The sequence below is a fragment of the Oncorhynchus kisutch genome, linkage group LG29 (assembly GCF_002021735.2).
Source record: "Oncorhynchus kisutch isolate 150728-3 linkage group LG29, Okis_V2, whole genome shotgun sequence".
NCBI classification, from domain to species: Eukaryota; Metazoa; Chordata; class Actinopteri; order Salmoniformes; family Salmonidae; genus Oncorhynchus; species Oncorhynchus kisutch.
In genome coordinates, this window is record NC_034202.2 from 21,657,895 (window position 1) to 21,946,252 (window position 288,358).

Genomic DNA, 288,358 nt, shown 5'->3' on the forward strand with positions numbered 1-288,358 from the left:
AGGCAATGAGGCAGTGATCGCTGAGATCTTGGTTGAAGACAGCAGAGGTGTATTTAGAGGGCAAGTTGTTTAGGATGATATCTATGAGGGTGCCCGTGTTTGAGGCTTTGGCGTGGTACCTGGTAGGTTCATTGATAATTTGTGTGAGATTGAGGGATTCAAGCTTAGATTGTAGGATGGCTGGGGTGTTAAGCATGTTCCAGTTTAGGTCGCCTAGCAGCACGAGCTCTGAAGATAGATGGGGGGCAATCAGTTCACATATGGTGTCCAGAGCACAGCTGGGGGCAGAGGGTGGTCTATAGCAGGCGGCAACAGTGAGAGACTTGTTTTTAGAGAGGTGGATTTTTTAAAGTAGAAGTTCAAATTGTTTGGGTACAGACCTGGATAGTAGGACAGAACTCTGCAGGCTATCTTTGCAGTAGATTGCAACACCGCCCCCATTTGGCAGTTCTATCTTGTCTGAAAATGTTGTAGTTTGGGATGAAAATTTCAGAATTTCAGTCTTCCTATGCTGATGATCCATACACCTAAAAGGTGTGGCATATCAAGGAGTTGATTAAACAGCATGGTCATTACACAGGTGCACCTTGTGCTGGGGACACTAAATGGACACTCTAAAATGTGCAGTTTTGTCACACAACACAATGCCACAGATGTCTCAAGTTTTGAGGTAGTGTGCAATTGGCATGCTGACTGCAGAAATGTCCACAAGAGCTGTTGCAGGATAATTTTATGTTAATTTCTCTACCATGAGTCGCCTCCAACATCGTTTTAGAGAATTTGGCAGTGTATCCAACTGGCCTCACAGCCGCAGACCTCGTTTAACCACGCCAGCCCAGGACCTCCACATCCGGCTTCTTCACCTGCGGGATCGTCTGAGACCAGCCACCTGGACAGCTGATGAAACAGAAGAGTACTTCTGTCTGTAATAAAACCTGTGTTGGGAAAAACTCATTGTGATTGACTGGGCCTTGCTCCCCAGTAGGTGGGCCAGTCTACCAAGTGGGTGGGCCTATGCCCTCCCAGGCCGACCCATGGCTGCGCCCCCTGCCCTGTCATGTTAAATCCATAGATTAGGGCCTAGTGAATTTATTTAAATTGACTGATTTCCTTATATGAACTGTAACTCAGTAAAATCTTTGAAATTGTTGCATGTTGCATTTATATTTTTGTTCTGTATAAATATTTGCCACAATGCATTAAGCAATGGGAACTTCATTATCATCTCTGGCACTTCTGCCGCATTTGCCCCATGCTGCATATGACTGAACTCTTCTTCACGGGTAGCAGGAGAATGCTTAGAGCAGTGTCTCATTAAACTGGGATATTTACACTCCAAGAAAAAAGGGTTCCAAAAGGGTTCTGCAGCTGTCCCCATAAGAGACCCCTTTTTGGTTCCAGGTAGAACACTATTAGGTTCCATGTAGATTCCACCCTCTCTGGAAAGGGTTCTACATGGAACCCAAAAGGGGTTCTTCAAAGGGTTATCCTATGAGGACACACAAACAACCCTTTTTGGTTCTAGATAGCACCTTTTTTTCTAAGGGTATCCCATGAGCTTTGTTCAAACAGATGGTCTAGTTGGACTGCACTGGCCAGTAAGGTTACTTACCACGGGTGTTGAACAAATGTATACCCCACAGTGCACAGATCAGCTATTTCGCTCACCGTAGAGGCTGGGCTTGATATACTGTATGTACCTCGCTGTGCATTGGGCAGCAGTCTGATAGGGTATGTGATTCAAATGTAGATGGTTGTTACTTTCAGTTAAAAGTTATCTGGTGCAGAGTAAGATAATATTTGATCCATTTATTATTTATCAAAACCTTTCATAGTTCTCCAGCTACAGTGGTCATTTTAAGACATGCATTTCCAATTATTTCTCGCGTTCGCTGCGACGGCATTAACGTTCAATGCTGCATATGTCGGACTCAATAGGATATTACATTTAAAAGACACATTTGCTACTAGGTGCAATTCACAGTAAATGCTGCATATGTCAGCTTAATCGGAGAATACCTTAAATTAAAATACCAATCCCGCTATAAGGTGGATCTAATGGAGATCGGAAAGAATCCCGACCTGTCTTTAATTTTCTTGAAAAACAAAACAAATGTTTTAATAGAAAAGTACCACTGGAGAGCTATTTCTTTCATTTTCAGTTGCCGATGTCCGTCTTTCCAATCTAAAACCAAAACGGTAAATAAACGTAATTCCTAATGTGGTCAGGACGGTGAACTGTGCTTCTGATCCATTTTGTGAAGTCAGACAGAATATGTTCTTCTCAACAATTTATATTGTGCAGCACAGGTTGTATTCTATGTGCAGATAGCGTGGCAGTGGAGGAATATTTGGCAGCAGATATGATCACTTTGGAAAACCAGGTTTAGTTTTTTAGCAGAGGAACTGTTTAATCACATTTTTCATATGATGTGGCGACTATTGGAAAGCAGGGGGAAAAGTGCCTCAAAGGACAAAGGCATGATGCATGCTTGGCTGTGTGATGCTTGCAGATAGGAACTATCTTCCAGATATCTTTTATTGCTATTATTTTCCTAGTGTCCTTGGGTTCCTCATGATTTGGAATTTGTTTTCTTTAAGAATGTTTATCCCTGTCGCTCTGGACACAAGAATAAGCAAATTATAGCAACAGCCAATAAGCTTACCTTGCAAGGCTTTCTAGAATGAATACTAATGTGATGTTGCTAACACTTTACTTGAACCCTCTGTTATAATGCTACATAACACTGTTGCAATGTTATCACTGATGACATGACAGCTAGTGTCAGCTTATGGCAACTGACTTAACACTGTTAATGATATGAACTGTCAGCTGTACATAACACTAGGCAAACTAAGCATGATTGTGTAATGTAAGTTGCTAGGTTAAAACATTGAAGACCACTACAACTGTGAAGTGCTTTTATAACCAAAATAAGTTGGTTCTTCAGACTATATTTGGAAATAATAAAGTAAATGGTGTTTTACTACTTGACATGACTGACATGACACCACTGCAGCAATACAGCATAGTCTTCTATAATATATGCTAATGTCAGGACTACCCAGTTATTTCCCTCCAAAGCCCCATTCATAGCTGCTGTCCGAGCACTCTCCATGACAGTAATGGTCCTTTAAAAGGCAGGCAGAGGAGAATTCCCTTCGCTGTCTGACAATGTAGAACAGCAAAGGAAGGCAGCACAGGCACCCCCACCCCCCTCCTGAAGCCTCACTATCCCTCCCTCTTTCTGGATCCACCAACACCACACCAGCACTGTGTGGCTTGGGAGTGTATTCAGACCCCTGCAGTTGATTTGCTCCCCAAATTCAGAGGACTTGGACTGCCTGGTTGCAGTAAGATTCCCCCTCAGGATACATAGTGGGAGGTTAGGCTGGTTTTGTTTTCTTCTTTGCTCTTTTGAGACCTCTCTGCTTGCCAATTCTTTTGAAGGAGAGAACTTGCCAAGGATCATAAAAAACGACAGGCCACAAAACCCCCATTCACCACCAGGTGGCTGGTTTAAATGAGTGGAATTATTTCACCCCATCGTTTGGCTCTTTAAAGGACTGTAGTAAGGCTTGTTATATATGCTTTATTGTTTTGCCCCAGGTGCAGACTAAAAAGGTTGTTTGAAAGACACATTTTTTGCGTACTTCATTTGAACCATTTTTTGTACAGTATAACAGTCATACATTGCATACAAATTATTCAAAATTGCTTAGATGAACAGTAAACAAGCCTCTATGAACAATGCACCAAGTTCTGACTCGATTTCTCACAGTGCATAAATCATGAAGTCAAATGTTACATATTAGAGATTCCAATGCTTTGTAGAGGGCACTCTACTGTACACATCTTTCAACACATTCACGGCTTCTGTTTTATGAACATACTGAACTTGCCTTAATATTTAAACACCATAGTACTGAGCACAGGGCTTTTTGGAGGCACAACAAGGCAACAAATTTGCCACCTTGCAGATTGTCATGCTGATATAGTGGCCTTAATTGGTGCTGGGCCTTCTGGGTCCAGGCTTAGTCAAACGTGGAGAGCTCGACCCTGAATGGCTTCCCGCAAGGTCGGGCTGCCCTCCCCGTCATGTTCACCCAAAAGACCCATACATCACCAGCGACAGACTGGAAATTAATGCGACCGAGATCCAGAGCACACCAATGTCGTGATCACGTCTCGCTCCCTGGCCAGACTCTTCACAATTGTGCAGTTAAGAGTAAGGCCTCAACTGTGGCAGGGTCTGTCATGTGAAACAGTAAATCAACTCAAAATATATTTATTTTTTTGAGTTTCCCCATGTCTTCTGCAGGAAATCGTTTTTTTTTTATTTACATATTTTTTAAGGCAAGATTTTCTATAGAAGATGGTGATGAATTTCTTATCTCTAATAGCAATTATGACAGTTAATATATCCCTCAAATCTGACTCCGGTCTCCTTCAATTACTAATAAGTTAATTGAACTTTTCCAAAAGGGCAGTGAGTAGAGTGAGGGGTGCTTTGACACTGCTTTGAAGAAACAATTTAGCTGTTACATTATTATCCATCATATAGTAGCTAATTATGATGTTTGCCCTTGACTGTGACCTCCTACCACGAGTGAGGACCCACCAGCTTCTAATTCCTTGCTTGAATGAGAGGGATCATTGGATTTAAGCATGCCATCAAATTCACATCTTTAGTTTTTGAAATATGGCAATACCTACTGTATACAGATTCTCATACAATATATTACACCAAACATTCTGATTTAATTGAGTGCTAAAGCAGTTTGACCTCACATTTTTTGGGACACTCCTCTGCTTCCCATAGGCCTATTGGGAAGCACCATTCTGTATGCAAAGGTTACATAAGGGGCTCACTGAAGAATAGTGAATAAGTTCACAGGTAAGACTGTGTTTACCAAACAGAGCTGCACCATACAACAGGCATTATGTGTAATCCTATATTGTGTGCTGAATCAATAATAAGTACTCCAGGATCCCTAAATTAATTTAGGATGTTGTACACATCCTTCATGAAAATAACCCTTGGAAATGTACTGTCTTATCTCCAACCTTGAGAGTAGAGCAACTCCACTGATCAGGGAGATACATAACAACAAGTGCATCATCAGATGAATGAATGTAATTTAGGGTAGGGAGGAGTGCAAATGAGGAAATACAGTGGCGGAACGCAGTAGACCAGAAGCAATGGATACGTTCACAATGCACAACTGAACCCTACTTCGCCACTGCCCATGATTCTCCATTTGTACATGTCTGGCGTTCAGCTCCGACACAGAGCGGGAATAGAGCAGGCTGCACTCCAACATGCAGTAACCTTGATGACATCCTTCATTACTTTGTACAGTCTGATGTCCTGACAGAGGCACTCTGCACCAGATGGAGGGGAGGGACACGGCACACCTCCCATCACACTCCCACCTTTGTCCTTTAGAGCGGCCAGTAAAATTGGGCTGGGGGGCTGTATGGGGGAGAAATAGGAAGAGAAAGGGGGAGGAGTGGGGCAGTTTGGACCTGGAGTATATCTCAGCGGCTCTGCAGAGCTGTCCTTGTTGAAGGTGCTTTGACAGCAGGTGTCCTCGGCCCTGCACAGACCATGCAATGCCACCAACCTGCGCTTTACGGCATGAGGTAATGGGCCTTCAGCCCGGCCCCTGCCATGCCTCTGTAACCCCCCCAGGATAAGAACACCAGCAGCCATCATCATCGAGTGAGAATGCCAGAGCAGAGTGGAAAGGTTCCCTGACCTGGAAGAGATAGGCCAGGTGATGTGCGGGGACTCAGTACTCAACCCTACCTGATTTCAGGTGTTATCTGGAGTTCAACAGAAACGGGATTCTGACTTCCGTTTATATTCACTGAGTGTACAAGACATTAAGAACACCTGCTCTTGCAATGACATAGACTGACCAGGTGAATTCAAGTGAAAGCTATGATCCCTTATTGAAGTCACTTGTTAAATCCACTTCAATCAGTGTAGATGAAGGAGAGACAGGTTAAAGAAGGAACTTTAAGCCTTGACACAATTGAGACAAAATATGTTGTACTTTTGAATGGGCTATGTCTAGAACTGCAGTGCTGCTGGGTTGTTTATGCTCAACAGTTTCCCGTGTGTATCAAGAATGGTCCACCACCCAAAGGACATCCAGCCAACTTGACACAAATGTGGGAAGCATTGGAGTCAACATGGGCCAGCATCCCTGTGGAACGCTTTCGACACCTTGTGGGGGGAGGGGTGCGCAACTCAATATTAGGAAGGTGTTCTTAATGTTTTGTACACTGTGTATTTTTCCTTCAAGCTGAGCAATCTCAGTTCTCATACCTTGAATAGATATATTACTCACAGAACACATGGTAATTTATTATTATTATTATTATTACATTTTATTCATTTAGCAGATGCTGTTATCCAGATTAACTTACAGTTAGTGCATTCATCTTAAGATAGCTAGGTGGGACAACCACAAAGCTGTCATCAAAGCAATGGTGGCTACCTTGAAGAATCTCAAATATAAAATATGTTCTACTATGTTGGAACATTGCTGTAGGGACATTCAGCCACGAGCATTAGTGAGGTCGGGCACTGATGTTGGGCGATTAGGCTTGGCTCGCAGTCGGCGTTACAGTTCATCCCAAAGGTGTTCGATGGGGTTGAGGTGAGGGCTCTGTTCAGGCCAGTTAAGTTCTTCCACACCAATCTCGACAAACCTTTTCTGTATGGACCTCGCTTTGCGCACGGGAAACAGAAAAAGTCCTTCCCCAAACTGTTGCCACAGTTGGAAGCACAGAATCGTCTAGATTGTCATTGTATGCTGTAGTATTAAGATTTCCCTTCACTTTTCTAAGTGGCCTAGCTCGAACCATGAAAAACAGCCCCAGATCATTATTCCTCCCCTACCAAACATTACAGTTGGCAGGAAGCGTTCTCCTGGCAGCCGCCACAACCATATTTGTCCATTGGACTGCCATACGGTGAAGCGTTATCATCACTACAGAGAATGCGTTTCCACTGCTACAGAGTCCAATGGCGGCGAGCTAATATAAAAAAAAAAAAGATATATTATTGAACCTTTATTTACTAGGAAAGTCAGTTAAGAACAAACTCTTATTTACAATGACGGCCTACCAAAAAGCCTCCTGCGGGGTTGGGGGCTGGGATTAAAAATACAAATAAATTAAATGAAAATATAGAACAAAAAATCGAAATCACGACAAGAGAGACAACGTAACACTACATAAAGAAAGACCTAAGACGACAACATAGCATGGTAGGAACACATGACAACAACATGGTAGCAACACAACATGGTAGCAGCACAAACAGGGTACAAACAATGATGCTTTTACACCACTCCAGCCGACGCTTGGCATTGTACATTGTGATGCTAGGCTTGTGTGCGGCTGCCATGGAAACCCATTTCATGAATCTCCCGACGAACAGTTACTGTGCTGATGTTGCTTCGAGGACAGGCGGTTTCACTGTGCTACGTGGTCCCGTTCTTTGAGCTTGTGTGGCCTATCACTTCACGGCTGAGCTGTTGTTGCTCCTAGACTTTTCTACTTCACAATAACAGCACTTACGGCACATTTGGAAAGTATTCAGACCCCTTGACTTTTCCCTCATTTTGTTAGGTTACAGCCTTATTCTAAAATGTATTAAATTGTTTTTCCCCTCATCAACCTGCACACAATACCAGATAATGACAAAGCAAAAACAGTTTTTTTGAGTCAGACCCTTTACTCAATACTTTATAGATGCACCTTTGCAGAAAAGATGGTGCCAAAGAACATGGCTGACGTTTTACATTCTCCCAACCAATTGTGCTATTTTGTTAGTTTTTTTGCGTTTTGTGTAACTTATTTGTAAGGGAAGTCGGCAAGTCAGATCCGTAACTTCGGGATAAGGATTGGCTCTAAGGGCTGGGTCGGTCGGGCTGGGGTGCGAAGCGGGGCTGGGCCCTTATTTTTTGTTGTTATTGTGTACATAATGTTTCTGCAACCGTCTCTCAATAACTTCTGGACATGAGAACAGCGATTACTCAACGCGGCCTGGAAGAAACTTTTGCCTTTAACGAGTCCGACGAGAAGGATATCCTGCTTTCACTGGAACAGGCCCAGATCCACGCCTTTTGCGTGAAGAAAAGATGCAGGAAAAGGGCCGCAGATCAGGCAGCCTTCTGAGAATCCGTAGGCGAGCGAGTAAACTCCCATTTCCATCCGTTGTTCTTGCTAACTTGCAATCATTGGAAAATAAAATGGACCACGATTAAGATTATCCTACCAACGGGACATCAAAAACAGTAACATTTCATGTTTCACCGAGACGTGGTTGAACGACGATATGGACAATATAGAGCTGGTGGGATTTTCAATGCCCCCGGCAGAACAGAGACGCTACCTCTGGTAAGACGAGGGGTGGGGGTGTGTGTCTATTTGTCAATAACAGCTGGAGCGCGATGTCTAATATTAAATAAGTCTTGAGGTATTGCTCGTCTGAGGTAGAGTACCTTATGATAAGATGTCAACCATACTATCTACCAAGAGAGTGCTCATCTATATTATTCTTAGCCGTCTATTTACCACCACAGAACGAAGCTGGCACTATGACCGCTCTCAACCAGCTCTATAAGGCCATAAGCAAAGAAGAAAATGCTCACCCAGAAGCGGCGCTCCTAGTGGCCGGGGACTTTAATGCAGGCAAATTTAAATCAGTATTACCAAAGTTTTACCAGCATGTCACATGTGCAAGCAGAGAAAAAGAAAATCCAAGACCCCTTTTACTCCACACACAGACATGCATACAAAGCTCTCTCCCGCTCTCCATTTGGCAAATCTGACCATAATTCTATCCTCCTGATTCCTGCTTACACGCAAAAACTAAAGCAGGAAGTACCAGTGACTCACTCAATAGTGAAGTGGTCAAATAACGCTACACTACAGGACTGTTTTGCTAGCACAGACTTTAATATTTTCCAGGATTCATTCAATGGCATTGAGGAGTACACCACCTCAGTCATCGGCTTCATCAGTAAGTGCATCAACAACGTAGTCCCCACAGTGACTGTACGTACATATCCCAACCAGAAGCCATGGATTACAGGCAACATGAACCATCAAACAAGCAAATAATCAATACAGGATTAAGATTGAATCCTACAACACCGGCTCTGATGCTCGTCGGATGTGGCAGTGCCGGAAAACTATTATGGATTACAAACCCAGGGAAACCCAGACGCGAGCTGCCCAGTGATGCGAGCCCACCAGACAAGCTAAATTACTTTTATGCTCTCTTTGAGGCAAGCAACACTGGAACACGCACAAGAGCACCAGCTGTTGTGGATGACTGTGTGATAATGCTCTTGGTAGGTCAACATTCACAAAGCCGCTGGGCCAGACGGATAACCAAGACGTGTACTCAAAGCATGCGCTGACCAACTGTCAAGTCTCTTCACTGACATTTTCAACCTCTCCCTGACCGAGTCTGTAATACCTACATGTTTCAAGCAGACCACTATAGTCCCTGTGCCCAAGGATGCGAAGGTAACCTGCCTAAATGATTATCGCCCGTGGGACTCACGTCGGTAGCTATGAACTGCTTTGAAAGGCTGGTCATGACTCACATCAACAGCATCCTCCTGGACACCCTAGACCCACTCCAATTCACATACCACCCCAACAGATCCACATATGACGCAAGCTCAATCGCACTCCACACTGCCCTTTCTCACCTGGACAAAAGGAACACCTATGTGAGAATGCTGTTCATTGACTTCAGCTCAACATTCAACACCATAGTGCCCACGAAGCTCATTACTAAGCTAAGGACCCTGGTACTAAACCCTGCCCCCCCCCCATGGTAAGAGTAGGCAACAACAGGTCTGCCACGCTGATCCTTAAAACTGGGGTCCCTCAGGGGTGTGTACTTAGTCCCCTCCTTTATTCCCTGTTCACCCACGACTGCGTGGCTAAACACCATCATTAAGTTTGCTGATAACACAACAGTGGTAGGCCTGATCACCGACAACGATGAGACGGCCTAGACGGAGGAGGTCAGAGAACTGGCAGTGGTGCCAGGACAACAACCTCTCCCTCAATGTGAGCAAAACAAAGGAGCTGATCATGGACTATAGGAAAAGGCAGGCCGAACAGGCCCCCATTAACATCGATGGTGCTGTAGTGGAGCGGGTCGAGAGTTTCAAGTTCCTTGGTGTCCACATCACCAAAGAACTGTCATGGTCCAAATATACCAAGACAGTCATGAAGAGGGCACGACAAAACCTTTTCCCCCTCAGGAGACTGAAAAGATTTGGCATGGGTCCTCAGATCCTCAAAAGGTTCTACAGCTCCACCATCGAGAGCATCCTGACTGGTTGCATCACCGCCTGGTGCGGCAACAGCTCGGCATCTGACTGTAAGGCGCTACAGAGGGTAGTGCGAACAGCCCAGTACATAACTGGGGCCAAGCTTCCTACCATCCAGGACCTATACAATAGGCGGTGTCAGTGGGTAGCCCATAAAGTTGTCAGAGACTCCAGTCACCCAAAGTTATAGACTGTTTCCTCTGCTACCGCATGACAAGCGGTACCGGAGCGCCAACTCTAGGACCAAAAGGCTACTCAACAGCTTCTACCCCCAAGCCATAAGACTGCTGGACAATTTCCATTGGCACCCCCCCTTTTGTACACTGCTGCTACTCACTGTTTTTTATCTATGCATAGTCACATCACCCCACCTACATGTACAAATGACCTCAACTAACCTGCACCCCCACACACTGACTCGGTACCTGTGCCCCCTGTATATAGCCTCGTTAATGTTATTCTTATTGTGTTCATTTTTATTTTAGTCTACTTGGTAAATATTTTCTTAACTCTTCTTGAACTGCACTGTTGGTTAAGGGCTTGTAAGTAAGCATTTCACGGTAGGGTCTACACTTGTTGTATTCGGAGCATTTGACAAATAAAGTTTGATTTGAATTGCAGCCTCGAGTCTTGTTGGGTATAACGCTACAAGCTTGGCACACCTGTATTTGGGGAGTTTCTCCCATTCTTCTCTGCAGATCCTCTCAAGCTCTGTCAGGTTGGATGGGGAGCATTGCTGCACAGCTATTTTCAGGTTTCTCCACAGATTTGATCGGGTTCAAGTCTGGGCTCTGGCTGGGCCACTAAAGGACAATCTAAGACTTGTCCCGATGCCACTCCTGTGTTGTCTTGGCTGTGTGCTTATGGTTGTTTACCTGTTAGACGGTGAACATTCGCCCCAGTCTGAGGTCCTGAGCCCTCTGGAGCAGGTTTTTATCAAGGATCTCTCTGTACTTTGCCCCGTTCATCTTTGCCTCGATCCTGACTAGTCTGCCAGTCCCTGCCTTTGTAACCCCCCCCCCCCCCCCCCCGGCAGCATGATGATGCTACCACCATGCTACACAGTAGGGATGGTGCCAAGTTTCCTCCAGACGAGACGCTTGGCATTCAGGCCAAAGAGTTCAATCTTGGTTTCATCAGACCAGAGAATCGTGTTTCTCATAGTCTGAGAGTCTGTGACGCAACACAATCCTCTCTAGTGGCTTGGATTTTGCTATGACATAAACTGTCAACTTTGGGACCTTATATAGACAGGTATGTGCCTTTCCAAATCATGTCCAATCAATTGAATCTACCACAGGTGGACTCCAATCAAGTTGTGCAAAGATCTCAAGGATAATCAATGGAAACAAGAAGCACCTGAGCACAATTTCGAGTCTCATGATAAAGGATCTGAATACTTATGTAATTGTGATATTTTTTATATATATACTTTTGCAAAAAAATATAAAAAACGTTTTGCTTTGTCATTATGGGGTATTGTGTGCAGATTGTTGAGGATTTGTATTATTTTAAATCCATTTTAGAATAAGCCTGTTACCTAGAAAAATGTGGGGAAAGTCAAGGGGTCTGAATACTTTCCAAAGGCACTGTAGAGTTGACCGGGGAAGTTCTAGCAGGGTAGAAATAGGACGAACTGACTTGTTGGAAAGGTGACATCCTATGATGGTGCCACATTGAAAATCCCTGAGCTTTTCAGTAAGGCCATTCTGCTGCCAATGTTTGTCTATGAGATTGCATGACTGTGTGCTTGATTTTATACACCTGTCAGCTACGAAGGTGGCTGAAGTAGTCACACCAAATAACTCCCCAATCAATACTTGAAATTGCCCAAACAGCACCAGAACATAAAGATGAAATGTATTTAGAACTTTGTTCTGGCAGTACGATGCATTACAACTAAAAGCAGATTTACCCATCTCAGTGGACACCGTTGGAACCTCGAGTTAACCAACCATTTGCACGTGTTAGGCAACTCAGGTGTCTATACTTCAACAGCAAGTTTAGATAAGATGGAAGTTTATGAGATAGGTCCTTGTAAACAAAAGGGGAGTAATGTAAGACATCTACAGGTCTTAGGCGAAGTCCAGCCAACTTTGTGATACAGGATGCAGTGTTAAGTATCACAACGGTCACCTGTAACAAAACGAAGGGCATTAAGGTAGACAGCATCCAAAGGTTTAAGAGCAGAACAGATAACAGACAGAATAATCTGCTTCTTACTGTTATGAGAAGGGCACAATCTGTTTCTGTTAAAAAAACGTCAAATGTTACCTTCTTAACTAACTCATCTATGTTTTTTAAATGCAAAATCCATATCAATCCAAATGCCTAAGTATTTATATGCGGGAACAAGTTTGATTGGAGAACCATCTATTGAGTGAACATTTAGTTCATATAAACATTCTTATGAGCGTTTAAAGACAACATGTATTTAATTTTAAATCAGCAAGGGATTCCTGCATAGCTATCAAATTCGACTGTAGTTTTGACCAGTGGCGACCCGAAAATTCAAGCCCCTTGGGTGCTGCCATGGAGTTACATTAGCTGTGCCCATCCAAGAAGGCTCAAGGTCATTGGCCACAGATAAAAGTCAAATCACGTTATATCTACAGTATCTTTGAATGGACTGATCATGTCAACATCTTACTTTCAAAATCTTAGCTAGCGAGCTAGCTGTCATCATGAATCAAATCGACAATCTACTGGCAAATCCTTGTCATATGAAGATAAATTATGAAGAGAAGTTCTAGACTAAACCTTTCGGTGCTCATTGGCCATTGGACATAAACATTACAGAACAAGTTGGAAATTGCAAATTCAACAATGAGTTGTTTGGAAGGAATAAGTGGCTAACTGCAATCATTGCAAAGCAATCACTAGTCTGCTATTCAGTCGAAGGGATTTGTGGTCCAAGTCTGGGTTTAAGGGTCTCTTTTCCAAGCTTAAAAGGATAAACATTCAATATTGGCCATGCTGTCAAACCAGGATGACTTCTGATGCTTTCAAAACAACTGGAATCTCAGGAACTGGGAAATCTCAGATTTCAGTGAGTTCAATACAACTGGTAACTCGGAATAAATCGAGCTCCGACTGGGAAAATATGTTTTGAACAGTCATCCAACTCCTCTTTCTAGAGCGCCGACCTGAAGATCACTAAGGTCATGATTGAACCTTGTTTTTTAACAGAGTTCCCAGTTCTCATGAAAGCACCATAAATGCAGAGAATGCCAGACTTTGATGACAAAGTTTGACGACATAATCTGCCCACAAAGGACCGCCGTGCTACCTTCCTGTTAAAGTGAGCACGGCATAACAAGGTGAGTTAAAAAATGTATTGTATTGTATGCTGCTGCATAAATTATGTAATATGCCAGGGAGATATGTATACTGTAGCTAAGAAGGTAATAAGTGTATGTTGTGTTGGAAGCTGTTAGTAGCCTGTGTGCATGTAACCAATGGCCTGTTTTAGAAAAAGGTCATCATCAAATTTTGTAAGAGCTTTCATTGTCTGCTTATATGCCCCTTATGTTTATTCTACATTTCTGACTTGGTGTACAGGGAGAATACTGTAAGAACAGCCCATGTTCTGAATTCTGTCGCTGAAAATTATTTTCACTACGTCCGTCCTAGCTCACTCATTAATCTCTTAAATCAAAATTACGGATTGCTTCTTATCTGCTCGACGTCCCCTTATGCTATAGTTTGTACATCACAATTGTCAGTAGAAACCACACTTGTTTAAGCAAATCAGCCATGTTTTTTTTAAAGGCCGTAAATGTGGCTGAATGAATGGTTTTGCTGCCACACAAGGCTTTGCCAGGTGCAACAGTAGTAAGGTGTTGGGACTTTGCTGTTGGGACAGCTTTATGTAGACCCTAACAGTTTGTGGGCACCATTAAAGTCCAATTAATATATTGTTTAGTGGTGTGGCTTTGCTGACATGCATCTAAAACATTTTGAGAATATGCCCCACCAATATTTACATGCAGACTAGGATCCAATTGGTCTGCTCTGTGGATTTCTTGTTGTTTATTGCTAGCAAAGCATCCAGGACGTACTTTTCTGTAAATAGCCTAAAATAAAAACGTTGACTATTATTTCTCTGATCATTCAGCAAGTTTCCCCTATCAGCATCCAGCCCAATATCATTGTGAAAAGGCTTAGAAGGTATTTCATAGAGATAGCCCGCTGAAATAAAATGGTGATTAAATGCATCAATGATGGAATTTTTTTTCGTATTTAGTGGCGGTGTGTGGGTAACTTGGGAAAGCCAAGCTAGGAAAGAACCCATACAACCGATGGTGTGATAATTGTGATGTTTGCTCTACAAACCATTAGTTCAAACACCATTGGTTCAAACGCACTACGTAGAAAATTCTTCTTCCGGTTATCACTGAATTATCACAGTGAATTATTGTAATGTTTGTTTATGTGTCAATTAATCCCATAAGGGATGGGTTGCCAAGGGGCAATTTGACACAAACATTTAATTTCATTAATTGATTCATGTAGACTACAGGATAGCCAATGCCATCATACTCTCAAACATGTTGGCAACACAGTATATGCCTCTCTCACACACTAGTACACACTTTTTGTTTTAGTTGTCCTAGACTAGGCTACCTGGCTAAAATTCTTGCTAGACTAACTCCCTTGCATGGGCAACAATAAACCAGCTAAATTAGCTCATTAACATGAGCCCACACTACATCTAGGCTACATATTGAACTTAAATCAACTCGGGCCAGTGTCACAATGTATGAATTTGGTTAGATAAGAATCAGAATTATAGTCATTGGCCTGCACGGAGAATTAAGTAAAAACCACAAGTCCAAGTCCATTCTTGGCTTATGGAAGGGCCGATTTTAGCTAGCTAGCTAGCCATATCTGAACTGGCCTCCTCTGAGGGGTGGGTTTGCTACGCTAGGACCACCCACAGTTGAGCTTACCTCAATGCTGATCGGCTAATTCTTGTATAATTATTTTATAAAGGGAGGCCAAGCGCTCGCTGGCATCAATCAATGAAATGCTAAGGCAGCAACATGTCCATCTCTTTTTGGACAGACAGCATTAGATTCATGGCTACACATACTGAGACACAGGGACGCTGTTTCCCTCACTCTGATGATTTCTCTGGTGAGATAGATTCAGCCACTTGCAGTTTGAACAGGAATTATGAAAACACATAGAGACGAAAGAGAAATTGATTGTGAATGAGTCAATTTAGCATATTCACAGTTAATGATTGTGAGTGGATCAGCGTGTGTTCTAATTATTCATATTTTTCATTAGCATATCATATTTGAATCTGATTTAACTCAAAACAAGATGTCTTAGAGATGTGAGGATATGAGGCCTACACACTGCGAGGTGATCAAACGTGCCGTTACTATCAGGGCCCTTTAAACACATTGGCAGTTAGTGCAGCTAGGGCTGCCGGCCTCTTTGTCTTCCTGGCAGGCTTTGATGAAAGCCTCTTGGGTGATTGACTCTTACTTATGGAAGTGAACACAGCTGTTAAGATTGATAGAGAGAGAGAGATAATTGAAGGGGGTATAGGGAATTATGATTTTCTCACCTTCAGGAGAAGTAGGAAAATCACCCATTGCTATTTAGAATCCCCACATTCCTTACTAGCTAGGAATTGAGCTCTTGTGATACAAGTCATTGTGAGAAATGCTACACATTGATTGCCTGATCCACAGTTAGAGGTGTGACTAAAATTAAATGGTCTGGGATTTCAAAAGATCTGTGGCTAGCAACCATTTCTTAGCAGGATTCATGGTTATGCTCCAGGCGCATGGACAGACAATTAATTGTACAATTTCTTTCTTGTTTATGCTAAATATTGATCTAATCTGAAGTCAAACGCATCTGTTTTTTATCATAGAAGTCTCAACAAAGGCCAGCGATGGTCATCTTATACCGTTTCTGAATAAAGACCCAAGTCCATTATGATTCAGGAAGACAGCATGACGCTAGTCTTCTGCACTCATAAACTACAGTCGCCATGACAACTTAGTCTAAACATGTATTACTCTTCAATGGCAAATTGCAACTCGCCAGTGACGCACAATAATTCATGTTGGTTGCGCTTTACTTTGCTAGGTCAGTACATTGCAAGGTCATATAACATTGTTCATGAAAAACTGTCATGACAGAGACTATATAATGAAAATGATTAATCATATAATTTGTATTGATTTCATTGGGACCAAAAAGTCTAAATGCAGTGTTTATTCAACTGGCAGCCGGTTTCCGACAAGAAAATTATATATTTTTCTCGCTGCAGTGCTGACTGGTCCAATATCTAAACCTCCCAGCAGAAAGAAAGAATGGCAGCTGCCAGAAATGGAAATGAAAACACTGGTCCATCCAATGTGAAAAATATAACAGAAAACCAGCTGTTTTGGTATCATGGTCTAATTAGCTGCCCTACAATTAAAGAATTAGTTTTGCCGGCATATCGCCTTCAGTCACATATTAAACAAGGCCAAAGGTAAACCCATTGATTAGTGTCACGTGAACTCTGCACTGCAACAATAAGGTGGGCCTGGTGTCCCATCATTTAATTAATTGCATGAGCCTTTTGGGAACCGTTTAATAATTTCTGAAAATGTTCCTGAGCCATGGGGGTTAATTGGACGTTTGACTCTCGAGAAATACCCATGAACACCCAGGAGAAGCACGTCCCTAAAAACAGTCCTGGGTCTGTCTCAGTGAAAATATCACAGTGACCCTCCCTTGGAGAGCACCTGGTATCCTGCTGTCCCTGTTCTCCTGACAGACCTTACCCACGCTGCGTTGTGCAGACAGATGGAGAGGGTCTTGTTGGGTTGGGGGCAGCTCCCCCTGTGTCCACTCAGAGCCCTAACCCACAGATGACCCTTGACTGGCTGGCTCCCCTGGAGAATGTGTGTGTGTGGGGGGGGGGGGGGGGGGTGTATGAATAATGCTCTTAGATGGAGAAGGTGTGGAACACTCACTGTATTTTGGTAGCTGTGCTGGTAGTGGTAGGTTCTATGTAGTGTGTGTGTGTGTGTGTGTGTGTGTGTGTGTGTGTGTGTGTGTGTGTGTGTGTGTGTGTGTGTGTGTGTGTGTGTGTGTGTGTGTGTGTGTGTGTGTGTGTGTGTGTGTGTGTGTGTGTGTGTGTGTTTCTGCGTCTCCCTGACAGAGACAGATGGAGTGGGAGCCACCATATTTACCAGAGGAAGCAGTTTATAGAATTCTGTCAAAGGGGAATAGGCAGAGTTACTGAAATACAGGCCTCAAGTCACAGCCATCAATCTCTGCAGTGCCAGCCTGGATCAGACAACAGGGAGAGATAGTTTGTTAGTGTTCACAGAACATCAGATATGAATGTTAGGCCTCAATGGCAGACTATTTTTGGGGTCTCTTAGAATGGCAAGCTGTTTGCTCACTTTAATCCATGTATCTCTGCAAGCACGAAAGGTTAGTTTGTGGTCATCAATATGTAGACACTTTGTTCCGTTCGGTCAATCCTAGCACAGGAATTGTGTCAGCAAGTCTTTATTAATGGGCAGTCGCTAGAAACTGTTGGCTTATGGTGGGGAATAGCAGTCTGTGGTTCATAATACATGGTCGTTCACTTTAATCTTGTTTTCTAGCTGTACTGACAATAAAAATACTTTGTCAGTGTTAACTGTGCATACATACTGTACTTTTTGGAGAACATTTTAAATGGTCAATTTGTCATTTATAAAGGGATTCTTCGGGATTTTTGCAATGATGTCCTTTATCTAATTCCCCAGAGTCAGATGAACTTGTGGATACCATTTTTATGTTTCAGTGTCCAGCATGAAGGATGTTAGAGGTAGTTGTGTGAGCCAATGCTACCTATCTTTAGCGCAAGGACTGGACGTCTATAGGTATCTACTACAATGCCAGTTAGCAATTTCCTTCAAACTGCATGCAGAGACATGAAAATGGTATCCACGAGTTCATCCGACTCTGGGGAAGTAGATGGCCTCTTTGCCAAAATCCCGGAGTATCCCTTTCAAATTGAACTCCGTGAAAATCATGACATTAGCTGTGAAGAAAGTTATGCACACAACTCTGAAAAGGCATAACCATCATCAACTAAGAATAGGGAGGTTATTTTAATTAATAGAGCTAACATTTAATGATCTAATTTGACATCTTTATTGATATGCAAGTGATTCACATACTTATTCTATGCTAAGTAATGAAGTTGGGACTTGTTCAGTCAAGCCCTGTATATTTATAAGTCAATAAACAAACTAAACAAAATCATAAGCATTTCGCTGCACACGCTATAACATCTGCTAAACTGTGTAAACTTTTATTCAATTTTTTATTTGAAAACATTAACAGAATAGTTTTTTAAAATGTTTGTGTCCATTCTTATTTTCATGAGAAAAATATATGATCTTTTTATAGCATGTGTTTCATTCCATCAGAATAACAATGTCAACTGAGGATTCCCCTGTCTTGGAATGGGTTTTACAGAGAGTGTGTAGCCCTCTGGAAAACAGGATTTGTTCCATGTAATCCCCTTTATATTCTCAAGATTTGTTTGTCTTGTCGCAAACCATCATCCTCAATGGAATGATTCCTTCAATCTACAGCTTAGAACAATACACAGATCTGGTAAGAACTGACAGTTTTGTTCCTCTTTACCAATAAGGCTTTCTATCCAGCCATGTCTTTGACACAAGGTTTGGTTTAGAGCTCTCAATGTTGAGAGTTGTGTATATTTGGCGCATCACTTCCATTCATCAGAATATTTTTCTTCAGCTAGGCTTTTTGAACGGTTATAAAACTGACAAGGAAGGCTAGGTTCTCTAACCTGCCTCTCCTCCTCTCTCTATCTTACTCTCCCTCCCTCTCTCGCTCTTTCTCTGTACTCCAGTATTACTTGATCACATTGGCCTCATCTCTCCAGCAGAAGAATTGCATTTCACAGTGGACATTTGGTAACCCTCCTCCTCCAAATAAATATATAAATACATGAATGAAGACAGCTGCACATAGTGAAGTCGAACGAGCAGCAGCATAATTATTCCTGGCTGCTGTGATTTATGTAGCTTCCTTGCCGAGGTGAAGAGACATTTTTAAAGGGGACTTACTGATGGGGAATTCACAGGTGTTGATGAATACATTTGGCCGATGGAAAGCCTGTTAATTCACCCCATGGGATGTGTTAAAGCTACATTTGGGAAATGGGGAGTCGGTTATAGTTGGAGAGCGAGGATAAAGTTCCCCTCGCGTTCTTTGAATGAGGTGTTCTGTACATCTAGTTCACATGGTGACTTCTTGCATGGCTTTCAACAACTTGGGTGTCTCAGGCTCCTGTTAGAAAACTATTTGGTCAAAGTAGAGGAATTGGTGTCACGCCACTTGTTCTCGTGTTCTATAAAGCCTCTGGACAATGTAATGTCACCTGTAAATAGCCCTTATGTAAATGAATGTTACTTAATAATGAAACACTCATCCTCATCTGTTGCATCAATGCTGCCTAGTCAGTTGCTCAGTCAGCTGATGAGAGCAGACTGGACGGTAGACAGCTGTATGGGTCAATACATAATCAGTAACCATGAACCTCTGACACAGAAGAAAATTGAGAATTCCTTGCAGCTGCTCCTTCCCTCTATTTGTGATTACATTTAGCTGTGTTCTGACTCCTGTGAAAATATCTCATCTAAACCTGTGACAGTGTTACCTGGTGACTGCAAGCACCTTCAATTTCTCAGTCAGACTCACACATAAACATGCATTGATTGTCAATGCAGTCGCAGTCACAGTCACAGTTATGATTTTGTTCATTAAGTAATTTCTCAAATGTGTTCTTTCTGTTTAGTCCCTATCATACAAGTGTGTCTTCTCCCACCAAAACACCTCTATTGCCACTTGATTATCACACTTAATTTCCCTCATACTATGTCTTAAAAGAGCTATTGTGGATACCACAATGTAGGTTAGATTCAACTGAGCCAAAAGAGAGAAATAGTAATGGTGTCTTTTTGTAGGCACTAACTCCACCATGGTTCGTTGGACAAAGCCTATGATGAAAATGGACAAACCCTTTTTGGATAAACGCTGAAAATAAGGCCTGTGGTAAACACAGGCTTAGGAGATTTTATACGTCTTGTTCTATGAGAGTCTTCATCAGCTATCGTCACCTTTTACATTTTGACGAATTTATATAATAAAAAACACAAATCACATAAAGGCTTTATAATTCACAAAGGTCATGTTAACTGACTGCTATTATCTCATAGAACAAAACGTATAACATCTCCTAAGCCTTTGTTAACCTCAGACCTTGTGTTCAGTGTTTATTTCCGGGTTTTAGGACTACAAGCTGGCAAGCTCTATAGTCTCTCAGGAATAGGCCCATGATGCAGTGGGAAGAGCCACCATGAGAAAGAGTGATTTGGGAGGGTGGTAGGTACCTTTCCAGAGTGATCTCTTTAGTGGTTTCAGAATAATCCTATTAGACTAGCTCAGTGCGATGCGCTCCAATTACCTGCTGTCAAAGCAGCGCCTTCCAGCTTTTTAGATGTCATTGGTGATTTGGGATAGGACAAAGAGAGTACATGAAGTACACAAAGAAGGATATCGCAAGGATGTTTCTCGCTCATCCAAGTTTAGCTATGGCACCTTGAGTTAAAAGGGGACAGTTCAAAACTATCCCCAGATGACGCCCTTTGTTATAATATTATAATGAAATGTGCACAAACCTCTTCAATTCATGTCACTGTATACTTAACATTTCTAAAGCATATCACAAATGCATAGATTAGAACTACAGTAATTACGGTCAGATAAACAATCTCTGAGCCAACATTCAACTCATGGAACAGACCCTTTGCCAAATTGGCTCTGCATGTATTCAGGACACAGAATTTACATGACAACGCTTGCACTTGTAACTTCTGATGCTATGGAACAGAATTGGTGGCATTAAGCTAATTGAAGATATTTCCCCAAAGCAGTCAGGAGTTAAAATGGCATTTAATCAGCCGTTCCTTGATCCTGTGAAATTTGCATCAAAACATTATCGCTACAGTGACCAATGAACCACAAATGCCTCCCATTGAGTGTTCCATGCTAGTAAGTATGATGTCTGGTTTATATATAGGCTAAACAAGAACAAAACAATGTGTAGGGCAGGAATTATTGTCCTTTTTCAGGTAAAAAACATAATTCTGTCTATACATTTGAGCAGTAGTGTAAAGTACTTAAGTAAAAAATACTTTAAAGTACTACTTAAGTAGTTTTTTGGGGAATCTATACATTACTTTACTATTTATATTTCTGACAACTTTTACTTTTACTTCACTACATTCCTAAAGAAAATGTGACATTTTCCTGACATGCAAAAGTACATTTTGAAAGGAAAATGGTCCAATTTACACACCCCTGATCATCCCTACTGCCTCTGATCTGGCGGACTCACTAAACACAAATGCATCGTTTGTAAATTATGTCTGAGTGTTGGAGTGTGCCGCTGGCAATCCGTCAACAAAAAAATATTTTAAAATGGTGTCGTCTGGTTTGCTTAATATAAGGTGTATGAAATGGTTTATTAAGTACATTTTAGCAATCCCATTTACTTTTGATACTTAAGTACTGTCTATTTAATACTTTTAGACTTTTACTCAAGTAGTATTTTACTGGCGACTTTCACTTTTACTTGAATCATTTTCTATTAAGGTGTCTTTACTTTTACTTAAGTATGACAATTGAGTGCTTTTTCCACCGCTGCATTTGAGACAAGATGAACATGACATTTTTATGGTGTCACAGTGACCCTATTATTTGACCAAACCTCATTTCCCAAACATCTCTATATGGATCACTTGTTTGAGTTGGCAAGGCGACTGGTAATATGGTAGAATATAAACAGTGTAGTTATTCACACTGCAAGGCAATCAAATAAGCTAATCGTCAATAAAGAGAAAGTGTAGTCGCAATTCAACGGCTCAGACATGAGACGTATGTGGTAGGGACTACAGACAATCACGGACTACAAAAGGAAAACCAGCCACCTTGCCGAGACCGACAACTTGCTTCCGGACAGGCTAAACACATTCTTTGCACGTTTTGAGGATAACACAGTGCCACCGACGCGGCCCACTACCAAGGACTGCGGGCTCTCCTTCTCCATGGCCGAGAGTAAAACATTTAAATATGTTAACCCTCACAAGGCTGCCGGTCCAGACGGCATCCCTATCTGCGCCCTCATAGCATGCGCAAACCAGCTGTCTAGTTTAGGTAGGTAACTGAACCTAATGACTATCACCCTGTAGCACTCACCTCTGTCATCATGAAGTGCTTTGAGAGACTAGTCAAGGATCATATCACCTCTACCTTACCAGCCACCCTAGACCCACTTCAATTTGCTTACAGCCCCAATAGATCCACAGACGATTCAATAGCCATCACTCTGCACACTGCCCTATCCCATCTGGACAAGAGGAATACCAACAGTAGCTTGCGAAAGTATTCACCCCCCTTGGCATTTTTCCTATTTTGATGCCTTTACAACCTGGAATTAAAATAGATTTTTTGGGGGGGTTGTATCATTTCATTTACACAACATGCCTAGCACTTTGAAGATGCAACATATTTTTTACTGTGAAACAAAAAAACGGAAAACTTGAGCACGCATAACTATTCACCCTCCCAAAGTCGATACTTTGTAGAGCCACCTTTTGCAGCACCTTTTGCAGCTTTGACTAAGCCATTCCAATACATTTAAATGTTCCCCTAAAACCATATGAATGTTGCTTTAGCAGTATGCTCAGGGTCATTGACCTGCTGGAAGGTGAACCTCCGTCTAAGTCTCAAATCTCTGAAGACTGAAACAGGTTTCCCTCAAGAATTTTCCTGTATTTAGCACCTTCTATCATTCCTTCAATTCTGACCAGTTTCCCAGTCCCTGCCAATGAAAAACATGATGGTGTTTTCGGGGTGATGAGAGGTGTTGGGTTTGCGCCAGACATAGTGCTTTCCTTGATGGCCGAAAAGCTCAATTTCAGTCTCATCTGACCGGAGTACGTTCTTCCATATGTCTGGGGAGTCTCACACATGCCTTTTGGTGAACACCATACGTGTTTGCTTCTTTTCTTTAAGCAATGGATTCTTTCTGGCTACTCTTCCATAAAGCTCACATCTGTGGAGTGTACGGCTTAAAGTGGTCCTATGGACCATACTCCAATCTCCACTGTGGAGCTTTGAAGCTCCTTCAGGGTTATCTTTGGTCTCTTTGTTGCCTCTGATTAATGCTCTCCTTGCCTGGTCCGTGAGTTTTGGTGGGCGGCCCTCTCTTGGCAGGTTTGTTGTGGTGCCATATTCTTTCCATTTTTTAATAATGGACGTAATGGTGCTACTTGGGATGTTCAAAGTTTCTGATATTTCTTTATAACCCAACCCTGATCTGTACTTCTCCACAACTTTGTCCCTGACCTGTTTGGAGAGCTCCTTGGTTTTCATGGTGTCGCTTTCTTGGTGGTACGCCTTGCTTAGTGGTGTTGCCAACTCTGGGGCCTTTCAGAACAGGTGAAAATATACTGAGATCATGTGACAGATCATGTGAAACTTAAATAAAGTCCACCTGGAGGCAATCTAACTAATTATGTGACTTCTGAAGGTAATTGGTTTCACCAGATCTTAATTATGGGCTTCATAGCAAAGGGGGTGAATACATATGTGTGCACAAATTATCTGATTTGTTTTTTTGAAACAAGTTAATTCTTTCATTTCACTTCACCAATTTTGACTATTTTGTGTATGTCCATTACATGAAATCCAAATAAAAATGTATTTAAATTACAGGTTGTAATGCAACAAAATAGGAAAAAATCCAAGGGGGGTGAATACTTTTGCAAGGCACTGTGTGTAAGAATGCTTTTCAGCATTCAACACCATAGTACCCTCCAAGCTCATCAGTAAGCTCGAGGCCCTGGGTCTGAACCCTGCGCTGTGCAACTGGGTCCTGGACTTCCTGACGGGCCGTTCTCAGGTTGTGAAAGTAGGAAACATCACCTCCACTCTTCTGATCCTCAACACTGGGGCCCCACAAGGGTGCGTGCTCAGCCCCCTCCTGTACTCCTTGGCCAAGCATGCCTCCAACTCAATCATCAGGTTTGCAGATGACACAACAGTAGTAGGCTTGATTACCAATGGTGACGAGACAGCCTACAGAGAGGAGGTGAGGGCTCTGGGAGTGTGGTGCCTGGAAAACAACCTCTCACTCAATGGCAACAAAACAAAGGAGATGATTGTGGACTTAAGGAAACAACAGAGGGTCCATCCCATCTACATCAATGGGACTGCAGTGGACAAGGTGGAAATCTTCAAGTTCCTTGGCGTACAAATCACTGACAAACTGAAATGGACCCACCACACAGACAGTGTGGTGAAGAAGGCGCAATAGAGCCTCTTCAACCTCAGGAGGCTAAAGATATTTGGCTTGTCACATAAATGTCGTTCCACTTCATGATTGTGTCCCACTTGTTATTGATTCTTCACAAAAAATACAGTTTTATATCTTTATGTTTGAAGCCTGAAATGTGGCAAAAGGTCGCAAAGTTCAAGGGGGCCGAAAACTTTCGCAAGGCACTGTGTATACTGTGTCTTAGCCCGTTCCACTCTGACATCGCTCGTCCATATGTATATAGTCTTAATTCATTCCGACTTATATTTGTGTTTATTGGGTATATGTTGTGTAATTTGTTAGATATTACTTGTTATATATTACTACACTGTCGGAGCTAGAAGCACAAGCATTTCGCTACACCCGCAATAACATCTGCTAATCATGTGTATGTGACCAATAACATTTGATTTGATTTGAGTAATTCTTCCACAGGGTGCATTATATTAACATGGTTTACTTGCAAAGAACGGTTCGTAGTTTCTTCTTGCTTTACTAAGACAACCAGAAAGTTATGTTTCCCTCTTCTTTCCGAATGAACAAAAACTAACTAGTGCATGAACCTTGCTTAATGGAAGCAGTTTAGGTGAGCGAATATAGTGCTTTATAGGAATCTGGTCCATTTTGCTCATCATGGCATTAGATTTTGGGAAAAATGACCCAACCACATCTGACATTAACAAAAAAATATAAAAAAATATATAGAATTGTCTCAACAGAGCGCACTTACTCCACTTTACTTTTTTAGTAATTTCCATTTTCCTCCTCAATCATTTTGAGAACCACATTTCAGCAACAACAAAAAACTTGGCAGATTTGAGTCAGAGTAAGAGTATAAGTGCAAGACATTTTTGTGGTGTGATTGAGTTTGTTAGCTAGAGAAGGCGAAACAATGAGATGGAGAAAAAGCATGTTTATCTCAGATGGAGTCTAACACATAAAGCTCATTATGTGTCATGTACCCTACACAAAAATAACCTAAAAGGTTTATCCGGCTGTCCCCATAGCAGAACCCTTTTAAGAACCCTTTGTGGGTTCTTAAAAGGTATAAACATTTCCACTGAGGGTTCTATGTGGAACCAAAAAGGGTTCTCCCATGTGGACAGCCGATGAACCCTTTTGGAAACCTTTTTCTGTTAGTATACTGTATATTACATCAGTGCAATCGCATGACTTTGACAGCAGAGCAATGTTTGAAATGCATTGGGGGAACATGGTAGGAATAAAACAATACTGTTGTTTCTGAAATACTGTCAGTGCAAAGTCAAATTAGTACACCGCTTGATGATCCTCTGCCAAGGAACACCTGTTTTATGTTGTAAATGTGTCTGAAACTTTTGGCCAGGTTTCTCTTGTAAAATAGATTTTTAATCTCAATGAATCTAGCCTGCTAAAATAAATAACAATGAAATAAAGATACATGCCTTTAATTTCCTACATAATGTCATCACTGCATATCAAGCACCGAAACTTCACTTAATACCCCTGTATTGGCATAATAAAAAATTATATCATTTGCAATATATATTCTACATGAAATGCATGTTGCAAAAGAGAATTGGATAATAGGGTTTATTAATGAAGACACATAATGGGAGGTAGTCTCCACAGACCTATCAGTGGCCAGCAGTGTTGGTGCTGTGATCCTGAGCATGTTCTAGTCGGGCTGGTTGATCACTCAAAAGCAACACCACAATACTGTTTTTAAGAAATTGGTCTAACTGGAGAACATTTTATGTTGACATAGACGTACAATATGTCTTTGTTTTCCTTATGTTAATTGCTGTAGAGAAAACCTAATCGTTCTCTCCGGTTACAGTGACAACTCTATTTGTCATGATTGAGGATGCCTAATGGTGGCATAAATTCCAGTCTCTATTGTTTTCCGTAGCCTCTTGGATATTCAAAGACACGGTTATTTATGGTTATTTATGAAGAGGTATGTCCCTTAATGATTGCTGTGTCTTGTGTCTTATTTTTATTAACTTGCCTCAGCTCATGATAAGTTGTTTTAATCAAGAACAGACAACCCAGAGGCACGTTGCATATGATTCGGTTTTTCTTCAGGAGCTATGAAGGGGAGAGGATAGGGTGATTAATATCCTAAACATATGATTAAAAGGTTCACTACTTGCCCAAGTGTTTGAGTATGTATGTGGTTGAATGAGAGAAAATGAACACATTCTAAATAGCAAACAGGAGTGTTTGGTATCCATATTAGGACAGCCTCAGAGTCAGATAGCTAGCAATCAGAAGTTCATCTTTGATGAACTTTCCCAGCTAACAAGTCTGCTGAACTAGCTAGGCATTTAAACGCTTGAGATGCAATAAAGGGACAATGGAAGGAAATTACAGCTACAACACATTTCATAAACAGTTTTTGTTGGTTGGTTTCTTTGTTGTATGTATAGACGATATAAGCGTAAATATCGACAAAGACCAGATGTGTGCAATTGCTTTAGTTACTTCCAGTCTGCCTTTTTTTGAAATAAAACAATGTTTGTTGTGGAAAATTGAGTACAGTTCTCATATTTGATATGTTGATAAATATGAATTTATAACAGGTTCATCTGAGCATGGAAAGAAGACATGTTTGTCAGGAGAGCCCTTGATGATGTGATTCAAAGAAGAGTATCTATCTGCACTCAGCGAGGGGCAACATTCAACAGAACACAATGGATGTGTTGTGACAATTAAAGGATATGAAAAGTTTTTTTTGAAATCCAAAGGCATGCTTTCCTCTAGATGTTTATACATCCATGGAAACAGTTAGCCCACATGTTTCTATTATTCTGTATTTTTTTGCTGAAAGAAAAACATGCTGCAAAGAAAATGCACTTAGTTTATTGTCACTTTATTGTATCTGCATATACTTGCAAGCAGCTTTCTGCTGAAAGCTCAGAGCATATATAAGCTCAAACCTCTGTGTTTTTTGTACTTCGCAGATGTCTGCGAGATTCTGGAATAGCAACAGCCTCAAGGCGTTCACGGCTGCGTCTTAACTGTCTGGAGAGCTACCTGCCAGCTTGGTTTTAAATCCTTGCAAGGTGAGAGTGTACACTAACAAGTGTGTTTATTCCTCTCAGCTGTTTGTCTGCCTGGATGAAACACAAAGCTAACAGTAGCTTCACCTGTTCGCCACAAATGGTAATTTCCATTCATACGCCATGGAACGTATTGTATTCCACCTGATCCGTTTAACTATGGCTTTTTACCGTCTTTGTCTCGTTCCTCTTGTTTCTTTGTTTCTGCCTGTGTTTGCATTAGCTTTGTCTCATCAGCTCTGGGATTTGAGAAGTTATAGAGTTTGCTTCATTCTCTGCCTCTAAAAAGGAAAACATTTGTAGCGCTGGGTTGGAGAAAGCAATTGTGAGCCGGGTGCAAAACAGAGGGACTGGTGTGAAATGGAGGGTGTAAGCCATGGGAATGGGAATGTGTTTTCACATTAACTCAGTTCTGGGAATGAGGTCCGTTACAGGTAGGGGGGTATGAATTCATGCTGAGGTAAGAATAAGGGTGATAGAATGGTTATATTATAAAGCCCTAAAATACTTCCACATCATGTTATGATGAACTTATGCACTTATCGCCCTATGTTGAAATTGACAAAATATCTACATCTATATTCAGATTCTGTTAACAGGTATTTAGAATATATATTTGTAAGGATAATAATATCCTAGAGTATTTGGTAAGGGTTTCATTTCTATAATAAGCCAGACAGAATAAGAGTGAAGCCAGCACTTCATTATTTTAACCGAGCATGACTTATTACTGAGGATGGAATCCTCCCTATCCATCGCTTCCGCCATCTTAGCCATTCACTCACGATACATTAAACCCAAACCAGTGTGATTTATTAGAATGCTGTAATTTTGATAATTACTGCACCCCCTCCCCTGTACCTTGGCAGGGTGGGTTTGGCGTGGGCTGTGTGGTGAGAGCGCTGATACACAAAGACCCGCTTGCCTCATTAACGAATATGAGCTACTGCATTAATCAGCAGTTGGTGTGTAGCACAGTCCTGCGATTACGTCCGTTATGAGGCTGCGCACAGCTTATTAACCACGCAGAGAAGATACAGCAATTGTGTAGGAGGGGTACGGTGAAGTGGAGATGTGACCATGAAGTTGGCCATTTGTGTAGTAATGAGAATGCAATGCAAAAGCTGTTCTGTCAGCTATTTCTCATTTAAGCAGACTGTACCTGCCAATGTCCATAGCTGTACAACTCATACCTGTATGCCTCTCTCGTCTTGTCCTGGCCTTGCAAGCTTGTCAAATTGGTTGAGAGAGAATTAATGATGAAGAAATGTTTTCTTTGAACAGTAACAATAAACACAATGTGTTCGTAAAATGGTTGATGAAACCGGCAGGGTTTCTCGCCTTACGTAAACGGTGGCGCAGAGGTAAGCAGGATTGGTATGAAAAGTGCCCACTGACAAACAATAAAAGGTTTTTTATCTAGAATCACTCACATCTACAGACACATGAAACTGATTGACTAGAGACAGTTTGGATCGACTGCAATCAGGGGATGTCACTTCAGGTACAATTCCACCATTGTGAATTTATATTTGAATCTTTTGTTCACCAAGCTTTTATTGCAATTGAGTTTAATTGTGTAAATGCTTCACCGTTCTTCCAAAATGATTTCCCTCGATTATTATCTTAAACTGTGAAGATGCATTAGAGCTGGTCTCAGTGAAACTCTAACGCGGAAGCCTCACAGGCAAAACAATCTCCGTTTTGTAAGGAAATGGGCCCTTAAGAACTTCACAAAATGACTTATGGCCATTCAAATACAACATTAAGCATTGAAAAGATGATGTTCTTTTTCTCATTTGAGCTCTTATGCAATTCTTAAGTCTTACTCTTATATGCCAGGGCCATTTTTAGTGCAGATTGGGAGGAAATGATGATAATCTTGGCATGACAGAAATAAAGCTTGTGACAGACACATTGTTCACAGTGAGTGCCCATGCAGCGTCAACTCCTCTGGTACTTTGCGAAAGTGGGACAAGTTGTCACCAGGGCATCACATTCATCCAATGAACCAGTGTTCTGCTACAGCTGTCAGCCTGTGGCGTGAGCGTGCCATGTTAGTCATCAGGGAAAGCATATTGACAGACATATAAAAGACGGAGGATGTGACCATTCTGTTCTGCTCTGGAGCTGGTGTAAGCACCCATTTTGGCCATGGGGGGGCTGCAAAGATATATGAACTGCAAGGCCAGTTTTTTAGTTGCCCACAGTCCCCTGCAATTGATACAAGAGTGAGGTATGTGTGGTCTGTACTCATAAGCTGATTTTAATAAATGATCTACTGTACTGTATGTGTAACCCAAGTTACACATACTGACTGCTACCTACAGTGAGGTGAGTGACTGAAGAGCTGAAGTTAAACCAACCATTAGGTGAGGCACTCCACAGCACGGTGGTAAGCATTATTTCACTGTACAGTAAGATTGGGCACTGAGTGCGAAATATACCATGACATTTGGGGTCTCTACTTTTTTCACAGACCTAATAGCTGTCAACCAGTCTGTATCACATCTGTATCACACCTTTTTTTGTAGAAAGGTTGGGACACATGAAAAGGGGCTGAGACACAGGACTGTCTGGGGATGACAAGTGCAGCCACATGGTGGTGTTTGTTTAATTTGGAATATGTTTTTATTTTAATATTTACCACTGTAGCAGCATTTTAAACAAATAGGAGAATAGTTCAATTAGAATTATTTAGAGACCCCCCCCCCCCCCAAAGTTTGACTTGTTGCATTTAGGGGGACTCATGCCTCATTCAGGGGATCTGAGACGTGCCGGGCCCCCGTACTTCGCACTCTGGTTGGGCAGTATCTATATTTCCATACGTTCATACCCTACCTGTGCCATTCCAGGATTGACATTACCTGCAGTGCACACAAGGGGACCAAATGTTTTTTTGTTTTTTTTAATTTAAAGGGGCAAAACTTCAGTTACTAGAATGCTAACAAAATGCTCACAAGTACTATGGAATTCCCATAGTGGATGCTAGGTAAATGCTAATGAGCACGTGTGAACATGTGGACAGACAACCCAGCTCATAAAGTTAAGTATTTAAAAACACAGTTTGCAGCACGTACAAAACAGATATTAGACAACGGGGATCTTAATCCAGGAGTGGATTGTCTCTGGCGTTACCAAGAAGCATTGTAAATAAGAATTTGTTCTTAACTGACTTGCCCAGTTAAATAAAGGTTCAACAGAAAAAAAACCTTGTAAGCTAACTTTGTTAACGTTAACAAGTTTTTAAAAACCCAGCTGGAGAGAATTTCATAGGTAAACATAATAGTTATATGGAATATAGCTGGCAAACATGAGTAGTTTCATACAATTGTAACTTGATCACCAAACTTAAGTTGCACTGCAGGAGTAATTCTCCTCGCGAAGCTCCCGCTTTGCTCATTGTGCTTCTTTGTAAACAAACACACGTGACTGGCTCAAACGGCTGTTTTGGGAAACTAGTTCCGGTAAATTTCAGAACGATAAATAATCTAACAGGTGAAATGATGAACGCAATCTGCTTTATCTTTTGCCTAGAGCACAAGTTGACTGTAGGTGGTTATTAAAAAAACAATAGTGTTGACGGTATTGGGAAATCATACCGAGGGTATATTGAAACACCCGGGGATACATATACGGTATACCACTCAACCGTACTGTACAGCATATCTCACTAGAACATATTTGAGCAATTATTCACCAATCCCACCAAAAATAAAAACCTTCAATCAAATGCTAATTTACAGTTACATCACAACAACTAGTCCTTGTTATCAGCACTGCCCACAAGGGTTGAATGAGGTTCTGTGTAGGTGTTGTCTGTGAGAATCTTAATAGAGAGTTTTTATATATATATATATATATATATATATATATACATAAATAAATAAATGCTATTCCACATAAATATAGCCTTTTAATGAGAAATTGATTATTATATGAAACATTCATTTGAAATAAGCTGATATAATGATTTCAACATAACAGCAAAAATTACATAGGCAAGGTATTAGGAGTTGTATATTCAATCAAATGTATCCATGGGTATTTGCGACATTGCAGGGATGTTATGCTGATAAAGCAAATGTGTGCTTGTTTCATTAATGCCGTGGTCAAAACGAACTCATATTTCATATGGTACACACTACTGTTCAAAAGTTTGGGGTCACTTAAAAAAGCCCTTTAAGAAAAAAAAGAAAAACACATTTGTGTCCATTAAAATAACGTAAAATTGATAAGAAATACAGTATATACATGGTTAATGTTGTAAATGACTATTGTAGCTGGAAAGAGCTGATTTTTAATGGAATATCTACATAGGCGTACAGAGGCCTATTATCAGCAACCATCACTCCTGTGTTCCAATGGCACGTTGTGTTAGCTAATCCAAGTTTATAATTTTAAAAGACTAATTGATCATTAGAAAACCCTTTTGCAATTATGTTAGCACAGCTGAAAACTGTTGTTCTGATTAAAGAAGCAATAAAACTGGCCTTCTTCAGATTGGTTGAGTATCTGGAGCATCAGGATTTGCCGGTTTGATTACTGGCTCAAAATGGCCAGAAACAAAGAAGTTTCTTCTGAAACTCATCAGTCTATTCTTGTTCTGAGAAATTAAGGCTATTCCATGCGAGAAACTGCCAAGAAACGGAAGTTCTCGTACAACGCTGTGTACTACTCCCTTTACAGAACAGCGCAAACTGGCTGTAACCAGTGTAGAAAGAGGACAAGTACTTTAGAGTGTCTAGTTTGAGAAACAGATGCCTCATAAGTCCTCAACTGGCAGCTTCATTAACTAGTACCTGCAAAACACCAGTCTCAACATCAACAGTGGAGAGGCGACTCCGAGATGCTGGCCTTCTAGGCGGAGTTCCTCCATCTTAATATTTTCTTTTCATTGGCCAGTCTGAGATATGGCTTTTTCTTTGCAACTCTGCCTAGAAGATATTCCATTGAAAATCTGTCGTTTCCAACAACAATTGTCATTTACAACATTAACAATGTCTACACTATATTTCTGATCCATTTGATGTTATTTTAATGGACAAAAAAAAGGTTTTCTTTCAAAAACAAGGACATTTCTAAGTGACCCCAAACTTTTGAACGGTAGTGTGCTTTGATTAAAAGCGTCAGAAATTGCCACCCCTCTCGGATATTCATAATGAAGTAATTCACTTAAGAATGGAGTGTATTTTAAATTTGTGCAATAGCACACCAACGGTATTGTGGGTATTCTCGTTAATAATGGCCTCTTTTGTTCTCTTGGAATTACTATGATTTAAGTAGTCTTTGATGTTATAACTATACCAACACTAAGTTGCTATTTACAGGTATAATGTACATAGGAGAGATAGTGTCAGGAAATTGAGACTTCAATCTCTTGATGATGGGTCATTTAACCACATGCACAAACCAGCAGGGCTTTAGCTAGAAAACATGTATCTCAGGCTGAGAAATGAGGGACATATCTGCATTGACGTGGTCTGATTTGCTGAATTCTTTTGAATGTCTTTATCTTGTGTGGTAATGTGTTTTTACTGTATACAGTAACTAAACTAAGAGCAATTTCCCTCCTCTAAATATGTTAAAGGGATAGGTAACAGGCACTTAATAATACTACTACTAATAATAATAATAACAATAATAACGTAGGTAGTGTTCCTTGACACTTCTGAGATAGTATGATGTTTGATACTATGTTTTATTTATGTAGCTATATATAGCTATAAACGAACATCATGTCAGTGCTTTCAATAAAGTATGACTAGAAAGATTAAACAACCTTGTGTCAGAGGGTTCAATCTGATTTGCATGGTCATTCAAAGTTAAGATCCAACGTGGCATAAAAAAAAGTACATAAAATAGAAAGTAGATTTACAGATTAAAATGAACAGAAGTATTTGAAGCTTTTATATAACTGTTTCCCATGTGGGTTCACTCTAGTTAGTAGAAATAGAAAGCCAATGGCTTTACAATGTCATCCCATAATCCCAGAGAATACACTCTCTCTGTCCACTGTGTTATCCTCCAATTGAAATGAATTTGGGGGAAACAACAACGACAACATAAAATACATGAATGGGACATTTTTCATGTTTTAGAAAAATGGATCACGGGGCTTTCCATGTCTTATGTGTACCTCGGGGAAATGTATGGCTTTCATGGTGTCTGTTGCAGATGTACGTGAATGATCGATGCTCAAATTTGCTCTTGGTGCCGAAAAGCTTGACACATCAGCAGTCACAAGGTGTACGTTTTGCAAAGCTGTACGAAATAGCATTGATTGTTCATCTTCAGACCACGATATTGCACTCAGGCACCAGAAGAAACCTCCTCATGAGAAATGCCTGTAGAATTTCAAGCACGGGAGGTAGCGCCCAAAGATAAGTTTCAGCTTAGACTGGATTCACTCACTCTCAAATGACACATTCAATTAACGAACAGCAATAAGCATCAAGCTAAATAAAGGTATACACATATATAAACAGCTGGTTTCTGTTATTTGACATGAAATGACTATCCGCTGCCCCGGTCGTGTGCCTATGCTTTAAGTACAGCAACAAAGTGCCTTAAACCTTACTTCACAAAGAGAGGGATGCAGACTTGTCATGAGTATTTAATGTTATAAAGAGACTATATAGCTAATGCTTAGAGTATTTGCTTGCTGGGCTATTTACCCATAAAATGTATGAATGCCTTCATACTGTATTAAACTGTCATTTTACATGTTTGTAATATTTTGCTTGTTGATAAAGCATATTAACTGAAATAAAAGGATGATATCTGGTCTGCCCTTATGCAACTTCATTATATCTTTAAAAATGTTTTACTCAGTAAATAATGGCAGTTTCAGATATAACCTTTGTTCCCTCAGACTAAAATAAAGGCCTCTTTGTCACCAGGAGATGGATTTAATTGTTTTTCTTATTTTTTCTCTTTATGCTCTTTCAGGAAATGACAGACATGCTGGGACAAAATATGGTACAGTCTTTTAAAGTGGTTTTCATGAATCTTCTTCTTTATCCAACTAAAAGGCTTCATCACTGCCTTTTTGAGTTTCATTTTAACAATTACAATTACAAAGTTTTAATAATACACCAAAAGGCAGAACAAAAAGGTCCAAAAAGGAAAAAGATTAAAAGGAATATCCCCAAACAGTTATATTTGTAGTGTCTGTTTGCTCTTTTTTAGTTTGATTGTTTACTGTATCTCAGCAGAGTTTGGTAGTTAGGTGATCTGATTGTTTCAGTATCTCTGTGTTGTACATGTCCAAGGCGTGGTTGACCCGGATCATCTCGCTGTTGTTCAGCTTGAGCCTGTGTTTCAGCATACAGGAAAACAGGTCCAGCTGGGGTTTCCCGGGTGCCACTGGAGGGGCCAGGCGATTAATCCGCTCCCTAATGTCCAGCAACAAGAGCATGACGGAGGAGGAGGAGTAAAACTGGGTCCCCTGGGTGTACGACTGGTTCACCTGCTGCACGGCGCTGCGGAGCAGGTCAGCGTTGAAGCGCAGGCTGTAACCAAACACTTGGATGTCGGAGATCTTGATGTAGATCTGGCGCTTGTTGGGGTCGGACAGGTCCACGGGACCCTGGCCCGTGTCATTTCGTAACCCAGTGGGCACCTTGGCGCGGCTTCGTAGGTAGATGTGCACCGTCTCAAAGAAGGTCTTCCACCGGTTGCCCAGCAGCAGGGTCCAATTGAAGCACTGGGAGTTCCCCAGCCTCGTCTTCTCCCAGCGCGGGTAGCCGTGCTCGCCGAAGGGCATGCTCCAGCCCTCTGAGTGGCTGCCACTGAACGGGTTCACGTAAACAAAGAACATGGGGTCGATGCTGCTGTTGCGCATCTGGCAGATCTTCATGGAGAGCCCAATGATCATGTGGAGGTAGTCCATCCGGTTCTTGTTGCTCTTCAGTGTCAGGGACATGCGCTTGCGCCACCGTGGGTCAAAGAAGGTCTCCAGGCGGATCTCGTTGCTTATGAAGGTGGTGTGGATGTAGAGGCGCGAGTCCATCTTCTGGAGCAAGTACTTGAGCTCCAGGTCTTGGAAATCCAGGTCGGTCTCGAAGCTGATGAACTGCTCGCTGCGTTCTGAGTCCACGTTCTGGGGCTCACAGCGGCCTCGGTACAGCTTGTACCCCTTGTTGCAGGAGCCGCACTGGGAGATGTTGGCCAGGCTGCACATGGCACAGCTGTTGTTGCCCCCAATGATACATGGGATGGGTCGCTGGCATAGGGTGATACCCGTGTGGCACACGCACATCCTCTGGCTCTCCAGGAAGGTCCCCCAGAAACTGTTCTCATTGCAGTAGAGGAAGGACTGGACCCTGTTCAGCCACTGCATCACAGACCTGGAGAATGGAAAGAAAGAAAGAAAGTGTCAGAGCCAGAGTGATCGAGGGGGGAATAGAACAAATTGGGGAGCGGAGACACAGGGATAAAATGCACCATTAATAAGGACCGTTTAGCAAGCACAAATTCAGTGTTAAACTGAGGATTAACCTCCACTGCCACTGCCACAGCCTGCTACTGTTTGTTACAGTCTAGTCTGTGGAGGGGATAATGTATTCCTCAAAGGCATAATTCCTTTATTTCCCTCGTGGGATGGCAGCATCATTTCCTATGCAAATTGTGTCTCTTATTCCCCCTCAGGCATCCCTTTCTGTCATCTTGGTAGTACTGAAACTTTCTACTGTGAGATGGGGGTGTTTTTCTAGGAGAGACTGGAGAGGATGAGCTCAAGGTTAGCCTGACATGCTAATGAACTAGCATGGTAACGGTGATGGGTGACCTAGTGCTTGACAGGCCAGAGAGCCCCAAGCCATCCCAAAATGAGCCATGGGTAGGGCCAGGGAAGGGGACAGAGGAGACACTCTACAAACCCAAATCACTTTTGCTCCTATGGGATATGAAATAAACAGCAAAAAAACATCCTCTCACTGTCAAACTTAACATGTGTAAATATTTGTATGAACATAACAAGATTCAACAACTGAGACATAAACCGAACAAGTTCCACAGACGTGATTAACAGAAATTGAATAATGTGTCCCTGAACAAAGGGGCAGTCAAAATCAAAAGTAACAGTCAGTATCTGGTGTGGCCACCAGCTGCATTAAGTACTGCAGTGCATCTCCTCCTCATGGACTGGACCAGATTTGCCAGTTATTGCTGTGAGATGTTACCCCACCCCTTCCTCCAAGGCACCTGCAAGTTCCTGGACATTTCTGGGGGGGAATGGACCTAGCCCTCACCCTCCAATCCAAGAGGTCCCAGGCGTGCTCAATGGGATTGAGATCCGGGCTCTTTGCTGGCCATGGCAGAACACTAACATTCCTGTCTTGCAGGAAATCATGCACAGAACGAGCAGTATGGCTGGTGGCATTGTCATGCTGGAGGGCCATGTCAGGATGAGCCTGCAGGAAGGGTACCACGTGAGGGAGAAGGATGTCTTCCCTGTAACGCACAGCGTTGAGATTGCCTGCAATGACAACAAGCTCAATCCGATGATGCTGTGACACGCCGCCCCAGACCATGACGGACCCTCCACCTCCAAATCGATCCAGAGTACAGGCCTCGGTGTAACACTCATTCCTTCGACGATAAACGCGAATCCGACCATCACCCTGGTGAGACAAAACCGCGACTCGTCGGTGAAGAGCACTTTTTGCCAGTCCTGTCTGGTCCAGCGACGGTTGTCGGTGATGTCTGGTGAGTACCTGCCTTACGACAGGCCTACAAGCCCTCAGTCCAGCCTCTCTAAGCCTATTGCGGACAGTCTGCTTACTGATGGAGGAATTGTGCGTTCCGGGTGTGATGTTTGGATGTACCGATCCTGTGCAGATGTTGTTACACGTGAGAGAGAGGACGAGGATGAGAGGACGATCAGCTGTCCATCCTGTCTCCCTGTAGCGCTGTCTTAGGCGTCTCACAGTACGGACATTGCAATTTATTGCCCTGGCCAAATCTGCAGTCTCATGCCTCCTTGCAGCATGCCTAAGGCACGTTCACGCAGATGAGCAGGGACCCTGGGCATCTTTCTTTAGGTGTTTTTCAGAGTCAGTAGAAAAGTCCCTTTAGTGTCCTAAGTTTTAACTGTGACCTTAATTGCCTACAGTCTGTAAGCTGTTAGTGTCTTAAGGACCGTTCCACAGGTGCATGTTCACTGATTGTTTATGGTTCATTGAACAATCATGGGAAACAATGTTTAAACCCTTTACAATGAAGATTTGTGAAGTTATTTGGATTTTTACTAATTATCTTTGAAAGACAGGGTCCTGAAAAAGGGACGTTTCCTTTTTTTGCTGAGTTTAGGTTGAAGGATATTGTAACTGGTACTTTGAGGATTATAAAAAAATATATATAATTAGACAGCTTCCCAAAAGTGATTTGATCAAGTTTTACTTTTGAGTTAATACTGATTTTGAACAAATTGAGTTGTGAGAAATATATTTGAATCCATTTAACATTTCGTCTTTACTAAGCAATTCTTACATAAACTTGACTCCATCATTTTTTCAAGACGGGTTAAACTGACACAAAGCGATGTACTTTCAAGGCAATCTTGGATATGTCCTTGGATCAGTCCTACCCTGATAAATGTTCCTTTTTCTCCTGAACTGAAGAGAGGAGTATCAAAAGATAAGAGTAACATTGTGAAATAACAAAGACATGGCTGAATGCATGTCCCAGAACACTGACTCTAAGATGCACTTTGAGAAAGTTAAGCTTTTGTTCACGGCCACATATTCACCCCACTATTATCTCTGCAGGACATAAAGACAAAGCCTATGACAATTCTGTTGGAATGAAAAATAGGTTCCAGTGCTCATGTGAGAAGAACCTTGAATATAATATTTCACAGGACAAGAAAAACTGAGGAGATTGATGAAAGGGTAACAATTTACTTGACACCCAGCGTCATAACAGCTGACATAACTTGTCGTAACCTGTTATAATATGGTCATAACACTGTCATGACACATATATTTAGACCTGTTCTGACATATATTGTGTTATTTTATGGCTGGTTATGACACCTACATAAGAGTGTCAAAACCCATAAAACCTACCACAAAAGGCATAACATTCCATTACACCATAGCCTATGTGTCAACAGTATGTTTATGTTATATAATGTTTTTGGAAATTGACCATGTTAAATGATTATTGTAATTGCGCACACATTGATGTCACCTACCCTAATGTTCTGTTGCTGAGGACTGGGATGAATGCAGGAGCAGATTTCAGGAGCAGGACAAGAAACCCTCTTTTTGACTGGTGACATGTACGTGACAGGCCTATCTGGCTTGTATGATGATGATGGTCATAATGCTTCATGACAGTGTCGTCATGAAGCAGTGTATTTTCTACAAGTTATTTAAAATATGATGAAAAAAAACATGAATGTAAAATAATTCATTATAACATCAACAAAGGATTTAGAAAACAAACTTTCAAACGAAAGGAAACTTCTTGGCAGGGCAAAATATTATTTCAATAAATGTGGGTTTTGACACTTATGTAGGTGTAATAACCAGCAATAAAATAATGCAATATATGTCACAACAGGTGTAAAGCACCATGACTAAACAACGAAAGTTGAATGACAAAATGTATAAACAGGTTTTTAATGCAGTCGGTTTGTCTCCAAAAGTTCAAAGAACACAAAAGAGCCCTCTGTCATTGACACAACACACAAGGTATGAGATCTTTAAAATAGTCCTCCGTTTTTTGTGCACTCAGGTACTTATTGGACTTGTGAGAAATATTTGCTGCAAATGACAACACAAAAAACATTTGAAAAGTTTTGCAGAGGTTTACGCCACAAAGATTAAACCATTCCTATTAGTTTTATTATCTTTTCATTTACGTACGAGAGGCAGGCATAATCATATTATTCCATATATATTCCCCCTTTAATTTATCTGCAATAACTACAGTTTTATGTGATCTGAAACACCGGAATAAAATATGTTCCATCATATAACTGCTTCCCTCAATATGCAGTTTGAGAGCATCATGCTGGTAGTTTTATTTTTCCTTTTTTTTTTTTCCTCCAAAACAAGTGTCTGGGTTGAGTTTGCCACAGGGAATGAGATCGAAACGAGTGGGAATGAATGCTGTTTGTTTTCACGAATCACAGCACAATCTCTGTGTTTGTAATAGGGCATCAGACAGTTCTGGTGCTCAGCGCAGATGACATACATTATCACAAGACCCCTTCTGTTTGGGGGAACGAGGGGAAAAGAAACAGGGAGAGATAGAATGAGAGAAATACAGAGAGAGATATTTGTTGATACCGATGATTGAATGTGATAATGCACTAATAGAAACACTATGTTGGATGACAAAAATAGCCTGTGATTTCATTATTGACAGACGTTCTTATGAAAGGGAGTTATGTACCAGACATATCTTGACAACCATAACCCTGTCAACGTCTATAGCAATTACTGCTAAATAATATATAGAGTACAGTCAAATCTGTTAACATGCTAAAGTCTGCCCATGAATAATGACTTTGATACATAAACATGGATGCCGATTACTTGGCTGGGATTTATGCTATTTTATATCCGTCAACATTAATCACTCTCTGTTTGAGAAGAGCTTCTAGCTATAATCCCCTGGCACGTCTGCTATAGCTCTGCACAGGCACATTCCATATGTTTCCCTGCATAGAGAGCTCACATCTGTGATAGGTGAGTGGGTGTAAGACAAGGTGAGGCAGGTGGAGCTAAGCCTACCTTGCAATTTTGATGATGATTTTCTAATGCAAGTTTGTTCAACTCCCAGTTTATCAGCTACAGGCTGATGACAGAATACCACATGTTTCTTAGAGGTATGCCGCACGCATGCATTCATGAAATGGCAACCAGGCTTGACTAATTATAATAATACGCACCATACTTTCCTTTCCTTTATTTACCTCAAGCTAAATCCAATGAAAATATGACTTATGCACACAGCTCATGGTTGTATACAGTGGTGAGAAAAGTACTCAATTGTCATACTTGAGTAAAAGTAGAGATAGATTCATAGAAAATGACTCAAGTAAAAGTGAAATTCACCTGGTAAAATACCACTTGAGCAAAAGTCTAAAAGTATTTTAAAGATATGTAAGTATCAAAAGTAAAAGTTTAAATTGACGGATAGCCAGGGGCACACTCCAACACTTAGACATAATTTACAAACAAAGCATTTGTGTTTAGTGAGTCCTCCAGATCTGAGGCAGTAGGGGTGACCAGGGATATTCTCTTGATAAGTATATGAATTGGACCATTTTCCTGTCCTGCTAAGCATTCAAAATGTAATGAGTACCTTTGGGTGTCAGGATAAATATACGGAGTAAAAAGTGCATTATTTTATTTTATTTCCGTGCTTCTACACCTGCATTGCTTGCTGTTTGGGGTTTTAGGCTGGGTTTCTGTACAGCACTTTGAGATATCAGCTGATGTACGAAGGGCTTTATAAATACATTTGATTTGATTTGACTTTAGGAATGTAGTGAAGTAAAAGATGTAAAAAAATGTAAATAGTAAGGTAAAGTACAGATACTCCAAAAAACAACTTAAGTAGTACTTTAAAGTGTTTTTACTTAAGTACTTTACCCCACTGGTTGTATAGTAATCTGGTTATGCATTAAGGCATGACTCTTTCTTGTCCACATGACCAGGAAAAACATAGAACCCAGAGTTTTTCCCAGTAAAAACACACAGCCATAAAAATCTGCTGGTCCTAGTTATGCAGTACATCCAGTAGCACAGCATGCTTAAAAGAAACCAACGCTGATGCTCTACTCTACTCTAACTACTTGGAATATTCCACTCATTACACCTGTGAAAACACCATAAATGTTTAAAAGGGTACGGTCCAGCCATGCCTGTAGATTGCCTGTGGATTGTGTAACAGGGATTATCACTATAAAAGCAAATGTGTAATTAGACCACGGGGAGCAGCCTGAGATCAAGCCAACACCATCAAAGTCCACCCTGGGTTTCCGCCTGCAGGTCTTAAGCTAAGTAGCCTTCCACAGTAGGGTCAAAATGTGGAGGAACCCCCTCCAGCCCTGGAGAGACTTGGTTCGTATTGTTCCTGCAGTTGTCAAGGCTCTCCACTGCCAGAATCCAATTGGGACCGAAGGAGGCTTGCTTTCTATAATTATAGGCGTGTGTCCCGTCGGTGGGAAGTAGATCAGTAGTAAGGATTTCTGGGCTGTCACAGGCAGTCTTCTCTCTCTCCATTCGGCCCTTCAGGGCAAAGGCCATGCCACCAGAGAGGCTAGGGCCTCAGCTCAACTCTGAGCAGCAGGACAACAAGGTCTACTGCTACTAGTACTACTGTACTATATGTAATGGTGGTCGTGTGGATATGTGTGCTTTTTAAATAGAGTAACATTTCCCTATATTGCACGTAGATATACATGAAATTCGGAAGGAGATATCACTTTAACCCATCCTAACAGCTGTGGGAGTACATAGCAAACCCACCTGATAATGTATGCTTACATATAAACACTAATTGTTAAACCTGTGCCTTGAACTGAGCCCCACAGCAAGGGACTCCACATTCGTCATATCAGCCCTGTTTACTGTATGTCTCCAGAGGAAACATTACAAACACTAGTATGTCAGTATGTTTAGTTTACGCTGCCTTGGTGGTATCAAAGAGTAACACTGATGTGGGTACTGGTCTGAAAGGAGGATGCCTATTGGCACAGTGCATATCTCACTGACATGGATGCATGAGCACACACACACACGCACACGCACACAATCAATCACTCACACATAAACACACACACATATATAGAAACAAATAAACAAACACAGTTTCTCTTCACAGTGCCGTCAGGCGTCCTTGATGTGTGCTCTGCCGAGCACGGATTGTGCACTGCAGCGCTTTGATAACACTTCTGAACAAACCCTTTGCCAAAGCTTGCATCCTAGCGTGGGTGTGTTCCTTCTACCTTAGTGACAGTTGACAGCTGTGCGTTCCTTAACCACATAACTGAATATTTTGAGGGTTTTCCCTGTTTATATTTGTATATTGACATTCCACGCAGATGTAACATAATTTTTTTCATCTGGTATTTAGTGTGTTATTTTTCTCCATGTTGTCTGGTATATTATGGGGTGGAATGACTCCATTTTAGAATGCATTTCAGACTGGATTAGCATTAACACCGTGCCATTTGTGCAGCAAAGCGTGCTATCTGCAGTCACAGTAGGTGATGGCACATTGTGCACTGACCCGGCCAGAGAGCTCCAGCGGTTAGATTCTTTTTCATCCTGCATTGTGAAATACTAGGTAAGACTAGGGTTCATTGGGCGTTTCCATGATTTCATGGACAGAACTATAAGAGCCCGAAAATTCAAAGTAAAAATGCATTATGTACTGTATCATAATGTTTTCGAAATACAGTACTTCAACAGGCATTACTGAGACGAAATACAGAAAATCCCCTACCTAACAGAGTTCTCTCACAGATTAATTTTGTCACCTTGGTTGCAGTTTATCCACCTTTCTAAGTTACCTTCCGTGATACCATGGTCCACAGCGTTGGCACCAACATTCTGCATCATCAAAACAACACATTACAACACAATGCAGCAGGGTTACATAATGCATTTTACTGCTTCTTAGACCCACCTCTCCCTAGGCATCTGGTGGTTGGGGTTGTGGTGGCAGCGGATGCTGAGGCCAAAGAGCTTGCGGGCGGTGCGCTGGATCTTGAGCCTCTGGGTCTCCAGGGAGCTCTGGAGCAGGCGGTAGCGGGCCTGCAGGTCCCAGTCACTGCCCCACAGAAGGTGGACACTGCTGACCGGCAGGAAGTGGGTGGAGGGCAGCCTCTTCAGGAATGACTTAAACTCATCTGGAGGAGGGAGAGGAAAGGAGGGTGATTAAGAGATCTTGCGGGACACAGACAAGGACTGTCTGTTGTCAGAGCAACCTTGGATCAGCCTCCTTCCTGTGCTTTCTGTTCTCCGGTGTTGTTTTCCTGAACAACAAAGCTTGAGTGCATCATGATTCATTACATGCCTTGAATCAAGTAAACAAAACACCATTGGCATTTATGATAATAGCACATCTGATCATACAAAATACTCCCGTTAAAGGTAGACTGGTTGAATCAACATTGTTTCACATCATTCCAAGCCAACAAGTATATGTGATGACGTTGAATTTTGTCTCTTTTTCACCCAACTTTTATCCTAAATCCAATGACATGGTGACATTTTTTTTGATTTCACATTGAATTCACGTTAATTGACAACTCCACCAAGTCAAAACTAAACACTGAACTGATGTCTGTGCCCAGTGGGTCGCGCTTCAACACTCTTAGTTGTTGCATAAATGTACTTTCTGCATTTGAGTCAAATTGCTGAGTCTACCTTTAAATAGGAATACACCGTTTTATTATTTAAAAAATGGCTATCCGATACTGTATGCACTTCATCTTCGAAATCTCTTCAGCAGCCAATGACCTTGAGCGACTCAAACTCAGTTTGTGTCCTCTATAATATATAAATATATATGTATGGCTGTCAGGGTTTATTTGTCTCCTTTTATTACTTGTTAATAATATATAAGTATGAGCCCCGTCAGGTGGATACTGAGCGACTCCCTTTGGGAGTATCCCGAACCATCCTCTGTACATTACTATTCTGACTTGATCAGTAGGCGATGAGGCAGGGGATGTGACTGAGTATGTGTGTGAATATTTGTGTGGCCAGACATAACCGCCCGCTATATGGGTCATTCGCTAGGCATGTGGAATATGGCGGCTTGTTGATGGGGTTTCACCAACTGAAACGATGCAGATTGCGTTTTAATTGTAACGGTTTTATAATGACGCCATCCATTTTGACGTATTGGTTGCTGCTCGAGACACATGTTCAACACACAAAGGCTCGCGCATGTACACACACACAAATGTACACACACGTGTACACACACTAACACACACACACACCAAATAGTCACACCCACACACCAAATAGTCACAAATCAATACCATTACCCTTAACACACAGACACACACACACACACACAAACACATCTTACAAGGTTGCATGTTCTATTTTGCAAACTGTTTAACACAGTGGGTTCATCTCACATTAATGCTGCATCGAAAATCTACAGAAGTTATTGTTTCACCCTTGGGTTCATGCATGGGCCTGCACTGATTGCATGGTGGGTGGCTTCCCTATGTGACTGAGTGACAATGGCTCCTCACACACATTTAGCCTGTGGCATGCTTAGTGAAACCTGGCTGAGGGGGGTAGAGAGAATTGACTGTTACAATTAACTGCTAGTGCATTCTTCTAAAACAGAAGGCGTTAAAATGGCTGCTGAATTATTCATACCACACTTTATTGCAGATTGGCTCCAAGACCATGCACGCTTTATGTGGTGTATTCTATGGAAGGTGACTAACGTAAAATGACGACACCTGAATAAAAAACAGCTGAATTTAGAGCTGACTGTCAGTGGATATACCATTATATCACTGTTTGCTGTGGATATTGGATGCTGTAAAGACCTGCATCTGGTGTTCTGTTTGAGGACAGATCAGTGGAAGTAGCCCTGGCTTCAGACCGGTCATTAGTGCCTAGCTGAGGTCCATATGCAAATGGTCCTGTAGTCATAATTGGCCTCTACGCAAACCAAAGAGGGAAGACAAGAGAGGAGCTAAGTCATGGGATATCCTTATAATTTCGTATCCTTTTTCTTGCTATATTCGTTATTTTAACCTGAATCTAAGGCAAATATCTTATTATTTATTCCTTACGTTAGAAATATAGTTGATGGAAGGGGCTAAAATAACAATAAATTGCTGTTAAATAACAAATTACTGAATACAATACTCAACAGTAACATCACTTACCACAACCATAGTGTTTGGGGACGAAGACACATGGCTGAACAAAACTATAGTAGACTGTACAGTAATCTAACAAGACTTACAGTAAACTAGAATTTGCAATCGTATCCATCCCTGCTTACCTGAGTTCTCAAAGTCCTTGTAAGAGGTGGCCCAGGACTCCGCCTGCCCAAGCAGGGTGTTCTCCATGATCTGGATGTCGGTGATAGGACAGTTGCATTGTGGGTACTCGTCAGCACACATGCAGATACACTGGCTGTTCCGGCAGATGTACTCCCCCTCCCCATTACACATGATGTAGCTCAGAGCCGACTGAACAAACTTCTCCTGGAGGTACTCTGGAAAGATGACCTGGAGACCTGGAACACAAAGGGAAATCATTTCTATGACATTGTTTTGAAAGGGGAGGTTGGTATCTTCAAAACACATCTTCACTGACACGTGTCTGCTGGTCAAACATTCAGTTCAAATACAATTTTATACAGTACCAGTCAAAAGTTTGGACACACCTACTCATTCAATTGTTTTTATTTTTTTATTTTTTTATTTTTACAATTTCCTACATTGTAGAATAATAGTGAAGACATCAAAACTATGAAATAACACTCTTGGCATTCTCTCAAACAGCTTCATGGGGTAGTCACCTGGAATGCATTTAAATGAACAGGTGTGCCTTAATAAAAGTTCATTTGTGGAATTTCTTTCCTTCTTAATGCATTTTTTAAAGTGTATTGAACCTTTATTTAACCAGGAAAAGCCCATTGAGACCCAGAGTCTCTTTTTCAAGGCAGACCTGGCCAAGAAGGCAGCAACAATCAATACATTACAGAATTAAAACATACAACAATACAACCACATGATCCAGCCTTAAAAAAGCATTAACACTCCTCTGTAACAGAGTCTCCCATCAATATTTTAAATTCATTCAGTGGCACTAACATATATACTGTAGATGGATTGTAGATTATTCCATGCGTCTGGTGCACAAGAAGAGAAGGCAGTCTTGCCTAATACTGTGAATGTCCTGGGGACTTTAATTAAGTAGCAACCGCCGAGCAGACCGGGTATGGTAACTGCTGGTGGTGAAGGAGAACAGACTACAGAGGTAAAGAGGGTGTGTACCCAAAAGGGCTTTGTAGAGATGAACACATACAAATTTATCTTTCTGCGCATATAAAGTGACGCCCAACATACCATTTGGTACAATGTGCAATGGTGGGTGAGTGGCTTGGCATCTGTAATAAAGCGCAAGGATGCATGATAAACAGAGTCCAGACTCTGTAAGATGGAAGAGGCTGCATGCATATACAACAAGTCACCATAATCAATTACAGGGAGAAAAGTGGCCTGAACAAGCTTCTTTCTAGCCATAGGACAATCCATTATGTTATGACAAGGTAGTGGTGGTATACAGAAGTCAGCCCTATTTGCTAAAATACCAAGTCCATATTATGGCAAGAACAGCTCACATAAGCAAAGATAAATGACAGTCCATCATTACTTTAAAACATGAAGGTCAGTTAAACTTTTCAAGTTTCTTCAAGTGCAGTCGCATAATACAACTGGCTCTCATGAGTACAGCCACGGGAAAGGAAGACCCAGAGTTATCTCTGCTTCAGAGGATAAGTTCATTAGAGTTACCAGCTTCAGAAATTGCAGCCCAAATAAATACTTCACAGAGTTCAAGTAACAGACACATCTCAACATCAACTGTTTAGAGGAGACTGCTTGAATCAGGCCTTCATGGTTGAATTGCTGCAAAGAAACCACTACTAAAGGACACCAATAATAAGAAGAGACTTGCCTGGGCCAAGAAACACCAGCAATGGACATTAGACCGGTGGAAATCTGTCTTTTGGTCTGATGAGTCCAAATTAGACATTTTTGGTTCCAACCACCGTGTCTTTGTGAGAATCAAAGTAGGTGAACGGATGATCTCCGCATGTGTGGTTCCCACCGTGAAGCATGGATGAGGAGGTGTGATGGTGCTTTGCTGGTGACACTGGTTTGCACTTAGTGGGACTATCATTTGTTTTTCAACAGGACAATGAACCAACACACCTCCAGGCTGTGTAAGGGCTATTTGACCAAGGAGAGTGATGGAGTGCTGCATCAGATTACCTGGCCTCCACAATCACCTGACCTCAACCCAATTGAGATGGTTTGGGATGAGTTGGACTGCAGAGTGAAGGAAAAGCAGCCAACAAGTGCTCAACATAATGTGAGAACTCCATCAAGACTGTTGGAAAAGCATTCCTCATGAGCTGGTTCAGAGAATGTCAAGAGTGTGCAAAGCTGACATCAAGGCAAAGCGTGGCTACTTTGAAGAATCTCAAATATAAAATATATTTAGATTCAATGTGTTGTTTTATAGTTTTGATGTATTCACTATTATTCTACAATGTAGAAAATAGTACAACATTTTGAAAAACCTTTGACTGGTACTGTACATTTGGAAAATAAGGATTGTTTCAGTGGCATGAATAATGACATCACACAAAAAAGAACCTGCCTGTAATTATAACAGTAAACAGACAAGAGCGGCACTACATCACCTCATAGGAGATGGAAGACGTAGATTATAATACTCTTTTGCATGTCTATACCTTCAAACCAATACAGTATACCTCAAATTATAACAATAAGGAAAAGCCCCTGATGGGGTTTGCATGTTGCACATTTGTCATGACAGATTCTGTCTATTGATGAGTTTTGAACAGGGTTTATAGAGTTGGTTTAAAAGTTTGCCCATGTTTGACTTTGAGTTGTCTTTCTCCGGAGGTCAACTCATGATGTGACAAAATGGAACAATGATTGATGGCTGCTGTCTTGTTGTGTCTTGTTTTATTTAACACAGCAGTAATTTATTTCCTGTGTGTGTGTGTGTGTGTGTGTGTGTGTGTGTGTGTGTGTGTGTGTGTGTGTGTGTGTGTGTGTGTGTGTGTGTGTGTGTGTGTGTGTGTGTGCGTGCGTGCGTGCGTGCGTGCGTGCGTGCGTGCGTGCGTGCGTGCGTGCGTGCGTGCGTGTGTGTGTGTGTGCATATGGTTCGGCAACATGCTGCTAATAGATAATTGCCTCTTATGTTAGCAGTGACGTAGCGTTAGTAACCTGGAAGTTGGTTGGCCTGAAAACCCTTCTTCACACTTAAAACTGACAAGGTATTTATACTTTTCAGTTTCCAGCACGTCCATATCTCACCCAAGGGATCTAATAAAAGAGAAGCTCTGACAGCTAAGTCAAAACCCTTTCTCTTCATTGCTGGAAATAAATCCTTGGCAATACAAGCCATTGGATTGGAAAAAATGAAATAGATTTTGCTTCCTCATATGAAACCGCATCTTGGCAAGGCAATTTAATCTTAATAGCTTTGATGTTAGTGCAAACAGTGCCTCTGCAAATATGCAACTGAGACCATAACGTAATGTGTTATTGTGCTGTTGAGTGATTGTACTAATTATGTTCCCATACTTGCTTTTTACCCAAACGTGAAAACCCGGCTTCAAAATCACAAAATTAAATGCAAATAGATTTTGTGCAGTGCAGCCATCTACTTTTACACATTTTTGTATCTAACGATATCTTGCCAGCAAATAAACAGCAGGAGAATCAATATGATTATGCCGTTCATTAAATCCACAAGAAAAGCTAAACTGAAAACTGGTGGGTGGCTTCAAAGTAAATGAAGGTCTTAAGATCCAAAGTGATATGAGCCTAATACATGAAGCTAAACCCCAAAGTGTACTTATCAAAGTTCATCTTTTGCAACCAAAGATTGTGAAGAATTAAACCTAGCTGTGGGTGGGTTTCCTTATAATACTAACTAATCCTTTTCCTTTCATGTTACCTGACTAATAACTGAAACCATGTGCATCTCTAAGTTAGGTTACTACAGTTCAATTACTACCTCTGTGCAACCTAGCTCTATGAGAGTAGTGCAGAGGCATGAAAGAAAGATAGATAGTGTACATGCACACTGTTGAACACTCCCATAGTTTTACTGAGCGCAATGTTTCAACCCGAAGTCTGTCAGTAGTAGTACATACTGTAGGCATACACAGATTTCTAGCCGTTAAGATCATTGGGCCAGTAACCCAAAGGTCCTTGGTTTGAATCCCCGAGCCGGCAAGGTGGAAAAATGTGCCGTTCTGCCATTGAGCAAGACAGTTAACCATCAACAACAACGTCATTTAAGGCAGCCCCCCGCACCTCTCTGATTCAGAGGGGTTGGGTTAAATATGGAAGACACATTTTAGCTGAATGCATTCAGTTGTGCAACTGACAACAGTAGGTATCCACCTTTCCCTTTCCCCTCTGCTCTATGTCTCAGTATGCTCACCACATTTACTTCCACTGTGTAACCTTGCTTTGTATTCCCTCTGTGACAGAATACTCCATTCACTATTCTGTCTGTCCACCTCATCAGTCCCAGTGCCCATCAGGGGTAGATGAGAAAGGGAGAGAGGGAGGGAGGGAGGGATGAATGGATCATATCTAACCACAAAGAGTTGGATTGCGAAGGGCTTTTTCTCCATCAGACCTGTCTGCGGCCCCCGGAGCCAATATTCATTTAGCTTGATGTATTCCTGGGCCTGAAACTTTAATGTGATTTGTGGGGGAATCCAGATGGCAAGTTCACGGATCGACGCCACTCGCTGACAGAGGCAGTGCCAGCGGCCGAGTGCACAATAACAGTGGGTGCCTCAGCCCCCTTATACATCCTGCAAGCACCAGGGCCTCTTATTCTCCTGTAGATATTACAGCCTTACTGGCCAGACTGCAGGACTCACACAGACACTGGCTGTGTCCGAATACCCATACTAGCGTACTAAATAGTTTGAGAAGAAAGACTGTTTTATAGTATGTGACATTTAGAAAATAGTACTTTGAATGTGTCATCTAACTCCCGGCATTCATTCATTTTGGTACAGTGTGTCAATGTATCTGTTTAACAGCTTTTGTCAAACACTTCTGAAGAGTCTGAAAAGTTGAGTATATTATACTAGCTCAAACTCCAAAATGAGTATGCAGTTTAAGTATGTAGTGCGCTAGTATGTGTATTTGTCAGCATACCGATACTTGCGTTCCAAATAGTAGGCTTTCTGGGTATACACTGAGTACACCAAACATTAGGAACACCACCATTTTCTCCTCCCCTTCATCTACACTGATTGAAGTGGATTTAAAATCAATAAGCGATCATAGCTTTCACCTGGATTCACCCGGTTAGTTTATGTCACGGAAAGAGCAGGTTTCCTTAATGTTTTGTATACTCAGTGTATATGAAGTGTATATACGGTATATATGGTATATACTGTATATATCAGTGGCGGTCGGTGCCGTTTAAGATTAGGGAGGACAATTTTTTATGAGCATGGCCATTTTTTTATTACAGAATATTGGATGACTGTCTGTTATCCATATTCCCATTCACCCAGGTCAGTGTAACATTGATCGGTCTAGGCTACTACATGATACTCAAATTTGCTCTATACCCATCATGAGGTTGCTACAACCTAGCCTACAAATGAAAGTTTATAATGTAGGTGCACAGGTCGAGAGACAAATTGAAGTAATCAAGGTGACAGACAGTGACACATTCAGTACCGCCTCGCACACTCTTGCCAGCATCTAGCTGATCTAGGGTGTATATATTAGTACAAAACAGTTGCAAAATGTTACATTGTGTAACTAAAGCAAGAGTTTTTATTGGAGAAATTCAGATAGGTCCATCCCGTTTAGTTCCCTTTGCTTCGATTTAAGAAATATTTTGCAACAGAACTGGCGAAATTATTACACACACCTCTGATCACCTGCACACAGAGTTCACTTTCCTAGTAGCCATGCAGACAATATCATCAAATCTTCACGCTCTCCTCCTTTCACATTTTGCCTTCGCTTGTGGACTTCATTGAACAGGCCAAAGAAACTCTCCAAGCAAAACATTCATAACATAACCACTACACACAGCCTACATTGTTATCACCCTATTAGCTAATGTCATAGTCAACATAGCTACTAGAATTAACGCATTAGTAAACCCACAAACCAATCCATGTGTACAATCAGACAGTAGTACACAGCGAGCAGTTTAGCAGTAACCTGGCAGGCCCTGGTGGCAACACACTTATAAAACCGAAAGCTTACCTTGAATTGGAAGTGTTGGATAGCCATAGCCTGCTAGCTAACATAAATATAATTCATCTCTGTTTGAGTCAGGTTGTTGAGTAGCCTAAATAAGCTGCATTAGCAAGCATAAGTGAAACTGAAAAAAATATACAATGAAATATCTCCTCTCTCGCTTTGCTGCTTCACCTTCATTTTTGAATAAATTAACCTGTTCAAAACTATTCAACTATTGTCTTTCTCTCTCTTTGAGTCAACCACTCAGCACATTTTCTACACTGTAGTGCTAGCTAGCTATAGCTTATGCTTTCAACACAGGGATGTAACCTAAGCAAAAGAGAGAGGTAAAACCTCTAATAAATACACGGGACGAGACCCGCAATACACTACTCGGGGCGAGACCCGTAATAACAAGTGCACAATACATGCAGCACGAAAGCCGAAACAACAAAGCACAAGTACTCACAAAACCAACGGACATGGGAACAATGGGGTGCCAGGTAGCCTATTGGTTAGAGCGTTGGGCCAGTAAAAAGGTAAAAATATATCATTCTTTTCCCTGGTAGGCCGTCATTGTAAATAAGAATTTGTTCTTAACTGACTTGCCTAGTTAAATAAAAATAACTGACAAGACAATTGTTAACAGCGGTCACATATATACAATTCCTAATGAGGGGAATTGGAATCAGGTGTGCGAAATGAGACAGTTCAGTGATGCCTAGAGGCCGGTGACGTAGACCTCTGGAACTGGTGCACGGAAGGGCAGCAGTACTGGGGGAATCTGTGACAGTAAGTCTATGGAAGGGGGTGAAAACCATGAGCCTCCTAGGTTTTGTATTGAAGTCAATGTACCCAGAGGAGGACGGAAACTAGCTGTCCTCTGGCTACGCCATGGTGCTACCTTACAGAGTGCTGTTGAGGCTACTGTAGACCTTCATTGCAAAACAGTATGTTTTAATTAATTATTTGGTGAAGTCAATATATTTAGTATAGTTCCATCAAAAAATGTTTACTTTTTTAATGTTCCACTACTCGTATGGGCCTCCCCTTACTCTACTGGTATTTATGAAAAAATCAAAAGTTGTATAATATGTGACGTTTTGAAAATGTAGTAAAAATTTACAAATAGTAGGGTACAAGCTTGATTGCACATTCGATGATGCCTTCTCAGTATGGATGACGCCTTCTCTGTAAGTCAAAACAAGACGTTGAACTGACATCTGTGCTCAGTGTGTACTTTTTCTCTGTCACTCAGACTCCTCTCTAGCACACTGCTCTCTCTCAGTCCCGTACCCATTTCTATCCCTCTCTCAATTCAATTACATTGTCAAAGTACACATATAGCAACAATGGTTTAACCAAAAGCAATAAGGCATCAATAATGCTAGTTATAGTAGTAGTGGAAATGGTATTACCATTAACAGCAACTACAACAATATTAACGATAATAATAATACATTAAAGCAATAGTAGTAGGCCAGTCTCAACATGACTGAAAAGCCACATGGTATGGTAAGAAAGCCCAAACAAAAAGGCAAATATTATTGACATTACATTGCAATGTACACTGCCCGTCCCTCAGGTTGTGCAAATTTAGGCTTTTCACCTAATAAATATGAGTTTTTATCTTAATATTTTATAGTTTCAAATTATTTGTACTGAATGATAATTTTGGAAAGAAAGATTCACTTAGGTCTCAGTATTTTTCACAATATAATAGGAAATGCAGCTCTGTCTCTACCTCTTCCTGGGGGCAGAGTGAGCAGAACCTGTCCTCTCTGGGCAGCCAGGTTTGCCTGTGACAACCGGTCTCTATGGCCAGGCTGTGCTCACTGAGTCTGTACCTTGTCAGTGTTTATCGGTTTTCTACCTGTCACAGTGGTCAGATAGTCTGCCACCGTGTACCCTCTGTTTAGCAAATAGCTTTGAAGTTGACATAGATTTTTTGTGGTGTCTTTCCGATAGGTGATATATTTTTTTGTTTCTTTGTCATGATTTGGCTGGGCCAGATTCTCTGAGTGCTGTCCTGAGGGGTTGGTTTGGATTAATGAACTGAGCCTCAGAACCAGCTGGTTGAAGGGACTCTACTCTTTTTAATCTCTTAACATTGTAGGGCTATGTGACAAAATGTTTCGGGGTCGCTTGTTTTTAGATGGTTGTAAAATTTGATGGCTCTTGTTTCAATTCGAATAAGGAAAGGGTATTGGCCAAATTCTGCTCATCAAGGAAATGTAGTGGTCTGCTATTTATGATACTGCAGAGAATTTTCTCTGTATTTATTTGGATCAAATTTGTCTCAGTTTAAATAGATTGGTTAGATCAATCCTTGGTTCCAAATATCAGGGGAAAATACCTTCAGTGAAGATAACGTTGAAGAGTTTGAGTATGGCCAATTTGAATTTGTGGTCTGTATTTGATCATTTAATTTAAAATACCATCAGTTCCACAGGATGTTTTGGGTTGTAGACTTTATAGTTTTTCCAACAATTATTGTTCTGTAGTTATGTAATTAATCTCTCTCTCCTCCTCGTATTCAGTCATAACCACCCCATCTGATGGTTTCTTCTACTTTCAAATGAAAATTGAGCAAAATCAGTGTAATGACTTTAGTTGAATCAATGTTGTTTCCACATCATTTCAATTAAATGACATTGAACCAATGTGGAATAGATTAAAATATCTTGCAGTGGAGACATGTTTAGCTCATACCAAACCCATATGTCTATGTCTTCGGGAAAAAAGTGTTTAGGGATCCCGAGTGGCACAGCGGTCTAAGACACTGCATCTCTGTGCTAGAGGCGTCACCACAAACTCTGGTTCGATTCCAGGCTGTATCACAACCCGGCAGTGATTGGTAGTCCCATAGGGCTGCGCACAATTAGCCCAGCGTCGTCTGGGTTTGGCCGGGGTAGGCCGTCATTGTAAATAAGAATTTGTTCTTAACTGACTTGCCAAGTTTAAAAAAGGTGAAATAAAATAGAGGAATCCTGTTGAGGTAAAATAACTTATTTTATGACTAAAAGTGTTCCACTCTGAAACATGTAGTCTGATTCCAGTATATGTTAATAGGTAAATGAGTGCCGTATATTTTTTCCACAGCACTACAAATCATCAGATGCCGGAGAGGCAGCACATCAGGGAGTTTAACAGTGGATCCCTAAAGAGTCGCCAATAAAATGGAGGCAAATATCAGAATTCCTTTGCCACCATTTGATAACCTCCAACTTCATGCTCTGTCAGTGCACATAATTCACAGCAACCCCTCTGCCTCACTCTGCCTCTAATAAATAGAACCTTGAACACCAGTTAATCTGATTGCATACATCATAGGCTTAAGTATTTCCTTCACGAATAACATGCATACACTGTGGCAGGACTCAGCTTTCATGAATGCTAAAAAGCGGCCCATGAAGGCAGAAAAGTGTCCTGTGCCTATGACTTTGCTGTCTCGTTCCAGCTCTTTCTCCCAGAGTTCTATTTTGGTATGCTGATGGATGAGCTAGTGCGGGCGACGGCCGAGCATTCACGACTCCTTGGCAACGCACACCACTCCTAGTGATGCCATACTCCGCCTCATAAGCTAAAGTTTCATCGAAGATTAATTGACCATTGTGTGGCCGCAAATTCGCAAAATAATCATTACCTAATCCATTGGTGCAATAAAGTGCAATACTTTGAATGGGGCATTAAATAACACTGTCTCTTGTTCGTACCGCATAAAACATGAAGACCTCTAACCTGAAAATCCGCCTCTTTTTCCTCATCGCAGGCTTGCCCCATGTCCTTCGTAATCAAAGGGGCCGCAAGGTGGTGCTAAGACCGTAACTGTTACTCCTCTGCTTTGTGTGCCTGCTTAGTTCAGATCAACCTAGGATTCTACAGTGTAGCTAATGTAACTAGTCATTTACATGTTTTAATACAGCTTTTCACGTTCTGTCTGTAGACATCCTCATCTTTTAGAAAGCAGTTCTTACGGTTACGGTTCTGGCTATGCCTTACTTAGCATTTAAATGGCTAAAGCATTTCTATGTCTGTTCTGGGCAGATTATCCACAGTGTTGTCTGTGCGGTACAAGCTAGGAGCTCTCTTGTGTTGTAAAACAGGACTGCTGGTGCAGCAGATTATTTCGCTGGAGAGTGACAACCTCATTTAAGAATGAATAAATAGGAATAATGTTTTGCATCTTGCCCTTGATATCTTCCAAACACTTAAATTAAATCACTGGTTTCATTTTGAGAAAATCATCCAAATGCATGATGTACAACCTACCTAATCTCTCAAGTAGACTATTGGATTTCATTTCATTTTTATGAATACCGGAATACATTAGGCAAACACCTAGACTAGTAGAACAATAGAGCACTGCCAGAGCTTATCTGGAGAAAAGCATTCATACTAATGTAGTTTACCTAGAATGCACTCCACAATAATGCTTGGGTTTCATATAGTAGGATTGTGGTGGCCCAGTCCCATATTTACAGAAGCAACAACAGGTAGATACCAATGATTTATATATACACTAGATCAGGGGTTTTTAGATGACTAATGTTACTGCCCCCGCTACAACCAAAAACATACTTCTATACAAAATTATAATTTTGTCCTTCAAAATTGTATTGAAATACTGTAGAAATCCAATCATTCTTATGGAGGACTGCTGCTACTGAAGAGTGCCAAAATGGCTGACTGGTGGCTCCAAAGCCTTTCAATGGCCAATGCATAGCAGGAGCAATCCACGGTTTCCATACATCGGTTGATACAGAGGAATCTAATAATTTATCTGTTTTCTCAAAGAATAATGAGAGAGGCTGTCGTAATTACTGTAAAAGCCTGGCATTCAGGCCGACGACCACCTGCTCAGAAAGGGCAAGGCAGAAATTGCACTTTGCAACAATTGTAGGATTCAATCAGGCGGGGGAGCACAATATTAGCTGTCCATGGTGCTGAAATTTAGCCAATGGTGCTGAACACTGGACACAGAGACACATGGTGAGTCAGGGCAATACTAAACCCATGATTACTTGGATTCTTCTTCTCTACCAACACAACACCATGACTACAGTGGGGACAATAATGTTATTGATTTATTAACAGTAGTACCTTTATGAGTTTTTGTAATAGTAGCGCCTGCAGACGGTGTCCTGTGTCAAAAACATAGTGCTTGTTGTTCTGGTGGTATCAAATGACTGTCCCTACACAATCTGCAACTATGTGATAGAAATGTCTCCAAGGACTAGTCATCAACTGTGCAAAGATATGTTTTCAAATTGGAATTGGAAATGTGTTTGTTTGTTGGTGTGCTGCAGTATGTGTGCTGCAGTGTGAGAGTGGACAAGCTGCTCAGTCACATGCACCAGTAGAATTGAACGCATGCAGCCATGTGTTCCTGTGCACAGCAGTGCAAGCAGGAGCTCGGCTGGTGGGATCTTCAGCTAATATCACACACACTTTCCGGATTAAAAGCCACAAATCACATATTCGACAAGCATCCTGGAGGCGCCAAGCCAGAGAGGTGTGACACTGGTGCGTGCAAGCTCCAACATTTCCATCTCGGCTGTAGACAGATACAACTACTCTGAACTCTGAACTACTCTGTCACTAATTCAAATCTCAACATCACATAGAAAAAGTGAGGCTGAATGAGCTAGACTTTGATCATAATATTTATTTTAACGCCCTGCTTCTTTCATTCGGGAAATTGATGCACTTATTGTAATTATGTTGCCGAAACCAACATATCTATTAAAATCCGAACATTAATACATAGCAGGGTTTCAAAGCTCAAATCAATACATAATCTATAGCTATTTTGAGGTTGTTGCTAGTTCTGCAGAGAGACATAAATATCAAACCTTTTTAGAGGCACTTAAAACTCCATTGACGACAGTGGCCGTAAAAAGTTGAAGCTAGGTAATATTGACCTGTCAAAAATGAGCACCCTTAAATCAGAAAAACAAAATCCCAATCGATGGGAGACAAGAAAGTGTGAGTCCATGGCTGGGAGGTGAAAGGAGGCAGCTAGAATGGCAGCCCAACTGATCCATGGGTGCTGCTGCATGCTGACACAGAGGGGCCTAAAGCTGCTGGAGAGGAAAGAAATAACTGATTTATGGTCCTGCCAGCCCAAGTGGAAACTCACTCTGGATTGACCACCTCCAATTGAGAGTTGACCCTGAGGTCAGTGTGGAGAGATTTCATCAGGTAGCCGGGCACGGCGGTGTAGAGAGGTGAAATAAAGAGTGCAGCTATCCATCTTCAAAATGATCCGGTATTATTGGTTATCTAGGGCCGAGCAAGTATACTTTTATAAAGATAATAATTCCTCAGTTCAAGATGCAGTTGCAATACCAAGAGGCAGCTCAATACGCCACAGTATTAGCTAACATAGACTGTACGCCATGCTCTCCAAATTGCATTAGGATTTTATCAATTGCATGATTTGTCTTATGATCTTGTGGGTGTGCGTGTGTGTGCATGTGTGCGCGCGCGCGCGCGTGTGTGTGTGTGTGTGTGTGTGTGTGTGTGTGTGAGAAAAGAGATAGATAAAAGAGATACGGGAGAAGAAAAAAAAGAGAGGGGCAGAGAGATAAAAGAGAAAGGCTACAGGAGAGAATGTGTGTATTCTTCTATCTGCATAATAAAATATGTTTCCATGGCAACGTCAATCTCCTTGCTAATGTACTTAAGCGTCCTAATCAATCTGACAAGTCTGTCATCAAACACGTTTACACTTTTGGTATGTTTGTCTTTACAACTGCTTTAAAAAAGACAGGAATCAAGCAGCACAGCGATGACCATCTATTCCATCACTACATATGAATTACCTACAGGCCTGCTTCATTTATTTTCACTTCACCACTTTGAAATCTGTTGGCTCAGGCTATCCTAACATATTCATAAATCTTCCAAGATGGGCTCCATGGCTCCTGGAAGGAGGAGAGAAGGAGAAAGCGAGAGGGAAAAAAAGATAATTACTTTGCTTTTGTTTTGCAGCTAATTTATGACGGCCATATCGGGGGTGATTGTGGCCTGGGAGATGGTTCAGGGAGTAGGTGGGAGGTAGGAACCCTCTGAAGTCCTCGACCGCCCTGCCTGCGCCATTCTTCATGGGAGATGCTGGCCGAATCCGTGATTAAGTGACAAAAGACTTGACCGTTTAACTACAACTTGTTAATTCCCACCATCACTTAATTCTCACTGTCCTTGATGGTGCGGCATTATTTATAGTTGCTTTATTCAGATACAAAGTACTGTGTCTGAGAACAAACCAATATCCCAGGGTTAGTCAGGTTGGTGTGTGAAAGAGAAGATAAAAATTAATTAATGAGGATTGAAAGGATAGTGTGTTTACTCACTAATTATAGAACATCTTTACAAGAATAGAGCAGAGTGCTATGGAAGTGGCAGACCAGAGTGGATAAAAGGTATACTGTATTTAATCAGTTAGATTTGGCAAAATCCAAAGGGAAAGCAGAGGAAGTGTTAATTCCAAAGATGAAAATAGCTTTGAGGTTTGAGGTTGGATTGAGGTAAGGATGATGATGAGGCATGATACCATTGAGTTGTCCTTAAACCATGTATTCATTTATTCAAGTAGGCATGAATATGCGCTATAAACATTATAGGCCATACTACTCAATGAACTAGGCCTTTGCATGTCACGCAAGAGGTCTAATGCAAAAATGTGTTCCTGTGTCCTCTCAAATTCTGAGGGTTGTCAGAAAGGCGGGGGAAAAAGAAGGCATCACTCAGTTTGCCCCATTACTTTGAGCAATTCCGCTTGTGGGGAGAGAAAAGAGTCTGGTTGCTTTGATAGGTAGCTCCCTTGATGTCAGATTCCGTCGCAGCATTTTAATCTAAATCTAAGTGGAAACAGAGGAAATATCCAAGCATTGGGAGCTGATTGTTATAGCACCTGTCTATGTTATCTGTGGTTGCCAGCCACCGGCTCACAAAAAGCAGGGCCAGAAAAGCATCTTCCTTTGAACATGTTATTATTTCGGCGTTCTAGTCAAATGTCAAAGGAGAAAATGTGCCCATGACTAAGCTCACTGTTCTTCTCAAATTGGTTGCAAAACTTGCTGCGTTGAGTATCATGTTTGGTTTAAACAATTTCAGGCTTATTCCTCTGAAGCTCTTTCCATAATGTATCTCTGTTGTTCTGGTCCAAAGGGGTGAGTAAAAAGACTGCTAGTTATCCAGGGTGCACTTGGTATAAGTTCCTCAATGTGATTCAATCTAATCAGAGGTAATGGAGAATGGTTAGATCTTTCTGTGTTGATTTTGTATACATTCAGGTAGATATAGTGCCGAGACTAGAGTGCGCGAAGTAGAAAAACGAAAGTGATTCAAAAGTGTAATTAAAAGGAAGGAAATGTAGTGGGTTTGCCAGTACTGCAGCTTGTCCTCACCAATGTGACTATGAATACTAATAAAGAAAGGCTGCATGCCTAGTCCTAATTTCTTCAAATGCATTGAATGTTGAGGTTTGAAAAAAGGCCAAAGACTAATGTGTAACTGAATGGTATCGAACAATGGTTGTCACGACTACGCACTCGGTAAACTGAAGATACAGCTAGACATTAGTTAGTTAGTTTGATACACTGGGATTACAGTTCACTCATTTAATTTCTTAAGGCTGTGCATCTTAGGTCAACATGACTCAAGTCTCTGGTTGTTTACCTAACAAAACATGCTATTGAAGCTTATTCAAGGTTTCTAGAAATAAACTCACTAAAAATGACGTATTGTATCATTAATTATGATTCATAATCTGCAAATGTCAAAGAAGCACTTGAAAGCTCTCAAAAGTAATGGAATCCATCCACTTATGATTCACAGTAGTGGCAAATCCCCAGTACCATCAACTATGTTCCAAGAGCTGGCATCCCCTAGCAACAGACACAACTGCCACTGAGAGCAGAGTGATAGAGAAAGAAAAATAGTGAAAGAGAATGAAAGATATAGATGGTGAAAGAGACAAAAACTGAGTAAGAGAGTGAAAGAAAGTGAGTTATAGAGAACAAAAGTGTAAGAGAAAAAAGTAAATAGAGGGAAAATAAAAATTGAAATTGAAAGAGATATAGATAGAAAAAAAAGTATGAACGAAAAACACAGGCCCACTCAGCACGGCTCATCTCCTCCCTCCTGACCTCCATCTCTGGGACACGCTGTGCCTGGACAATGATCCATTCTCTGGCCCTAACTCTCAGTTAACCCCCCACCGTGTGCAGGGACTTGGCTCTTGCAGGGCCCTCCCAAAGACACAATATTGAGATTCAGCAGCAGGCCTCTCCCCACATCTCCACTGTGGAGGTAATGATCTCTTCTACCCCAGGATGCCCTCTGGTTCTGACCTTGGAGAGGATGCTGAGCCCCAGCCGGCAGAGCCCAAGTCAGAGCAAGGGCCCTGGGATAGCAACAGTGCTTATGTCTCACCCAGCAAGGCCTGACTGACAGTTGATGGGTCTTCATCTGAAATCTCTTCATACGAACAGTGTAAACAGCCAACTAGTGTACAGTACTGAGTATGGCACTTTGGCCAGCTGTTTTGTCTGAGCATTGGGCCTGATTAGGAAAAACTCCATGCACTATAGGCTATATATCCTGGTGAATTGACCTGGGCAGGATAAACTGTTTATTACACATTCTATTCAAAATATGGAGCTATATATTCCAATATGAAGATATCATTAACTGACATGACCATAGAAAAGCAGGATATCGTACATACTGTTTGAACCTTTAAAAGCTCCTTTAGTTAGCACTATAGTGATATCATACTGATGCCAGATGTGATCTTTTCACATTTTAAATGTCACCACTTTTGTTCTTTCTATAATTGTCTAAAAGGTCAAAGGGAATTTGAGAATGAGACACATGGAAAGTGTTAATTAAACGTACCCAGAACAAAGACTGTCTGATATACAGTGCATTCGGAAAGTATTGCATTTTTCACCTTTTATTATTCACCTTTTTTCACCTTTACACCTTTATTCTGAAATGGTTTAATGGTTTGTTTAATGGTTTGTTTTTTCCCCTTATCAATCTCCACACAATGACAAAGAAGAAAAAAAAACATTTTTAGAAATGTTTGCTAAAAAAAAAAGGACCTGTCGCAGCGATTACAGCCTCAAGTCTTGTTGGGTATGACGCTGCAAGCTTGGCACACCTGTATTTGCGGAGTTTCTTCCATTCTTCTCTGCAGATCCTTTCAAGATCTGTCATGTTGGATGGGGAGCTTCACTGCACAGCTATTTTCAGGTCTTTCCAGAGAGGTTTGATCGGGTTCAAATCCAGGATCTGGATGAGCCAGTCAAAGACAATCAGAGATTTGTCCTGAAGCCACTCCTGTGTTGTTTTGGCTGTGTGCTTAGGGTTGTTGTCCTGTTGGAAGGTGAACCTTTGCCTGAGGTCCTAAGCGCTCTAAAGCAGGTTTTCACCAAGGATCTCTCTGTACTTTGCTTCGTTCATCGATCCCTCAATCCCAACTAGTCTCCCAGTCCCTGCCTCTGAAAAACATCCCCACAGCATCATGCTGCCCCTTCCATGGTTCAATGTAGGGATGGTGCCAGATTTCCTCCAGACGTGATGCTTGGCATTCAGACCACAGAGTTCAATCTTGGTTTCATCAGACCAGATAATCTTGTTTCCCATGGTCTGAGTCCTTTAGGTGCCATTTGGCAAAGTCCAAGTGGGCTATCATGTGGAGTGGTTTCCGTCTGGCCACTCTACCATAAAGGCCTGATTGGCGGAGTGCTGCAGAGATGGTTGTCCTAGAAGGTTCTCCCATCTCCACAGAGAAACTCTGGAGCTCTGTTAGAGTGGTGGTTCCAAATGTCTTCCATTTAAGAATGATGGAGTCCACTGTGGTCTTGGGGACCTTCACTGCTGCAGACATTTTTGGTACCCTTTACCACACGTAGACTCCAATCAAGTTGTCGAAGCATTGCGAAGGATGATCAAGTGAAACAGGATGCACCTAAGCTCAATTTCGAGTCTCATAGCAAAAAGTCTGAATACTTTGCTAAAATAGATTTTTTTTTTTTACATTTTGGGGTATTCTGTGAAAATTGATGAGGAAAAAAAATATTTAACACATTTTAGAATAAGACTGTAACGTAACAAATGTGGAAAAGTCAAGGGGTCTGGGCGCAGGCTGGAGAGTATCGCCGTCCGAAGGAGGAGATGGAGGCAGCTAAAGCGGAACGGCAATGTTACGAGGTGTTGGCTCAATGAAGCAAGCACGAGAGGCAGCCCTGGGGAGATTGGCGGAGTCAGGGTTCTGACCTGAGCCAACTCCCCGTGTTTACCGTGGGGAGCGAGTGACTGGTCAAGCACCGTGTTATCCGGTTCTGTGCACCATGCCTCCGGTGCGCTCTCTGCAATCTCCCAGCAGTTGCCATGCTAGAGTGGGCATCAGCCAGGAGGGCTCAGCATTCCTGGCCTCCAGTGCGTCTCTTCGGCCCAGGTTATCCTGCGCCAGCTCTATGCATGGTATCCCCAGTTCGCCAACACAACCCAGTGCGGCCTGTTCCAGCTCCCCGCACTTGCCGGGCTACGGGGGGTATCCAGTCAGGATGAGTTGTGCCAGCTCTGCGCTCCAGACCTCCGGTGTGCCTCCACGGTCCAGTGTGTCCTGCGCTGGCTCTACGCACTATTCCTCCAGTGCGCCGTCATAGCCCAGTGTGTTCGGTGCCAGCTCTCCACACTCAGCGAGCTAGAGTGGGTATCCAGCCAGGACGTGTTGTGGCAGAAATGCCTTCTGGAACATGTGTAATAACAAACTTGTATGCCATCTGTAAATATGAATAAAATTGATAAATTATGAGACTAATTGGTTTAGCCACTGAAAAAATAGGCAACCTTCCCACTAGCCATAATTGGCTGAGATAATGAGTGGGCTGGATATGCCGAAAGATGAGTTCGGATTGGTCTGCCATGTAGCATGCTTCTGTCTATAACATGAGCTGGTCAGTATGTGAAGGTAATCCTTTCTAAAGCGGATATTTTGAAAGATGTAGTAGAACTGCATAAGCGTTGCTCTCCACTTTCTGGAGGACCGAGTTCTGTAATCAGTGGAATTAGAGTATGATAGCTAAGTAGATGGAGAAAATTCTGCCATTTGATTGCAAATATGCAGACAGAGTCGAAAAGAGTACACACAGAAGGCTGTTGTATAAAACACCTGTCTTCGGATTAAATTACATCTTCAAACTGAGGGCAACCATGGCTGCCGTGGCAGAGGGAGAAGCGTCCATCCATAGTCTAGCTATCAAAATGTTCAGATGTTTCTAATTTTGTCAGAAAGTCATTTTCATTTCAAGTTAAAGTGTACTGTTAGTGAGCTAGCTTGCTCGCTAATGATAGGTGTATTATCTGTGTAGTAATATTATTTGTATATCAGAGCCATTTGCATTGCTAGTTATAGCCTAATGTTAGCTAGCTAACATTGAACCTGGTTGGTTAGCTACCTGCAGATTCATGCAGGGTAGTAACGTTATGAGTTAGAATTATGGTTAATTGTTTAGCTAGCTAGCTACATGTCTAAACAAAATATTTCACTATCCAAGTAGCCATTTAAAAATAATTTTCATGATGTCACTGCAACAACTGTCGATAGACATAAATGGTAAATTCGCTCTGGTTATCTACTCCGATTTCAGAGCACTCTCGTCTGAGTGCAGAATAACTGATGAATTTATCAACGCTCAACACCCGTTGAATATGGCCGGTGTCAGTCAACGTTGGCAGAAAACGTAATGAAATTGTTGCCAGCAGCACAGTTGCAGTCACCAATGCTCTGGATAACATAAAAACAGCCTAACCAGCTCTGCTAGGGCGAGTAAAATGGGCAATGAGCTGTTCTCTCATTTGTGTCTGAAGCAGCTAGCAAGCTAGCCAACATTAGCCAGTGTGCTTAACTTCTTAAGGTATAGGGGGCAGCATTTTCACTTTTGGATAAATAGCGTGCCCAATTTCAACTTCCTGCTACTCATGCCAAGAATATAAGATATACATATTATTAGTAGATTTGGAGATTTGGATAGAAAACACTCAGAAGTTTCTTAAACTGTTTGAATCATGTCTGTGAGTATATCAGAACTTATGTAGCAGGCAAAACCCCGAGGACTAACCGTTCAGATTTGTCTTTTTTAGGTTTCTGTCTGTTCAGTTAGTTCTCATTGGGGAAACAATATTTGTTAGGCACTTGTCTTCTAGTTCCTATCGCTTCCACTGGATGTCACCTTTCTTTGGAATTTGGTTGAGATTATTCCTTTGTGCAATGAAGAAGTACGGCCATCTAGGAAATGGGTAACACTGTTGAGAGTTGCGCAAGACTTAAAGTAGCGTTAGTTTCCTCTTGTCCTCTATTGAAAACAGATAGACCCGTCTTCAATTTGATCGATTATTAACGTTTAAAAATACCTAAAGTTGTATTACAAACGTAGTTTGAAATGTTTTGGCAAAGTTCACAGGCAACTTTTTAGATATTATGTAGTGACGTTGCGCAATTTTTTTCTGGTTCAAACGCGCCAAATAAATGGACATTTTGGATATATATGGACGGAATTAATCCAACAAAAGGACCAATTGTGATGTTTATGGGACATATTGGAGTGCCAACAAAAGAAGCTCGTCAAAGGTAAGGCATGTTTTATATTTCATTTCTGCATTTTGTGTAGCGCCTGCAGGGTTGAAATATGCTACTATCTTTGTTTACTGTTGTGCTATCATCAGATAATAGCTTCTTATGCTTTCGACGAAAAGCATTTTAAAAATCTGACATGTTGGCTGGATTCACAACGAGTGTAGCTTTAATTTAGTATCTTACATGTGTGATTTAATGGAAGTTTGATTTTTAGATCATTTTATTTGAATTTGCCGTGGCTTTTGGCCAAGTGGGACGCAAGCGTCCCCTATAACATAAGAAGTTAAGTGCTTGACTGCTGTTGTTAGGTTAGAAAGCTCGGATCAACCCTACTCCTCGGCCACAGTGTCGAGTGTGCGTTCTGAACACTCCAAGAGCGAAGAGCTCTGAATTTACAAACGAACAATCTGACCACACTCTGGCACTACAGATTGAATGTACAAACACGCTTGTAGTATGAACCAGACTTTAGTCTTGAGATATTTGGTTGCTTAGTACATGGTCTCACATGTGAATCCTTAAGAGATGGGTGAGGCTAAAGCTTAAGAGGGTGTGAACAATGCTGAATGGGTATAGACAAAGAAGAGCTCTCCACTAGGTATACAAAATCATTCAAGGGCCCTTTTGTCAAAAGTGAGGTTACAAGTGAATAGCCAGCTGACCAGGTGAATCAAAGCTGAATTACTTTCCCATTGTTCCTCTACTATGGTGTATGATACAGTATATTATTTGCTAGCTTTGAGTCTCTGCTTTTATCCAGTGTAAAAAACACAATTTCAAATTTTGCTACATGAGACCCAATCGAGCCGGTTGGTCACATAAACAACAACAAGATCAACAAATAATGCTAGCCAGAGCAAGATGAGCTAAAACGTAATGAATCTAATAAAATAAAATTGTGCCAAATACAACCTTACAGTGAAATGTTTACTTACAAGCCCTTAACCAACAATGCAGTTTCAAGAAAAATAAGTGTTAATTAAGTAAAAAATGTATAAGAAAAAATACAAATAAAAGTAACAAATAATTAAAGAGCAGCAGTAAAATAACAGAAGCGAGGCTATATACAGTCGTGGCCAAAAGTTTTGAGAATGACACAAATATTAAATTCCACGAAGTTTGCTGCTTCAGTGTCTTTAGACATTTTTGTCAGATGTTACTATGGAATACTGAAGTATAATTACAAGCATTTCATAAGTGGCAAAGGCTTTTATTGACAATTACATGAAGTTGATGCAAGGAGTCAATATTTGCAGTGTTGACCCTTCTTTTTCAAGACCTCTGCCATCTGCCCTGGCAGGTTGTCAATTAACTTCTGGACCACATCCTGACTGATGGCAGCCCATTCTTGCATTATCAATGCTTGGAGTTTGTCCGAATTTGTGGGTTTTTGTTTGTCCACCCGCCTCTTGAGGATTGACCACAAATTCTAAATGGGATTAAGGTCTGAGGAGTTTGCTTGCCATGTTTTTCCTGGAGAGAAGTGGCTTCTTTGCTGCCCTTCTTGACACCAGGCCATCCTCCAAAAGTCTTCGCCTCACTGAGCGAGCAGATGCACTCACACCTGCCTGCTGCCAGTCCTTAGCAAACCCTTTCAAACTTTTTCAGCAAGTTGGCTGTCAAAATTGTACTGATAAATGATGGGGAATAGCCTGCTCATCCTTCTGCAGCTTGCCTGCCAATGCATGCGTTGTCCCAACCAAGCACCCAAGCTAACCGGCTAAATTTGACTAGCTTGCTAGCTCGTTACTTTCAGACACAAATGAGAAATCACCTCACTGACCATTTTTCTCACCCTAGCAGAGCTCGTTAGGCTGTTTACATGTTAAATATACCGTGCCTTGCGAAAGTATTCGGCCCCCTTGAACTTTGCGACCTTTCGCAAAGTTCAAGGGGCCAAATACTTTCGCAAGGCACTGTAGTGTTTGTGACTAACTGGTACTTTCTTTGCCTACGTTTACTGACACCGGTTTACTGACAACGGTCAGCGGTGTTGCACATTCGTTCAGCATAGTTAGCTATCTAGCAAAGCGATTCACATGTCTTGCTAGCTAACCAAATGACAAGTGCATCTATAGGTGTGTAGTCACTGAAAAATTATACGAGGGGAAAAAGTCAGTCACTCACCCACTCCTATAATGACATCACATCCTCCTAGCAGCTAGCTAGCTAAAGTTAGGCTCTGTGTTTTTAGCATGCCACATAAATAGATATGCAAGCATATTAACCACATTTTGACTTACTTGTGATCATTGCCCTTGCTAGTTTTATTGACATTATTGACATTCCCAGCCTTAGTTACATTTGTCCGTTTCTGTCCAAAACATTGAATCACTGAAACTGAAACAGTGCATCCCAAATGGAGGCAGCAAACAATGTACCAGGCCAGCTGTGATTTACAACCTGATAGTAATATTTATTGGTCTGCCAAGAAATGTATTGGTGAATTATATTAATCAGCATTGAACTGCATCCATCTATTCTGCCAGCAATGCCTCAGTGTATGTCATGGGATGTTGAATCAAATATAACCTAATTTTAAAACCTCTTATGAAGTTGGTTTTGTAGCATAAACTGGGATTTTAAAAAAACTGATATTATGATTGTCTGTTTGTTTCATATCTGCAAAGTATCTAAAATGCTGTCGGTTCCCACACAAATACACACCACCATACCAACACACATAATGAAATGATTGCTGCAAAGTGCAAATGTCATCTGATCACTCCTTATATGCTGAGAGTAGTAAGCACTTCTAAGAGCAGGCTGTCAGTGTATTCTTTTGTTATCTACATGTGGGCCTTGACATACACAGAGGGCATAACACCTCACGGCTTCAGTTCAATATTTTATGATCAATCGAGGATGTGTGGAGAGGCACTACACCAGCAAAGAGAGAAGACAAATGACTCTATAGTGCAGTTTATAGGACCTGAGGTTCAATTGGCACAAATAACCAGCATTGGTTTAAAGGTTGGAGGTGATGTCAAGCCATCTACTGTAGCATAGATATCCAAAGCTTCTGCTTTTGGCATACAGTAGCTTCAATGTTCACACATAAGTGTCATACTAACAGGAATATAAGTGCAACATTTTCACATGGAAATACTGATCTGTCACAGCCGTTTATACCACTAGCTGGATTAAATGATTATGAAATCATAATACTCTCTGAAGAGACACTAAAGTGTAAAGAGGTGTCACCAGCTCAGGAATGACATTGAAGTGTCATCAATTTTGAAGAGTTTGTGATAGTTGGCATATATTAATACCACTCCGATGACAAAAGCTTTCTAATTAACTCTAAATCTGAGATTATAATTGCTTTTAGAAGATATATTTCAGTTGTAGTACACTTTAAAACCACCTACTTTAGGCTAATGTGAAAAGAAATGCTTTCAAAACACCCCTTTATGAAATAGCAGCATTTGAAAAACTCATCTCGTTCTCACCGAATCGTATCAACCTGCAAGATAAAGGCTGTTCATCTGGCTGTCACATATCAGTTGGATGACAAAACGTTAGTCTCCAAAGCAACAGAGGCCATACAGCAGTTGCATGGGAATGAAGCCCTTTTATACCCTATAGATTCAGTTTGAAAGCATTTATGACAGACAGAGTAACTCTGGTCCTATTATTGCTCATACAATTTCTTTTTGGGACAAAATTGAAAAACAGTCTAACTGCAAAACAAAATGGCATGCCTAGACTCCAATGCATTACATTTTGGAGAATGTTCTTTTTTTTAATCCCCCCCAGGGGTCCAATGTGGAATGCATACCCTTGGAAATATACCTTTAAAACATTTTTAACTAGGCAAGTCAGTTAAGAACAAATTCTTATATTCAATGACAGCCTAGGAGCAGTGGGTTAACTGCCTTGTTCAGGGGCAGAATGACAGATATTTACCTTGACAGCACAGGGATTTGATTTGCAACCTTTCGGTTACTAATCCAACACTCTAACCACTAGGCTACCTGCTGCCCCTGAACAGTGATGATTTGAAAAAGACACATACACATTACCAGGTAACACATTTTTTCTATATTTACAATTCAGGTTGGCTATGCTGGCCTATGGTGTCCCTTGGCAAACCCAACTACCGAACCTCCAATCATGGGATTTATAAATCAATTATATGGGCTCCTGAAAGGACTAATCTCTAGAATATATGAACAACTTTTGGAAAGCTCATATTCTGAGCTATCCATTAAAAAAGTATGGTCTACAGATTTAAGTGAGCTGAACAACCCTTCAACTGGAACAGAATATGGAAAAAAGTATTCTTAGAATCCCATAAATGTAGACATTTACATTTTGTTCACAGACTGTATTTAACACCAAGGAAATATTTTGCTATGAAATTGGTCCCAACTCACAACTGTTCACTGTGTCCCCTAAATCAGGTAGGCACGTTCATTCATATGATGTGGGAGTATCCCGCAGTTAAATGCTTTTAGGACATAATGTATTATTAATTTTGCTTTGCATCTACTATGTCACTTAATGACGACTAGGGGGTGGGGGGTGACTGACAAGCAACCCTTTAAGGGTTAGGGGAATGAGATAGGGGGTTGGGGTTGGAGGCCCACTTCTTTTTTGTTCTCTTTTCCTGTACATGATGAATGTATTATTACTTTAACTGTAATATGATCAAAAGGATTAATACTTTGTAGTTAGGTACCTTTTTTAAAATGTTTAATTTTCTTCTTCTGAATGTCAGCTCACAGGTACAACAATAAGATGTGTGAAATAATGAATGGAACATATGATATTAACAGAATACGAAATTATATGAACTTAAATATTGTATCTTTAAATCATCCAATGAAAAAAATGACTAAATAAATTGTCTGAATCCAAAGAGCACTTAATGATTCCTTTGGTGAGAGATTTAGTGGTGTAGTCGAAAATATCTGTCTTTTTGACAATGAAGGTAAACTGCATAAATTAAAAAGTGATAGCTTGTCTCAGAAACTTGACCACTTTTAACGGTGGCTTTCATCACTGTCCCAATGGGAGCTGTGGTACATCTAAGATACAGTTGCAGGTGATTCTTCATAGAAGAAGTGTTGGAGATGACAATGAAGGATTCCTTCAAAAGCAACTCACTAATTGCAACGTTTGTCTACTTTTCTATCTTTGCAAGCTTATAGTTGCTACTCAAAGATTATATTTGCGTGTCAATTAATGTTACAAATGTAATATTGAATACAGTATGTGATCTAAGTATAATCAGACTATAAATAAACGTCTGTAAATAAGTTAATAAAATAAACATAACAAAATCTTCCCTATTGATTGGGAGGTCTAAGATGAAGTAAATTCGAATATTCTGATTGCTCAGGCTGTTGGGTTTGATTCCTTCATGGGCCAAACACACCATGGATAAAAGTGTCAGGTAAACTGTATGACAATTTTATTAGCATAAGGACAGAAGATCCATGACAAAATGACAGAAAATCTCCCAGAGTGGAATTATGGAGCAAATCTCTGGTTCATTCCACAAAATACATTCATATTCAATCCGCAAGACATCAGGTGGAAGTCCCTATGAGGGTTTTTCTCTATGTATGAACAGAATTTCATTATGTGAATGGACTGGGGGCTAAAGTGGAATATTGACCCTTACCCCTCCAGCCATTGTAGCATTGGGTTGGATACTCATGATTCCCCACAGTGGATCCGCAAAATGAAAAATTGGCTGATGAGTGGAATGAAAATATTATTTCAACCCACAGGCAGGCTCGTGGTTCAGAACAATTATATTGGGGGTTGAAAATGTTTTAAATAAAGATACAAATATTTTCTACAAACCTAGGAGCTTTTTGTGTTGAATTGCGATGCGAATTCCATTATGTTAACGGTGAGGCAGACATAGCCTAGGCCAAGGCTATCAGCCATGCAGTGAGAGAGCGCAGGGAACTGTCCATTATTTGTCTGGTGCTGAAACATTCCTAATTTGTCCATGTGATGCAAAAATGGTAACAAGCAAAATGTAACAGGAAAAATTAAAATAAATGTTATGTGAAATCACCAGTTTGGAACTATTTTGGAGTCATTGTGGACAAGGAGGACAACAAGCTTGTAGATGGATACACAGCTTGCAAAAGTACAAGTAGGTATTTGTTACGATAATTCAGTTAATTATTACATTCAGGCTTTCGTTCAATTAGATCATACACAAGTCATATAAAGTTTAAACCTGTGCGGCTGGTAAAAGTTTGAGTCGTCAATAGCTAACTAAATAAATGTATGCTATTTTTGCAGCCTATAGCCTATTCGATTCCGGGAATTGTTTATTTAACTTTCAATTAAACAATTGTATTATCTAAACAATATTGAATGTTGCAACGATGTGCGCTGAGAGTCGGGAAGCAAGTTCAGGGAGTGAGTGTTTTAATAAATAAACACAACATAATACAGAAATAAGAAACAAAAACAACGCAGTCATGACACAGGAACAGAAACAATGACGCCTGGGGAAGGAACCAAAGGGAGTGACATATATAGGGAAGGTAATCAGGGAAGTGACGGAGTCCAGGTGAGTCTAATGACGTGGTGCACGTAACAATGGTGACAGGTGTGCGCCATAACGAGCAGCCTGGGGACCTAGAGGCCGGAGAGGGAGCACACGTGACAAATGTAAAGGTATTGTTTTGTTATGTCGTCTATAAGCTTTCATTAGGTAAGAAGAAGGCTAATTAGAAGGTTCTTCTTCAAAGCGATTTGAGTCAATGTGCTGCATAGTATTGTGAAAATAATAATAATAATAATTCTTAATTCATTGCATGGTTTCCTTTAAACCAAATGTTGAATAGACATGCAGACAAATGAATTAGTCCAGTGATAGCCTAATATCCTACTACTTTGGAGTCATAAAAACAATTAAATGAATAGATTTTATTTAGCGGGTCATGGATCGGCTCTCAGAAGAATTCTATACAGGAGGTTCAGGTTGTGGAGGAAAATCTGTCCTGATGTTGGATATCGGATGGGGCAATTAATTGATGTGGCCAGTGGGGTGCGGGTGCGGCAGAAAAAAGCTGACCCCTGCAGGACTCTACTCCCATGGTGGAAGTACGGTCAGGGACATGAGCGGGGATGTTTACCTTGAAGATGGAGCTTGCTCTCCGGGCTCTGCAGGAGGACAGAGCTCACAGAGTCCAGATTATCATAGCTGCTGCATCCCAGTGGGCCAGTACGAGTCTCTGTCACCTGCAACAGAATCAGGACAAAGATGAGAGGAACAGTAGGGGACAAAGACACCTGCAGTGTGTGTGTGTTGGAGTGAGGGGGGATAGGGGGTGATCATAGAAAGAGTTATTTTCATGAGAATTTGACTAGACTCACAAACTGAAATCCTGAGTTGAGATTTAGGACTCGATTCAATCCATAGCGCTGGAGATCTTTGCTGTAGCGCAATTGAAATGTAAAGTTAATTTCCAATGGAGCCGACATGCAGTATTTTGCGAACACGGGAACATTGTCATAACATTTATAACACACTGTATTGCAGGACTTCAGCATTACAGATTTAATCGAACCCTTACACATGCCACATACACTACATAGGTGCAGTGAAACATGTTGTTTTACAGGGTCAGCCATAGTACCATGGTGCAAATTAGGGCTAAGTGCCTTGCTCAAGGGTACATCCACAGAGTTTTCACCTGGTCATCTTTTACCTTCGAACCAGCGACCTTTCAGTTTCTGGCCAAACGCTCTAACCGGTAGGCTACCTGACGCAACATGTAACTAATCAACTAACAATATCTGCTATACATGGTTAGAAACATAGCACATACTGTATTTCTATTTAATATGGATCCCCATTAGTTTCTGCCAAGGTAGCAGATACTCTTCCTGGGTCCCAGCAAAATTAAGGCTGTGATAAATACTGATGGCTGTGATTAATTTAGCTATGGATAAGCCATTCATATTTCATAAATATCTGAACTCCATGTGCGTGCCACGCTAGCACATACATGTTCTGCGTTGCTCAGCTAAGTGAACCGTATTTGGGCCAAAGCGCAGAAGACAGCGTATGAGGTCTTTCTAAACAGCACTTCTATAGGTACCTCCTTATTTCCGTCTGCGACGTGTACCAACACCGGCTACTAAGACCTATTTTCTTTTAAGGACCTTTAAAGATGTTATTTCCTTTTAAAAGAGGCAAGACGCTAATGGACTTTTTTCTTCAATCGGTGCCTGCGCCCCACTCTCTGCTAGAGAATATCACTTCCCTTATAAAAGTCACAGACATCGCCTCTCTTCCTGCCCAAGCTTCAATCTATGGGATAATTAGGGTAGTCAAATGTGAGGGTGCTTTTAGGTCTTACTACACGTCTAACTTTAGACTTATTTAAAGACATTGCTCTTGAAAAGAAGGGTGACTTTCTTCCTTTTTATCCCCTTTTCTTCTCGTAACGAGCTGGCCGGCAGTGCTCAATAGTACTTTCACATGATTCCAAGAAGCCAGATGCGATGCTACTCAGCAATGGAGATTAAGAGAAAAAACTCTTGGCATTAACCTCAATGGAAAATCACTCAGTCTCTGGCTCAGTTAGAAAACTCTTAGCTTGAATGAGGGGGGTTGCGTTGGCAGCTTGCATGAAGTCCAATCTCGTGAATAGGGGTTATCGAAGATGCGGGGAGGGTCCATAGTCAAATACTTAATGGTGAACAAACATGATATACAGCTACATTGATAGAGAGCGCAGATACAGTGATGGGTAAATCAGATCCTCAATTCACCCAGTAAAATGTGTTTGTGTCCTTAAAGGCCCTATTTCTCCCTTCCTGCTTGGAACATGCTGGTTAAATCAACATTGTTTCCACATCATTTCAATAAAATGACATTGAATCAATGTGGAATAGATGTTGAATTGATGTCTGTTCCCAGTGGACATTTTCCCATCTTTCATTGTGATTCGGGGCCAGATGGCAGGCTGACAAGCAGGAAATTAGACAGATGTATATCTTACCCTTGACGTCACTCTGTTGTGGGGTAAAACTGAGAGTGATAGGCTCCCAATAAGCTTCGCAATAACATTGCTTAACATTAAAGTGCATGTCCCTTCCTACCAAATGGTAAATATGTTATGTTTTGAGCACAATAGACAACATAATTTGGATCTGTTTATTATTTAAGAGTATCTAAAGTTAGGTATGCTTGCAGCAGCCATACCACTGCAACTGTCCACCACTGCAAACTCCAAAATGTCAGAAAGCTACAGTAAAGTTACTGACTGAGAATCCAAAACAAGAACTTTTCGAATTTCTCTGCAGCCCTGCATAAAGTTTCAAAGTAGATTGATTACTGTGCTTGCCTGGCCTATCAAACCCTGGCATCTTGATGGGTGCTGACAGGGTACTTTTCTCCCGTTGCTTATCACATAATAAATGACTTCCTATAAAGGTCGTATTGCATGATGCATGGTAACCTAGCAGAGTGAATAACTGGTCTTTATATAACCTCTGGGCAACCCCATTGTTGGCAAAACATGCACGTGCATGCATACACACACTCACTCACAATGTCACACATACTGTACACACAACTGTGTGCACTGTGAATGCAGAAAATACATCAGACATTTTCCCTCGATCAATGTGTGCTATAGTGCAAGAATCATATTGTCAAAAGGAGGGAAAATATAAGATTACTGTCCTTGGTAAACCACCACTGATTCTCACTCACTCATTCACTCACTCACTCATTCACTCACTCACTCACTCACTCACTCACTCACTCACTCACTCACTCACTCACTCACTCTCACACTCCATTTATTGGTTTGCCAGATTATAAAAACGGCATACGACGTAATAAAAATACAAGGAGCAATCAAAGAGCTGAAACAGGCCAAGGGGGATTTAGAGGATTTGGATTATTAAGCGGAACACAACTCAGAATCCCAGTGGGGCCATACTGTTTCATAGTCCTATCTTTAAACCATGGCTCTAGAACACGCTCTCTTTGATCTCCAAAATCCAGTATACCTACACTCTGACAAAAAAGGTGCTATCTAGAACCTTAAAGGGTTCTTCGGCTTTCCCTATAGGAGAACCCTTTGAAGAACCCTTTTTGTTTCGAGGTAGAACCCTTTTGTGTTCCATGTAAAAGTAGAACCTTTCTACAGAGGGTTCTACATGAAACCCAAAGGGGTTCTACTTGGAACCAAAAAGGGTTCTCTTATGTGGACAGCCGAAGAACCCTTTTGGAACCCTTTTTTCTAATAGTGTAGAATCATAAGCATATTTGGATTATAATGAGAGGAACAATGTTATCCTGTGTTTGTCAATTTTAGGATTTGTTTGAATTGCATACTCAATCTTTGTCCAGAGCAGGATAATTGGTTTGTGTTAGAGTGAAAACATACTATAGTACATTGCATCCTATCCATCTCTTCTCATTTAGATGGATCCCACTAACGGTTATAGCATATTTCCTGTCAATTATGTGCACAATGGATTGCTAAGAGCATGTCACGCTGGAAGCCTCAGGAGCAATGGCATTTCAATATGTTATGTAACGGGGATGAGTGGCAACGTTATGTCTAATACCCATTTTGTTTAACAATATCACCATGTATTTTTAATTAACACCTATTCAATTATTCACATTATATGCCATTTTCATGGTGTCTGTGATTCATAAGGACTCAAGTGAACTTCATGCACTGTTGCAGTCATTATTCAAAATGTATAATTGTAGATTTTTCCCTCCAGCACCGACTGACAGAAAAACTATGGCTGCAATAAGACTGGCTTCAGGAGGCGTTATTGCAAGCTTGCTGAAGTTCAGGAAATTGCTTGCCCTTGCAGCTCAGATGAAGCACAATCAACCAATCAATCCTTCTTCGCCCCTTGCTCTTTGTTTCAGAGAAATATGTAATTAACTACTAACTTACATCCATGTATCCCACCAGATCACAAGGTGCTTGTAATTTCAAGACGAATTAACTTACCACATTCACCAACAATGAGCCCACATGGCAGTCATTTTGTGCTGCACATCTACACTTTATTACGGCAGTGTAGAGGTGAGGAGTATTACTACTGACAACGTTTGTGGTATAGCTACAGTTAGTGAATCAAGGCACAGTTATTAGCATTACTGCTTATCAAAGGCGTCAAGACATTGCCTAGCCCTGTCCTCTAGCCATTTCAGAAATATTTGCTGTCACACAACTCTGGTGACAGCAGGTAGGATTAAAAATCATGTTAGCCTGAGAGAAGGAGGGAGAGAGGGAACGAAGGAATAGATTGGGACTTGAGGGAGGGATACATCCAGTATGATGGAGTGTCTTCATCAAGGGAATGCTGTCACAGCAGAGCTTTCTTAATGTGCCTATCACCTGCCACTCACCTAATGACTTTCTATTTCTGGAAACAGGGAAATGAAGGGAGAAGCTCCCCAGTAACTCTTCATGGCTGGACACATCTCAGAGTAAGTTTGCTTTTGGAATGTAATGTGATTCCATGGAATGTAATAATTACACTGTATCACATGGCCTACCCGCAAAACTCATGATATGTCAGTTGGTAAAATTGGTAGTGCTAAAACTGAGTACCAACATATAAAATACAAATGCATTCATTAGGCCACAACCCTCCCCAAACAAGTAATCCTAGCTGAGTTAAATTCACACCCCCAAAAAATCTGGGTCACCCCAAAAAACAATTTCAATATTTCAGACACATTTGGCTCCACACTACTCAAGAGGACTGTGGACCACATAGGTGGCAATCAGAAAGGAGAAACAGGATTCTGGCCTGTCCCATAGATCCGGCATGGACGCCTGGAAAAACAACTGCTGCATCATCAGTAAATCTGCATATTGAATCCTAGTGTAAATCAGGCCAGCAGAGTGACTCTTCAGGGAGGTGACCTTGTGGGAACATTGGCCAGCGTCCCACAGGAGAAACCATATTCCGACCACCCCTGCATAATCATCCATGGTCTTTGTCACAGATAAACAGTCTGCTCATAACATTGAATTTTTTCCTCCATCTTTCATTAAAACACCCTACTGGGCATCTTATTTTCCTTCTTAAATGATCCCCCCTCCAAGAGTGCTATCTTGCAGCCAGCTTTTGGATCCTGCTACACAGAAGCACACGTCTTACTTTTTAATTCTAACGGGAGGGGGATTGTGCCGTGCACAGTTTGACGCATGTTGTTCATTCTGTTGTGCTGTTCTTTATTTCGCTTAGTGGGCTACTGTACATTTCTGATTTAGGCTATGCTACAGTTTTAGACAGTATGTTGTGTCCCAATTACTTGTTTGTTTGCCCTGCTGAGGCATGGGTGGATGGAAAGACAAACAAATAGGTAGCCAGACTAGTAAGCACAATGAAAGATAGTTGGCTCTGAATGAATGACGGGGTAATGGACGGGTTGTCACATGAGTTGACGCTGGAGAGACGAAGCAGGTACGGGGAGTAAAACATTTAATAAATAACGGACATGGAACGAGACAGGAACAGCGTCAACAAACTAATACTAAAGACAAAAACAATACAATGCAGCCGTGGGGAACAGAGCTGGGGAACTGACAAATATAGGGGAGGAAATAAACAGGTGATAAGTGCTGATGCGCGTGACGAGGAAGGCAGGTGTGCGTGATGGATGGCAGGAGTGTGTGATGCAGGGCAACCTGGCGCCCTGGGCGGGGAGCAGTCGTGACAGTACCCCCCCCCCCCCCCCCCCCTGTTGGGGCGCCATACGGCGTCCCACCTGGGCGAACTGACCGAGACATGGGCGCTGGGCAAGCCGGCTGCAGAGGTGGAGACCGATGATCCGGAGGAGAGTGACGTTGGATGGGAAGCCACCGAACCAACCGAGGTAAGGAAACCTCTCGAGCCAGCCAGGGCGTGGAAGCCCGACGGGCTGGCTTAGGCACCCCCGGTTCCATCGGCGGCAGAATCCACCCCGACGTCACCAACAAAACAAACGACAAACAAAAAAAACTCCTGGACCGGCTGGGCGAACAAGAACTGACAATCCGGCTGAGGCCCGACGTGGGATGTGTGCCATCCGAGCCAACTGGGGCAAAGAAACCTCTCGAGCCAGTTAGGGCGTGGAAGCCCGACGAGTTGGCTAGGCACGCCCGGTTCCATCGGTGGCGACCCAGAGCCGATGTCTCCATACCAACCGGAACGCCAGTACTCCCCGATGCTTCGTATGTTGGCTGCTGCATTCTGTCACATGAGTTGACGCTGGAGAGACGAAGCAGGTACGGGGAGTAAAACATTTAATAAAGATGGACATTGAACGAGACAGGAACAGCGTCAGCAAACTAATACTAAAGACAAAAACAATAAAATGCAGGCACGGTGAACAGAGCTGGGGAACTGACAAATATAGGGGAGGAAATAAACAGGTGATAAGTGAGTCCAGGTGAGTCCAATAACGCTGATGCGCGTGGTGAGGGAAGGCAGGTGTGCGTGAAGGATGGCAGGAGTACGTGATGCATGGCAACCTGGCACCCTCAAGTGCCCAGGGGAGGGAAGAGCGGGATCAGATGTGTCACGGGTTGATCAATAGAAATATGGATGGATGGATATTGCTGTGTATACACTGAATGTACAAAACATGCTCTTTCTATGACAGACTGACCAGGTGAATCCAGGTGAAAGCTATGATCCATTAATGATGTCACTTGTTACATCCACTTCAATCAGTGTAGATGAAGGGGAGGAGACAGGTTAAAGAGAGACAATTGAGACATGGATTGTGTATGTGTGCCATTCAGTGGTTGAATGGGCAAGATAAAATATTTAAAGTGCCTCTGAACAGAGTATGGTAGTAGATGCCAAGCGCACCGGTTTGTGTCAAGAACTGCAACGCTGCTGGGTTTTTCACACTCAACCGTTTTCCCGCGTGTATAAAGAATGGACCACCACCCAAAGGACATCCAGCCAACTTGACACAACTGTGGGAAGCATTGGATTCAACATGGGACAGCATCCCTGTGGAACGCTTTCAACACCTTATATAGTCCATCCTCCGGCAAATTGTGCTGTTCTGAGGGCAAAAGGGGGTGTACACTCAGTGTATGTAATTGCAAGAGCAGTAGAAAAAAATGTATGCTCTTGGCAACTTTAGTTGTGAAGAACAGTTCTATATTCTAGGAGACAAATTAAGTACTGTGGGAATCCTCCTATAGGATCTCAGTAACCACAGGTCAGCCCTGCCGTGTGTGTGTGTTCCCTTTAGTTGAATTCCATAAAAGCTGATGTGCCAGTTAGATCGTTAAAGATTGACATCGACATTGGAAGTCTATCCATGCACTGAGGATGTCGGGAAAGGCCTTCAAAACCAGCCACTAGGGCCATCACAAGTAAACTTGGGTTTTGCTAAGGCATTGTGGACAGGGTTGGCGAATGGGTATAATCCCATGACTCTGGATCAGAAGGTTGCGTGTGAGATCCCAGTTGTGGATACTGGTTTAAAATGTTTTGTTTTAACCCTATCCTAAACTTAACACTTAAAAACGTCATGTTTGGAGAACGTGGATGAACATCTAATTCTGCAATTTCAGCATATAATGTACACATTCACATTTCAACGCACACACATGGCACTCCAAGACTTCACAGCCCCAACAAACAATCTGCCAGTTACAGAGACACTTTGGCCCAAAAACCTTGTTTGTTTGGAGTTCTGCTATTAAGCCACCCATGGGGCTGTGAATGTTTTGCAGCCAAAAAGAATGGAGGTGATGGTTGAGGCTTCCAGGCCACAAACATTCATTGGTTTGGGCAGATAAATCCCTGGCTTGCCCTGGGTGTCACCGGGGCATTGGGGAGATGTCTTAGTTTTGATTAACGTTTGCAAGTTTCTGGAACTTAAGCAGTGCTAAGGCTTGGGGAGATGGGGGGGACGGGCCAGGGATGAGGAGTTGATAAATATAGCCCAGCTTGGCAGATCAGTGGATGCTCTCAGGCCATCCCCACTAATGCACACATACTAATGCCTGTACACTACTGTTCATTTTTCTGCTACAGCCTCAACTATTGAAGTGTCCTCCAGCAAGAGGTATCTGGGGGGAGAGAGTGTACAGACTAAAAAAGATTAGGGGTTACTCTAGACATATGACTAACAATGTGTATGTCTGGTGCATGCATGCGTGGATGTGTGTGTGTGTGCATGCATGTGTGTTTGAGAGTGTGATAACATGATAACATGAGGATATGGAAAATTGTGAAAGGGAAATGAAATACCAAAACTAGCCATCTCCAGAGCTTAAAACGCACATTTCACTAAGTAAACCCAGTACTTAACTCAAACCCTACACAGTAAATGTGCTTACTCGCCAGACAGGAAACAGTCTTAGTTTTCATCTCTATTGATGTCTTTGTGCCTGTGTTTTCTCCATAGACCGCAGCGTCTCACTGTGAAGTTTGACTCCCAGCCATATTAAATCAATATTGGAAGTGCAGGGCCTTGTTCTGTGTCTATAGATCCAGGCTGTGCGTCAGACTCAGCTTCCTCTCCACGTACAGATCGTTGTCTGTCTGCTACGTGACTGTAGGACCAGCGGCTGACTTTACTTCTGCCATCACCTTCTATATATAGTGGGAGAGATTGGCCCAGCCACAACAGATTTTGGATGATAGTACTTCTGACAAAGCATAAACCTTTCAATAGTATGTGTATCAGCTTTCATTAATGTGGGCAGTGGCCTCAAATAATATTATTTTTGCTTTAAATTTTTCCCTCTTTTCCAGTCAAAACAGAACAAAACCGATCCTATTTCATATTGGGAATCAATGAAAATGGATTTTCTGTTATACTGTTTTCCTCCTCCTAAATTCGGTCTAATTTAGTCTTTCTTGTTATATGGTATTTTGTTCCCTTCAAGTGTCTTTGTTTTGCTTATTTGAAATATATATGAAGTGTTTCTTCCTTATCTAATGCCTGAAGGATCAATTGTTCATTCCACTTAAATTGAAGATAGGATCAACATATTTTATTGAATGAATTGAATGTGATAAGTGTTTTTGTTGATTTGATAACCCTTCTGACTCACTAAATAAACTCTCTCCTCAGTTGAGACATGTGATGAGATATTGTATATGATTAATGTAATTGTAGTGTAAGACAGATTGAATTATTAGTCATGTACTCAGTGTAAAACTATTCTTGACATTGAGTAGTCACATTCTTTGATGCCGCATGATTGAGGATAAACGCACGCACACACGCACGCGCGCGCACACACACACACACACACACACACACACTTCAAAATACTCAGAGATCTCCCACATACACAGTCCAACTATTCAACACCGGTATGACTCAGAGATAGTGCAGGTTTGTCAGTCAAGAAGATAGTCAGGACAGGTCTTCTCTGGCTCCACACAGTGTGGCTGGTTCCAGTGGCTATACTGTTGAGAATGCGCTGTGTGTGCTTCTTCCCTCCTCAACTCTTCGCCCAGCCCTGACTCAGCAGCCATTGTCAATTCTGTTTAATTGTGTCATGCTTGATTTCCTGCTTCCCAGCACCCTGTCTGCCAGAACCTCTTCATCCACCTGTCACATAGGACTTCAAAAAGACGGCAACACACTCTCCAGGGTGGCTAGGATGGGGCTGGAGGTGTGTGTGATAGTCATGTGTTTGTGTACCAGAACAACATCATGTTTGTCGAAATGTGGTTTATATCACAAAAGCTTAGTTAAAGATCACTTGTGGGATCACCAAACAGTGCTCAGACATTACACTACTTCTCAAACTCATTCCTTTGATGTCCAACTACTGTGACACATTTGAACTTATTTATATACTGTATTTTTGTGTGTGTAAAGATGCATACCTTGATGGCATTGGTAGAGATCTGGATCTCATGGAGTTTCCTCATGGTGCCATCTCGGTCAATGAAGTAGGAGGAGGCCAGCTGGTGCAGGGCCTCCACGTTCTGAGTGGCGTTGACCAACTTTCTGTCCAGCTTGTTCTTGGCCATGTACATGGTCAATGCCTCCTCACCTACAGGGAAGACAGGAAGTGGAACTTATTTTATGATACAGTACAATAAAATACCATAGTTGACTTACTATTTTGCCTGGTAGCAGTATTCATTCATGTACAGTATGCACACTTTGTTGTCCATCGGTGGCTAGTAGCCATGGGGCTGCTGAACAGTGGGACAAAGGACAGATGCAGGCCCAATACACGTCGGACAGTAGGCCGCAGAGACTTTGAATAAGTGAACATGTAAACTTTTCAGTTTCCCGTACTGCTGCATGTGATATATCGTGTTGTGTTTGTGTATTTGTATGCTGAAGTCACAGAATGATTTTCCATGTAAATGGACAATAAAGTACATCATATCATTAAGCAACAAATATTACTGAAGTTTCCAAGCCATCTCTATAACGTCACTGTAATTATAATGTCTGGAGTGACTATAACTGCCATTTATACATCAAAATGTCACCAGAAACTGTTTATTATCCCCCTAATAACTCCATATTATGTGTTTATAAAGGTTGAATATGTTAAGGGCGTAAGTGAGTGGATTGCTTTCACACCGAGGGAATGACCTTTAGAAGTAAACATCCTGATACCGCAGGGGAAGAAGTGAACACTCCAGCAGAAAGGCCTGAACCTTTACACAGCAGCAAACAATGACTCTGTGATCTACTGTAAGTGTACGCATGCCAACGCCTGTTTGTTGACACTTCGTAAAGGTTGAACAGCTCATTTTCCCTCCGCCGCCCTCTCCTTGCCGTTCAAAGAGCATACAAGCCAAGTTGTCTGGAACTCATTCAAGAACATGTCACATATGTTCACGACCCCCCGCATCGTGATTGGTTATTTGGCCCTTGGCGATGCATTGGGATTGGTCACTTAGCTTGTGGTGGCTGTGACCGGGGGGGGGCGACAGTCAGCCCCAATGTCTCATGTCTGGTTGAAACAGCAGTACCATGGCATGGAAGGAGGATAGCCCCACTCTCTCTCTACTCTCCCTGCTCTTCCCTGGGGGAAGGAAGGTTACGCACACACCCTTGACCTACTGCACAAAGATAATGATACAACATTAACCCTCTATCGCTATAGCTTTGCCCCTCTCTGGCTTATGTGGAAGTAGGTCTACTGTACATAAATATGTGACTTTACTGCTTTTGCCCCAGTGAAGTCAGGCCCTAGCTATATTTTATCTTTGTGGGTGATCTTTTCATAAAAAATACATTGTCTTACATTTTACTGGGCAGCTCTTTGGCGCTGTGCCTCGATAATGACTAAATTGATTCATACCTATAGCTGAGCCTTCAGCGTCCTAAGCTCTGTCTCAGCCTATGGTCAATGATGTCATTCCCATTTTTATGGATATACATTATTGCCATACAGGGCCCCGATTTTATTGGCTACTGTAATGAAATAATACAAGATGATGGATATATAAAAGCAATATATGAGGGGAAGGTATTGATTTGCCTGTATATCATTAACACCGTCTGCTGTCTGGTGCTAGGAGTGCTACTGGTGCTTAAAAGCAATGGAATTGTTAGACATAGGTACTCTATTGTGGAGTTAATGGTACCTGTGTGGGTTACAGGATATACTACATTATACTATTATACTGCACAATGGCAACATGTGCAGTGTTCAATAGTGTCTGCAGACCTGCAAACACACATGCACATACTACACACACATACATGCATGCCCACACACGCACACACACACACACACACACACACACACACACACACTCACACACTCACACATACGCCATCACACATTCTCAATGGGGCCGGCCATCAGACGGACCTATTTTTTCCAATTAAACAGAGACTCCTTTTAGCTCATAAAGTGAGTCTGACGAAGAGAACATCATCTTTTCTGTACTCCTTTATCACCTTAGATGTAATAGCTGTGGGCCTGCAGGCCAGCTTTCAGTACACTCCTGGTTTCTGGGTTTATCGGCTCACATAATGGTGTTTCTTTAATGTGCAACCCAGAGATTAAGATGAGTGACTTCTAGGCCATAACTCTCTGAAATGCCTTCAAGGTTATACATGATATGGTGAAACTTAGTTAGTTGGGAGAGAGAGGGGGAAGAAAGACCGAGAATTGAAGAAAGAGACACAAACAAGAAAGAGTAAGAGAGAGAAGAGAGAGAGAGAGAGAGCGCGAGAGAGAGAGAGGGAAAGAGGAAGAGAGAGAGAGAGAGAGAGAGAGAGAGAGAGAGAGAGAGAAGAAAGAGGAAGAGAGAGAATGAAAACAGTGAAAAGAGAGAGAAGAGAAATAAAGACAACATGCAACATTGCAATCAGTTCTTTGTGTCAAGATTCCTTATATCATTACCTTTAATAACGTCTGCATTTGTGGTAGTAGTGAATCATCCTCCTAGGAGTGAGTTTTATATTGAACGTATTTATATTTTACCTAAGCATCATATTTCACCACAATATTACATTTCTGAATTCCATAATGAATGTGTTAGGGAAAATCACCTTGAAGGCTTGTATATATGATATTGCAACTCTAAATGTCTACCTATGAAATCCCCCACTTTCACTTTAACTGAATTATTGAAGCTGACTGTTTGACATTCAAGTGAAATCCTAGATTTAAACAGAAAAGATATGTTTCTAAAGCAGGGCCTTGCCTGTAAAATGCATGAGCTCCAAAATCGTCAGCGACAGGTTGATACAAAATGTTGAATCAGATAAAACCACCTCAAATGTTATCTTAACAGGACAGAACCATGAGAAGAACCAGTGCAGGTTTTAGAGGGGGTTACCATTCTATCATTACCAGCTATGCATAAGCTCATTTGACTGTCAAAACTACCAATTTACCAATTGATATCCCATCTATTTCCCCATCAAGAAGGTGGCATGGACAATGGACATTACCTTGTACGTATATAACAGGGCTTTGCCCAAATAAAGTAATGGGGGGAAAAATTGTCGAACCAACCACAATAAGGAGTAGCCCGGGAGGGCATTTAATGGCCCACCACTGTTGTCTTAGTAAAGTAGAAGTAGATATATGCTTTCTCACCTCCCAAGGTGGCGGATATCAGGATGTGGGTTCCATACTTCTTGATGATGGTGTCGATGAACTGTTGAGTGGAGGGTCGTCGCCCTAGCAACCGGACACTGCGCTGGAAGTCTGGCATGAGCGGCACAGGGTTCCGGATCAGGTCCCTCCTCTCAATGGCTGTGTTCCTCACCTTCCAACGCGCAAACTCCCTACAAGAAAAACAGAATAGGTAAATGCTTATGTCTTAATATATTCATTGATGTCATTATGACAATCATTTATGCAACATCAAAATGTAAGGTCATTTTACAATTGGCACCTGCTATAGCAAGCATCTTCGCAGTTGACGTGATGTCACAAATGCCATACTCGTCTAACGTCCAAAACGGCATTGGATTATTTAGTTAATGTTCACAATAGCTAGTGGCAATGTTATCACAAGAGCGTAAGTAAATTGTGATCACATCCTTATTGAAAGAAAACTGCTGTATTGCCATCACTAAGTAAGAGAAAAAACATAGAAGCACTTGGTACTCGGTAATGACATTGAATTAGCTGATTTAGCTCTGCCTCAAGCAGAAAACTGCCAGTGAACATGATCTCCCGCCATCGAGACACCATGTTATCTAATCAAGGCAAATGCCAAGCATGGCTGTGGGCTATCGCCTTTTCTCTGTAGGTCCTGATTGTGTTTGCTAAGTAATAAATGATCATCATCAAACCCAACCTAAATCTGGGTCCTGCAATCAGGCAAAAAGCCTGGATCTGTAATCGAATCCCAATCATAGACCTAGATTCTCAAAGACATATGAATTGCACTCAAATGTCTATTATAGATATCCCATACAAAACAAACCAAGGACCTCAGCCACCCAAGCCACGACCTGTTCACCCCGCTACCATCTGTGGAGACAGTACAGGTGCAGCAAAGCTGGGACCGAGAGACTGATAAACAGCTTCTATCTCCAGGACATCAGACTCTTAAACAGTCCCCACTAGTCGGCCTCCACCCAGTACCCTGCCCAGAACCTTAGTCACTGTTACTAGCTAGCTATTACCCTGTGCCTTAGAGACTGCTGGCCTATATACATAGTCATGGAGTCATGGAATAATGTTCACTTTAATAATGTTTACATACATTTTTACCCACTGCATATGTGGTTGGCGCCCCCCTCGGGCATGGGGGAGATCTTTGTGGGCTATACTCGGCCTTGTCTCGGGGTAATAAGTTGGTGGTTGAAGATATCTGTCACGCCTTGGTCTTAGTATTTTGTGTTTTCTTTAATTATTTGTTCAGGCCAGGGTGTGACATGGGTTATTGTGTTGTCGTATTGTTTTTTTTTGTAGGCATTGGGATTGTGGTTGATTAGGGGTGTGTCGAGTGTAGGCTTGGCTGCCTGAGGCGGTTCTCGATCAGAGTCAGGTGCTTCTCGTTGCCTCTGATTGGGAACCGTATTTAGGTAGCCTGAGTTTCGCTTTGTCTTTCGTGGGTGATTGTTCCTGTCTCTGTGTAGTTTCACCAGATAGGCTGTATTAGGTTTCACGTTCCGTTTGTTGCTTTGTATTTTTGTATCGTCATTAGTTTCATTAAAATCATGAGTAACCTCCACGCTGCATTTCGGTCCTCTCTTTCTACAAACGAAGAACGCCGTTACAATATCCTTCTAGTGGTGTGGGGGCTGCGCTTTGGCAAAGTGGGTGGGGTTATATCCTGCCTGGTTGGCCCTGTCCGGGGGTATAGTCGGATGGGGCCACAGTGTCTCCCGATCCCTCCTGCCTCAGGTTCCAGCAATTATGCTGCAATAGATTGTGTCAGGGGCTAGGGTCAGTCTGTTATATCTAGAGTATTTCTCCTGTCTTAATTTCAGTATATTCTCTCTCTCTCTCTCTCTCTAGTCCACCTGGTCGTGCTGCAGCTCCAGTTTCAACTGTTCTGCCTGTGACTATGGAACCCTGACCTGTTCACCGGATGTTCTACCTTGTCCTTGACCTGCTGTTTTCGACTCTCTCTCTCTCTACAGCACCTGCTGTCTCTAACTCTGAATGATCGGCTATGAACAGGTGCTGACCTGTTGCACCCTCTACAACCACTGTGATTATTATTACTTGACCCTGCTGGTCATCTATGAACATTTGAACATCTTGGCCATGTACTGTTAAAATCTCCACCCGGCACAGCCAGAAGTGGACTGACCACCCCTCAAGAGCCTGGTTCCTCTCTAGCTTTCTTCCCAGGTTCCTGACTTTCTAGGGAGTTTTTCCTAGCCACCGTGCTTCTACATCTGCATTGCTTGCTGTTTGTGGTTTTAGGCTGGGTTTCTGTACAGCACTTTGTGACATCAGCTGATGTAAGAAATAATCATTTTGATTGATTGATTGATACTGTATTCCAGTCCTGGCACATCCCATATAACTACTGATTGTACTGTACACACCTTTTCTATTATACTGTCCATAGTGTATTTACTCACCATTAAACGTTCTGATGTTTCTTAATTTCTTTAGTAAAACTTGTTGGGGATTACGTGTGTATTGCTTATTATTGCTATGTATTACTGCACTGTTGGAGCTAGGAACACAAGCATTTCGCTACACCTGCCATTACATTTGCAAATCTGTGTATGATCTTGATTTGATTTGGAATCAATTCTGACCTATTGTGTAAATGGTATGGTCTAGTATCTGTAATAGGACTTCTGGTATACTAATACTGGTATACTAATATCATTACCCTGGGTCTTTGGACACTGTGCTATCTAACCTCCAAACAAGCTTCAATGCCATACAACACTCCTTCCGTGGCCTCCAACTGCTCTTAAACGCTAGTAAAACCAAATGCATGCTTTTCAACCGGTCGCTGCCTGCACCTGCATGCCCGACTAGCATCACCACCCTGGATGGTTCCCGACCTAGAATATGTGGACGTCTATAAGTACCTAGGTGTCTGGCTAGACTGCAAACTCTCCTTCCAGACTCATATCAAACATCTCCAATCGAAAATCAAATCAAGAGTCGGCTTTCTATTCCGCAACAAAGCCTCCTTCACTCAAGCCGCCAAGCTTACCCTAGTAAAACTGACTATCCTACCGATCCTCGACTTCGGCGATGTCATCTACAAAATGGCTTCCAACACTCTACTCAGCAAACTGGATGCAGTCTATCACAGTGCCATCCGTTTTGTCACTAAAGCACCTTATACTACCCACCACTGCGACTTGTATGCTCTAGTCGGCTGGCCCTCGCTACATATTCGTCGCCAGACCCACTGGCTCCAGGTCATCTACAAGTCTATGCTAGGTAAAGCTCCGCCTTATCTCAGCTCACTGGTCACGATGGCAACACCCATCCGTAGCACGCGCTCCAGCAGGTGTATCTCACTGATCATCCCTAAAGCCAACACCTCATTTGGCCGCCTTTCGTTCCAGTACTCTGCTGCCTGTGACTGGAACGAATTGCAAAAATCGCTGAAGTTGGAGACTTTTATCTCCCTCACCAACTTCAAACATCAGCTATCTGAGCAGCTAACCGATCGCTGCAGCTGTACATAGTCTATTGGTAAATAGCCCACCCTTTTCACCTACCTCATCCCCATACTGTTTTTATTTATTTACTTTTCTGCTCTTCTGCACACCAATATCTCTACCTGTACATGACCATCTGATCTTTTATCACTCCAGTGTTAATCTGCAAAATTGTAATTATTTACCTACCTCCTCATGCCTTTTGCACACATTGTATATAGACCCCCCCTTCGTTTTCTACTGTGTTATTGACTTGTTAATTGTTTACTCCATGTGTAACTCTTTGTTGTATGCTCACACTGCTATGCTTTATCTTGGCCAGGTCGCAGTTGCAAATGAGAACTTGTTCTCAACTAGCCTACCTGGTTAAATAAAGGTGAAATAAAAAATAAAAAATAAATAAATAAAATGGCTAGGGCAACTACTAAAGTGTTAGCTATGTAATCCAACAAATAAGAAAACCCTTCTACATCTATTACATTGCACAGTTGTCCAGGCGTTACTCAGTATTATCTCCCCTCTATTCATTTTAACAATGGCGTAGCTATTACATAATCAGCCTTTTCCATATGTGTTTGACGCAGTATGATGTGCCGTGACTGGCCCTGCCTAGGTCAGGGGTGTCTGATATATAAATATCCCCCCAGCTATAAATCTTTGATTTTTTATTCTTTGTCTGAAATAATCCCGCTGGTGGAGCAGTTGTCCTTTTAATTTCCCCTGAGACAGCTTACACTTTGCATGTTTAGCAACACAGGCCCGCAAAACAATTGTTACATGTTGAATGGGGGGAGGGGGATGGTGCTGTAATAAAAATGTCACTTGGCAGCTGGAAGCGGAAGGCTAGGTATCCACGTACAATTAAGTCTACCTGCATGAGGCCGGCTCACATACTGCGTGCTGGGTACCAGAACAATTTGGATTCTGACACCTTGGAAGTCAGACAGATTTGTAAATCTCATTCAACAGGGTCCTCCTGCAACGTAAGAGGATTTTATGAGAGACCACATTTGTTTGGGAGAGACACCACTGGCCGTTAATTCAATTTTGAAGCAGGTTTTTTTCCCCCATCTACCCTATCATACTCATGCACACCCACACACACCTGCACGAAAGCACCCACACCTGCACGATAGCACACACACACACACACACACTCACAGCCATTGATGGAGGTGTTGTGGCTCCATGACAGGTGAATCTCACTCTCTCAGCCTTTTTGAAAAGCATCTAAGCGCTTTCTAATTACCGCTCTTCAAGAGGATGGGAACACATGTATACAAATTGCATTGTGTCTGGTTTTGCATCAACAAATCTGAAGGTAAAGTAGGGCAGATAATGAGGCATATTAAGTCTCCACATGAAATCACTCATGAGATAGGTAGCGTACTTGCATGGTTGTGTGTCTGTGTGTGTGAGTCCATTATGTGCGTGGGTGTGTAATTGTATACTGTGTGTGTATATGCAAGCTTCTGTATATGAAAGTGTGTGTGTGTGTGCTTCTTTGTGTGTGTGTGTGTGTGTGTGTGTGTGTGTGTGTGTGTGTGTGTGTGTGTGTGTGTGTGTGTGTGTGTGTGTGTGTGTGTGTGTGTGTGTGTGTGTGTGTGTGTGTGTGTGTGTGTGTGTGTTTGCGTGCGTGCGTGCGTGCGTGTGTGTGTGTGTGTGTGTCATTGGGCAATTGTCTAAGTACGAGTGAGGGAGAGATGGAGATAAAGAGAGAGAGAGAAAGACAAATAGGAAGGGCAAAATGAAGAAAGCTACATTCTGGTCCAATTTGTGCTTATCTCTCCACTGTGTTTGGCTCACGATCCAGCAGCAGCCCTACTCAGTTTTCTCATTTGCTGCAACCCCGTCCTTTGGATCAATGTCAATGAGGAAGTCAAAGTGTTGAAACGACCGCAGTGAAACGACCCCGTGGTTTAGCGTTGGACTTTATCCTCTATTGTCTCTCGACACTGGGGTAGAAATAAAACAGATGAAGGCTAAATGCAGGTTAACACAGGGCCTAGGGTAAATAGCACTACACATTAGTAAAACAAATCAAGTCTGACTCAATTACCTAGTCTATCATTCATTTAACTGATTTGCTGAAATCGTTGGCATGTGTGCAAAGAAACCCACAGTATAAGTACGTGCTGTAAATGTAAAGCAGGATATGAAATGACTCATTCTCTTATCCGGGCAATAGTTGTGTTTACACAGACAGCTCAATTGTTATATTTTGCCCAATTAGTCATAATAAACACATTTGTGTGAAAAGATCAGAATTGGGCTGCTTGTGTACACGCAGGAATATTGTTCTAGACATAATGTGTCAATACCATGTCATATACCATGTCGTCAATACCATGTCAATACCATGTCGTCAACAAACAGAATGCTGATTGCATACTGTATATGCAAACAGTAGTTCTGCTGTCCTATAATGACCTCTAAAGCATGCTTTCCACCACCAAGACGTATTTTACTCTCCTAGACTCCCCTACCCTCATCATGATTGAGCTTTGAATAGGTCCTTGGGCCCAAATTGAAGGAAGGAAGGCGCTGCTAGGGTACACAATAGTAGGTCTTTGTAGATAGAAGGTGCTCTTTGGTAAAAGGGCTAAATTGGTCATCAAAAAGAAAGGAGGACCAAGGCCCTCTTCATAAAGAGCTCCTTGGTCCTCCTTTCTTTTGATGACCTATTACTTACTTCCAATTCTCAGAGAGTCGATCAGCTGGGTTCAATCTCCCTGTGCATCGCTCGGGGTAACACCTTTCATTGGCCGTGTTCAGCATGCTCAGACTTTTTTTCTTTCTCTCCACTTCAGTATTTGGATTGTGTCCAAAGTCACATGCATGCATAGTACATATGCCTACTTTTACAGGCGATTGAGAGATTGGCTAGCAGTCATGATAGTGTGATGATTTGACCTGTTGATGTGCCCTTGAGCACTTAACCCTAATTGCGCCTGTAAGTCGCTCTGGATAAGAGCATCTGCTAATTGACTATAATGTAATGTATCAAAGGGGACATGTAAATGAGTGGTCTCTGTCAACGTTTCTGGTAAGATAACAGGTAATAAAATGGTCTTAAAGGGTTAATAGAATGGTATTCATATGCAGACAAAAACAGCAGGTGGTGTGAGTACAAAGAATAATGTTTTTCTTATCGTGACTCTAAACAGACTCTCAAAATAACAGATTTGCAATGCATCTGTTACTAAAAGTAGATTTGCCTCTGATTAGTCGGTTATGTTATTACATCAGTGCTCGATTATAGAGGAATGGTAGACTGCTATCTATCAGTAACAGGTCCTTCATTCACCAATTTATACCCAACATGAGTATGAAATAATATTCTTCTTTGTATTCCCATAATTCATCCGCCATTTTGTTCATATCAGATATCCAATAGATGATATGTGACTGCCTTCCACTGGCTTTTCTTCAGAAGAAAACAAAAATATCACAATTCTTCAATGTCAAAAAGATAAGCAATTTTCTAGAGCACAATGCTCGTTGGTGTGTGCCGGTGCATGCTGATTCAGTCGGGCTCCTCTTCAGAGAGCGAGCACTTACTGCGTGTGTGTGTTTGTTTTGGACACACAAGCATCCAAATGGAATGATAAATCAGACCTGCACCAAATGCGATAATAACCATGCCAAGAGAACTGAGAGAGATGATCAGATTTACCAAAATCTCATCTCTCTCTCTCCCCCTCTCCCCTTCCCCTCTCCCCTCTCTCTGCTATGTATCAATTTGTTTTAAGTACATCCCTCTCTTCGTGGCTCGGGACGATTAGCAAAGAAAAATGTGTGTTGGCCATATGTATTTGGGTCCATATGCCCAGATTAAGCAGGCCAACAGATGGAACTGGCTACATGATTCACTGCTTAATCCCTCAACTCAAAGCCCAGTTTAATGATCCCTCAAAGAAACTGATGACGAGATAAATAGCAGTGCCACTGCAATCTGAGGAATTGGGAGATGGTGTGATTATCATTTCCATCAGGCAATAGAGTGTGTGTGTGTGTGTGTGTGTGTGTGTGTGTGTGTGTGTGTGTGTGTGTGTGTGTGTGTGTGTGTGTGTGTGTGTGTGTGTGTGTGTGTGTGTGTGTGAAGATGATGTCCTCGTAATAGTCTAAATCAATTCAGATAACACTTTAATGGCTTACTAATGCATCATGACACAAGTTGCAGATATATTGATGCACCTCTGTAAATGCCTCATCTAATCTTAATATCTTGTTGTTGTTTTTATGCTTCAACTAAAATGTTTTATGGCTAGCAGGGAGAAAAATTCCAAGACCTTCCAAACATCATTTTTTTCTGCTGCCAACTGATCTTTTCAAGCATTTACCCATTTCACATCCCCCTGGCCTGTGCTCATGAGAAATGGCACTACATTTCAAAAAACATTACAGAATGCTGCTTTCTGTTATCAGATATGAAACCACAACGAAAATTAAATAACAGTATTTTATTTTCCTTTCTCCACAATGCAAATGAAAGATTATTCATATGTTTTCCGCCAGGAAAACTTTCGAAAGGCATTTCAACTTATTGTGTTTGATGCCAGGAAGAACATTGAGGAAGAGCTATCCATCTTCCACTAATTCCCCTGCAACCTCGTTTGGAGGGAACATTTCATTTCATTCCCGCCCAATTATTTATCGAGCCCTCTCTCTGCATTTTTGTTCTGTTTACTCGTCTTCCCAGAGCTGAGACAAGACATTTGAGCAATCAAAAGTGTCTGGCTCCCACTGATTTCTATGAGTGGTGAATGGGGACATATCTCACCAGGGAATGCAACAACTAATGACTGTACTGGTGGCTTTGGTCATGTCTGCTTCTATTTCAGATGTGAACATCTTGCAGGCCTGAAGAAAAAGAACATCCACAGTGCACGGTCCATAATTAAGCATAATGTGTCGCACATTGAGCTACCACTCTCAATCTGCCTCTTATTATGCAGCGAGCAGGAGATGAATATGAAAATGTGTAATTGGGAGGGAGGGAGAAGAACGCTCAGAGACAAATGTGGCCAATCAAGGCACTATCTTCTCTGTCAAAGTCGACGCCCCGAGGATTGAGAGACAATCAGGCTTTGAAAAGCTAGATTTAGCTGCCGTCTAACATTCATTTGAATGAGAACATTACATCCTACACTAACCCACATAACGCTCAATGAAATATATTAATATTATATATTTTCTAATCAAGTAAGCATATATAGCTCTTGATGACATGAAAGACATTACTTTTACTTTGATATACACCAGTCTTAAAGGCTACCACAGATTTGACAGACAGCTTTAACCTTTTTCCATGGGATCAGGGGAAACTCACCATCTAAGGAACCTTTAGTCGCTGTCCTAGATGCATCTAATCGCATTCTATAGAGCGGTAAAGTGCACACCCGATAAAGTAATCCCACACCCAGATTCAATTCCCCATTAGAAATGGGTGACATGAAAAGAGGGTGTTCAGATAATCCATTGCGGCTGAATGGGCTCTGAACCACACTGTTCTCTGACAGCTCTATGTGTCCGAGAAAGACAGCTACAAACACCATTTTCATAATGCTGTAAAAACCAATATGTGTCCTTGTTCAGCTTTCCAGTAGAGATACAGGATCCTACACTACTGTAGGCTATCTTTTTGGCTCTGGTGGTGTTACAGAAGCCTTCATGTTTCGACGAGGCTTGCTTACACGGATGTCTCTGTAGGCATTGCTGGCATGCTGCTTGGGATAGATTGTGATCCAGTAATTATAATTCCCAGAAGAATGATGTGGTAAAATGCATCTCCACATTGTATTGACATATTCCTTCCATTCCTCACAAGCTGGGCTCTCTCTTAGATCAAACATCTCTCTTAGATCAAACAGACAATGCTAAGTAACTTGAACATCTACCATATCTTATTTTTCTTGAGTGTACGTGGCAGCCTTTTCCACAAGTGTCCATTCCATATATCACTTCCCCCTCCAAGGGATAGGGTGGTTCATATTAGAACACTCTCATTATTCTATGTCTGTACAACCAACCCACATCTGTTGAAGGAAATTATATTTAAATTAGATTCATATTCATACAAAATCCTATTCCTACCATAGTGGACCAATCACGACTCAGGTATTATCGGGTCTATATGACACAGCGAGCCATACATTCTAACACAAGAGAAGTAATACCTAACTGAACCCAATTATCCCCACATGTTGAGATCTAGGTTGTTAGGGATTACCCAAGTGTTGAAGTCCCTTGGTGGGTAGTTCATCTCTAAGCTATTATCCCACTGTTCCATAGTGGGGACCCCAAGTGTTTTATATTTTTATATCTCAAACCTTAAAGCTTCTCCTGTGCGGCGGCGGTGTGCATTATACCGATGGCCTGAGGGGGAAAAAGCACTACAATCAGGGTTTTCATTGTCATCAGACAACTAAAGCAGTAGCCATAAATCAAACAGCCACAGATATACAATTGAATTCCTGGATAATGTTGAACCGCCGAGGCCTTTAAACATATTATGGAATAAATCTTAATCCAATTGCCTTTTTTACTACAGAGGGCCATGTGGAAATCGATGAGGTTTTTATTTTGGTTTTCAACGGTGCTGCTTTGCTGCTTTCTATTCAGTACCGGTGTGGGCTGGATCTGTAAACACAGCAGGTGACATCAAGGCCAGAAATGATAAAGTGAAATCCGTGCCTATTTTAATGTACTGTGTGAATCAGCCCTGCCACAGGCAATAATGGAGTTCAGACAGCACAGTGGGGGCATTTATAAACATCGGTGGGATTGTTCCGAGCCGGAGATGATAAAAATAGATGTGCGTGGTGGTGATGAATCTGATAGTTTCCCTGTTGATGTTCCCATACGTCCTTCACAGGGAATGATGAGAGAGGCTGTGCTGGAGAGATATATTCTATATATACTAATTTTGTTGTTATGACAAATAGACAAGCTCTGACTAATCAGACTGACTCAGTGCTAATTTTCCCAGGTGTCTGTAAGACATATCTTGACATGAACTAGAGAGGATTGACAGTTGTGAATATTTACCTCCAAGTAATGATGTCCTGGTCTTTTATACCTGTGCAAAGTGAAAAGTCTCACCAATCAACAATACCGTGCACAAATCGTGGACAATCTCTACAGGAAAGCAACTTCAAACCCTTACGTACTGTATTAACTGAAAACATAAAATGCAGGGTTTTCATAAAATAATGTCCCAACAACTTTGGAGAGTAATGCTGCATGGTGAAATTGATTCATTTACATACACAAGGACACTTTTTAAATGTAATTTCTGTATTTTAGACCTGAGAGGACATCACATGTTGGTTGCTATGGAGACCACCAGGCCTTTCTTAACCTGGGACACCAAGAACAAGAATGCTTTTTACCTCTATCCAGCTGAGTGGATCTCTGTGCTCAGATACTGTACGTAAATAAAGATGTAACATGTATATGCATCACACATACTGTACATATCTGACCTTTCTATCCCTATGCCCCGTTATATTACTTTGTCCATTTAAAATACAGGTAACTGCCAAAATAATGAGAGAGAGAGGGAGGTGTAGGTCCTTTCATCTGAAAATATGGGGGTTTTAGTTTTGGGGAATGTTGACTTTCTCCTTCCAGCGCAGTATGAGCTCTCTGGCACTACTCAATTTCACTTAATACTGTAGCTTTGATCCAAAAAAAAGTGTATTTCTCCTTTAACCTGTAGTACTACCGGTCAAAATATCACGATGACGAGAGAGGGAGAATTAGAGATGGGGCTAAGCATGGGCTGAACCCAGAAAGCCTCAACCAACCTCATTGTAATTCAGAACACAAAAATTGCCAAATTAATTTGAAGCTTCCCATAAAAGTATTTCAGATGGTAAAGCACTGATATTCACACTATATATTCACATTAAGTATAGTTGCAGGGTGTTTTGAGCCGTATCTACTGTGTAATTGCTATGATCGTACAACTTTTAAAAGTGTTGTCTCGGAAACGATCAGAGGTTGAAAAGCCTTTTGGTGAGTGTGATATTTTATTTATTTATTTTTTAATTCACCTTTATTTAACCAGGTAGGCTAGTTGAGAACAAGTTCTCATTTATAACTTCGACCTGGCCAAGAATAAAGCAAAGCAGTTCGACACACAACAACACAGAGTTACACATGGAATAAACAAACATACAGTCAAGAAACAGTGTGTGCAAATGAGTTAAGATAAGGGAGGTAAGGCAATAAATAGGCCATGGTGGCAAATTAATTACAATATACCAATTAAACACTGGAGTGATTGATGTGCAGAAGGTGAATATGCAAGTAGAGATACTGGGGTGCAAAGGAGCAAGATAAATAAATAAATACAGTATGGGGATGAGGTAGTTGGATGGCCTATATTACAGATGGGCTATGTACAGGTGCAGTGATCTGAGTTGGATCAGAGTATCACCAGCAGCAAAAGCGACATCATTGATGTATACAGAGAAGAGAGTCGGCCCGAGAATTGAACCCTGTGGCACCCCCATAGAGACTGCCAGAGGTCCAGACAACAGGCCCTCCGATTTGACACACTGAACTCTATCAGAGAAGTAGTTGGTGACCCAGGCGAGGCAGACATTTGAGAAACCAAGGCTGTTTATTCTGCCGATAAGAATGTGGTGATTGACAGAGTCGAAAACCTTGGCTAGGTCGATGAATACGACCAACAGTAATGTCTCCTATCGATGGCGGTTATGACATCTTTTAGGACCATGAGCGTGGCTGAGGTGCACCCATGACCAGCTCTGAAACCAGATTGCATAGCGGAGAAGGTACGGTGGAATTCGAAATGGTCGGTAATCTGTTTGTTAACTTGGCTTTCGAAGACCTTAGAAAGGCAGGGTAGGATAGATATAGGTCTGTAGCAGTTTGAGTCTAGAGTGTCTCCCCCTTTGAAGAGGGGGATGATCACGGAAGCTTTCCGATCTTTGGGAATCTCAGACAATATGAAAGAGAGGTTTAACAGGCTAGTAATAGGGGTTGCAACAATTTCGGCAGATACTTTTAGAAAGTGTGGTTCCAGATTGTCTAGCTATCTGGATTTGGGTGAAGGAGAAATGGGAGAGGCTTGGGTGAGTTGCTGTGGGGGGTGACGGGCAGTTGACCGGGGTAGGGGTAGCCAGGTGGAAAGCATGGCCAGCCGTAGAAAAATGCTTATTGAAATTCACAATTATAATAGATTTATCGGTGATGACAGTGTTTCCTAGCCTCAGCGCAGTGGGCAGCTGGGGGGAGGTGCTCTTATTCTCCATGGACTTTACAGTGTCCCAGAACTTTTTGAGTTTGTGCTACAGGATGCAAATTTCTGTTTGAAAAAGCTAGCCTTAGCTTTCCTAACTGCCTGTGTATATTGGTTCCTAACTTCCCTGAAAAGTTGCATATCACAGGGGCTATTTGATGCTAATGCAATATGCCACAGGAATGTTTTATTGCTGGTCAAGGGCAGTCAGGTCTGGAGTGAACCAAGGGCAATATCTGTTCCTGGTTCTACATTTTCTGAATGGAGCATGCTTATTTGAGATGGTGAGGAAGCCACTTTTAAATAATAACCAGGCATCCTCTACTGACGGGATGAGGTCAATATCATTCCAGGATACCCCGGCCAGGTCGATTAGGGAGCGTTTGACAGTGATGAGGGGTGGTCATTTGACCACAGACCCATTACGGATGCAGGCAGTGAGGCAGTGATCGCTGAGATCTTGGTTGAAAACAGCAGAGGTGTATTTGGCGGGCAGGTTGGTTAGGATAATATCTATGAGGGTGCCCGTTACGGATTTGGGGTTGTACCTGGTAGGTTAATTGATAATTTGTTTGAGATTGAGGGCATCAAGCTTAGATTGTAGGATGGCCGGGGTGTTATGAATGTCCCAGTTTAGGTCACCTAGCAGCATGAACATCATTCACATATGTTGTCCAGGGCACAGCTGAGGGCAGAGGTTTGTCTATAAGCGGCAACGGTGGATTTTGGACAGCACTCTGCAGGCTATCTCTGCAATAGATTTCAACTCCACCCAATTTGGCAGTTCTATCTTGCCGGAAAATGTTATATTTAGGGATGGACATTTCAGGGTTTTTGGTGGTCTTCCTAAGCCAGGATTCAGACACGGCTAAGACATCCAGGTTGGCAGAGTGTGCTAAAGCAGTGAATAAAACAAACTTAGGGAGGAGGCTTCTAATGTTAACATGCATGAAACCACGGCTTTTACGGTTACATAAGTCAACAAATGAGAGCACCTGGGTTAGACCAGGTGATGTGATCTCGTATGTGGGAAGTGGAACTAAGAGGTTGGTTAAGGCATATTGAGCAGGGCTAGAGGCTCTAGATTGAAATAAAACAATAATCACTAACCAGAACAGTGATGGACAAGGCATATCGACATTAGGGAGAGGCATGCGTAGCCGAGTGATCATAAGGGTCCAGTGAATGGTTGGGCTGGCTGGGGACACATCGATTCAGACAGCTAGCAGGCTGGGGATAGCAAGCTAGCAGAAGGGCCTTAACAGGGACATCACAACGGAGGAAAGTCTGTTTTAGCCTCCTCGTGCGGTTCCGTCGATAGACCAGTCGTGATGGATTAGCAGGGTTCCGTGTAGCAGACGGGTCCAGTCCAATTGGCAATTGGATCTATTCAGCTAACAGTCCAATGTGCTCTAGCGGGCCGCTGCTATCAGGCTAGCAGATGGGCATTCAGGGGACGTCGCGACGGAGGGGCCTGTTGGGAAAAAAACCATGGGCAGATTACGTCGGTAGTCCAGATGTGATGGCTAAGCAGGGCTTTGTAGTAAAAGGGGTCCCGGCTGATTGGCAAAATAGGAATAGTGGCACAAGATATTGGCCGATGGACCTATTAGCTAACAGTCCGGGCCGCGGCTAGCAGGTTAGCAGATTTGTATTCAGGGGACGTTGCAATGTAGGAGCCAGTTTAGTAACCCCCTCAAGCAGATTACGTCGATAGTCCAGTCGTGAAGAATCGGCGGGGTTCCGTACCCCGTACCGGCAGTAAAAGGGGTCCAGGTCAGTTGGCAAAATAGGTATTGTAGCCCAGGAGTGGATGATGGACCTCTTCAGCTAGCAGCTGGGAGATGGGCCTAGCACCAGGAAAATTGGTGCTTGCTTCGTGACAGAGACCTTAGCCAGGAGTAGTCGGTTTCGAGAAGGTTGGGATGATCCAGGTGAGAAGGTTAAGAGCTTGCGGTAGGAATCCGGGGATATGGAGAGAAAATAGGTCCGGTATGCTCTGGTTTGAATTGCGTTGCACAAACTAGAGCTCTCCGTGCTAAAGGTAGCTGATGACCGCTAGCAGTGGTTAGCTGACTACTAGCTAGTAACTAGTTAGCTGGCTAGCTTCTGTTGGGGGATTCCGATTCAGAGGTAAAGAAAAATACTTTAGAAAAAAAGCAGATCCACACCACATTGGGCGAGGCGAGTTGCAGGAGAGTATTTTGAAGTTGAGGTTTAGAAAAATAGAAAAAAGATATGAAAAGATATATACATGGGACACGACAAGACGAAGGACAAAGATGCAAGGTTGCTAAAAACAGAATCTAAAAGTATGTATCGCTACAATAACAAATAATCACTATTCCGGATGGCCTGACAAATACAGTTTTTAAAACTGTACATTTGGATTGGTTGATAGCAGGGAGTTATAGCATCACAATCCCCGCATTCCACAGGTAATGCCTGTTAACAGTTCAATTAGATTTAACAAGATTAATCCACTGTCCCACAGCCCAGCCAGTCATTCATAAACTTAATCTCCCCCAGAAAAAAAGAACATCTAGCCATTTTTTCCCGATGCTACTAGGCTAGCATTTGGTTTGGTACAGTGGGGGTTAATATGAACCTCGCTGGGTGCCTATCCGACCTGTGCAACAAGTTTCAGTAATTTTTTTGCGATCCCAACACTGCCATGCATATGAACGTGACTAGACTGTCAGCTTATCTGTACCTGGCAAATATCAGGAACATTATAATGGATATATCCAATGAAAAGGCAATAGAAACAAATGTAAAACAAACATAGTTTGCAGTCATTTCAGTTGCTTGATGTGATCATGTGTTAGCTTTAGTTGGCTAGCTAGCAAAGGAGAAGGAACGTTAACGTTATCCTTAACCTAGCGATCCTCCCTATCTTATTGACTCGACAATCAGCTGGTTGTTGCCTATTTATACATGATTTAGTATTTATTGAAGTTATTGACTTTTGTCACTATTGACCCTCTTCCTTGCCAGCTACATGCCAATTATTTGACATGGAAGTTATTTGTTATTTGTTTACACAGTAGCAATGTGGCGTTAACAGAATGAACGACTGGGTCAAAACATTTGACTACAATAAACGACCAGCCTGTTAAGTTTGCAACTTCAGAACCTCAGAACTAACAAGTAGATTTTGCGCAGACTATATTGTCTGGTGACGGGATGAAATACAAATGTTTTACTCATTAAAATAATGTTTTCAGTGAAAACATGCTGGCAACAGTTTTATAAAAGCAATAAGGCATGAGAACCCGGTAATTATTGTGTGATAGCTCCCTCCTAAGGGCTATTTCCCGGCCCTTGGTTTCGCATCGGGCCTAAGAACAGCTCTTAGTTGAGAGTTATCACAGGATAATCCCCGGGTTCTCATGCCTTATTACTTAAATACGCTGCTATGACTATATTTCAATAGATTGAATTTGATGGCTAGGCTAATTGAACACATTGAGGTTGTTCTGCTATGAACCCTGAAATGGATCTAATCACGACAATCTCTTAATTCACTTTAATCTAGCGGTTTACAGGACATGATGCTGGAATCAGACCTGCAGGTGACTGGCCTGGCCACTTGTCTGGATCTAATCAACAATGTAATAGAATAACTACTGCTGATTAACACATCTGAGAGAGAGATCTTGCATCTAAACTCATTTAGGCTCACATAATATACTGCAAATTAGAGGAGATCGAGAAAATAATGAGGATAACATTTTGAGTTGTATTACACTCAACTGTACGTGAAAGTGTTTCAAGTGACATCATTGGTCAAGAAGAGTGGAAACTGATACAAGCTGAAAAGGCATCAGCAGCAACTGATCTTGCATTTAAATGTACTCAGACAGGTATGGGATTAATGACTGAAAAATATGCTATGAATAGGATGTTGGAGCCGTCTAAAGCAACTGCATTAGGCCTGCAATTTCATCACCTGCCAACAGAAACATGTAGCTTTATAGCTCACTTTTCTGCTGATTGTTACTAGCTCTGTGTTGCAAATCTAATTCATAACAATAACACTTTCAGACTACTCATAAGAATGAGAGGTGTCAAGGTCAAGCCAAACATTCAATAAAATGAAACAAATGTTACTGCCAATGCTCCAGCTGCCGCTTATTGTATCTCATCCATATGCTGCTGTTCTGAATTCTCTAAGCAATAACTTCCACTGATGCCCTAAATAGAATAGGAATACGAATTTGCCTCTGTTTACACAGTCAGACAAATTCTGATCTTTTACCAACAATTGTTCTTTTGACCAATCAGATCAAATATTTTGTCAATAATTGGGAAAAATATCAGAATTGGGCTGCCTGTGTAAATGCATCCATTGAAATCTACATGGAATCTATCAGATCTGCAAAGCATATATTTGGACATACTGTATATTTACAAATATGCTATGTAATCTATAGTAGACATCCACTGGGACTCTAGGCATCTACCAGGCCTATATTCTTACATAATGTATGCATGTATGCTATGGAATCTATAGTATGCATTTCACATCTTTAGAAGCAGAAATATGTATATGATAGCTACAGTATGCATTAAACAGCTATGCTATCACCACAACACAATTACAATCCATAGCTTCTAATAGTACTCATTTAAAATCCATGGTCCAGTATATCTTTAGAACCATCTAAATCTGTGATTTCTGATATTACAATTAGCTAGTTATTCAATAACTAGCTCACACATTTGGAATCTATAGCATCTAATGGTACACATTCAAATTCCATGGTGCAGGATCTACGGCACTCATCCTTTCCTATCATCTTCCTCCCCCGGGGTGAGGCGATGTGGGCAAGTCTCGGGGGACTCTGGCAGCCAGGCAAGCAGCGTCCCACACAGTGAATTAGTCAGTACTTAACCCCGACACTTCCTCTAGCTCCGTTCCTCCTTATAATTACCATCTCTCCCTGCCAGTAATTAACTAATCCCACAGTGGGGCTGATTATCCAAGGTTTGAGGAGGGAAGAGACAAGAAAACTCCCTCCCCAGATCAGCCCTCTTGATTCCCTAACTTACAGCTGAGCCTCTCTGATTTGACTGACTGGCTGACTCAGTTTCGGGGTGTGATTATATTTGGGGAGGCTGTTGCTGTTCCGAGGGGAAATAGGTTTTTTTTGTTTTTTTGCGGCACAATAAATATGTCTCACAAACATTGCAGTGATGGCAATTATACAGTAGAGAGATGGTAAACCTTGCTCCCGGAGGATAAATATTTGGCGTCATGGATATAAAATCAGCCGTAGAGGGTAAGTGACCACAGATGGGTGCAGGGTTGGGAAGTTCCTGCAAGTGCTGAAAGGAGGGCTGGAGAGGAGGGGGCATTGGAGGGAGTATCGTGTCGTAAAGGAGTCCCTGATTATTTATCACCTTGACTCTGACCTCTCTGTCAGCTTGTTTCTGTCTGCCGCAGATTGACGCAGATTTACTGGTTTCCTCTGCCCCGGTCTCTGAATTGCCTAGTTAGATATAGGTTAAATAAATAAAATAAAAATGATCTCGCTCTCCTTCACATAGACACACTCATGCCATTTTCCTTGTTCTTGCTCCCTAATGCCTTCTCTATTTCCCTCTCCCTCCCTTTTAATTTCTTTCTCTCTCTCACCCCCTCTCTCTGCAGAATGTGGACAACTGCGGCTGCCCCCTGAATTAAACATTCCCCTCGCCTTGCCTCAGATCTGCCGACTGCATCTAAATGATCCACCCCTGTTCTATCTAATTACTGATGGATGATCCAGACTCATTCAACTTAGCCTGAGTGGGACAAAAGATGTGTCCTCTACCGGCACTTAAAACAAAGGGCCCAACAACACTCGCCAGACAGACTATTCACAATTAAACCTGTGAATGAGTTTGAATCCTTTCAGTGCCTCTCTTTTTGTCCTTATCAGATCAATTGGCATACTTTGTTATTTGGGCTAATAGCACATTGCATTAGGGTGGTGCACAACACTGTATGCATTACCAATGAAAGGACTAAATAAAGCATCAAAGGGATGGAGGGATGATAGAGACAGTGAAGGTGAACAACAAAAAATGGGAGTTGAAGAAAAGGTGTAGATTAAGTAAAGACTAGAGTGATATCTGCTTGATGACCAGTTTAAACCTAGGTTAACAAGGACATACTGTTTGCACATGGGAAGCCGAAGATCAGTGGTGAATGTATAACAATAATTTAAGGCTAATCAGGTGATCTCTGACAAGTCGGTCTAATTAAACTGATGAAGAAATGTTCATTTATAGAAGTGCATAATCTCCATGCATTAGACAAATCACATCACAGTATAACTGGTTGGCAAATAAATGAGCATGTCTTGTATCTCAAACCTACCCACCAAACATGGTCGATGTGCTGTGCTTGGTGTGAGTGTGAGAATATTGGTAGATGTGTGCTTCAATACTACCAATGTAAACTGTCCGTGATTATATCCGGTTCAATTCAGCCAATTAATATTGTCAACTAACTTGGACATGATCCAACACTTGTTCATGAAAGCGCACTTAACAGAAGTCCAATGGCACGTTCTGACTATCAAAGCAACTAGATCACATGCACATGCATTAGACTGACTGGTCATATAGCACACAGTGTAGAATGTCTAGCTCTTTGTGGTTGTTGCAGATTATGGCAAGGGTTTAAATCTCACATGAGTTTTTCCCCCCCTTTGAAATGTAGAATTACATTTATTGTGTTAGTGTTAAGAAGTGAAGTGCAGCCAACAGCTTGAAAATTAAGATAATTGTAGGCCTACAACGTTTTATATGCATTTTCTATAATCACCTACTGTCACGTCTACTCCCACTCCTCCCCTCCGACGTTCGACGTCGCCGGTCTACTAACTAGCGGTCCTGGCAAACCCTCTTCACGCACACCTGGCAACCACCATTTCACACACCTGCATCTCATCATCAGCCACACCTGGAATTCATTACTCCCTAATTACTTACCCATCATATAGCACTCCTTTGTTACTAGTAATCAGGTAGTTTTGTTTGTGTTTCCATGTCAGACGCTTCGCTTGGTTTGTAGAGTTCCATGTTCGTTGTTATTAAACTCACCAACTGCACCTGCTTCCTGACTCCCTGCGTCTATGTTACATTTACTTCGTCACATAAGGATTATTTGACTCGAGGACCAACAGTGGAGTGTATTTTCCTCAAATAATAATGTTGCTGGGGGAATTGGCCGATGCACATCTTGAGACGGAGGTCCAAGTTAAAATGTTTCTAATGTTTGCAAGTATGGTACCGTTGTGTTTATGTATAGCAGCATTATACAAACTAAGTGAACGGCAAGTGTGTGACGTGGATACTTGCACTGCACTGTTGACCCACGACTGCGTGGCCACGCACGCCTCCAACTCAATCATCAAGTTTGCGGACGACACAACAGTGGTAGGCTTGATTACCAACAACGACGAGACGGCCTACAGGGAGGAGGTGAGGGCCCTCGGAGTGTGGTGTCAGGAAAATAACCTCACACTCAACGTCAACAAAACTAAGGTGATGATTGTGGACTTCAGGAAACAGCAGAGGGAACACCCCCCTATCCACATCGATGGAACAGTAGTGGAGAGGGTAGTAAGTTTTATGTTCCTCGGCGTACACATCACAGACAAACTGAATTGGTCCACCCACACAGACAGCATCGTGAAGAAGGCGCAGCAGCGACTCTTCAACCTCAGAGGCTGAAGAAATTCGGCTTGTCACCAAAAGCACTCAAACTTCTACAAATGCACAATCGAGAGCATCCTGGCGGGCTGTATCACCGCCTGGTACGGCAACTGCTCCGCCCATCACCGTAAGGCTCTCCAGAGGGTAGTGAGGTCTGCACAACGCATCACCGGGGGCAAACTACCTGCCCTCCAGGACACCTACACCACCCGATGTCACAGGAAGGCCATAAAGATCATCAAGGACAACAACCACCCGAGCCACTGCCTGTTTACCCCGCTATCATCCAGAAGGCGAGGTCAGTACAGGTGCATCAAAGCTGGGACCGAGAGACTGAAAAACAGCTTCTATCTCAAGGCCATCAGACTGTTAAACAGCCACCACTAACATTGAGTGGCTGCTGCCAACACACTGACTCAACTCCAGCCACTTTAACAATGGGAATTGATGGGAAATGATGTAAAATATATCACTAGCCACTTTAAACAATGCTACCTAATATAATGTTTACATACCCTACATTATTCATCTCATATGTATACGTATATACTGTACTCTATATCATCTACTGCATCTTTATGTAATACATGTATCACTAGCCACTTTAACTATGCCACTTTGTTTACATACTCATCTCATATGTATATACTGTACTCGATACCATCTACTGTATCTTGCCTATGCCGCTCTGTACCATCACTCATTCATATATCTTTATGTTCATATTCTTTATCCCCTTACACTTGTGTCTATAAGGTAGTAGTTTTTGGAATTATTAGCTAGATTACTTGTTGGTTATTACTGCATTGTCGGAACTAGAAGCACAAGCATTTCGCTACACTCGCATTAACATGTGCTAGCCATGTGTATGTGACAAATAAAATTTGATTTGATTTGAGCTCGCAAGAAGCATTCACTACTGTTTACACCTGCTGCATCATGTGCAACTTTGAGATAGACTTGTGCCCTAAATGTGAAGTGCGCAAATAGGACATGGCCAAATTTATATGATGGATTGAGATCTAAAAGTTTACTGATGCCATCAGAACCAATCATAAAATGTGTTCATCTAAATACTGTAAGAGGATACAGATCCTAATGTGGTTGGCGACACACAAATATGACGATCCAGACAAAAATTCACCTAGTCTAAACACATTTAACGATGCCATCAAATGGAATAAAGTGGATTAAGAGCAGTTAGTTAACTCCTGATTTGGTTTCCCCCTCTATTTCACTATGTTCATTCGCAACTTACGCTGACTATTATACAGTGTGTGTGAGCGAGAGAAAGAGAGAGATTGAGGATCTCTTTCTCCAGATGAAATATCCATGTGAAGATGAAGCTTGTGCTGAAAAGTGCTGAACACCAATTGCCAAAGTTGTTGAGTTAGGTGCTCCGGAGGCCTTCTGAGAAAATGGCATTTGTTGAGAAATAGTTCCAAGTCTGTCATTTTATAAATACAGCCCCACATCTCTTGAACTTGACGGCAGTTTAGGTGACGCCGTCAGCGCTGTATAAGCAAGGAATCAATCTGTGCCAGAAAACAATCTGTGCAAGGTGCTTTTTTCTGTAATCACATTGATGACTACCACAAATCACAAGTTAGAGTTTCAGCAATGGGAAAATTGCGAAACTAAATTAGACAAAATAGGGCCACTTCTGATAGAACTGCTGGAGTGGACATCTGAGTGATGCCTCAGGGTAATTTTTCTGTAGATCGTTGTGGAGGCTAATCGATTCAAACCCTGGATAGATTTTCAGATGGTAATGAATCTTGGTCCAATGACAGTGTGAGGCAAGCCTCCCCTTCGCACACCACAAACCCCACATCCAAGATCAATAAGCACCATCATGACATTTTCATAAACATTTTCATTTTTAATAACAACCTCCATCTCCCTCCTTTGATTACAGTAATGCTGATTCCCAGCCTTTAAAATGCATTAACGGACAGAGATTTGCATTTATATTGGATTTCTCTGCCACACAAGGACTTGAGATAGAGCCTGCGAACAATGACCACAGCAACATCATCTAAAAACACAGTCAACCCCATAATAGAGTACACACGCCACAGAGAGAGGAAGTCAAGGCCAGGCAAAAGCAGACCATTCTACCACTCACTCAAGCACAGATGTATCCCCAGTCAATAACAATTCAATCTGCAAAACTGCAACATGCTGCAACTGTCACGTTCTGACCATTGTTCTGTTATTTTATTCTTTGTTTTAGTATGGTCAGGGCGAGAGTTAGGGTGGGCAGTCTATGTTGGTTTTTCTATGTTGGTTTTTGTGTTCGGCCTAGTACGGTTCTCAATCAGAGGCAGGTGTCGTTAGTTGTCTCTGATTGAGAATCATACTTAGGTAGCCTGGGTTTCACATTTGTTTTGTGGGTGTTTGTTTCCATGTGAGTGTTTGGGCCACACGGTACTGTTTCGGTTTTGTAAATTCAAGTCATTGTTTTGATTCAGTGTTTAGTGCTTTCTTTAATTAAAATCATCATGAACAGTTACCACGCTGCACCTTGGTCCTCCTCTCTATCTCCAGACGACATCCGTTACAGCGAAAGTGGCTTTATGGCATATTATGTGTTTGGTACAGGTGGAGGCGTACACACTCATGTATGTGCCAAGTCTTTGTCAAAAAGGCTTCTCAACAGTTTTTACCCCCAAGCAATAAGACTCCTGAACAGGTAGCCAAATGGTTACCTGGACTATTTGCATTGTGTGCCCCCCCCAACCCCTCTTTTATGCTGCTGCTACTCTCTGTTCATCTTATATGCATAGTTACTTTAACTATACATTCATGTACATACTACCTAAATTGACCCGACCAACCAGTGCTCCCGCACATTGGCTAACCGTGCTATCAGCATTGTGTCCCAACACCCGCCAACCCCTCTTTTCACGCTTCTGCTACTCTCTGTTCATCATATATGCATAGTCATTTTAACGATACCTACATGTACATACTACCTCAATAAGCCTGACTAACAGATGTCTTTATATAGCCTTGCTACTCTTTTTTCAAATGTCTTTTTACTGTTGTTTTATTTCTTTTCTTACACACACACACTTTACCTACACACATACCTTTTTTCCACACCATTGGTTGGAGCCTGTATGCAAGGTTTACTTACACCTGTTGTATTCGGCGCACGTGACAAATAAACTTTGGTTTGATTTGAACATACAGTGCCTTGCAAAAGTATTCATCTCCCTTTGCATGTTCCCTATTTTGTTGCATTACAAACAGTAATTTAAATGGATTTTTATTTGGATTTCATGTAATGGACATACACAAAATAGTCAAAATTGGTGAAATTAAATAAATGACTTGTTTAAAAAAAATGTAAATGGAAAAGTGGTGCGTGCTAATGCATTCACCCCTTAGCTATTAAGCCCATAAATAAGATCTGGTGCAACCAATTACCTTCAGAAGTCACATAATTAGTTAAATAAAGTCCATCTGTGTGCAACCTAAGTGTCAAATGATCTGTCACATGATCTCAGTATATACAGTTGGGCAAAAAAAGTATGTAGTCAGCCACCAATTGTGCAAGTCAGACAAAATGAGAAAAGAAATCCAGAAAATCACATTGTAGGATTATTTATGAATTTATTTGCAAATTATGGTGGAAAATAAGTATTTGGTCAATAACAAAAGTTTATCTCAATACTTTGTTATATACCCTTTGTTGGCAATGACAGAGGTCTTCACAAGAAGACAAGGTTTTCACACACTGTTGCTGGTATTTTGGCCCATTACTCCATGCATCTCATCTAGAGCAGTGATGTTTTGGGGCTGTTGCTGGGGTTGAGATCTGGCGACTGGTTAGGCTACTCCAGGACCTTGAAATGCTTCTTACGAAGCCACTCCTTCGTTGCCCGGGCGGTGTGTTTGGGATCATTGTCATGCTGAAAGACCCAGCCACGTTTCATCTTCAATGCCCTTGCTGATGGAAGGAGGTTTTCACTCAAAATCTCACGATACATAGCCCCATTCATTCTTTCCTTTACACGGATCAGTCGTCCTGGTCCCTTTGCAGAAAAACAGCCCCAAAGCATGATGTTTCCACCCCCATGCTTCACAGTAGGTATGGTGTTCTTTAGATGCAACTCAGCATTCTTTGTCCTCCAAACACGACGAGTTGGGTTTTTACCAAAAAGTTATATTTTGGTTTCCTCTGACCATATGACATTCTCCCAATCTTCTTTTGGATCATCCAAAAGCTCTCTAGCAAACTTCAGATGGGCCTGGACATGTACTGGCTTAATCAGGGGGACACGTCTGGCACTGCAGGATTTGAGTCCCTGGCGGCATAGTGTGTTACTGATGGTAGGCTTTGTTACTTTGGTCCCAGCTCTCTGCTGGTCATTCACTAGGTCCCCCCCGTGTGGTTCTGGGATTTTTGCTCACCGTTCTTGAGATCATTTTGACCCCACGGGGTGAGATCTTGCGTGGAGACCCAGATCGAGGGAGATTATCAGTGGTCTTGTATGTCTTCCATTTCCTAATAATTGCTCCCACAGTTGATTTCTTCAAACCAAGCTGCTTACCTATTGCAGATTCAGTCTTCCCAGCCTGGTGCAGGTCTACAATTTTGTTTCTGGTGTCCTTTGACAGCTCTTTGGTCTTGGCCATAGTGGAGTTTGGAGTGTGACTGTTTGAGGTTGTGGACAGGTGTCTTTTATACTGATAACAAGTTCAAACAGGTGCCATTAATACAGGTAACGAGTGGAGGACAGAGGACCCTCTTAAAGTTACAGGTCTGTGAGAGCCAGAAATCTTGCTTGTTTGTAGGTGACCAAAGACTTATTTTCCATCATAATTTGCAAATAAATTCATTAAAAATCCTACAATGTGATTTTCTGGATTTTTTTTTTTCATTGTGTCTGTCATAGTTGAAGTGTACCTATGATGAAAATGACAGGCCTCTCTCATCTTTTTAAGTGGGAGAACTTGCACAATTGGTGGGTGACTAAATACGTTTTTGCCCCACTGTATATATATATACCTGTTCTGAAAGGCCCCAGAGTCTGCAAAACCACTAAGCAAGTGGCACCACCAAGCAAGCGGCACCATGGAGACCAAGAAGCTCTTCAAACAGGTCAGGGACAAAGTTCTGGAGAAGTACAGATCAGGGTTGGGTTATAAAAAATATCTGAAACTTTGAACATCCCAAGGAGCACTATTAAATCCATTATTAAAAAATGGAAAGAATATGGGCACCACAGCAAACCTGCCAAGAGAGGGCCACCCACCATAACTCACGGACCAAGCATGGAGGGCATTAATCTGAGAGGCAACAAAGAGACCAAAGACAACCCTGAAGGAGATGCAAAGCTCCACAGTGGAGATTTTAGAATCTGTCCATAGGACCACTTTAAGCCGTACACTCCACAGAGCATTGCTTTACAGAAGAGTGGGCAGAAAAAAGCCATTGCTTAAATAAAATAATAAAAAAATAAGCAAACATGTTTGGTGTTCGCCAAAGGCATGTGGGAGACTCCCCAAACATATGGAAGAAGGTACTCTGGTCAGATAAGACACAAATGTAGATTTTTGGTATCAAGGAAAACCCTATGTCTGGGGCAAACCCAACACCTCTTATCACCCCGAGAACACCATCCCCACAGTGAAGCATGGTGGTGGCAGCATCATGCTGTGGGGATGTTTTTCATTGGCAGGGACTGGGAAACTGTTCAGAATTGAACAAATGATGGATGGCGCAAAATACAGGGAAATTCTTGGACACCTGGGACGGACGGAGGTTCACCTGCCAGCAGGACAATGACCCTAAGCATACTGCTAAAGCAACACTCGAGTGGTTTAAGGGGAAACATTTAAATGTCTTGGAATGGCCTAGTCAAAGCCCAGACCTCAATCCAATTGAGAATCTGTGGTATGACCTAAAAATTGCTGTACACCAGCAGAACCCATCCAACTTAAAGGAGCTGAAGCAGTTTTGCCTTGAAGAATGGGCAAAAACCCCAGTGGCTAGATGTGCCAAGCTTATAAAGACATACCCCAAGATACTTGCAGCTGTAATAATAGTTATGCACGCTCAAGTTTTCAGTTTTTTTGTCTTATTTCTTGTTTATTTCAAAACACAACATATTTTGCATCTTCAAAGTGGTAGGTATGTTGGGTAAATCAAATGATACTCACACCCCAAAAAATCTCAGGTTGTAAGGCAACAAAATAGGAAAAAAGCCATGGGGGTGAATACTTTCGCAAGCCACTATATAATATGCATAGAAGAAATGCAGAAAAAGAGGAAAAGAGCACTTTCGTCGCAGCCGATTCCTTAACCAATGCATTCCAATTACTCTTAGGGAAGGAAGAAACACACTTCTGGGGGTGGGGTAAGTGTAGCAACATAGTGTTTCTTTGCCCCAAGTGATGGTGACCTTTCAGGCGCGCCAAACGAGCACAAGTGCATTCTAAATATGTGTGTTTGGCGTGCAGAATGAGGCACGTTGCAGAGGTTATTAAAAACGAGAGAGATCTGTTTGTTGCTGATCAGGTTGGCATTGTCCAACGGTCCGCCTTGGGATAATCTCTCTTGATAAAGGGAGGCAGAGAGGGATGCTTTGTCTCCCTGTAAGTCTGATTCAACCACTTTCTAACCAGTAAATCGCAAAGACAGTGGAAGCCCTGGGGAAATTTACAAAGCTATTCACTTCTCATTGCCAGTTAGCATCTGCTGCCGGTTCTTTATTTATTTCTCAACTTACTTACTTCAGATGGAAGCCAAAAAGAGGTGGAAAAGGAGTCATGTGACATTGTAACTGTCTCTGTAGCCTAGGTTTTTGGGAACCTGAGGGTGAGAGCATAGGAGAACGAAGACAGCTTTATCATTTGTACCTTTTTACCAAGTGTGATTGGAATAATCTATGACCATGGGAGCGTTTATGCCAATTTCACAGCTGGATACTTTCATAGATAATTGGATAGTTTTCACAACACATTGTACATTTTTGCAAAAGCTAATTTCATATTACCTCCACTAGCTTGGGTGAGATGTGCAAACAGGGTGAATAATAATATCAGGGTTCTGTTTTTGTATTGGCAGAAGACTGGCAGTATATGTTTATGTACTATATCATCCTGTGCATGTACATAAAAGGCTCAGACAAGTAATTACCACAATAATTCACTGTAAACATATTCGTTGTATAGGAAAACACATTGAGTTTGATGGTGGATCTGGAGGGCATGGCTGCCCTTTGTTAAATACAGCCCACTCTTCATCAAAATGAAGGATATGTATAACAGACTCCTCCCAAAACAACTAAACCGAATGTAGGTTTTCCTTTGAATCCATCCAGTTGACAGATGACTCAGATCGGTTTGTCTGACAGTGGCCCAGATGTCTAACAGATGTGATTGCAGATTTCTACTTTTCATTTTTAATGAGAAGTATAATGGATTTCATTCTGTATTGATGCAATATTTAATTGTCTTGTCACAAGCAAGGCAATACCTTGCACTGACAGCTGAATTCGATGCCTCCTACTGTTTGATAGGTAACCAAGACGTGAGGAGGTAGTCGAGCTAGCCTGCTCCTGCAACCTTTGTGTTGCAGTGCCAGAGACTCTGTTCCCCAGGCAAATACATAATGCCTGAGCCTCCTCTTCTGATCCTTTCATTAATCGAACGAGCATCATAAGCCACACACACGACAGCAGCATGAGGCCATGGATGGCTGTGGGGAAACGTGTTAGTCTGAGATTCCTGCCTCTGTGTACCATCCAGGCTGTCAAGATACATATTATGTAAATGCTCTGTTTACATGTGACAATATAAAGACAGCAAACCCAGTGGGGACCAGAGGCTACTGAGGCAATCTATGAAACGAGGAGGAAAGGAGGGAAAGAACAGAGAGACCCTGTAATACCGTACCGGTAAATGAATGTAACATGTTGTTGATGAGTCTCTCTTGTCTTGGTCTCCCTATCACTCTCGCTCTCTCTCCCCTTTCTCTCTCTAGGATTTTGGACTGCAGAGCAGGAAAAACTAAGCACACACTTCTAAACGGGAAGCTCCCAGGTACAGTATGTATTTGCTGTACCTTGTCAGTCAATTGTAAGGAGATTTGCAATGCAAAGACAGCAGGAAATAGAAGGATAATATTTGAAATCAAACACCGACAGATCATGTATTTCACAACACGTAATGTAGCAGGGAGGAAAGAATACGATATGAACGCTGATGCCTGTCAAGAGAATGCCAACCATATCCCATTACAAAATGCTAGCTAGAATCCTTGACAACTATGCCATACTTCTAGAATACGAAGTAAAGTTGTGTGTGCTTGTGTGTATGACATATTTGTCAATACCATGTTACAGATTATTCTCTCAAGACAAAAACACAACCAGACATGGAAAACAATCATTAAAAATGACAATGTTGCATACTACATTGACCTCCCTTCCTCAAGCCAGGCTTAACATTTAACTTGTGTCGTTTGGGTCTTCATTGTCAAACACACACAGTAGCCCTGAATAGATCGCAACCACATGTCTACACATTTGCATAATCATAATAATAATGCCAGAACAAAACTAAAATATACAGCGCCAGTATCAATGCAGTGCTTAGATGTTTTATTTCATTCAGACTGCCAAGCCATGCAGCTTTTGTCTATCGTTTTAATATAGCCGCTTTTTATACACACAGCTATTCAGTAGAGTCTGAGAGGCTAATCAGAGAGAGGATGGCTCTGACTCCATCTCTGTCACATTGCAGCTGTCTATCCTCTTAACATCACTATTTAATTGGGGAATGATTAGCTGAGCCACAATGTGTGAGGCAAATAACTACAATGGCTGGTGGTTGCATAACGTATTTATAACACCCCCTGCCTCTAAGCAGACACACAGCCTAACACACAGCACAGCCACTCCATCACTTAACACACACAGCACAGCCACTTTCTTGTGTGTGTGGTGGGTAAGTACAATAACTCTCTAAAAAGGGTGCACTTTCACACAAAACTTGTACACAGTACACCTTTGCGCGGCCTCTTCCAAAGAGACTCAAAATAGAGACTCAAAATAGAAGAAAAAAAACATTTAGCCAGAGAGTGTCTTTAAAACCTGTGCAAGATCAGCTCCACCCAAACGCACAAATTAAAGTGAACTCACCTATAAATTTTATATCTGGTTGTAAATCCTTGGCGGAATCTTTCCACAAAGGAGAGGTAACTCCGAGAGTGGTGGAAAGGTCCGCGGTCGGAGATGAGCCAATCAAACTGCTTAGTGACATGTTGATCGGCGGCGGACAGGTCCTGGCGGGAAGACTGAACTGTTATATGGTCCCATATAAACAGGAAGCAGATGACCTCAATAAACCTCCAGTTCATGCTTTTCTTTCAGCCGCTCTCTGTTCATTCTCGCTCCATTATGTGGAGACCTGTGGAAAGACAGATAGAGAGAAAGAGGGGGAAGAGAGGGGGAAGAGAGGGAGGGGGATATATAAATATATTTACATGACGAGTCTATTTAAAAAATACTGGGGCGTCAGCGAAAGTGAAACAGACTTAATAGAATTAGGCTAATCGGCATTGACGGAAAACGAACAAGACAGTGTCACCGAAAGACTGTTTTCGATGTGATATGATTTGTGGATTTATTTATGTTGTTATTTTTTTCCCCAATCTCAAGCCCCTCGTATCCTCCTCCCAGTAAGGGCCCAGATTGCAGCTTTCCATACTAACGAGGAATGTTGCCCTTTCAGCAGATGAAAATGAATTACATCCCTGGATGTGTGGCCTTCTCTTTCTCCAGACTAATTGGTGCCATGATAAGTTCAGACAAGGTTAAGAGGCTGCTTTATGATAAGTTGTGACAAGGAGCTCGTTTACGTGGGGGAGCATTGTCTGATGTTCCCTCAGGAAATAAATTGCTAGGCAAAATGTTGCCAATCGACGGGCGATATGATGGATCGTTTGAACACTTCAGTGGTGCTGTATTCAATATGGCGTGATTGGTGTGATATCCTTAAATGAGCATTCACTTGAGATACATTGGTTATCTGAAGATATATTGGTTAAGTGAACATGGGAAATGATAGTCCAAAGTGTATTGACATGGCAAAATGCAGATTTGAAGGCGAACCTCTGTCCAATCAATAATGTAAACCCAATGTATCAGAGGAATTGGACACATTGGTAATACATGGATGAGTACAGCATGCAAGGTTCTCCAAAAGCAAACCTCAGCGAAGTTAACAATGATTTATAATGATATTGATTGGCAAGTGACCTCGAGAGTCTGTTAGACAGATCTAAGGTCAGAGTGGACAAGTCTTGTTTTCAGATCACATACTATGATGACCATACAGCACTAATTATATCTACCCAGTCTTATACACTTGACATACAAATGACGAGACAGGGCACAAATAAGTGTACATGCATCCCAAAAGGGATATCCATAATTTTGCACAATGTACAACCACCCAGAAGATAATACATGTGTGTCTAATTCTCATGTGACAATGTGTCTGTGAGCTTTCGCCAGGTTGGGACATTTCCCTCTATTTCTCCCGACACAAACAGACTGATTGTTTGGTACAAACATGTCTTACCAAACTCCTAATCCCATTAAACATCATGCTTTATATTGTAGTGAACGGAGGGAGCGGGAAGTGACAAGTGACATCTTGATCGGCAAAGTCTCCAGTGTGAAAGGCAAATAACCTACACATCGCGCCAATACGGTTAATCTACTTGGTGGGAATTGTAACTTGGCTCGGTACATTGCACCCTCTGAAAGAGGCACGTCCCCGTGCTTCTACTAGCCTCAGCCCACTCACACGTCCGGGGCAATGAGTTCAGACGGCCTCACAGCTGGTATCCCACTTCTGACACTGATACAGAGAACAGAGGAAGTGGGAAGCAAACCTGGGACTCAGGCGTGAAAGGCAATAACCCCTTCGCGCCAATCGGGTTAAACCACTTGGTGGAAATTGTAACGTGGCTCATATAGAAAGGATCGCTACAATATTATATAAGAACACAAATGCCTGAGTTTGGTTATCATATAATTGATAAATGTTTTGGATTGTATTTATTTTGGTTGGTGTAGCAATTTTGGCTACTCACCAACGCTCTATTCACAACCGCTCTACTCACCACGCCCTTGAACTGGCTTCCTCCGTATGCGTGCGCCTGGTCATGTTCTTCATTTTAGCCACAGATTGCAAATAGTTTTCTTCCGTTCCGGGGGTGTTTTGAAAGTTGATTGTGAATGCTAATGTTTATGCTCATCATGCCATTGGTTTCATTAACTTAAGTGTTGGCCAATGTAATGTTAATTGTGCAATAGTATTGCCATTTAAGTCTATAATCACTATTATTTGGAATGCATTTGTTTAAAGGTGTGAATGGTTTAAATTAGGATTCCTGTGCTCCTCATTCCTGAAGAGATGCTTGTACAGGTAACATGCTCTGCCATCTACCAAGATGTATAAATCGATGGACGTTTTACAGGTTCTTGAGTAGAGGGAATTTAGCTATTTTGGCAAAGTTTATTGTTTATTTTTGTAAACTATTTCAACTCTGAATCGTCTGCATCACTGCCTGCACTGTAAAATAAATAAAATCTACTTTTGCACCTGAACCCAGTTGCCGGGACCTTAACATCCCAGAAGTCAATGGTACCCTACTGTCACATTGCATGGACCACAGGATATTACAAGATATTACACTCATCAATTACTGCATAATGACCATACTGTGAATAATTCCAGACAGAATTGAAACTATTTCTGACAGAGTATTAAAATGATACATTTAGTCATTGTACGATGTCACCATACATTATTATCCAACTTGCCAGTGGAGTCATGTCTTTAGTTACTGATAAGAAAACCATTTCCATCTGTAATTATGTTTAAGAACTTTGGCCCCTGGCTGTAGAACATCAAGCTATCAAATTAGTGCCACTATATGCAGAAATTCTTCCCTTTTCATGCTTTATTAGACAATAACAAGTCATAAAAGAGCAGCCACAATTTAATGGGTCTAATCTTTTACTGTAAAAGGGGGGAAGAATAGTTTGATTCCAAAAGCTATTGTACAGTAATGGTAGCCATATATATGTACTGGCAGGGTTCTTTAAGGTATACCATCAAATAGATGAATATATCTGCCAATGCATTAATCTGTGATGATTCAGTAGGATTTGTGGATCAGTTCAGTCTCCGACACATCCACACCTTACTTTAGTCTATCTGCATCCATATACAGTATCCTACTGTAGTTTATATACCCTAACCCATGACTACCAGAGTATCCACGGTCATATAGTTTACTGTATAATATGTGACCCATTGTGATGTTGCATACAATAGCCTGCGGTTCATGAAAATAGAACCTTAACAACAATGACTGCAGACAATGCAGGTTTTCTGCTATGGTTGCAGAACTGAGACAGGAAAGAAACGGGTGGCATTGACTTAGGTTGCTTTGCCACTAACCAGAAATGCTGTGGCAATGACAAATCCATGGCAGGGTAATTTAATGAAGCCTGCTTTCATTTAATTAGTTTAAACTAATTTCAAGTTGGCTGTCAGAACATAACAATGCATCATCTAATTGAGAGGGGAGATGGAGAGAAGGGGATTCATAAATGATATTGCTCCGAGTTTGCGAAACTGAATGCATCATGTCTACCTTTGTGTGTTTGAGTGTGTGTGTGATGTGTTGTGTGTCTGTGCGTGTTTGTGTGCGTGTGTGTGTCAGTGGAGGCTCCTTAGAGGAGGAAGGGGAGGACATTCCTACTGAGTGAATTACATAAAAATAAATATAGTGAAACATTACAAAAGTCCAGTTCACCAGGGAACTCATTCAGCTGACCAGGGCCAGCCAATCACAGGCTCTACCTGCTGGCTGTAACAGGCCCCCTTTTTTAGAGCTTTTGCAGTATGAACTGACATGTTGTCCATCCAATCAAAGGGTCAGAGAATGAAGATAGTACTGAAAGTGTAAGCTAGCTAGCACTCCAGTGCATGAAGTTAGGTGAGTAGTTGACGTAAAGAGAGAGAAAGACAACAGTTTTTAACAAATTAATTCATAAAACAATTAAGGAGAAGCAGCAGAGAGAGAGAGTTATTTTGTTGTTTTATTATGTTTCACTTACTTAGATAGCTAATGTAGCTCATTTAACAAGCTGACTCTAACAAAGAGGCATGCTATTTATGTTAGCTAGCTGGCTAAGACTATCCTATTAATGTATTGTCACCGGGACCTGCCAGTGTAACTGCTGAACAGCTTGCTTTACACTGTGCTGTGTAGAGCTGTATTGGATTGGATTGTGGGTTTTCTAACATGTTAGTTCTAGTTTATTGGCTATAACGTCAATATGGTGAAAACGAAGTAGGCTATGTAGCGATTAGCGGTTATGGTAAGAGGGTTTGGCTTGGATAGCTTTTTACACCTGGTCACAGACAGCGTTGTGTTGTGCAATGAAGTCCACAAGGGAAGGGAAAAGGTGAGAGGGGGAGAGTGCGTAGACACAATAAGGAATTATATAAAGAGCAAAATGATGATGCTGTATGTGGCTGGTATGAAAGTGAACTGTGTGTGTGAACTGTGGGTGTATTCATTCCACAGATTCTGTTGCAAAACATTTCTTAAACTTATGTAGACATGTTTTGACGTTGGTGCAGTGGATGGGACCAATGCGGCAATACTGTGCCTGTCATCTTCACTGACCTTTATTGCCACACTGGTCCCATCCACTGCACAAACGACATTGGGGAAGTTAGCCACCTCAATAAACATTTGTTTGGTGCTTACTTGTTCAGCTTCAGTTGATGGGAACTTGATAAATCTTCGTACCTGACGACTCAGTGCATCACACACAGCACTAACCACCCAACTCACAGAGGACTGACTAACTCTGTACCTGCAAGCAAGGCTTGAAAGGATCCCAATGCTAGGAATCTCAGGGCTATCATGATTTGTAGGATGATTAGAAGATGGCATGCTCTCATGGTCTTTTTAAGTTTTAATTTAGAAGGTCAGCCAAGTACATTATAGAGTGTCGTGGTATTCGATATTGCCTGAGTAGAACATGGTCAGGGACATTTAGAGGATCCATCCAATTTCTGAGGGCCTCTGTTAGTTCTCCCTCTCTCTCTTCCTCTCAGCAGCTAACCAAAGAAATTCCATCATTCAAAGTATCATAGTAATCTTTGAATCACTAAATGTGATTTGTTTCAGGAAACTAGGCTTACAGTATCAAATATACTTAGATTTTCCATGTGTAGAACAACATGATCTGCATCAAAGTCAAATTAGGATATAACGTTAGGCCAACGAGGCAGTGTCTAAATTCAAACATTTTCTGGTAGAATACCCTGCTTTTAGTTCACAACACTCATAACTGTAAGCTATGTTCTGTAATTAGCTCACCATTAACTTGTGAGTTTATTTTCCTCTAATAATGAATACAATTTAGCTTAGTTAAGATGTTGTCAGCTATATGATATGGTCATTATTTGAACTAGCTAAAGAGCTAGAAACAGCCAAAACATTGTTTAAAAAGTTGCTTTTAGTTGCTTGGTTTGCTAGATTGACATATACTAAATTCATTTTTAAACGGATGGGTTTATTGATGTTAATATACACCAGTTATGCTATTTTGGACCACCAGGTTGTCGTTTCTGTGTTTATACTTTTTTGAAAACGACAACATCAAGCTTGATGCCGGACGACAATAGAATGTGTATGATGTCACTGCGACAACTGTCTACAGACATGTTGATTGACGTAGTATAAACCAGCCTTTAGGCTTGAAATCTTTGGTTGTTTAGTTCACTTTGTTTAGCACATGTGAGTCCTTAAAGAAATGGGTGGGGCTAAGGCTTAAGAGCGTGTGAACAATGCTGAATGGGTGTAGATAATGAAGAGCTCTCCAGTAGGTGTAGCAAAACATTCAAGGGACATTTTCTCAAAAGTGGGGTTACAAGTTTATCAACTTTTAAAGCAAAAGAACTTTCCCATTGTTCCAACCATAGTGTATGATATACCATTTTGTAGTTCTGAGTCTCTACTTTTACCCAATACTATGTTGCTACATAGAGTATTAGATCGAGTCAGTTGGTCACAAATATGATTATAAGTGTTTTTGAATATGTTTGACTATTGTTCTCTTAATGAAGTTTTCGAATCAACACAATTAGCTTTATCTTCTTTTGATATGACGATTTCAACAATCATTATTGTTATAATATTCATTATTTAGTCAAATATGTAATCAAAATCTTTTCAAATTAAAATTTGCATTGATTTGAAGAAACTGAAGTAAACATTGCACTTATTAAATCATTTTTTATTCATTCTTAAGAAGGTTTTGTGAATCCGGGTCCAGTTCACCAGGGAACTGACCAGGGCCAGCCAATCACATGCTCTACCTGCTGGCCGTAACAGGCCCCCATTTCTTCTTGTGCTTTAGTTGTTTCCCGGAGGGCAGGTTGAGAAGGTCTCTGTAAACTCCTGTCCTCCACTACAACTCATAGCTGGAATTTTCCTGAACAGACAAGCCTTCCCTGGACTTACCCAACCATGTATTAGTGTGTCACTGAACATGTAAGTGAACTTTGTGTGTATTTGATCTGTATACATGTTACAGGCTGCTATTGCTTTGTTAGTACATACTTATACAATGAGTGTACAAAACATTAGGAACACCTGCTCTTTCCTTGACATAGACTGACCGGGTGAATCAAGGTGAAAGCTATGATGCCTTATTGATCTCACTTGTTAAATCCACTTCAATCAGTGTAGATGAAGGGGAGGAGACAGGTTAAAGGATCTGACACTTTTTTCCCATTTTCTAAATCTAACTGCCTGTAGCTCAGGACCTGAAGCAAGGATATGCATATTCTTGATACCATTTGAAAGGAAACACTGACATTTGTGGAAATGTGAAATGAATGTAGGAGAATATAACATAATAGATCTGGTAAAAGATATTACAAATAAAAATGTTTTTTTGTACCATTATCATTGCAAGAGAAAGGTCATAATGTATTATTCCAGCCCAGGCACAATGTATGTGTATGTGCAAGTTTTAGACTGATCCAATGCACCATTGCATTTCTGTTAAAAAGTTTGTATCAAGGCTGCCCAAATGTGCTTAATTGGTTTATTAATACATTTTCAAGTTCATAACTGTGCACTCTCCTTAAACAATAGCATGGCATTAGTTCACTGTAATAGCTACCGTAAATTGGACAGTGCAGTTAGTTTAACAATAATTTAAGCTTTCTGACAATATCAGATATGTCTATGTCAGGGGAAATTTTCTTGTTACTTACAACCTCATGCTAATCGCATTAGCCTACGTTAGCTCAACCGGGAGACCCACCGATCCTGTAGAGGATAAAGGAGGATTTTTAGGCCTTGAGACAATTGAGACATGGATTGTGTATGTGTGCCATTCAGAGGGTGAATGGGCAAGACAAAGTATTTAAGTGCCTTTGAATGGGGTATGGTAGTAGGTGCCAGGCACACTAGTGAGTGTGTCATGAATTGCAACACTGCTCAACCGTTTCCCGTGTGTATCAAGAATGATCCACCACCCAAAGGACATACAGCCAACTTGACACAACTGTGGAAAGCATTGGAGTCAACATGGGCCAGCATCCCTGTGGAACAATTGACACCTTGTAGAGTCCATGGCCAGATGAAGGTGTTCCTAATGTTTTATACACTCAGTGTATATGTTTTCTTAAGATATGCTTCCTTAAGTATATGTGACCCGATTCAGGAAACTAGGCGTATGTCTGAAGTCACTACTTCACAGGAGAGCCATTTGAAGGTAATTGTTTTTAATTTTTATCAAAATGTGTTTTTTGGGGCAGAAACGCCTTCTCGAACATGTGAACTTTAATGTGCCATAATAACAAACTTGTATGCCATCTGTAAATACGGATAAATTACAATTACGAGCTTTGTTGGTTAAGACACATAAAAAGTTGGCAACCTTCCCACTAGCTGAGATAATGAATGGGCAGGACATGCCGAGAGAGGAGTTCGGATATGTCTGCCATATTGAAGGCGCCTGTCTATTTGAGCTCGTCAGTCTGTTTTGGTAATCCTGTCGAATGCGGCTTTAAAAAAAATGTATTGTGTAGTGGAGCTGTAAAAGTGTTGCTCTCCATTGTCTGGAGGATCAAGTTCTGAAATCAGTGGAATTAGAGTATGATAGCTAAAGAGATTGATAAAACACCTGTCTCCGGATTACATCTTCAAACTAAGGGCAACCGTGGTATTTCATTCCTGACAGAGAGACGCGTCCATGATGCATGTTGATGTATACAGGTAAGATAGTCTAATGTTAACTAGCAACATTTTCAGATATTATTTTGACAGAAAGTGGTTTAATTTCAAGCTAAAGTGTAAGCTTAAGTGTACTGTTAGATAGCTGGCTCCCTAGCTGACGTTATTTGTTTCCCAAAGCTGTTTGCTTTTCTAGTTGGCATTGTTGCCACTTTGTTCATTGCTGTTTAACTAGCTAACGTTAGCTAGCTAATTTTGCTTTGAAAGGTGATCAACTTGTAAACTCACTTTAGAAAAAAATCACATTTTAATATTTTTGTATCTAGTGAAGAGCTCTTCATTGTCTACATCCATTCAGCATCATTCACACCCTCTTAAGCTTTAGCCCACTCATCTCGTTTCGCTCTCGGAGCGCACACTTGACGCTCTGTCTGATGACTTGTTTACCTCTGGATAACTTAAAAACATGTACTTACTATGACTGTGATATATGGTTGTTCCACCAAGCTAGCTTCAGATCAATGCGCTAACTTTAAGTCGCTCTGGATAAGAGCATCTGCTAAATGACAAAAATGCCATGGTAAAATGTACGTCCTCTAACTGCGGCACTGGGACAGTAGCACCTATAATGGAAACCGGCGCCTCTATTGGAGACGACCACATGGTGACGCTCTTTTTCAGTAATAGAAAAAAGGCCATGCACACAAAAAAATCTAAATCTAATCTAATTTGCCTCCCTAACCTTAAATGGCACCAAAAGTCACTGGTGTGTTTGTGTGTGTGTGTGTGTGTGTGTGTGTTGAGTATTCACATGTGTGAGGCTGGCCCAGTATGTGAGAGCCTGCTTGCATGCATATGTGTCACCGTAATACTAACATATGGCCACTTACCAAATGAAGGTTAGTGGAAAACAAACTAAAGGTTATTCTAAAGGGTTGTCTCCTAAATGGATGAGAATGTGGTTGGGAAACTGGGTTATCAGATGTGCTTCTACACCTGCATTGCTTGCTGTTTGGGGTTTTAGGCTGGGTTTCTGTACAGCACTTTGAGATATCAGCTGATGTACGAAGGGCTATATAAATACATTTGATTTGATTTGATTTGATATTGGGTTTTGTAATTATGCCATTAACATTGGTATCTTTAACTTCTAAATTTGATAGAACAAAAAATATATACAGTACCAGTCCAAAGTTTGGACACACCTACTCATTCAAGGTATTTTCTTTATTTGTACTATTTTCTACATTGTAGAATAATAGTGAAGACATCAAAACTATGAAATAACACATGTCGTAACCAGGGGCACCGTATGGGGGAAGGGGGGGGGGGGGGGGGGGGGGGTAGGATGATTCTAAGGGCCTGTGACTAACAGGGGCCCTAAAAAAAACATTTCGAAATTAAATTATTAACCTATCATCATTAATACAATATTTTATTTACAATGTACTGCTAAAACTAATGGTTTATTGTCTTGTTATTTGGCAAAAAGTAAACATCCAGAGAGCCTCTGATTTTGCCCAAACCCCACACAGCAAACGGAGAAAAGTGCGGTTTGAATGAATGCTTACGAGCCTGCTGCTGCCTACCACCGCTCAGTCAGACTGCTCTATCAAATCATAAACTTAATTATAATATAACAAACACACAGAAATATGAGCCTCAGGTCATTGATATGGTCAAATCCGGAAACATTTAGAAAACCAAATGTTTATTCTTTCAGTGAAATACAGAACCGTTCCGTATTTTATCAAATGGGTGAGAGCCCTAAATCTAAATATTGCTGTCACATTGCACAACCTTCAATGTTATGTAAAAATTATGTAAAATTCTGGCAAATTAATTACGGTCTTTGTTAGGAAGAAATGGTCTTCACACAGTTCGCAACGAGCCAGGCGACCCAAACTGCTGCATTTATCCTGACTCGGCTTACACTGAACGCAAGAGAAGTGACACAATTTCACACACCCCATTGATTATATGCAAAGCAGGACAAGCTAGTTAAACTAGTAATATCATCAAACATGTGTAGTTAACTAGTGATTATGTTAAGATTGATTGATTGTTTTTTATAAGATAAGTTTAATGCTAGCTAGCAACTGGCTCCATGGCTCCTTGCTGCCTGCACTCGTGTAACAGGTGGTCAGCCTGCCACACAGTCTCCTTGTGGATTGCAATATAATTGGAGTCCAAAAATGCAGATTACTGATTGTTATGAAAACTTGAAATTGGCCCTAATTTATCGGCCATTCCGATTAATCGGTCGACCTCTACTTCAAAGACTTGATCAGTGACTTTGCTAGCAAGAAGGCTCAGCGCTGGGCTCTTGGTGAATAAGGCTGTGCAAGGGCCAGTGATAACTGTGAAATGGCATGTCTATGGATATTGGATCAAGACACACATGATGCCCACAGGCTGAGAACAAGACTGAGAACAGACTGAGAACAAGATATATCTCAAAGTAATGGCTGGATTGCCATAAAATGTGCTGTGCACAATCAAGACCCCAAGTGGAAGAAACCTATTGATTTGTTGACCACTTGACCTTTCCTATAGCGCCACCATCAGGCCTTTTTAATTTCCATTTTGGTTTCCATTTCCACTTTTACAGCTGCTTATTTTCTAGTTGGTATGTATACTTAGTTGGTATGTATACTTATACTTGATTTTATTATTTAGTTTGTTATAGTGTTAATTTATTTTAATTGAAGACGTTAATGTACAGTATATTTAAGTTATATTTATTTTAAGTTATTCATTAATGTTAAGAGAATTTTCTATTCAAGAATCTTACCATTAAAATTACATTTAGGCTGTAAAAGATGGCCTTTAGCACATTTCTTATAGAGGGTATCTGTCTCGCATCAAATAGGGACTTCCACTGTATGCAGAATGTTGCATGCATGTCTGCACAGTGTTATATTTTCACAGCTCCCTGTCAGTAAATATTGGATTACAAGAGTTGCAAGCCTGCAAAGGTAGAGTTATTTAAAGCTTTGAATGAGTCAATTGGGTGGTTACAGCAGTTGCACAGGGTTTGTGTGGCCTGTGGTGGTGGGGCCCAATGTGAGAAATTTTCATGGGCCCAAAATCCCTGGCAGCGCCCCTGTTAGTAAACAAAAAAGTGTTAAACAAATCAAAATATATTTTAGCCACCCTTTGCCTTGATGACAACTTTGCATACTCTTGGTATTCTCTCAACCAGCTCATGAGGAATGCTTTTCCAACAGTCTTCAAGGAGTTCCCACATATGCTGAGCACTTGTTGGCTGCTTTTCCTTCACTCTGCTGTCTGCTGTCGAATAGCGTCCCGGAGTAGAGAGTCTCCTTCCAGGGAGATCAGGAGGCAATGTATGTGTCAAGAAGTTAAATGAGGGATAAACATTGTACTGGGGCAGAGATCATCCTTTCACCCACTCTGCATCTTACAAAGACACGGAGGTTGAAACCAAAAATCTCACATTGGGACTCATCAGACGAAAGAACAGATTACCACAGGTCTAATGTCCATTGCTCATTTTCCTTGGCCCAGTCAAGTCTCTTCGTCTTATTGGTGTCCTTTGACTATGAAAGCGTGATTCACACAGTCTCCTCTGAACAGTTGATGTTGAGATGAGATGTTCAAGTTACTTGAACTCTGTGAAGCATTTATTTGGGCTGCAATCTGAGTTGCAGTTAACTCCAATGGACTTATCTTCTGCAGCAGAGGTAACTCTGGGACTTCCATTCCTGTGGTGGTCCTCATGAGAGCCAGTTTCATCATATCGCTAAATTATTTTATAAGACTATCTTCTGTATACAACCCCTGCTTTGTCACAACAAAACTGATTGGCTCAAACACATTAAGAAGGAAACAATGCACACCTATTAAGTGGGTGGCAGGTAGCCTAGTGATTAGAGCATTAGGTCAGTAACTGCAAGGTTACTGGATTGAATCCCCGAGCTGACAATGTGTAAATCTGTCTTTCTGCCCCTGAACAAGGCAATTAATCCACTGTTCCCCAGTAGGCCGTCATTGTAAAAAAGAATTTGTTCTTAACTGACTTGCCAAGTTAGAAATATAAAAAAATGCATTCCAGGTGATCAGCCTCATGAAGCTGTTTGAGAGAATACCAAGAGTGTGCATAGCTGTCATCAAAGCAAAGGGTGTTAACTTTGAAGAATCCTAAATATATTTTAATATGTTTAACACTTTTTTGGTTACTACATGATTCCATATGTGTTATTTCATAGTTCTGATGTCTTCACTACAATGTAGAAAATAGTACAAATAAAGAAAAACCTTTGAATGGGTAGGTGTGTCCAAACTTTTGACTGGTGCTGCATATTATACTATACTGCATATGACCCTGGAAAAAAAGGGTAACTACGCACACATCATTTCAATTCTCTTAATTAAAGTCTTTAAGAAAACACTGCGTCCACCAAGTTGAGTATTTCTCTCTTTCACTCTCTGTGAGACAGCAGGACAGATGAAGGCAACAGGATTTGAACAGGCCCTGTATGTGTCAGCCAGATCACCCCTGTTTGTTTCTGCCTACTGAGATCAATGGCAGCACAGATGCCCTGGCAGAACAGCCAGAGACCCTGGCACAGCCACCAACACACAGACCCCCCCTGCAGCTACAAAAATAATCTCTCTCTCTCAAGATGCTGACCCTAGCCACCCCTAGCGACAGACGTCCTCCTTACCCAGGCAGACTTATTCAGACAGACTTGTCCATTCCAGACAGACATGCATGTTTTTACTATTTTACACTGAATGAGAGCGGTGCAGGTCTGATTGCTGGCCCAGGGGTATTAAGACAGCATTCAGACCAGCAGCATTCACTTTCTCTCTGAGTGCACTCCACTCTAACTGCCATGCTAGTATCCAAACATACAGTCTACTCAACAGCCTCTGAAATTGCTCAGATCTGTGTTGTCTGACAGGCAGGAGTTGTGTGGATAATTCCTTCTGATACCAGTTTGTTTCCCCTCTTATTGTGGCCCGGAGCAGCCTCATACCAACTGGTGTATATAAAATCACTGTCTCGCTGAGCTGTACACTAACATCTACATCCAAATGGACAGGAAATAGTACCAGACAAACTTCAGTCCGCACTGCAATGTTTTGGGGGGTGAGATATCATCATACTGTATCTACAAAACCGAGAGGAGGATTTGCACCATAATGATATATCTTTACAGATTAGACCTCTTGTACTTTGAGAATAAAGAGTGTACAGTGCAGTAGCCTGATTTCATGCTAACTACTGTAGGCAGTTGTACTCACATACAGGCAACTTCCTGGTGGACACCTCCCAGAGGCAAATCAACATCAGATGCATTATCCCTCACTACCCGTCTCTCTCCATCCGCAATTTGGTTGCCTCCCATTGCGTAAGAAGAACCACACTATTTGAAATCTCCCTCAATTTTCACACAATAGCCTTGAATATGTACTTGAATATGTATTTTGAAAGTGTTGTGTACCAAGGCAGAGCGAGGGAATGAGAGAGAGAAAGAGATCAATTGAGTCCCTGAATAACCAGGGTAAAGAGAGGAGGAAGTCTGCCTCAGCAAATAACAGAGAAACAACAAGGGAGCGTTGTTTGTGCGAGCCCCCTTTAAACGGTCCTATTCACACAGCAACTCCCCACATCCACCCACCCCTCCTGGCTCATTGAGGAACTCATTCTCCATGTGGATCTCGTAGCCTCCCACCGCCCATCGATCGATGCCTTCCTCCCCTGTGTGTGGGGCCTGAGCCACCTCTTTGTTCCACATAGTTCACAAAAACGGGATGCTTGTACCCGCATTTGTATTCTGGGTCCCAATGAGGAAGGGAGAACAGTGGAGAATGAAGCCTGTTGCTTTGTGGCCGCTTATCTAACAGACATGGGGCAGACTGGACTAGCCTCTAGGGGGGGCCCAAGGATATTCAATCCATCCAGTGCTTTATCAAGACATAGTTCTTGATGCTAAGCTCTCTGTTGCAAGACCTATTTTGGACAGGCACAGATGTGGTCGGCTCTGCACTGCTGTCAGGGGTCCTGTTGTAGAATGCATTAGGTCCCAGCGGTAGCGAGGTAATACAAGCAGTGATGTCAGCAGTAACATAAGCTATTGATGGATGTCAGTTCAACGTGGCAGGTTTGACTCATCTGCGAATCTGTTACCTTATGTATTAAAGCATTCAGGGAGGGATAGTGGGATGGAATGGAGTAATGGTGGAGAGCGACAGAAGGGAGAAAAAGAGGGGGAGAGTTTTGCCACACAGGGAGCCTGCAGAATTATGAGAATTATTATAATCCAGCCTGCAGCGACGTCTGGACAAGCGTGGTAATGGACTGCCACTTGGGAAGTAACAGAGGAATGCGGGCGGCCGGGCTAAGTTCATTTGTACTGGATTTCTCCCTCCCTTGCTTCCCTCCTTTTGTTGCTTTACTTAGGATTGCAGTGGCACTCTGACCTTCAGAAGACATAGCTCAGCAGGCCCTCCGCTCAATAATTAAATGGCTGGGTCGCTCCCCAACCAATCAGCTCGGCCCAGGATCATTGGCCGATTTTTAAAACAAACTAATTCTCTAATGGCCTGAGTTATTGCTCCAATTTACCTGGCTCTGAATTATTGTATTCCGATCTATTCTGTAAGGGGACGGATCAATGGGAGCCGAAGAGAGGGCAGGAGGCAGAAAGGGCGGTGAGTGAGTAGCATTTCGCCCATCGTGCGGGGCGGGCGAGGCCGCTGTGGAGTGGTGAGGCTCGTCTAGGAGCCGCCAGTGGAATAGTGATGACGTCAGACAGGTTTTATGCAGTTCTTCTAAAGAGGGACCAGCTCTGTCGTAAAGCCAGGTAATTAACAAGGTCTGAAGCGTGTGGAAGGAAGACCAACAGCTTGGCTGGTCAAGGTGTCGCAGTATATGATGCAGATAAATTAGGCGCAGCGGATACCCTAACTTGGAATAAAAATGTACAAAAGATCATTCACTGTTAATTGTCGTCTGTCTCTGCGGAAGCTATTTTGGAAATACAATTCTGGAAAACACTTCAAACTATCCAACTTAACGATTCCATTTCTCCATGCATGGGAGAACTAGTTTAATCAATTATTCCACAGTTTGATGAGCTGTCACACCTGTGTGGATTTCAATGTTTTCTGTGTCTTTTTCTCTCATCAAAGGAAGCATGTGAGGAAAAGAAGGAAAAAGAAAACAAAGAAACTAAATTAAGCCAAATCAAGCAAGGGTGGCATATACCAAACAGTCATGTCCTGCCTCTAATTGTCAGCAAAACACACCACTGCAGCAAGCTACAGTATTTCCAATTTCACATTAGCTGCTGTTTGTCCCTGACTGCAGTGAACACCTGACAGATTTTTTTCTTCTCATTCTGCGAGAAGCCCATGATGTGAGCTGTCGCAAAAAACCCAAGTAGTACATGCATAGCAAAACCGTTCTTTCTTCTCGGTCAGCGCTAGACACTTTTACCACATCCCTGAAAAGCTAGCACTGCAGTCTATGGGATTTCGTATCTGTCAATACACCTTCCACCGCGGGTGTGTGTGTTATAGATGAAGATGAATCATTTGTCAAACTGTAAATTGGCTTCCAAACGCTCTAGCTAATTTGCTCGGTGGTCCACTGATGATAATCCCCTTTCGCAGCTTTCCCCGTACATCCCTACTTGTTTTCCTCACACCTTCCATTGAGAAGCAAGGGAGCAAAACATCTTTAATAGGTTGATCATGCAGCTAGCCTGTCGTAATGCTCCAATGAAATTATGTAAGATGAAATGCGGAAGCACGGAAGCCCTGCCGTCCTTCTCTGAGCAGGTCACACTCCAAGTACCTCTATAGGACCCCCGACATGAATCAGACCCTGAGCAGGAGAGGAGGTAAATGACATTGCTACCCACTGCAGTTGTTCTGTGCTCACACATGTAAATGTCAAGTGATGTTATCCTGACTGGCCCTTTCTACCAGCTCAACTGAAAAAGAGTGTAACAATGGGAGCGCCCGATATGGGAAAGAACATGAGTATGTGTCTCTGAGGAAGTGTGTTGGAAGTGTGTGTGTGTGTGTGTGCTTGTCTCGAAGTGTGTGCATGTGTGTGTCTGAGTGTGTATATGTCTTTCAAAGTGTGTGAAGTATTTTTGGGTGTTCATGTAAACCATTGCTTGGTTTAAAAAAGGAAATAAAAGTGCTTGTACATCAACAAAACAAGCTCAAAAAGCAAGACTGAGACGCAGCGCTGTTGTTAATTCTCTAATTATCTGTGGAATTAAATGGTGGAGTACGCCTCCTGCTACCCCTGCTGTGACAGATCCATCATAATTGTGTGTATCTGTACAACAACACTTAAATCTTCCCATCGGTGCTGGGTTGGGCTGTAGGGGGTGACGCAATGTTGTTGTCAGGCAGCTGTGCTACGTATCGCGAGGCTCAAATTGAACCACGGGGACAGCTTTTTGTCTCAGAGAAATATGTGTGGAAAGATGTGGAAAGATGGATGACTCGCCTCGCTCTATTTCAAAATCTGAGGCAGGAGTGCGCCCCCCCCCCCCCAAAAAAAAACATAGTTGTTTTCCTCCTCATCCCTGTTGCACACTGAAACCGTTTACAAGGTGATGCTCAAAGAGTCGCGAGACAGCCATCGACCGTCCTACCTCAGCAAATCCTAATGGCATCACAATCTAACCCCCCCAAAAAATGTTGTTACCAGCACTTCCTCATTCACGCCACGGCTAACGCTAACCTTTCACTGAGACGTTTTCAAAGGAGGGCATGTTTGCAGTCAGCTCTTGTTTTCATGTCTCCCTGACAGGAATATGGAACAGCTGCTTCCCTCTCAGGGGACCAGACCCCTGGCACTATGCGAGCGAGGTTCAGTCCTCGCTGCAGTGCGTTATTTTTGTCTGGGCCCACGATCCGCTCTCCCCCTCCGCCACCCACCCACTCTCTGCCCTCGACGCAATGCCATGCCTGAATTTACTGACCTAATTTCCAGACCCAGTACAGTGTTTATCCCCCATTTCACTTCTTGACACATACAGTGCATCGCGAGCTCCCTGGAAGGAGACTCTCTCTACTCCGGGACGCTATTTGACCGCCGTCTCGCTCTGAGGAGAGGAGGTATAGGGGTTTTAAAAGGGACGGTCAACGGTTCCATTGTTCTTAATTCAACGTCATAAATTGGTGAAACGGAGGGAAATCAGAGGGAGCGTAGCAAAGAGAACGCTACCCATAAATCAGAAGGAATCTGCAGAGACACCTAGCAGATGGTAGAGAAAAAGCCTTACGCTCCCATCTCAATTCCTCCTTCATGAAGCCTTGCGAAGCTAAAAAGCTCAGCAGCACCCAGAGCCTGCTATGCATTAGGGCTAGCAGATGTAGGAATATCAATATTGCAAAGTTGTTTTGTTCAGTTCCAAAGGCTGAGTCGTTGTTTCACTTATAACCCCCCTCCGCTGAATGATCCATTTTGAGTGAGGTCCTACATCATTTATAGTTTCAATTCTTGCATTTGAATGAATGTGTATGTCATAGGAAATTGAGCATGTTTGAAAATGTATATCATGTCAGAGACCAAACACATAAACAGAAAGAGATACTTAAAAACACACACAAATACCAGTTTGAAACTACAGCACATCTCTGTTTCTCTTTCTGCAGTTGAAATGAGGTGGGGTGGTCTCTCAAAGTGTAGCAGCACTGCTCTGTTCACTAGCCAGTGTGCTGTTTTAATGAGGGCCCTCACAGTCTCAGCTGTTTACTTTCTTCCTGCCTCCAGTAGAATTGGACGCCTCTGTCTGATAGACCTGGATGCATTTCAGTGCAGTTATTACCCTAGTGTCAAGGGCTCCCTTGGTAATGATAATCATCCCTGACTCGAATGGGGATTAAAATAATTATGATTTGGGACGGAAACTATCGAGACAGCTTGGCACTGTCTCACAGCAGATGCAAACAGGAGCTGCCAATGAATTAAAACTGAAAAAATTATTGTTATGAGATCTCTCTGTTCTGATGATGTCTAGGCCTTCAATGATACAGTTGTAAACACAAGCGCCATGGAGGCTGTAAATAGCCTCGGCAAACAAATGGAGGTCACGGCTTTGCCTCGCTGTTTTCCGATGATTATTAAACGCTGTGTTTTTGCACTGAGGTGGGGTGTGGGGAGAGGATCGACTTTGTGTGTTTGATGGAATTCATTGGTTGTGCCACTGCCACCTAAGGCTTTTAGAGGGTGTTAAGCGATAGAAAGTAGTTGGAAAGTGGTTTGAATGTGTTCAGCCACAGAAGCAGAGCAAATAGGTAGCACTTTGCTTAATCAAAGGCAATAGCTTAGTGAGGAGAGGTAGTGAAAGGGTACTATGTGTGCTCATACCAATACACCTTAAACACACACTCAAACACACTGCATATGTAGAGGTGTCCAAGGCAGACGTTTAAGGGCTGATATGACTGAAAGGATTGTGCATTTTTGGGAAGGGAAAGCTTTCTTTTCTCTTCCTACCTCCCTAGTTCCTGGAGGTTATCATTGGTGAAAACATGCCCTTGATATTGGTTTCTGCCACCCAAATTCTATCATCCCCTATTTTAAATGGAGTGCTCTTGACTTCTTGCCTTTGAAATATTTGCTCTGCTGCTCATCTTTCCCCCGAGTTGTCCTCTTTATATAGCTCCCAAGCCATACCCACAGGGCTAATGTGTTAATTTACCATGCAACAACAATATTCTCTAAATTCTCTGTCAAAAGCTCCGGTGGAAATTTCTGCAGTCAGCATGCCAATTATACGCTTCCTCAAAACTTGAGATATCTGTGGCATTGTGTTGTGTGACAAAACTGCACATTTTAGAGTGGCCTTTTATTGTCCCCAGCACAAGGTGCTCCTGTGTAATGATCATGCTATTTAATCAGCTTCTTGATACACAACACCTGTAAGGTGGATTGATTATCTTGGCATAGGAGAAATGCTAACTAACAGAGATATAAACAAATTTGAGAGAAATACGCTTTTGGTGTGCATGGAAAATTTCTTGGGATCTTTTTACATCAGCTCATGAAACATGGGACTAACAATTTACGGCTTGCGTTTATATTTTTGTAAGTAAGCATATCGTAATGCTGCCTGTGTGTAATAAATCCCTACACAGTGAGACTCACTTCATCTATCATCACAAGTGCTGGGCGAATCTATGTTCCATGTCATCCGAAAGGAGAAGTTGTCTATTCTAAATAATTAAAGGACCAGATTTTCCAAACTTGCTAGGTGCCATAACAGAACTGGGTGATGTCACAAGCCTTCTGTGAATATAGGTTCTTCCATAACCAGAGCCAGTGTTAGTTTCTGTCTAATTGAAATGGGTTGCAGTCTGTATTCATGCAGATCACCCCTCATATCCCTAGGGAGCAGTGGTTATGAAAATGATGCATCGAATCAAACAAACGACTACTCCAAAAATCTAAATAACAAGTCAATGTTGGTGGTCAATGAAATAGAATATCACAACAGACACATTTTCTATGTGTTCTGTTCTAAAGCTATCAAAACATAACTTCCATTGCACATTTTTCTGCTCACTATAGCAACTTCTACACGCCATGGCCTCTGCTCTGCCCTCCATTGTTGTTGTGCTGACTTTGCGTAAAGCCTGGAGAGGATACTGTACCTGCTTCAGCTAGCTTCACGTACACAGGCCTCTTCATCATTACAACGAACAGCATTACCTCCATCAGCAGGACAACACAGCACTCTGTGGGGATATATGGATGGAGAGCAGGGCCAGGTGTGTGTGTGTGTACATGTCTGACAGGGTATTTGACAAGAGTAGATGGATGCCTGCCTATTTGAGCTTGTGTGTGTCCCTACGTGCCCCTTGTCTCTGAGGATCAACTTAGCATCTCTCTCTGCCTGTCAAACACAGCAGCAGCTCATACTGTACATGTAAGTGGTATGGGTGACTGAGCATTAACACCAAGGGTTCAATACACAGCACTCTGTGTGCAGTCAGTGTCCAGCAAAATGTGGTGCTGCACTGTTTAAGCCACTACTACACTACCAGTTAGCACGGGCCATATTATGAGGCACTACACTATATGAATTAAAGCAGCACCAAGCTGACTGACTGAATCAAATGAGATATTGTGTGTCTGCAACACTGTATCTTCAGTCAGCGCCCGACAACATCAAACACGACTCATTTCCATCTCAGTGCCTGGGACCCTTGTTGGTTCTGGGGGGTTTTCATGAGGAAATGCATCAAGTTGCACGGAGGTTTTGACGATTGTCTCGAATTAATGATTGAAGGAATTAGTCATCACGCCATACGCAAATGACTGCATCGCATTTATATTTCAAACGCACTGAGGTTTTGACGAACGTCTCGAATTAATGATTGAAGGGATTTGTCTGTTGTGCAAAGTAAGCTTAAATAGAAGCCAAATCTGGGAAACAACCGATAACACTGATTTGTATAATGCATTGGCATAGTTTTGGTAGCTGGAGATTTCATGTGTTTTTAAATTAGGGAACACGCAAATGGAGAAAACTGTTGATGGAGTTAGGTTGCCCAAGCCTATGTCATTCAATCATCCTCCAGTTGGGTGGGCACACAACATATTACGAATCACAGTTGGTCTGCTCAATCAACATTTTCCCAATTTCTCCTATGGCTCAAAATGGGTGCAAACTGATTCATCTATTGAAGTGAAAAGGCATCGACCGAAATGGGCTTAATTCTAACTTGGACATGTTCACACAAATCTGAACGTCCATCAATGCAGTGCAGTTAAAAGCACTGAAGTTAGAATTCGGCCTTGAGTCAATACCAAGCAAACAAAGATAGTGGGATTGAGGATTTGGAGAGTATGGAAAATGAATCTCTTTGGCCAGCAGCAACAAAGGACTACATGACTTTCCACAGTAACAGACTGCTATAATGACACAAAAGATATCACTGAGGTTGTTTCACTTAAGTCTATATACTCAGTTGGCTGTTGGAAGCAGCACTTTCCCATCTTATAAAGAAAGATGACTGAGTAGCATTGGCTTAAGACAGCGTTTCCCAAACTCGGTCCTTGGGACCCCAAGGGGTGCACGTTTTGTTTTTTGCCCTAGCACTACACAGCTGATTCAAATGATTAAAGCTTGATGATAAGTTGATTATTTGAATCAGTTGTGTATAGGGCAAAAAACAGAAGGTGCTCCCCTTGGGGTTCCAAGGACCGAGTTTGGGAAACCCTGGCTTAGGATCAAACAAGACCTTGAAAATGACCAAGTGTGCATCTCTATCATTCGTCGAATATTATCCTAAAAACGATCAATCAAATGCAATATCATGGGCGTCAGCCATTGCTGATACTGTCATTACTAAGGTAACCAAGGTAGCCACATCACCAGAAGCACTCACCCTTAAAAAGAGGGTCTATTTTCTGAACTCTAGAAACGGTCTCATTCTAGGAAAGGGAAATTACATCACACTCCTAGAGCAGGCCTTCCCTAGATTTTATATGTGGGGGGGAAAAATAGTATGGATGTATTCCCTGAGTTCAAATGTCGAAGTCATTGCCTCGGAAAAGTCTCCAGAGTTTAAAAAACAGTTTCCACAGTCTCCTCAACACCTCAACCTCCATCTCCCCTCACTCCCCATCCTCCCCCTCACCAACACCCCAAGCGCCCCAACGAGGACCATGGGAGAAGCCCCCTGCAATTTGCCCTATCTCTAATAGGTACTTTCTACCCGTTAGTGATCACGAGGTGACAGGACTTAGAATTGGAAACTCGCTTCCACTCACAGAGAGAGGAGAGACGGAGGAAATACTCTCTATAATTACCGCTAAATCAAGCAGACTCCTCTTGTTTTTCCTCCTCCTCCCTCTACACCTGGCCGCACGTTATTGTGAGGGACCGGGCAGGCGATGTCGAAAACCCGCTGCACCAAGCAATTTTCCCCCCATAGCTGATATTGCAGTTTAGTTGGGTAGATTCAGGACTGCCTGAATGATTTGGTGGCTTTTTTAAAAGTCTTTCTCTCGGTACAAGGCGCTAAAAAGGCAGCTTAACTCTGAGCTGAACAATGGCACCAGATCAAGAGCTTATGCATGCAGTCAGTGATGATGATGATGATGACGACAGTGGGGTGATGAGGAAGAGGATGAAAAATAAGTAGAAGATGATGATGATGACAACGACAATGATGATGACAACGACAATGATGATGTGACGCTGATGATGATGTGACGCAAATGACTGTATCTAGTCTCAAACCATTGCAGAGATTCCTACCCACTGGGCACAGTGGACAATTCAACATCTATTCCACGTTTGTTCAATGTAATTTCATTGAAATTAAGTGGAAACAATGTATGTGCCCACTGTGTGTGCCCAGTGGGTAAGGTTGTTTCTTAGTAACTTTCATGTATCTCATAGCCATCCGTCTTTGAGCCAAAGACATCCTTACAAACTATTTTCACACATTTCAAATCAAATGTTACTGGTCACATACACATGGTTAGCATATGTTAATGTGAGTGTAGCGAAATGCTTGTGCTTCTAGTTCCGACAGTGCAGTAATATCTAACAAGTAATCTAACAAATTCACAACAAGTACCTTGTACACACAAATGTAAAGAGATGTAATAAGAATATGTGCATGTGAATATATGGATGAGCAATGGCCGTATGGCATAGACAAGATGCAATAGATGGTATGAAATACAGTATGTACATTTGAGATGAGTAATGTAGGATATGTAAACATTATTAAAGTGGCATTATTTAAAGTGACACCTTTATTAAATCCATTACAAATCAAAGTTTATTTGTCACGTGTGCCAAATACAACAGGTGTACAACCTTACAGTGAAATGCTTACTTACAAGCCCTAACCAAAAGTATTAAAGTGGCCAGTGATTTGGGTCTGTATGTTGGCAGCAGCCTCTCTATGTTAGTGATGGCTGTTTAACAGTCTGATGGCCTTGAGATAGAAGCTGTTTTTCAGTCTCGATGCACCTGTACTTACCTCGCCTTCTGGATGATAGTGGTGTGAACAGGCAGTGGCTCAGGTGTTTGTTGTCCTTGATGATCTTTTTGGCCTTCCAAAAAGATCATCAAGGTGTAGGTGTCCTGGAGTGCAGGTAGTTTGCCCCCGGTGATGCATTGTGCAGACCGCACTACCCTCTAGAGAGCCTTGCAGTTGAGGGGGTGTAGTTGCCGTACCAGGCGGTGATACAGCCCGATAGGATGCTCTCGATTGTGCATCTGTAAAAGTTTGTAAGGGTTTTAGGTGACAAGCCCCATTTTTTCAGCCTCCTGAGGTTGAAGAGGCACTGTTGCTTCTTCTTCACCACGCTGTCTGTGTGGGTGGACCATTTCAGTTTGTCTGTGATGTGTACACCGAGGATCTTAAAACTTTCCACCTTCTCCACTACTGTCCCATCGATGGGGGGTGCTCCCTCTGCTGTTTCCCGAAGTCCATGATCATCTCCTTGCTTTTGTTGAGGTTGAGTGAGAGGTAAGCTGCCTCATTGTAGTTGGTGATCAAGCCCACTACTGTTGTGTCGTCTCCAAATTTGATGATTAAGTTGGAGGCATGCATGGCCATGCAGTCATGGGTGAACAGGGAGTACAGGAGGGGGCTGAGCAGGCACCCTTGCACAGGGCGGGCTTGAGACCCAGGGCCTTAAGCTTAATTATGAGCTTTGAGGGTACTATGGTGTTGAATGCTGAGCTGTAGTCAATGAACAGCATTCTTACATGAGTAATCCTCTTGTCCAGATGGGATAGGGCAGTGTGCTATGTGATGGTGATCATATCGTCTGTGGACCTGTTGGGGCGGTAAGCAAACTGAAGTGGGTGGCAGGTAAGGTGGAGGTGATATGATCCTTGACTATTCTCTCAAAGCACTTCATGATGACCGAAGTGAGTGCCAAGGGGCGATAGTCATTTAGTTCAGTTATCTTTGCCTTCTTTGGTAGAGGAACAATGGTGGCCATCTTGAAGCATGTGGGGACAGCAGACTGGGATAGGGAGTGATTGAATATGACCGTAAACACACCAGCCAGCTGGTCAGGACATGCAGAATTGTTGGGAAAGCCACGTCAGAGATGCTCCCACATGGCAAATCTGAATCAACATCTTGAGTCAGAGTAGCCTAAGTACCTCTATTTCTACATAGTGCACCAATTACATCTAAGCAGACCACCATCCTCAATTCACAACTATATTCGTGGTGAGAATATACACGTATGAGAAGATGGTCCTGAGGATAGTTTCAAGGAGACCACTGATAGAGCACCAAACAGTGCAGGATGAGTAAATCTCATTAAAGAGAGAACATTTATCTTTGAACCCTATCTTTATTTGATCTCAAGGAAAAAAACAAATGGCCTTGCCTTTTTTGGAGGGGGATTTTCTATCAAAAACATGGAGGAGAACGTGGGTTTAGACAGCAGCATATCAAACGGGGGATTAGCATCAAGACAACGCTAATTCTCTAATTCACCAGAGATAGAAGACAACCGACCGAGGCATGGCGAGAAAGAGAGCACGAGAGAGAGAGAGAGAGAGAGAGAGAGAGAGAGAGAGAGAGAGAGAGAGAGAGAGAGAGAGAGAGAGAGAGATGCACATGTGGAATTTCTTAGTGAGCTTTTAATTTCCCAGTCAGCCTTGGCAGCCAGCCCCCTCACTGTACTGCACTGACTGGGGACTGACTGGTACCAACGGTGAGGAGAAGTTGCCAACTGGCAGGATCCCTTCCACCCCACCAGGTTGCCATTGTTTATTAATAATCCCAGCAGCCTCAGCAGGCTACAGTAAGGATGCCCAATAGCATCCGTAGGGGAGTTTCTTCTCTTCCATCTCTTCCTTCTAACCTGTCATCAGGTGAACTGGAGAATAGAATCCAACCCAACACGTAAGCAACCAAGGTACTGGGCTTCTGCTGTCTGCAGAGGCCTCTGGGCTTTTTCTCAAGATTCAGGGGGTCCTAATTTTGTCCAAATGGTGGAGGCTTTGTTATTTATGGGGGTGTAGTGTGGCTCAAAGGACATCCAGTAGGGTGTCCACCCACTCTGCCCAGAGTGGGTGAAAACGCACTTTGGCAATGACATTGCACTTCCTTATGTTATAAAATACATTTTACCAAGACAAATATGATTCTTCATGTTCTGAATCTTTCAGATTCAGAGTCTTTCTCAAACATATCATTCTATCCAAAAACTGGTATTTCGTAACTTAATACATCCAATAGTAAGCACCAAACTCTTGTTGACAGAGCAGTGCAGCTTTCTCGCTGAAACTTTATAGGATTTTACATTTTGTGGTCGTTGTCTTCCAAGTTGTTTCCAGCGTGCCACACATAGCAAAATTACCATGACATGAGCTGAATGAAATGTAAAAGGCTTTGAAAATAAATAGCTCAGTGCTCCGTTGACATTTCACGGAGATATGCTTTTTTTTTGTGAGAAGTCTTCAAAAAAGAACAGGAACTTCGCATTAATATTTGACAAAATAGATGATGAGTTCAATGGTAAGCCTATCAGATAGCCTTAATTCTCTCACAGCATCCAGCCTAGCTGGCGTGTTTTTATTTTCCTGATTTTTGACCACTTCTTTTCTCTGGCCTCCATTGATTTAGTCACCCTAATTTTGACCATCCTACAAGGGTAAGAACTCTAATGGGTTTTGAACATATTATGATAGAGACATGAGGTTTGGACCAATTAACCAGTTCTTTATTTTACCATTGGTCATAACATGCATTTTTGATTGGCCACCCAACATCCAGGAAAAGCCATAGTTAAATACAGTACTGTGAATGGCTTTGACTGTAAGGATTCCATATCACTATTATCGAAGCCAATCATGATGAATGGCCTATATGGCAAGATTTATGATGATAATAATGTTTTATATTAATGAGAAAATATATACCTGCATCAACATACCAAGACACACTGTTAACTATACATGGTCTCAGGAATGGCAATGTGTTTGTGATTGTGAAGCCATAAAGCCTTCATTCATGACTGAGAGCTTTGACAGTGGTGGCAAAAAAAAACAGGTTGCTTCATATGCATTACATCTTAATTTGAGCGTGTATCCTGCGGCAACAGGAAATTTGAATTATTGTGTGGATTATAATGAATTTACATTTTTATAGGGGTTGATACAAGGAAAAATCAAGTCTGAAAGTTCAAAGTGGAAATTAAACTTCAAACGTCTTTTTAAACTGCAAATACACATCATTGAAAAATGTCCTGCATTGCAGGAATGTTCTCCTTCGACAGGGTGATCAAATTAAGATACTACAACTGTAGAATCAGGTCATCAGCACAATATGACATATGCTAGAATTATCCAAATGGTCTATGTCCATCAGTGAATCATTAAAATGCATATCAAGAATAACCCTCATTGCACTGTAGTCCTAGATTTGACCAAAGTAACATTTGAATCTTGACAGTGAAACATTTAGCAATAAAATAGTAATACATACATTCTTTCAAACATGTATGCTACTGTCTAATTTGTTGTCTAAATACAGAAAATGTAGGCTGTAAGATTTAAAAAAAAGTCCTACAAAACAAATACAAATGTGAGAACAACAGAAACAATAAACAATGTAGACCCAGAGGCAATAAGATTTACTTTTCATTATTATCTTTTAATTGCATTCTCTCTCCTGAGGCTAATACCGTTTAGATTCAATAATGGCTGCGTTATTATGGCATGATGAAAATGCCTTTCAAAAAGACCAGCCTCTCCCCTATTCAAATTTAATCTAATCCATTAGAAGCTAAAAGATAACTATCAAATTATACAAGACAAGAGTAAAAAAAAAGAAAGATCCCAAACAAAATCTTGCACACAACAAATTGGCCAATGTTACCTACCCACTCGGCACACTCTGGTTGTTTCCATGTCATTCAATGAAATTACGTTGAACCATCATGGAATAGACATTGAATTGACGTCTGTTCCCAGTGGATAGTGCAGATTTTTCAGTGCAACATTTAGAGTGTTGATTCAAGTGTTAAATGAACAGTCATTGGTGTTAATAACCAGCATTATCATTATTACCACACCCATCATTATCATATTTCCTAGCATGCTCTATTACAGGTTAAAAAAATGTAATTGTTTTTTAAAATATTTGTGTTTGCACGTACATTGATTGATTAATGAATTAATCTTATGCTACTCAAATTTTCTAAAGTAATCCTATCTGTTAATCCTATCTGGATTTATTGCATCTGTTAATGAAATGTCTGTTCCAGTTTAGATGGTTTAGGCAGTCTCATAACATAGTCTTCCCAACCTGGCAGGCAGTCATTCTGAATGTAGAGCCCAATAAAATATGCGATGCAGAGAATGTAGGTGGAATCATGGAATCCTGACATTAAAATAGAATTCAACAAAATTCAATAATGTATTGAACTTTGTAGGAAATCAACTAAAGGTATTGAACCTTTTAGAATATTAATTCATTTGCACAAGATTATCATCAGACATGAACAAAATGCTTCAGTGATTTGTACTTTCTGAAGATGCAGTGCAGGAATGCCGCTGTCTGTGTGCGCGTTTGTCTACCACTTTGTGTAGCCGTTAGCGATGATGCTAATAATGATAACTGTTTTCTGGTAGATGGAAAGGCTTTCCCAAAAACCTTTTCAATTAAATGTTCACAACAACGTAGCCTATGCCTACCTGGCAGAATGATCATGATTATTTGCATCAATCCAGTGGTGATTCGTTTAGCAAACTCTAAAATCACGTGTGCTACAGAAACACCGCTAACCAAACAAGTTATTTTGCTGGTGTACACTGAATGAACTGTATCAACAAAAAAATATTCTTAGATTTTTCCCAGACCTCAACAGTGGTCTCCTTTTGTGGTTTAAGCATTGTGTTAATTTAACACTGAAAATGTGAACCCATATAGACACTGGATAATTTGCTGTGCACTAAAATCAAGATGATTAAAGCCAAGGTCATGTTCACAAGTTTGTACAGACCACTATGTCTTTCAACAGAAACGTATCTGGTCAATCAATGTTCCTCAGGCTATGTTCTTTGCTCTCCTTAAATGAAAGCACATTTTCCTTGGTCCTGCCTTTGGGTAAAGTTTGGGATTACATTTGTGAATTGATCTATATATGGATTTTTTTTATCCATAAAATGATCAGAATGTAGCTAGGTGGACATCCTGACTTATTTTATACTGACCAAACATTAGACTTTCTTGAAGTAAACATGTTTGTGTTGTTGTTTTGGGCATGGTCTGATTGATGACTAGGCTGTCATAATTATATGGTTGAAGTTAATTTACTGTTTTCATCTTTGTAGATATTCTGCCAGTGAATATTGTATGGGTCTTGATTTCCGGTGAATCATTACACGCTCTTTTTTTGTGTATGATATAAGAAATAGTCCAACAAATCAATATTTTACACATTTCTATACACCTACATTCACTTACAGGTTAGAAATAATAGTGGTACTTCACAACCACACAGATGTGTCTTCTACGGTGGGGATAGATAATGTCAGTTAATCTTCAGCTTCACCACCAGTGTATAACATAGCATTAGGTTTCTGATGAAGGTGCATATACTGTACAGTATACACTGCCTTCAGAAAGTATTCATCTGTCTTGACTTATTACACTTTTTGTTGTGTTACAGCCTGAATTCAAAATGGATTAAATATATTTTTGTTCATCCATCTACTCACAATACCCCATAATGACAAAGTGAAAACATGTTTTTAGAAATGTTTGCAAATGTATAGAATACAGAAATATCTAATTTACGTAAGTATTCACATCAAACCCATTACAATCACCGTTGGCAGCAATTACATCTGTAAGACTTTCTGGATAGGTGTCTAAGAGCTTTGCATACCTGGATTGTATAATAGTTGCCCATTGTTCTTTTCAACTCTTCAAGCTCGGTCAAATTGTTGATTGATCATTGCTAGACAACCATTTAAGTCTTGCCATAGATTTTTAAGCAGATTTAAGTCAAAACTGTAACTCGGCCACTCAGGGACATTCAGTCTTCTTGGTAAGCAACTCCAGTGTAGATTTGGCACCGGGTTTTCCTGCTGAAAGGATAATGCATCTCCCAGTGTCTGGTGGAAAGCAGACTGAACCAGGTTTTCCTCTAGGATTTTGCCTGTGCTCAGCTCCATTACGTTCCTTTGTTATCCTGAAAAACTCCCCAGTCCTTAACGATTACAAGCATACCCATAACATGATGCAGCCGCAACTATGCTTCAAAATATGGAACGTGGTACTCAGTAATGTGCTGTATTGGATTTGCCCCAAATATAACATTTTGTATTCAGGACAAAAAGTTGATTGATTTTCCAGTATTACTTTAGTGCCTTGTGCAAACAGGTTGCATTTCTTTAAAAAAATTCCATACAGGCTTCCTTCTTTTCACTCTGTCAATTATGTTAGTATTATTGTTGATACATCCTCAGTTTTCTTCTATAGTTTTCTTCTTTCAATGTGTGCTTTTCTTTATTCTTACCCATCTGCCAATATGTGCTATTCTTTGAGAGACATTGGAAAACCTCCCTGGTCTTTGTGGTTGAATCTGTGTTTGAAATTCACTGCTCGACTGAGGACCTTACAGATAATTGTGTGTGTGGGGTACAGAGATGAGGTAGTCATTAAAAAAATCCATGCAACTTATTATGGGACTTGTTAATTAAGACTATTTTTACCCCTGAACTTATTTAGGCATGCCTTAACAAAGGGGTTGAATACATATTGACTCAATATATTTCAGCTTTAAAACATAATTCCACTTTAACATTATGGGGTATTGTGTGTCGGCCAGTGACCAACAATCTCAATGTAATCTATTTTAAATTCAGGCTGTAACAACAAAATGTGGAAAAAGTCAAGGGATGTGAATACCTCCTGAAGGTACGTATTTGACTGATAAATAATTGATTGAGGTGTCTATATTAATTTTGCAGGCATAAAAAAATGTCTGCCTTGATTGACTCGCTGAGAGGTTTTTGAGGCTTCCTTCAGCTGTAGGGCACTATCCCTGCTGTGCACGGTAAGCCATGCATGCTCATCCCATTAGCTCACTACTGTACTGGAAAGTACATAGAGTAAGTAGGAAATGCATATATGTATATGAGTCTATGGTGAGATACAGTATGCACATCTCACAGTTGCACTCTGGGCAAGTGTATATAACATTTTATCTAGGAGTACATAACGTATAGGTCGTAGATGTTTTTGCATTTAGTTACTAGTCAAGCAATCCCACAGTAGCCTCACGTCAACTAACACATCCAGCAACTTCATTTCTGCTTAGGTCTTGTGGTAGCCCCAGAGGAGAAGTACAGGCCAGAGGACAACTGCAGGTCAAATGATTACCACTGCAATTTGGAATGAAGTTCACCATCCGTTGTGTGTTGTTCTGACGCATGGCTTGATTTGACCACTGTACTTTTTCCTCCCATCAAAACAGGTTTTGTATTCCCTCTGGAAGGAATCCTTTCTGGCCACTCCAGCTGCAACCAGCGCACACTGCTAGTCCGGCCAATAGTGGAGACGCCTGATGCCTCTTGGCAATGTGAGACAGTTAGCTCTTCTAGCTCCAGCACTGAGAGGGCTTGTATTTGATATTCTTGTCCATACATAAGGAGAATGGGCCACTGCCTACCTCCCAGTTGATCTATTTAAGGAGAATGGGCCACTGCCTACCTCCCAGTTTATCTATTTAAGGAGAATGGGCCACTGCCTACCTCCCAGTTTATCTATTTAAGGAGAATGGGCCACTGCCTACCTCCCAGTTGATCTATTTAAGGAGAATGGGCCACTGCCTACCTCCCAGTTTATCTATTTAAGGAGAATGGGCCACTGCCTACCTCCCAGTTTATCTATTTAAGGAGAATGGGCCACTGCCTACCTCCCAGTTGATCTATTTAAGGAGAATGTGCTACTATGCACCCTAATCTCGCTCTCTGTGTGTGTGTGTGTGTGTGTGTGTGTGTGTGTGTGTGTGTGTGTGTGTGTGTGTGTGTGTGTGTGTGTGTGTGTGTGTGTGTGAGTGTGTGAAAGTGTGTTTGTGTGTGTGTGTGTGTGTGTGTGTGTGTGTGTGTGTGTGTGTGTGTGTGTGTGTGTGTGTGTGTGTGTGTGTGTGTGTGTGTGTGTGTGTGTGTGTGTGTGTGTGTGTGTAGTCTCTAGTGTGTAGTCCTTTATTTGCCTTTGTGAATCATGGCAACATGAGGTTGCAATCAATCCATCATTGAAGTGCACAGCAGGAGTCACAAAACATCATGCTGCAGTGTGTACTCCCAGGCTTTGTCAACACAGTGTCACCAAGCATGGGACACAGCTGTAGCCTCAAGCTACTGCAGGCATTTTCTTTTTGGCATATGTGATTGTGAGCCATTTCTCTTTGAAAATGATTATATGTTGCCATCATATATGAAATATAAAGGCCATCTGATTGAATTAGCCATTTGAAATATTTTTTAAAAGTCTTTGTTTTGTGACTGTAGACATTTTTTCATGCATGTTAATCGCAGAATAATGTGATATAACATATTGGCATACTGTCAATATGTATGTGTTAATGCCTTGCCCGACAAAACAGTTCTTGGAAAGTGTCCATTGTAAAGAGCACTTAAAATGCAGAGTAGAAATGGAATGGCATTCAGAGTGGACTTGAAGAGAGCTATATCGATTGACAACTTTCAACTTAGTTCACAAAACAGACCACATGGCAGCATGGATATGATGTCAATACTGATATTAACAATGACAGTAAATCTGTTCTTGCTGCTTCTGTGCCCTACTTTTATCTTGGTAAATGAACATGTTGAAATGACCACTCTACAGTATATGTCGTTATTACGATTTGATTCATGTGATGATGTCAAGAGAAAATGTATCTTAGTTCAATCATTGCTGTACCATGTCTGTTTGAAATTACATTTGTCTGATGTGGAATTAAAATGGGTTCAGGAGAGTAAAACTGAGAGTACATGATTGATCTGTAACGTGAAGGATGACGAACACCTATTGGCACATATCTAAAGGCACAAAATAAAGAAGAAGAAGTCCCCATCATTAGTTATAAAATCCAGTCGTTAGTTCTAAAAAACGAATTGCCCACTAAAAGTGGAGTTGCATTTCTAATCGTGTATTCATCAGCACCAGTCAATTATCCTGCCTGTAGATGATAATATGACACATGGGCCAAAAGAGCGCGAGCTCCCCCAGCAGTTAGTCGACAGTAGCGCACTCACACAACTTCACTTGAAGGGAGGGAGAGGCAACTTTGGCTCGTTGGTGCAACCTCATAAACATACATATATTTTCTGATCATAATATTTCTGCTCTGTTGAATTAATTTGAATAAGCCATTAACATCAGCATATTTGTATTATTGATCAAGCTGCTTTCCAACATACAGGTCTGTGTTTAAAAGGTAGACTCATGAGGCAACAGTCCGGATATTGTCGCATTTGCTATATTTTTTACACACATACACACACGCATACACTTGCACGATGGATTCTGTCTAAACTGTGTTTGAACGTATTCACGGATAAGATCAAATAAGTGACACACCAATTACTGCATATTTACAACTGAGAGACTAACATCAAACATTAATGCATTTCACCATTGCATACAGCAGGTGAAACGGGTAGCCTTCATTCCACAATTCGCTAGAAACAAACTAACGATGCTTGAAATGTGAGCAATTGAAATGCGGCATAAATCTTGAATTTCAGAAGCTTCGGTATTTAAGTCGTATGTTGTAAAATGAACTGATAGGGACTCACATTGCACAATCAACTGTAGTAATGTTGATATAATCCCACATGGGAATCGACGTTTGAGCTGAACCCCGTTATTTCTAGAACAAAATACACAAGCATATTATGATGCTGTGCCTGGAACTTCAATGTGCCCTGGTCTGATTCCGACGGTCCATTCATTGAGGCGAGGGTCAGTGTGAAAGAAACTATGCGTGGACTGAAAACTGATTCTTAATGCTTTCTCCCCCTCACTATTACGCTCTTTCATTATTTCGTCCTCCTCTGCAGCCTCGCATTACATACAGTCATATGCGAGGAGAATTCAGCCTATCGCCTACTACACTGAACCACCAACTCACTTTGCATGTAAATGTAAGGTATTAGGATCTAGCGTTGTTCATATCCCCAGTAATGGACATTTAGTGAATGTTACTTGAGATAAATAACAACAACATAGGTTGGACACATGGAAACACAAAACTCACATAGGCTACATATAAGACAACACGCTGCATGATTTGACAATGATAAAGCAGAAAAACGCATCCGTCCAGAAAAAAACACTATATCCTATCATGTTGACCATGTAAAATCGCCATAACTGTCAATAAGCTACAGCATAACCTCTAGCTACTCTAATAACTGGTATAGTGTGTATATAAAACAATACAATTGAACGCAAATTAGGCTACACTTATTCAGGCTTACCTAAAACTGATTCTCCCCTGTGCTCGGAATATGTGGTCCAAGGTGCTTTAGTTTTCTGTCCGAAAACTTTTGCTGGAGCATATGTATCCAGTGTGCATGCTGGTAGCTCAATCTTAGATGTTGAATTGTGGATGAGTTGGCGGTCCTTCTCATGCTCAAGAGAGAGAAATCCTTCGGTTCGGCAAGTTGGTAAGCATGTGTACACAGATAAACAGAGTGACCAAGTCGACCCGTGGGGAAACGGGAGTTCGATAGTTAAGAAGAAATATCCCGATGTGTTCTAGGGAGGTTCGGGCGAGCTCGGATCCGTGAAAGTCGTTCGCAGGTGAAGAGGTGGTAGTGAGGATGCCAAGGAAGGTAGGCAGAGACTGATCGAGTCCAGGGCAAAAGGAAGCGAAACTAGGGGGGAGGTACTGAGAATACAGCTTTGTATTGTAGAGGACGGCAATACCAGACGGCAGGGGGTGGGACTGAACCACACAAGCCGAACGGGAGAGGAGGGGGGAAAGAAGGGTTGGGGAGGAAGGACATACCGCTCCGTGACTTTATGTGTTGATAAACAACGATTATAAAGGTTCAACTTTGAAAACCCCCAAAAGAAGACAGCATGACAAACGTTAAAGCAACCCCAAATCGGACTACTGGGGAAAGTGTAGAGTCTAGAGTCTATGGATTACCACCGCTCCTTTCATTGTGTGACTGTTTCTTGTGTGACTGTTTCAATGGAAACCTAGCAATATGAAACAGGAATAAAACCCAACGACGCATGTATCTCTCTCTCTCTCTCGCACGCACGCACAAACACAGACACATACACACTAATGGATTAGGGAGCACACACTTGCCAGATGACGAATAATGGTTGTACACCGTACCCAGAGTGAATTTATTTATTTATTTATTTAGTGAGTTTGTGTGTGAGATTTGTTTGCACCAACAAGAAAAAATATGTGGAGGCGCTGTCCAGTGCCCTGAAAGTGCTCCAGAACAGAGGGCTATGCATGTTGGCTGTCCATGGTCCTGAAAACCCTAAAAAGACCGATGCGTTCTGCTGGCAACTGTCCATGTTATAGAGGCCATTGCATTGCAGTTGGCTTTCCAAACACTTTTACATTTCGCTGTCCACACCTATGCATTTACAATAGCATTTAGTTTGTTTATTTTTTAGAACTAGGCAAATTCTTATTTTACAATAATGGAATACTCCGGCCAAACCCTCCCCTAACCCGAACGACGCTGGGCCAATTGTGCGCTGGCCGATCACAGCTGGTTGTGACACAGCCCAGGATCAAACCAGGGTCTGTAATGACGCCTCTAGCACTGAGATGCAGTGCCTTATGCCACTGCGCCACACAGGAGTTTAGCTTTGACAAGTGCATGTTTCATATCATTCACAGGTGGATGACTCCACTTAGTGACTTTTTCGGGTTTAAAATCACTTGTCTTGGAAATATTGCCATTGGACTAGAAGCTCACATTTTCCTTTTGATATTAGGTTTTATCAACCTGAGCATCCCTTGATCAGTGTTACATGTGCCTCTAACATGGCATATAGACCGCCCCTCTACTGTGTCTTTGATTTGGTACATGAGCTCCATACATGAGTATCTACTGAAGTGTACTTATGGAGTCGTACATGGAACATGCACAAACGCATGCACGCACGCACACACAGACTCTATCGCTCTCATAAAAACTGTTAAGCGGGGCGGAGCAGGTGAAACCAAGTGCAGACTCAGACGAGGAGACAGGGATAAGGTAATTAAGGTATTTATTGAAAAGAGATGAGGTGCAGGCAGGGGGGAGCTCGGGCAGGTAGCAGGGAACCAGGAACTGAGGCTGGGGCAAGGGGAGTAGGGGCAGAGTAAGCAGGTCTGGAGGTCTGGAAATCTGGAGCGGAATCCAAGGAAGCAGTAGAGCAGGGGTCCAGTGCAGGGAAGCAGGACTGACGAGACGAGGGGCTGGAGACAGGGACCAGGGTCAGAGCGGACGCAACTGTAGTGGAGAGAAGAGCAGCATCATGCTAGGGAAAAACAGGCACAACTGGATAAAAAGATCTATGCAGGAACAAACGACTTGAACTGCAGACAGACTGAGCAGTGGCTACGAACTGGCAGCGTGGAAGTGGCAGGGCTGAGTACTGTCTCCCCTCACACAATCAGATGCACACATACAGAGAGAGAGAGCACTAGGGGAGTAGTGGCAGGTTAAGGAGACACAGGATGAGAAGTAGAGGGCGTGGTAGGAGCAGATGTAACACACACACACTTACACACACATACATGTAGACACACTTCACTTGACAAAAATATTTGCATTCTCTACACTCAAAACAACATTTGATCTATCATTGCCCATGACATATTGTAGTACCATTTTTTATGCACTTTTGAGTGTATCATCTACATAATTTCAATTCACCAAACTCCAGGCCCATATCACCTAAATAGTTCTAACTGTAGCCAGGCTTATATGATCTCATGCTATTAGAAGTGAGGAGCTGACTTGTCCTGCCTGGAAGGCTGCTGGGGTGTTTGCTAGACTGACAACCTACTAATGGAAGTTCTCTGGGGGTAGCAGGGAGATAATTCTCCATCTCCCGTGTTATTCCACACTGGCCATGGGCCTGTCATACAGCCTCAGCTCTCTAGCTGAGCTGTGAGAGAGAAGACAGATGTCCAAATACCCAGCAGCTCCATCCGTCATTATATTTGCATGAGGATTTTCTCAATTTCTCCATGTAGAAGGCGTAAGGATGGAGCCAGATCAGTCTGAGTGAGTGTGAGTGTGTGTGTGTGTGTGTGTGAGAGAGAGAGAGAGAGAGAGAGAGAGAGAGAGAGAATTAGGTGTTACCATCCTGGCCTTCTCCTGACTCTAATGAGAAACAATCTAATCTGCTGAAGGTTACCTGGGCAGTCAGTAGTCAGCCCATCACCACATACTACACCATCCTCCTCCTCCTATAGTCCACCTCATCAAGCCTCAATTCAAATCTCACACGGCCATTCCTCTGACAGCAAATGCCTGTTTAATTGTTCCACACTTAGGCACAGGATGGTGCAATCCACTGGTACCTGAGTAAATGTGTTGGTGCTGACAAAATAATTTACTATAATTAGGTTTAAAGGTAGATGACTAAAAAAGGCAGATTAAAGGTGAATGAGAAAAAAGATTATGCGAATGATACTATTATATGCTTGTCCAGGCCTGATGTGACCTGGATGATTTTTAAGTGACATATTTTCCTAATGCCTCCCCAGTTCAGTCTCCTAATGGACAAGCTCTTCACAGTCCCCTAATGGACAAGCTCTTCACAGTATCCTAATGGACAAGCTCTTCACAGTCCCCTAATGGACAAGCTCTTCACAGTCCCCTAATGGACAAGCTCTTCACAGTCCCCTAATGGACAAGCTCTTCACAGGGAATTTAGAGTAATATACTCTGATCTTGGCTTGACTGGAGTGAGCTGTTTCACTCAGGACCTGATATTATATACAAGTCAACAAACTGCAATAATTCTATCAGTGCTAATGGCAGAGTTTATAGGAGAAACCATAAAACGGGAGCGGAAAATAAATCAATTAGTTCACACTCTCCGAGGTTAACAGGATTCCAATGGGGTGACCTGAATGTGTTTAACGAGGTGCAAGGCCTCTCATATTGTCATTGGGGTGTCATTGGTTTGCTGAGCTGACAAAAGGACTTGGGTATTACCACCTTACAGGGTCCGTATTCATAAGGCTTCTCAGAGCGTGCTGATCTAAGATCAGGTCCTTCCCCTGCATGTACCTAATCAGGTAACTAATGAGCCTCAATGTGCATCATCACGTCTTGTCTCCAACAGGAACATTGCTGGAGCTGAACAGGTACCTACTAGACATTTCAATAACATCAGCAAGCAGAAGGCAATCTAACAGCAGCACTCACTCTCTCTTTCTCCTCCTTCACTGCTGTCGGCAAACTATGTCATTTGAAAGAGAATGCAGGGTTTGTTTGTTTCTCTCTTGTCGAGTGGAACAGAAGAGCATATGCAAGTACAATGGGAAAGGGAAACAAAGACAAGCCTTGATAGGCTGTTGTTCTGTGTAAATCATTAAGCAGTGATTAAGATGTGGCTGAGGGATTTTTGACGAGCCTCTCTTTGGGATGCTGGGATGTTACATGGAGCATCCCACGGTAATGTAGCCGCTAGTGCAGTAACTTGACAGTTACTCCCACTGCAGTCATTGACAGTCTCTTTACCTCTCTCCTTGTGCTATGTATCTCTCAATCACTTCTCTCTCACCTCCCCAATGTCTTTCTCTCTCTCTCTCTCTCTCTCTCTCTCTCTCTCTCTCTCTCTCTCTCTCTCTCTCTCTCTCTCTCTCTCACTTTCTCTCTCTCTCTCTCTCTCTCTCTCTCTCTCTCTCTCTCTCTCTCACTTTCTCTCTCTCTCTCTCTCTCTCTCTCTCTCTCTCTCTCTCTCTCTCTCTCTCTCTCTCTCTCACTTTCTTTCATCTAAACGCTCCAGGTTGTCCTTGCTCATTCTTGTGTGGCACAGTGGCTGGCTCTACAAAGGGACCTGATTTGTTGGCATTTTGCTTGATATTTCATTTCTGTGCCCTGCTCCCCATTCGTTGGCTGTGGCGCCGCAGAGTGTCTTTGTTCATGTGCTTCCTGGGCCGTCCCTGGTGAAATCCTCAGGTTTCTCTAATGAACTATTTGCACGGACATGATATTGTAATCACCTCCCTGGGCATTGTGGCTGTGTACATTACTAGAGCATCCCCCATAAGAGCTGTCCATTGTGCTGAAACTGGCTTCCCCCTATAAGAGCTGTCCATGGTTCTGAAACTGGTTTCCCCTATAAGCGCTGTCCATGGTTTGCCGTATAAGAGCTGTCCATGGTTCTGAAACTGGTTTCCCCTATAAGAGCTATCCATGGTTCTGAAACTGTTCCCCCTATAAGATCTGTGCATGGTTCTGAAACTGTTTCCACTGTAAGAGCTGTCCATGTTTCTGAAACTGGTTTCCCCTATAAGCGCTGTCCATGGTTCGCCCTATAAGAGCTGTCCATGGTTCTGAAACTGGTTTTCCCTATAAGAGCTATCCATGGTTCTGAAACTGTTCCCCCTATAAGATCTGTGCATGGTTCTGAAACTGTTTCCACTGTAAGAGCTGTCCATGTTTCTGAAACCGGTTTCCCCTATAAGAGATGTCCATGGTTCTGAAACTGTTCCCCCTATAAGAGCTGTCCATGGTTCTGAAACTGGTTTCCATGTAGGCGCTGTCCTTAGTTCTGAAACCGTTCCCCCTATAAGAGCTGTCCATGGTTCTGAAACTGTTCCCCCTATAAGAGCTGTCCATGGTTCTGAAACTGTTCCCTCTATAAGAGCTGTCCATGGTTTTGAAACTGTTCCCCCTGTAAGAGCTTTCCATGGGACCGAAAAGGGTTTCCCATATAAGCGCTGTCCATGGTGCTGAAACTGTCTTGCCACATTAGAGCTGTCCTTGGTGCTGAAACTAGCTTCCCATGTTAGAGCTGTCCATGGTGCGAAAGCTGAACCACACTATGATAGACATAGGCCTCCTCCAATATTGAACGACAGTTAAGCCTAGCAACTAACTGTGACGGTACAGTAACGAGAACAGTTGATCTTACAACATTTTGCAGAAGGGAGAGGTATCTAATTTTTGGTTTTGATAAGGATGCACTGTATACAGGCTGTTGAACAATGTGGGTGTTTATATGCTTTAGGTGTGAATACATTTTAGTTATGGATAACATTACTGTTTGGCTATTTTTGGCACTGTGTATCAAACCGATGTTAGAGTTTCAACTTGTGATTATTGACGCTAAAAGCATGTTTCCCAAAATCATGCATTGTACTGTACACATAATACAAATATTGAGATGTGAAATTGCACCTCTGAATCGAAATCCAAAGAAAACAGCACCAGTTTTGAAGACCTTGTGTGTCGTCCACATCTTTGTCATGTGTTTGCAGTCCAATCTGAGACACTAATAAATTACTTAGCAATTCTAAATTAATCCCCAGAAATGTACTGGAACATTTTCATAATATTCACTAACTAATAGTTTTCCCTGGCTGCATATTGGACCCTCATTACCAGGGTAAGAGTGTGTGATCATAATCTGAAGTAGTATAGTGAATTCTGGGAAACTGTGGCTTCACATGCTAGCTTGCTGCATATCTGAAAAGTGAAATCTCATTGTGACAGATCCCTCTGTATTTCCTCTACACACAACAACCACAAAAATGTATTTGTGTCAACAAGCGGTAGTGTAAATGCAAACGTGAACGTCTCTTTTCTCTGGAAACGCTAAGGATGCAACAGGCACAAAAAGATTACATATACTATACGGGACTTGTTAGAGTTGCATGCGCAGCTGGTGTCGAATGCAAGTGGAATGTCATTCCCATTCCCATGAGGAAGAATAGTCCTGCTACAGTACAGAATGTTCCCACAGACCAAGTTAGAGCACTGACTACAAGAGCTTTGTCATGTATGAGCTTGTGATGCCTGTAATGTAAAATGTACTGTATGTGTATATATACACTGAAGTCCATGACGTATTGCTTTTCTAAGAGATGTACCTTTCTTATGTTCTAAATAACATTAGGTCTGTCTTCACAGGTTATGAGGTCATAGGAGTGAATAAGACCTATGATATATCTCTGGATATTTGGAGAAGGAATTTTTAATTTAACTAGGTAAGTCAGTTAAGAACAAATTCTTATTTTCAATGACGGCCTAGGAACGGTGGGTTAACTGCCTTGTTCAGGCGGCAAAACAACATATTTTTACCTTGTCAGCTCGGGGATTCAATCTTGCAACTTTTCGGTTACAAGTCCAACGCTCTAACCACTAGGCTACCTGCCACCCCAATAAAACACACCACAATGCATCTGGGTATTATTTATTTTCCAGCAGTGTTATGGTCTGAAATGTTCCTTCATTGCATTACTATGATTAGTTGGTCGTTATAGTATGGGGGGCCAGGTTGGGAATGGCCCATTCTGGGGGATAAATTGCTGGCTATGAGGTACGGTTACAGACCAAAGTGCCAACTGCAACATTTCGTCAACTCCGATTGGTGCTTTTTCTCTCTCTCAGCTCGGCCGGGGCCCATCTCGTGGACTCAGCATTCCTACCCAACGGCACACCAACTGATCCCCCTCACCCATCCCTCTCCCCTTGACAGTGAGGGTCTGTAATGGAGATGGGGGAGATAGGGACCAGAGGGTCTTAAATGTGAGTGATGGCCGTATGACAGCTTAATCTCATAAACAACCAGCAGCAGGCCTGAATGTTATTGGTGAAGGGCTGTCCAGACGTGTGCAGCCAAATCACTCGATCACACGGACCAATCTTCCCCCTGCTCTAATGTGATTAGTGTGGATCTCCTCTGCCTGCTCCAGCCTTTTGTTGTTGCTAAGTGTAATTAGATGAAATGTGCATCAGTTGCGCACTGGTCGGGGATCTCTGGTGTGGAAGTCTCTGTCATTGAGAGAGTGGCTGCAAATGGGATCAGTCAGTCCCCTTGAGCTGTGTGAAGCTAGAACACACACACACACACACTGTATAAACACATTCACAGACGCATGCACACACAATGCTTTCACAGATGAAAGTGCTCTAAGCTCTATCTCACACTCACAGAGAGAATGAATGAAGGTGCATTTCATGTGTAATTGCTCTAGTAAATCTTGATTAAGCCACACTTACGAGAGACTGCATGAGTGCGATCACACTGTCACAGTGGTTTATTCCAGATATGTAATACATGTATCAGAGAAAAAAGAACCCATCACTTTCCACAAGAAAGAGCATACACCTGGGACACTTAATGTTGGTGTAAAGATTTTCTTAGCATCTGAAGATGTACAGCAACACAGGAAATGGCATAGCTGTTTGACCCCACCCTATTTCCTCCCAACTAATACAACAGTGTGTCTCATTCCATGGACAACTGTAAAATATGCACAGTGTGATTCATAAGGTCACAGTCTGTTTTGATATCCATTTTGAAACTGTGACGGGGAACACTTTTTGGGGTGTGGGTTACACATCATAACAACAGAGAATAAACACTCAGTTTGTTGTTGTCAGCAGATCTGTCCTTTTGGAAAATGCAATGCAATACTGTGATGATAAACCTGAAGGCAGATTTAACATGCATAAAAAAATGTCATAGGCGTACGCTTTAATGCAAAGTAAACAATAAACCAGAATGGACTTCTTCAAGTTGGCAGTGCACTGACTGTGTGAATTTGAATAAATATTTTTGCCCAACAAAGTAAACTGCAGTTTCTCTCTTCCCCCAAAGTCAGAAAAACCACATCAATCAATGTCTTTGATTGTCAAACACATTGTAAAAGCTGAGGAGTTATTGGTAGGTACAGTGTACATTAGAAACATTTAACTTTTCAGAGGAAGTGTTTTAAGTGTGTATAAGCACATCAGCAAACAGTGACATTGACTATGGGAGAACCCACTCATTGGACTCTGGAATCCATTTTGTCAGAGAGAGATGGAGGACCATCATCCTCAGTGAATTTCATAAAAATATTGAAACATTTAAAAAGTTATCATTTTTGATAAAGCTATGCCAAGTATATTCACGTCACCAAATAATTGATAAAAAAACACAGTTTTGCAATGAAGGTCTACAGTAACCGCAGCAGCACCCTGTAGGTTAGCACCATTGTATAGCCGGAGTAGAGCTAGCTTCTGTCCTCCTCTGGGCACATTGACTTCAATACAAAACCTGGGAGGCTATTGGTTCTCACCCCTTTCCATAGACTTACACAGTAGTTATGGCAACTTCCGGAGGATGTCCTCCAACATATCAGAGCTCTTGCAGCATGAACGGACATGTTGTCCACCCAATAAAATGATCGGAGAATGAATCTACTACTGAAAGCATAAGCTACAGCTGGCTAGCTAGCACTGCAGTGCATTAAATGTGGTGAGTAGTTAACAAAAAGAGAGAGAAAGACAATATTTGAACAGCTTTGAACTAATTTCTTCCAAAATTAAGGAGAAGCAAGAGAGAACGAGAGCTACAGTTGATGTCGGAAGTTTACATTCAACTTAGCCAAATACATTTAAACTCAGTTTTTCACAATTCCTGACATTTAATCCTAGTAAAAAAAATCTGTTTTAAGTCAGTTAGGATCACCACGTTATTTTAAGAATGTGAAATGTCAGAATAATAATAGAGAGAATGATTTACGTCAGCTTTGATTTCTTTCATCACATTCCCAGTGGGTCAGAAGTTTACATACACTCAATTAGTATTTGGTAGAATTGCCTTTAAATTGTTTAACTTGGGTCAAACATTTTGGGTAGCCTTCCCCAAGCTTCCCACAATAAGTTGGGTGAATTTTGGCCCATTCCTACTGAAAGAGCTGGTGTAACTGAGTCAGGTTTGTAGGCCTCCTTGCTCGCACACACTTTTTCAGTTCTGCCCACATATTTTCTAAGGGATTGAAGTCAGGGCTTTGAGATCAAATCAAATAGCCCTTCTTACATCAGCTGATATCTCAAAGTGCTGTACAGAAACCCAGCCTAAAACCCCAAACAGCAAGCAATGCAGGTGTAGCCACTCCAATACCTTGACTTTGTTGTCCTTAAGCCATTTTGCCACAATTTTGGAAGTATGCTTGGGGTCATTGTCCATTTAGAGGACCAATTTGCGACCAAGCTTTACGCCATCTATTTTGTGAAGTGCACCAGTCCCTCCTGCATCAAAGCACCCCCACAACATGATGCGGCCACCCCCGTGCTTCACTGTTGGGATGTTGTTCATTCGCCTTGCAAGCATCCCCCTTTTTCCTCCAAACATAACAATGGTCATTATGGCACAACAGTTCTATTTTTGTTAAATCAGACCAGAGGAAATTTCTCCAAAAAGTACAATATTTGTCCCCATGTGCAGTTGCAAACCGTAGTCTGGCTTTTTTTATGGCGGTTTTGGAGAATTGGCTTATTCCTTGCTGAGTGGCCTTTCAGGTTATGTTGATATAGGACTCGTTTTAGTGTGGATATAGACACTTTTTTCTTCACACAGTCTTTTGCTGTTGTTCTGGGATGGATTTGCACTTTTCGCAATAAAGTACGTTCATCTCTACAAGTCATAACGCGTTTCCTTCCTGAGCGGTATGACGGCTGCGTGGTCCTGTGGTGTTTATACTTGCGTACTATTGTTTGTACAGATGAACGTGGTACCTTCATGCATTTGGAAATTGCTCCCAAGGATGGACCAGACTTGTGGAGGTACTTTGGTGCAAAAAATGCAAATCAATCCCAGAACAACAGCAAAGGACTTTGTGAAGATGCTTGAGGAAACAGGTACAAAAGTATCTATATCCACAGTAAAACAAGTCCTATATTGACATTAGAGGTCGACCGATTATGATTTTTATTATTGGATAACCGATTTATTGGAGGACCAAAAAAGCCGATACCGATTAATCAGACGATTTTTTATTTATTTATTTGTAACAATGAGAATTACAACAATACTGGATGAACACTTATTTCAACTTAATATAGTACATCAATAAAATCAATTTAGCCTCGAGTAAATAATGAAACATGTTCAATTTGGTTTAAATAATGCAAAAACAAAGTGTTGGAGAAGAAAGTAAAAGTGCAATTTGTGCTATGTAAGAAAGCTAACACATTAAAGCTGGTGGTTCCTTTTAACATGAGTTTTCAATATTCCCAAGTAAGAAGTTTAGGTTAGCTTAGCTTAGGTTGACCTAAGACAGGGAATTTTTAGAGGATTAAATATCAGGAATTGTGAAAAACTGATGTATTTGGCTAAGGTGTATGTAAACTTCCAACTTCAATTGTAATTTACAGACATCAATACCAACATAACCCAAAATATGCCTTGACTCCCAGCATTTGTTCTTCCACAATTGACATCCTCCCTTGAGACATGCCCACATTGGGAACAGCCAACAGTGGCAGATGTAAATGTTCTTGTTTTTGATAAGCAGGAAGCCGTCCCGCTGTGTATGATGATAATATTGCTGGGTCTATCTTTAACACTAAACCCAACTTCCAAAAGTATAGCCTACATTATCTTCTATGATTCACATTTGGGCATAGAGAATCAAACTACTCATGGGAATGTCTCTTGGGATCAAACATAACAAAATCCAGATTCATTTATCAGTGGATGACATTGGACCAGCTGTTAAATCAAGTGGTCCTTTGATTGTTAAAACTGTCCAGCAACACACAGCTTGCCAGCTGCATGGTAAAATGTGTCTTCTCACTCACTCCAAAATAGCCTCCAGCGATGTTTCGGGGTAAACCGAAAACACAAGCTGAACTTAATGACCTGCCACTGGCATTAAACAAAGCCTGTGTGTCCATGTATGCTGATGATACAACCATATATGTGTCAGCAAACACAGCTAATGAAGTCACTGAAAATCTTAACAAGGAGTTGCAGTCGGTTTTGGAATGGGTGGCCAGTAATAAACTGGTCCTGAACATCTCTAAAACTAAGAGAACTGTATTTGGTACAAATCATTCCCTAAGCTCTAGACCTCAGCTGAATCTGGTAATGAATGGTGTGGCTGTTGAGAAGACTAAATTATTTGGTGTTACCTTAGATTGTAAACTGTCATGGTCAAAACATATAGATTCAATGGTTGTAAAAATGGGGATGGTTCTGTCCATAATAAAGAGATGCTCTGCTTTTTTGACACGCCACTCCAAGTCCTGCAGGCTCTAGTTTTGTCTCATTTTGACCACATGAATGGACAAAAGTTAAGTGCTGCAAAGAAAGACCTAGTTAAGTTGCAGCTGGCCCAGAATAGAGCCGCACGTCTTTCTCTTCGTTGTAATCAGAGGGCTAATATAGATACTATGCCTGCCAGTCTCTCTTGGCTAAGAGTTGAGGAGAGACTGACTGCGTCATTTATTTTCATAAGAAACATTCATGTGTTGAAAATTCCAGATTGTTTGCGTAGTCAAGTTACTCACAGCTCGGACACACACATGTACCCCACCAGACAAGCCACCAAGGGTCTTTTCACAGTCCCCAAATACAGAACAAATACAAGAAAGCGTACTGTATTATATAGAGCCATTATTGCATGGAACTCCTTTCCATCTCATATTGCTCAAATGAACAAACCTGCTTTAAAAAAATAGATAAAGTAACACCTCACGGCACAACGCCTCTCCCCTATTTGACCTATAGTTTGTGTGTACATGTTGATATGGAGACTAAATGTATGTAGTTCTGTCCTTGAGCTGTTCTTGTGTTATGTGGGGTGGAGCAGGTGAACCCAAGTGCAGACTCAGACGAGGAGACAGGGATAAGGCAACCAAGGTATCTATTGAAAAGTGTGTGTGTGGGGGGGGGGGGGGGGGGGGTGCAGGCCAGGGGGAGCTCGGGTGGGTAGCAAGGAACCAGGAACTGAGGCTGTGGCCGGGGCAAGGGGAGTAGGGTAAGCAGGTCTGGAGCAGAATTCAAGGAAGCAGTAGAGCAGGGGTCCAGGGCAGGGAAGCAGGACTGGCGAGACAAGGGACTGGAGACAGGGACCAGAGTCAGAGTGGACGGAACTGTAGTGGAGAGAAAAGCAGTGTCAGGCTAGGGAAAAACAGACATCACAGGATAACAAGATCTATGCAGGAACAAACGGCTTGAAATGCAGACTGATTGAGCAGAGGCTACGATCTGACAGCGTGGAAGTGGCACGGCTGAGTATTTGTAGAGGCCATGATTATGGAACAGGTTGCAGCTGGTGGGGATCTGCTCTGACTCCAGCACACCTGTCTCCCCTCACACAATCAGATACACCCACACACAGAGAGAAAGGGAGAGAGCACTGAGGGAGTAGCAGCAGGTTAAGGAGACACAGGATGAGAACTAGAGTGCGTGGCAGGGGCAGATGTAACATCTTGTCTATTAATGTTCTGTGTTATGTAATGTTTCATAATTTGTGTGAACCGGAAGAGTAGCTGCTGCTTTCGCAACAGCTTATGCGGATCCTAATAAAATACCAAATGCCAAAATGATCTCCTGGTAAGAAAGTACACAAATTATAACTCCTCAGACACTGATATGTTACATGAATTCATCATCAAACAGCTGTGTGCGATTAGCATATTTATGATCTCCATGTTATTATTGTTAGTCAACCCCCCATGTGGATAACCTGACTTAAATCTATTTTCATGCTGGGGAAAGCAGAGGACCACTAAGCTGCTAAGAACATTGGCTGCACTTTGGAATTTGACGAGGACACTTGGTTAAGCAACCAACCTGTCAAAACAGATAGGCTTCCTCTTCATCTCCATTATTCCCTGCCCAAAGACAGAAATTGGAATAGGTAAAATTCTTCAAAATCCACACGAATAGGCTTTTTCCTTCCAAATCCAATTCAGGATTTTCCAATTTCCACTTTTAAGTAAACACCCGTTTCCAGTGAAATCCTCAAGGGGTATTGCACACCATTTACAACACTAACAAGCCCAAAATTACACTGGCGACTAGGAACCGCTTTGCAAGATTGAATCAATGGAATTGCTCAACTTTTTTGCATGATGCAAGGTAACAACCAATGACACTGTGGCTATCTGGCATACTGTATACTGACTAGTCCTGTACCAAGGGTACTAATGCAATCCTGTGTCCCTGACCCAATGCTAGACAGATAGCCTAGCGGCTAGAGAAGCAAGCCAGTTACCAGAGGGTTGCCAGTTTGAATCTGGGGGGAAGTGAGCTGGCAACCACATGGTTGCTGGAATCAAATCCTAGACTCCATTGCCTGCTTGAGCAAGATACTTAACTCCCCGCAAGAACAGTACCCTGGGTTCCCACTGTCATGATCTAGTGAGTTTGGATGTGCTGCCCAATATTGCAGTGCAAGCAGGGAGTATATATTGTACAGTGCCTTCAGAAAGTATTCTCACATGTCATTGATTCGGTGCAGAGATGTAGCAGAGTCAGGAGCAGGACACAGGTTTTGAGCAACACAACGGCATTTACTCAAAAAAGTCAAGCAGAAATTCCAAATAGGAAGATACATACATACTAGCACAATCAACAACCACTAAAGACACCAACAATCACGGAATGAACAGAAATGTATGCCAGAGGGTTAAATAAGGAACATGATATGGGAATTGAAACCAGGTGTGTGTAATACAGACAAAACAAAATGAAACTGAAACATGGATCGGTGGTGACAAGAAAGCCGGTGACATCGACCGCCGCAAACCACACGAACAAGTCTTGACAGTACCCCCCCACCTTGACGCGCGGCTCCAGCAGCGCGCCGACACCGGCCTCGGGGACGACCCAGAGGAGGGCAGGGCGATCCGGGTGGAGACGGTGAAACTCCTGTAGCAATGAAGGATCTAGGATGTCCTCCACCGGTACCCAACATCTCTCCTCCGGGCCGTACCCCTCCCACTCCACGAGGTACTGAAGGCCCCTCGCCCAACGCCTTGAGTCCATGATGGCTCGTACGGTATACGCCGGGACTCCCTCGATGTCCAGAGGGGGCGGAGGAACCTCCCGCAACTCAGACTGCTGGAGCGGACCAGCCACCACCAACCTGAGGAGAGACACATGGAACGAGGGGTTAATGTGATAATCAGGGGGAGTTGTAACCTATAACAAACCTTGTTCAGTCTCCTCAGGACTTTAAATGGCCCCACAAACCGCGGACCCAGCTTCCGGCAGGGCAGGTTTCGGGTCGAGAGCCAGACCCGATCCCCCATACACCGGGGCCTCACTGCGGTGGCGGTCGTCACTCACCTTTTGCCTCCTGACGGACCGTTGTAGCCGCACATGGGCAGCATTCCATGTCTCCTCTGAGTTCCGAAACCATTCATCCACCGCAGGAGCCTCGATCTGGCTCTGATGCCATGGTGCCAGGACCAGCTGATAACCCAGCACACACTGAAATGGTGATAGGTTGTTAGAGGTGTGGCGGAGGGAGATTTGGGCCATCTCCACCCAGGGGATGTAAACCGCCCACTCCCTCGGTCGGTCCTGGCAATAGGGCCGCAGAAACATACCAACATCCTGGTTAACTCTTTCCACCTGCCCGTTACTCTCGGGGTGAAAACCTGAGGTAAGGCTGACCGAGACCCCCAGGCGTTCCATAAACGCCCTCCAGACTCTAGACGTGAATTGTGGACCCTGATCAGAAACTATATCCTCAGGCACCCAGTAGAGCCGGAATACGTGGGTGAGCAGGGCCTCCGCAGTTTGTAGAGCCGTAGGGAGACCGGGCAAAGGAAGGAGACGGCAGGACTTAGAAAACCGATCCACAACGACCAGGATCGTGGTGTTACCCTGCGACGGGGGAAGATCCGTCACGAAATCCACCGATAGGTGTGACCACGGTCGTTGTGGAACGGGAAGGGGTTGTAATTTCCCTCTGGGCAGGTGTCTAGGTGCCTTGCACTGTGTGCATACCGAACAGGAGGAAACATAAACCCTCACGTCCTTAGCTAAAGTGGGCCACCAATACTTCCCAGCAAGGCAGCGCACCGTCCGACCGATGCCAGGATGACCAGAGGAGGGTGACGTGTGAGCCCAACAGATCAAACGATCGCGGACATCAAACGGAACATACAGAAGCCCAGCTGGACACTGAGGGGGAGTGGGCTCTGCATGTGACGCCCGCTCGATGTCCGCGTCCACCTCCCATACCACCGGTGCTACCAGGCGAGAAGCTGGAATTATGGGATTGGGATCCGTTGACCGCTCCTCTGTATCATACAGCCGGGACAGTGCATCTGCCTTAACGTTCTGGGAACCTGGTTTGTAGGAAAGGGTGAAAACAAAACGGGTGAAAAACATGGCCCACCTTGCCTGGCGAGGGTTCAGTCTCTTCGCTGCTCGAATGTATTCCAGATTGCGGTGGTCAGTCCAAATGAGAAAAGGGTGTCTAGCCCCCTCAAGCCAATGTCTCCAGCCTTGACAACAGCCAACAACTCCCGGTCCCCCACATCATAGTTTCGCTCCGCCGGGCTGAGCTTCTTCGAAAAGAATGCACAGGGGCAGAGCTTTAGTGGCCTTGACAACAGCCAACAACTCCCGGTCCCCCACATCATAGTTTCGCTCCGCCGGGCTGAGCTTCGAAAATAATGCACAGGGGCAGAGCTTTAGTGGCGTACCCGAGCGCTGAGACAGCACAGCACCTATCCCAGCCTCGGACGCGTCCACCTCAACTATGAACGCTAAGGAGGGATCAGGATGAGCCAGCACGGGAGCCGAGGTAAACAGAGCCTTCAGGTGACCAAAAGCCCTGTCCGCCCCAGCTGTCCACTGCAGTCGCACCGGTCCCCCTTTCAGCAGTGAGGTAATGGGGGCTACCTGACCAACACACCGGATAAATCTCCGGTAGTACTTGGCAAACCCTAAAAAACCCTGCACCTCCTTTACCGTGGTTGGAGTCGGCCAATTACGCACGGGTGAAATGCGGTCATTCTCCATCTCTACCCCTGACGCTGAAAAGCGGTGCCCTAGGAAGGAGACGGACTGTTGGAAGAACAGACATGTCTCAGCCTTGACATACAGGTCATGTACCAACAGTCTAACAAGCACCCTGCGTACCAGGGATACATGCTCGGCGCATGTAGCGGAGTATATTAGAATGTCATCTATATACACCACTACACCCTGCCCGTGCATGTCCCTGAAAATCTCATCTACAAAGGGTTGGAAGACTGATGGAGCATTCATTAACCCGTAAGGCATGACGAGGTACTCATAATGCCCAGAAGTGGTGCTAAATGCTGTCTTCCACTCATCTCCCGCCCGGATACACACCAGGTTGTAAGCGCTCCTGAGGTCCAATATGGTGAAGAAGCGCGCCCCGTGTAATGACTCGGTCATACTGGCTATGAGCGGTAGCGGGTAACTGTATTTTACCGTGATCTTAATTTAAACCTCGATAATCAATACACGGGCGCAAACCTCCATCCTTCTTCTTCACAAAAAAGAAACTCGAGGAGACAGGTGAGATGGAAGGCTGAATGTATCCCTGTTCCAGAGTCGGTGACATATGTCTCCATAGCCACTGTCTCCTCCTGTGACAGAGGATACACGTGACTCCTGGGAAGTGCAGCTTCTACCAAGAGATCTATCACACAATCCCCCTGTCGATGGGGTGGTAATTGAGTCGCCTTCTTTTTACAAAAGGCAAGTGCCAAATCGGCATATTCGGGGGGAATGTGCATGGTAGAAACCTGGTTTGGACTTTCCACCGTAGTGGCACCTAAGGAAACACCTACACACCTCCCTGAACACTGACAGGACCATCCCTTGAGAGTCCTCTGTTGCCACAAAATAATAGGATCATGAGAGGCCAACCAAGGAAGACCTAACACAACAGGAAACGCAGGAGAGTCGATCAGGAAGAGACTAATTCTCTCCTCGTGACCCCCCTGCGTTCTCATAGCAATGGGCGCTGTGACCTCCCCAAAGGAGCCCCGACCCCAAAGGACGACTATCTAAGGCATGTACAGGGAAGGGAACATCAACAGGAACAATAGGGATCCCTAATCTATGTGCTAAGGAGCTGTCAATAAAGTTCCCAGCTGCGCCTGAATCTACTAGCGCCTTATGCTGGGAATGCAGGGAAAACTCAGGAAATTCTATAGGTAACCACATGTGTGCAACAGGGGGCTCTGGGTGAGTTGTGTGCCAACTCACCTGGGAAGACCCACCAGTGCTCCGCCTGCTACCTCGACCTCCTGGAGAACCACCCCTGCACCGACCAGCAGTGTGCCCTCTGTGGCCACAGCTGGTGCAGGGAATGGTCCCCTCTCCGGTCCCCCTCATAGCAGCCCCTCCCAACTCCATCGATGTTGGATCCAAAGTGCTGGGAAATGGAATTGGCGGACCCCTATCCAGACGTCTGCGGGAGGCCAACAGGTTATCTAGCCGGATAGACAAGTCCACCAGCTGGTCCAGGTTGAGAGTGGTGTCCCTGCAGGCTAGCTCCCTACGAACGTCCTCTCGTAAACTACACCTGTAGTGGTCGATCAGGGCCCGCTCATTCCATCCCGCACCAGCTGCCAGAGTTCTGAAGTCCAGTGCGAACTCTTGAGCGCTCCTCATCCCCTGTCTCAGATGGAACAATCGCCCTCCCGCCACTCTCCCTTCAGGTAGATGATCAAAAACTGCCCGGAAGTGGCGGGAGAAGTCCTCGTAGTCATCCAGAGTTGGGCCTTCCCTTCCCCAGATGGCGTTGGCCCACTCCAGGGCTTTTCTATTCAGGCAGGAGATGAGGGCGCTCTCTCTCTCGCGTCCCGAAGGGGCCGGCTGAACAGCTGCCAGGTAGAACTCCAGCTGGAGTAGGAACCCCTGGCACCCGGCATCTGTTCCGTCATACGCTCCCGGGAGCGAGAGCCGAATCCCATTGGGTTCTGACGACGGAGGGGTGGACATCGGTGCAGGTTGAGGTGCGGGCGGAGGTGATGATGTAGGATTGACAGGAAAGCCTCCTCTCTCCCATCTGTCCATTGTTTGCAGCACGCGATCCATGGCTGTCCCTAGACTGTGTAACATGGTCGTGTGCTGCTGGACGCACTCCTCTACTGGGAGAGAAAGGCTGGCTTCACCTGCTGACTACATTTGAACGGTCCGTGATTCTGTCATCGATTGGGTGCAGAGATGTAGCGGAATCAGGCGCAGGACACAGGTTTTGAGCAACACAACGGCGTTTACTCAAAAAGTCAAGCAAAAATTCCAAATAGGAAGATACATACATACTAGCACAATCAACAACCACTAAAGACACCAACAATCACGGAAAGAACAGAAATGTATGCCAGAGGGTTAAATAAGGAACATGATATGGGAATTGAAACCAGGTGTGTGTAATACAGACAAAACAAAATGAAACTGAAACATGGATCGGTGGTGACAAGAAAGCCGGTGACGTCGACCGCCGCAAACCACACGAACAAGGAGAAGGGCTTACTTCGGCGGAAGTCGTGACAACACACCTTTACTTTTTCCACATTTTGTTGTGTTACAGCCTGAATTTAAAATGGTTTAAATTGAGATGTTCTGTCACTGGCCTACATGCAATACCCCACAATGTCAAAGTGGAATTATGTTTTTAGAATTCTTTACAAATTAATACAAAAATGAAAAGCTGAAATGTCTTGAGACAATAAGTATTCAACCCCTTTGGCAAGAATTGAAAAAACAAATGTAATACACTTATATGTGTATTAAAGTAGAGAAAGTTTTGTGACTACAAAGTTGTTGGATGCATTTGGTGTTTGTTTTAGTTGTGTTTCTGATTATTATGTGCCCAATAGAAATCAATGGTAAATAATGTATTGTGTCATTTTGGAGTCACTTGTATTGTAAATAAGAATAGAATATTCACTTCTACATTAATGTGGATGCTACCATGATTTTCCATAATCCTGAATGAATCGTGAATAATGATGAGTGAGAAAGTTACAGAGGCATAAACAGATATCATACCCCCCCCCCCAAAAAAATACTAACCTCCCCTGTTATTGTAATGGTGAGAGGTTACCATGTCTTGGGGGTATGATATTTATGCCTCTGTACACCCTCAGATTAAAGCTGACAGTCTGCACTTTAAACTCATAGACATAGACAATTTCTCAAATCCAAAGTGCTGGAGTACAGAGCCAAAACAACAAAAATTGTGTCACTGTCCCAATACATTTGGAGCTCACTGTATATCACTGTATATTAACAACCTAATGTATTTATGGGCAGTCAATTATTCTAACTTTTTTCAAAACAATTCTCAGAACAGTATAATATAATGGGCAGTTGGTTCGTCAATAAACTTTGCGAAGGAAAATAAGTTCCCTCTGCAGTCCATTTGAATATTAAAGAACAGATGTTGAGATGGTTCTGCTCTGGTATTGAGATACTATTTGTGAGGTGTTGCATAAGGCATTATGTAATCAAATGATTTGTTTGTTTATAGTTAAAAAAAAATCTAATTCAATGACTAAGGCATACAAATAGAGCAGAGCTCTCTGCATTGTTCTACCCACAATGTTTTGCCTGCTGTATTCATTTGTGTAACTGCTCAATTAAAACCGCTGAACCCTCTGTCCTCTGTGTTATATTAGGATCCAGCCCAAACAGACGCCTGTGTTTGGAGAGTTGAATAAATAAAAAGGCAGAACGGGCAAATAGTCTTCAACTCAGAGAATTGGGAATCCACAATAAACTCATCGGGCAAATACAGCTCTAGTGGAACTCTGAATTAGTTAGCTAGGAACAAAACGTGTTATTTAGCTAGGAACCGACGTATTAATTAGGAACAGATGTGTTAGTTAGCTATGAATAGACGTGTTAAGGAATAGACGTGTTAGCTAGGAACAGATGTGTTAGCTAGGAACAGATGTCTTAGTTAGGAACCGACGTATTAATTAGGAACAGATGTGTTAGTTAGCTATGAATAGACGTGTTAAGGAATAGACGTGTTAGCTAGGAACAGATGTCTTAGTTAGGAACCGACGTATTAATTAGGAACAGATGTGTTAGTTAGCTATGAATAGACGTGTTAAGGAATAGACGTGTTAGCTAGGAACAGATGTCTTAGTTAGGAACCGACGTATTAATTAGGAACAGATGTGTTAGTTAGCTATGAATAGACGTGTTAAGGAATAGACGTGTTAGCTAGGAACAGATGTGTTAGTTAGGAACCGACGTGTTAATTAGGAACAGATGTGTTAGTTAGGAACAGATGTCTTAGTTAGGAACCGACGTGTTAATTAGGAACAGATGTGTTAGTTAGGAACAGATGTGTTAGTTAGGAACCGACGTGTTAATTAGGAACAGATGTGTTAGTTAGGAACATATGTGTTAGTCAGCTATGAATAGACATGTTAGTTTGGAACCAATGTGTTAATTAGGAATAGACGTGTTAGCTAGGAACAGACATGTTAGTTAGCTACGAACAGACGAGTTAGCTAGGAACAGACATGTCAGTTAGGAACAGCCGTGTCAGTTAGCAACGGACATATGTGTGTCTGCAAGAGTGCTGAGTTTGTCGAAAAGCGAGTAGACACAGAGACAGAAATCCCTGCTTCTTTATCTTGTGTTCTTTCTTACACGCTCTGCAGAGAGTCGGAAAAATGTATGTTGATGGAGGAGGGAGTTTTGGTATTCCAAGCAGGAAGCCTTCCAGCCAAGGCTCAGAGCTCAGTAGCCAGTCAATGCACAGTGATGCATTTCCAGAAGAACATCTGTTATAGTGATACATCTCACTGTGACCCCAACCGGTGAACAACAGCGCAACCCCTGCACCCCACCTCCCCTCCCTCCGTCGCTCATTCCCCACCCAATCACAGTCAAGCCTACGGCCAGTAGAGACTTCATAATGGCCAATATGGGAGGCATCACTCTCAGAGCCGGAGACAAGGGGATTTTCCGGGTCAGACGTCTGTTTTAAGTAACATATTGACTCTGTGAGGCAGAACTACAGTACAGAACCCACAGCCAATAATAAGATGAGTCACCTTGGTGGGGCTGTGCTGCTAAAGTGAACAGCAGGCACCATGTTTGGTTGCTGCGTCTCTGCATCAAAGAATTTGTATTTGTATTTATTATGGATCTCTATTAGCTGCTGCCTAGGCAGCGGCTTCTCTTCCTGGGGTCCAGCAAAATTAAAGCCGTTAATAGAATTAAAAACATTACATTACATTTCACAACACATTAAGTGTGTGCCCTCAAGCCACTACTCTACTACCACATGGACTATATACACAAAAGTATATGGGCACCCCTTCAAATGAGTGTATTCGGCTATTTCAGCCACACCCGTTGCTGACAGGTGCATAAAATCGATCACACATGTAATTCCAGTGAAGGGTAATCTTAACACTACAGTGTACAATGACATTCTAGACAATTCTGAACTTCCAATTTTGTGGCAACAGTTTGGAGAAGGCCCTTTCCTGTTTCAGTATGACAATGCCCCTGTGCACAAAGCGAGGTCCATACATAAATGGTTTGTCGAGATCGGTGTGGAAGAACTTGACTGGCCTTCACAGAGCCCTGACCTCAACCCCATCGAACACCTTTGGGATGAATTGGAATGCCAACTGCGAGCCAGGCCTAATCGCCCAAAGTCAGTTCAAAACCTCACTAATGTTCTTGTGGCTGAATGGAAGCAAGTCCCCTGCAGCAATGTTCCAACATCTAGTGGAAAGCCTTTCCAAAAGAGTGGAGGCTGTTATTGCAGCAAAGGGGGGACCAACTCCATATTAATGTCCATGATTTTGGAATGAGATGTTCGACGAGCAGGTGTCCACATACTTTTGGTTATGTATCTACAACACAAAATCTATGTGTGCATGTGTGTATAGTGCATATGTAATCATGTGTGTGTATGCGTGTGTGTGTGCCTGTGTGTGTGTGTCTCTTCACAATCCCCGCTGTTCCATAAGTTGTATTTTTATCTGTTTTTAAAATTAGATTTTACTGCTTGCATGAGTTACTTGACGTGGAATAAAGTTCCATGTAGTCATTGCTCTATGTCGTACTGTGCACCATAGTCTGTGGATTGGAGACCCAAAGGTAGTACAAGTCAGTATGGATCCATCATTACTTAGTGTACTGCCTGAAGAAGAACAACTAGAGTTAAAATGGGTTGAAGTCTCAGTGTGCAGTGACATAGTCCCTGCTGTTATCCTGGTCTTGGGCTCTTTCATAAGGTAGCTAAGAAAGTACCCAAAGATGTACACTACACTAAATCCGGATTGTATTTGCATAATTGCTAAGACAACCTTGTAGCATACTGAACAGCCTCACTCTTTTTGCCTTGCAGTCTTACCCATAAACAAGGGTATCATTAAACAGGTAAGGGGTTCACCAAAGCTTACCTATCTTTTATGATAGCTCAAGTCAAGGTCAATGGCAATTTGCAGATAAAAATTACAGAACGATTCACCAACGTTAATCATCCCTACCTCTTTTAACTGCCCCAGAGGACAGGCAGGGAAATATGATTATGTGTCATATTGTGCCCTTCAGTCACTTTTAATTGGAACCCTAAACTACAGTTTAATTATTAACAATTGACTAAAAGGAAATTAGTTTTATTGATTTGTTTACCAGTGTGAACGTCCCTCTCTGCATATGTAGCTACACCACAATATCATCAGTACATCGCTCCCATTATGGCGTCTGTGAGCGCCACCTCCATTTTGAAGTAGTCCATGTTATTATTGTTTTGTGTTTGATCAGCGCATACATCTTATTTTGGTCATTTACTGCCACCTGCAGTGCTGGAGTCATGAACCAATACATTAGTTGTGGCGACTTAACAGAGGTGTTAAGGCCATCTACAAAACATAGCACTGAATTTGAAGAAGAGGACAATGTTCTGATCATTGTCTGATTGCTCCCAACCCATAGGAATACCCAGTTGACTACTTTACAATGGTGGAATCCCACAATGGTAATGTGGCAATGTCCATGCTAAAATGTGTAACATAGAGGTTGAGTCCTCTATCCATTTCTATGAGCTACGTCTTCCACTGAGCAGGTTAACATGTTTTGTCATAAATCTTGTTCTGGAGGCAGCTCTGCAAAGTGGTCACTAGCTGCACAACCACAAATGAATCAAATCTGATTTCAAACCAAGCCTTAACCTTAACCACACTGCTAACCCTAATTCCTAATCCTTACCTTAAATCAAGACCAAAAAGCACATTTTTGTTTTCATGAATTACAATATAGCCTATTTTGATTTTGCATCTAGCCTGTCTACGACTAAATCACTTAGCTCTGTCTCCAGGACAAGAATCACGACAATAAACGTCAATCTGCTTCTTCTGAGAGAAGGAATAGGAAGCATAACGGTCTGTATGTTTCCAAGTGTGTGGTTATGAATAGCTTTTGAGAGAGCAAGGTAAACAGGAAACACAGTCAGTAGTTCCACAGGGGCTCAAATGGATCCATCCCACAAGGCTGGATAATGGGTGTAATTATCTTAAAGGTATTATTATTTTGTACTGTACATTGCCAGTTGCACTGGGTGGCATTTTTGTACATTAGACTGTAACTCGTTAATCAATATTTGTGCGACTTTATAGCCCTAAAGGAAATGGCAGTATATGGTAGATGCTGCGGAGGATAGAAATAGTGTTGGTGAAAGGTGGAAAGAGAGGTAAATCAGGACACAATATGTTGCATCTAGCCTGGTTATCATCTCTATTCAGCTACTGCATTCAACTCCTTGCCACTCCTGTCAAATGGCAAAGAGACTGGCCTTTCGGCAATCTTCAAATATGAACAATCTATCATTAATGACCTTGAGGAGATCAGAGAATTTCATCCTGATTTGATAACCCTCACATTTATCATTCAATCACAACGTTTACGCAAATTAGACTGATAGGAAAACGTTCTAACTTAATTCATTAATTTGATTGGAAACATTCTAACATTCTGACATTGTCACACCCTGATCTGTTTCACCTGTCCTTGTGCTTGTCTCCACCCCCCTCCCGGTGTCGCCCATCTGGTCATCCCCAAAGCCAACACTTCCTTTGGCCGCCTTTCCTTCCAATTCTCTGCTGCCAATGACTGGAACGAATTGCAGTCTTATATCTCCCTCTCTAAATTTAAGCATCAGCTGTCAGAGCAACTTACTGTACCTGTACACAGCCAATCTGTAAATAGCAAATAAACTATCTCATCCCCATATTATTACTCACCCTCTTGCTCTTTTGCACCCCAGTATCTCTACTTGCACATCATCATCTGCACTATCACTCCAGTATTAATGCTAAATTGTAATTACTTTGCCTCTACGGCCTATTTACTGCCTACCTCCCTACTCTTCTACATTTGCACACACTGTATATAGATTTTTTTTTAAATTAGATTATGTTATTGACTGTACGTTTGTTTATGTGTAACTCCGGGTTGTTGTTTTTGTCACACTGCTTTGCTTTATCTTTGCCAGGTCACAGTTGTAAATGAGAACTTGTTCTCAACTGGCCTACCTGGTTAAATAAAGGTGAAATAAATAAATAAATAAAAATCTTCCCCACTTATCCCCTGGGTATTTACACCTGTGTTTTCTGTCTGTCTGTGCCAGTTTGTCTTGTTTGTTCAAGCCTACCAGCGTTTTGAGTCTCAGCTCCTGCTTTTCTCGCCCTCCTGGTTTTGACGCCTGCCTGTCCTGACTCCGAGCCCGTCTGCCTGACTACTCCGCCTGCCTCTGAGCCTGCCTGCCATCCTGAATCTTTGCCCCTACTCTGGATTATCAACATCTGCCTGCCTTGACTTGTCATTTGCCTGTCCCTGTTGTTACAATAAACATGGTTACTTCTACACAGTCTGCACTTGAGTCTTACCTGAAACCTGATATTGGGCGCGTGGAAAGCAGAGGATTCCCGATTCTCTATGTCCATTCAGAAAATTTCCTGAGGAAGCATGTCTGGGTGAATTGGAATGCCAACTGCGAGCCAGGCCTAATCGCCCAACATCAGTGCCTGACCTCACTAATGCTCTTGTGGCAGAATGGAAGCAAGTCCCGGCAGCAATGTTCCAACATCTAGTGGAAAGCCTTTCCAGAAGAGTGGAGGCTGTTATATCAGCAAAGGGGGGACAAACTCCACATTAATGTCCATGATATTGGAATGAGATGTTCAATGAGCAGGTGTCCACATAACTTTTGTTATGTAGTGTATCTACAACACAAAATCCATGTGTACATGTGTGTGTATGCGTGTGTATCTCTTCACAGTCCCCGCTGTTCCATAAGTTGTATTTTTATCTGTTTTTAAAATGAGATTGTACTGCTTGCATGAGTTACTTGACGTGGAATAGAGTCCCTCTCTATTCCACATCAAGTAACTCCATCTCCCAATATGAGAAAAGGGACAAACATGATGATGATCAGCATATGATCAGCATATCAGCATATACTTTCTTCAGAAAGTATTCATACCCCTTTTCTTTTTCCTCATTTAGTTGTGCTACAGCTTGAATTTAAAATGGATTCAATTTAGATTTTGTCACCGGCATACACACAATACTCCATAATGTCAAAGTGGAATGATGTTTTCTTGAAATTATTAAAGCTGAAATGTCTTGAGTCAATAAGTATTCAACCCCTTTGTTATGGCAAGCCTAAATAAGTTCAGGAGTAAAAATGTGCACAATAAGTCACATAATAAGTTGCGTGGACTCACTCTGTCTGCAATAATAGTGTTTACCATGACTTTTGAATGACTACCTCATCTCTGTACCCCACACATAAAATTGTCTTTAAGGTCCCTCAGTCGAGCAGCAATATTTCAAACATAGATTCAACCACAAAGACCACAGTGGTTTTCCAATGCCTCGCAAAGAAGGGCACCTACTAGAATAGGTATATACATTTTAAAAAGTAGACATTGAATACCCCTTTGAGCATGGGGAAGTTACACATTACCGAGTACCACTCTCCATATTTTCATGCATAGTGTTGGCTGCATCAATTTATGGGTATGCTTGAAATCGTTAAGGACTGGGGAGGTGTTCAGGGTAAAAAAGAAACGGAATGGAGCTAAGCACAGGCAGAATCCTAGAGGAAAACCTTCTTCAGTCAGATTTTCACCATATACTGAAAGATTAATTCACCTTGCAGCAGGACAATAACCTAAAAAACAAGGCCAAATATACACTGGAGTTGCTTACCAAGATGACATTGAATGTTCCTGAGTGGCCTAATTAAAGTTTTGATTTATATCAGCGTAAAGATCTATGGCAAGACTTAAAAATGGATGTCTAGCAATGATCAACAACCAACTTGACACAGCTTGAAGAATTTTAAGAATAATAATGTGTAAATATTGTACAATCCAGGTGTGTGAAGCTCTTAGAGACTTCCCCAGAAAGACTTATCTAATAAGTTAGATAGTTTTATTAGTTATCTAATAAATTACATATATCTACATATCTAATTTTGCTCCTGAGTGGCGCACCGGTCTAAGGTACTGCATCTCGGTGCTTGAGGTGTCACTACAGACACCCTGGTTCGAATCCAGGCTGTGATCACAACCGGCTGTGATTAGGAATCTCATAGGGCGGCGCACAATTGGCCCAGCGTCGTCTGGTGTAGGCCGTCATTGTAAATAAGAAAACTCCACGTGAAAATCTTACTTTCACATGTGGAATTGCAAGTGCACATGTGATGATGAAATAGTGTTATTCTCCTCACATATGAAAAGGTGGTGTTAATATGTAGCAGTATCAATGTTTCCACATATGCAATTGCAAATTGTGTAATGCCATTCTGTAAAAAGGTAACTCAGTCCACCTGAGTTGAATAATTCACGCATGTTAAAAATAATGATTTCTTATTTCTGTACCATCCATTCAGAGTACTGCTGCTGGTACACCCCTCTATTCTTTATAGGTTGGGAGAAGCCCAGCGAAAATACTGGAGAAACTTGAGCACTTTGTCTGCTTAGTTTATCCTTTTTAACATGTTCAAATTCATGCTGTCAGAGTTAATCAGTTAACTCAAGTATTTTTGAATTTTTTTTTATAGTGCACAATTTATTTGAATGGCATTGTGTTAAAAATATACTGAAAACATCCAAAATACATAATCAATACAGCCAATAACAACGATGCAATGTTAAAACAAGTTGAATTTGAAGTTAAAGAAAGTGAGTTTATCAATTTACCTGATTTTGCTACACGTTACTTCGGGCAACATCAAACCAGCAATATTGTTTTAGTATTAAAAAAAAGTAAATTACAGCTCAATCTGAGCAAATTATGAGTTTTGAAATTAATCGGTATTAATAATGGCTAATCCTGTCATAAACTCGATTACCTTTTTTAAATTTTTGACAGCCTTAGTACAGAGAGATCTAGAATGCTCAGGGCCTCAGACTGTGGCGAAGGTTCACCTTCCAACAGGACAACAACCCTAAACACACAGCCAAGACAACACACAAGTGACAAGTCTCTGAATGTCCTTGAGTGGCCCAGCCCGAGCCCGGACTTGAATCCGATCGAATATCTCTGGAGAAACCTGAAAATAGCTGTGCAATGATGCTCCCCAGCCAACCTGACAGAGCTTGAGAGGATCTGCATAGAAGAATGGGGGAAATACAGGTGTGCCAAGCTTGTAGCGTCATACCCTTGAAGCCTCTAGGTTGTAATGGCTGCCAAAACCCTTTACTGAGTAAAGGGTCTGAATACTTATGCAAATGTAATATTTCAGTTGTTTATATATATATATTTTTTACATTTATATTTCTAAAAACCTGTTTTTACTTTATCATTATGGGGTATTGTGTCTAGATTGATCATTTTTTCCCCCTTATCCATTTTTGAACAAGGTGGTAACGTAACAAAATGTGGAAAAAGGGGTCTGAATAATTTCCAAATGCACTGTATATACACGTTTTTTGTTTTGTTTGCAGCTGTCCTAACATAATTGCAAAAGGGTTTTCTAATAATCAATTAACCTTTTAAAATGATAAACTTGGACTAGCTAACACAATGTGCCATTGGAACACAGGAATGATGGTTTCTGATAATTGGCCTCTGTACACCTATGTAGATATTCCATAAAAATAATCTGCCGTTTCTAGCTACAATAGTCATCAGCTGTTTTTCTGATCAATTTGATATGATTTGAATGGACAAAAAATGTGCTTTTCTTTCAAAAACAAGGACATTTCTAAGTGACCCCAAACTTTTGAACGGTAGTGTATATATACACTATATATACACAAGTATGTGGACACCCCTTCACATTACTGGGTTCGGCTCTTCCAGCCAAACGCGTTGCTGACAGGTGTATAAATGTATATATATATACATGATTTTTTAAACATGTTTTATTCATGTGTTTATTCCACGTGACTTTTTCATGTGTTGTTTTGTAAGGGTTGAATCTTCTAGGCAATATTTTCAGTAGCTTATCATTATTTCTCTCTCATTACAGAGTCCTCTCTAGGTCCTTTGAACAACATGATCTTGCATTGACATTACCTTCTCACAAGGGAATGACTGCAGCAGGTCGTAACTGTATTATGTATTGTTGTTTTTCAAAGTAAATGTATATATTGCTCCAAATTTGCGTGCACCCCATGTTCCATAATGTTGCCGAGGAAAATCAGATTTTTTTTCCAACTATCAATCAGCAACTGCGCTGTCAATCCGGTTGCATATAGAACATTGTGATTGCTGAAAGGCCATAACAGGAGAATAACAGGAGAATTTTAGCTAAAAAGACTGGTACCCAGACTATGTTGCATCCAAATGTAGCCTATAATTTCAGTTGGGATGCAACAGCTCTCAAACTGGTAAAGGCCAGCAACAGAAATGGCTACCAGCTTTTATGGCTTTGTTCGCTATGAATCGAGCACGTCACAGGATTTTTAAAAAGATGCCCATGGTCTGCATTGCAGTGCATACACTTTCTATATTAGAGACAGGTGGGTGGGCGAGGTTTATCAAAAATCTCCACTATGCAAACAGGTGTGGGTGGAGGAGCAAGGGTCAAGTATAGGATCTCTGCCACCATGGGAGCTGGGAAACATGCAACAGCCACAATACACACACACATACACAGAAATACTCACCGTGTAAATGTGCATGCATGTGCTGTTCACATGCACACAGATGTACAATAGACCCAAGCAAACACACTACTAGAGTTCTAAATGAACAGGTTGGAACATCCTCATTACTGAGCAGGAAAGCAATTTCTTTCTCTCTTTTTATACACTGCTCAAAAAAATAAAGGGAACACTCAAATAACACATACTTTTTTCTTTACATAGTTGAATGTGCTAACAACAAAATCACATGGAAATCAAATTTATCAACCCACGGAGGTCTGGATTTGGAGTCACACTCAAAATTAAAGTGGAAAACCACACTACAGGCTGATCCAACTTTGATGTAATGTCCTTAAAACAAGTCAAAATGAGGCTCAGTAGTGTGTGTGGCCTCCACGTGCCTGTATGACCTCCCTACAACGCCTGGGCATGCTCCTGATGAGGTGGTGGATGGTCTCCTGAGGGATCTCCTCCCAGACCTGGACTAAAGCATCTGCCAACTCCTGGACAGTCTGTGGTGCAACGTGGCGTTGGTGGATGGAGCGAGACATGATGTCCCAGATGTGCTCAATTGGATTCAGGTCTGGGGAACTGGTGGGCCAGTCCATAGCATCAATGCCTTCCTCTTGCAGGAACTGCTGACACACTCCAGCCACATGAGGTCTAGCATAGTCTTGTATTAGGAGGAATCCAGGGCCATCCGCACCAGCATATGGTCTCACAAGGGGTCTGAGGATCTCATCTCGGTACCTAATGGCAGTCAGGCTACCTCTGGCCCCCCAAAGAAATGCCACCCCACACCATGACTGACCCACCGCCAAACCGGTCATGCTGGAGGATGTTGCAGGCAGCAGAACGTTCTCCACAGCGTCTCCAGACTCTGTCACGTCTGTCACATGTGCTCAGTGTGAACCTGCTTTCATCTGTGAAGAGCACAGGGCGCCAGTGGCGAATTTGACAATCTTGGTGTTCTCTGGCAAATGCCAAACGTCCTGCACAGTGTTGGGCTGTAAGCACAACCCCCACCTGTGGATGTCGGGCCCTCATACCACCCTCATGGAGTCTGTTTCTGACCGTTTGAGCAGACACATGCACATTTGTGGCCTGCTGGAGGTCATTTTGCAGGGCTATGGCAGTGCTCCTCCTGCTCCTCCTTGCACAAAGGCGGAGGTAGCGGTCCTGCTGCTGGGTTGTTGCCCTCCTACGACCTCCTCCACATCTCCTGATGTACTGGCCTGTCTCCTGGTAGCGCCTCCATGCTCTGGACACTACGCTGACAGACACAGCAAACCTTCTTGCCACAGCTCGCATTGATGTTCCATCCTGGATGAGCTACACTACTTGAGCCACTTGTGTGGGTTGTAGACTCTGTCTCATGCTACCACTAGAGTGAAAGCACCGTCAGCATTCAAAAGTGTCCAAAACATCAGCCAGGAAGCATAGGAACTGAGAAATGGTCTGTGGTCACCACCTGCAGAACCACTCCTTTATTGGGGGTGTCTTGCTAATTGCCTATAATTTCCACCTGTTGTCTATTCCATTTGCACAACAGCATGTGAAATGTATTGTCAATCAGTGTTGCTTCCTAAGTGGACAGTTTGATTTCACAGAAGTGTGATTGACTTGGAGTTACATTGTGTTGTTTAAGTGTTCCCTTTATTTTTTTGAGCAGTGTATTTTTCTCAATCTCTGTCTCTATGTCTGTCTGTCTGTCTCTCTCTCTCTGTCTCTCTCAATTCAATTTCAATTTAAGGGCTTTATTGGCATGGGAAATGTATGTTGACATTGCCAAAGCAAGTGAAGTAGATAATAAACAAAGTGAAATAAACAATACAAATTAACAGTAAGCATTACACTCACAGAAGTTCCAAAAGAACAAAGACATTTCAAATGTCATAATATGTCTATATACAGTGTTGTAACGACGTACAAATAGTTAAAGTGCAAAAGGGAAAAGAAATTAACATAAATATGGGTTGCATTTACAATGGTGTTTGTTCTTCCCTGGTTGCCCTTTTCTTGTGGCAACAGGTCACAAATGCTGCCGTTGTGATGGCACACGGGTATTTCACAGATATGGGAGTTTATCAAAATTGTGTTTGTTTTCAAATTCTTTGTGGGTCTGTGTAATCTGTGTCTTTAATATGGTCATACATTTGGCAGGAGGTTAGGAAGTGCAGCTCAGTTTCCACAGCCTTTCTCAATAGCAAGGCTATGCTCACTGAGTCTGTACATAGTCAAAGCTTTCCGTAAGCTTGGGTTAGTCACAGTGGTCAGGTATTCTGCCACTGTGTGCTCTCTGTTTAGGGCCAAATAGCATTCTAGTTTGCTCTGTTTTTTTGTTGTTAATTCTTTCCAATGTGTTTTCTCATGATTTGGTTGGGTCTAATTGTGTTGCTATCCTGGTGCTCTGTGGAGTCTGTTTGTGTTAGTGAACAGAGCCCCAGGAACAGCTTGCTTAGGGGACTCTTCTCTGTGAAGGTGATGGCTTTGTTATGGAAGGTTTGGGAATCGCTTTCTTTTAGGTGGTTGTAGAATTTAACGTCTCTTTTCTGTATTTTGATAATTAGTGGGTATCAGCCTAATTCTGCTCTGCATTCATTATTTGGAGTTTTACGTTATACATGGAGGATTCTCTCTCTCTCTCCACATACACTGCATAGCTCATGGCAATTGGGCAGGAGTGCTCTCCCACCCCACCACGTCTACTCATTAGAGCCAAAATTACCTCACCCTCCCTGCCCTCAAACCTGCCCTCTACCTCTCTCTACTCCCCCTCTCTTTCTCCCAGCACCCCTCTTTGATCATTGCCACAGAGTGGCTTTAGTTGGGTACACACGGGAGCAGTGGTTAGGACAACGGACTGGGGGAGTTCAGTGGGTTGCCCGGGCGAGCCCCAGAGTTAGGTGCCCTGGCTGCACTCCCTTCTCCCATCCAGCCCCCTCAATGATTTATAGCCATGGCCAGCATTTCATGGCATTAACGATTTGTTTCATTGACCATACAGGACGTGGAGATGAAGTGAAAGCCCAGGGGAGAAAAGAAAAGAGTGAAACAGTTTCCTATCAATGCTAAGCCAGAATAGCAGAGTCTTTTACTGGGGGATGAATGCTGGGCAGCAGCTAGCTACGCTCCCAGTGACTGCTAAATAGATAGAAAGAGCTTTTCACGCTCTGCTTAGGCTTAGATTCATAGAAATAAGGTTGAAAAAGGTGTGTGTGCATCTCTGTGTGTGTGTGTGTGCATCTGTGTGTTGGTATGTGTGTGAAGGGTAGCCATTCATCATGGTTTTATTTCACAGCTCCCATGGATAATGTGCCTGAGCATGCATCTGTATGCTGTCACCTTATCACATGACTCCACTCCTTCTGTAGGGATTTTATTGTTTGTGAATCAGAATTGATCGATTTTCTGTGACCACTGCTATGCTAATAAAACTGAATTACCCAGCAGTACCACCTTGCATCCTTCTTCTGGCTTCTATCATGCACGGATGGGCTTGGCTAGTGCCTGGATGTGAGATAGTGGTGTGGAAGTGGCTCGTAAAGCTGTACTCCATACAATTCTTCCATGGAAGTGACTGGGACACTGTCCTGCAAAGGGTGCCATCCTTTGGAAGAGAGGTCAAACCAAGATCCTGGCTCTTTTTAGTCACTAAAAAGCATGTGACACATATAGCATGAGTAAAGGTGTTAATCCTTTTTTTCCCACTCTAAATTACCAACATGGATCCTCTTACTATAATGGGCTTCTTATCTTTTCTAGCTTCTAATTGGTTCCTCAATTACTCCTCACCTCTGCACCACAATGGACAATGCATGGTGAGCTCAAGATGGCTTCCACAACATGGCTGCCATGCATTACCCATGTAGGTGTTACCACACATTAGATGTGTTGCTACAGTACAGTAGGGAGAGAGCTTTACAGTTAGAAGACTGTGACGTACTGCATGCTAGGAGCTAAAACCTTCAAGGCACTCAAACAACATAATGCTAATCTACTACAAATAGGCCTACCTTTCGGCACTCACAACTAGTCTCCTTTGAAAATATATACAGTCCCAAAAAAAGTGCTGTTCTCTCCGTGCCAAGGCTAGAAAACAGGTCAGTAACTCTCCTGAGGTGTTCTGTGTTGGTGGGACTTACCTCTTAATGTCTTATCAGGGCCAAAGAGGGCAAACTCATTAACTCTCATCATGACACCCATCCCAGGCTTTTTGATGGAGGGCTCAAATCCCTTCCCCCTCTCTCTTTTGGGAATTCAGCCCATTTTTCTTCTGAGATGATGCAGGATGAAGTATCAGTCAGTGGTTCGCTGGCATTATCGCTCAGCTATTTCCGTGCCATATTGCAGCACAATTATCAAGCCGTTTCAAGGGGGAAAACAGAATTAGAACCCAGTCCAAATCCAATCGTTCATTTTCGCTTCAGTTTTCTTTGTGTGTGTGTGTGTACTTCCTCAATGCGGAGCTATGCTTCCTCTGTGATAAGACAGTACAGGAAACTGTGGCATTGAGTCTGGAGTGTCAGTCTCTGTTGAACTGTCCTTCACGTTTACTGAGGTATTTTTTCCAACTAGCCCATGTCACATGCTGTATCCATGGAAAAGTACCCAGAGAGTGGCCCTATGTATTCAGTCGTCAACAAACAAGGTCACAGAGGCTGTGTGTGGACAGAGATTGGCTGCATTATTAAATGGAATCCACTCCATACTGCATTCTGCACGTGTCACTCACATTTCTCAGGGTGTAACCATAAAAAAGAGATAAAGAGTGAACAGAAATCTTGGGGAAAGTGAGCAGTACCATTACTCAAGTTTATTAACATCTGGTCACCGAATGTTCCTAATGACCAAACACTTGATCGATTTTGTGGCTTGTTTGTGTCCACAAAACACAGTGCCATTCATTGAAATTGAACAATGTGATATTGTCCAGTAAAATATAATTAGTCAAATGACCTTGAACATACTGATTTCTATCTGCAATATGATTGTATTATGACAGAATGAACAGAGAGCAAATACAATTAGAGTGATGACTATCTTCTCTCAAAGCAGCAACTCATTGAATAGAGCCAATAACAGCACAAAATAATATATTTCCTTTGTCCTTGCTAGGTAGACGGTGTAATCTTGAGTGTGCACTACTGTGTTTTCCACTTCAGCAAGATAATTGCTTGTTCAATGGTAATTACATCACTTAACGTGTCTTAAAGAGACATCGCCCTACTGTGTGCCAAGCTTAATTAAAAGCCTCGGCCTCGGCCTCGGCCTCGGCCAAGCCAAATCCTAATCATTTACCCAATCAATAAAATGTTTGGATTAATTTGCGATGCAGTATGCAGCGCCAGCAGCTTGGCTCTGCCTCCTGCTTTCTTCACTCTTTTCTTTTTTTTATTTGTTGTCCAGCAATTGATTACGTTATCAATCTGCACCAAGAATCAGCCATTGCCATGGCAATTTGGTTATAGTGCTAGAAATTAGATGTAAGTCAACGTCATTTGTTTACTCCAAGGGTGAATCTGGGCAATGTCAGGTAAAATGACCATGACCAAATGGCCTCTATTTTCCTGTGCCTGGATAAAATGATCTGGCCTCCATATCACTTCATCGTAAATTAATTTAAAAAATAACTTTGTATTTAATAATAAATAATATAAACGCAAAATGGAAATGGAAAATATAGAGGCATGACACATTCTAGACACTAATTATTGAAGAGCTATTTTACCTGACTTTCCCCAGATTCACCCTTAGAGTAAATCAATTCTATTGGCAAAAATGTAAAACTGCAGATTTGGACATCTTTAAGATCCAGAAGACTAGAGTAACCTATTCCAAGTAGATCAGACTCCTTCTCCTGGATGGTACCCGGTACTCACCTGATTCAGCTAATCAAAGTCTAAGGGCATAGGTCATTAGTTGTTTTGTTGAATCAGGGATTCTGGTACCACATTGGGGAAAAACAGCCTACCTGACCTGGATGGGCCAGGAATTAAGAACACTATAATGGTCAAGCACCTAAACCATCGTTTGTGGTTGTAGTGTAGGCTGGGCTATAATGTATGTGCTTTCTGTCACCTGGAGCTGCATAGCAAATGGTCCAGGAACACACAGAAAGCACAAAGGACAATACCCAAGGATTAGTCAGCCCTTCCCCCTCTGAGGGGCCAAAATATATTTCTCTGTAACAGTATGCGGAGGACTGACTACTGAATGAATGATAGAATAATACTACATTATCCATGTTTGGTATCTATCTGAAACTTGTCCCCTGAAGATAACTCTGAAGCTCTCTATATGCATATAATTGTTACCATTGGATAGAAAACACATTTAAGTTTGTATGAGACTATAACACAATTGATAAAGTAGGAAAAATCCATAGAAAAACCAACCGGAATTATATAGTTTTTGAGATCCCATGCTCTTACAATGGAAAGCTATGGGTCCTATGCAATTCCTATGGCTTACACTAGATGTCAACATTCTTTGTTCAAGGTTTCAGGCTTGTTTCTTCCAAAACTAGGAAGAATTTTGAGTTTTGGTACTGGAAGTCACAGTTGGAAATCAGTCTGTGGACGAAGAGGACGCGCACTTGCTAATTTAAAAGAAGGATAATATAAAGAATATTATTAAGAATTGCTAATATAACGAAGGATTTTATCTAAAAAACGACCATGCATGTTGTAGCTGGGACGCTTGGGATTGCAAATCAGATGAAGATTTTCAAAAAGTAAGTGATTATTTAATCGCTATTTGTGATTTTATGAAGCCTGTCCTGGTTAAAAAAATATGTTGATGTGGGGGCGCCGTCCTCAAACAATAGCATGGCATGCTTTCGCTGTAAAGCCTATTGTAAATCGGACAATGCAGTTAGATATAAGACACTCGTATGTACCTAGATGTTTAAAATCCATCAGACGCATCAAAAGTCCTTCTAGGCAGAGTTGCAAAGAGAAAGCCCTATCTCAGACTGACAATAAAAAGAAAATATTAAGATGGGCAAAATAACACAAATACTGGAGAGAGGAACTCTGCCTAGAAGGCCAGCAGCCTGGAGTCGCCTCTTCACTGTTGAGGTCGAGACTGGTGTTTTGTGGGTAATATTTAATGAAGCTGCCAGTTGAGGACTGTGAGGCATCGGTTTCTCAAACTAGACACTCTAATGTACATGTCCTCTTGCTCAGTTGTGCATCGGGGGCCTCTTTCTATTCTGGTTACGGACAGTTTGCGCTGTTCTGTGAAGGGAGTAGTACACAGCGTTGTACGAGATCTTCAGATTCTTGGCAATTTCTCTCATAGAATAGCCTTAATTTCTCAGAACAAGAATAGACTGACGAGTTTCAGAAGAAAGTGCTTTGTTTCTTTTTTGTTTCTAATCTCCAGATACTCAACGAGTCTAAAGAAGTCCAGTTTTATTGCTTCTTTAAATCAGGACAACAGTTTTCAGCTGTGTTAACATAATTGCAAAACGGTTTTCTAATGATCAATTAGCCTTTTAAAATTATGAATTTGGATGAGCTAATACAGCGTGCCATTGGAACACAGGAGTGATGGTTGCTGATAATGGGCTTCTGTACGCCTATGTAGATATTGTAATGGTTCTCTTCATCTGAAGGAGAGGCGGACCAAAGCGCAGCGTGGTGGTTATTCATATTCTTTAATTGATAAAGAAACTACACATGAGATAACTAACAAAAACAACAAATGTGAGAAAACCTAAAACAGTCCCATCTGGTGCAAAACACAAAGACAGGAACAATCACCCACAAACACACAGTGAAACCCAGGCTACCTAAGTATGATTCTCAATCAGAGACAACTAATGACACCTGCCTCTGATTGAGATCCATACTAGGCCGAAACATAGAAATACCCAAATGATAGAAAAACAAACAGACTGCCCACCCAACTCACGCCCTGACCATACTAAATAAATACAAAACAAAGGAAATAAAGGTCAGAACGTGACAGTACCCCCCCCCCAAAGGTGCGGACTCCGGCCGCAAAACCTTGACCTATAGGGGAGGGTCTGGGTGGGCGTCTGTCCGCGGTGGCGGCTCTGGCGCGGGACGCGGACCCCACTTAACCATTGTCTTAGTCCGCCTCATTGTCCGCCTCCGTGGCTTTCTAACCATGGCCACCCCTCTCAATGACCCCACTGGACAGAGGGGCAGCTCGGGACAGAGGGGCGGAAGCTCTGGACAGAGGGGCGGAAGCTCTGGACAGAGGGGCGGAAGCTCTGGACAGAGGGGCAGAAGCTCTGGACAGAGGGGCAGAAGCTCTGGCGCCTCTGGGCTGAGGGGCTCTGGCGCCTCAGACTCCGGCAGCAGCGCCGGACAGGCGGGAGACTCCGGCAGCAGCGCCGGACAGGCGGGAGACTCCGGCAGCAGCGCCGGACAGGCGGGAGGCTCCGGCAGAGGCGCCGGACAGGCGGGAGGCTCCGGCAGAGGCGCCGGACAGGCGGGAGGCTCCGGCAGAGGCGCCGGACAGGCGGGAGGCTCCGGCAGCGCTGGAGAGGAGGGAGCCCCTGTAAGGATGGGCCGGAGAGACAGCCTGGTGCGGGGGGCTGCCACCGGAGGGCTGGTGCGTGGAGGTGGTGCAGGCGCACTGGAGCTCTTGAGCACCGAGCCTGCCCAACCTTACCCGGTTGAATGGTCCCGGTCGCCCTGCCAGTGCGGCGAGGTGGAATAGCCCGCACTGGGCTATGCAGGCAAACCGGGGACACCGTGCGCAAGGTTGGTGCCATGTAAGCCGGCCCAAGGAGACGCACTGGAGACCAGATGCGTAGAGCCGGCTTCATGGCACTTGGCTCGATGCCCACTCTAGCCCGGCCGATACGCGGAGCTGGAATGTACCGCACCGGGCTGTGCACCCGCACTGGGGACACCGTGCGCTCCACCGCATAACACGGTGCCTGCCCGGTCTCTCTTGCCCCCCGGTAACCACAGGGAGTTTGCACAGGTCTCCTACCTGGCATAGCCATACTCCCTGTGAGCCCCCCCCCAAGAAATTTTTGGGGCTGACTCTCGGGCTTCCATCCGCTCTGCCGTGCTAGTTCCTCATAATGCCGCCTCTCTGCTTTTGCTGCCTCCAGCTCGGCCTTGGGGCGGCAATATTCTCCTGGCTCTGCCCAGGGTCCTTTACCGTCTAGAATCTCCTCCCAAGTCCATCTCTCCAAATAGTGCAGCCTCTCCCACTGCTGCTGCTGCTGCTCCTGCTGCTGCTGCCTCTGTTGCTTCTCCTGCTGCTGCTTTTGCCGTTGCCCGTTACCACGCCGCTTGGTCCTTGGTTGGTGGGTGATTCTGTAATGGTTCTCTTCATCTGAAGGAGAGGCGGACCAAAGCGCAGCGTGGTGGTTATTCATATTCTTTAATTGATAAAGAAACTACACATGAGATAACTAACAAAAACAACAAATGTGAGAAAACCTAAAACAGTCCCATCTGGTGCAAAACACAAAGACAGGAACAATCACCCACAAACACACAGTGAAACCCAGGCTACCTAAGTATGATTCTCAATCAGAGACAACTAATGACACCTGCCTCTGATTGAGAACCATACTAGGCCGAAACATAGAAATACCCAAATGATAGAAAAACAAACAGACTGCCCACCCAACTCACGCCCTGACCATACTAAATAAATACAAAACAAAGGAAATAAAGGTCAGAACGTGACAGATATTCCATAAAAAAACAAGCCATTTCCAGCTACAATAGTCATTTACAATATTAACAATGTCTACACTGTATTTCTGATCAATTTGATGCTATTTTAATGGACACAAAATGTGCTTTTCTTTCAAAAAGAAGGACATTTCTAAGTAACCCCAAACTTTTGAAAAGTAGTGTATATGCCTACAATAATGCTTTGTTAATGTCAGTATTGCCTTGTAATTTAAGCTTTATGCCTTGTATATGAATACATTCATTTTTACAAAGATATTAAACACACTTGTATTTAGAATTCCATTCTCAGACATTTCTTGATTGCCTATTAATGTAACTCAAGTTTAGTCTCTTGCATATTGCTATTAATCTTCATAGAGTCAGGTAAATATTTTACAGGCTAATTACATAGTCTTATTACGAGTTGCATGTGAGGTATATATAATATGCATTTATCAAATCTTACCCCACTACAGCAGTTCCGCAATGGAAGAACAACATCAACATTACCAAGCACATCCTTTCGTAACAGAATGGGTGACAACTGTTAGCTAACCATGTTAAGTCCCCATCTGTTGGATACAGCACGTCCCAAAGACGATCAATAGCTGTCTGTGTGCCCTTTAGAATTTAAGGCATGAGTACATCACAGAGGCTGTTTACGCTGGGCTCAGTGTGATTAGGATAGGTAGGTGGTCAGTATAGGCCCTGATTAGTTCATCCCTGGATGAGTTCCTAATGATTTTGCACTACGTCTATCTTGATATGGACCAGTCATGAAATGTTTGTATTTGAGAGTCAGGGTTGTGTTATAACCCTTAACGTGTACATCTTGGGATGTATTTCAAATGTGACTCATTAAATAGATCCTGCCTTGTGAAACAGAACACGAGTTAGATTAATTAAATGTATTAGCCGTTTACTAAGGATTTTTTTCATGTTGCACAATTGTTGCATTAAACTGTGATGTTTTCAAAGACACTCAAATGTCAATAAATTCATGAACAAAAATGAGAATTCGGTGAGTGCAAGTATAATAATCTGGGTGGGTGATCTGATTGACAGATATACAGTAGGCGTACCTGTATTTGCACTGATGAAAGACACCACTCCAATTCTAAGAAATTAATCAAACAAATCAATCATAAACAGCTAGCTACTATAGAGTAATGTGGTAAGCAGAAGAGATGCAGTAGTGTACAGTATTCTGTGCATTTTATAAACTGAACTCTAATTTCCTGAACTTTCTGTAGCACGTTTTGAAAATATTCCTATAAGGAGATTCTGGTAGTACAGGTAGTACACTCTGGTAGTACAGGTAGTACACTCTGGTAGTACAGGATGAATGCAATATATCAATAACACATTCTGCCATTGATGAATCACAATGCATGCAGGTTAAATAATGCACACAGCACCAGGTCCAAAGGCAGGAATGAAGGGGATGATCAATATTTTAGGATTAGCTTCAATCCATGTTGACGGTCATGCCTTGGGTCTGTGTTACAGGTTGTATGATTCAGGTGGACTCAATTGGATATGAGGGGCTTGGTACAAAACAGAACTGTCTGTCATCTTTGCCTCAATGTGTTTCATGATGTGTGATAATGTGTGCAATGATGTGCCCAATCGGTGATTTAGTGCATTATTATTGGTGAGCATATTAAGCCACCTCAATAGCCTATTTGCAGCCATAGGTGGTCATTTCTCTCTAGGAGCTGATCCATCTTCAGTATTGTGGAATAATGCGCTGATTTTCTTTTAATCCTATCAGTATAGACACATGGTCTAAAGACGCACTTAGCGAACATTCTCTCTACGTGCTTGTTTGGGAAACACTTCAAAAGTTGGCTGGTAAATAGCATCTGGTACGATCATCGTAATGCTTAAGTTACAACGTAACTGGGAAACGAGGCCCTAAGGTGTGAGATACTGTATACTACGCACTGCACAGTTAGGATTGTTCAATAACTATCACTAATAACTATCACTATCATAACTATAACTATCACTAACTCCCTCACCTGTGAAATTGAAATGGCACCAATAGAACATTCTGAAAGCATTAGAAACATAAAAATGATCAAATAATAAAGTGTGGAGAACCAGTTGTCTAGTCAGTTTAGATTTTCCCTTTTGTTCCTCTACAGCAGTGGTATTCAACTTTTACCCTACGAGGTCCGGAGCCTGCTGGTTTTCTGTTACACCTGATAATGAATTGCACACACCTGGTGTCCCAGGTCTGAACAAGTCCCTGATTAGAGGGGAACAATGAAAAAAACGTAGAGGTTGAGGGCTCTACTCTACAGTATGTCAGAGTGTGGATCTGAGGCAATCGTTTCTTGTTACATGCCATGAAGGACCATGAGGGGCACATCTCCAGTGTTGAGCGGAAGAGAATACGTTGAAATTGACTGGACACAGGTTTCTGTTGTGCTTCCCTCACCCTCATTAAAGATGAGCTCGCTGCTCTGTGAGTTTCATGTACTGTACATGGACTTTGCGAGCACACAGATACACATACAACTACACACACACACATAAATGCACACACAGACAAAGTTCTCCTGGGCTTGTATAATGAAGTTTGTCACCTACTATAATGAATGGATGCAGACTTTTGGGGGCCCTACGTGAGATTTGGGTGCATGTGGTGTAGAGAAAATATTGCAGTTTTAGATCAAGTTTTCTGCAGGGGAGGAGAGAACATTTAACAATATTCTAAGAAATTTCATGCAATTCTTTTCATGCAATTCTGGCAAAGATACATTTGAGCAATTGTAAAGCTAAGTTCCTGCAATTTTACCCATTTTGCCATGGGGTGGAGAGAAATATGGCGGTTTTAAAGCTAATTTCCTGCTAAACAAGTTTTGTTGCCATGACTTATGCCATGTTAATGACTTCTGAGTGAGAGTGACTAACAAACTCAATGGGGGTCCCCTGGAGATCAGGGCCCCTGGGCATGTGCCCTTCGTGCCCGGTCATTATTCGGCCATGATTACTAAAAGTTTAGATAACTGGTTAGACTAACTTACCAATCTAAAAATTGGTAGCTGACTTGGCTAATTGAGTGACTGTCAGTGACTGACAAAACAAGAGAAAAACTGCTGAGGCACAACCAAATTTCAAACGTACACCTTGTGTATTCTACTATTCTAACTATCAACATTAAGTTGAGACCACTTATGTTGCTAATGCTTGGAGCTGGCCCTGAAGAGATGTTTGGGAAGCTCTGCCTTGAGAACAAAGTGGAGCCAGGCTTTGACAGAGAACGACTTGCTGGAGTCATTCTATTATGCCCTTTGAAGCAGGGGTCTGTCAATCTCTGAAAGGTCTTTAATCACTGTTTGTTGGAATCACTGTCTTCATTATCCATCTCTCTCTCTCTCTCTCTTCCCCTCTGTCCCATGCGTTCCCATTGAACGTTAACGTTTGGGAGAAATGCATCCATTACTGAGCCAATGGAAATGAAGATGGCTGCCAAGGTAAGGCGAAGACATATATAGTCAGAGCCTCAAAGAGAGAAGGGAAGGGTTTAATGACTGACAAACTTGAAATGAAAAATATTCCATTTGCTTAAGCCCATGGCCTTGGGTTATACTTTCCCTATTTTTCTAATATGAGCAAAACGGAATGCTATGCAGGTTAGTCTCCATATTTCTCTCAACCGTATGCAGTGTGTTTATAGTTTCATGAATATTGACCATGTTTCATGGCTCTTTAAAATTAGATGTTACATATCATTAAGAGATGGGTTTCTTTCCTCTCTACTTGGCAATTAAAATTAAAATTGATGTATGATAATAAGCTGTAGCCTCTGAGTTCCACGTATGCTGCAATGAGAAATGTTCAGATTAAAGTACTGAGAGAGGAAAGAGATTCTTCAGACAATGAATGAAGACAATCTATTTCAGTATGTGAGACACCTGTGAGCTCTACACTATGGCCTTTCTCTTGCATTTCTAAGATGACGATACAAAAAAATACAAAAGAACAGTTGTTTTTTTATTTTGTATTATCTTTTACCAGATCTATTGTGTTATCTTCTCCTACATTAATTTCACATTTCCACAAACGTCAAAGTGTTTCCTTTCAAATGGTATTCAGAACATGCATATCCTTGCTTCAGGTCCTGAGCTACAGGCAGTTAGATTTGGGTATGTAATTTTAGGCGAAAATTGAAAAAAAAGGGGTGTAATCCTTAAGTGTGTGGCACTAAATCATCAGTTGCTCTTTTAACCTCTACACTTATAAATAAGGGTACGATATGGTACCGTATGGTTCTTTCGGGTGCAAAAAGTTCAAAATACACATAATGTACCTTTAGTGGTACACATAATGACCTCACATTGTCATGTTCAATACTTTTTAGGGTACATGTGCAGATGAGAAAATGGTGCCAGAGGAGATGGCTAACCTTTTATGGGCTCCTAACCAATTGTGCTATTTTGTGTGTTTTTTCACGTTATTTGTATCTAATGTTTCTGCCACCGTCTCTTATGACCAAAAATAGCTTGTGGTTGTCAGAACAGCGATTACTCAACTCAAACTGGATGAAGATTTTTTTTCTTTAACGAGTCGGAAGCGAAGGATTTACTCCAGATACTCGACCAGGCCCAAATCTTCATCATTCGCATGAGAGAAGACACAGATTTAGGGGACGCAGGTCTGGGTGCCTTGTGAGAATCAAATCAAATCATATTTTGTTTGTCACATGCGCCGAATACAAAAGGTCTAGACCTTACAGTGAAATGCTTACTGACAAGCCCTTAATAACCAACAATGCAGTTTTAAGAAAATACCTTTAAAAAATTAAGAGAAAAAATGAACAAATTATTAAAGAGCAGTGGTAAATAACAATATACATTACGAGCCTCTTGGACCAAGACTAGTGCTCCAGTACCACTTGCCGTGCGGTAGCAGAGAGAACAGTCTATGACTAGGGTGGCTGGAGTCTTTGACAATGTTTAGGGCCTTCCTCTGACACAGCCTTGTATAGAGGTCCTGGTTGGCAGGAAGCTTGACCCCGGTGATGTACTGGGCTGTTCGCACTACCCTCTGTAGTGCCTTGTGGTTGGAGGCCGAGCAGTTGCCATACCAGGCAGTGATGCAACCCGTCAGGATACTCTCGATGGTGCAGCTGTAAAACTTTGAGGATCTGAGGACCTATGCCAAATCTTTTCAGTCTCCTGAGGGGGAATAGGTTTTGTCATGCCCTGTTCACGACTATCTTGGTGTCTTGGACCATGTTTGTTTGTTGGTGATGTGGACGCCAAGGAACTTGAAGCTCTCAACCTGCTCCACTACAGCCCAGTCGATGAGAATGGGGACGTGCTCCGTCCTCCTTTTCCTGTAGTCCACAATCATCTCCTTTGTTTTGATCACGTTGAGGGAGTGGTTTTTGTCCTTGCACCATACGGTCAGGTCTCTGACCTCCTCCCTATAGGCTGTCTCATCATTGTCAGTGATCAGGCCTACCACTGTTGTGTCATCAGCAAACTTAATGATGGCGTTGGAGTCGTGCCTGGCCGTGCAGTCATGAGTGAACAGGGAGTACAAGGGGGGACTGAGCATGCACCCCTGAGGGGCCCCCGTGTTCAGAATCAGCGTGTCAGATGTGTTTTTACCTAACCTTTCCCCCTGGGGCGGCCTGTCAGGAAGCCCAGGATCCAGTTGCAGAGGGAGGTGTTTAGTCCCAGGGTCCTTAGCTTAGAGATGAGCTTCGAGGGTACTACGGTGTTGAACGCTGAGCTGTAGTCATTCTCACATAGGTGTTCCTTTTGTTCAGGTGTGAAAGGGTAGTGTGGAGTGCAATAGAGATTGCATCATCTGTGGATCTGTTTGATGAAAATTGAAGTGGGTCTAGGGTTTCTGGGACAATGGTGTTGATGTGAGCGATGACCAGCCTTTCAAAGCATTTCATGGCTACAGACGTGAGCGCTATGGGTCGTAGTCATTTAGGTCGGTTACCTTAGTGTTTTTGGGCTCAGGGACTATGGTGGTCTTCTTGAAACATGTTGTTATTACAGACTCAGACAGGGAGAGGTTGATATTGTCAGTGAAGACACTTGCCATCTGGTCAGCGCATGCTCGGAGTGCATGTCCTGGTAATCCATCTGGCCCTGCAGCCTTGTGAATGTTGACCTGTTTAAAGGTCTTACTGACATCGGCTGTGGCGAGCGTGATCACACGGTCATCCGGAACAGTTGATGCGCTCATGAATGTTTCATTGTTACTTGCCTCGAAGCAAGCATAGAAGTTATTTAGCTCATCTGATGTCACTGGGCAGCTCTCGGCTGTGCTTCAATTTGTAGTCTGTAATAGTTTGCATGCCCTGCCACATCCGATGAGCTTCGGAGTCGGTGTAGTACGATTCGATCTTAGTCCTGAATTTACGCTTTGCCTGTTTATGGTTCGTCGGAGGGCATAGCGGGATTTCTTATAAGCTTCCGGTTAGAGTCCTGCTATTCATTGGCAAGTGGGTAACCCACCTCTACCACCCGTCCTACTGGCCAACGTTCAATTATTGGAGAATAAAATGGATGAGCTCCGTTCAAGACTATCCTACCACGGGACAGTAAAACATATAATATATTATGTTTCACCAAGTCGTGGCTGAACGACGAAATGGATAATATACAGTTGGCTGGTTTTTCTGTGCTTAGGTAAGACAGAACAGCTGCCTCCGGTAAGACAAGGGTGTCTGTGTGTATTTGTCTATAACAGCTGATGCGCGAAATCAAACATTAAGGAAGCCTTGAGGTTTTGCGCGCCTGAACTGGAGTATCTCATGATAAGCTGTAGACCCAACTATTTTCCAAGAGAATTTTCATCTATATTTTCGCAGCTGTCTATTTACCACCACAAACTGATGCTGGCACTAAGACCGCACTCAGCGAGCTGTATAAAGCCATAAGCAAACAAGAAAATGATCATCTAGAGGCGATGCTCCTAGAGGCCATGGGCCTTCCAGCATGTTACATGTGCAATAAGAGGAAAACAATCTCTAGACCACCTTTACTCCACACACAGTACAAAGCTCTCCCTCGCCCTGTAAAGGGAGCGACACAGGAGATGAGAAGCAGGTACAGGGAGTGAAGGTTATTTAGCTAACGGACATGAAACGGAACAGGAACAGCGTCTGGACAGGAACACATAACAAACACAATACGGAATAATGCGGACACCGGGAACACAACCAAGGAACAGACAGATATACACGGGGAATGCAAGAAAGTGAAGGAGTCCAATGAGGGCAGCTGAGTGTAATGTTGGTAACAGGTGTGTATGATGACGGGTAGCCTGGCGCCCTCGAGCGCCAGGGAGGGGGTGCGGTAGCAGGCATGACATTACCCCTCCCTCTAGGGGTGCCGCCCGGCTTCCCGACTGTGCGAGCCTGACAGGCATGGGCGCTGGACAAGCCGGTAGGGGCGTAGAAGCCCGACAAACCAGCAGAGGCGTGGGAGCCTGGCGACCAGCAGAGGCGTGGGAGCCTGAAGATCCGGTTGAGACGTGAAAGCCTGAAGATCCTGCTGCGGCGTAGAAACTCCATGGGCCGACTGAAACATGACTTGGGATGGGAACCTGCTGAGCAAACCGAGGCAAGGAAACCTCTCGAGCCAGCTAAGGCGTGGAAGCCCGATGAGCTGGTCTAGGCACGACCGGTTCCATCGGCGGTGGAATCCAAGCCCGACGTCACCAAGAAAACAAGAAAACTCATGGGCTGGCTGAGGCATAGGAGCCCCACAAGCCGGCTGAAACATGACGTGGGATGGTAGCTCTGGCTTAGGCACCCCCGGTCCCCGGGTCCGACGTCACCCACAAAACAAAAATAACTCTGCGATGCTTCTTGTAGTGGTGTCCGCATTCTGTAAAGGGAGTGACACAGGAGATAAGAAGCAGGTACAGGGAGTGAAGGTTTATTAGCTGACGGACATGAAACGGAACAGGAACAGCGTCTGGTCAGGAACACATAGCAAACACAATCCCGAACAATGCAGACACCGGGAACACAACGAAGGAACAGATAGATATACACGGGGTAATCAACAAAGTGAAGGAGTCCAGGTGAGTCCAATGAGTGCAGCTGCACGTAATGTTTGCAACAGGTGTGTATGATGACGGGTAGCCTGGCGCCATCGAGCGCCAGGGAGGGGGAGCGAGAGCAGGCGTGACACCCCTCCATTTGGAGATTCTGAGCATAATTCTATCCACCTGATTCCTTCTTACAAGCAGAACTTAAGCACAAAGTACCAGTGACTCACTCAATATGAAAGTGGTTAGATGACGCAGATGCTAAGCTACATGACTGTTTTCCTAGCACAGATTGGAATATGTTCTGGGTCTTATCCGATTCCATGGAGTAGTATACCACATCAGTCACCGGCTTCATCACTAAGTGCATCAATGACGTCGTCCCCACAGTGACTGTGCGTACATAACCCAACCAGAAGCCATATATTACAGGCAACATCCGCACTGAGCTAAGGGGTAGAGTTGCCAATTTCAAGGAGCGGGACTCTAACCCGGACTCTTATAAGAAATCATGCTATGCCCTCAGATGAATCATCAAACAGGCAACGCGTGAAACAGGACTAAGATTGAATCCTACGACACCGGCTCTGACGCTCGTCAGATGTGGCAAGGCGTGCACATTTTTACAGACCACAAAGGGAATCCCAGCCGCTAGCTTCCCAGTGACACAAGCCTACCAGACGAGCTAAATTAATTATATACTTCAACGCACCCCCACACCATCACACCTGGTCCTCCATGCTTCACGGTGGCATCCATAGATGTGAAGATCATCCATTCACCTACTCTGCATCTCACAAGACACGGCGGTTGGAACCAAAAATCTCAAATTTAGACTCATCAGACCAAAGGACAGATTTCCACCATTGCTCGTGTTTCTTGGCCCAAGCAAGTCTCTTCGTCTTATCTGTGTTCTTTATGAATGGTTTCTTTGAAGCAATTCGACCATGAAGGCCTGATTCACGCAGTCTCCTCTGAACAGTTGATGTTGAGATGTGTCTGGTACTTGAACTCTGTGAAGCATTTATTTGGGCTGCAATTTCTGAGGCTGGTAACGCTAATGAACTTATCTTCTGCTGCAGAGATAACTCTGGGTCTTCCTTTCCTGTGGCGGTCCTCACGAGAGACAGTTTCATCATAGTGCTTGATGGTTTTTGTGACTGCACTTCAAAAAAGTATGATGGACTGTCATTTCATTTAGCTTATTTGAGCTGTTCTTGCCATAATATGGACTTGGTATTTTACCAAATAGTGCTATCTATATCTATGAAGTGCATTTCAGGTGACTACCTCACGAAGCTGGTTGAGATAATACCAAGAGTGTGCAAAGCTCAAATATATATTTTGAATTGTTTAACCATTTTTGGTTACTACATGATTCCATATGTTTTATTTTATAGTTTTGATGTCTTCAATAATATTAAACAATGCAAAAAATAGTAAAAATAAAGAAATACCCTAGAATGAGTAGGTGTGTCCAAACCTTGGACTGGTACTGTACTTCAATGGACTGAGGATGTACTTGAATGGAGAGTATAATGAAAATCTAACAACAAACACATATTTATGTTAAAACCAACTCTATATATTATACAGCATATCATTTTGACAGATGGGTTTGGTAATGTAGAACTTTTCTGATTAACATATGCCATCTGCACAGCCACGGTCCCATCCATACTAATGTATGGCAAAACTATCTTTTCACTGTGGTGGTACCCTATAAAGACATCTACATTTTCTAAAAAAAAACACATTTGTACCAGTGGACTATATTTATGAAAGGTACTATCTGAGGTATGAACTGGGGTGCAATTATGTACCTAAACTCACTGTCCTCTCACTGTCAACTGCGTTTATTTTCAGCAAACATAACACGTGTAAATATTTGTATGAACATAACAAGTTTCAACAACTGAAACATAAACTGAACAAGTTCGACAGACATGTGACTAACAGAAATTTAATATTGTGTCCCTGAACAAAGGGGGGAGGTCAAAATCAAAAGTAACAGTCAATATCGGGTGTGGCCACAAGCTGCATTAAGAACTGCAGTGCATCTCCTCCTCATGGATCGCACCAGATTTGCCAGTTCTTGCTGTGAGATGTTACCCCACTCTTCCACCAAGGCATCTGCAAGTTCCCTGACATTTCTTGGAAGGAATGGCCCTAACCCTCACCCTCCGATCCAACAAGTCCCAGACGTGCTCAATGGATTGAGATCCGGGTCAGTAGAAAGTGTTCTAAGTTTTCATAACTGTGACCTTAATTGCCTACCGTCTGTAAGCTGTTATTGTCTTAACGACCCTTCCACAGGTGCATGTTCATTAAGTGTTAATGGTTCATTGAACAAGCATGTGGAAACAGTGTTTAAACCCTTTACAATGAAGATCTGTGAAGTTATTTGAATTTGATGAATCATCTTTGAAAGACAGGGTCCTGAAAAATGAACTTTTTTGTTGTTGTTGCTGAGTTGTTAACTAAGGGTACAAAGAATGACCTTACAGGGTACCACCCCAGTGACAAAGTTTGTACGCTTTTAAGAACAAATCTAAAGCTTTATTTTTCAGAGTGTAGTGTGTACAGTCAGAGAATGTGAGGCATTAAAACCAGCATACTCTTCTATGTCAGACATTTGGTGCACTGCTGCTGTCATTCTGTGCAATTACAATTATTCTGCAAATTTTACTGTAGCCTATATACTTCACTGGGCTGATGATGTACTTGAATGGACAGTATAATGAAAATCTAACTACAAAAACATTTATGTTGAAACCAACTCATTATATTACACACTGTATAATTTTGACAGATGGGTTTGGTAATGCAGGACTATTCTGATTAACATATGCTGTCTGTACTGTCACGGTCCCATCCATACTAATGTATGGATAAACAAACTTTCCCTCAGGGACTATACAACTTTATCATTGATTAGCTCCAGCTAAATTAAACTAAACCGCATAGACCTGTGTACGTATACATAGTTAATTTACGTACATAGCAAATGATACCACTGCATACTACAGCTGTAATCTACATATGCCACAATACTATACTTATTCTGTGTCAACACTCAAAGGTATTGTCATTATTCATCTACTATCTAAACATATCCCCAACATGTGGCTTCTCACTGAGAATGTTTTCCCTATAAAACTCTGTTGTGTCATCTCCGTTTATGTGTGCCACATGTAAAGAGCCTTGAAGTATTGTATCAACTTGACTGACTCGTAACATGGACTTTTTTGAGATGACGCGGTGCCCGGGGCGTATTGGCAGCACTGCTGTAGGGGATGAGGCCAGGGCAGCAGGTTACTGATGGTTACTGCTGACAGTTATTGACTTCAGTTTGATGCTGGCCCCTCTGTGTCTTATCTGTTCCTGTGATTACCATGTACTGACTGTTGACAAATGGAATAACTGTAGTATTGATGCCCCATGCCTATGCTGATGGAGTGGACCATGAGGAAATCATCCTGGTCCCTGGATTGAAATGGAAGAGGCTGTAAAGGATTTGACATTAGCATTTGACATAAGTATTTGACATTAGAGTCTTACATAGATATCCTTTTTAATGACATTTTCCTCTATCACCATTTTCCTCTATCACCATTTTCCTCTATCACCATTTTCCTCTATCACCATTTTCCTCTATCATCTCTCTATGTGTTTGTATTTCAAGTTCTTGTTTGCATTTATTAGTATAATGACAATCAGAGGACCGTGACACAAACTTTTGAGTAGTTATCAGCTTACTAAATCATATAATCATATAATTTGATATTTTCTCTAAGATCCAACTAAGAACATGAGTGCTGTGTAGTACATTTTTAAATATCCTGTATTACATGATAGATAGTGCACTGTACAGTGCTGACTTAATCTCCTTAGATTCCATATCCTTTATTGAGACGCATCTGACTGGAGTGGCAGGGGCATACTGTTAAGGGACAAACTTTGACTTGCTTGCAAAGTTTGATTGATGACCACAAATCACCATCCGTCTCACGGTAAAATGGGATGGAGAGGGGCCTGTCAAACAATCAAAATGATTGACCCATGTCGACAATAATAACGATCTATGAATATATTTTCCTCTATGCGTGGACATGTCCTCTTTGGGTGGACAACATGTCCATGCTTGTGTCACTGTCCAAACCAATGATTTATACACAGCTGAAGTCGGAAGTTTACATACACTTATGTTGGAGTCATTAAAACTCGTTTTTTAACCACTTCACAAATTTCTTGTTAACAAATTATAGTTTTGGCAAGTCGGTTATGACAAGTAATTTTTCAAACAATTGTTTACAGACAGATTATTTCACTTACAATTCACAGTACGTTTGAATTGTACGTTTACATACACTAAGTTGACTGTGCCTTTAAACAGCTTGGAAAAATACAGAAAATTATCTCAGGGAATTAGAAGCTTCTGATAGGCTAATTGACATCATTTGAGTCAATTGGAGGTGTACCTTTGTATGTATTTCAAGCCCTACCTTCAAACTCAGTGCCTCTTTGCTTGACATCATGGGAAAATTAAAAGAAATCAGCCAAGACCTAAAAACAAATTGTAGACCTCCACAAGTCTGGATCATCCTTGGGAGCAATTTCCAAATACCTGAAGGCACCACGTTCATCTGTACAAACAATAGTGTGCAAGTATAAACACCATGGGACCACACAGCCGTCATACTGCTCAGGAAGGAGAAGCGTTCTGTTTCCTAGAGATGAACGTACTTTGGTGCGAAAAGTGCAAATCAATCCCAGAACAAGAGCAAAGGACCGTGTGAAGATGCTGGGGGAAACAGGTATAAAAGTATCTATATCCACAGTAAAACGAGTCCTATATCGACATAAACTGAATGGCCGCTCAGCAAGGAAGAAGCCACTACTCCAAAACCGCTATAAAAAAGCCAGACTACGGTTTGCAACTGCACATGGGGACAAAGATCTTGCTTTTTGGAGAAATATCCTCTGGTCTGATGAAACAAAAATAGAACTGTTATGCCATAATGACCATCATTATGTTTGGAGGAAAAAAGGGGAAGCTTGCAAGCCGAAGAACACCATCCCAACTGTGAAGCATGGGGGTGGCAGGATCATGTTGTGGGGGTGCTTTGCTGCAGGAGGGACTGGTGCACTTCACAAAATAGATGGCATCATGAGGAATTTAAAATTAGGTGGATATATTGAAGCAACATCTCAAGACATCAGTCAGGAAGTTAAAGCTTGGTCGCAAATGGGTCTTCCAAATGGACAATGACCCCAAGCAAACTTCCAAAGTTGTGGCAAAATGGCTAAAGGACAACAAAGCCAAGGTGTTGGAGTGGCCATCACAAAGCCCTGACCTCAACCCTATAGAACATTTGTGGGCAGAACTGAAAAAGTGTGTGCGAGCAATCAGGCCTACAAATCTGACTCAGTAATACCAGCTCTGTCAGATGGAATGGGCCAAAATTCACCCAACTTATTGTGGGAAGCTTGTGGAAGGCTACCCGAAACGTTTGACCCAAGTTAAACAATATAAAGTCAATGCTACCAAATACTAATTGAGTGTATGTGAACTTCTGACCCACTGGGAATGTGATGAAAGAAATAAAAGCTGATATAAATCATTCTCTCTACTATTATTCTGACATTTCACATTCTTAAAATAAAGTGGTGATCCTAACTGACCTAAGACACGGAACTTTTACTTGGATTAATTGTCAGGAATTGTGAAAAACTGAGTTTAAATGTATTTTGCTGAGGTGTATGTAAACTTCCGACTTCAACTGTATACAGTAGATGACTGCACTGCATCCTCATTTTTTTTATTAATATATGGAGATGAATAATGTTACTGTCCCCACCACAATTTTTTTTTACTGAAATAAATGTAAATTTTTCCTTAAAACATTTAATTAACTCTTTTGTAGTGTTCATGTTTTTGTTATTCACCCAATGTCCGCGGGTCTGATGGACCCACAACATTATTGGGTTTTTAAAACAATACAGCCATAACAATTTACGTAAAAATACTTAATACTTAAATGTTGACATATCAATATAAACAGCATACATGGTTACCATTTACCTCTGCTAGATCATATTTAGCTATAAAAGCTCTATTTTTTTTTTTTTATGTGATTTTTGTAAACAAGACATGGTGACATATTTAATGTTTTTCTTGAAGAATTATAAATGAAACAAGGTTTTCGTCAATATTGTGTATTTCTTTAAACTGAACAAATTGTAAGAACTAATTTTACATACAGTATTTTATGGAAATGTTACATGAGCCCCATTGAACACAAATTACTTTCGGTCTACACACCACATGAGGGACAGAGTTTTACTATGTGTGGGTTGCAAATGTATTTCTTGCACTTGTTGCATGTGTACTGTGTCTTCCTGTCCTTCTTGGGTCCACACACGTCGCAGTGCTTCTTCTTTTTGCAATCGGCTGCAATCTAGAATGATGAAAACACTTAGTTCAGGAATTTGACTAACATCTCACTCTTTCACTCACATCTATAGTTACAGCAGGCTGAGAGTCAGACACACACATGCAACAATATCACTCACACTCATTCCGGTATTGGAATGGTTGGTTCTGTGATTCAGGCAGATGGGGCACCAGCATCGTTGTTGTGGAATTGTTAGATTACATGTTAGATATTGTTGCAGTGTCAGAACTAGAAGCACAATCATTTTGCTACACTCGCAATAACATTTGATAACCATGTGTATGTGACCAATAAAATTAGATTTGATTTGATTCCTCCTCATGATGGCTGCAGAAGCTGGGGTCCTTGGGATATGTTGCCTCCTCTGGATTTGAGGTCTTGCCAATGCCTTGCCCAGCTCCTCTGGAGCTTCACTCTGTTCCAATCTGGGTTCAACACCATCCAGATTACTAACGTGTTGTAAGCCAAGATGCCCAAGATGTTGAAGGATAGCACAAGTTGCCAGCGTAGGGTTCTTCTTTTGCAGCTGTAGCCAGTCACCAGCTAGTCTAAATTGTCACCCCTCCTTTTCTGGCATTGTAATCCATTATGATTTCTGTTTTTTGATGTACCTGGCCACAGATTCTCCCATCCCTATGCAGCGTACTCATGAGTACCACATTTTTGCCTTTCTTTGGCATGTAGGGCACAAGGGACATGTCGGCCGTGAACACAAACTTAGAGGAATTGATAGGCCTGTTCCGTGTATTCAACAGCTGAGGTGGGAGATCTGCCTTGTTTCTTCGTACTGTTTCTACCATCGTCCGTTTCCTCTTGAGGAGTTCCTGTCTCTGCTTATGCAAAGTAAAAAAGTTAGTGCATGTGACGTTGTGGCCACAGAGTCCCTGTGTCATGTCCAGGACAACCCGCATCCCTTGGTTCTTCTCAGGGTCTCCTCCATCTGTCTTTCCCGTATAGACTTGCAAGTTCCACGCATATGATGAAGCAGGCAGCCCAGATCTTGATTCCATATTTTGTGGGTTTAGACGGTATGTACTGCCTGAAGGGGCAGCGGTCCCTAAATGGCATAAGCTGCTCATCAACTGTAACGTTTGGCCCAGGGTTGTATAAACAGAGGAAGGCGGTCCACCCACTTGTCCCACACTGACCTGATTGCAGCTAGCTTGTCTCTCTGCCACCGAGCTGGTCTGGTGCCTCGGTTCTGGAAGCAGATAATACAGGAAATACTGTGGAAGTTTTCCAGAGACATTGTTGCACTGGAAAGTTCTCTGCATCCCACAGGGATTCTGTGGATTCCCATTGGATCTGAAAAGACCAGCAAGGATAAGAACCCCAAAGTATGCATGTAAATGAGTTTGGTTCATCTCACTCTAAAAACACGCCTTCCCTCCAAATTAGTGCAGTCCAGAATGATTTTCTGTATGGTGTCTGGGAGGAACAGTTCAAAAGAAGACGTTATGTCCTGCCCATGAGTAACCGCTGTCCGTGTCGGCCCTGATTGCATCCATATCACATTGTCAGCAATGCGGGGTGGCTTGGGCAGGAAGACCATTCAATTTCAAAATTTTTTGACATCCATATTTTTCATCCTGCAGACTGCTGATGAGCTGGTTGCTGACGGGCTGGTCCTGGGGCTGGTTGCTGACGGGCTGGTCCTGGGGTTGGCTGAGGGTCAATCTCATCCTCTTCTTCCAACTCACTGTCAAACTCCGAATTGACAGAGACATGATCTTCCAAAGTGGAAGACACTCCTTACACACTAGCTTCTCTCTGCAAAATGTTTTTCTAAGGCCCTTTGAGCAGCGATTATTTTTGCCATAGTGATAGATTGTAGTAAGGAGACACATATTCAAAGCTATTTATTTGTTGTGTCACTCCCCCAATTCGCGCCTGGCTGGGGTAGAGCGTGGGAAAATACTTGTTTTTTTATTCACAAAAAATAGTGTATTGTAATAACATTGTGCAGGTTCCCGCAAGACATTGTGTAGTTTCACACACTACAATGTCACGATCGTCGTAATGAGCGGACCAAGGCGCAGCGTGATGGAAGTTCCACATCTTCATTACGGTGAAACTTTAAAACAAAAACAATAAACCAATAACGAAACGTGAAAGTAGTGGTGCTGGTGCAAATGCACAAACACAAAACAATGTCCCACAAACACAGATGGGAAAATGGCTACCTAAATATGATCCCCAATTAGAGGCAACGAATACCAGCTGCCTCTAATTGGGAACCATACAAAACACCAGCATAGAAATATTGAGCTAGAACACCCCCTAGTCACACCCTGACCTACTACTCCATAGCGAACCAAGGGCTCTCTATGGTCAGGGTGTGACAACAATGGTAAAGAGTGCGAGAAAAGCGGGAGACAGACAGGTTCTTGGTGCTATGTTGAAACAGCAGGCCCAGGGAGGAGAAAGGCAGAGTGAAGGCACAAAGCAAACCTTTTTGTTTAAGTTTTTACCTACACACACTTTTCCACACTTTTATTACCCTCAGGTTCAGTGGACCACACATGTAATATAAATGTGTAGAGGGTGCACAGTGTGCACTCAATGGAATGCGTTATTTTATATGGTCTACGCAGAAAAAGGCCGATGAGTCTCAGGTTGAAAAAATTATTATTATTTTATTTAATAAACATTGAAAATGGGTCCCACAGACCCAAACACCACACACACACAAAAGGGTTAAAATAGTGTAGTATTCCATTCGTTTCTGTGGAGGAATGCTCCTACTGGGGAGTGCCAATATGGCCGACCGGTGGGTTCAAAGCCTCTCAATGACCAATGCATAGCATCATCAATCCAGTGTTTATATACGATACAGTATTGGTCCAAACATGTCTTCTGTGGCTGGATAACATGTCCAAAACCTGTTCTCTATGGGTGAACAACGTGTCCTAAACATGTCTCCTATGGGTGGATTACATGCAGAACACTTTCTCTATGTGTGGACAACATGTCCAAACATGTCTTCTACTCTATGGGTGAACAACATGTCCAAAGCACGTTCTCTATGGGTGAACAACAGTGCCATACAGAGCACACCTTTTTTATGAACACATATAGAAACACAAGGTTAGGAAAAGGCTAATTGTAAAATAACGAGCTGAATTAACCATAACCTAATAACTGGATTTGCTTTAGTCTATGAATTTATCAAGTGGATGAATAATACAATGAAAACCTTTTCTACCAGACTCAAAGAGTAAACCTTTGGTCAGCAGCCCTAGGGGAGCAATGTACTGTGTACACATTTGGCAGCAGCAACGTACTGTACAGTCTGCCTGCCTTGCTTCTTCTTTTTACAAGAATCACAAACTCCAGCCCAGCAAACACGTACTTTTGAACTGCAGACAGCCCGCAGCCTGCAGCCATAACAATCACCTTTGACTGAGAGAAATAAGCTAGTTTGCAGCCGAATCTGTAGATCTGTGGGAAATCACATACTCTTCTACTTAAATAACTTATTACTGAGGCCGGCTACACCCACATCGCTGTGGTAGATTTCAGGGTCCAGTGCACATCTGAGCCTGACAAAAGGTGTTAGTTTTCGAATTGTGATGCAATTTAGGATACCACTGTCTCTCTGAAATAAATGAATACACATTCCTCATTTTGTGCACTGTTGTAAAAGCATCTGAGGAAGAAAGAGAATGAGAGGCAGCAAAGAGAAGGAGAGAGGCACTGGCATTCAGGCAATCTAACAGTACAGTATTTAGTTAATTATAAAATAACTCAAAGAGATGAAATATTCAAGGATGAATAAGTGGAGTACGCAATTATTGTTGCTTTCTCAAATATTCATAAGCGACAGTTTCTGCATACCAATCACACTGTTGTTGCAACTCGCATGGACAGAAAGACAAACATTTAGAAAGGACGCTACAGCAACCTTTAGCTCTTTATGTGTACCTGACATTTAGAAAAGATTTGTCTACATTCATTCTCCATTTTTTCATTAGCTTTTCTTACTCTCTGGTTAGTTAATCACATCGTATGTGATTAAGGTAATTTTTGATGTGTTGTGTGAGGAAATAAGTTATCATTTATTAGCATTATGACAGATACACTTGATGACTTGATGAGGTTGAATTAACACCCAGCATACTGTACATATATATATGTACCAGATTGCAGCGCAACAGACGTCAATACTTGCTATTGGCCTAATAGCAGTAGTGTGATTAGAGAGAGAGAGAGATGGATCTTTACATTACATAACGATATATACCCCCTAATGCTATACCTTGATTCCTCCATTTAAGTCTATTGTTTTTACTTTAGTTTCAAGTCAAGGACTTCCTGAGGGAATCAATGGGGTTGCGGTCATGTAGTCCTTACTGTGGGTCCTTGATGTTCGTGTCAGATCCCCGTCCCTCCCCTCACCCCTTTCACAGCCACTGAGCAAGGGCAAGGCCCATGGCATGATCAATAATCTACAAATGGCTCACTTCCTGAAAAATAACATACAGTATGAAAACAGCTACATGCTGGTGGTGGGGTTCAAGTCTAAGGAATAGTGGTTGCTATTCAGCATGATAAATGTCCATTGGGTGGCTATTCAGCAGCCTGATGGTCTGGGGGTAGAAGCTATTGGCCAGCTATTGTTAGATTTAGTCATGATGCTCCTGTACTGCCCACGTCTGAGTGATGGAAGTGGGGTGAACAGGCCGTGGCTCGGGTGCCTGTCCCTGATGATCTTCTTGGCCTTGCTATGACATCTGGTGTTGAAGGTGTCTTGGAGGGCAGGCAGTGTGCACCCAATGGTGCGTTCCACTGAGCATGTCACCCTCTGTAGTGCCTTGTGGTCAGCGGCGGTGGATTTGGTATGTTTAATCTCTTTAAAAAAAATGAAATGATACTCTAAATTTGTAAGGATTCGACAAAGTCAGTACTTGAGATATTAATTTCTTCCTTATTGCTTTGGGGCTTCTCGGCTTTGATGCTTTTTGACACCTTGGGGGAAAAAACATCTTTCAGCTCTGCTAAAGTGACAGTGCGCTTCTCAGTCAGTTTGGCTTCGAATGAGAAGATTTTTAGCTTCATATATCATGCTATGTTGACTTTCTCATCTCCATGAGCATACTATGTAACTCTTCTCTGACTGGCATATGAATAAAACATAAACAAATGAAATGTAAATGATCTTTATTACATATTCAAGGTGGCAGACATTTCAAAGCAGCTATTTTGCCATCAGAACATCAGGTAACTGTTTAGATTACAAAAGTTATTTGTACAAAATGTCCACTGAAGAGACTGGTAAGTTGAAGCCAGTATTTAGTTTATTACAGCTCTCCACTCTAATAAAACATAAAACCCTATGCAATTAGCACAATTACTATTCTTTATAGCTACCATTTTCTGACTTAATGTCAAGGGAACAGCTGTTCTAAACTACTGTGTCCATGCATTATTTATTTTTATATTACCATCATTATACTGAGGGAACTTTCTATTAGTTTGAACAAAATGTTCTGTAATTTGAGAAAAAAGTTGTTTTTTTCTAATTGTATTATTATAACTTTTGGGGGGTCTTTTTTTTACGACAAAAATCATCTTCCATATAATTAATGATCTGTCAATCACTTAAAACTTTGTTATCTGTTTGGGTATATTTGTTAGGGTACAATTAAAATGTTATTTAGTGTTTCTAGAGTTCAATGTCTATGTGAGTTATGTAAATCCATTTGACAATTTCCCCATATCATATTCTAATTAACAACTTTAATCAATTGAAAATGTGAAGAAGCCAATTATCGCCAAACGTTAGGTTATTATTAATTTTGGGAAGAACAGTAGCCATTAAATTATAGGGTAAACAATGTATACTCTTCAGGAACATATAGTATATGTACTGCATCTGTCTACGACGGCTTCATTTGAGTTTTGGTATGAAGATATTTAATAGCATTCAACAGTGCACGTTTATTCCTCGACAGTAAACCTTGTCAAAAGTAAATAGTTTGCAATATAATTAATTTATATCTAAAAGGAATATTAGAGGGAACAATGCCTTTTTTTTGTTCACATTAAACTACCATCTGAATTGCCATCGCCTCTCCCAGATACACAACCACATTACAGTGCCACAGCCACAATAGGCCGATAACTGGTTTATCATGCAAATAGGCCACTTATTATATGATGAACCCGCCCCAATTCACAACTATGCCTGTAGGAATTATCCAGCGATAACAGTGCTAGAGAAATTAATGGGGTTTTCATGCAAAGGAGGGATAGCAGAGATTACGTTATACAGAGAGACACACAAAAGGTATTGAGTGAAATGAGTTCAGATACCAGGGCCTAATACTGTATCCAGCCAAGCCTTACGGGGAATCCGTCTCAGATCTGCTCTCCATTTACAGTCACGGCAAATGATACTTGAAGATGAGTATTGGGGTGGCTGGCATGGCACCAGAGGTGTATGGACATCCTGTAAGTAGACAAAGGAGGTTTTAACATTTTCTAGCTGACTTCATCAGGTAGCTTTTATTAATGTTATTTCTAAATAGTAGATGTTTGGTCATCGATATTTGAGAGTCTATGCAATGTAAATTGTTATTATGGGGTAAGCACACAGACACTTTTATTAAGTGAATGCCTTAGAACAAGACATTAATTATCCTTTTTGCACGCTCATTCCAAACACCAACTGCATCAATCAAGCCATATTCAAGAAGATAAACAAACTTTGAATGTTTGGCCAAATCTTATAAATGCTAAGTACACAGAGTACACCCCCCTGCTGTCCTGTTGCAGTGTCATTCTAGAATTGTGTGAAGGTGGAAAAAGTAATTTTCCCTCTATGACACAATCAGTGTGTACAGTACCTGGCCACATCTGTTCTCTCAGGCAGAAGCTGTAAGGTGAGATTTTATACTTGCTCTGCCTGTGTGTGTGTGATTGCAACTGTATCAAAGCTTGTATCGTATTTTAGAATATTAATAAACCTAACCATGGCATTTTGACATTTGTTTTTGTGCACATAAACACACAAGGTTGGAACATTATTGAAAGTTCAATTACAGATATTTCAAAAAGTGAAGAGGCAATTTTGGGCAAGATATAAAGTCAATACATGTGTTAAAGGTCAGTTATGCCATGGATTCAATTACTCCTAGAGAGCCTGTGAAGTTGAACTGCTATATGTGACAGCGCTGTGCAAATACATTGCTGTGATCAGAATTGAGAAGGGCAAGAACTAGCTCTAGAGAACATTATAAAAGAGCACCTTTTCCCTCCCATGCTCTAAGTTTCTTTTTAGCTCCAGCTCAGACTTCAGAGTAAATTGTGTTTTTAACCTTTCGGTTGTCCGAAGGGATCAGTGTCAAATACAGTCCAGTACACAAGTATGTAAATGTTTGCCCTGTGTAAATAATGACCTTTGTGTTTAAGCAGTTTGTTGTGCCATGAGGTGTTATGGATCACGATGAACGGGTATCAAAACCGTCTGGCAAATTGACGTTCAATAATGAGGCAATCAATTCCCACCATCAGCAAGGTTATGTGCACCACTCTTAATGACAGAGACTAATGCAGCATCCTATAATGCTTACATCTCTACCCCCAGTTACTGCTAAAGGAAAGAGCACATAATGTAACGGCGTTCTTCGTTTGTAGAAAGAGAGTCGGACCGAAATGCAGCGTGGTGGTTACTCATGATCTTTAATGAAAATAAAGTGACGATACATGAAATAACTTAATAAATACAAAACAACAAACGGAACGTGGAACCTAATTACAGCCTATCTGGTGAACACTACACAGAGACAGGAACAATCACCCACGAAAGACAAAGCGAAACTCAGGCTACCTAAATACGGTTCCCAATCAGAGGCAACGAGAATCACCTGAATCCAGATTGAGAACCACCGCCTCAGGCAGCCAAGCCTAACTAGACACACCCCTAATCATAGCAATCCCAAATCCTATAAAACCCCAATACGAAACACAACCCATAAACCCATGTCACACCCCGGCCTGACCAAATACATAACGAAAACACAAAATACTATGACCAAGGCGTGACAGAACCCCCCCCCCCCGCAAGGTGCGGACTCCCGGACGCACCTCAAAACCATAGGGAGGGTCCGGGTGGGCGTCTGTCCATGGTGGCGGCTCCGGCTCGGGACGTGGACCCCACTCCATAAATGTCATAGTTCCTCCCCTTCGCGTCCTGGGATAATCCACCCTCGCCGCCGACCATGGCCTAATAGTCCTCACCCAGAACCCCACAGAACTGAGGAGCAGCTCGTGACTGAGGGGCATCTCAGGACTGAGGGACATCTCAGGACTGAGGGACAGCTCGGGACTGAGGGACAGCTCGGGACTGAGGGGCAGCTCGGGACTGAGGGGCAGCTCGGGACTGAGGGGCAGCTCGGGACTGAGGCAGCTCGGGACTGAGGGGCAGCCCGGGACTGAGGGGCAGCTCGGGACTGAGGGGCAGCCCGGAACTGAGGGGCAGCCCGGAACTGAGGGGCAGCCCGGAACTGAGGGGAAGCCCGGAACTGAGGGGCAGCTCGGGACTGAGGGGCAGCCCGGAACTGAGGGGCAGCCCGGAACTGAGGGGCAGCCCGGAACTGAGGGGAAGCCCGGAACTGAGGGGAAGCCCAGTACTGAGAGGAAGCCCAGTACTGAGAGGAAGCCCAGTACTGAGAGGAAGCCCAGTACTGAGATGAAGCTCAGGTAGGTAGTAGGCTCCGGTAGATCCTGGCTGGCTGGCGGATCTGGAAGATTCAGGTTGACTAGCAGATCTGGAAGATTCTGGTTGACTAGCAGATCTGGAAGATTCTGGTTGACTAGCAGATCTGGAAGATTCTGGTTGACAGGCTGATCTGGAAGAATCTGGTTGACTGGCAGATCTAGAAGATCATGGCTGACTGGCGGATCTAGCTGCTCTATGGAGACTGACAGCTCTGACTGCTCCATGCAGGCTGACAGCTCCTTGCAGACTGGCAGCTCTTTGCAGACTGGCAGCTCTGGCTGCTTCATGCAGACTGACAGCTCTGACTGCTCCATGCAGGCTGACAGCACCCTGCAGACTGGCAGCTCCTTGCAGACTGACAGCTCCCTGCAGACTGGCAGCTCCTTGCAGACTGACAGCTCCCTGCAGACTGGCAGCTCCTTGCAGACTGACAGCTCCTTGCAGACTGACAGCTCCTTGCAGACTGACATCTCTGGCTGCTTCATGCAGACTGACAGCTCTGACTGCTCCATGCAGGCTGACAGCACCCTGCAGACTGGCAGCTCCTTGCAGACTGACAGCTCCTTGCAGACTGACAGCTCCCTGCAGACTGGCAGCTCCTTGCAGACTGACAGCTCTGACTGCTCCATGCAGGCTGACAGCTCCTTGCAGACTGACAGCTCCTTGCAGACTGGCAGCTCTGGCTGCTTCATGCAGGCTGACAGCACCCTGCAGACTGGCAGCACAGGCTGCTCCGAACAGGCAGGAGGCTCCGGCAGCGCTGTAGAGGAGAAAGGCTCCGGCAGCGCTGGAGAGGCGGGAGACTCCGACAGCGCAGGAGGGCAGGAAGGCTCTGGCTGTGCTGAACAGGCAGGAGACTCCGACAGCGCAGGAGAGGAGAAAGGCTCTGGCTGCGCTAAACAGGCGGGAGACTCCAGCAGCGCAGGAGAGGAGAAAGGCTCCAACAGCGCTGGAGAGGCGGGAGACTCCGACAGCGCAGGAGAGGCGAGGCGCACTGTAGGCCTGATGATGCGTGGTGCTGGCACTGGTGATACTGGAGCGAGGACACGCACAGGAAGCCTGGTGCGGGGAGCTGCTACCGGAGGACTGGTGTGTGGAGGTGGCTCTGGATCACCCACGAAAGAAAAAGCGAAACTCAGGCTACCTAAATACGGTTCCCAATCAGAGGCAACGAGAATCACCTGACTCCATTGAGAACCGCCTCAGGCAGCCAAGCCTAACTAGACACACCCCTAATCATAGCAATCCCAAATCCTATAAAACCCCAATACGAAACACAACCCATAAACCCATGTCACACCCCGGCCTGACCAAATACATAACGAAAACACAAAATACTATGACCAAGGCGTGACACATAAGGTGGGTTAAAATGACAAATCGCCAAGTACATTAAACAATGTCAAATATTAAGACACTACGACTGAAAATGACTAATCAGAACTACTTAACACATTAATATTTAAATTGAAGGGAGACTCAATTGTTATGTTCACTAGAACAAATATTCCTGTACTAACTTCAATAATGATCGTTCAGAATACATAATGCAATTTAGTGTCAATGTTCATAAAACACAAAACTTACAACTAACAAGAACCTAATCGGTGATGTCACGTTATTACATAAAGTATTGGACACTAAAATACTTTGAGTTGGGTTATTCAAATGGTTCTAGGCAAAGGGTTTCCAACAAAAATGTAATGAGCGTAACTTATTACTTTTTAAAGTGCTTTAAACCAAAGAAAGTCCTCACGAATCGTATCAAAGTATCAAAGAAAACATCAGTACCTTGAGCTGTCGTAAGACTTTTGTCAAAACCCTTTTCTTCCAGCATAAAACCAGGGGGTTAAGGTGATTTGAGTGATGAGCGTGGTGTGTGTGTGTGTGTAGGTGTTTTTGCTAGTGACCTTGTCTGTAATAGAGTTTTACTTCTCAAAAATCTCAGGCCAATCAAGTGTCAGCAAGGTGTGAATGGATTCCAGTGGGTGCATTTTAATTGCCTCTCCCCTTCACAGTTGACACAGGCAGGGCTATGTGTGGTACTTCTACCCTTTCGCTAGCTGAACAAAGAGAAACAACAATTAAAATGGCCACCAGACCAGAGAAAGAATGTCTGGAGAATTCAGCTAATGACAGGAGTTTGTTTCAAATGCAGTAGGGAAAGAGGAGAAGAACAGTGGACAAAGGACTCATTACAAGGCACTCAAAGCCTTAACACTCACAGTTTAAGGAACTTCCATCACAGCAAGTTTAATAAATGTATTTCATTCAGGACTATTTGATAGCTCTGGCACAAGTCGACATATGTACCTAACAGCCAAGGCTAGGGCCATCTAACCTAGAACAAGTCAGTCTGTCTGTTTGAGAAGTGAGCACAGCATCATTTGTATTCTTGCCATGGCAAACTACTAAAACACTTGACAGAAGTTAGACAGACGATCAGAGAAAACAGAGGATCAGGCAAAACTATACCCAAACAAAAGATTAAGGCACATCTCAGAAAAATGTTCAAAGGAAATAAAGGCACATAAAATGTGTACTTTGGAATTGGTTATACCATGTATTTGATAAGTGGAATCTAACAAGTAAATGGATATTCAGGTGGGTTAGGAGAGTAGGTTGACACATTTATCAAGGGTTCAGCAACTCTGTGTCTGAATGCTAGGCAACGCTAGCTTTTTCGAACAGCTTACAACTTTCAAAACGTAGGCTAGTAAAAATAATATCATTAGGAAGAAAACAATGTCTCGATAGATAAATGGCAAAAAAACATTCCATCATAATGTAATGCTCCAAGTCATATTTATGACAACCATAAAAAGACATTATGACCCAACAATCTAAGGAAGTGATTGTGATAACTAATACACCGAAGCTCATACGAGATACACATCTGAAGAAAAGCTCATCAGGACGAATGGTCGTTATCTCAACATAACGCTCAGTGATTCAATCTTTTTCTTTCCCTCCTGTTATTCATTATCATATAGAATACCTGATGTAGCACAGCATCACGTCTCGTCGCTGTGCCCCGATTTTATCGCTTGGCACTGCTGGAGGACAATACACAACAGGCACAGATTAACGCAAGATAAAAACCCTTCCAATTAATCAAGAGTTGAGTGGGAGAGACTTTCAATTTAATCTCTAAAAGAAGAATCCTTCATGTACTCTATTGCACCATGTCAGACTTTAGGGGCTTAAGGGATTGCGATGAAGGCTTACCTCGTCTGGACAGTGGACAGTTATTGAGTGCACTTTTGTCCTTGGGGTCAGGCGACGGCCTATGTTCTAGTGGTGACTCGGTTAGGAAAATGTGCAGCTCTCTGCATTACATCTCAGTGCTCTGTCTACTTTACTGGAGTGAAGTGGTATGAGTGCAACTTTGCTCTCGATGGCAGTCACAGTTGGATGGACTAACAACTATGAACAATTGCAAGATAAAAATGGTTGTTAAAAATTATTCAAACAAGTATCAGGTATATAGGATGCCGATATTAGAAATGCTAATATTGCTAACGCCATCACCAATGGTAAATGATCCACTTTAATCACGAGATGCTCAGGAAGCATAAGAGAGTTTTGCTGTTCAATGTCTCCAATAATCAAAAAGGTTTACCCCATAAACATATCATACTTCAAAATATCAGCACACAGTACTGTCAAGCGTTTAATTATACAATGCTAACATGTACAGTATGTCTAACTTTAGAAAAACAACTATTGAAATAGCTAACTGTGTAATGTGGCTGCCCATTGTATTCAATCACACTTCACTAGAAAGCCCTCAGACGTACACACATTTGTTTTACTTCTCAAATAATATGTAACAAATAACAAAACAATTGTTCAACACACATATCACTCACACCCGTCCTCCTCAAGTGAGGCATGGCCTTTCTTTCACACCAACTTGAAGTAAATCATTCTTTGATTATCTCTCATTGTAACGGATCTCGTCCTCCTCTTCCGAGGAGGAGTAGCGAGAAGGATCGGAGGACCAATGTGCAGCGTGTTAAGTGTCCAGCGTGTTAAGTGTCCATAATGTTTAATCAAAATGTTTAATCATGGTTGTGCCATGGCGGAGATCTTTGTGGGCTATACTCAGCCTTGTCTCAGGATGGTAAGTTGGTGGTTGAAGATATCCCTCTAGTGGTGTGGGGGCTGTGCTTTGGCAAAGTGGGTGGGGTTATATCCTTCCTGTTTGGCCCTGTCCGGGGGTGTCCTCGGATGGGGCCACAGTGTCTCCTGACCCCTCCTGTCTCAGCCTCCAGTATTTATGCTGCAGTAGTTTATGTGTCGGGGGGCTAGGGTCAGTTGTTATATCTGGAGTACTTCTCCTGTCCTATTCGGTGTCCTGTGTGAATCTAAGTGTGCGTTCTCTAATTCTCTCCTTCTCTCTTTCTTTCTCTCTCTCGGAGGACCTGAGCCCTAGGACCATGCCCCAGGACTACCTGACATGATGACTCCTTGCTGTCCCCAGTCCAACTGACCGTGCTGCTGCTCCAGTTTCAACTGTTCTGCCTTATTATTATTCGACCATGCTGGTCATTTACGAACATTTGAACATCTTGGCCATGTTCTGTTATAATCTCCACCCGGCACAGCCAGAAGAGGACTGGCCACCCCACATAGCCTGGTTCCTCTCTAGGTTTCTTCCTAGGTTTTGGCCTTTCTAGGGAGTTTTTCACCGTGCTTCTACACCTGCATCGCTTGCTGTTTGGGGTTTTAGGCTGGGTTTCTGTACAGCACTTTGAGATATCAGCTGATGTACGAAGGGCTATATAAATACATTTGATTTGATTTGATTTGAAAACACAACACTGGAACAAAACAATAAACATGAATAACCGAAACAGTCCCGTGTGGCAACAAGCACTGTCACGGAAGACAACCACACACAACTCAAAAGTGAAACCAGGCTACCTAAGTATGATTCTCAATCAGGGACAACGATTGACAGCTGCCTCTGATTGAGAACCATACTAGGCCGAACACAGAAATCCCAAATTATAGAAAAAGAACATAGACAACCCACCCAACTCACACCCTGACCATACTAAAACAAAGACATAACAAAGAAACTAAGGTCAGAACGTGACACTCATTGTACCTAAATAGCATCATGTCGGCAGTGAGCCAAACCCAATACAGCAAACAATCTAATTGTTTTTAGATGTGTGGTTGGTAAATTAATTCCTGCATTTATATTCTACCACTAATTATACCTCATATGCTTTCAAGCTTGTTTATTCTTTACAAAGACACAAGGACAACTGAATTAAATGTTTACTTTGCTTTGTCTTTACTTTGCAATGACTTTTTGCCACAATCACAAATTCTGTATACCAGCTCTATTGAAATGCCCATGGAAATTGTATTCTCAATATATGTGAGGCTGAGAGACTGTTTTCTGCATTTGAATGAATCCATGCCATTACCTGAGGCTTCCCTGATAAGAGAGACAGGGAATTAGGTGAATTTTCTCCCACTTCTCTGAAAATATCTATTTTTCGATGGTATTATCTCCTGGGACATAAATGAAGTTTGCTCAAAATGTCAGCTTCAGCAGATATATCATTTGCTCTCCATAGGATAGAGACAAAAAATATAAATAAGAGTGACAAAATCATGATGCTTGGTGTACATTTTACACCCATAGAGAATTTAATTGATGCCTTCACTTTAAAAGGAGTTGATTCAAAATTCTCATGAGGCAGAAGAACTTCCAAATGTTTGTTCTAGTGACAACAATGGTGCAAATGTTGCTTAGTGTGTACAGTATTTTTTTACAGTGTGTGCAGTGTACTCTACCGTTCAAAAGTTTGGTGTCACTTAGAAATGTCCTTGTTATTAATGACAAAATACATTAAATGAGTTTCAAGGTTAAAAATAATGATTTTTAATTGAAATAATAACTGTGTCCTTCAAACTTGGCTTTTGTCAAGGAATCCTCAATTTACAGCAATTACAGCCTTGCAGACCTTTGGCATTCAAGTTGTCAATTTGTTGAGGTAATCTGAAGAGATTTCACCCTATGCTTCCTGAAGCACCTCCCACAAGTTGGATTGGCTTGATGGGCATTTCTTACGTACCATGCGGTCAAGCTGCTCCCACAACAGCTCAGTAGGGTTGAGATCCAATAACTGTGCTGGCCACTCCATTATAGACAGAATACCAGCTGACTGCTTCTTCCCTAAATAGTTATTGCATAGTGTGGAGCTGTGCTTTGGGTCATTGTCCTGTTGTAGGAGAAAATTGGCTCCAATTAAGCGCCGTTCACAGGGTATGGCATGGCATTGCAAAATGGAGTGATCCTTTTTTTCAAGGTCCCTTTTACCCTGTACAAATCTCCCACTTTACCACCACCAAAGCAACACCAGACCATCACATTGCCTCCACCATGCTTGACAGATGGCGACGAGCACTCCTCTAGCATCTTTACATTTTTTCTGCGTCTCACAAACTTTCTTCTTTGTGATCTGAACACCTCAAACTTGTATTTGTTTGTCCATAACACATACCCCAAGAGACTCATGCTGTGCAGATTATTTTCAACAACTGGGACTTGAGACTAGTCAGGATGAAGGCAAAGATGAATGGAGAAAATACAGAGTGATCCTTCATCAAAACCTGCTCCAGAGTGCTCAGGACCTCAAACTGGGCGAAGGTTCACCTTCCAACAGGACGCCGACCGTTAGCACACAGCCAAGACAACGCAGGAGTGGCTTCAGAACAAGTCTCTGAATGGCTGGGCCACTCAAGGACAGAGCCCGGCCTTGCACACGATATAACATCTCTAAAAAAGACCTGAAAATAGCTGTGCAGCGACTCTCCCCATCCAACCTGACAGAATTCAAATCAAATTGTATTGGTCACATACACATGGCTTGCAGATGTTATTGGGAGTGTAGAGAAGTTTTTGTTCTTCGAGTTCAGACAGTGCAGCAATATCTAATAAGTAACCTTACAATTGCACAACAACATCCTACTACACACAAATCTAAGTAAAGGAATGGAATAAGAATATATACATTTAAATATATGGATGAGCAATGACAGAACGGCATAGGCAAGATGCTTACACGGTATAAAATACAGCATATACAGCGGGGCAAAAAAGTATTTAGTCAGCCACCAATTGTGCAAGTTCTCCCACTTAAAAAGATGGGAGAGGCCTGTAAAATTTCATCATAGGTACACTTCAACTATGACAGACAAAATGAGAAAAAAATATCCAGAAAATCACATTGTAGGATTTTTTATGAATTTATTTGCAAATTATGGTGGAAAATAAGTATTTGGTCACTTACAAACAAGCAAGATTTCTGGCTCTCACAGACCTGTAACTTCTTCTTTAAGAGGCTCTTCTGTCCTCCACTCGTTACCTGTATTAATGGCACCTGTATGAACTTGTTATCAGTATAAAAGACACCTGTCCACAACCTCAAACAGTCACACTCCAAACTCCACTATGGCCAAGACCAAAGAGCTGTCAAAGGACACCAGAAACAAAATTGTAGACCTGCACCAGGCTGGGAAGACTGAATCTGCAATTGGAAAGCAGCTTGGTTTGAAGAAATCAACTGTGGGAGCAATTATTAGGAAATGGAAGACATACAAGACCACTGATAATCTCCCTCGATCTGGGGCAAGATATCACCCCGTGGGGTCAAAATGATCACAAGAACGGTGAGCAAAAGTCCCAGAACCACACGGGGGGACCTAGTGAATGACCTGCAGAGAGCTGGGACCAAAGTAACAAAGCCTACCATCAGTAACACACTATGCCACCAGGGACTCAAATCCTGCAGTGCTAGACGTGTCCCCCTGCTTAAGCCAGTACATGTCCAGGGCCGTCTGAAGTTTGCTAGAGAGCATTTGGATGATCCAGAAGAAGATTGGGAGAATGTCATATGGTCAGATGAAACCGAAATATAACTTTTTGGTAAAAACTCAACTCGTCGTGTTTGGAGGACAAAGAATACTGAGTTGCATCCAAAGAACACCATACCTACTGTGAAGCATGGGGGTGGAAACATCATGCTTTGGGGCTGTTTTTCTGCAAAGGGACCAGGACGACTGATCCGTGTAAAGGAAAGAATGAATGGGGCCATGTATCGTGAGATTTGAGTGAAAACCTCCTTCCATCAGCAAGGGCATTGAAGATGAAACGTGGCTGGGTCTTTCAGCATGACAATGATCCCAAACACACCGCCCGGGCAACGAAGGAGTGGCTTCGTAAGAAGCATTTCAAGGTCCTGGAGTGGCCTAGCCAGTCTCCAGATCTCAACCCCATAGAAAATCTTTGGAGGGAGTTGATAGTCCGTGTTGCCCAGCAACAGCCCCAAAACATCACTGCTCTAGAGGAGATCTGCATGGAGTAATGGGCCAAAATACCAGCAACAGTGTGTGAAAACCTTGTGTCTTACAGAACACGTTTGACCTCTGTCATTGCCAACAAAGGGTATATAACAAAGTATTGAGATAAACTTTTGTTATTGAACAAATACTTATTTTCCACCATCATTTGCAAATAAATTCATTAATAATCCTATAATGTGATTTTCTGGATTTTTTTTCTCATTCTGTCTGTCATAGTTGAAGTGTACCTATGATGAAAATTACAGGCCTCTCTCATCTTTTTAAGTGGGAGAACTTGCACAATTGGTGGCTGACTAAATACTTTTTTGCCCCACTGTACATACAGTTGAAGTCAGAAGTTTACATACACCTTAGCCAAATACATTGAAACTCCGTTTTTCATAACTCCTGACATTTAATCCTAGTAAAAATTCCCTCTTTGGTCAGTTTACATGCACTCAATTATTATTTGGTTGCATTGTTTAACTTGAGTTAAACGTTTTGGGTAGCCATCCACAAGCTTCCCACAATAAGTTGGGTGAATTCCTCCTGACAGAGCTGCTGTACCGGAGTCAGGTTTGTAGGCCTCCTTTTTCAGTTCTCCCAACACATTTTCTATTGGGTTGAGGTCAGGGCTTTGTGATGGCCATACCAATACCTTGACTTTGTTGTCCTTAAGCCATTTTGCCACAACTTTGGAAATAAGCTTGGGGCCATTGTCCATTTGGAAGACCCATTTGAGACCAAGCTTTAACTTCCTGACTGATGTCTTGAGATGTTGCTTCAATATATCCACATAATTTTCCATCCTCATCATGCCATCTATTTTGTGAAGTGCACCATTTCCTCTTGCAGCAAGTCACCCCAAAAACATGAAGCTGCCACCGCTGTGCTTCACGGTTGGGATGGTGTTCTTCGGCTTGCAAGCCTCACCCTTTTTCCTCCAAACTTAATGATTGTCCTTATGGCCAAACAGTTCTATTATTGTTTCATCAGACCAGAGGACATTTCTCCAAAAAGTAAAATATTTGTCCCCATGTGCAGTAGTCTGGCTTTTTCATGGTGGTTTTGGAGCAGTTGCTTTTTCGTTGCTGAGCGGCCTTTCAGGTTATGTTAAAACCTCTCTACCCCCCTACTTTTTTCAATTTCTGTCTGAAGACATACCCAAATCTAACTGCCTGTAGCTCTGACCCAGAAGCAAGGATATGCATATTCGTGGCACTATTTGAAAGAAAACACTCTGAAGTTTGTGTAAATGTGAATTGAATGTAGTAAAATATAACACAATAGATCTGGTTTAGATAATACAATGATTTTATTTTATTGTTGTATCATCATCTTTAAAATGAACAAGATAAAACAACTATTCAGATGGGATGATGGGGACAATTTCAGTGAAAAACATAAGAGGGCAACAGTACTTTTCAGAAAAAGTTTCAGAATGATAACTTCCAAAATGAGTGTGCTACATGACATTTATCATGAAGTCACCCAGGTTTCCCACACAAGTAGCCCAAATGTACCCAAGTGGCCAAATTGGTGAAGGTATACATTCTGAAACAAATAACTATATACAAAATACCAAAATGGTATTCTAACACACACCCCCCCCCAAAAAAAAAACTCTACAAAATCACATGGGTAACTATTTACACACTTTCAATATTTGGAAGACCCTCAGTCCTCTATCAAATCAAATAGATTTATATAGCCCTTCGTACATCAGCCAATATCTCAATGTGCTGTACAGAAACCCAGCCTAAAACCCCAAACAGCAAGCAATGCAGGTGTAGAAGCATGGTGGCTAGGAAAAACTCCCTAGAAAGGCCAAAACCTAGGAAGAAACCTAGAGAGGAACTGTTCAGGCAGAACAGTTGAAACTGGAACAGCAGCAAGGCCAGGTGGACTGGGGACAGCAAGGAGTCATCGTGCCAGGTAGTCCTGACGCATGGTCCTAGGGCTCAGGTCCTCCTCCGAGAGAGAAAGAGAGAATTAGAGAGAGCATACTTACATTCACACAGGACACCAGATAAGACAGAAGAAGTACTCCAGATTAAACAAACTGATCCTAGCCCCCCGACACATAAACTACTGCAGCATAAATACTGGAGGCTGAGACAGGAGGGGTCAGGAGACACTGTGGCCCTTCCGATGAGACCCCCAGACAGGGCCAAACAGGAAGGATATAACCCCACCTACTTTGCCAAAGCTCTACACAATATTGTGAAGCTGATTCCAGGTGCCATAGAAGTCTCTTTCTGCTGTAAAGCAGAGGGTCACCAAGCATATGGTACAGGTGATGGGGTGATCTTCATCTTGCAAAAAACACAGCGACGCCTCCATGCTGTGCCCTTTTGGCCCTTAGGCACATCCATGCCTGCATAAATACATTTGGGCAGATGAACACTTGTGGCAGGAGCAGAAGGGACAGAGGTAGAGTAGGTAGAACGTGGTGCAGTGGTGCTGTAGTCAGCAAGCTCCTTGATGAGCAGCTCTCTGAAGGCTTTCTGTGAGAGGAAGGGCTTTCCACAGCTCTTAGCCATTTCCTTGTGTAGGATGAATGCATTTACCACATCAATGTCGATGAAATGATAGAAGAATGTCTTGTACCATTTCATCATCTTATGGAGGACATTGTAATAGCATATCAGTGCATCTGATAGGTCCACACCTCCCATGCTCTTGTTGTAGTCCTTTACTGCAGTTGGAATGGGGATATTTTTGGTGGTCCATGCCCCGGCACCGTCCTTCACACATCTGACGACATGATCCCCACTGAAGGACTTGTTGATTGTTGTGCACATCACCACCTCTCTGGTATCCATCCACTTTACAAAAAGCAGGCCATCTTCACGGATCCATCGCATGGTCCCCCGCTCAGCCCGCTTAGGCATGTCGTTCACCTTCGTCTTTGGAAGGCCCACCCTGTTGGTACGAATGGTGCCACAAGACCACACTTCCCGCTTCCTAAAGTCTGCAAACAGGGTAGGGCTTGTGTAGAAGTTATCCACAAACAGTTTGTAGCCCTTCCCTAGCAGTTGAAAATCCAATAACTCCATTACAGAGTCATAGCTAAGTCCCTTACCGGTAGCAAAACTGTTCTTCCCCTCATAGACAAAAGAATTGCATGTGTAGGCACACACAGAATCAGCCAACACAAACAACCCCAGTTGGTTGGTTTGTTTCTCATGTACTGTTTGAGGCCAATTCTGGCCTTTGAGGCTACCATCCTCTCATCTATTGACACATTCTGGGCTGGCTGAAAGTAGGTTTTGCAGGCCTCAACAATGCTGTAGTAGAGAGGTTTTATTTTGCACAGTCTATCAAACGTTGCTGTGCCTCTATTCTTGTCATTCACTTCATCATCCTTTGGGTCACTGATATGAAGTGCCTGTGAGAACCAGAAACCTTTTGCAAGACATAACAGTCATGGGGAAAGGCAGTTGGTAGAGAGATTATGTTTTCCAGTAGTCCCTCAGACTTTTCAGCTTCACCAGCCCCAAGTAGACGACCAGTGAAAGGTAGCAGAAAAGTCTGACATGAATATGGGCTTCCATGCTACCTTTTTGCCTGCTTTCTTCTTCTCCCCATACTTATTCGAGTTAGACACGAGCGAATCGACAATGGATTGGTTGAAAAACAGCTGAAAAAGCTGAAGGGGGCAGTAAGTTGATGTCATGTTCACCTGAGGTCCTGGCTTCCTTTTTGGCCTAAATGTTGGTTGAAGTGGCTCCACAGCATCTTCTAGGACATCTTCTAGGACATCTTCAGGGACCTTCTGTCCCTTCGTTAGCAGGTGGCACACTTCCCCTCCTCCGCTTCTTTGTCAGTGCCTTCACACCTCTAGATGGCCCGGGAGGTGTGGAGCCGGAGACAAGAGGTGTCCGGCTGGATGAACCAGCTTCAGTGGGGGATGGACACCTTGGCACTGGGGGCTCCCTTTCGGAGTCAGTGTCACTGTGAAAGAAAATGTTCAGTTAGAATAGTTTCACATATGAGCCCTGTATCAACATGTATAATAAACAGATATAGAGTACAGGGAACATAAAGTGCTGTTCCATTTCACTTTGGCCATTGTTGTGGGCCTTATATGTAGACTGAGAGGAGGAAGCATGGTCGCTGTCTGGGTTTGCTGTTACATTCTACTCCTTTCCATTTATTTATTTATATATATATATATATATATATATATACAGTGCCTTGCGAAAGTATTCGGCCCCCTTGAACTTTGCGACCTTTTGCCACATTTCAGGCTTCAAACATAAAGCTATAAAACTGTATTTTTTTGTGAAGAATCAACAACAAGTGGGACACAATCATGAAGTGGAACGACATTTATTGGATATTTCAAACTTTTTTAACAAATCAAAAACTGAAAAATTGGGCGTGCAAAATTATTCAGCCCCCTTAAGTTAATACTTTGTAGCGCCACCTTTTGCTGCGATTACAGCTGTAAGTCGCTTGGGGTATGTCTCTATCAGGTTGCACATCGAGAGACTGACATTTTTTCCCATTCCTCCTTGCAAAACAGCTCGAGCTCAGTGAGGTTGGATGGAGAGCATTTGTGAACAGCAGTTTTCAGTTCTTTCCACAGATTCTCGATTGGATTCAGGTCTGGACTTTGACTTGGCCATTCTAACACCTGGATATGTTTATTTTTGAACCATTCCATTGTAGATTTTGCTTTATGTTTTGGATCATTGTCTTGTTGGAAGACAAATCTCCGTCCCAGTCTCAGGTCTTTTGCAGACTCCATCAGGTTTTCTTCCAGAATGGTCCTGTATTTGGCTCCATCCATCTTCCCATCAATTTTAACCATCTTCCCTGTCCCTGCTGAAGAAAAGCAGGCCCAAACCATGATGCTGCCACCACCATGTTTGACAGTGGGGATGTTGTTTTCAGGGTGATGCGCTGTGTTGCTTTTACGCCAAACATAACGTTTTGCATTGTTGCCAAAAAGTTCAATTTTGGTTTCATCTGACCAGAGCACCTTCTTCCACATGTTTGGTGTGTCTCCCAGGTGGCTTGTGGCAAACTTTAAACAACACTTTTTATGGATATCTTTAAGAAATGGCTTTCTTCTTGCCACTCTTCCATAAAGGCCAGATTTGTGCAATATACGACTGATTGTTGTCCTATGGACAGAGTCTCCCACCTCAGCTGTAGATCTCTGCAGTTCATCCAGAGTGATCATGGGCCTCTTGGCTGCATCTCTGATCAGTCTTCTCCTTGTATGAGCTGAAAGTTTAGAGGGACGGCCAGGTCTTGGTAGATTTGCAGTGGTCTGATACTCCTTCCATTTCAATATTATCGCTTGCACAGTGCTCCTTGGGATGTTTAAAGCTTGGGAAATCTTTTTGTATCCAAATCCGGCTTTAAACTTCTTCACAACAGTATCTCGGACCTGCCTGGTGTGTTCCTTGTTCTTCATGATGCTCTCTGCGCTTTTAACGGACCTCTGAGACTATCACAGTGCAGGTGCATTTATACGGAGACTTGATTACACACAGGTGGATTGTATTTATCATCATTAGTCATTTAGGTCAACATTGGATCATTCAGAGATCCTCACTGAACATCTGGAGCGAGTTTGCTGCACTGAAAGTAAAGAGGCTGAATAATTTTGCACGCATATTCTTTCAGTTTTTGATTTGTTAAAAAAGTTTGAAATATCCAATAAATGTCGTTCCAGTTCATGATTGTGTCCCACTTGTTGTTGATTCTTCACAAAAAAATACAGTTTTATATCTTTATGTTTGAAGCCTGAAATGTGGCAAAAGGTATATATATGTGTGTGTATACACACACACACACACCCATAGGCTATGGGTTATTCACATACATACAAACATACCCCCACCCACAACGCATAGCCAATGTGTACTTTACACATTTAATAAAAAAAATATTTTCGCAAGGCACTGTATATTGCAAATAAAATGTTTTTAAAAAATCACACATAACTTACCAGTCCAAAACAATGTCCTCTCCATTCAAAAAACATGCTTCCATTTTGGAGTCATAGCTATGGTCGCTAGCTGAATCTGAATCTTCCAAAAGAAGATCTGTTTCACTATCACGATCAATTTCCTCTATAATTTTGTCTACATTCGTATATCTAGTCTTAGATTTAGCTTTCCCTGACTTATTCGAAATGATGTACGATATATAAACAGCTGAAGATGCACATTACCCAAAAAGTGCTGTGCGTCACAAGATTAGCTCCTTCCAGTTTGAATCTTCAATGGTGAATGACCGTCTTTACGCAGGAGTTTACTACATGGGTGGGTCTTCCAACACATAACCATTACATATTGCCGTTTACCTCAGCTCATTGGCTATCTACCCAGCTAGATTTCAAGACGATCAGTGGTCATTGGGTTAAAATACAGTCAATCAACGAGACAGTGGTCATATCATTGGTGCACAGTGATGTCATTACTTGTTGTCTTCAAATCGGTTTCTTTCAGTCAATACGTCCCGCGGAATGGCCCATCAAGTTTGGTTGTGTTACAAACAAACCAAAGGCCCACAACAATGGCCAAAGTGTGTTACAAACAAACCAGTTGATTGCAATGAAACCAAACATGACTGGAATTCACGACACAAGCGGTTCACAAAATGTTTCTTGTTAGGCTATAAAAATGTATTTTATCAAACAAAAGAGCATTCATTGTGTAACAATAAGCATTGGGATTGCAAACAGAGGAAGATTGTCAAAGGTAAACTATTTATTTAATTGCAGTTTGTGATTTTGTTATGCCTGTGCTGGTTGAAATAGTTGTTTTTTATGGGGCTCTATCCTCAGATAATCACATCATATTCTTTCGAAGTAAATCCTTTTTTAAATCTGACGACGCAGTTGGATTAGCAAGAGTCTAGGCTTTCGAATCATGTGAGACACTTGTATTTTCATGAATGTTTAATATGACTATTTATGTAGCGATCACCGTTTGTTGTCGAATTTCATCCCGCTACCGGGTTCCGTGCGCAGAGAGGTTAATATAGGACTCGTTTTATTGTGGATATAGATATTTTTGTACCTGTTTCCTCCAGCATCTTCACAAGGTCCTTTGCTGTTGTTCTGGGAATGATTTGCACTTTTCGCACCAAAGTAGGTTCATCTCTAGCAGACAGAGCTCGTCTCCTTCCTGAGCGGTTTTACGGCTACGTGGTCCCATGGTGTTTATACTTGCATACTATTGTTTGTACAGATGAACGTGGTACCTTCAGGCAGTTGGAAATTGCTCCCAAGGATGAACCAGACTTGTGGAGGTCTACAATTTTTTTTCTGAGGTTTTGGCTGATCTCTTTTGATTTTCCCATGATGTCAAGCAAAGAGGCAGTGAGTTTGAAGGTAGGCCTTGAAATACATCCAAAGGTACACTTTCAATTGACTCAAATGATGTAAATTAGCTTATCAGAATCTTCTAAAGCCATGACATAATTTTCTGGAATTCTCCAAGCTCTTTAAAGGCACAGTCAACTTGGTATATGTAAACATCTGACCCACTGGAATTGTGATGCATTGAATTATACGTGAAATAATCTGTCTATAAACAATTGTTAGAAAAATACTTGTGTCATGCACAAAGTAGATGTCCTAACCAACTTGCCAAAACTATAGTTTGTTAACAAGAAATGTAAGGAGTGGTTGAAAAATGAGTTTTAACAACTCCAACCTGCGCATCAAGCTTAATGACAAGCTTGAAGGGTGCTATGATGTTGAATGCTGAGCTATAGTCAATGAACAGCATTCATACATAGTTATTCCTCTTGTCCAGATGAGATAGGGCAGTGTGCAGTGTGATGGTGATTGCATTTTCTGTGGACCTATTGGGGTCCAGCAATTTAAAGTTTGTCTAGTGTGACAGGTAAAGTGGAGGTGATATGATCCTTGACTCATCTCTCAAAGCACTTCTTGATAACATTAGTGAGTGCTACGGGGCGATAGTCATTTAGTTCAGTTACCTTTGTATTCTTGTGTAGAGGAACAATTGTGGCCATCTTGAAGCATGTGGGGACAGCAGACAGGGATAGGGAGAGATTGAATATGTCTGTTAACACACCAGCCAGCTGGTCTGCACATGCTCTGAGTACGTGGCTAGGGATGCAGTCTGGGCCGGCAGCCTTGCGTGGGTTAACACTTTTAAATGTCTTACTCATGTCAGCCACAGAGAAGGAGAATCCACAGTCCACTGTATTAACCTCAAAGCGGGCAAAGAAGGTATTTTGTTTGTCTAGAAGCAAGACGTCGGTGTCCGTGACGTGGATGTTTTTCCTTTTGTAGTCCATGACTGTCTGTAGACCCTGCCACATACGTCATGTGTGTGAGCCGTTGAAAAGCGACTCCACTTTGTCTCTATACAGACATTTTCTTTTTTGATTACCTTGTGAAGGGAATAACTACACTGTTTGTATTCGGCCATATTCCCAGTCACCTTTCCATGGTTAAATGTGGTGGTTCACGCTTTCAGTTTGGCGAGAATGCCGACATCTATCCACTGTTTCTGGTTAGGGTAGGTTTTAATAGTCACAATTCTCTTGGGAGGTAATATGGTCGGCATTCGATTGTGAGGAATTCTAGGCGAACAAAAATACTTGAGTTCCTGTATGTTGTTACAATTACACCATGAGTCGTTAATCATGAAACATACACCCCCGCCCTTCTTCTGATTTCATCAAACTTGTTACCTCGAGACTGGACATTAGCGAGTGATATACTTGGTAGCGGTGGGTGGTGTGCGTGCCTCAGAAGTTTGACCAGGAGACTGCTTTGTCTTCCTCTTCTCCGGTGGCGTTGTTTCGGGTCAGCCTCTGGAATCAGTTCAAATGCCCGGACATAGGATCCGCTTCAGGAAATCGTATTCCTTGTCATAGTGCTGGTAAGTTGACGTTGCTCTGATATCCAATAGTTCTTCCCGGCTTTATGTAATAACACTTAAGATTTTCTGGGCTAACAATGTAAGAAATAATACGTAAAAAAACAAAATACCTCTCTGTTGGCGCCATCCCTACTAATTCAATCTGCAAAGAAGAATGGGACCAAATCCCCAAATACAGGTGTGCCAAGCTTGTATCGTCAAACTCGAGGCTGTAATCGATGCCAAAGGTGATTCAACAAAGTACTGAGTAAAGGGTCTGAATACTTATGTAAATGTGATATTTCAGGTTTTTATTTTTAATTACTTTGCGGGGTAATTATGGGGTATTATGGGGTATTGTGTGTAGATTGATGAGGGGAAAAAACGATTTTAATACATTTCAGAACAAGGCTGTAACGTAAAAAAAAACTATTATTTATACAACCGGTGGGTCTAATCCTGAATGCTGATTGGTTAAAACTGCATTCCAGCCGGTGTCTATTCCACAGGTTTCCACCGGCTAAATACCTATTTACTCTCTTCTATATATATATATATATATTCCACCCACAATTACATAGAACTTCTTGATATTTCAGTCCAATAATATCACTGAAAAGAGTGGCAAGATGTACTTCAAAAAACATTTTAATGTTATAGCTCAAGAGATCTGTCTAATTTGAAAGCTATTCTCAGATACACGTCCCCAAAGGCTCAAAGCATACACTGATCCAGATTCATCACAGATAAGGATACACATTTCCGCCGAAGTGCATGTGGCGATGATTATACCATTCGAATATCTCTTTTCAGAAACACTGTCATTGCACTATTATTTCTTTGTGCTTCTCTATTCAGAAGTGTTATCGGAGGTTTCAGTTCCAAAATTAAAATTGGAGGCTTCTGGATATCCTTATAGATATGATTACAGCTTACAAGCATCAATTTCACATACACACATAATTGAGAAACAGAGTGGGAAGATGATATTGGTCATAATTAGAGGCTTTGCAGGCACCTGTGTAGCACCTTAGAGATGTACTCTATATCTCAAGAATGAGAATCTATTGTATATTTTCTTTGGCATCCAACATATTTGCACCCTCGTTGCTATGAAACCTTACACATTAAAAGGAAAAGGGGTTACTGACAGACACTAGGTTGCTATTCTCTCCAGTTAGATCCAAACATAGCTAGACATGTTCCACTGTGTGTGTGTGTGTGTGTGTGTGTGTGTGTGTGTGTGTTTAGGGTCATTCAATATTGTGTGGATGAAGGGCGGGTTGAATAAAGAGAAAATAATACATGAAAAAAACTTGTGCAATTTATATCTATAGGCTACATTGAGGTATTTATTTCAATATTTGAGGATGGCATTAGTGCATAAGCCTATGCTTTAGGGCCTAAATGTACACGTGCCAAATAGCCTACAAGCCAATCCCAAAATGCTTTTGGGAAGTACAGAAAAAGTTGTCGCTCCACTAGGCAAAAAGGACATACAGTAATTCAATAAGGGGCAGAAAAGTCATGTTTGGAAAATATTTGGTGAAGTGGTAAATGAGGATGATAGCAGTGCTGGCAGTGCCGGCTATGTTGTGTGTGATGACTGTGAGGCATTATACAAACAGTTGGGACTTCCAATAGGCCTATGGCACGTCAAGGGAACTGTAGCCCACTGTTCAGGTGGGTTAAATGGAAACTGAAATCTGGACACTGACTGTAAGTCTATAACCTCTCACATAGCCCTAATATTAACGCCTGAAGACTTAAGCATTTCTTGCAGTAAAATAATACACCAAATGTAGGCTTAGGAACAGGAGTGGGGAAATATTATGTATTTCAGCATCTTGAGAGAATGAGAATGTGAGGTTACATACCATCTGTAGAGGTACTATCTTTATCAACATCATAAAAGCTGATAGTATTTCAACCACATAAAATATGCATCCAAGCCTAACTGAAATCTTATCAGAAACATGTTTGGTAATTTTTCACATCTGTATCTGTATTCCCAGTAATGTGAAATCCATATTTTAGGGCCAATTTTTTAAAACTTCAATTGACTGATTTAGAAACTGTTGCATATTGTGTATATATTTTTGTTCTGTGTAGTTGACATCATTAAGGTTCTCTCTGTCATCTCTGTTTCTTCCGTGGAGAAAATATGTTTAGGGACCGGAGAGAAAATGCAATTGTGTTCATTGTCTGTAGCTTATGCCTGCCAATACCATAACCCCACCACCACCATGGGGCACTCTGTTCACATGGTTGACATCAGCAAACTGCTCACCCACACAACGCCATACACGCTGTCGGCCATCTGCCCGGTACAGTTGAAACCGGGATTCATCTGTGAAAAGCACACTTCTCCAGTGTGCCAGTGGTCATCAAAGGTGAGCATTTGCCCACTGAAATAGGTTAAAACGCCAAAATGCAGTCATGTCAAGACCCCGGTGAGGACGACGAGCTCTCAGATGAACTCCCCTGAGACATTTTCTTACAGTTTGTGCAGAAATTCTTCAGTTGTGCAAACCCACAGTTTCATCAGCTGTCCAGGTGGCTGGTCTCAGACCATCCTGCAGGTGAAGAAGTTTGATGTGGAGGTCCTGGGCTGGCGTGGTTGCACGTGGTCTGCGGTTGTGAGGCCTGTTGGATGTACTGCCAAGTTCTCTAAAACGACGTTGGAGGCGGCTTATGGTAAAAAAAAAAGTATTCCATTCTCTGGCCAAAGCTCTGGTGGACATTCCTGCAGTCAGCATGCCAATTGCACACTCTTCAAAACTTGAGACATCTGTGGCATTGTGTTGTGTGAGAACACTGCACATTTTAGAGTGGCCTTTTATTGTCCCCGGCACAAGGTGCACCTGTGGAATGATCATGCTGTTTAATCAGCTTAAGCTGGACGGAGTATCTTGGCAAAGGATAAATATTCACTAACAAGTATACAAACAAAATTATACACAACGCATTTTGTGAGTATGGAACATTTCTATGATCTTTTATTCCAGCTCATGAAACATGGGACCAACACTTTACATGTTGCGTTTATATTTTTGTTCAGTGTAGATTGAAGCATTCATTCTAGCGATTTATAACATTATTTGTTTGTTTTCTAGGGCAGAATATAATGACAGAAGAGAAGCTGGATGCATCTAATAATAGACAAGTTGACTAACAAATAGCCTACCAAAATGTCAGAAATTATAAGCAGGAACATGTATAAATCCGGTCGAAAAAATCCTGCACCCCCTGTCAATAAATCGTTCTGCCATCTCTGACTGTACCCTAAAGCGCATTTTTTATATTAGCGGGTTAGGGTCTGGTGCAGGAGTCAGATTTTCACTTTATCACATATAGTCAGGCGGGTGCGGGTGAACAAACAGCTGACTCACGCACCACTAGTATGCATGCGTGTTTCTGTGTGTATGCTTGCTTGTGTGATTATGTCTTCTTACACTGTTCCTGGATCTACCCCCCCCCCCTTCTTTCCTCTCTGCATGCATTCTTTCACAGCTGGGTTTGTAGGCATTACTCAGTCATATACAATATTTCTCAGCTTTTGATGCTGGGGCTTGAGTCCCAATGTGCTGCTGAGCTAGCAATAAATAAATACTGAGACAGGTTTCTCATGGTGGTTTCAAATGCCAATCCTCTGTGGGTATAGAAAAGAGACCATAGGTTGCATGAAATATATACATACCTACATTATCTGTTGAAATAAGTCAGGAATTTATTTGTCAAGCTTTCACTGCAGGCTCTGTTCCAGTAACTTTCCACTACCTGAATATTTCTGTTCTGGCTATAAGTAGACATATGCATGCATGTGCTCACACAGTCATACACACACATGTGCACTCTAGTATTTATATGCTCACACATGCACACAATCATGCTCTGTATGCAAATATATCCTAGTATGGTATAGGCAAACACACGCTACATATCCTCTCTCTCTCTCTCTCTCTCTCTCTCTCTCTCTCTAACACACACACACATACCCTCTGTGTGTGTGTGTTTGTGTAGAATCTGGAGGAGCTGCACTTCAGGACTGCAGTTTCTACCGGGGGATTTTATGCTGGCTCTGCAGAAGGCAGAGAGGTAGGAGGCGTGATGGAGCAGTTTTCCTCGGATCGATACCCCCGGACCACTGTGCTCAGAGGACAGCAGATTCGAGATCCCACCCACCCTCCACACCCACCTCAGCCCACCTCCCCACCTGCCTGCCCCTCCACTGTGAGGACCTGCTGCCATGGGTTAGGAGGGAGACAATGGCTGCATATGATTCATCCTTAATGCTGGGGAGTCTGGGCCGGGCCGGATAAGCAGGCCCTCATTAGTCACTCATCCCCAGGCCTCCAAACTGAGCCTCTGTCTCTTCTCTATCCGCCCCCTCATACCACACACATATACCTCTTCACACACGCACTGTTCTCACACACACACACACGGACACTCACATGGATCATACACAGCCCTTGCTTTAATTGATTGTCTTAGATATTAAGAAACAGGCCACATCGAAAGATCCCACAGGTGGGGTGAGCACATCAAGGATATAAGGACCTGTGCCTGTCTCTACTGTATTGCAGGCCTCCACCTACCACCATTTTTGGAAGGGTTTTGTAATAGTTAAGTGGGTAGCTTTACTTCATTACATTTACTTCATTTATTTAATTACAAGTATTGTAATTGCTCCAGGCAATCTCAATCGAAGATTCAGTCTACATGTTTTAATGTGTGCCAATTCAGTTCATAGTATCTTAATTTCAAGGACTTGTATTGTCCTGTAACTCTGATTACATTTAGATTCATTATATGCCTGCAGGCCAGAAAAACTAGCATTCACCAAAGATAGCATGGTACATCACCTAGTACAAACTCGGTCCTGGGGCCTCCCAGGGCTGCACGTTTTGGCTTTTGGCCTAGCACTACACAGATTTAAATAATCAACTCATCATCAAAACCAAAATATTCACCCATGGGAGGCCCCAGGACCGAGTTTGGGAAACCCTGACCTAATGCAATTGACCAAAATAACAGGCATGCGAGAAGAGTATGTCAGACGCAGGCGTAGCTAATCCGGGTATCCCATCATTTGAGAGCACCGGGTAGCAGAGACGAGCGATGAGAGTGCAGTGATTATACAGTAACAGTACTGGTCTGAGGCTGGGCTGGGCTGGCTGGCTGACTGTCTGACTCGATGAAGAAGAAGACAATGTGTGGGAGGTTTATATAATGTCAAACTGCCACTGCTGCCTGTGTTCCTGATGCCATTATATCATGAGGTACAGCAATTATGTTTCATCTATGGATCTCTCTGAAGTCCTAACAAGGACAGAGAACAGTAGGAGAAGAGAGAATGATTGTATAGTGGACACAACTAAAAGGGACCCAGCTTTCAGGTTTCAAAGAAAGGAAATTCAGAGGCCCAGTAGGAGTGAATGCTGTAATTGCCCCCTTCAAGGACCCCTTGCTTCCCTCAGGATACAATGTAATGACCTTCTAGTCTGTGTCTGTGAAATGGTGGTATTGGTGTACTACCCAAAACCAGACCACATCACATGTTGTTCCCTTCATCTTGATTCTTTGAAGTTGACAATGTTGTCATTTCATAGTTTTTGCATGTACCTCCCCAATATTTATTTAGCAAGACAAATTTGTGTTGTTTTTTAATTCAGCCAAAACTGTACTTCTCAGGCCTCAGTGAAACGCTTGCTGCACATACTGTGCCCTTGTTTTAAAATATGAGTCACTTTGGTTTGGAAAAACGAAGGCATGTCTTCCAGGCCGTCAGCTTAGCTACTCACCATCTGGCTGTTCTCTGAAAGAGTGACAATTTGGACATGTTTGTTTGAATCACTGATACGTCATGGGAGCCATTCGGTGGATTTATTTCCACACAGAATGCAGGTTTAATTAACTTCTGTGGCAGGCCTTGTGTTTAGTCGAGAAAGGGAAAATGTAGCCCAGTTCTCCTCTTCTGTTCTTTCATTGTCAAACACAACGGGAAACAAACCTTAGTACGACACCAAAAAGAACTGTCACTAGATGAATCATCGTGTGTGAATACCCCATATCTATGAACTGTGGGAGACCCTGAATCAATTAACAGATTCTGACAGTCGTTACGTTTTTATGACTACCTGCCACAGTGCTAACCACGGATTCCTCAGCCTCCGACAGTCTCCCAAAGACCTCTGTGAGTGACCGAGCAGAGACACAGCTGCCAGACAGGAAGTGACCAGATCAAGAGTATCACACTGTGACAGGAAGCGAAAGAGCACTCAACCGGTCTCATTTGAGGTGTTCCACCTATCTGGCCTGGCCATTTCAAACCTGTCAGTCTGTGAGTTGTGAGGGCAGGTCATAGTCCTGTGAATTAGCCCAGGCTGGACCAGAGGAACCTTCCAGCACAGCTCATTACCCTCTCCAGTTCCAGCTCCAATAGAAATAATGCCATGGCCCCATAGGACCATATGTGCTTAAAACCCTTAAGGTGAGAAGACCGCTCGCTGAATCAACATAACTATGATATGTGTCAAAAATGTGTTGGGATTCAGCTTAAAATCATAGCCATTCCTTTGGTAAATTGATTAAAGAGAGTAATCTTATAATATGACCGAGCAAATCCAAGAGTTCAGCCCTCTTGAAGTCAATCAGAGTTCACAAGAGCTTGACTGAAGTGTTTGATCAGACAGTGCACTTTTCTTTCCATAATCGCTCTCTGTGATCACCATACCAAATGAAAAGTCATAGCAGATGCTTCAATATTTGTTGGCTGGGATTTGATAATGGACCATCTGGTAAAATATGCAGCCCGTTGTGTCTTGAGATTCTTTACACGTTTCGGTTTGGTGTCGTTGCAATCAAATGTACATCACGCTGGTGGATCTCAGGCCACAAACCCATTAATCATCTATGCACAAGTAAATATCTGAATTATGAATCATTTGGACTAACTCAAATTTATGAAAACTGTGTAAATATGTTCAAACGTATATTTCCCGTGAAGTGTTTTGCAATTTTCACAATAACTGCATTCACTTGAAACATCCAACTTAAGTGCCATGCCCTATGAAGGACTTTAAATTAATTAAGAGGAACAAAACATAAATGGACATTCTCATGTTCTCCTAGAGAATTTATGGGCATGTGTATAGCAACATCCGGATTGGCATTGTGACTAATGAATGCCAAATAATCCTTCAGAAATCCAATGGTACTGCACATTGTGTAGCTATTCTGTGATCCATATGCTAGTCTTATTAATAGTACGTCACCACAACGTCTAACACTTTCAGGGGAAGACCCTCGGCTCAAAAATACTATTTCAATTTTTAAGGGGCTTGTTTATCTACTATGAAGAAATATTAACATGATCACAAGGACTTAATGACACATGGCATGCTGCTGAATGAACTGATGAGGCTGAAAAGTGTCCTTCTGTAATTACCCCAGTGGTCAACATGTTAATTATCTGAGTTTCTATGAGCTACCATAATCCTAATATGCTTTGTCTGTAAAGCCGTGGTGTGGGGCCTTGCATCAGCCTAGATCAGATGAGGGATCAGCGGGTACGTAGTAAAGCATTAATCTATCCCCTTTATTTTAACCAGGGCCTTTATTGAGGGGATCAAAAGGGCTTAGAGTCCTCTCTGCATAGTTGAACAAAATCAGAGGTGTCAGGGAGGCATAGAGGTCAGGACTTGTCGATTACTGATAGACTGTCCGTGTGCCTCAAGACTATTCATCCTGACAACACACTCCTCCCATTGAGGCTGCCTCTGGTCCCAGATCAACGCACCAGATTAGCGTAATGAGTCTCTGGTGGCATTCACAGTCCAACACTTGAGGAGAGGAGTGTTTCACCTCAGAGAAACGGAGGATGTGGCATGATGATTGTCCTAAACCCCCTCGGGTTAGAACGAGAACTGTTTTCGGATGCAGTTTTAGGACAGTCTAGAATGTAGAGGATAGCTGCATTTTGCATGGTACTTGAATCCAATGCTGATAGATTTCTGTTTGTATTCCAGGCAGAGAATAGTTATACTGTAGGTCACCAGTTCAGCTGTGTGGTGTACAGTTGTTGCTGAAGATAAGCCTATTGCACAGATGCAACCTTCGCTAATTAGGACAATTAGCAATGGCAAACGTATTACATGATTTAACATTGATTTCCACTGGCTTTTACTTACTGCACAGATTAATTAATATCATCAAATGATATACAACATAGTACATAGTACAACAACTCCCACTCACAGTAATATAACTTTACAAGTCATTGTCATACCCTGATCTGTTTCACCTGTCTTTATGATTGTCTCCACCCCCCTCCAGGCATCGCCCATCTTCTCCATTATCCCCTGTGTATTTATACCTGTGTTCTCTGTGTGTCTGTTGCCAGTTCGTCTTGTTTGTTCAAGTCAACCAGCGTTTTGTGTCTCAGCTCCTGCTTTTTCTAGTCTCTCTTTTCTCACTCTCCAGGTGCCTCCATTGGTGGCCACAAGGAATTGCTTTGTGGGCTGATGGAGGGGGTCCAAACAATGGCTGAGCGCCATGACCGGGCATTGGACATGCTGCTGGAGAAATTCCACGGGTCGCCTGGGGGGCAGCCTGCCACGGTGGTACCACCGCCCCTCAGCAACTCTGCGGTTAGCAGCGCAGCCCCAACGGCCACTCCACCTTCCCAGAAGCCCTGGTTTCTAGCTCAGCGTGTCCTTATTTTCGAGCTTCAGCCCTCCTCCTTCCCCTCGGATTGCTCCAAAATAGCTTACCTCATCACGCTGATCTGGAAGGGCTCTCACCTGTGGGAACAGTAGCCATATGGGAAGAGCAGCCGGCCATATGATCCTGGATGGGTTCGTGGGTGAAGTGAGGAAGGTCTTTGATTCCCCGTTCTCCGGGAGAGAAGCTGCCTGGAAGCTAATCCAGCTCCGACAGAAAGCCTACACTGTGGCCGACTATGCGGTGGATTTCCGTACGTTGGCAGCGGAGAGTGCGTGGAACCCGGAAGCGCTGTTTGACATGTTCCTGCTTGGTGTCTCAGACGAGGTTAAGGATGAGCTTGTGGCTCAGGAGTTACCCACAGACTCCCTCGTCGCTTTGACCATCCACATTGATGGGCGGTTGTGGTAACGACAGATGGAGAGGAAATTTGATCACTTGCACGTCCAAGGATTCCACCTTGCCTCTGAGTAATCCCGGAAGTCCCCGACGGTCCCGTGACCGAGAGCACCCAAGATTTCCCGACCTTCCTCGAGAGTCACCGAGGAGGGCAGAGGCACTGCTTCCCGAGCCCATAAAACTAGGCAGGGCTTGGCTGTTGCCAGCGGAATGGCAACACCAGATCAGCATAAGAAGCTGTCTGTATTGAGGGACTTTTGGACCTTTTGTGTCCTCATGCCGGTAAAAGACTAGGCTCACCGGTAGGAGCGAGTACTCTGGTGGGCCATATGGAGATTTTTCTGCTTACCTTACTTGCACCCCTGGGGATTGACCTTCTTCCTAGCACCACCCCGCCCTGGGGGCGTTTGTACTCGCTGTAGGGACCTGAAACCAAGGCTATGGAGGACTATATTGGGGACTCCCTAGCTACTGTATTTATCCATTCCTCTTAATTTTATGACTGGCGCAGGGTTCTTCTTCGCGGAGAAGAAGTAAAAGATCCTGCGCCCATGCATTGACTACCAGGGACTCAATGACACCACTGTAAAGAACCGTTATCCACTGCCACTAATTTCCTCTGCCTTCGAGCTGCTCTATGGGGCCACTGTGTTCTCCAAGCTGGATCCACGTAACGCCTACCACCTGGTGCAGATACGAGAGGGGGACGAGTGGACCACTATGGATATCTGGTCATGCCCTTTGGCCTCACCAACGCCCCTGGCTCTGGTGAATGACTTTCTCCACGACATGCTAAACCGGTTCGTCTTGGTCTACATTGATGATATTCTCATCTTCTCCGGCTCCCCCCAAGAACACGTGCTCCATGTCCGGCAGGTTCTCCAGCGCCTTCTGGAGAACCAGTTGTTCATTAAGGCGGAAAAGTGCAAGTTCCATCGCTCCACCATTCTCTTTCTGGGTTACATCATCTCTGCTGGGAGCGTCAAGATGGATCCCGAGAAGGTAAAAGTGGTGGTGGATTGGCCTCAGCCTACGTCCAGGGTGCAGTTGCAATGCTTCCTGGGGTTCATGTGGTCCAGGGCCACGTGGACCTTAAGCTGCATCTCTGCGCCTTCTTCTCCCACCGCCTCACTGCCACATAAAGGAATTACGATGTGGGGAATCGGGAATGTCTTATGGTGAAGGTGGAGTGGAGGCACTGGCTCGAAGGGGCAGAACAGCCTTTCATTGTTGTGTACCAACCACAAAAACCTGGAGTATCTCTGCACCACCAAGCACCTTAACTCCAGGCAGGCGAGATGGGCCCTGCTGTTAACTCAGTTCAACTTTTCCCTCTCCTACATGATGGAATTTCCCAATTGATTGATGAGGATCTCCATATTGCAAATGTACGGTCCCTTACTAGATGTCCGCAAATGTTTTTAAAATAGGCCGACAACCTCAGGTTGTGCCCCTGGGCCAGATCTTCCGGGAAGTCATCAAATAAAGTCTCTCAGGCATTTCTTTCTGTTTTATAACATTTGTCATTTTTCCGCTCTTCTGGAAAATTCCACCAGATGGCGATTGCAAACGGACAAAACATCACCAAAGTGACATGGCCATTTCTCCTAAACAGAAAAAACTTTGAAGACAAAACTTTGTGAGCAAAGGATTGGCCAAATGGGCTTTTAGCCCAGAATGAAGATGGCATCAAGGGCTCAACGATTTTTGAGTTAAGGCCCATTTTCTGGGATTAAAGGTCAAAAATGGTAATAGACCGCATCATGTCAAAGTACATTAATTAACCTACGATGTAAGGAAAAAAGAACCAGCCATTTATCTATCGTAATGTACAATTGGTGATGGTTAAAGAAATGGTTTTTTATTCAAAAAAGTTACAGATCCAGTTGTGTTCAGACAAATCCATGAAGATGGGTTTCGGAGCGCTACTTGATTTCTGTGATTTTCTGAACTCACACACACACACACACACACACACACACACATTCAATGGGGAGTGACACAGTGTGAAGCTTACAGACACACGGATCCTAAAGTTTCTGAAAAGTCCCAGAGTCACAAGACTAGGTGCATTAGGTCCGATAGCTCAATCAGGGACCCCGTAGCAATTTCAGCACTAATTTAGGTCGCTGCTCGGGCTCCAAATGAACTATCGAGCCTAAACTCGGGATTCGGGGTCACCTCAGGCCTACACATAATGTTGGAACTGGACCCACAGCTAGAACGTAACTATGTGTTTTACAATTTTATTATGGTTTAAACAGAAGGCGCTGTGAATGTTGGGCCTGCTCTGAAATATGTGATAGTTGGCTTCTAAATTAGTTGGACAAAGTGGGTTTGGTGTGAGTTTATATCAGTTAGGTGTCAGAATGATATCTTATTGACTGATGGATGCTGACTTGCTGGCTGACTTTTGTCCGTTTGCAATACGTTTAAACAGTAATGAACCATCACCAAAATGACAGACTAAAATCAACACTAAAATTGTTGGAAAATGACATCACCTAGGCATCATCTAGGCTGTGCCGAGTTCAAGGAGATGCCCAACTGGACCGTAGCTCACTCTGTCTGACCGCAGTGACCGTGCAAGTAGCAGGCCCGGAATGAAGCATCACTAGTAGTGATTTAATGATGCTTTGGACATATTACGATCTCTGGGTCACACAGAGACATGCCGTTTTTGATTGGCTCATCAGGGGGAGGTTGGGGTTGGGGTGGACAAGCCACATAGTTATTCTAGCTGCGTGCACCGGTTCATGTAGTCTGATACATCCAAGTTTCTCCCTAAGGATTACATGGGGTTACAGGTTATGCTCTAATTCTGCTTCTGTGAAGGCCATTTTCAAAATGTATTTTGCCACGTGTTCAGGGTCACCTGTACCTCTATAGATATCAACATGAAAAGATTGAATGGTCCCCTTCATATCCTAATGGGGAAATGTGAACTTTACCATCAAATAGGGCTGAAATCCCCAAATGGGGAGGCTTAAATCATCACAGAAAGGGAAACAAATGGCAACACCATAGCCCGTGCCGAGTTCAACAAGATGCCCCACTTGACCGTAGCTTCCTCGGTCTGACCGCAGCGACCGTGCAAAAAGTAGGCCAAAAATTAAGCCTAACCTAAATTTGAGGTGCTTTGGGTGACAGCGGCAGAACCGTTGAGGCTAGAAACACAATTCAACCACAGGAACGTTCCTAAGGTCCTCTCGATCTGTGCAAGCCTAACCATAACAGTGAAACAGGGTGTTTTCTTCTAACAGTTTTCAATGACATCTCTCCCCATAGGAATACATTGGCTGCTCCTCTAACTTCACATTGCATTCAAACCTCTGTAAAACAGTCCTTAACGTAAAGACTTGACACTCAGGATTCTGTAAAAGCCTACCCTAAGGAGGATATGTGTTTACTTTGTGTCAACCGGAAGTGCCTTAAAATGGGGTCATAGGGACTGTTTCAAATGGTTAAAAGGTCCCCTCTTTCCAAAATGTCATATGTGTGATTAGGCAACCCTCATGAACTGTAAATCAGTCATTTCTCCCATCAGATTTCCAACAAAAACTCACTCACACACACACACACACACACACACACACACACACAGCAAGGATCTAGTAACACATTGTGGGGCTTACAGACACACAGAGCCTGTAATAGATACCTGCGTTCATACCATCAAAGAACCGTCACACCTAGAGCTCTGAAACTTCAGAAACCCTTTCTAGAGCTTAAGTCGATAGTGCGCGGTGAGTTATGTAGCTCTAGAAGGTTCTGAAGCCAAGAAACAGCCTCGTACATTTGCAATGATGTCAATTCATTTTGACCATCGCGAAAATGACGACATTTAGAAAAGTCCCAGAGTCACAAGACTAGGTTCATTGAAACCCACCTCAACCCATAGCGATGGACCCTAAGGTTTCTGTCCGATAGCTCATTCAGGGACCCCATAGCTTCGCCCGGAAAAAGTGGATTCTCAGCACTAATTAAGGTCGATGCTCGGGCTCCGAATGACCTATCGAGCCAAAACTCGGGATTCGGGGTCTCCTCAGCTAGGCCTACACATAATGTCAGAACTGGACCTGCAGCTAGAATGTAACTACAAGTTTTAAGTTTTTATTATGGTTTAACCTCTCTGGGTATGTGGGACGCTAGCATCCCACCTGGCCAAAAGCCAGGGAAAATGCAGAGCGCCAAATTCAAATAAATTACTATAAAAATCTAACTTTCATTAAATCACATATGCAAGATAGCAAATTAAAGCTACACTGAACGACTGTCCATTTACCATCACGAATTTGACATGCTCTAATATACTGCAGAAATGCCCAATTGACTGGCCAATTGAACTCGGGATGGCCGGGCAGTGAAGTGGTTCTTCTACATCGCTCATTGTGTTGATTTCAACATGTCCATTAAATCCCTCATTAAAAACATTGGAAATGTACTGTCCATTTGCAATGTCTTACAATGGGCATTTACCATCATGAATTTTACATGCTCTAATATACTGCAGAAATGCCCAATTGACTGTCCCATTGAATTCGGGATGGCCAGGCAGTGATAGTGGTTCCTCTCAATCGCTCATTGGTGTTGATTTTTTAGTTGGACAAAGTGGGTTTGGTGTGAGTTTATATCAGTTAGGTGTCAGAATGATATCTTATTGACTGATGGATGCTGACTTGCTGGCTGACTTTTGTCCGTTTGCAATACGTTTAAACAGTAATGAACCATCACCAAAATGACAGACTAAAATCAACACTAAAATTGTTGGAAAATGACATCACCTAGGCATCATCTAGGCTGTGCCGAGTTCAAGGAGATGCCCAACTGGACCGTAGCTCACTCTGTCTGACCGCAGTGACCGTGCAAGTAGCAGGCCCGGAATGAAGCATCACTAGTAGTGATTTAATGATGCTTTGGACATATTACGATCTCTGGGTCACACAGAGACATGCCGTTTTTGATTGGCTCATCAGGGGGAGGTTGGGGTTGGGGTGGACAAGCCACATAGTTATTCTAGCTGCGTGCACCGGTTCATGTAGTCTGATACATCCAAGTTTCTCCCTAAGGATTACATGGGGTTACAGGTTATGCTCTAATTCTGCTTCTGTGAAGGCCATTTTCAAAATGTATTTTGCCACGTGTTCAGGGTCACCTGTACCTCTATAGATATCAACATGAAAAGATTGAATGGTCCCCTTCATATCCTAATGGGGAAATGTGAACTTTACCATCAAATAGGGCTGAAATCCCCAAATGGGGAGGCTTAAATCATCACAGAAAGGGAAACAAATGGCAACACCATAGCCCGTGCCGAGTTCAACAAGATGCCCCACTTGACCGTAGCTTCCTCGGTCTGACCGCAGCGACCGTGCAAAAAGTAGGCCAAAAATTAAGCCTAACCTAAATTTGAGGTGCTTTGGGTGACAGCGGCAGAACCGTTGAGGCTAGAAACACAATTCAACCACAGGAACGTTCCTAAGGTCCTCTCGATCTGTGCAAGCCTAACCATAACAGTGAAACAGGGTGTTTTCTTCTAACAGTTTTCAATGACATCTCTCCCCATAGGAATACATTGGCTGCTCCTCTAACTTCACATTGCATTCAAACCTCTGTAAAACAGTCCTTAACGTAAAGACTTGACACTCAGGATTCTGTAAAAGCCTACCCTAAGGAGGATATGTGTTTACTTTGTGTCAACCGGAAGTGCCTTAAAATGGGGTCATAGGGACTGTTTCAAATGGTTAAAAGGTCCCCTCTTTCCAAAATGTCATATGTGTGATTAGGCAACCCTCATGAACTGTAAATCAGTCATTTCTCCCATCAGATTTCCAACAAAAACTCACTCACACACACACACACACACACACACACACACACAGCAAGGATCTAGTAACACATTGTGGGGCTTACAGACACACAGAGCCTGTAATAGATACCTGCGTTCATACCATCAAAGAACCGTCACACCTAGAGCTCTGAAACTTCAGAAACCCTTTCTAGAGCTTAAGTCGATAGTGCGCGGTGAGTTATGTAGCTCTAGAAGGTTCTGAAGCCAAGAAACAGCCTCGTACATTTGCAATGATGTCAATTCATTTTGACCATCGCGAAAATGACGACATTTAGAAAAGTCCCAGAGTCACAAGACTAGGTTCATTGAAACCCACCTCAACCCATAGCGATGGACCCTAAGGTTTCTGTCCGATAGCTCATTCAGGGACCCCATAGCTTCGCCCGGAAAAAGTGGATTCTCAGCACTAATTAAGGTCGATGCTCGGGCTCCGAATGACCTATCGAGCCAAAACTCGGGATTCGGGGTCTCCTCAGCTAGGCCTACACATAATGTCAGAACTGGACCTGCAGCTAGAATGTAACTACAAGTTTTAAGTTTTTATTATGGTTTAACCTCTCTGGGTATGTGGGACGCTAGCATCCCACCTGGCCAAAAGCCAGGGAAAATGCAGAGCGCCAAATTCAAATAAATTACTATAAAAATCTAACTTTCATTAAATCACATATGCAAGATAGCAAATTAAAGCTACACTGAACGACTGTCCATTTACCATCACGAATTTGACATGCTCTAATATACTGCAGAAATGCCCAATTGACTGGCCAATTGAACTCGGGATGGCCGGGCAGTGAAGTGGTTCTTCTACATCGCTCATTGTGTTGATTTCAACATGTCCATTAAATCCCTCATTAAAAACATTGGAAATGTACTGTCCATTTGCAATGTCTTACAATGGGCATTTACCATCATGAATTTTACATGCTCTAATATACTGCAGAAATGCCCAATTGACTGTCCCATTGAATTCGGGATGGCCAGGCAGTGATAGTGGTTCCTCTCAATCGCTCATTGGTGTTGATTTTTTAGTTGGACAAAGTGGGTTTGGTGTGAGTTTATATCAGTTAGGTGTCAGAATGATATCTTATTGACTGATGGATGCTGACTTGCTGGCTGACTTTTGTCCGTTTGCAATACGTTTAAACAGTAATGAACCATCACCAAAATGACAGACTAAAATCAACACTAAAATTGTTGGAAAATGACATCACCTAGGCATCATCTAGGCTGTGCCGAGTTCAAGGAGATGCCCAACTGGACCGTAGCTCACTCTGTCTGACCGCAGTGACCGTGCAAGTAGCAGGCCCGGAATGAAGCATCACTAGTAGTGATTTAATGATGCTTTGGACATATTACGATCTCTGGGTCACACAGAGACATGCCGTTTTTGATTGGCTCATCAGGGGGAGGTTGGGGTTGGGGTGGACAAGCCACATAGTTATTCTAGCTGCGTGCACCGGTTCATGTAGTCTGATACATCCAAGTTTCTCCCTAAGGATTACATGGGGTTACAGGTTATGCTCTAATTCTGCTTCTGTGAAGGCCATTTTCAAAATGTATTTTGCCACGTGTTCAGGGTCACCTGTACCTCTATAGATATCAACATGAAAAGATTGAATGGTCCCCTTCATATCCTAATGGGGAAATGTGAACTTTACCATCAAATAGGGCTGAAATCCCCAAATGGGGAGGCTTAAATCATCACAGAAAGGGAAACAAATGGCAACACCATAGCCCGTGCCGAGTTCAACAAGATGCCCCACTTGACCGTAGCTTCCTCGGTCTGACCGCAGCGACCGTGCAAAAAGTAGGCCAAAAATTAAGCCTAACCTAAATTTGAGGTGCTTTGGGTGACAGCGGCAGAACCGTTGAGGCTAGAAACACAATTCAACCACAGGAACGTTCCTAAGGTCCTCTCGATCTGTGCAAGCCTAACCATAACAGTGAAACAGGGTGTTTTCTTCTAACAGTTTTCAATGACATCTCTCCCCATAGGAATACATTGGCTGCTCCTCTAACTTCACATTGCATTCAAACCTCTGTAAAACAGTCCTTAACGTAAAGACTTGACACTCAGGATTCTGTAAAAGCCTACCCTAAGGAGGATATGTGTTTACTTTGTGTCAACCGGAAGTGCCTTAAAATGGGGTCATAGGGACTGTTTCAAATGGTTAAAAGGTCCCCTCTTTCCAAAATGTCATATGTGTGATTAGGCAACCCTCATGAACTGTAAATCAGTCATTTCTCCCATCAGATTTCCAACAAAAACTCACTCACACACACACACACACACACACACACACACACACAGCAAGGATCTAGTAACACATTGTGGGGCTTACAGACACACAGAGCCTGTAATAGATACCTGCGTTCATACCATCAAAGAACCGTCACACCTAGAGCTCTGAAACTTCAGAAACCCTTTCTAGAGCTTAAGTCGATAGTGCGCGGTGAGTTATGTAGCTCTAGAAGGTTCTGAAGCCAAGAAACAGCCTCGTACATTTGCAATGATGTCAATTCATTTTGACCATCGCGAAAATGACGACATTTAGAAAAGTCCCAGAGTCACAAGACTAGGTTCATTGAAACCCACCTCAACCCATAGCGATGGACCCTAAGGTTTCTGTCCGATAGCTCATTCAGGGACCCCATAGCTTCGCCCGGAAAAAGTGGATTCTCAGCACTAATTAAGGTCGATGCTCGGGCTCCGAATGACCTATCGAGCCAAAACTCGGGATTCGGGGTCTCCTCAGCTAGGCCTACACATAATGTCAGAACTGGACCTGCAGCTAGAATGTAACTACAAGTTTTAAGTTTTTATTATGGTTTAACCTCTCTGGGTATGTGGGACGCTAGCATCCCACCTGGCCAAAAGCCAGGGAAAATGCAGAGCGCCAAATTCAAATAAATTACTATAAAAATCTAACTTTCATTAAATCACATATGCAAGATAGCAAATTAAAGCTACACTGAACGACTGTCCATTTACCATCACGAATTTGACATGCTCTAATATACTGCAGAAATGCCCAATTGACTGGCCAATTGAACTCGGGATGGCCGGGCAGTGAAGTGGTTCTTCTACATCGCTCATTGTGTTGATTTCAACATGTCCATTAAATCCCTCATTAAAAACATTGGAAATGTACTGTCCATTTGCAATGTCTTACAATGGGCATTTACCATCATGAATTTTACATGCTCTAATATACTGCAGAAATGCCCAATTGACTGTCCCATTGAATTCGGGATGGCCAGGCAGTGATAGTGGTTCCTCTCAATCGCTCATTGGTGTTGATTTCAGCATGTCAATTTGGTGATGGTTCATCACTGTTTAAACTTCTTGCGAATGGACAAAAGTCAGCCATCAAGTCAGTGTCCATCAGTCAATAAGATATCATTCTGACACCAAACTGATACATACTCACATCAAACCCACTTTGTCCAACACGTTTAGAAGCCAACTATCACGTATTTCAGAGCAGGCCCAAAATTTATGACTATATCACAGTTTAATTTATTGGCAATTATTAGTAAGTGTTTACCTAATTATTTCATTAAATAGGGACTTTTAAATTAAGAGCTCTAAAATGAGGGGGAACATTTCGGTGTCATACGGTATTGGTTCTGCACGGCAAATGATAGGAAATTTGGTTTTGGTCCACATTTCGTATGATTTACTGACTAACCAAGAATGATGTTTTAACATGAAATTATTCTAAGATTACAACAGATTGTTTTGGTATAGTAAACTACTGTAAATTAGAATGTTTCCATTGTCAAAACATTTCCGTTGTCTTAGTTAAAGAGGAGCTTTGCACCGAACCACTGTAGTATCATAATTGCTTTCCTGGTCTCCTGATGTCATTAAATAATGTAAAATGAGCCTCCAACATTTAAAACTGAGGCTGCAAATCTCTTTAATAATGACCTATATCGCTCTAATGAGCTTCTCCAGACAATGAAGCTATCACTTCAGGATAGGGTTGCACAAATCCAGGCGTTCATTGGAGGTCGTCCAGCTCTGAGATAATGTGTTATTAATGTCTGGTCCGCAGTGGGCCGTGTTTTATTACCAAAGTATTAATCGCTAGGCAGATATATGGGCCATAATTTTTCAGTATAGAGGATTATATGACACCACTATAATGGGCCCTTAAAAGATCTGTACACAGCAATCAAGTTATATTTGTGAGGACAATGTGTTGTCAACTGACCACTTAGTCTGGTCAGTGACCACGTAGTCTTGGGTCAGTGGTAGTTATTAAAGGTGTGCCTTCCTAGTGCTTGAAGCAGAGTGTGTACTGTACATACAGATATACTGTACATCATGTTCATGCCTTAGAATATAGGTTCTACAAAATAACTGTAATATGTTCCACGTTTACTAGTCTTTCCGATTTATATATGTTGACGTATTGTGTGGCCACATCGTATGATTTAGATGCAGGATTTGACTTGAATGATAAACCATGTCATAGTGTTTAGGTTTGGAAATGGGAATCAATTACATTGAGACAATCCAGCATTGCAGTGGAATACATTTCCCACACCAAAATACTGTGGAAATCACTATCTCCCAGAAAGGGAAAAAGGAAGGATTCCTACAGGAATAGCAAAGGAGTAAAAGGAATAGATGCTGAGGTATATTTAGCTAGAAGAGTTGTGCTGCAGAGTGCAGTGCAGTAGTATTTGTTTAGCATATGGTTTATTACCAGGGGAGAATTGAGAGAGAATAATGAGGCATTTTGCAAACTATTTTTGTTAAAAATCACTTTACAGTCTTTAGGGACATATAGGAAGCCCATTTTGCATAAAATATGTGTGAATCATATCGTAAATAAACGTTTCTGTCAGTGTGGCAAATAGATTAATGATGGAAGTGTGATTCTGAATAATATAGCATTAGTTAAAAGCCAGACCTTGTGATGCATTGTGTTTTGACACACTCACTTCTCACAACGCCCGCCTGCAGATTCCTTATCCATGATTACATTATTTATCTTAAAAATAGATACAGTCGTACTTCTGTTTGCAGCAGTAAGACAGTGATAGCACTTACATATTCTGGCAATGGTGCCACAGTCTCTTTTGAGGGCACTTAAAAAACACCAGGCATGCTTACTGTATGACACAAGGCTTTTACTCTTTGACATGCCTATTGTCTTGGGAAGTCAGCGCTACAGAGCCTGTCACTTCAGCATCGGCTGTCAGTGGGGAGAGTAGTGTGAATACACTCATCATACGCTTGATCATGAAGGGATGTTGGATGGTTTTTATGGGATGGGGAGGTGGCACCATGGGTGGCCAGTATGACAGATTGACAAGAGTTGAGGAAGTAAGAAAGGAACTTGGCATGATGAAAGACCCTTTATGTTGGAGCACTGAACCAGTGTCAAGGATGAGAGAGAGAGAGAGAGAGAGAGAGAGAGAGAGAGAGAGAGAGAGAGAGAGAGAGAGAGAGAGAGAGAGAGAGAGAGAGAGAGAGAGAGAGAGAGAGAGAGAGAGAGAGAGAGAGAGAGAGAGAGAGAGAGAGAGAGAGAGAGAGAGAGAGAGAGAGAGAGAGAGAGAGAGAGAGAGAGAGAGAGAGAGAGAGAGAGAGAGAGAGAGAGAGAGAGAGAGAGAGAGAGAGAGAGAGAGAGAGAGAGAGAGAGAGAGAGAGAGAGAGAGAGAGAGAGAGAGAGAGAGAGAGAGAGAGAGAGAGAGAGAGAGAGAGAGAGATTTAAAATAGAGATGTGTGGTTGAGGAGGACATAGGTGGACATGTTGCATCAGAGTCATCACAGGAAGCTCAATGACCTCTCCTGCTTGGGGTCATGCTAGGTGATGACAGGACGTCAACTGGGACTCCATTATGGTGCAGTTTTATGCTCACTTCGTTGTCCGCCTTGAAACAAAACCAGCAGGTACTCACTAAAACACCATAGCAACACAAGAGTATACTTTCAAAAGTAATTGTCCCTTGACATCAGAATTTGATCAAATTATAACTGTTGGACCATTAACCTAAAAAAATACAGATTCTACTTACAGTTGACGTGCTTCATAAGACTTCTCAATTTGATTGCTCTGAAGTGGCTTTCCACAGCTAGCAATGTCAAGTGCAGTGCCAAAGTGTTGATTACCAAGCTTCGCCTTGTGAGCTCGTCACATTAAGACAAATTGTAAAGTAATTTAAAGGGACTGAAATGCAGTGTGAAGGGTGCTGCCTCAGAGGGACAGAGGATAGTGGGACTGGGCTTGGTTCTAGGGAGCTCTGTGTCTGCCACACATCATTTGATTAATGGCACCATAGGCTTCCTCATCAAGAGGCAATAAAATAGAAGGGCATAAGTCAGGCCTCATCCTAGGTTTGTCAGGTGTTCAGGTCCTCTTATCACACATAGGCTCCTCCAAGGCAGCACAGCCCAAAATGATGCGGAGAGACCATCTATCTCACTCTTTCCTTCTCTCTAATCCTTCCATTAAGTGTACGTAGAGCCGTTGACCCTTCAAGATCAGAATACCCTTGCAACACGTTAGCGCTCTTAAACACTACATGTTGCTGTTGTTGATTTTGAGATATTTTAAATAGCCAGTTTGAAAAACATTTTTGAAAGAAAAATCAGATTTTGGATAATTCCAACATGTTTGTTTTTCATTGAACCTTTATTTAACTAGGCAAGTCAGTTAACAACTAATTCTTATTTACAATGGTGGCCTAGGAACAGTGGGTTTACAGCCTTGTTCAGGGGCAGAACAAGAGATGTTCACCTTGGGGATTCGATCTAGCAACCTTTTGGTTACCGGCCCAACCTGTTTGTATTCATGTCCCACTTTCCATTCCCTTTCTCCCAACATTGTCTCATGGATTCTAGTAGGCTTACACTGGAAACCATGATCTTGGCTTGCTATTGAGCTTTGATTCCTATTTTCCTCTGAAAACATTCGTCAGTATCCTCCTAGACTAGTTCCAGAATCCCTAGGTAATTCCTCATGTTAGATTTGAATTAGTAATTCTAATGCAGTCTTGCATAATTTAATCCAACAAGGACATTCCAATATTCTTTTCTCCTTTTTTCTTTTTTTCCTATTCTAATATGTGTAGGCCTACAACTCATCTCAGAAGTCATGAAAAATAAATAAGATAATAAAACACCTTTTGAATTTCATGAGCACACAGGGGGCCAGTAACAGTAATAGCTGAAGCTCTTCCATTGAGAAGCCTGTCCATAAACCTCAATGATATACTGAATAGGATTGTGTGACTGCTTTTTCCTCATCACCTGGTCTCTCAATGTTCACCCTTTGTCAATGACAAAAAGAGAAAGCAGCAGTCAATGTTTTCACTCCGCATTACTGGGCTACCACTGACTTACAGTATTCCCTCTGAACCAGACAATGTTTGTATAATTTTCCTATTTCAGTAAAAAAAAAATATTGGGCTAACACACAAGTCCATTTGAAAATTGCCTGTATCAAATGAGTATCAGTCTCCATCTCTCCGACCCCCCCAACCACCCATCACCACCAGTACTGCCATATGACCAGGCTAGAGAAAGGAGAATAAAACAGAATCAACTTAAAGAAACACATCAGCAAACACGTCAGTAACACCTCACAGATGAGTTCACTGGAGCACGGGGGTGCTCACCCATGGAGACGAGATGAAGGTGAGTAGGTAGATGTGTTGGCAATGGGCAGACTCATTCAATACATTTTCCTCAAGTTTCCTCCATATATGTTCTCCTTGATCTTCATGTTTCTGTGTTTGTGATGTCACATTTCAAAGCGAGGATTCATTTTGCTGGCCAGAATTTGCACAAGTTTGCACGCAATTTCAGATATATGTTGTGATACAACAAATCAAAGTTTATTGGTCGCATACACAAATATGCAGGTATTATAGCATGTAATGCTTATGATACTATCTCAAACAGTGCAGTAGAATGTCTTGCAAATACAATACAAATAGTCAAAACAAGAAATCAAGAAATTACAGAACGAGATCAATTAACAATCCAGGGGGAGATACAGTATATTAGAGTGAGCATATGTCAGAATCCATCATATAAATACGTGGTGTGTATAGACCGGATATAATTTGGAAGGAAATGGTATGTACACTAGTAGGTATATTAGGATGAGCTATGTAGATAATACAGTATATACAATTGAAATCAGAAGTTTACATATACTTAGGTTGAAGTCATTAAAACTCCTTTTTCAACCACTCCACAAATTTCTTGTTAACAAACTATGGTTTTGGCAAGTCGGTTAGGACGTCTACTTTATGCATGACACAAGTAACTTTTCCAACAATTGTTAACAGACATATTATTTGACTTATAATTCACTGTATCACATTTCCAGTGGGTCAGAAGTTTGCATACACTAAGTTGACTGTGCCTTTCAAACAGCTTGGAAAATTCCAGAAAATTATGACATGGCTTTAGAAGCTTATGATAGGCTAAATGACATAATTTGAGTAGATTGAGTAGACACAGTAGAAATACCTGTGGATGTATTTCAAGGCCTACCTTCAAACTCACTGCCTCTTTACTTGACATCATGGGAATATCAAAAGAAATCAGCCATGACCTCAGAAAAGAAATTGTAGACCTCCACAAGTTTGGTTCATCCTTGGGAGCAATTTCCAAACGAGTGAAGGTATCACGTTAATCTGTACAAACAATAGTACGCAAGTATAAACACCACAGGACCACGCAGCCGTCATACCGCTCAGGAAGGAGACGCGTTCTGTCTCCTTGTACTTTGGTGCGAAAGTGCAAATCAATGCCAGAACAACAGCAAAGGACTTTGTGAAGATGCTGGAGGAAACAGGTACAAAAGCATCTATATCCACAGTAAAACATGTTCTATATCGACATAACATGATTGGTCGCTCAGCAAGGAAGAAGCCACTGCTCAAAAACCACCATAAAAAAGACAAACTACGGTTTGCAACTGCACATGGAGACATGTACTTCTTGGAGAAATGTCCTCTGGTCTGATGAAACAATAATAGAACTGTTTGGCCATAATGACCATCGTTATGTTTGGAGGAAAAAGGGGAATGCTTGCAAGCTGAAGACACCATCCCAACCGTGAAGCACAGGGGTGGCAGGATCTTTTTGTTTGGCTGCTTTGCTGCAAGAGGGACTGGTGCACTTCACAAAATAGATGGCATCATGAGGAGGTGAAATTATGTGGATATATTGCAGCAACATCTCAAGACATCAGTCAGGAAGCTAAAGCTTGGTCGCAAATGGGTCTTTAAAATGGACAATGACCCCAAGCATACTTCCAAAGATGTGGCAAAATGGCTTAAGCACAACAAAGTCAAGGTATTGGAATGGCCATCACAAAGCCCTGACCTCAGTCCCATAGAAAATTTGTGGGCAGAACTGAAAAAGCATGTGCGGGCAAGGCTTACAAACCTGATTCAGTTACACCAGCTCTATCAGGAGGAATGGGCCAAAATTCACCCAGCTTATTGTGGGAAGCTTGTGGAAGGCTACCCAAAACATTTGACCCAAGTTGGACAATTTAAAGGCAATGCTACCAAATAATAATTGAGTGTATGTAAAATTCGGACCCACTGGGAATATGATGAAATAATTAAAAGCTGGAATAAATCACTCTCTACTATTATTCTAACATTTCACATTCTTAAAATAAAGTGGTGATCCTAACTGACCTAAAACAAGGAATGGATTGGATTAAATGTCAGGAATTATGAAAAACGGAGTTTAAATGTATTTGGCTAATGTGTATGTAAACTTCCGACTTCAAATGTACATGCACAGTGAGTAAACAACAGTATATAAACAGAATATGAGGTGACCAGCTTTCAATGAGTCTGTATATAAGGTGCATTAGTCTAGGTGCGGGGCAGAGTACCGGATCAGGTATTCAGCTAGTGATGGCTGTTCAACAGTCTGATGGCCTGAGATAGAAGCTGTTTTTCTGTCTTTTTGGTCCCAGCTTTGATGCACCTGTACCGTCTCTGCCTGCTCGATAGTAGCAAAGTGAACAGACTGTGACTCGGGTTGCTGAGGTCCTTGATGATCCTCTTGGCCTTCCTTTGACACTGAGTGCTGTAAATGTCCTAGAGGGCAGGTGCATGCCTCCGTTGATGCGTTAGGCTGACCGCATCACCCTCTGGAGAGCCATGCGGTTCTGGGCGGTGCAGCTCGTCAGAATGCTCACAAGGGCGCATCTGTAGAAGTGAGTGAGGGTTGTAGGGCCATGCGAAATTTCTTCAGCCACCTGAGGTTGAATAGGCACTGTTAAGCCTTCTTCAACGTGATGTCATGTGGTGGAACAATTGCAGGTCCTCAGTGATGTGCACGCTAAGGGAACATGAAGCTTTTGACCTTCTCTACTGTGGCCCCATCGATGTGGATGTGGGCATGTTCCTTCCTCTGTCTCCTGTCATCCACGATCAGCTCCTTTGTATTTTTGACATTGAGGGAGGTGTTATTTTCCTGGCACCACTCCGCAGGGCTCTAACCTCCTCCCTGTAGGCTGTCTTTTCGTTGTTGGTAATCAGGTCTACCATGTTGTGTCGCCAAAAAACTTGATGATTGAGTAGGAGTAGTACATAGCAAAGCAGTTATGGGTGAACATGGAGTACTGGAGGGGGCTGGGGGGCCCCTTGAGGATCAGCAGAGATACAGCAGAGCTGTAGTCAATGAACAGCATTCTTACATAGGTATTCCTCTTGTCCAGGTGGGATATGGCAGTGTGTTGCACAACAGCAATTGCGTAATCTGTAAGAATAGTTCCTCAATGAACCAGCCAACTATAATCAGCATTGTCATGTAGATCATGGATGGTTCTCTAACAGTTTCCTTGGCAGCCGAACAACCTGGTCTCAGAGCATTTCATACTATTCTGTAAGTAAATCTGAAACACTACATTTAGTATATGTTACGTTTGGTATGGTTACATAAGACAGAAGGTTAGGAGGATGGTGGTTGGTCGGGGTAAGGGCTTTGGTGCTTATGAAATTTTCAGCTGGTTATTGTCATGCAAAAGACTGCTGGTCTGGCGGTATTTGACCGTTAACTAACATAAACATGTTTAGCATCTCCAGGCCTCCATGCATACAAGCTGCATTCAAGCCGCTGATGTGTGCCTTTGGAACATCTGCATTTAAAAAGTCTAAGAAAATAAATGTAATATACACCATCACAATAAATCCATTATTTATTTTAGTCAGGTCTAAAGAAACATTATGGTATGAATAACATATTTTTGAAGAACAGAATATGAGTTGGCCTACTGTATGTTATCTGGCTCTGCTCCATGCCATAGGATGTAGGCTTGTTCATTTAGCTGACAAGATATGCTGATAAGTCCCTTGCCATTATTGTATATTATATACTTTTATAGGTAGAATAATATAATTGAACTTAGCTGAATAAAATAGAAAGGATATTTTTCCCATTCCGGAGCAAGTGTGCATGTTGAGCTTTAAAGTGATAATTTGAAACAGTACCTATACACTAGATTTAGTTATTTGGCTACTTTAGTTGTGAATGATACAAACCTTAGAAGGACTTAAAAATCAAAACATATATGGTCTGCATGATGTGGCTATTGATGATTTGAGAAAGTCGGAAAAAAATCACATCAAACTCTTATCATGAAAACAGTATAATGCTTTTAAAACTCACCTCACTGTGATTATCAATTTGAAGAAAGAAGTTCAAAAGGAGATTGAAATGGAGTGTAAAACATGGTCGCTGTGGATGTTGTTTCAAATCGTAACACAGAGAAATGGACGAAGCTTTCTAAGGTGATGATTAATTCAAAATACCCATACGCATATTAGAGCAAATGCATAGGCTTATGAGCCCAAGTCTGAATTAAAATTATGATTGTGCAGTTATACAATACATAGCCTAGAGCATATTACGCATGGCAGAAAAACATAAAACAAAACTGAATTAAGATGTCTTTAGTACATAATTGGTCTAGCCTATACTCCCCAAAAATTTTTTTTGAGTAATCGCCTTTGAGTGTGGATTGTATTATACTGGATGGACTAGGTTACCTTATACTATGCTCAAAAATGTCTATCCACGAGTCTGGGAGAGAACGTATAGCCCTAGGCGATGCTGTTGGTTCTTTGATTGTGCAGGGCGCCTTACAGTTAGCTTACAATTATAATGAATTTGTATATGGTTTTGAATAGCCTGGTAATAGGGATTTTGTTATATTTTCATAATTAATAGGCTGACATTACCTTTAGCTACAGAATATCTCTAAACTATGTGTTTCAATCTCCTCCTCTTTCTCCTTCATAGGCTTGGGTGTAGCAACCTCATGATGGGTATAGGGAAAATTTGAGTATCATATCATGTAGATCTATCAATGTTACATTGAGCTGGGTGAATGTAATATGAATGACAGTCATCCAATATGTTGTAATAGAAATAAGGCCATGCTCATGAAAGAAAAACGAAATCGTCCAGCCTCATCTTAAATGGCACCGACAGCCACTGAATTTGACATATTAGTAAAGACAAGATTAAATTGAGAATAGTCTGATGAGTTCAAAATATGATCATTTGATGAAAGAACAGCTGTGCAGCCTGAGGCAAGGAACAGAGCTCAAGCATTTTCCCCGGCTTCCTCAAATCATCAATAGCCTATAGTCGCATCATGCAGCCCATATATATTTTAATTTCTAAGTTATTCTAAGGTTTGTATCATTCACAACTTAAGTTGCCAAATAACTCTAAATCTAGCATATTAGGTCCTGTTTCAAATGATAACTTTTACGCTCAACATAACCACTTCATATGCACACTTGCTCCAGAATGGGAAAAATAAACTTTCTATTTTATTTAGCTAAGTTCATTTATATTGTTCTTACTTTTTTATTTATTTTATCTTTATTTAACAAGGCAAGTCAGTTAAGAACAAATTCTTATTTTCAATGACGACCTAGGAACAGTGGGTTAACTGCCTGTTCAGGGGCAGAATGACAGATTTGTACCTTGTCAGCTCAGGGGTTTGAACTTGCAACCTTCCGGTTACTAGTCCAACTCTCTAACCACTAGGCTACCCTGCCGCCCCGGCAAAAATAAAATAACATGATTTAAAATAATCTCACAAGACTCATTATTTAATTTTTTTATTTCACCTTTATTTAACCAGGTAGGCCAGTTCCCATTTACAACTGCGACCTGGCCAAGATAAAGCAAAGCAGTGTGACAAAAAAAACAACAGAGTTACACATGGCATAAACAAAAGTACAGACAATAACACAATAGAAAAATCTATATACTGTGTGTGCAAATGGAGTAAGGAGGTAAGGCAAAAGAATAGGCCAATAGTAGCGAAGTAATTACAATTTAGCAAATTAACACTGGAGGGATAGATGTGCAGATGATGATGTGCAAGTAGAAATACTACTGTGCAAAAGAGCAAAAAAAGTAAATAAAAACAATATGGGGATGCGGTAGGTAGTTGGATGGGCTATTTACAGATGGGCTGTGTACAGCTGCAGTGATCGGAAAGCTGCTCAGATAGCTGATGCTTAAAGTCAGTGAGGGAGATATAAGTCTCCAACTTCAGCGATTTTTGCAATTTGTTCCAGTCATTGGCAGCAGAGAACTGGAAGGAAAGGTGGCCACAGGAAGTGTTGGGGATGACCAGTGAGATATAACTGCTGGAGCGTGTGCTATGGGTGGGTGTTGTTATGGTGACCAGTGAGCTGAGATAAGGTGGAGCTTTACCTAGCAAATACGTATAGATGACCTGGAGCCAGTGGGTTTGACAAACAAATATGTAGCGAGGGCCAGCCGACGAGAGCATACAGGACGCAGTGGTGGGTGGTATATGGGGCTTTGGTGACAAAATGGTTGGCACTGTGATAGACTGCATCCAGTTTGCTGAGTAGAGTGTTGGAGGCTATTTTGTAAATGATATCGCCAAAGTCGAGGATCGGTAGGATAGTCAGTTTTACGAGGGTATGTTCGGCAGCATGAGTGAATGAGGCTTTGTTGCAAAATAGGAAGCTGATTCTAGATTTAATTTTGGATTGCCGTCTGCGTAGAGGTGGATTAAGGAATCAAGAGCGACGTCATTGATATAGACAGAGAAAAGAGTCGGCCCGAGAAATGAACACTGTGGTACCCCCATAGAGACTACCAGAGGTCCAGACAACAGGCCGTCCAATTTGACACACTGAACTCTATCTGAGAAGTAGTTGGTGAACCAGGTGAGGCAGTCATTTGAGAAACCAAAGCTGTTCAGTCTACTGATAAGAATACAGTGATTGACTGAGTCGAAAGCCTTGGCCGGGTCTATGAAGACAGCGGCACAGTACCCTCTTTTATAGATGGTGGTTATGATATCGTTTAGTACCTTGAGCGTGGCTGAGGTGCACCCGTGAACAGCTCGGAAACCGGATTGCACAGCAGAGAAGGTACGGTGGGATTCAAAATAGCCAGTGATCTGTTTGTTAAATTGGCTTTCGAAGACTTTAGAAAGGCAGGGCAGAATGGATATAGGTTTGTACCAGTTTGGGTCTAGAGTATTACCCCCTTTGGAGTGGGGGATGACCGCGGCAGCTTCCCAATCTTTAGGAATCTCGGACAATACGAAAGAGAGGTTGAAGAGACTAGTAATAGGGGTTGCAAAAATTAATAATTAATGAGAGAGAGGGTCCATATTGTCTAGTCCAGCTGATTTCTACGGGTCCAGGTTTTGCAGCTCTTTCAGAACAATGTTATCTGGAATAGGGTGAAGGAGAAGCTGGGGAGGCTTGGGCAAGTCACTGTGGGGGGTGCGTAGCTGTTGGCCAGGGTTGGGGTAGCCAGGAGGAAAGCATGGCCAGCCGTAGAGAAATGCTTATTGAAATTCTCGATTATCGTGGCTCTTTCGGTGGTGACAGTGTTTCCTAGCCTCAGTGCAGTGGGCAGCTGGGATGAGGTACTCTAATTCTCCATGGACTTTACAGTGTCCCAGACCTTTTAGGAGTTTGAAAAAGCTAGCCTTTGCTTTCCTATCTGACTGTTTTCCTGACTTCCCTGAAAAATTGCAAATTGCGGGGACTATTCGATGCTAGTGCAGTACGCCACAGGATGTTTTTGTGCTGGTCGAGAGCAGTCAGGTCTGGAGTGAACGAAGGGCTCTATCTGTTCTTAGTTCTACATTTTTTGAAAGGGGCATGCTTATTTAAGATGGTGAGGAAATTACTTTTAAAGAACAACCTCTACTGGCGGGATGAGGTCAATATCCTTCCAGGGTACCCTGGCCAGGTCAATTAGAAAGGCCTGCTCTCAGAAGTGTTATAGGTAGCGTTTGACAGTGATGAGGGGTGGTCGTTTGACTGCGGATCCATTATGGATGCAGGCAATGAGGCAGTAATCGAGGAGATCCTAATTGAAAACAGCAGAGGTGTATTTGGAGGGCAAGTTGGTTAGGATAATATCTATGAGGGTGCCCATGTTTACATATTTAGGGTTGTACCTGGTGGGTTCCTTGATAATTTGTGTGAGATTGAGGGCATCTAGCTTAGATTGTAGGATGGCCGGGGTGTTAAGCATATGTCACCTAACAGAATGAACTCTGAAGATAGATGGGGGGCAATCAATTCACATATGGTGTCCAGGGCACAGCTGGGAGATGAGGGGGGTCTATAACAGGCGGCAACAGTGAGAGACTTATTTCTGGAGAGATTAATTTTTTAAATTAGAAGCTCGAACTGTTTTGGCATAGACCTGGAAAGTATGACCGAACTTTGCAGGCTAACTCCTCCCCCTTTGGCAGTTCTATCTTGACGGAAAATGTTGTAGTTGGGGATGGAAATCTTAGAATTTTTGGTGACTTTCCTAAGCCAGGATTCAGACACGACAAGGACATCAGGGTTGGCAGAGTGTGCTAAAGCAGTGAGTAAAACAAACTTGAGGAGCCTTCTGATGTTAACATGCATGAAACCAAGGCTTTTACGGTGACAGAAGTCAACAAATGAGAGCACCTGGGGATACACAGGGCCTGAGTTAACCTCTACATCACCCGAGGAGCAGAGGAGGAGTAGGATGAGGGTACGGCTATAGGCTATCAAAACTGGTCGTCTAGTGCGTTGGGGGCAGAAAATAAAAGGAGCAGATTTCTGGGAGTGGTAGAATAGATTCAGGGCATAACGTACAGACGGGTATAGTAGGGTGCAGGTACAGTGGAGGAAAACCTAGGCATTGAGTGACGATAAGAGAGGTTGCATCTCTGGAGGCACTAGTTATGCTAGGTGAGGTCACCGCATGTGTGGGAGGTGGGACAAAAGAGGTATCTGTAGCATGTTGAGTGGGGCTAGGGGCTCCGTAGTAAAATAAAACAATGATAACTACCCTAAACAACAGTATACAAGGCATATTGACATTTGAGAGAGACATAAAGCGAGGCATAAAGCAATCACAGGTGTTGATTGGGAGAGCTAGCTAAGACAGCAATGGGTAAGACAACAACAGCTAATCAGCTAAGACAACAACAACAGGTAAAATGGCGATAGATGGGCAGAGAGGATCAGTTAACTACACACAGGGCCTGAGTTCGAGGCTGGGGCCAACAAATAAACAAAATAAACTAAAATGGAGTACCGTGATTAATGAACAGTCCATCAGGCATCAGCTATGTAGCCAGGTGATCATAGGGTCCAGTGAACAGCAATAGATGAAACAGGGAAGCCGTTAGGTAGTTGTTACTACGCTAGCAAGCGGGGGACCCGGCATTCCTGAAGTTAGCAGGCCAGGGCTAGCAGAAGCGTCTTCACCGACATTCGACAAAGGCCGGTTGAGGGCACATTGGACCTTAATTACGTCGGCAGACCAGTCATGATGAATCGGCGGGGTTCCGTGTCGACAAAGGGTCCAGGCCAATTGGCAAAAGAGGTATTGTAGCTGGAGTAATTTTGTTTGCTAGCCGGTAGATGCGTCTGGCTTGAGGCTAACTGGCTAGCTTCGGGACAAGGGCGTTAGCCACTCTGTAGCAGCTAGCTAGCTGGGATGATCCGATGCAAAGGTCCAGAGCTTACGGCAGGAATCCAGTGATGTAGTGGCTTCTAGTCGTGTAAGTGAAGAGTAATCAGCTGTGTAGCCGAGTGATCATAGGGTCCACTAAGCAGGCCGGGAGATGGGCCTGGGCCACTCTTGAGTAATGGTACAAAGCTTACGGCAGGAATGATGAAGTAGTGGAGAAAAGCAGGCCAATATGTTCAGGATTGATATTGCGCTGTGCAGACTGGCGGGTATTATCCAGGCTAAAAGCGGCTGGTGTCTGAGCTAAAGGTAAAGGCCACTAGCAGTGGCTAACAATGACTAAATAGCTAATTAGCTGGTTAGCATCTGATGGCTAGCTTCTGATGTAGGTTCTAGCTATAAGGTCTAAAAATAGCGATCCGTATCACAATTGGGTGAGGTGGGTTGCCAGAAGGTATATTTAATTAAAAAAATTGAAAAAGAGATAGAAAAATACTGAGTGGGGAGAACAAGTATTTGATACACTGCCGATTTTGCCGGTTTTCCGACTTACAAAGCATGTAGAGGTCTGTAATTTTTATCATAGGTACACTTCAACTGTGACGGAATCTAAAACAAAAATCACATTGTATGACTTTAAGTAATTCATTTGACATTGTTGCTTGACATAAGTATTTGATCACCTACCAACCAGTAAGCTCTCACAGACCTGTTAGTTTTTCTTTAAGAAGACCTCCTGTTCTCCACTCATTACCTGTATTAACTGCACCTGTTTGAACTCGTTACCTGTATAAAAGACACCTGTCCACACACTCAATCAAACAGACTCCAACCTCTCCACAATGGCCAAGACTAGAGAGCTGAGTAAGGATATAAGGGCCAAAATTGTAGACCTACACAAGGCTGGGATGGGCTACAGGACAATAGGCAAGCAGCTTGGTGAGAAGGCAACGACTGTTGGCGTAATTATTAGAAAATGGAAGAAGTTCAAGATAACGGTCAATCAACCTCGGTCTGTGGCTCCATGCAAGATCTCACCTCGTGGGGCATCAATGATGATGAGGAAGGTGAGGGATAAGCCCAGAACTACACGGCAGGACCTGGTCAATGACTTGAAGAGATCTGGGACCTCAGTCTCAAAGAAAACCATTAGTAACACACTACGCCGTCATGGATTAAAATCCTGCAGCGCACGCAAGGTCCCCCTGCTCAAGCCAGCGCATGTCCAGGCCCGTCTGAAGTTTGCCAATGACCGTCTGGAGGATCCAGAGGAAGAATGGGAGAAGGTCATGTGGTCTGATGAGACAAAAATATAGCTTTTTGGTTTAAACTCCACTCGCCGTGTTTGGAGGAAGAAGGATGAGTACAACCCCAAGAATACCATCCCAACCGTGAAGCATGGAGGTGGAAATGTCATTCTTTGGGGATGCTTTTCTGTAAAGGGAACAGGACGACTGCACTGTATTGAGGGGAGGATGGATGGGGCCATGTATCGTGAGATCTTGGCCAACAACCTCCTTCCCTCAGTAAGAGCATTGAAGATGGGTCGTGGCTGGGTCTCCCAGCATGACAACGACCCGAAACACACAGCCAGGGCAACTAAGCAGTGGCTCCTCAGTGTATCAAATACTTGTTCACCCACTGTATATACAAAAAATACAACAAAAAATAATAATTTACACGGGACAATGACAAAACAAGTCTGCACTGCTGCTCCATCTTGGATACTATTATAAGCATATCTTGTCAGCTAAATGATCAAGCCTACAGCCTATGGCATGGAGCATAACCAGATAACTCATATTCTGTTCTCCTAAAATACATTTTATTCATGTTTTATTAGACCTGACTAAAATAAATAATGGATTTATTGTGATGGTGTATATTAAATAGATTTTTAGACTTTTTAAATGCAGATGTTCCAAAGGTACACATCAGCTGCTTGAATGCAGCTTGTATGCATGGAGGTCTGGAGATGCTAAACATGTTTATGTTAATTTACGGTCAATTACCGGAAAACCAGCAGTCTTTTGCATGACAATATCTAGCTGACAGAATTTCAAGACCACCACAGCCCTAACCCGGACCAACCACCCTCCTCCTTAAGTAACCATCTGTCTTGTGTAACCATACCAAACTTAACATATTTTACAAAATGGAGTGACTCGGATTTACGAAACGAAAAGTAAAAAATGCTCTGAGACCAGGTTGAGCTGAAGGTTGACCCTGCAATTACCAGGACAAGCTTATTAGGGTAACTACTTCTATGACAAAGTAACTGTGAGAGGCTCTGTAACCATAAACTGATATTACTCTACTGCCATTTACAACATTGATGTTGCACTGTGCAGAGGTAATCAAGTCAACTATATCTGGCTAATGGGCTATCATAATAGCCATCAAAGAATCATGCCTGCAAAATAGACAATGTTAAAATATTTGTGTCGTCATGATCTAATTTAACTTTAGATCCATTCCAATTACTGTTTATGAGTTCAGATGTTAATGCAAGTGACACCATGAATTAGGCTGAAAAACCTTCCCACTGTCTGACCATAAGCTTGATTGAGGCCCTTTAGCATGCTTCTCATTCATTTCCGGACAAGCCTGACATGTGATTGCGTGAAATTGCATTTGGAATCCAGTAGGGAAATAATGCAATGTGTCTTAAATGGCTGTCCCATAATAGTTGGTTTGAGCTGTGCAAGCCGTTTGTATTTATCGTTGTCCTTAGGGAGTCTGAGCTGAGCCAGTCATACGCGTAATTGGGGCTAAATCTGATCAAATGCTTCATCATTTAGAGGGTATTTTAGCAAGCAGCCATTGAGATACATTACAATAGAGGTTTGCATTCATCTTAATGGTAATTTGCACATTCTTGCTCGGCTCTTAAGCAAATCCCCTGACATGTTCCTGTTGCTTGAGTTTGACTGAACGATCAGTCAGCTGGAAACTAGCTAGACAGTAGGGTAATGCTGGTAATGCTACAGTCACAACATCCTGTACGGGCAAAGAGTGAGGAAGTTAAAAAAAAGTAAACGGATCAAGAAAAATATTAAGAAAGCCTTGACCCTAGTAAACAAATAGAATGCTTTTAGTTCGAACACCAGGGAGGCTGCCAGCAGCATAGTCCCTAAGTCCAGCACAAAATGGTCAATTAGTGAGGTCCTTAAAAATGAACAATTTCATCAAGCATATTTAGACCATTTGCTAATGTGGTGGATATGTATGTGCCTTTTTTTATGTTCAGCTGCCATTATGAAAGTAGCCTAATTGCCGCCAACCAGCTAATATGATCTCAGTGTGAGACAGCAGCACTAATAGGACCGGTCTCTCTCCCTCTGAGATGGTCACTGCAAAACCCCCTCCAAAGGGCCCTTTCTGAGAAGAGTCACCGCTGGTTTCTCTGTGAGGCATATTCAGGCTCCCTTTCAGCAAGCTTTCTACTGGAGCAGACAAGACCAAGCGTTAGAAGCAGCATCCCATACTATCTCCTAAACACACACATTGCTTAGAATGAATAAGGATTCTTGGGATGATTGGAGGAGTCTGTGCTGTTCAATGGTACATGGACAGAGAGATAAAAAATGTAAAAACCTTTCTTTCAGGTACAATAATGCAGAGACCCAGCCATCCTTAGGCAAGTTGCTGTTTTTGTTACTCCCAGCGTGATGCATTGGTCAAGAGGGTATAGTCAAACGCTGTCACTTGACTTGGAAGAGAAAGGCACGATTTGGAAAAATGTATTGAAGTATCAAGTAATACATTGCCTCAGGATTCCAGGTCATGCATCATGATGACATGGCTGCAGACAATGTGTCATTTGTAATCAATAAGCCTGTCCTGGGGATATGTCAAACTACATGTATGCATGATTTGTAGTGTGGCTCACATGAAAGTCAGGATGAAGGAATGAAGCAGTAGGCTAAAGATGAAGAGAATAGAGAATAAATATGTCCAATGCACTATTCAAAAAGGGATCAAGACAGTTTGTCTCTCTTCCACTTTATCTCTATTCCACTTTACTGCTCAAACCACATCATACAAAAAAGTAATCAAACTATGAAATATCTCAACAATCCTTGGAACCTTTGAAACCACCGATGATAACGACATCATGGTAACAATCCATAAAGCGTGGTATGTGTCCGTGTGGCCTTCTGACACATCCGGGACCAGAAGGAACTCATCCGACTGGGCCCTGTGGCAGTCCATCAACTGTCTCATTCAGAAGGAAAGGTCAAAGGATAGGAAGCCAGGGAACACCTGCTGGAGGTGATCATTAATAAGCAGTTTGCTGCCCTGTCAGCATTAGGCTTTTAACAAATGTGCCATATTGAATTGGAAGAAGGAAAGGATTCGGGTCGATGGGTGGATAAGTGCAGCCGTTGTGCATTATTATTCTGATGAGCGTCCTGAACAGATGTGTGGCGTCATTATTGTTGATGCAGAGCAGAGCGGTTGCATCTTTTGATGATGAAGTAAAGTTTGGCGTAGTCAGACGGCTATATATGAAGCAAGTGTGGTTTGTCAGTTGTGTTGGTTACGCTACATGCGTGAGTGATTGTGAACTGCTTGGCTTATAACAATAATTACAATTCTTTTCAGACCCTTTGCAGTCTTGTGTTATTTATTCTTAGGAAAATGTCACATTGTATACAGTATATACAAGTAATAATACTGATACAGTATATCTCTGTCAACTCCTGTACTTGTTTGCATGTATAGATTTGCATACCAGATCATGTGACAACCTCATATGGTTTGTGTGCTCACCATTTCACACTGATGATGGCTTGATGCCGAAAAGTTTGTTTTGTTTTCAACTTTAATTTACGCACTTTCCTGCACTACGAACTTTCAGGCATTTAAGCATCAGTTTTGGATTTATTCCTCTTTTTCTTCAGTGTGCGGGTCTCCATCTCTGCCTGTATTCTCATTTTGATTCCTGACACTATTTTGTATAAAGGACCTTAAAAGAGTGCACACAGCAGCCTCTTATCATTTCCATTATTAGGTTACCAAGACAACCATCACACAAGGATTACTACCAAGGCCAGCCAAGCTTGAAAGGAGATGAATGTGCAAAACTTACAATTATTGCTTTAACTACTGTTCCCTGAAGGAGGGAATGAGGTACAACACAGCTATGGGCAGTTCACGTGCTAGCTCCCTCTACTGAAGAACATTAGAATCACACCTGACAAGGCCAATGAACACGTGACTCCCCGGAAGCCGTGCCTTACACAGGTGATAAACCCGAGGATTCATTCCCTCAATTCAGTACTGCTCTTCACCGAGTCCAGAACTGGGCGGCGCGGGGCCGAACAGGTGTTGTACCTCGTTTAGGTACAGCCATAACTGTACATTCCCTTTCAGTCGGTCAACTCAGTACAACGCAGCGATTGGGATATGAAATCAGTGCTCTGCCTAATGACCCTCTCCTGTCCCAGCCGTAAGCACACTGTGGGCTGCACTGGGGGCAGTGACATCCAATTGGGGCGAGCAACGCTGGAAACCGGCCTCCCTCTGCAGGGACAAGAATTCACGATTCTCAACTGAGTCTAACTCGAGATTCAGAAATGGAATGTGCTGAGATGAAGTCAAACAGCTCTTCTCTTGATTCATTATGAAACCTAGAGACTGAACATGGGAAACCAGCATGGATCTGTGAAACCACAAGCCACTTGTACTGGACTACTTGTCGTCCATGTAGTCCAATATTGTGAGCCCCAGACACCGCGTTGGATGCCAAACCTGCCTCCACAACCTTGGTGAAAGTGTGAGACGAGAGGGAAAGCCCAAAGGGAGGACCAGAAACTCTGAACTTCCTGTGAGGGGACTTTATGGCCACAATAAAGTACAAATCCTTTAGATAGATGGAGGGGAACCAATCGCCCGGGGGCACTGACTGCAACAACCGTGAGCATTCCTCATTTGTAGACCCTGAAGTGCTTGTTTAGGGCATGCAGGTCTAAATTGGGATGAAAAGTCCCACCCCTTCTGGGAACCAGAAAATACTAGCTGTATAGCCATCCTGGGACTCCGACATAGGAACCACTCTGACCAAACATGGGACACACACAACTACTTGTGCCTGTACCCCAACGGCACTGTTTGTATAATCCAGAGCAACACTGGGCATGGTCGACAGACAGCAAGTCTCCCGTAAAGTGCCAAATTCTCCCAGTCGCACCTTGTGGACTGGGAGAATTTGGTTATTTTTTCATGCCTTTTTCAATTTCCACCATTCTTAACAACTGGGCCTGACTGTGGGGAATTGACTCTTTTTATTCAGCTCACATGTGGAGGACACAAGACTCTTGACCAATGTTCCCTCTAACTGAGCAAATTTCAGGTCTGCTGAGCACAAACTTGAATGTTGTGAAAATTCTGTGCAACTTCCAGCGCGCATTTACTGTGAAGACTGAGGGTGTACCTGCTTTAAGTTACAATTTTAACAGGGTCCATGTAGGTCACTGTGGCTATTTGATAATAATGTAGACCTACCAGAGTGGCCTGCCATCAAAAACAATGGAGAAAATGCATCCCATAAGATTTTAATATGGAAATAGCTGTTCTATCATTCAGCCTACAGTAGCAACCAATGTGTGGTGTTCAATGTAGGCCTACATTCCATGAGACTTTTGAGAGAGAAAAATATACAGGGCTTGACATTAACCTGTTAATCCACTTGTCCGTCAGACAAGGAAGTGACTGAAAAGTGACTGAGGTTTGATGCAAGAAACCACTTTACAAAATAAAATGCTTTATTATTACCATACCATTATTACAGAGAATCAGACAAATTATGCTACCCTCTGCCTATTGGCGATTTAGCTTATTCAATCCTGTCTCTAAATACAATAGTGCCCCTTTAAGACAAAAAAGCTCTTTACCGTACTTGCTTTTCAAAGATGTTTAGAAATGTATATGTTTTGTGCTCTTGTAGGAAACAATCACTCCCCTATTGCTAACTACAAATTATCTAGAACTGGGCTAATAACTTACAAACTAGCAAAGGGTATGAACAAAATGTGCACATGTGGCTACATGCAGCTCTCGCTTTGATCTCAAAACAAGCGCATCTACTCTCTACTCATCTACTCTCTCTCATGCTGTAAACACAGTCCAGTTCAAAGCAACAGGCACAGACCAATACATGGATCGGTGTAGATAGGCCTACTGCAGCTCTGATTGTTTGTGCTGCACCGGTCTGTGTAAAGTACAGGCTGAGTAGTTTGTGTCAATGCTGAGTAATTTGTGTCAATGCAATATAATCCTACTTCGATGTGTACAGCCTTCAACAAAATCTCTTGCATGGTTAGTTTTGTTTCGTTATGTTGATTTGAAAGTGGCTAATATTGCGTCGATTCAATCACAATTGCCACAGTAAATGGACAATGTTGATATTGTTAACAGGGAAATCTCTAGAACAGTGGTCACCAACCTTTTGAGTCAAGATCACTTTGAGTCAAAATGCAAGCCGAGATCTACCGCTCAGATTGTTTTTTTTACATGACTCAAAAAACATAAGCCTATGCAACATTTACCAATTAAAAAGTAGCAATGAGGCAATGAGGTTTGTGCAGTAAGCTTTAGGCTCAATACATTGGCATATTGGCTTTGCTTGAATTGCCATACATTGTTGTTGGGCCATTTTTTTAAATTATATTTCAAACTTTGAGGTAGGCTAAAGTATAAATGTGACTGACCGGCTCAAATCGGTCTTATGTAGCAAAATTAGAAATATATATATATATATATATTTTTTACATTGGATTAAAGTAGAGACTCTGGTAAATGGTATATCATACACTACAGCTGAGTAACAATCAGAAAGTAATTTTGCTTTGAAAGTTGATAAACTTGTAAACTCACTTTTGAGAAAATGGCCTTTGAATCTTTTGGTACTACTACTGGAGAGCCATTCTTTGTCTACACCCAGTATCATTCACACCCTCTTAAGATTTAGCTCCACCCATCTCTTTAAGGGTTGATCCGAGAATTCTATACTAGCAACAGAAGTCAAGCACCCAAACTAACTTCTTAGCTACTTCCAGACAAAAATGACAGAACAACTCACTGAACATTACTCGCCCTAGCAGAGCTGGTTAGGCTGTTATGTTATCCAGAGCTTTGGTGACTGCAACTGTGCTGTCAGATTGTCCGTTCCTAAATTCGAAACGTGTTGCTCTCGGAGCATACAGAGGACACACCGGACCCTCTGGCTGATGAGTAGGATTGATCCGAACATTCTGACCTCACAACGGCAGTCAAGCACCCAAGACAGTCATGAAGAGGGCACAACAAAGCCTATTCCCCCTCGGGAAACTAAAAAGATTTGGCATGTGTCCTGAGATCCTCAACAGGTTCTACAGCTGCAACATCGAGAGCATCCTGACCGGTTGGCTGGTACAGCAATTGCTCGGCCTCCGAGCACAAGGCACTTCAGAGGTACGTACGGCCCAGTACATCACTTGGGCAAAGCTGCCTGCCATCCAGGACTTCTACACCAGGCGGTGTCAGAGGAAGGCCCTAAAAATTGTCAAAGACCCCAGCTACCTCAGCCAGAACCTTCTCTCTACTATCGCATGGCAAGCGGTACTGGAGTGCCAAGTCTAGGACAAAAAGGCTTCTCAACAGTTTTTACCCCCAAGCCATAAGACTCCTGAACAGGTAACCAAATGGTTACCCGGACTATTTGCATTGTGTGCACCCCCAACCCCTCTTTTTACGCTTCTGAAACTCTCTGTTCATCATATATGCATAATCACTTTAACGATACCTACATGTACATACTACCTCAATAAGCCTGACTAAAAGGTGTCTGTATATTGCCTTGCTACTCTTTTCTCAAATGTATTTTTACTGTTGTATTATTTCTTTACTTACACACACACACTTTTTTGCACCATTGGTTAGAGACTAAGTAAGCATTTCACTGTAAGGTTTACACCTGTTGTATTCGGCGCACGTGACAAATACACTTTGATTTGATTTGTAACTGTGCTGCTGGCAACAATTTAATTACGCTGTTTTGCCAACGTTTACTGACACCGACCATATACAATGGGTGTTGAGCGTTTGTAAATTCATCAATTATTCTGCTCTCTGGCACACTCAGACGAGAGTGCTCTGAAATCAGAGTAGATGGCCAGACTGAATTTACGAACGCACCCAAAATGGTGGCTTACATAGTGGATGGGATCTTTTGTTAAGACATGTAGCTAGCTAGCTAGGTAAACAATGAACCATAATCCCAACTCATGATGTTACTACCCTGAATGAATCTGCAGGTAGCTAACTAACAAGGTTCAGTGTTAGCTAGCTAACATTAGGCTATAGCTAGCCAAGCAAATAGCTCTGAGATATGAATAATAAGATCATACACATAACGTTAGCTAGCGAGCCAGCCAGCTAACATTAGCTAGCTAGGTAAACAATGAACCATAATCCCAACTCATGACTTTACTACCCTGCATGAATCTGCAGGTAGCTAACCAACCAGGTTCAATGTTAGCTAGCTAGCCAAGCAGGAGTCTGTCAAAATTAGAAATGTGTAATATCTGAAAATGTAGCTAGCTAGACTATCTTACCTGTGTACATCATTCATGGATGAACGCATCTCCTATCGAATGCCATGGTTGCTCTTAGTTTGAAGATGTAATCCGGAGACAGGTGTTTTCTCTATCATACTCGAATTCCATTGACTTCAAAACTCTCCTCCAGAAAGTCGATGGCTGTTTTAATACAAGATACTTTTTTTTTAAAGCAATGTTAGACAGGATTATCTAGACATACTAACCAGCTCAAATAGACAGAAGCGTGCAATATGGCAGACCAATCTAAACTCATCTCTCGGCATGTCGAGCCCACTCATTATCTCAGCCAATCATGTATAGCGGGAAGGTTGGTGTCATTTTATGTGGCTAAACCAACTAGGCTCATAATTTTACAATTTTATTTGTATTTACAGATGCCATACAAGTTTGCACTAAGGCACAGGAAAGTTCACATGTTCAAGAAGGCAATTCTGACAAATAAAATTTATTTTTATTAATTTTTTTATTTTTTATGTTCAAACGGCTCTCCTGTGAAGTAGTGACCCACGACACACGCCTAGTTTCCTGAAACGGGTCACATATGATCACATCAGTAATAGATCTGTTGTTGTGTTACTTGTGAAGCACAGATGAGTGAGTATACATTTAAATCATTTTGCTTTTTTGTTTACTGGGCTGATGGTGCCTGCATCTGATGGTCACTGCATCTGATGGTCAGTCTCAGGGGAGGGAGAGAGCAGACTGAGGATCCACCTCTCAATATCGTCCACTCTCCCTTTCCTCCACTGACACTGACCAAAAAGGGACACCCTCTTCCAGATGATGGCGAAACTCGAAGCAGAATCGGGTGCACCTACTGCCAACAGCCTGAGACAAAAAAATGTTTTATTGGTGTTTTTCTGTACAAAAATGTTTGCCGATCAACTGGGAATGCCTTGGAGATCCAACAGTCGATCGCGATCAAGTACTTCTCTCTGTGGGCTGATATTTCTGCTGCAGCATTCCCTGGGGAGCTACCCGGCAGTCTCAGACTGTGCGCAGCATAGAGGGAATATTGCTTTTGACACCCGTGAATACCGTGGAACTTGGGGTAGAAACAATGTGTTTTTACGTGCCGACATATGCCTGAAGCCTGGTCCACTCTGGGTTCGGGGACTGTTGTTACAGTTAACATCTGGGGAGCGGGACAAGAGGGGACCCCAACCCATGCCAGTTCCGCTCTCATCGCGCTAGGTGTGCAGGTGTTACACGCATTGAAAATATACCCAGGAAAAAATCGTTATCATGGAGATTATCATGACCAGCAGTCATAGGTACCGGTGACACAGCACCTTGTAACCCAGCTGGAAAAGGGACAGACAGCTCTGAAAAACGGAGTGTGTTTGTGTCTGCATGTAGCTCTCTCTATCTCTGTCCCTCTCCCTCTCTCTGAAACACACCTGCAAGGTGTAGTACCACATAGGGCCAGCATGCAAATAAGCCTCCTCTCCTGCAGGGAGAATATGTGGGAAACCAAATTGGATCGAATGTAATTCAGTTCACCAGGGGAATGAATCAATAATGCGGAGAAATGGCTTTCAGAGAGATGAGAGTGCCCCCTTCCTTGTTTAAAATGCTCCTGTTTGGAGTGCAATCTTGGCTGATAAGTCATGCTTCTCCATGCTGCAGCGAGGTAATCAGAAGTTATAGTTATTGCCGGCTGATGCCTGACTTCTTCCTTTGTTGTGATTTAGACAGTACAGCACTTCAGATAGAATGGCTTTTCTGTTTGGAATCTCTCAACTGTGTTTCTGTGCTGACTTGACACTCAGTATAAGGGACGGAGATTGTTGCCACCACTGCACTTATTTGCTCAAATACGTTTTATCAAGGAGAGTACCACCCGATAACTTCTGACACACACACACACACACAGACACACACGCACACCAAGAAAACTTTATCTAGCATACAGTAAGTTACTGAAGAAATCTTTACTATACAACAAACTGTACATTGAGTTGTTGTTTGGCAAGACTGATCAAATCACAATCAAATTAGATTTGTTTTTGTTTTTCTAGTCACAACCCATTTAAAAAAAGATAACACATAAATAAATGTAATGGACAAGGATACTTAATCCAGTTGCACAACTTGCACACATTATTGGCCTCTTTCACCCTATGTTTTCATTTTCGCTAAACTCTACAGTCCAATCGCATGTGTACGTCAAAGGAAAAGACAAAAAGTCTGCATTTGTTTACCACTTCAAAATGCTGTCAAAACAAACAAATACAGGAAACCGAATCAATAGCCCTCTCAACCCAAATATTTTATCCAAAAATCTGTCATATAATCTCTCATGTGTAGTGTTAATTAATGTATGTTTGGCTACATATCTTTTGTAGACCTTTATCATGTACTGTGTGTTTATGTAAACTGGCGCCTTATGGTGTGTGGTTTTCCCAGGCTGGGGGGTAGAGCTGGATCCATTAGCAACCATTAGTGGGCTCTGAAGAGGTCCCCTCTGTGTCTAAGGCTGATAAAAGCTTCTTCAGGCAGGAGGGCGAAATGGGAGGGATAGTGGGAGGCAGACAGGCAGGCAGGGAAGGTGGGAGAGAAGGAGGCAGTGGTGGCTGGAAGCCTTTCCTAATGACAGGCTCTGCTCTCCTCTCACGCCTCGCTGGGACAGAGGGAGCCGCTGGGGGCCCATCTGATAGAGACTGAAAGGAAGAGAAGAAGGAAGAGAGGGAGAAGGGAGAAGAGGAAGAGGTCCTGAAGATGAAGAAAAGTGGTTAAGAAGAGGAAGTAGGGGAGTGGGGTAAGTTGAGCCATTTCTTTTACCTTCAGCATCACGCCATCAAGGGAAACATAGTATTCTTTCTAACAAATATATCTACATATATTTCAGGATGTTGTGTATCTCAGGAAATAATCAGCATTTATGTAAAGATTACAGCTTTGAAAACATAGCTTGTCCAGAAAAAGTGGTCTCTTGGTAAAACTTACCCCGGAATGGGGTAAGTTGAGACAGGGGATAGGGTCATTTAAGTCGCCTGCACATTTCTGTACTGAATTAAATATTACCACTACCTTTTTAAAACCATGTCTATCTTTATTTCCCAAACACAATTCAACACAATCAAGATCCCTTTTTTGTCTTTTAATCATTTTAAGCATCTTTTTTAAGCACATTTTTTTAAGCACACCTCATATCCCAGCGATCCCTTGCATTATGCCTGGGAACCAAACAGTACATTTTTATCAACTTGCCATTGGCTCAGCCATTGGCTTAATCTACCCCAAGGCAAACATTTAGATTATATTAACCCACACAGCTACAAGGATGCTTATAGAGACTCCAATTGAAGTATAGAACAATCTTTAAATTATCTACTTTGGTTTATTTACAAGCATCATGAAACCTCTAACACAATAGATTCATTTGACTTGGTGAAAATCTGTTTTTTGGACCTACCCTGCTTACCACTTTTTCCATGAGGTTACTTTATTCACAGACTCCATGAAATGATGACCTCTTCCTAAATATTCAGTCAAATTATACATTTTTTTGGTATGGTTTTCTAGAAACAAGGGTGGCTCAACTTACCCCTTTGGCTCAACTTTCCCCATTCTCCCCTATAAAAAGGAATTAGAGGTGTGTGTGAGGTAAAAGAGCGTATTCATGAGGAACAGACGAAGACATGGAGGTGACATGGTGAAGAGGAGGGTCACAGGATCAACCAGAGAGCCATAGCAGGGGAGATGTACAGTACAGTAGTGATGCAGCTCTCGCGTTGAGGGCTTTTCTCCTTTCCTCTGTCGGGTTAATCTGATGTCATTATCTGTTGGCAGTCACTGTGATGACTGCAGTGCCTGAGAGAGGGGCCACAGACAGTGCGGCTTGGTGCTCTGCGAAGACGGTGAGATGTGAGAGCTGTCTGAGTGCCCACTACTTTCCGCCGATCCAGCCCATCAAGCAGAATCTGTGAAAAACAAGTGTTTATCAGGGCGACTTGGGCCAACTAGCCTCCCTGCTTTTCATGTCTCAGAGAAGAGAGAGAATGAAATAGAGAGAGAGCTAGAGCGAAAGCAAACAACAATAACCAGAGCACTAGGGGCCACCGCTCGCAAAAACAATGGATTGGAATTTAATGGGTTGGTCATACTCAATCAGATCCAATGCAACAGCGGCCCCAATGGTCACCAGAGGACCTGAGTGGAATTAGAACTTGTTTTGGAGCACTGATTGTCTGATAGATGGATAGCTAGAGGCCTGACGCCCCCTGCATTGGAAATACAGTGGCTGACCCTGTGGAATGTAACTGAAGTATTTTATACATAAAAGGATAGAAGTGTGAGAACTGTGGAGCACCAGAAAAACACACAGTGCACATGCATACAACTGTACATACACACTTCATATGTACATGTATATACTACAGTGCCTTGCGAAAGTATTCGGCCCCCTTGAACTTTGCGACCTTTTGCCACATTTCAGGCTTCAAACATAAAGATATAAAACTGTATTTTTTTGTGAAGAATCAACAACAAGTGGGACACAATCATGAAGTGGAACGACATTTATTGGATATTTTAAACTTTTTTAACAAATCAAAAACTGAAAAATTGGGCATGCAAAATTATTCAGCCTGTTGTGAAGACGTTTAAAGCTGGATTTGGATACAAAAAGATTTCCGAAGCTTTAAACATCCCAAGGAGCACTGTGCAAGCGATAATATTGAAATGGAAGGAGTATCAGACCACTGCAAATCTACCAAGACCTGGCCGTCCCTCTAAACTTTCAGCTCATACAAGGAGAAGACTGATCAGAGATGCAGCCAAGAGGCCCATGATCACTCTGGATGAACTGCAGAGATCTACAGCTGAGGTGGGAGACTCTGTCCATAGGACAACAATCAGTCATATATTGCACAAATCTGGCCTTTATGGAAGAGTGGCAAGAAGAAAGCCATTTCTTAAAGATATCCATAAAAAGTGTTGTTTAAAGTTTGCCACAAGCCACCTGGGAGACACACCAAACATGTGGAAGAAGGTGCTCTGGTCAGATTAAACCAAAATTGAACTTTTTGGCAACAATGCAAAACGTTATGTTTGCCGTAAAAGCAACACAGCTCATCACCCTGAACACACCATCCCCACTGTCAAACATGGTGGTGGCAGCATCATGGTTTGGGCCTGCTTTTATTCAGCAGGGACAGGGAAGATGGTTAAAATTGATGGGAAGATGGATGGAGCCAAATACAGGACCATTCTGGAAGAAAACCTGATGGAGTCTGCAAAAGACCTGAGACTGGGACGGAGATTTGTCTTCCAACAAGACAATGATCCAAAACATAAAGCAAAATCTACAATGGAATGGTTCAAAAATAAACATATCCAGGTGTTAGAATGGCCAAGTCAATGTCCAGACCTGAATCCAATCGAGAATCTGTGGAAAGAACTGAAAACTGCTGTTCACAAATGCTCTCCATCCAACCTCACTGAGCTCGAGCTGTTTTGCAAGGAGGAATGGGAAAATGTCAGTCTCTCGATGTGCAAAACTGATAGAGACATACCCCAAGCGACTTACAGCTGCAATCGCAGCAAAAGGTGGCGCTACAAAGTATTAACTTAAGGGGGCTGAATAATTTTCATTTTTTGATTTGTTAAAAAAGTTTGAAATATCCAATAAATGTCGTTCCACTTCATGATTGTGTCCCACTTGTTGTTGATTCTTCACAAAAAAATACAGTTTTATATCTTTATGTTTGAAGCCTGAAATGTGGCAAAAGGTCGCAAAGTTCAAGGGGGCCGAATACTTTTGCAAGGCACTGTATATTCTAGTCAAGGCTCATCCTTCAAAACTACTGCTGTATGCACCTTTTCTATTCATATACAGTCCCTATTGTCTATACACATCATCATATACTGTACATTTATATTCCGGACTCTGAAATTGCTCGTTCTATTTAAACATTTCTTAATTTGTTTATTTGTTTATTTAGGATTTGCGTGTATTGTTTTGTACTGTTAGCTATCAATGCACTGTTGGAGCTAGGAACATAAGCATTTTGTTACATGCACGATAATATCTGCAAAATATGTGTACGCAACCAATAGAATGTGATTTGATTTGACACAAAAATGCATTCCTACACTCAAACACACGCACAGGCAAGAGTGATACAGTACAGTACAGGAGACTATGCTCGAGTAAGGTTGCCTGCCTATCACTCAGCAGAGCACACAATGCTGCTGTGTAGCGGTTATCACTCTGGTGCATCTGTGCAGCTGCAGTCTTTTGAATATTACACCAAAAAGTGATGACAGCCACGCTTCATCGGGCCAGAACCACATTTCGGAGTATCAATGTGTGACCACTAAATGCTCACTGTACTAACAGGCTGGTAGAATGCACTGAGTCAGTGAGGTCATTCTACAGAACACTCCATGGGTAGTTTCACAACAATAGAATATTGTGAATGATAAGGCCATTGTATAATCTATGATGTAGACTCGACATGTACCTACTGTACTGTATATCAAATAAATATCAGTGTCTTAAGCGAATCGCCACCTTCCTCTAGTTCTCCTCCATCGAATCATGTTTTTGTTTAGTACCCCCCGTCCAGCAATTTCTAAAAAGCAATTGAGAGCTTTGGGATTGCTGTACTTCAGTCTGTTTGTGGGAGGGTTGTTGTGAACATGTGACAAAATGAATGTTTGGAGGCATCCGAGTAGAAAACATGATTCCACTTCACACTTAATGGACTGGCAAGCCTCGTCTAAGAGTCTTGAAGAGAAGAATGCGAGGGCGCCCAGCCGAGGTGCCTATCCAACACTATCCAACACTTATGACATCCAAACACAACGCCCATCTCATCTGTTCTCACTGGCACTGCTTGGCCAACACTGGGATGGGGTGTTGCCACAAACGCGTGCAGTGTTATACAGTGTGGCTGGACGGCTAGATGAATCATCCAAGTATATAATAATGTATCATTTCCAACTATTATGTAACAGTCATACTTCAGGATGTACATAGCAGCTAATCAAATTTTTTATATAGGAAAAGTACTCTGAAAGACCTATACAGAACTTCTTGTTCTTTTTAAAGTATTGGTTAAAGTGTTTCAGTCCCAATTATATCCAATAACTGGAATTTGCCTGTCCTGCTTGCGGTCAAACCCAGGACATCTTTCAATATCACAAAGCTTCAAAGCAGCCTTAATCTCATCTCACATCTCCCCACCACTACAAAGTGCCTAACGCACTCGCCCACACACACACACACACACACACACACACACACACACACACACACACACACACACACACACACACACACACACACACACACACACACACACACACACACACACACACACCCCGACTGCTTCAAACCTTTTTTTAAAGTTCCCCAACCCTGAGCAGCCAAGCATCAACAAAGTGAGTTGAGGAGAGCAGGGGAGAGGGGAGGCAGGCTGACCTGACCTCCATAGCGATGAGGTGACTTTGATATTCCCCGGGTGTGCGTTCAAGTGGTCCGATTAAAAGCCTTTTATTCACAATGACCTTTCTCTGCCTCCTTCCTGGGAGAAATCTCTCCTCTTTTCCTTTGATGCAACGACAGGACTTCCCTGGAAACAAAAACCCAAGTGGCAGGTTGACACAAAGTCAATACGGAAGACATGTTTGTGTTTGAGCACATGCGCTGACCTCTTTGTTTACCACAGTGAGCCTGAGCAGGAGGGCACACCCCAACAGACAGACAAAAGTAGGTTAGGTTAGCATTACATTACCTTGTCTTCACATACCTGCTATGTGCAGTTGCAACAGTTTTGTTGGCTAACTATGTTGTACTGACACTTTTTATTTAACCTTTTGTTTTCACAGGAAGTCATGCTGAGAACAATGTTTATTTTACAGATGAGCCCTGTATCAAACATAAAACACACGCATCAATACACAAAAAGATATACACAATCATATAAAACAAACATTCGTCAGTGAAAAGGTCCTAAATCAGCCATCTAAATTGCCCTAGAGACACCAACTCTTCCAATTTTAGAGAGCTTTGGAGATTATTCCACAAGTAAGGTGCAAAAACACTAACAGCAGATATACTTAAATCAGCTGAGATTGAAGGATCTCCAGAATTAGCCATCCCTGAGCCCGGGTCTTGTAGATCGTAAGTCTGTACAGTGGCTTGCAAAAGACTTCACCCCCCTTGGCATTTTTTGTAATTTGTTGCCTTACAACCTGGAATTAACATGGATTTTTGTGGGGTTTGTATCATTTGATTTACATAACATTCCTACCACTTTGAAGATGCAAAATCGTTTTTATTGTGAAACAAACAAGAAATAAGACAAAAAAAATGAACTTGAGCATTTATAACTATTCACCCCCTCCCCCTCCCCCCAAAGTCAATACTTTGTAGAGCCACCTTTTTCAGTAATTACAACTGCAAGTCTTTTAGGTATGTCTCTATAAGCTTGGCACATCTAACCACTGGGATTTTTGCCAATTCTTCAAGGCAAAATTGCTCCAGCTACTTCAAGTTGGATGGGTTCCTCAAAAGTACAGCAATCTTTAAGTCATACCACAGATTCTGAATTGGATTGAGGTCTGGGCTTTGACTAGGCCATTCCAAGACATTTAAATTTCCTTTGATGCAACCACCCGAGTGTTGCTTTAGCAGTATGCTTAGGGTCATTATCCTGCTGGAAGGTGATCCTCCGTCCCAGTCTCAAATCTCTGGAAGACTGAAACAGGTTTCCCTCAAGAATGTCCCTGTATTTAGCGCCATCCATCATTCGTTCAATTCTGACCAGTTTCCCAGTCCCTGCCGATGGAAAAACATCCCCACTGCATGATGTTGCCACCACCATGCTCCACTGTGGGGATGGTATTCTCGGGGTGATGCAAGGTGTTGGGTTTGCGCCAGACATGGAGTTTTTCTTGATGGCCAAAAAGCTCAATTTTAGTCTCATCTGACCAGAGCACCTTCTTCCACAAGTTTGGGGAGTCTCGCACATGCCTTTTGGTGAAAACCAAACGTGTTTGCAAATTGTTTCAATGGCTTTTTTCTGGCCACTCGTTCGTGTAGCCCAGCTCTACGGAGTATACGGCTTAAAGTGGTCCTATGGACAGATACTCCAATCTCTGCTGTGGAGCTTTGCAGCTCCTTCAGGGTTATCTTTGGTCTCTCTGTTGACTCTCTGATTAATTCCCTCCTTGCCTGGTCTGTGAGTTTTGGTGGGTGGCCTTCTCTTAGCAGATTTGTTGTGGTGCCATATTCTTTCAATTTTTTAATAATGGATTTAATGGCGCTCCGTGGGATGTTCAAATTTTCTGATATTTTTTTTAACCCAACCCTGATCTGTACTTCTTCACAACTTGGTCCCTGAACTGTTTGGAGAAATCCTTGGTCTTCATAGTGCTGCTTGCTTGGTGGTGTCCCTTGCTTAGTGGTGTTGCAGACTCTGGGGCCTTTCAGAACAGGTGTATATAAACACTGAGATCATGTGACAAATCATGTGACACTTAAATAAAGTCCACCTATGTGCAATCTAACTCATTACGTGACTTCTGAAGGTAATTGTTTGCACCAGATCTTATATAGGGGCTTCATAGTGTCCTGATCAGGTCAGGTTACAGGAGACCACAAACCCTACAGATAATCTCTCAACTCCAACAGAGGAGGAGAGATCTAGAGGTCTGAAGATGTGGGGATTTTATGACCCCTCACGCCCATGGTAAATCTTAGGTCACAGACAAATTCCTTTTGTCCTGTTACTATGGAGAACCAGCCTCAGAACATTAAACATGAAATAAAGGGCCTTTGGAACAATGGTTTCCATCAGCCACAATGGTGGTCATGACGATAGATGGAATATGAAAATGTATGTCATTTTTGTTTTGTTATTAAAGGTTAATAGATGACATTATTACGAAAACATTGTAACGTCAACAGTTTACCTAGTATATGTTTGATGTTTATACATTGTAGGTTGTATGGAAAATGTCCAAATCAAAGAGAATGTTTTGGTAAAGATGAAATGTGAAGTTAGTTGTCTAAAATTGGATTTGAGTCAAAACTAGACCTTGTCCATAACTTGGTACGCCCAGAGAATTGCCCTAAAGGCGGTTACGCCCACTTCTGACCCAAGGGTATAAAACCTGTGGGTGAAGAATTTACAGATAAGACTATGTGACCCAAGCTGCAGCCGAGGTCTAAAAAAGTCAACGAACCCAAAACGGCACACAAATTTGAAGACAAAGAAATCTTTTCTACCTAAGCTACGGATGAGTAGCTGTGTCTAAACGGGTGAATTCAAGTCGAACTACCTAGCCTCCACTCCTCATCGAATCGGGGTATCTACACTGTTTCATTACTGTTGTTGGCTCTGAGCTACAGAGCTGTCTGTCCTCAGAAGAGCCCTTCCAGAGCAAGGGCGAGGGAACAGACTCCTAAGCCAAAAGGTCACTGACATTGTGAGGACAACCAAAGAGTTGCGCCGGAGAAGTGCGCCATTGAGCAGCCTGAACGGTCCACAAGGAGAACCCACGGACACCTTCCCCACGTATTTACATCATTATATTCTGACCCATAAGAGCGGCAGTTTGGGGCAAGGCTAGGGTTAGAATAAGCATAGCTGACAAATTCACCCAAATGTATATTTCTCTCGTGTACTTTCTCTTTTTCTCTCTCTTTTAAATCTAAATTTTGGGTAACACCTGCCATAGTGTGTTGGCCCGTTATACTAAGTTCTAATCAATAGCCTAGAATGTGTTTTTGTGTATGTATATCTTTCATCATCATTTTATCTTTCTAGTAAATAAATACTCATCTAAGATTGGTGTGGTACGAACTCATTGGTGAGACCCGGGTCCGTGCAGATTCCCGGATTATGCGACGTTCAGAACGAGACTGTAGAGGTAACCGGTTCATTAGCGGCTGTTGTAAAATTGATATTCTGATATTCTTTGAGTTAATTTGGGAAATAGAAACTCAATGAAACTAATTTTCCCATGGTGCCCCAGGTTAATAAGTTAATAATTGCTTGATTCAGTTAATCACGCAATTAGAAACCTTTAATCATTCGATGAGCAACAGTCGTCACATTAACTAATACAACGTCACGACAATAGCGGGGTGAATACAGTTGAAGTCGGAGGTTTATATATACCTTAGCCAAATACATTTAAACTCAGTTTTTCACAATTCCTTAAATTTAATCCAAGCAAAAATTTGATAGAATCACCACTTCATTTTAAGAAAGTGAAATGTCAGAATAATAGTAGAGAGAATAATTTAATTCAGCTTTTATTTATTTCATCACATTCCCAGTGGGTCAGAAGTTCACATACACTCAATTAGTATTTGGTAGCATTGCCTTTAAATTGTTTAACTTGGGTCAAATGTTTCGGGTAGCATTCTACAAGTTTCCCACAATACAGTGGGTGAATTTTGGGCCATTCCTCCTGACAGAGCTGGTGTAACTGAGTCAGGTTTGTAGGGCTCCTTGCTCGTACACGCTTTTTCAGTTCTGCCCACAAATTGTCTATAGGATTGAGGTCAGGGCTTTGTGATTTCCACTCCAATACCTTGACTTTGTCGTCCTTAAACGTCTTATGGCTGAGATTCCGTTAACGGGATCGACTTGACAACAGCCAGTGAAAGTGCAGGGTGCCAAATTTAAACAACAGAAATCTCACAATTAAAATTCCTCAAACATACAAGTATTATACACCATTTTATAGATAAACTGGTTGTTAATCCCACCACAGTGTCCGATTTCAAAAAGGCTTTACGACGAAAGCATACCATGCGATTATGTTAGGTCAGCACCTAGTCACAGAAAAACACAGCCATTTTTCCAGCCAAAGAGAGGAGTCAGAAATAGTGACAAAATTCATCACTAACCTTTGATCGTCTGTCTGTCTTCATGTTACACAATACATGTATGTTTTGTTCAATAAAGTTCATATTTATATCCAAAAGTATCCGTTTACATTGGCGTGTTATGTTTCCAAAACATCCGGTGATTTTGTAGAGAGCCACAACAATTTACAGAAATATTCATCATAAATGTTGATGAAAATACAAGTGTTATACATGGAATTGAAGATGTACTTCTCCTTAACTTCTTGGATATAGGGGGCGCTATTTAAATTTTTGGATGAAAAACGTTCCCGTTTTAAACAAGATATTTTGTCACGAAAAGATGCTCGACTATGCATATAATTGACAGCTTTGGAAAGAAAACACTCTGACGTTTCCAAAACTGCAAAGATATTGTCTGTGAGTGCCACAGAACTGATGTTACAGAAAAAACCCAGATAAAAATCCAATCAGGAAGTGCCGCATTTTTTGAAACCTCATGCCAATGACTCCTTATATGGCTGTGAAGGAGCTAGGAGTCAGCTTACGTTTTCCACGTTTTCCCCAAGGTGTCTGCAGCATTGTGACCTTTTGTAGGCATATCATTGGAAGATTGACCATAAGAGACTACATCTACCAGGTGGTTGCTTGGTGTCCTCCGGCTGCAGTATTTTTCAGTTTGCTTCTGATGAGAAGCCAACTGCCACCACTGATAGATTATCGAATAGATATGTGAAGAACACCTTAAGGATTGATTCTAAACAACGTTTGCGATGTTTCTGTCGATATTATGAAGCTAATTTGTAAAAAAGTTCAGCGTTGTAAGTGACTGCATTTTCCGGTCTTTTTCTTAGCCAAACGTGATGAACAAAACGGAGCTATTTCGTCTACACAAATAATCTTTTTGGAAAAAATGAACATTTGCTATCTAACTAAGAGTCTCGTCATTGAAAACATCCGAAGTTCTTCAAAGGTAAATTATTTTATTAGAATGTTTTTCTTGTTTTTGTGAAACTGTTGCCTGCTGAATGCTAGGCTGAATGCTATGCTAGGCTATCAATACTCTTACACAAATGCTTGTGTAGCTTTGGTTGAAAAGCATATTTAAAAAATCTGAGATGACAGTGTTGTTAACAAAAGGCTAAGCTTGTGTTTGAATATATTTATTTCATTTCATTTGCGATTTTCATGAATAGGAAACGTTGCGTTATGGTAATGAGCTTGAGCCTATGATTACGCTCCCGGATACGGGATTGCTCGACGCACCATCCAATAATCTGAGTACAGCGCTCAGACACAAAAACAAGCCATACAGATACCCGCCATGTTGTGGAGTCAGTAAAAGTCAGAAATAGCGTTATAAATATTACACTTACCTTTGATGATCTTCATCAGAATGCACTCCCAGGAATCCCAGTTCCACAATAAATGTTTGTTTTGTTCGATAAAGTCCATCATTTATGTCCAAATACCTCCTTTTTGTTCGCGCTTTTAATTCACAAATCCAAATTCACGAGGCGCAGGCCAGACGGAAAGTCAAACATTTCCATTACAGTTCGTAGAAACTTGTCAAACGATGGATAGAATCAATCTTTAGGATGTTTTAAACATAAACCTTCAATAATATTCCAACTGGACAATTCCTTTGGAAAAGGAACGCAATTAACTCTCACGGGAGCGCGCGAGACTGAGCTCATGGCATTCTGCCAGACACCTGAAACAAGGTTCTAAAGGTTGTTGAAATCTAGTGGAAGCCTTAGGAAATGCAATATGACCCCATAGACACTGTGTATTGGATAGGAAAAGACTTGAAAAACTACTATCCTCAGATTTCCCAACTTCCTGGTTGCATTTTTTTCTCAGGTTTTTGCCTGCCTTATGAGTTCTGTTAAACTCACAGACATCATTCAAACAGTTTTAGAAACATTAGAGTGTTTTCTATCTAAATGTACTAATAATATGCATATCTTAGCTTCTGCGTCTGAGTAGCAGGCAGTTTACTCTGGGCACCTTATTCATCCAAGCTACTCAATACTGTCCCCAGCCATAAAGCCATTTTGCCACAACTTTGGAAGTATGCTTGAGGTCATTGTCCATTTGAAAGACCCATTTGCGACCAAGTTTTAACTTCATGACTGATGTCTTGAGATGTTGCTTCAATATATCCACCTCATTTCCTACCTCGTGATGCCATCTATTTTGTGAAGTGCACCAGTCCCTCCTGCAGCAAAGCAGGAGATATCCCTCTAGTGGTGTGGGGGCTGTGCTTCGAGCAAAGTGGGTGGGGTTATATCCTTCCTATTTGGCTCTGTCCAAGGGTTTCATCGGATGGGGCCACAGTGTCTCCTGACCCCTCCTGTCTCAGCCTCCAGTATTTATGCTGCAGTAGTTTATGTGTCGGGGTCTAGGGTCAGTTTGTTATATCTGGAGTACTTCTCCTGTCTTATCCGGTGTCCTGTGTGAATTTAAGTATGCTCTCTCTAATTCTCTCTTTCTTTCTCTCTCTCGGAGGACCTGAGCCCTAGGACCATGCCCGAGGACTACCTGGCATGATGACTCCTTGCTGTCCCCAGTCCACCTGGCCGTGTTACTGCTCCAGTTTCAACTGTTCTGCCTGCGGCTATGGAATCCTGAACTATTCACTGGACGTCCTACCTGTCCCAGACCTGCTGTTTTCAACTCTCTAGAGACAGCAGGAGTGGTAGAGATCGCTCTTAATGATCGGCTATGAAAAGCCAACTGACATTTACTCCTGAGGTGCTGACTTGCTGCACCCTCGACAAGTACTGTGATTATTATTATTTGACCATGCTGGTCATTTATGAACATTTGAACATCTTGGCCATGTTCTGTTATAATCTCCACCTGGCACAGCCAAAAGAGGACTGGCCACCCCTCAGCCTGGTTCCTCTCTAGGTTTCTTCCTAGGTTTTGGGCTTTCTAGGGAGTTTTTCCTAGCCAACGTGCTTCTACACCTGCATTGCTTGCTGTTTGGGGTTTTAGGCTATATAAATCATTTGATTTGATTTTAATGATTTTTGATTTTTGATGATTGTGGTACCTTCAGGTGTTTGGAAATTGCTCCCAAGGATGAACCAGACTTGTGGAGGTCTACAATTTTTTTCTGAGGTCTTGGCTGACTTCTTTTGATTTTCCCTCCAGGTAACTTCAGGCGTTTGGAACTTCTGACCCACTGGAATTGTGATACAGTGAATTATAAGTGAAATAATCTGTCTGTAAACAATTGTTGGGAAAATCTCTTGTGTCATGCACAAAGTAGATGTCCTAAAAGACTTGCCAAAACTATAGTTCGTTAACAAGAATTTTGGGGAGTGGTTGAAAATCAAGTTTTATTAATGACTTTAACCTAAGTGTATGTAAACTTCCGACTTCAACTGTACATATGCACCCACCACCTTTCAGTTTTACATTTTTTGAATCAAGTTTTTTTCATTTCACACCAATTTGGACTAGTTTGCGCATGTCCATTACATTAAATCCAATTAATAAGTAATTAATGCAACACAATCAAAAAAACGCCAAGAGGGGGTGAAAACTTTTGCAGGGAACTGTAGGTTAATAATGAAGTAAGGTATGGTGGAAGTTTATGCAAGAGATCTTCACAAACAAAAAGATTGCAATGCATCGATCTACAAAACTTCAAAGAGGGCCACCCTACTTTCTGATACAGAAAGCAATGAATACATTTTGAAGCTAGAAAATATCTAAGCTGAGTGTTAATTAAAGATTGAAAAAATGTTGATAGACAGTTTAGGGATCAGGCAATAATTATTCATGTCAGAAGGGTTACCACCTTTGTGGAGAGGCAGCTCATGGGCAGCCTTCCAGATCCTAGGGATAGCACCCAAGAAAATTGTCAGGTTAATTAAAAATATTTGTCAATAATTACACAATTAGAGGAGCAGAAAGCTGCAGCAAGAAATTATCAAGCAAATCAGCCCCACTGGATTTGTTTTTTTACATCAATCGTCTAGCATATCACAATTAGAGAATTGTTCAAATGAAAACAAAGATTCACTAGAAGTTGACAGATTTTCCATCATGCCAACTAGAGGCTGGAAGAGGGAAAAGCAGTCCATTGACTGACCAGGGTAAATTAAACCACATTTACTTTCAAATAAAAGCCCTCCCGAGTGGTGCAGCGGTCTAAGGCACTGCATCGCAGTGTAGTGGCTGGGTCACAACCAGCTGTGACCGAGCGGTGTACAATTGACCGAGCAGTGCACAATTGCCCGGGTTTGTCCAGGGGGGCCTTACTTGGTTAATCGCACTCTAGCGACTCCTTGTGGTGTGTCAGGTGAGTGCAGGCTGACTTTGGTCATCAGTTGAAGTGTTTCCTTCGACAAATTGGTGAAGCTGGCTTCCGGGTTAAGCGAGCGGGTGTTAACTTCTTGACGCTACCCATCCCTGTCATTTTCGTCAGCAACCACTGAATAGCATACCGCAACAGTCAAATAATATTACAAAAAAATATTCATATTCATGAAATCACAAGTGCAATATTGCAAAACACAGCTTAGCCTTTTGTTAATCCACCTGTCGTCTCAGATTTTGAAATTATGCTTTACAGTGAAAGCAATCCAAGCCTTTGTGTAAGTTTATCGATAGCCTAGCATAGCATTATGTACACTTAGCATCAGGAGCTTAGTCACAAAAATCAGCAATCAAATTAACCGTTTACCTTTGATGATCTTCGGATGTTTTCACTCACGAGACTCCCAGTTACACAACAAATTTTCCTTTTGTTCCATAAAGATTTTTTATACCCAAAATATCTCCATTTGTTTGTCGCATTATGTTCAGAAATCCACAGGAAAGAGCGGTCACGACAACGCAGACGGAAATTCCAAATAGTCTTCATAATGTCCACAGAAACATGTCAAACGTTTTTTATAATCATTCCTCAGGTAGTTTTTAAAATATATATTCGATAATATCAACCAAGTGTGTAGATTTTTCAATAACAGCGGGAGGAAAAACACCTTAGGGATGCCAGAAAATGGAGGATAGGCATGCATAGGAACAGAAAGGTTTCAAAATAAGAGGCACTTCCTGATTGGATTTTCCTCAGGGTTTCGCCTGCAATATCAGTTCTGTTATACTCACAGACAATATTTTGACAGTTGGAAACTTTAGATTGTTTTCTATCCTAATCTGTCAATTATATGCATCTGGTCCTGAGAAATAGGCCGTTTACTTTGGGAACGTTATTTTTCCAAACATAAAAATAGTGCCCCCTAGCTTCAAGAGGTTAAGAAGCAAAGCTTGGCAGACTCCAGGAAGGCCAGCATCCCGGAGACGCCTCTTCACTGTTGACGTTGAGACTAGTGTTTTGCGGGTACTATTTAATGAAGCTGCCATTTGAGGACTTGTGAGGCGTCGGTTTCTCAAACTAGACACTCTAATGTACTTGTCCTCTTGCTCAGTTGTGCACCGGGGCCTCCAACTCCTCTTTCCATTCTGGTTAAGCCAGTTTGCACTGTTCTGTGAAGGAGTAGGAGTAGTACACAGCGTTGTACGAGATCTTCAGTTTCTTGGCAATTTCTTGCATGGAATAGCTGTCACGCCCTGACCATAGAGAACCTTTTTATTCTCTATGTTGGTTAGGTCGGGGTGTGACTAGGGTGGGTAATCTAGGTTGTTTTATTCCTAGGTTGGCCTGGTATGGTTCCCAATTAGAGGCAGCTGTTTATCGTTGTCTCTGATTGGGGATCATATTTAGGCAGCCAATTCCCCACTGTGTTTTGTGGGATCTTGTTAATGTGTAGTTGCCTGTGAGCACTCCATAGCTTCATGTGTCGTTTGCTCTTTATTGTTTTTTGCGTTTCACTAATAAAAAGATGTGAAACCCATATCACACTGCGCCTTGGTCCGAATGTTATTTCGATGATCGTGACAATAGCCTTCATTTCTCAGAACAGGAATAGACTGACGAGTTTCAGAAGAAAGTGCTCTGTTTCTGGCCATTTTGAGTCTGTAAATCAACCCCACAAATGCTGATGCTCCAGATACTCAAGTAGTCTAAAGAAGGCCAGTTTCATTGCTTCTTTAATCAGGACAACAGTTTTCAGCTGTGCTAACATAATTACAAAAGGGTTTTCAAATGATCAATTAGCCTTTTAAAATGATAAACTTGGATTAGCTAACAAAATGTGCCATTGAAGCACAGGAGTGATTGTTGCTGATAATGGGCTTCTGTTTTTTATCTATTTTTAGAAAACAATCTGTTTCCAGCTACAGTAGTCATTTACAATGTCTACACTGTATTTCTGATCAATTTCATGTTATTTTAATGGACAAAAAAAAATGATTTTCTTTCAAAAACAAGGACATTTCTAAGTGACCCCAAACTTTTGAACGGTAGTGTACATACACAGACAGTGAAAATGAAACAACTGATAGGGTGGC

At 42.2% G+C, this 288,358-nt stretch overlaps 1 protein-coding gene across 3 annotated transcripts; it reads right to left on the reverse strand.

Annotated features, from left to right (window-relative positions):
* Positions 1-31,752: 31,752 nt before the first annotated feature.
* LOC109874407 (BMP/retinoic acid-inducible neural-specific protein 1) lies at positions 31,753-149,234 on the reverse strand. Of its 3 annotated transcripts, XM_020466292.2 has the most exons (8): positions 148,829-149,234; positions 115,186-115,453; positions 85,541-85,731; positions 82,344-82,513; positions 72,626-72,731; positions 45,862-46,098; positions 43,504-43,726; positions 31,753-36,200 (listed from the first exon to the last, which is right to left on the reverse strand). In XM_020466292.2, the coding sequence occupies exons 2-8, from the start codon at positions 115,401-115,403 to the stop codon at positions 35,060-35,062; spliced, it is 2,286 nt and encodes a 761-aa protein (XP_020321881.1). In that variant the 5' UTR covers positions 115,404-115,453; positions 148,829-149,234; the 3' UTR covers positions 31,753-35,059. The 3 variants fall into 3 exon arrangements, with proteins under 3 accessions (XP_020321881.1, XP_031665411.1, XP_031665410.1); XM_031809551.1 differs by lacking the exons at positions 115,186-115,453; positions 148,829-149,234 and adding an exon at positions 105,135-105,279; XM_031809550.1 differs by lacking the exons at positions 115,186-115,453; positions 148,829-149,234 and adding an exon at positions 105,139-105,278.
* Positions 149,235-288,358: the final 139,124 nt, after the last annotated feature.

Excerpts from the sequence above, each read along its gene's own strand:
- LOC109874407 (XM_020466292.2), bottom strand. The coding sequence starts at position 115,403 with ATGAACTGGAGGTTTATTGAGGTCATCTGCTTCCTGTTTATATGGGAC. Across the intron at positions 43,727-45,861 it reads CAAGGACTTTGAGAACTCAG|ATGAGTTTAAGTCATTCCTG; the intron begins GTAAGCAGGGAT and ends TCCCTCCTCCAG. Across the intron at positions 36,201-43,503 it reads CACCAGATGCCTAGGGAGAG|GTCTGTGATGCAGTGGCTGA; the intron begins GTGGGTCTAAGA and ends TCCATTCTCCAG.